The sequence below is a fragment of the Phoxinus phoxinus genome (assembly GCF_949152265.1).
Source record: "Phoxinus phoxinus genome assembly, chromosome: 21".
Classification (NCBI taxonomy): Eukaryota; Metazoa; Chordata; class Actinopteri; order Cypriniformes; family Leuciscidae; genus Phoxinus; species Phoxinus phoxinus.
In genome coordinates, this window is record NC_136896.1 from 16,344,550 (window position 1) to 16,609,735 (window position 265,186).

The 265,186-nt window shown below is 37.7% G+C and overlaps 11 protein-coding genes across 18 annotated transcripts; 9 read left to right on the forward strand and 2 right to left on the reverse strand.

Annotated features, from left to right (window-relative positions):
• Positions 1–12,273: 12,273 nt before the first annotated feature.
• LOC306989769 (putative endonuclease 4) lies at positions 12,274–18,347 on the reverse strand. 2 transcript variants are annotated; one of them, XM_079595749.1, is made up of 8 exons: positions 18,016–18,347; positions 16,216–16,396; positions 15,608–15,817; positions 15,230–15,409; positions 14,999–15,130; positions 14,731–14,835; positions 12,515–12,644; positions 12,274–12,423 (listed from the first exon to the last, which is right to left on the reverse strand). In XM_079595749.1, the coding sequence occupies exons 2-8, from the start codon at positions 16,388–16,390 to the stop codon at positions 12,363–12,365; spliced, it is 993 nt and encodes a 330-aa protein (XP_079451875.1). In that variant the 5' UTR covers positions 16,391–16,396; positions 18,016–18,347; the 3' UTR covers positions 12,274–12,362. The 2 variants fall into 2 exon arrangements, with proteins under 2 accessions (XP_079451875.1, XP_079451876.1); XM_079595750.1 differs by lacking the exons at positions 12,274–12,423; positions 12,515–12,644 and adding an exon at positions 14,524–14,539 and having other exon boundaries at positions 14,713–14,835; positions 18,016–18,288.
• tnrc6ba (trinucleotide repeat containing adaptor 6Ba) lies at positions 17,333–39,566 on the forward strand. Of its 2 annotated transcripts, XM_079595730.1 has the most exons (22): positions 17,333–17,605; positions 18,750–18,837; positions 21,289–21,310; positions 24,039–24,392; positions 24,842–24,868; positions 24,988–27,795; positions 28,829–28,993; positions 29,118–29,290; positions 29,390–29,461; positions 29,560–29,766; positions 29,892–30,011; positions 30,273–30,425; positions 30,541–30,651; positions 31,391–31,595; positions 31,823–31,966; positions 32,076–32,243; positions 32,346–32,486; positions 34,642–34,734; positions 35,014–35,229; positions 35,377–35,447; positions 35,565–35,704; positions 37,470–39,566. In XM_079595730.1, exons 2-22 carry the CDS (start codon positions 18,781–18,783, stop codon positions 38,035–38,037), a joined length of 6,015 nt encoding a protein of 2,004 aa, XP_079451856.1. In that variant the 5' UTR covers positions 17,333–17,605; positions 18,750–18,780; the 3' UTR covers positions 38,038–39,566. The 2 variants fall into 2 exon arrangements, with proteins under 2 accessions (XP_079451856.1, XP_079451857.1); XM_079595731.1 differs by lacking the exon at positions 24,842–24,868.
• A 670-nt stretch (positions 39,567–40,236) lies between these two features.
• Positions 40,237–48,856, forward strand: csnk1e (casein kinase 1, epsilon). Of its 2 annotated transcripts, XM_079595533.1 has the most exons (12): positions 40,237–40,423; positions 40,547–40,611; positions 41,176–41,272; positions 41,359–41,469; positions 41,556–41,704; positions 43,595–43,823; positions 43,917–44,087; positions 44,176–44,324; positions 44,412–44,610; positions 44,784–44,920; positions 45,000–45,069; positions 47,801–48,856. In XM_079595533.1, the coding sequence occupies exons 3-11, from the start codon at positions 41,197–41,199 to the stop codon at positions 45,030–45,032; spliced, it is 1,254 nt and encodes a 417-aa protein (XP_079451659.1). In that variant the 5' UTR covers positions 40,237–40,423; positions 40,547–40,611; positions 41,176–41,196; the 3' UTR covers positions 45,033–45,069; positions 47,801–48,856. The 2 variants fall into 2 exon arrangements, with proteins under 2 accessions (XP_079451659.1, XP_079451658.1); XM_079595532.1 differs by having other exon boundaries at positions 40,327–40,423; positions 43,595–44,087.
• A 434-nt stretch (positions 48,857–49,290) lies between these two features.
• tmem184ba (transmembrane protein 184ba) lies at positions 49,291–60,466 on the forward strand. 2 transcript variants are annotated; one of them, XM_079595899.1, is made up of 10 exons: positions 49,374–49,750; positions 51,568–51,789; positions 51,863–52,028; positions 55,003–55,093; positions 55,264–55,339; positions 55,426–55,517; positions 55,611–55,780; positions 56,622–56,816; positions 57,940–57,966; positions 58,133–60,466. In XM_079595899.1, exons 1-10 carry the CDS (start codon positions 49,742–49,744, stop codon positions 58,360–58,362), a joined length of 1,278 nt encoding a protein of 425 aa, XP_079452025.1. In that variant the 5' UTR covers positions 49,374–49,741; the 3' UTR covers positions 58,363–60,466. The 2 variants fall into 2 exon arrangements, with proteins under 2 accessions (XP_079452026.1, XP_079452025.1); XM_079595900.1 differs by lacking the exon at positions 57,940–57,966 and having other exon boundaries at positions 49,291–49,750.
• Positions 60,467–60,514: 48 nt separating this feature from the next.
• On the reverse strand, positions 60,515–66,657 carry maff (v-maf avian musculoaponeurotic fibrosarcoma oncogene homolog F). Its single transcript, XM_079595901.1, has 3 exons — positions 66,380–66,657; positions 64,328–64,401; positions 60,515–62,354 (listed from the first exon to the last, which is right to left on the reverse strand). Exons 2-3 carry the CDS (start codon positions 64,361–64,363, stop codon positions 61,911–61,913), a joined length of 480 nt encoding a protein of 159 aa, XP_079452027.1. The 5' UTR covers positions 64,364–64,401; positions 66,380–66,657; the 3' UTR covers positions 60,515–61,910.
• A 1,259-nt stretch (positions 66,658–67,916) lies between these two features.
• On the forward strand, positions 67,917–73,628 carry tomm22 (translocase of outer mitochondrial membrane 22 homolog (yeast)). The gene is made up of 4 exons (XM_079595902.1): positions 67,917–68,267; positions 70,752–70,870; positions 70,982–71,099; positions 72,840–73,628. The coding sequence occupies exons 1-4, from the start codon at positions 68,175–68,177 to the stop codon at positions 72,912–72,914; spliced, it is 405 nt and encodes a 134-aa protein (XP_079452028.1). The 5' UTR covers positions 67,917–68,174; the 3' UTR covers positions 72,915–73,628.
• Positions 73,629–74,382: 754 nt separating this feature from the next.
• dmc1 (DNA meiotic recombinase 1) lies at positions 74,383–77,808 on the forward strand. 2 transcript variants are annotated; one of them, XM_079595746.1, is made up of 15 exons: positions 74,391–74,475; positions 74,579–74,665; positions 74,765–74,822; positions 75,018–75,062; positions 75,141–75,287; positions 75,387–75,469; positions 75,736–75,788; positions 75,895–75,936; positions 76,031–76,103; positions 76,202–76,293; positions 76,381–76,454; positions 76,574–76,688; positions 76,869–76,929; positions 77,000–77,116; positions 77,461–77,808. In XM_079595746.1, the coding sequence occupies exons 3-15, from the start codon at positions 74,766–74,768 to the stop codon at positions 77,528–77,530; spliced, it is 1,029 nt and encodes a 342-aa protein (XP_079451872.1). In that variant the 5' UTR covers positions 74,391–74,475; positions 74,579–74,665; position 74,765; the 3' UTR covers positions 77,531–77,808. The 2 variants fall into 2 exon arrangements, with proteins under 2 accessions (XP_079451873.1, XP_079451872.1); XM_079595747.1 differs by lacking the exon at positions 74,579–74,665 and having other exon boundaries at positions 74,383–74,475; positions 77,461–77,782.
• Positions 77,809–77,891: 83 nt separating this feature from the next.
• gspt1 (G1 to S phase transition 1) lies at positions 77,892–87,974 on the forward strand. Its single transcript, XM_079595736.1, has 14 exons — positions 77,892–78,343; positions 79,803–79,844; positions 81,559–81,795; positions 82,461–82,494; positions 82,603–82,680; positions 83,389–83,569; positions 84,107–84,261; positions 84,351–84,491; positions 84,590–84,683; positions 85,936–86,016; positions 86,178–86,351; positions 86,436–86,525; positions 86,662–86,830; positions 86,913–87,974. The coding sequence occupies exons 1-14, from the start codon at positions 78,178–78,180 to the stop codon at positions 86,963–86,965; spliced, it is 1,695 nt and encodes a 564-aa protein (XP_079451862.1). The 5' UTR covers positions 77,892–78,177; the 3' UTR covers positions 86,966–87,974.
• A 793-nt stretch (positions 87,975–88,767) lies between these two features.
• On the forward strand, positions 88,768–94,147 carry rsl1d1 (ribosomal L1 domain containing 1). Its single transcript, XM_079595745.1, has 9 exons — positions 88,768–88,953; positions 89,320–89,459; positions 89,557–89,695; positions 89,967–90,115; positions 92,787–92,888; positions 93,127–93,220; positions 93,385–93,510; positions 93,596–93,739; positions 93,851–94,147. The coding sequence occupies exons 1-9, from the start codon at positions 88,873–88,875 to the stop codon at positions 93,989–93,991; spliced, it is 1,116 nt and encodes a 371-aa protein (XP_079451871.1). The 5' UTR covers positions 88,768–88,872; the 3' UTR covers positions 93,992–94,147.
• Positions 94,148–98,268: 4,121 nt separating this feature from the next.
• tnfrsf17 (TNF receptor superfamily member 17) lies at positions 98,269–99,823 on the forward strand. The gene is made up of 3 exons (XM_079594380.1): positions 98,269–98,678; positions 98,890–99,163; positions 99,448–99,823. Exons 1-3 carry the CDS (start codon positions 98,406–98,408, stop codon positions 99,687–99,689), a joined length of 789 nt encoding a protein of 262 aa, XP_079450506.1. The 5' UTR covers positions 98,269–98,405; the 3' UTR covers positions 99,690–99,823.
• Positions 99,824–100,479: 656 nt separating this feature from the next.
• Positions 100,480–222,274, forward strand: snx29 (sorting nexin 29). 3 transcript variants are annotated; one of them, XM_079595732.1, is made up of 21 exons: positions 100,480–100,887; positions 102,092–102,156; positions 102,722–102,774; positions 102,900–103,024; positions 105,668–105,848; positions 107,906–107,976; positions 108,090–108,344; positions 110,421–110,775; positions 112,339–112,463; positions 112,674–112,767; positions 112,858–112,940; positions 119,867–119,930; positions 122,333–122,461; positions 130,562–130,647; positions 155,460–155,566; positions 166,898–167,014; positions 171,052–171,107; positions 172,254–172,335; positions 198,406–198,546; positions 213,167–213,306; positions 221,141–222,274. In XM_079595732.1, the coding sequence occupies exons 1-21, from the start codon at positions 100,881–100,883 to the stop codon at positions 221,268–221,270; spliced, it is 2,466 nt and encodes an 821-aa protein (XP_079451858.1). In that variant the 5' UTR covers positions 100,480–100,880; the 3' UTR covers positions 221,271–222,274. The 3 variants fall into 3 exon arrangements, with proteins under 3 accessions (XP_079451858.1, XP_079451859.1, XP_079451860.1); XM_079595733.1 differs by lacking the exons at positions 213,167–213,306; positions 221,141–222,274 and adding an exon at positions 200,283–200,718; XM_079595734.1 differs by lacking the exons at positions 213,167–213,306; positions 221,141–222,274 and adding an exon at positions 198,772–199,035.
• The last annotated feature ends 42,912 nt before the right edge of the window (positions 222,275–265,186 follow it).

Sequence of the window (265,186 nt, forward strand, 5' to 3'; positions counted from 1 at the left end):
CGGGGATCATGTACAATCTGACAAGGAACAGTCGTAAAGGACTATTATAAATCGCAGTGTGCACCCGGCTTTATACGTCATCATAACATTACATTATTATTGGAAATATTTTTTATTTAATAGTAAAAGTAGTCGGGGGGAGCATTTTAAAAGTCGCTCAGATCAGCAACAAGATTCCATCTTTATCCTCATGTTTTTATCAAAGCATGTATTGTGCTCAGGAAATGAAACTATAAAGTCTTACATTTTGAAATTTAAATACTGTGTCCCTGTTTGAAGATGTTTGCTTTCAGCAGGCATTGCATAAACTGTAAAAAGGCCTGTGATCAAAGTCTATGGCTTTAGTTTGGGTGTCACCATTGGGTCAGAATAATTCATAACCCAGAGCAGTGTTGTTGATGTAAGCAGATCAGTAGATCAATGAAAGTCTGGCAGTTTGTATCCAAGAGCTATGCATGAGCATCAATGGGAAATTGATTGTGATTCAGAGCAGTTCTCTCATGCATTGAGAGGGAAAATAGCCCGGAATAACACGCTGATCCATTCAAAACCACTGTTGCTGCTGTTAGAATTTAGAGATGGATTGGTGAAAAAGCCATTTGGGAGGGTGTTGGGAGTTTGGGAGTTAAAGTCATCATGGATTACAAAGCAGCAATTTCCAGAGATATAATGCCATTGACTGCATTTAATACCAACTGCTAGAATTTGGACAGTGTATGCCTGTTTGTCAAGATTGTTTCTGTCACATGGGCTATCTTTTCATCTTTATTTTCTGTTTTTCTCTCTGTTCTTTCATTGTCCCATCAGCTGCTCTATCTTGTTCTTCCTAGAGTAAACAATCCCCTCTGCTCAAGCATGCCAGCTATTTGCTGTGGATAACATGTAGCTTTTGGATACTTTTCAGATGTTGGTCCCAAAAGGGAGGCAGGGATATAATTTTAGGTTTTTCTCTCCCCTTTTTGACTTCACAACAGTCTATCTTTTCCTTTTTTCTTTGTCCACCCCAACCTCTCTCTCTCTCTCTCTCTCTCTCTCTCTCTCTCTCTCTCTCTCTCTCTCTCTCTCTCTCTCTCTCTCTCTCTCTCTCTCTCTCTCTCTCTCTCTCTCTCTCAATCTGTTTCCCCCAGTTCCTCCTCTTCCTTTCACATAGGTATTATTTTATATAATGCAAAGTCAATAATGAAACAAAAAAACACAATTTCCTTTTCCCAACCCCTTTTTAAAGTTTAAACAAAAAACTTTTAAAACCGTTTTTGTTCATTGAAATCAAACCATGAAATAAAATAAAAATGTAAACATTAGATGAAAATTAGACATTTTGCCTGGGCAACTAGTTGAAGAACTGGAAATAAGTAAAAAGTAAACCTAAACTAAAACTAAAATTAAAATGGACGAATAAATTAAACCTAAATAGTAATATATGTATTTAAAAAATAACAATTACAAAAGCACAAATCAGAATTACTTGAAATATAAACAAAAATTTAATCTGAAAACATAAAAATAAAAGCTATTCAAAATATTAAATATAATAGTAAATGTTATCAAAATAACAGAGTCCTTAATCCCACATTGCACCAATATTATCCAGTGTTTTAGGCCTGGTTTCACAGACAAGGCTTAGTTTGAGCCAGGGTTAGTTTAATAAGGACAAATAAATATCTTTTATAAACATGCCTTGGAAACTCGTCTTGAGACAAGACAATGGCACTGACATATTTTAAGAAAGCTCAGTGCAAGTTCCTTTCAATTAAAAGAGCTCAAACATGCATTTTAGTCTGGGACTAGGCTTAAGCCTTGTCTGTGAACCCTGGGGTTAAAGTATTTTGTCAGTACAATCTTAAATTATATGCTCTTTCATTAAAAAAAAGTTTAATAAAAATAAATAAATAGCTGTAAATAGCTATGTTGTTTCTAACATGTCCATGTTGTCTTCCTCCGCTGGTGTTAAGGCCCGTTAACTGTGATTCCTGTCTTGAGATCAGTGCCAAAAAGGGAATGGATCCAGTGGAGAATTCTTAGCTTATCATGGCAATGTTTATGGAGCTCGGATTTGAGCGATGTCCTGGGGCTGGCTTTCCTCTATGTATGCTACCTCGTAATGAACTCTGGGTTAACAAATAGCGAGTGTTGAAGTTTGTAATATCACGTTTCGCTTCAAAAGCTTCAAACAGTCCACAAAGGCATTTAAACATGCACAGAGTTATTTTCACACATGATCTGATGATGACAAATGCCTTTGAGAAAACAATGTGATTCTTTCTTTCCCACACTTGATGCTTATTCTTGATAGTGAGGTGATTATTAAGAAATGTAAGATAAGCTTGTAATTGAGCATAGTGTACACACAGTCTAATGTTATCGGAGTTTCCGCCCTCCAGTGAGTTATTTTCTGCTTTGGGCTTTTTTTGTTTATTTCCTTTTTGACTGTATAGACATGTATCGATATACGGCAATGGCACTTATGGAACAGCAGAAATGCAGCCTTTACCATGTTAACCCCTGTAAACAAAGCAGGTTGTGCTACTTTCTGTTTTTTAACAGTATTTACCTAAAACAACCCTTCAGATTTGTATATGGTGTTTATTACAGAACTATACTCACCATGTTTAAACCTAAAAAAATAAATAATGTAAATAATGTCATAATTTACTTTTTCCGAACCTGTGCGAATGTCTTTTTTTCTGCTGAACACTGTCAGTAACCAAACAGTCGATGGGACCCCATTTATTTGCATGGTGTGTTTTTTCCATACTATAGAAGTCAATGGGGTCCATCAAATGTTTGGTTACCTATATTCTTCAAAGTATCTTCTTTTGTGTTCTGCAGAAGAAAGAAATTCATACAGGTTGGAACAACTTGAGGGTGATTAAATGATGACAGAATTAAACATTTTGGATGAACTATCCCTTTAAAGGCTTTTAAAGTTTTCATTAAAAAAAATTTTTTTGTGTAGCCTATTGTTTTGTTTTATTTTAATATTATTTTTACCATAAGAGAGTAAGCTATTAAACCCGCTAGGAGGATAACATTTAAGTTTTGTTATGTAATTAAATACCGTGATAAAAGTTTCAGTTACTATCGTGATATGAAAATGTGTTGCCATCACGCCAAGACACATGTTTTGTCCTCTCAAAGCTCGCTCTAGTCCCATCCTGTTCTTGAGTTGCACTGTTTTAAAGTATATAAAAGTGTGTCTTCTTGAATCCCCTCATCGTACTTTGTGTTTAGTCTACGCCATCATCTCTTTGTAGAGATACTGATCATCCTGTATTTTCCATGATGAGCGCTTGATGAGAGACTAATTACCCCAATCCACAGAGAAACAGCATGACATGTGTTTAAGTAGACACATGCGTTTATGTTATCACGTGGATGGGTCTTTTTGCCCATGCAATGTTTTGTCCATGTGACTGGTACTGTGTTTCTTGCTTACAGCAAAATACAATTAGACCATTAGATGTCAATAATGTTATCTTACTGGATCAGTGTGACAGGGCTATGAGTAAATCCTACTTGTAAATACACATTTGAAAGACAAGACAGGCAGTGATATCACTAGAAAGCAGATGTTTCAGATTTCAAGAAACAGGTGGATAATGCAGTATAAGGGATAAGGATCAAGAGCACTTTAAAGTAGTGGGGGAAGAGGAAGCGAGATGGAGGCTGGGGAAAGGGGGCTAGTAAAACAGGATAAATTTTTCCCGGTGAAAAAGGATGTCTCCTCAGGAAATTACTTTCACATAGGTTTCGAAGCCTGCCAAGACTTTAAACTCTCTTTCTCGTTTCATTCTTTTTAAACGCAACCCAAAACATTTGATAGCAGTTGTCTTCCTACAATACTTCTGTCTGGGTGTGAAATTAAATTCCATCAGTCCCAAAAAAAAAAAGCCATGTAGTCATTCTCTTGTTGTTGTAGGTAATGACAGACATGTTTATACTTCTATGACGTGACGTAGTGCCCAAGTCTTTGAGGTGGAGTCTAGGTCAATTCTATCAAGGACGAGTGCAAGTCAAGTCTCATATCCTTTTTGGTAATATTTTTAGTTAGTTATATAAACTTTCTAGATTAGTTATATAAACTTTGTTGAAGAGCAATCGATTTCATATTTTGTTTTTTAAAAGTCTTCTCCAATTTGGTGTCCAAGTGAAGTCTCAAGTAATTTGTTCACAAATCTTTGTAGCATAAGAAAATTCTTAAATCCATTTTTAGAAAGGCTGTTTAAACTGCAAGTTATATATGGTCAGAAGTGATTTTTTTGGGGGACTGCATTCATTTAGCTGTTGCATCCATGGTTTTGCAACACAACCAAACCCTTTAAATTCATTGTGCTTGAGACCTAGCGATGGATGTTTCGCCATTGTTAATGTTTTTCATGTGGGCAGTCTGCACACATTTGTGTCACACGCATTCAGTTTTGTTTGTTCATATCTGTTTTCATGGACTTTTAGTTTGTTTTCATCAGTCACATGTGTTCTTTGTCTTCGTTTCCCGCCACTCATCGGTTTCCATAGACAATAAAACTCATCATCACAGCTGATCATCATTTAGTTAATCACCATCATGTCTTTAAGTTCCTCCCTGTCCAGTCTCAGTTGTCGGTCGATGTTTGCGTGTTGTGTGTGTTTACCCTTGTTTCACACACGCACTGTCACACCTTCTGTCTGCTTCCTGTGCTTAATGTTTTTTTAAAGGAGAACTCCGGTCAATTTTAACATTGAGCTCAATTTTTAGTACATTTGGAGTGCTGTCAATACAGAGAACAACGACAAAAATCGGTGTTGCCTACACCGTGTTATCCTCTTTTTAAAATTTGCACCCTATTGACTTGAATGGGGCAAGTTTTAAACCTACTTTTATCCTCTTAACATCCTTGATGTGTCATTACAAGTGCCCAGCCATGTTGAGTGATTCCTTCAGATTGAACACGGTGAATCTGACTGCATTAGATGTGAAAGATATTAATAAAAATGATGTAAATTCAACAAGCGCACATACCTATATTTACTTCCTGTTTTCGGTCGAAGTCCACAGTAGTCGACTGTCGAGTTCACGCACGTGATCATAGGTAACTAAGATGATTTTTTTTACAAATATCCATCAGAGCTGATATTCTCAAAACACCACACAGCACCGTCTTCGGCTGACAGCTGACAGTCTTAGTCTCCACTGTTGCTTAGTTACCTATGATCACGCGTGTGACCTCGACAATTGACTACTGTGGACTTCGACCAAAAACAGGAAGTACAGGTATGTGCGCTTGTTGAATTAACATCATTTTTATTAATATCTTTCACATCTACTGCAGTCAGATTCACCGTGTTCACTCTGAAGGAATCACTCAACATGGCTGGGCACTTGTAATGACCCATCAAGGATGTTCAGAGGATAAAAGCAGGTTTAAAACTTGCCCCATTGAAGTAAATAGGGTGCACATTTTAAAAAGAGGATAACACGGTGAAGGCAACACTGATTTTTGTCGTTGTTCTCTGTATTGACAGCACTCCAAATTTACTAAAAATTGAGCTCAATGTTAAAATTGACCGGAGTTCTCCTTTAAAATCACTTTGTATTGAATCCTGTGTACCTTCGACCAAACCTAGAATGGATTATGCAGGCAAATTTGCTACGATTGCTTGTGAGAGCCTCACCAAAAACTTCTGTCGTCTTGTTGTCACCAGCCCCTTCGATGACGATAACCTGAAGTCATTGTTCTGGATCGGGGCGAATTATCATCACCCTGTAGACCTCTCAGACACATCTGGACTCAACTGGAGGGTTGCTACCATCCGGTGTCTGGAGAATATACCCCCGGGCCATAACATAGCCGGACCCAGAGCTTGTTTCACTACCTGTGAGCCCGCGACAGCTGTGGCCAAGGGTATACTGGTGTAAAAAGTGACTGAGGACTGGCTGATGAACTTCAGTTTGGAGGTATCGTCTCCCACCCTATCCCACTCCATTTTTCGTTCTTCATCGCTGTCTAGACAGTACTGTGATTTTTCGTTTGCTCTGAACATTCATCGCTGTTTCTAGTCACAATGGACTGTTTGAAGTCTGATTTATCTGTTTGCTCGGATCCTTCATCTCTAGACAGCACATTGGACTGTTTAGACTGTGATTTATCTGTTTGCTCTGAACATTTATCACTGTTTCTAAACAGCACAGAGATCTGCATGGACAATGTATTCTTACCTTCGACCCTGTCAAGTCTCCATCTGCCTCTGTCACCACCGCCCTTCTCAGCCAATCCTACAGCCCCGCCTCTGCTGGAGGTTTGCAGCCCATCGCAATCTCCTGGAATGCCATGCTGTGACGTTGAGCCTCAGGCCAAGCAACCACCATCCGCCTCCGCCCTCTGAACACCTTGCTCCATCTCGGCCCGTCGACCTGTCGGCTCCGCTTTGGCTCCTCTCACCTTCGGCTGCACCAGACTCTACTGGGTTCCCTTGTGCCATTGGCTCCCCCTTGGTCAGTCGTCACTCCTCCATCACGGACTTGCGGATCTTCCGCTACGCTCCATTTCTCCACTCAGCGGGCTCCTCCTTCCCTTCGGGTACGCCTTGGTCCTCCATCACACCGGCATCGCCACAGTTCTCGGGCACTCTGGCTCCACCTCAGACGTTCAGCACTGCAGCATCGCCTAGGCCTCCTGGAAACCATCGGTTCCGCCTCCGCCGGTCGTGCCCCAGTTGACGTCAGCCTCTACTCCACCTTGGCTCCTCTCTCCCTCGACTCTGCCGTGGGCTGGCGTCTCTGGGCTCTGGGTTTGTGCCTTTGGACGTCTACCATCATCGCCGCTGGGGTCTCGTCGTCGTCTGGATGTCACCATTCCTCCGTCGCCTCCATCTCTACACCCTCCTTCTTAGCCTCCTCCTTCTCCTCACCAAGCCGTGAGGTCAACGCCTTCCGGGAGAAGGTGTTCTGTCTTCAGCCTCAGCCTCTTGACAATTTGTCTCAGAAAACTGTGTAAAAATAACCAGGATAGGTTGACCAGTGAAATTTGCTTAAAGCTAAAGGTGATGAATCCATGCAGTGAATTATTAACTTGCTGAACGTTACTCAACTCACCAAGAATTCAGGCTGTCTTGTTTTAATAGTCCATTTCTGATCTACACCTTCCTTTCCATTTCTGAAGAATACACTGAGATACTGTGTGTGATTTGTGTGTGAATATACATTAGGTGACCGACAAGAACAGTTAAGGGGTTCAGTGATTGTCAATTAGACACAAGCATCTGCCATTAAATGTCACGCTCACAAACTCAAACATATTTTTCTCATATTTCTCCATCCAATTTTCCCCTAAAAGCAAATATTTGTCTAATTGTTGCGCCAAGGCACAGACACAGAGCCCAGTGGTCAGGTCTCCTATTTAAAGTCCATTAGTAGCTGGAAAGGAGCGTTGACTTGGGTTATGAAAGCCAGATGTTGCCGTCTGAGAAGGAAAGCGTTTTTTTCTTTGTGTGTGTGTGTGTGTGTGTGTTGGATGGAGGATGGGGTGTTTAATGTGTGGTTCGTGGGCTATTGAATTTTTAGCATTTAAAATTAACCCAGAAGCTAACGACAGAGCATCTTTACAACCTTTACAGACTTAATGAACTCATAATGAGGATAAACACATCCATATTTTCTACAGTAAGTGCATGAGAAGCCAGTAATATTTCTGACTCCACCTGCTTCCTTCCCGCTTTCCTGAGGAGCTTGACGCTAATTAACTTCCTTTTGGGAACATGCCCTTTCTTGGCACAGGCCTCCTTGGAATGGCGGGTGCTGTGAAACCGGGTTGGAGGTGTAGCCCCAAAGAATTTGTTTGGGCTATGTCCCTGCTTCCGTGAATTCTGCCCTGTCAGGAAGTGTGACTCGGCCCAGACAATAGGCAATTGTGAGGCTGGACCTGAGCTAGCAGGAAACTCAACACACACACACGCAGTGTCACAATCAACCTTAGTGTCTTAAAACAGTCCACTGAAGTCAAAGTGGACTGTTGCCATCTCAAAATGACTTTTTAAAGGCCCGTTCACACCAAGAATGATAACTTTAATGATAACGGTAAAGGTAAAGTTAAAAAAATCAATCTAAATTTAAAAGAATTGCAATCCACAACTATAACAATAACGACACAAAGGATTGAACTTTCAGAAAGAAAAAAAAATTCCAGCTGATGATCAATAAAGAAATTAACAGCCGACTTTAAAGTCACCATGAAATCAAACCTGACAATATCTTTTATGGAATATTGCAATAAATAATTTCTATGCACATCATTATTTTTTTAAAATATATATTTGCCTTTATCTTCTTTATTCAAAATAATTTATCCGCGACCGACCTCTTGCAGTAACATCTCTTCTCTGGTGATGTGTTTACTGGCGTGAGGGCGGTATAGCCTGTCACTCACATGAGATCACAGCAACAATAGCAAACCACAACAATCCAATCAATTTCTGATGGACAAAATCAAGCCCGCCCAACATTTTTTCTTGTTCGAGAAGCCGCTTCACTTGGATATATGTCACAATAGGGAAGAAAATACTATCACAACTTCCTTTTTATGCCGACTTAAAGGCTTGAGCATTTAAAGTGGCAGTTGACAAAACTGCAACACACGCTTATATTAAACTGAACAATATCGTCCATGAGTGTGGATGCTAATTTAGTTATCATTATAGTTATCGTCCTTGGTGTCAACGGCCATTAAATGCACTTTTTCTCTTTCACTAGTCTATGCGTTATATGAAAAGTCTGCTTTGGATCCCATGGAAAATGTCATCCCCATTCCCTAATCCTGAATCTATCTGCTTGGTGTGATAACACTTAAGAGGACAGCTTACATAACTATGTGTATGTTTACATAGTTTAGCCTGTTTTTAAAGTATGTCCAAGGACAAAAACATAGGTCAAGAATGTGTGTGTGTCCAGAGCTGTGAGGAATGTCGTAGTCTGACCTCTGACCCCTCTGTGTGTTTGTGTGTCCACGCCTTGCTTGTCTCCACTCATGCACACACACGCATAAAAAGATCTGAAATCTTTCCCTTTGGCCTTGTACAAATACTAGACATATACACAAAGAAAAACACCTGAAATTGGACGCTTCCTAAAACAAACAAATGTACCATTGTGTCCTCATGTATCCTTCCTTCTTTCACAGTTAGCGTTTCGTGTGTATTGCCAATAAATGTTTGTCGTCTGTCTGAGCAAACGTGGGGTTTCTAGTCTGTTTCTCTTGGGTTCTTTTGCCTGTGCATTTGAAGTCTGTGCACATATCTCAGTGTAATTACCCTTGTGGTGTGCCAGGGGTGGGATCTTAATGGTAGAGTCTGTCAGGGAGGGTATAAAGCATGGCATTTTGGTTTTTATACAGTAGCAGCATTTTAAAGGCAAAGCTAATGGATATTACATTACTGTTGTGAGAATAGAAGAGCTCAAAATACAGTAAAAATGCATGGGATGCATTATCTTTAAGCAAAGCATGATTTATTTTTACAGCTAACACTCACTATTTTGCTTTGCTTAGAAGTAATCCAAGACTAGCTTTCAGATGTTTTTGTCTTTTCAGGTGTAAATCCCCACTGCTCAAATGATTTAAAATCATATTTCAGAAATAGGGATTTACAACTGAAAAAAAAACAGGTTTACAAACAGAGTTTTTGCTGTAAATAAATTATGTCTATATCATTGTAATGAAAAAAAGTTAAAATATAAAACATACATCATTTTTTTGTACATTACAAATACTGTACGTTGGTAAAGATCATTAAATAGGAATAACTCACTATTCAGAATAATGGAATTGTAAAAAAAAAGAATATATATATATATATATATATATATATATATATATATATATATATATATATATATATATATATAATTTATTAACTTGCTAAAACACACACACATTTTTCCAATCTATAAATTATATTTATTGATATCATACATAATCAAAATCTTGAATTTTACAGAAGAACAAAATAAACTGTTTAGTTAATTGAATATCATTTTAAAAAATATTTTCATGATTTGTTATCACAACATTTTTTTTCCGTCAAATCAACTTAGATAATTTATGTGGTTCAGATAACATAATATTCTGAGTTTCTGTTGATTAAACCAATCTCCTTCATTTTATTAAATACCTTCTTTAATTTCAATTAACTTAAAATTTTAAGGCAACCAGTTTACTTTATTTTTTACCAACAATATTTTTTTACAGTGTACCAACACCAACACACATATTAATAGTTTCTGTTAATAAAACAGTGTATGTCATAATTATAGCAGAAATATCTTATCTTTGATTATTGTGTTGGACAGTGGGTTGAGAATAGCCATTAGGGTGTGTGACCTGGGCATGTCTTTAGGCGTTTCAAATCTATTGATGTGCTGTCTAATTAACACTGCATCATAATATCCAGCATCCTTCAGCTGAAATTCAGGAAAGTAAATATCCACCAGCATGCACAGACTATCTGGTTGTTATGTGGTTACCAGAGTAACAGGACTCCTGGAGGACCAGGCTGGAGCCTGCGGCCGCTGGGCTGCTGTGTGTGAAGGCCTGTCGCTCCGTGGCTCTATGCCCAGCCACCACTCCGGAAAATTCCTCTGTAAGGGTCAGCAGCGGAGATGCATTCGAAGCCATATACAGCCATTTTACTAACTGCACCTTTAAATGGTTACCTCATTAAATGTGTTTGCTGAGAATGCAAGGCAAGGGATGCACATGCATGTGGTTCCACATTTTAAATAAATCTTGCATAAACATCAAAACTAAATCAGAGGGATTGCAGTTGGTTTGTGATTTATGAGAAACGCAGTAGAAAAAGACTGTGTGGTCCATCGATTTTGCTCATCTGGCACTGCGTCATCTGGCTCATAAGGCTTTCAGTCTGTTGAAGTGAGGCTTTGCTAAGCCTGATGTTACATGCACTCACCAAAACATTAGCATTTGCAGTTCTTAAGGACACTCGATAACCGTCATTTTAATTTCACACAGCTAACGAAAACCGCCACAGGCCCCCAAAGGATTTTCAAATATTTTTTTAAAGCCAAAACATTTGATCCTGACAGATCCCAACAAATGTGCAACATGGGGGAAACTACTGTTCAAACAGTAACTTAGCAGGAGTCCTGCAGCCTCCAAGTTGTTTGTTCTTCTTTGGCTTTGCCTTTAGCTGATTTTAAGGTAAACTGAATAGTGTATGCCTAAAAATGAGAGGATATTACATATATCCCTTTTATATAATATTATATCCCGGTTTATGGAATTTTGTATTTAACTCAAAGTAGACTAGAGCTTTATACCTCAGGCTCTATTAATTAGCTTTAATAGTCAAAAGTTTCATTTCAGGTTAAGTTTAAGAAGGAAAACCTAATGAGAATTGGAAATTTCTCATGCCATTTGCATACCACATGTTTTAGATGAATTGGAGAGAAACTAAAACAAAACACAGAACATCTCTGTGATATGAATATATATATTAATTCATACACTGCATGTCTCATGATTAAGTTTCTAAACCTATGTTCGCCCTGTGGCGCCCTGTTCGCCTTAACTCACTGACTGATATTTCCTGTTGGCTGGCAAAGAGTAGCAGATTCCAATGCAAGGCACTTTTGTCTTCCTGTATAAATTCACACTCTAAAACATCCTTCCTACGGCTACTTTAAAAGTCTAAACCCCACTTCTATAGGTTTCTAGATGGCAGCCTCACGAAAAATGTGTTTTTGGAAGACTGCATGGCATTCTTGTGTGGTCCAGCTAATAGTGGGCTGCGGAAGTGTAGAGTTGCGAGCAGCTGCACCTGGGATGGGACTTGGGCCTGGGGTGACGTGTGAACATGGTCAACAAATTAAGGTCCCTTCAACTCTTAACTGATGAGAAAGATATGGGGGAGAAAAAGCTAAATATTTACAGCATTGAAGAGCAGGGTTATTATCCTTAACTAAAACTGAAATGAAAACTGAAAAATATACAAATAAAAGCTCATTCAGAAGTATTATGCACAATGCACATAGAATAAGGTTGCAGTCGCCACTCCTGACGTAGCCTATGTGTCCAAATCCTGGTTCCTGGCTCCCTCTTATGGTCAAAATGTTCATAACTCCACAATCAGCAGAATCTTAGGAACTGTTCATTACTGATATGAAGATTAAATTAAAAATCAGCTTATATATATATAAAAAAGAAACCAACAGTATTTAGAAACATGAAAGGATCTTAAAATCAAATGGAGATTTCATTAAATGCTCAATTATTAAGATGCAGACTTACATAATCAGGGTAATGTTTATTATGCTTAAACAATAATAACTTCCTTTGGTGCCAAGGAGGCTGGCAACCCAGTAGATGTCCAATTCTTCACCTTTTTTCACAAAGCGAGTAAAGGAGCTCTATCTGTTCAGCATACTCAAAGCCTGGGCTAGAGAGGACGCAGATAAAAAAAAATGCAAGTCAATGATATCGGTTCATTTAATTCGCAACAAATTTTTTTTTTCCAACCTGAAACTTACCGACCGGGTGTTTCTAGAATCAGAGGGATATTATCCAGTCGAGGCTCATTCACAATTTCTCGGAAAGCAGTAATGCCTATTTGGCCTCGTCCAATGTCTTCATGGCGGTCCAGATGGCTGCCTAATGTTCCTTTTAAAGACAAATTATACAATCTCAAAAGAAGTAAGTGTAGCGCAATGACTGAGTATTGCACTCCAAGAATGTCATAATGTGTAGTGTTAAATATAGTGACAAATGTTACAGTCTCATAGTGCACCAGCAGGTGGCGGCGATGTTGCGTGGTTTGGGTTATGGAACCAAGATCCCGTGAAGTCTCGCGTGAGTTTGAGAGCCAGACTTCCCCGTGAGTGATGGTGTGTAATAACCATAACCATAGACAGTATATGGTAATAACCACGAGAGCTGTAACTAAAACGATTAACTCCTGTTTTGCAGAATAAATACACTTTAAATGTGCAACCCCCTTTGTGAATTCTTCATTGCACACTGGGAAGTCTTGCATAACAATGCTACTAAATATATATAATATGGAATATTCATATAGGCTAAACTTGTCACACTGTCATTGCAAAACCAATTACACCAATAGAGTCCTGCAGTGATGGATGTATTTTTGAAGTCTGGTTGTGAATACTAGTATACTATTCATACTACTTTTACCATATCTTTCTATGGTAGAAAATAGTAGCCTTGTATGCACGTGTATATTGAAAAAGGAAAGACAGTTCGGAAAAGAAAAAGTAAACATTTCAATTCGCTGACACTTATTGCTGAACCATTGCAGCATGAAAATGAGATTCAAGCTGCTCATCATCATAATTTTTTCACAATAAAGTAAAAGTTTATGCAAGTACAAGTTTGAAATTAATTTAATTAAATCCATTGAAGTCAATGGAGTTCATACTGGTAATTTTCATATTTGTTTGTATAAATGTAATCTAATGATATATTCAAATAAAATGATAAAAATAATATAAATAATTATATATAAATATTGATGAAAAAATATATATTATCTTGCATCACACTGGTTTTTGCTGTAGTTATTGAAAAATTAGAAATTTCGAAGAATTTCTCGTTTTTTATTTATTTTTTATTGTAATAAAACGTTTTTTAATGAATTAAAGGAACACGCTGACTTTTTGGGACTTTAGCTTATTCACCGTATCCCCCAGAGTTAGATAAGTCCATACATACCCTTTTCATCTCCGTGCGTGCCGTAACTCTGTCTGATGCACACACCGCTAGCCTAGCTTAGCACTAAGACTGGAGGTAAACGGCTCCAGCTAGCATACTGCTCCCAATAAGTGACAAAATAACGGCAACATTTTCCTATTTACATGTTGTGATTTGTATAGTCACAGCTTGTACAAATAACAAGGTCACATAAAACACAGCCATCTTCTATCCGTATACTGGGAACTATATTCTCAGAAGGCGAAGCACTGCTACTTCTGCGGAGTGATTTGCTCGCAGCACCCGAGAAGCCCCGTGGTGAAGAGCAGAGAGTTCACTCAGAGTGTTGTGCTAATCACTCCGCAGAAGTAGCAGTGCTTCGCCTTCTGAGAATATAGTTCCCAGTATGTACACACTAAAAAATGCTGGGTTGTTTCAACCCAATTTTGGGTCAAATATGGACAAACCCAGCTGTTGGGTTATATTTTTAAATTACATTTTTAACCCAACGTTTGGGTTTGTCCATATTTGATCCAAAATTGGGTTGAAACAACCCAGTAATTTTTAGAGTGATACGGTTAGAAGATGGCCGTTTCTCATGTGACCTTGTTATTTGTACACGCTGTGACTATACAAATCACAACACGTAAATAGGAAAATGTTGCCGTTATTTTGTCACTTATTGGGAGCAGTATGCTAGCTGGAGCCGTTTACCTCCAGTCTTTGTGCTAAGCTAGGCTAGCGGTGGGCGCGTCAGACAGAGTTACGGCACGCACAGAGATGAAAAGGGTATGTATGGACTTATCTACGCCCCAAAATTCGCCGTGTTGCTTTAAATCTCAAGGGGACTTAATACTGATGTTTATAATGTCGCATAATAAAACATGACAATTTCTTGAACTTGTGTTCACCACAGACTTTATTTCAGGCAATTAACCAAACCCCCATTGACTTTAGGACAATGGAACCATGTTGGCCTAAACACACACATAATTCCTGAAGCACTTTACATTGACAAGACCAAATGAATGCTACATACCTTTAGAGTCATTTAAATGAACGGCTCTCAAATAATGCAACCCAACCACACGGTCAAATTCATCAAGCATATTTTTTACTCCTCCAGGTGGTGAAATGTCATATCCTAAACAGAAGAGTATTACTTTATATATTTAATCAGCAGAGCTATCTTAAAGTAAAAAAAGTTAAGGTTTGTCATGTTAGGCCATACTTTTGATCTTTGTACCAAACTTATCTTTTTCCAAATAATTTGTGGTAATATCTATATATGAGACTTCACACCGTACCTGCTGCAAAAGCATGGCAAGTGTCCAGACACACCCCAGCACGTGTCTTGTCACGCACCCGGTCTATTATGCTTCTCAGTTCACTGAACTGCCCACCTACAGTGCTGCCCTGGCCACTCATGTTTTCAAGCACTATTGAGAGAAAAGAAAGAATATAATCCAGCTAAATTCACCAGAAAGCATGAACACAGTCGCACATTTTCTACAAATCATCAGGGTTGTATAGTTGACCTGTAATGACGGCAGGGGTTTGCTGGTGTGCGTGGTTAATAGCTTGGGCTATTTTCTCCATGCATTTCTCAGGGCTGGAGTCCAAAGAAGCTCCAGGGTGAAAGTTAAACTGACTGAGGCCCAGTGCACTGCAGCGACTCAGTTCATCCACAAGCATAGACTTGCTCTTACTGAACACATCTGGATTACAACATGCAGAGTCATTTGACATTCAGTCTTATATACAAAACATATGCAGCCAAGTATTAATTATTGACTAGATATTGACTAAATCAGCTGAGCTGTTTTTTTTAATATGCCAACCTTGTGGCTTCATCTTTAAATAATCAGTATTTGGTGGATGCACACAACCAGAGTGGGAACAGTAAGCGCACAAACCTTCTTTAGGGGAACCACAGTTCATCAAATAAGATCCATGTGGCAGGATGTGTATCGGATCGAAGCCATGTTGAGCACAGGCTTTTTGAAATTTAACTGCAGCAGCTGGATCAAGGGCTGGTCTGGTCCAGGAGCGCTGGGAGCCCAAGAAAAGGGCAAAAGCATGACCTCCCATGGTCACACTTGATTCGACTGCTTTCCATATTCCTCCTTAAAGTGATAGTTCACACAAAAATTAAAATTTTGTAACTACTTCCTCACCCTCATGTTGTTCCAAACCTGTATGAATTTCTTTCTTCTGTTGAATACAAGAGAAGATATTTTAAAGAATGTTGGTAACCAGACAGTTGATGGCACCCATTGACTTCCATAGTAGGAAATAAAATACTATGGAAATCAATGGGTTTCATCACCTGTCTGGTTACCGACCATCTTCAAAATATCTTCTTTTATGTTCAACAGAAGAAAGAAACTCCTACAGGTTTGGAGCAACATGAGGGTAAGTAAATGATGACAATGTTTTCATTTTTGGAAGAATATTTGTAAAATAGATATTCATTCAGGATTCAGCACAAACACTGCACTCAAAATAAAGCATCTTTGCTCACCTGATACTGAGACGTGAGCGCCTATGTATTTTTTCTTTGCCTTTATCTTTCTTTTCTGTGCCATTTCTTCTTCTCTGCTGCTCCCATCTGATAATTCTGCATCAGAATGTTGTAGCTCCTTTGTTTCAGTAACCTCCTCAATCTTTCTCTTCTTGTCTTTTCTTTGTGAGGCCATATTTTTCTGAGTCAAAAACATGTGATTAGACATACTTAAAACTATGAATAATAAACAACCTAATATAATGTGGTAAATCTAGACTGATGAAAACATTATTAATCCTGAACCAGAAATTGGTGTGCAATTTACCTCAGAGATTTATAGTGCAATAAATACAGAAAGATTTTTTTTCTAACATTTCAAATACTCTAGATTTAAATTGATTTTGGCTACTTTTATATTAGGGCAGGTCATTTGTGATCTGACATTATACATTTCAAATCATATTTTACACTGGAGATAATACAAAGACAGGAGCTTTCAACGTTGGATCCGGGGACCCCTATAGGGACCTCAAGAGAAAATGTGAAATGTGAAAATTCAGTGTTAAATTTCAGAAGGTTAAAGTTAACATTATGGAATTTTACATAATATTTGTTTCATTCTGCTTTCTATAAGAAAGAAAGAAAGAAAGAAAGAAAGAAAGAAAGAAAGAAAGAAAGAAAGAAAGAAAGAAAGAAAGAAAGAAAGAAAGAAAGAAAGAAAGAAAGTACAAATTATTTTATCCTATGGACAATTTTATATATCTAACAGAAGGGTAGAAAAAGCTTCAGATAAAAGCTGTATTAATGGCAACATAAAAGTCAATTATTTAATTATAAAAACATGTTGTCTTTATTTTTTTTATTGTATATCATAAAAATGGATGTTTAAAAAAGAACATCCCTGTACTAAAACATTATCTATATTTAAATAATGTGAAATTTGATAGACTGATGTAGCCATTTGACTGATGTTGAAAGAGAGACAGTATGTAACGTAACCGTACAATGAACAACCATTCCAAAAGAGCTAGATCTCACAATAAATAGTACATTGTTTTATTATAAGAACGGGCAAATAAAGAGTTATTGGACTTTTAATATTGAAGGTCAAAAATCTCCCTCGGCTGCCCCCCTTCCGTCAGACCTGTCCAGACACACACATTCACAACGAGCAGTAAAATGGCCGACCGTCAACCAACTGACTTTACAGCGCTTTAAACATAGATTCCGCCTCTTTCGTTTACATTATCGTATTTCATATTTAAAAACAATAGAAGGAGTGTTTTCATGACTAGCTATTCGATTTTGATGGAGTATTGTATTTCACGTTGCCTCAAACCCCATAAATTCGCACTTAAGCACTTTAGCTGTAGCTAGAAGACTAGCTGCGGTGCATGTAATTCCTGAGGTAAGTGCTTTGTTTTAAAAAAACAACTTATATAAAATGTTATTTGCTACCAATGTCAGTAATATGCATTTGAAAAACCGCAGTGGCGTCAAAGTATTTGTGTGTGATACAGTTTTTCCTCGTCGACATCTGTTAGCCACTAGCTCGATTGCTAGTTAAATTAGCCAGCCAGCTAGTTAGCATCTACTTGTTTGCAGGTTTAGCTTTCTGCTGGTCGGTCGTAAAAACATACTCGTTTTTATTTAGTCTGTACTAATTGATATGGACAATGATTGCATTAAATGAAAACACATATGAGTTTGCTTTATGGTTTTGGTGGGCAATGTATCCCGACTCACAGTCTATTGCTGTTGCGCCCCTTATTTGATCAAATGCATATTTATGCATGTCTTGTTTTGACGGTTGCTTACCTATTTGATTTGTGTTGCTATCCGTATGCAATTAATCGACGGCTTCAGGGGGAATTTAACGAAATTAACAGATTTACGGCTAGGATGTCATTTTCTTCTGCTAACAGACTAGCTAACGTTAACTCGGTAACAGGATTTGGCAGGACCACTAAAGCATAAGAGTTAACGCAATATTTCAGTTATTGCCGTTTAAACAGTTGATTTTTCACGAATCGTTCGGATAGCTGACGCATGGAATGTAATGTAATGTTATGTATTATTATCGTATATTGCACCGAAGGAAATGGGCGGGTGAACGGAGCGCCTGTCCGAAACTGCCCTGCCTGCCAACTGCAGGCTCGCAGACAGATTACAGCAATAGTTTCTCCCATTACCACTATCACAGTATGATTTTAATGGGCATCCGATTTATTACATGACACACGCAAACGCAGGTTGACCCTATAAGCAACATTCCTTTGAAGTTACGTATACAGTGATTTGTGATGGTATGATCATGTGAATGGTGCCGCTGTTGTGTCTCAGGCTGTTATGCATTTGGTTTGGTAACAAGGCAGCACCTCTTAGTGCCTGGACTGGTTGAAGGTGATCCTCGTCAAAAAACTGTACATTTTATCGATCCTTGGTACTGCGTACTCCGGATTAGACAGAAAAGGTCTATATATCCTTGAGAAGGTTTTACAGTCGAACCATATTGCTTTTAAACAGTATAATGAGCTCCATATCGTTTGTAGAAAGGAGCATCAGGAAAGGGAACAGCAGTTCATGGAAGACAAGAAAAGGAAAAAGGAAGATAAAAGGAAACGGGAAACCTCACAGAAGGTATTTGTTATTTATGTATGAATTAATTATTTTGGATTGTTAAATTATAGTAAATTAATGCACCTTGTGATGGTAATTAATACTGCAGGTGTGCATTAATTTTCAATAATTCAGTGTCCCAGGGTAAATTTTTCAGCATATGTGTGTAGAAAGTCACTCAAGCCTCCGTTACTAGTTTTTCAAATAACTAGTGATGTAGGCTTGTACTAAGCAGTTATTGGATTAACAAGTTTTTTTTATGTGTGGGACAGAGGGAGAGACAGTAAAAGTAATAGCAGAAAACATTTGAAATTGTCATCTTATTCTATTTTTTCTGTAGTTTATTTGCTTAGTTTTTATTGTTCTTTTGATGTGGTAGGCTGTAAAGGGCCATTCACACCAATAATGATAACTATAAAAATGATGATGATAACTATAGTAGCGTCCACACCAACGGATGATAATATTTACCGGTAGTTTATTCCAGAGCATGTGAGCGGAGCGGTAAAATTTCCTCGGTAGTTTCTGAAGATTCCTCTCCACTCGCTCAGTATCCAGAATGCTCCTTGTGATATGCTGGTTTATGTGAAATAAGCAATAGGTCTTAGGTTATGGAGTTCAAATATTGTTTTAATGAAGTTATGAACTCAATACATAGCCTAAATGCATCATAAACATCAAAGTTAAGAACAAAGGAGGAGGAGAAAGGGTTAGCAAAGATTAATTTTGTGATCTACTTGCAGTGCAGGTCTTTTTTATTGTTTGCTTATGGATAATAAGAAGTTTGACGCACCTTCGCAACGCTATACTGTTAACGAACATCCCGACATCCATACTGATGAGAGCGCCGTTTAGACGATTATGTAAATATGTGCTGCGTGCTTTCCTTTCAATAACAAAAAAAAACAGGCAATAAAAATGACAGTGGTGAGAAAACAAAAATGATGGGCGGCAAAATTGCAAGAAAAGCTTGCCAACTATAGGTTAGGATGTTGATATTGCAACTGTTCAAGTGTCAAGTAGCCTAAGTTTCATTCATAATGTCTCTCCTTTAATCCAATATAAAATGTCATATTGTCCCTCATAACAGTAGTATAACAAGCCTATGACCTAAGCTAGCTTAATTGTTATATACTAGTTTGACATGACATGAAATTAGTTTGTTTTCCACTGGAGATACACTTTTCAAAATAATATATTAATTTTAAGATGTAACGGTAATTTAAACATAGTCGTTGTAAAAATCTAAAGCAAAACATTAAATGCGCAAAAAAAAAAAAGTAAACGACTAGTATTTCCAAGTCAACTAGCAGCACCAGTATCTTTTAATTGACTAGTCGGCTAGTTTTACACATCCCTAATAGTTATCATCCTTGGTGTGAATAGACCTTAAAGGGATAGTTCCCCCCAAAATGAGAATTCTGTCATTAATTACTCACCCTCATGTCGTGCCAAACAAATTCGAAATACAAATTAAAATATTTTTGATGAAATACGATAGCTCAGAGGAGCTCCATTGACAGCTATTTATTTAATTAAGGCCCAAAAAGGTAAGAAAGACATTGTTAAAATAGTCCATGTGACTACATTGGTTCAACCTTAATTTTATGAAGCGACGAGAATACTTTTTGTGTGCCAAAAAAAAAAACTACCTTATTCAGTGATTTCTTCTCTTCTGTATCAGTCTCCGACGCGCGTTCATGATCACCATGATGCATGCGGCCGCTTAGGGCGGCGTCTTCCTCTGCTTGTATTTTTTATTATGTTTTGCATAACAGAACCATAACAACATATACATACAGATGATCAAAATGTATTCAACTATTAACTATTATCTACATTCATAATTGCATCAAAGAAAAAAATAAAAATAAATTATAAGTCATGTGTCAGAACGCCAGCTCCTGCATCATCACCACGCGGTGATCTCGTGAACGCGCTTTGGAGACTGATACAGAAGAGAAGAAACGACTGAATAAAGTCGATATTTTGCTTTTTTGGCACACAAAGTATTCTCGTCGCTTCATAAAATAAAGCTTGAACCACTGTAGTCACATGGACTATTTTAACGATGTCTTTCCTACCTTTTTGTGCCTTAATTAAATAAATAGCTGTCAATGGGATTTGTCGGATTTCATAAAAAATATCTTAATTTGAGTTCTGAAGGTGAACGAAGGTCTTACGGGTTTGGAATGACATGAGGGTGAGTAATTAATGACATAATTAATTTTTTGGGGTGAACTAACTCTTTAATGCTCTTTGCAATAGCTAAAATAGTGATAGAAAAATAATCAGCAGCCAATCAGAATCTGTCATTCGACAGCATCATGGTATCTGTCATGAAGATCTGCTTGGCACAAATCTATGAATGAATAAATTCAAGAATCAGGCCAGCAAACATTGTTCTGTACTTTGAGAATTTAAATATCCATTGTCATCAATAGTGACACTTTCCCCCCCCTTTTGTTTCAGGTTGCAGAGCAAAAAAATAAAGGTAACTACATTCTGTTGTCTTTTAAAGTGTGTTTTGTTATAGTTTTGGCTTTTTTTTTTTGTCAAAGCTTTTTTTAAACCAATCAGATTCAACTATCCCCCAACCCTCACCAACAAATCCGTGGGATTACATCCATGCTGACCAATGATTTCTATAATAATTAAAAATTGAAAAGTTGTATATACTTGCATGCTTAGTTGCTTACACACATACACTCGCACCTATATGTATATAGGTCCACACATTCAATGTAAAAATAAGATATATTTAAAAAACACTGGTTTGGCATCCATAGAGAGAAACAAAGTCAATAATAGGGCGTTATTTAGAAATAATCAAGGAATTGTTTTTCTGATCCTCTTATGAGTACCTTATCTTTTCAAGGCAAAGACAAGACATTATTTCCACTGGGCGTGAGTGGGTGGAGCAGCCTCCTTAAACTTTAGTATTGCTCTGCATGCTAACAAGGAAGAAAAAGCAAGGAGTTTACTTTACACATTGATGTTAATAACCATGACTTTTCCTGGGGCAACTCCAAATAACGCCACCAGGCATCTAACTGGTGTGGAGAACCGCTGAAAGAGTGTCAAATGCAGATCGCCAAAGCACCTTAATGGGGCATTGTCCTGAATATATGAACTAGTGAACCCTCAGCACATTGACATATGTTACACTAGAGACTAGTACCAGAAGGAACATTTGAAATAATTTAATTTTTGACATATGAGCTTTTTGTACTACTTTGAACTGAATAAGTGAGTGCTGAGCACACATTGATGAAGAGTTGACACTGTCCCATGTGTCATCCGAGAGTGGTCTGCCAAGATCGTCCTCCCTAATTTTATCTAAAGAAGATGCCTGACCTGTTATTAAATTATGTATGACAGAGATCAACCCTTAATATGTTGCATGAAAGAACATTTTTAATGCTTTTTAAAAATCTTTTTTGTTTGTACTGTGTGTTGATATGCTGAAAGTTACAGAGACAATGTGTCATTGTGCTGACAAACATGAAATGAAAAAGTGTGTCAGCTGTAGGGCTGCACGATTTGGGGAAAATGTCATATTGCGATTATTGTGGTTAATATTGCGAGTGCGATATAATATAGGCTACAAATGGTTTCATGAGTCAACTTGATTGGTTCTTAAGGAAAATGCCCTCACAGATTACTGATAATGCTGAAATGTGTATTTCTCAACTCAATAGCAACAACAACTAAATGCACAGTGTTTTCAAATTAAAATAATATTTTTTACAACATTAAATAATAACTTTTTGCATTACTGCAAACTTGTTAATTGTCTCAATAGTATAAAATAAATAGAAGTATAGAACAATAAATAAGAACATTTGTATGCTCATGAAAATAAGATATTTTGAACATTCTGTCCAGACAAACAGGGACATTTAAGCAGGATGTAACATATGCTTTGTATAAACTCAGTCTGTGAATAATTTTTGGTTTAAGTGTATTGTGATTGTCAAAACATTTTGGTAAACTTGGTTTTAGTGACAACATGGTACAATCATGACTTGTTGGCTACTGTTTTTATTATTGCTTGACATAAATTTCACGATTTCAATTCGAATCTTGTGATTTGATTCTGATCTTGATTCAATATCGATTCATTTGGATAAATATTAGGTAGCCTAACAGTAGATACATGTTCATTTTTCTCAAGAAAAAAAAATATCTCGCCTAATGCTGTAAACATGGCTACAAAGAACCCTGTCAGCTGGTATTATTATTAAAGGTTATAAATAACAACTCAATATTAAATATAATGTGTGTTTTTTTACTAGGCTATAATAACAACGTTACAATATTTTAGTAAGTAAAATTATAATAAATATTTAATATAGTGCACATATTTAGCAAAATGCTCCTCTATATATAATTTGTCTAGCCAACTAACGTTCTATCAAATGGCTTTCCTGAGGTAAATGTAGTAGCGGTATGTGACATTGTTCTCCAGCAGTTTTATCGACCTTCCTGCGGTTGAAAAACACTGATTGATCGATATTATTTATGAGGCATAAACATTTCGGTTGTAAACAAGTTGTACTGTATCTTTCAACACACCTATTGTTCATTTGTTTATTTACTATTAACTAGTAGTAAAGAGTAGGCTAAGACATGTTCGGTTCAGGACCACAATCTGTCACGTCACATTTACAAGCGCCAAAACGCTATTGTTTGAATTTCGTTATAAAATTGACAGAATCTAAGAGCTGAGAATTAGTTTCATATCAAAAGTAACCTTCTTTGTCTAGTCTGTCAGTGTCCTCTTTGCTTCGCGATTTTTCTCTGCATGAGAATGGGTGTGGCTGTGGCGTGTGAATAGTGTCAATTGCGTCAGTCTCCTGTGAATGGGTGAGAGTTGGCAGCCCTGCTCTCTCTGCTCAGTGTCGGTTATCTTATAGCCAAAATATCGCCATATAACAAAAGTAGAATTTTTTTTCTGCTCTTTTTTTATTAGTGGTGTAGAAAATGGGCAAAAAGATCTCAGAGAGAATGGGTTGTCATGTCCAAACATGCATTTTTTTATTTCATAAAATCGTAGCATTTTGCGTCATATAATCGCATAGGCTTGACATTGCGATATGATTAATCGTGCAGCACTAGTCAGCTTGTTAATGTGTAAAATCCATTTATTCTTTCCTTTACCTTAATGTAGCTTTTCTGCAGTTCTGCTCTCATTTGCTCCAAAATTTTCCACTACACAGTGCCAGAATTGACCAAGCCTCCATCTGCACAGTCTCCTGCCACCCCCAACTCAACTTTCCCCAGCCCTGGCCCCGTCCCCTCTTCAACCCCATCCGCTGCCACCCCGGCTGCTGGCGCCCTCCCTCAGGGTGGGAACAATGCTAAGCGGCCGGCGGTGGCCAACGGACAGCCCTCCCCCGGCACACAGAATTTCCAGCGCTACATGCCCCGTGAAGTGCCCCCTCGATTCCGTTCCCAGCCGGAAAACCAGAAAGTGCTACTGAAGAGGGGCCAGCCACCACTGTCCTCCATGCTGCTGGGGGGAGGCAACAGCGGGGGAGACAGCCCCAATGAAACAGTGGCTTCGGCCTCAGGTAAGAATCATCAATTGAATCATTTTAATAACAGAGATAGTGAAACTTTATACCTGAATTATATACTTGTGCATGTAAATGTACTTCATGATATCTAGCCTTCTTTTCTTCTAAAAGCTAACTTATTTTATGCAGCAGCACAGAGGATATATGTTAAAGGTGCTCTAAGAACTATGCATAAAATATCCCTGCTACCTGAGATGTCGGTAGACTAACCTAGGCTGTTTAAATTACACAAAATAGTCAGGGGGAGTGGTCTGCACTTTTTTTTGTAGCTAATCAAAAACACTCTGCCTGCAAATAATTTTGTGTGATCTGAATTGCTTATATATCTTTGAGAGAGGATTTTGTTTATCAAAATGACTAACATCTATAAAGGGATAGTTCACCCAAAAATTAAAATTCATGAAAATGCAGTTCTTCAAAATATCTTCTTTTGTGTTTCACAGAAGTCATGCAGGTTTGGAATCACATGGGTGAGTGATTGATGATTTTTTGGGGTGAACTATCCCTGTTTGTATAATATTGGTTTGGTTTATTTACATATAGAAAAGAGTCTGGCAGGTTCATAAAGAGTTTTGTGTTTTGTTTACAGATCCAAGCCAGGGCCCTTTGGGTCCAGCTGCTCTCTCACTGCCCCATACGTCATCCTCCTCATCAATCGCTGCTTCTTCAAATTATGCAAATTCCATGTGGGGGACCAGCTCTGGCAGCCAACCCCTCTCTCAGGGCAGGGAAAAGGTGATAGTGGACCGGTCAGACCTGGAGGAATGGCCTAGTATTGCTGCTGGGGATGGGTCAAAGGCGGGGGATACAGCAGGTACCGGAGGTGCAGACAGTAGTGGGTTTTTGAATTGCAGCGCCTCATGGGGTGAGAGGCATATCCAGCAGCAAGCGAAAGTTGTGGGAGGAGGGAACGGGAGGAAAGGAGTAAATTCCGGCAGCCCCTCCCCACCCACATCCTCTGGTTCACCCAATGAATGTATGCAGTCTGGTAGTGTTTGGGCTTCATCCTCCCATGAACTCATAGGGGGGAATGCAGTAGCAGTAGGCTCATTGCCCCCCATATCCAAAGCTGTCCCTCTCCCAGGGAGCTCCGATAGCTCCTTTGGTGTCAGCTGTGGGATTCCAGGTGCCAATTTTACCCCTAATGCCAATCCCTCTGCTTGGCCAGCCCTGGTACAGGACGGGGCTGGGACAGTTACAACAGAGGGGGGCTCCTCTTCCCTCCAAAGCTCATCTTTGTCTGCCAGCAACTCTCTTTCTGTGAATCAAGCCTCTCATCAGCACCAACTTCACCAAATGCAATCCAGAGACAGAGAGCCATCCAGTGGAGAGTGGGGTGGTGCAGCACTGGAACCAGGAGCAGGACCAAAAAACACAGGGGTGGCAGAGGGGGCTGATATGGACTGTGGAAGCACAGGTGGAGGGGATGGTTCAGCTTCCTCTTCCTCCTCCACCAGCTCATCATTGTGGAGAGCTCAGCCTTTCCCCTCAAACTCCAAAACGGGTGCCTCAAGGACTGAATCTTGGGAGGATGGAGCAGGGGGGAGCTCTGTGTCTGCCGAAGGCGGGAAGGCGTGGGGTTTTGCCAGCCAGGACGATCGAGGAGATTTGACAGGGGCAAGTGCGTGGGGAAAAGGAAGTGGTGGTCAGACCCCCGGGGGATCTCAGGGAGCGTGGGGTGGGGACCATATGTTGCTTGGGGAATGGGGGGCGTCCAGTGGGGTTGGGGGTGTCCGCAATCCAGATGGAAAAAATGGCTCAAGCAGTAACAGCAGCAGCAGCGGTGGTAGTGTCGGCAACCAGACGACTTCTACCTCCACACCTTCAACTATGACAAGAGCTTGGGACAATCAGAAAGAAGTTGGGGATGTAGGAGCAGGGGACTCAAGTGAGTGGGGAGGCCAGGTTAGCAAAGGTGGGGGAGGTACCTCATCCTCCAGTGGTGGAGGAAACTCCAAAAGTGGCAATCAGCGCCATGGCCACCACCGCACTCATCAGCCTCCCAACCCTGAAGTGGCCTTACAGAATCTGCTTAGCCGGTCTGACCTGGACCCCAGAGTGCTGTCCAACTCTGGTTGGGGTCAGACGCAAATCCGTCAGAATGTGGCATGGAATTTGGAAAAAGGTATTAAAGCAGCAGCACCAGGTGGGGCAAACTCCTCATCTACAATGAGTGCACCTGCCCACGCCCAACCGTACTCTGGTTCTACTGGCTCCACAACTACTGATCCATCGTCCTCCCCTCTGCTCCAAGGTGCAACTCTGAATGCCAACTTGAACTCAAACTCCATCCTCAGACCATCCGCTATTTCCCGTGAAGGTTGGGACAACAGTAGTAGCAACAGCAGCTCTTCTTTACATGCCAGAGGCCCTCCACCCTCGGGTGTGAATATCCAAAACCCTGGCGTCTCACAATCTGGAGGTGGAGGAGGTAGTTCAACTGGTGGGCAGGGCAAGCCATCCGGGGGTTGGGGAGGGACTGCTTCATCAGAAGGCCCAGGGAAAGGTTGGGACAGTGAGGGACATGAGTGGCGAGAACGTAGAGCAGGGAGCTCATCAGGCGGTTGGGGAGATATCCAAACACAGGGTACTCCATCAACTGGAGGAAGTGGCTGGGGAGACAGTCAGGAGGAGAAAAGAACAGGTGGATGGAAAGAAATGGGACGGGTGGATGCAGGCAATTGGGGCCCAGGAGGCAGCAATGACTGGGGAGATAATGAGCCCAAAACATGCAGTGGGGGTTGGGGGGATGGGAAGGGTGGTGGAGGTACTAGTGGGGACTCAGAAGTGGGTACATGGGGTAATTGGGATGAGGGAGCTTCTAGAGGGACGTGGGGAGCTAGAGGTACAGGGGATGGTGGAGACAAGGGTGGAAAATCTCACCAAGGCTGGGGTGGGAAGATGCACCCGTCACAGATGCCAAACAGCCAATTGGCCTCGCAGAAAGGCCCGGCACAGCAGCAGCAGCAACAACAATCACAGCCTCAGCAGTGTCAGTCGGTAGAAACGGGGGCCATGCAAGGAAGCTGGGGAAGACCGGCAGGTCCTTCAGCCCAGAGCCAAAGTTCAGGGTGGACTTCAGGACCTATACCCCAACTTTCCAGTGGCCCTGGAGACACTTCAGAGCCCAGCGGTTGGGAGGAGCCTTCTCCACAGTCTATCAGCAGGAAAATGGAGATTGATGATGGAACATCTGCTTGGGGTGACCCCGTCAACTACAACCACAAAAGTGTCAACTTGTGGGATAAGAACAATGCCCCATCTGGCCAGGCACAATCAGTGCCCCCTCAGCAGGGGCCCCCAACCCTGCAACAGCAGCCACCTGCAAGAATTCCAGCAAGCCTCGGCAATAGGGATATGAACCTTGCACAGTCAACAAGCAAGGGGCCTGGAATAGGTAAGTCACTTAGGCTTTTTCAGTGCTTTTTTTAAACCCTTTATGAAACATCAAAAAGCTGCATTTTTAATTGCAGTTATACCTAAAGGGTAGAGTTCCTTTGGTATGAAATGGATATTCAGTGTAGTAAAGGTGAAAATTGGACAGTCATTTAGGTTGATATTTTGAAGAACGAAAAGAGTGACATTAGATTTGAACTTAAGGGGCTTTCGCACCGGAGGAACCTTTTCATGGTTCCTAGAACTAGAGGTGGAAGTACCCAGATTTTAGCGTGTTCGCACCGCAGGAACTAGAACGCTCTAGGAACTCCTTTTGGAGGAACTAATTTAGCTCCTACTTCAGAGTAGGGTCTAAACCAGCACTATAGGAACTACCAGTTACATTAATGTACTCTGATTGGCCGAACGCACGCGAAACACCAGCACCTGACATTTTTTTTAAAGCTGTGTAAACACGCAGATTATAGCCTATATATTTACTCCACAAACTAACTCTACGAACATGGAAAACAGTGATAGATGGGCCTCTTAACCTTTACCTTAAGGAGAAAATCCAACGCAACTTTGAGGGCACCAAGCGAAACGCGATGTATTTCTGCTCAGCTAGCAACACTGGACATTAACCACACGGCATATGCTAATTCATTTTCATTACTGTGTCCTTTCTATGTATAATAGTTCTAATAATGTAATAGACAGGACTGTTAGACAGATCGTAAACTAATGAACACGGAGAATATGATCAGCACTATGTGATCAGCTTCTGTCGTTCTCAGCCCCATTCAAATAAAGGTCCTCTGTGCCGTCAAAATAAAAGTCACATTAACAAGCGTGGCTTACGTCACTTCAGAGTTCCTACTGGTGGTGCAAACGTAACCAGGAAAACGTTCAGTTCTCAGGGAACCACCCTCGTGGCTAGTTCCTAGAACTAAGTTCCTTGAACTACCTGGTGCGAAAGCCCCTATTGTTTCGCTTTTTTTGTAGCATACCATAGAACTGTATTTATTAAAGCATTTCCTTTGTTTATCTTTTAGCTTCTTCTGGATGGGGAGGTAATGGCTCTCCTTCCAGTCCATGTGTGGACAATGGTACTGCAGCGTGGGGAAAACCTACTAATGTGCCCACTGCTTGGGGCGACCCTGATGACACCGGCAAGGCATCAGGTTGGGGGGATCCCTCCCCCAATCCAGTGAAGTCTGGTGAGTGGATCATTTTTGTCCTAGTGATGATGGTGTTTTGAATAAATGAAAGTGTTTTGAATTAAAACTGATCCTGAATGTATGCATACTTCTGAAATTTTTAAAGAGACGTTTTATTTTACAGGTTCAAAGTCTATGCAAGAAGGTTGGGGTGAAGGAGAGGGCTCAGTCAGTGCTTCACGTCACTCTAGCTGGGAGGAGGAGGATGAGAGTGGTGGTGTATGGAACAGTGCAGGTTCCCAAGGCAGCAGCTCCTCCTACAACTCTGGAGGCTGGGGAGCAAAGAAGGGCAACAAGGTATGTCAGTTGTCAGGCTAGGTTCAATATTCATGCAGATCTGCAATTAAAGTTGCTTATGCTTACTAGTTACTGAGTGTTCCATCTAATTTTCTTCAGGGCTCCATGAAGGGGGCAGGAGACTCTTGGATGAACCCAATGACAAGACAGTTTTCAAACATGGGGGTTCTGGTGAGAAATTATGAAAAAAAAAATTGTTTTTAGATAATATAGTTTTAGGTTCTTAAGTTTGGTTTATGAGGTTCACCAATGTGGATATTTGTTATTAGGGAGAGGACCCCAGTGGTCATTCCTTGGATCTGGCCCCTGGTCCTCCACAGGACAAAAAGATGGAAGGAGAGAAGCGTGGTATAGGCTTGAATGAGTACAATGGAGAGATGCGTAAAGGAGGACGTGGAGGGGGAGTAGGAGCAGTCTTCCGTTCACCTGGTTCCAAAGAGGTGGGGGCTTGTGAACCTGGGCCTTACTATGACAAGGTATTTGCATTTCCTTATGTTTCTGTAAATAGTGTTTCGTTAGCCCTTTATTTCTTATTGACCTCTTTAATCTGAATCTTTGTGGTCACTTTGATTAACTGTTTTCCATTAATCTTTTTCCTTAGGCGAGTGGTCAGTTGTTTAGTAGCGGTGGAGGGATGGCACAGTCCAGGCACCAACCAGGGGTGCCGCCCATCAACCCATCAGTACGAGCGCAAGTGCCTCATCAGTTCCTGTCACCTCAGGTACTTGATAATACTGTATCTATTATTTAATATTACTTCAGTAGTTTACAAAACTGTTATGTTGACAGACAGGTCAATATAGTGGTGGACATTTTGTTTAGGTTTACATTTTTTTTTTTTTTCTCAAAAGTACTGTGCACTGATTATGCACAATAGGATTTCACAGTTTTTTAAGATAAACTGTCAACTAAAGCAATGCAGCTGGCTGGAATGCAAGTCAAAAGTGATCCTTGTTATAGAACTAACTAATTTTTGCTGCAGGTGCCAGGCTCTGTGCTAAAACAGATGCCTCCTCCCAGTGGAGGTGTTGGAGGTGTTGGAGGAGTTGGAGGAGGCCTCTTTACTCCACAGCTTTCCCCACAGCACATTGCCATGCTCAGCAGCATCTATCCACCTCATATTCAGTTCCAGCTGGTGGGTAATTCCTGTTGCATGCACAGTACTTCATCTAGCAGGCCAGACTCACAATACACTCCCTAGAGTTCTGTTTGTTTTTTCTTTTGAAGTTTTGACTTGTGATTTCTTGCAGGCCTGTCAACTGCTTCTGCAACAGCAACCGCAGCAACAACAGCAGCAGCAGCTGCTGCAGAACCAGCGCAAGTTCCCCCCAAACGTACGTCAACAAGCAGACCCCCAACAGGTATGGTCTTCACCTCTTTTTTTTCTCTCTTTTTTTTGCAAACAGGACCGTATCCAAGAGACTAGTTACTGCCAAAAGATAGTAGAACTTAATTGGGTCCGTTCACATGAAGAGTAATTGCCTTAATTGCTAGAACAATTGCTAAAGACAACCCGGGATGTTATACTCTACTCCTCGAACTCTGAATTGTTTCTAAGGCAGTACTATTAATGCCAAAACAAATCTATGAAATATATTAGTAATCAATAGACAAAATCACAATACAAAAAGTAATAGTCTTTATGCAAATGCCTTATTGATAAATTATAGTTTATTTAGAGGGGCATTAGATAGTAACTCTATGCTAGCTACATGAAACTGTATATCTGTCATTTATTTGAATTTTTATTGACCGTTATATTACAGTTATAATGTCGATTTGTGCATTTTTGGACTCATTTCAGCTTGTATACTGTTATATTTCTTATTCAAGTAACTTTTTTTTAAAAGAAGCAAACAGCCTTTTGCTTCCATATAAACTCAATATTTATAAGACTCAATATTTGTGTGAATTTGTGACACAAGGTGATACTGTAGTTTGAAGTCAAACAGCATAGCAGAACAAATAGCAAGATGCTGTTTGTTGTCACCCTTTCTTGTAATGTGAAAATGAAATGAGGATTGGTGTTTAACCCTCCACAGTTGTGGACAGTTGCCTAAGAATTGCTGCTGTTGTTGAATCAGTTTTTTCCCTCTCCAGCTTGCCAGAATCATGGCTGTTCTTCAGCAGCAGAGACAGCAGCAGCAGCAACAACATTTGGGAGGTACAGGGGGTGGCTCCAAACTTTCTCCTTCTCACCTTGGTGGGAGTGGCCCAAAGATGCCAATGTCGGATCCCATCTCACACCCTGGCTTGGCAGGATCTGTTGCAGACCTGCATCAGAAAACACAAGGAACTTATTCCGGTGAGATCCGATATGGATTTTTCATGTCGTTTTCATATCCATTTTTCCAATATGGTCTTCAGACACTTGCTAAATGCTAAATATCAGCAGATATATCATCCTTAGCGATATATTGAGCGATACATTGATCTACCATATACGGTATATTGGTGTCAATGCATGTGGGAACTTGATGTTGTTGTTTTTTTTGTAATATGCCTGTTTCTGTCCCATTCTGTGTCTTGAAGGGTTTGTGCCTGGAGTGAACCTCTCCGGTCTGGAATTGGGTCCCATGGTTAAAGACAGTGGGGGGCAGCAGTCTCGTTTCAAGTGGATGATGGAAGGTCATTCCCCATCCCCCTCACCTCCTGATAGCACTCTCCATAAAAATGGTGCATTACTTTTTTTGCGACACCTACAAAGTTTAGTTATACAAAGGAGTTTATTTACAAAGTCTGATACAAGTTTGACTGTAAGTACTTGTTTTCTTCCGATATATAGGTCCTATTGCTGCTCCTCTCAAAATGAGAGGTGGTTCCCCATATTCCCAGTATGAGATGCTGGGAGGTGAGGGTTTAGGTGTGCCTCCTCAAGGGCCATCAGATCACTGGCACAGAAGTCCTGGAAACAAGATGGGCACCAAGACTGGCACATCTAGCTGGCCTCCAGGTAAACAATGATTCACATCTAAACATTAAAAAACAACAACATTTTAATCTTCATTACTTGTGAATACATCCATAATGAATTTAAATGTGCTTTTCGCTTCAGAGTTCCAACCAGGAGTGCCTTGGAAAGGAATTCAGAGTGTGGACCCTGAATCTGATCCCTACATGACACCTGGAAGTATGCTGGCCTCATCGATGTCAAGCCTCAATGACACTGAGCACCAATTGCTAAGAGACAACACAGGTACGTTGTCTACAAAACTGATTTCAAGAATTTAAAGGGATAGTACACCCAAAAATGAAAATTCTGTCATTAATGACTCACCCGTGTCGTTCCAAACCAGTAAGACTTTCATTCATCTTCAGAACACAAATTAAGATATTTTTGAAGAATTCTGAGAGCTTTCTGCCCCTCCATTGACAGTCTACGCAATTTACACTTTTCGGAAAATACACTGATAATGTATCCTTGGATTTGTCCCAGGATCGTTTGATTTTGGTTAATTTACATTGCCAATGATTTTCTGGAATCTGTGCGTGCATTCACACATCTTGTATAGACCAGGGTTATTATAGTTTTGCATTATTCATTAGTTTTTATTTTTATTTCGTTTTAACTTTGTGTTTTCAAATTCAGTTTAGTTTTAATTAGTTTCTAACGTGAGTTTACTAGTTTAGTTTATTTTTTATTTTTTGAAAATGCTTAGTTTTAGTTTAGTTTTAATTAGTTTTAGTATTAGTTTTAGTCTTTTTTTGACGATTGTATTGCTTCCGCTAAGCTTCCGCCAAAGAAAATAGTGTGCTCCGTCTACGGTTAGAATTCTGTGAGTCCATATAGCAACGCTCTGTTTTTCATGGCAACGGTCTGTTATCAAGAAATAACAGACCGCATTCTACATTGGAATTCAACCAAGCCATGTAATAAAACAAAATACAAACTTAAAAAGGATGGGACAAATGGGCAGCCAATGTAGATCAGAAGGCCGTTGAAAAAGAAAAGAAATAAAGTATTAAATCCCGAGATGTATCGAATCAAAAGGTACGTCGGTCCATCGGGCATTTGCCCGGAATGCCAGATTACCATTCCAGCCCTGCAGCTTATAACGTTAGTGTTTTGACAACGACAACACAAGTGCATTTTAAGTTACCTCAAACTTGCGACTAGTTAACTTTTTAAAGAAGGCCCAATTGCTTCTCATATGAACATTATATTCAGAGAATATAAAATATTTGTATACCACTTTTTATGTGTGTGATTGTGTAAGTGATTGTGTAAAGGTGTTCATGAGATACCAACCTTTTGCGAACTTGCTTCAACGTCGCGTCGAACACGTTCACATGGAGACGTTCTCTGGAGACTTGAGAGGAGGGGAGGGGTGTGTGACTGTGTGTGTGTGTGTGTCGCGCGCATGCATGCGAGTGACAGAGAGATGGAGGGAGAGCAGGGAAAGGAAACACAGCTGAGCGAATTCTCTGCGTGTTTTTAAATAGCGTCGAAGGAAAGACATTGACAAAGACGAAAACTAAGGACATTTACTCTATAATTTTATTTTAGTTAGTTTTGTCAACCACACATTACAGTTTTATTTAGTTATCGTTTTTTTGTTTTGCCTCGTTTTTATTTTTATTTCAGTTAACGACAATGTTTTTTCCCATCTAGTTTTCGTTTTTTCGTTCGTTTTCGTTAACGATTATAACCCTGGTATAGACCCGTGACATCAGAATGTGACATGTAATGTCTTTGCAGCGTCTTAAGTTTGCTTATGATCTGCGATTTCTCTCTGGAAAGAACATGCTCATGCATTCTTTTTACTGATTCGATCATAAACTAGTGCATCGCAAATGTTATGAAATACAATGTTGCAAAATCAAGCAGCATAACAAGCTGTTTTGTACAGCTGTAAATAGCTGAAAGTGAGTGACTCTGGAAGCCAGACACAATAAAATTACAAATGGCTCTAGTGTCTCTTCAGAAAATTTGAACTAAACCACTCAATTCATATGGATTCGTATTACGAACTTATTGAAGCATCGAAGTTGTAGTTGCGTAGACTGTCAATTGAGGAACAGAAATCTCTCAGATTTCATCTTCATTTGTGTTCTAAAGATGAAACCAAGTCTTACGGGTTTGTAGTGACATCAAGGTGAGTAATTACTTTGAAGCTTAGTAATTTATTTCAAATGGTTTTCTCAGATCATAAGAATTGTTCTTTCTCTCAAGAGGGTCTAAACCTTTGACTGGTAGTTTATGATAACGTTGATTTCTTCTTTCAAGGGTAGTTCCTAGAACAGAGACATACATAGAGCTCTAAGCTTAGAATTTTAGAAGTTATTTACATATTCATGTAAATACTAACAAACAACTCTTGTATTTTGCATTTTGCTTTTTTTTGGCATAGAATCAAATCCCTCCCTCAACACCTTGCTGCCTTCACCTGGTGCCTGGCCCTACAGTGCCTCAGAGAGCCCCCTCAACAATGCACACAACCCAGGTAAAACCAAGCACTCTTTTCACTAGATGTCACTTTTTATTTGATTTGCTTTCAGAGAAGCCCCATACAACCTAATTTTGGCGCATTTCCACTGCGTGGTACAACAACAAAAAGTACTACGGTAGGTACTGTACACTGCGGAAACCCCCCCAAAAGTGAGCCGTACCATGCAGTAGAAAAGCGCCATTTGTTTAGCTCTGTACTGAATTCCATTATTTTGTTTTTTCTTTCTAGTTTCAACTCTCTGAATATGTTGTGCTTTATTTTCTGCTCTCACAGCTAAGTACACAGACTACAAGCCCAGCTGGCCACCTGAGCCCATAGGGCACAACAAGCCTTGGAAGACCAATCGCAACAGCTCTCATCTGCCACGCCCACCTCCTGGACTGTCCCATCAGAAGCAGCCCTCCGTTTCTCCCTGGACGGGAGGAGGCCCACGATTTGGTAGAGGCTGGGGTGGCTCTGGAGGCAGCCACGAAAACAGATTTGGGCCTGGTAATACCACACCTTAGGAACTGAAAAACATTAATGAAAATCACAAGTATTAATTAAAGCACTATTTAGACATTCACTCAAGTAAATTCAACCTGCTTTAACTTTTATTAAATGACCAGATCATAAATGGTCTCTCAATCTATGTAGGATCTGCGTGGAGTGATGGAGGAGCCTCTAAGGGGAGCTGCTGGCTGGTGTTGAGTAATCTTACCCCTCAGGTATCCATGTTATGCATTATGATGGAATTTTGTTTTTAGAAATAGACAAATTTTCTGTTGTTTTTCATTGATTTATCAAATTTTAATGCAGTGAATTGTATAATTTGTTCTCTGCAGATTGATGGCTCCACTTTGCGGACTATCTGTATGCAGCATGGGCCGCTTTTGACCTTTCACCTTGGTTTGACCCAAGGTAGTGCTCTGATTCGCTACAGTACTCGCCAAGAAGCAGCCAAAGCCCAGAGCGCACTTCACATGTAAGTGTCTAAAAAACCACATCCTGACCCAGATCCATCAATATAATGGTGATAATAGTAAATAATAATAATATTTTTTTCCCCATAGAATTTGAATTTTTCACATTTTAGCTCTAAATAACATTTAGTTATGAAAACCTGTTCCCACCTCAGAGTAAAAGATAAAAAGGTATTTTTGTGAGCGTTTAAAATAAGTCATATTGTGAGATAAGATCGCAATTATGAAAAACTAATTGCAAGAAAGTTACAATGAGAGATATAATGTCACAAAATAATTAAGGCACATTTACCAGAAACAAAGGTGCAGTTGCATACAAGTTTTTTTGTGAGATATAATATCACAATTGTGATCTCCGACAGTAAACTGATGCCTCGTTCTGCTTTGTAAACGGGCGCTTTGCCGCATCCAGGGTAAACAGCTGTTGCGACGCGAGCAACAACGGCCGTGTCCGGTGTAGACACAGTGTTAAAGCTCATTCTGCCTATTACACCACATTACAACATCAAGCATTATTCCAATAATTTATATAATTATAACACTATAGGGCCATTTTGCATTATGAGTAGTTTTTGTAATTTTTACTGATTACTTATTTAAAATTGTATTTAAGTAAAAGTACTGTACTTATGTAATTAAACATGTTTTCATTATGGTATTATTACTTTTACTTCAGTAAAAGATCTGAATACTTTCTTCCTTCACTGGTAGAGACTATAGGAATTAAGACTAATAATAGAAGATAACAAGGTTTTGCCAGTTGCACTTTTGATATATTTATTGATACAAGTTATGTTTTATATAACATGACTAAATAAAAAGACAAAGTCATTAGTGAAGATTATGCAACAGTATTTAGAATAGAACATGCAATAATCATTCTATCGTTCACCCTTCCACCATTACATATGTCACACAAGTGTTTGATCACCACATTTGAGTGATCTTTGCAAAAAATGTGTTTATATATTCGGTTTATGTATACTGTATTCTATATACAGTACCAGTCAAAAGGTAAATAGAATTGACTGGTTCTGTATTATAATATACTAGGGCTGCGCAATTTATCGAAATATCGCAAATGTATATATCGCAATATGCATATCGCAACAGCTTGCAATAAATGGGGTCATGAACAAAAGACAAAGTTTTTTAGCTTTAATAAGTATCAGGATATATTTAATTCATACAGTGAAAAGTAAGCAATGTTTTATTTTCATATTTTATGATTCAGTATCTTTTATTAAATAATCCTAATGTAGGATAACCTGAAACCCTGTGGTTTACACTGATGTTAAAATAACACTTCTTATGCTACAGTAAAACACTGATGTTCACTTTCAGAAGTTATAAGGATGTTTTCTTGTCATAAGAAGATTGTGAAACATGTAGGTTATTTCATTTTAAATATATTTTAAAGATAATTTAAGTTTATTTTGCACACTTTAAGCATTATCGTATCGCATATCGAATATCGCATTATTTAAGGAGTTATCACATATCGCATTTTTCTGCAATATCGCACAGCCCTATAATATACACATAAATAATATCGGCCGATATATCGATATTGGGCTTTTTTTACTCCCTAATATTGGTATCTGCCCCCAAAAATCCATATCGGTCGGGCTCTAGTATGTATGGTCACAATTGACAAACAGTTGAAATGTCCGATTTCAATATATTTTGTTTTACGGTGTGGCAGAAATGGGCTTCCGTACAATGGAGATTTCTTCCTATCTGTAATCTGTAAAATTTTCACCCTAGGTGTGTTTTGGGCAACACCACAATCCTGGCCGAGTTCGTGAGTGAGGAGGAGGTTGCTCGTTATTTTGCACATTCCCAGGCAGGGTCTGGTGGAAGTGGCAGCGGAGGTGGCGGAGCCGGTGGTGGGGCCGTCTCCGGGCCGGCGGGCGTGACTGGATCATCGGGGGCCGGGGCTGTGGGTACAATCAGTGCTGGGGGTGGCGAGCGAGAACGGGCCGGAGTGGGAAGCATGTCAGCAGGAGGAAACAACAACAGTGGCGGAACTGGGCCTTCTGGCACTACCTGGCAGAGTTTGGATGGCACAGGCAACTCCGCTGACCAATCCTCTGCCCAGGGAGCAGGCCTGGGCATTTTTGCCCAGTGGAGCAGCAATGGTGGTGGGGGCAGTGTGGGCAGCAACACAGGGGGTGTTGATCCCGGCAGGGTAGGGTTGTGGGGCGGCATGACTCCAGGGTACACAAGCAGCAGTCTATGGGGGTCTCCAGCCATGGAAGATCGGCACCAGATGAGCAGCCCTGCAGCGTTGTTGCCTGGAGACCTGCTGGGTGGAGGTGCAGACTCTATCTGACTGATGCAGCAACACACGCGCGCACACAAAACAGATATATAAATATCAGTTATCCTCCTATATTATCACAAACAGACGCAGGAATATAGGAACATTAATCAGAATACAGGCAATTCGCGCACATGCCTTCTGTCACTCGGAAGGGTGCATATTGCATACACATCCAAGTATTTAGTATACATTCGTAACACTTATGTAGACGAGATTGAAAGGTAAGCACTCAAACAGCAGATGCAGATAAACACTTAAGTGCTGAGAGGCAGGCCGACTGCATTACGAAACCTAGCAAAATGCATTAAGACAAAATTATATAGATGACACTGGTTACAAATGTAAACTCTGTCGTTTTTACCTGAGCAGTGTTTCCGAGCTCCCCATAATGCGATCGCCGCAACACGGAAACGTGGAGGAGCAGTGTGTGAAAGAAAAGCAGTACAGATAGATACACACGCACGCACGCACACACACCAACACATCCCATTTCTCCTTACCCTTAAATGAAGACTTCATGCAAGACTTGAACAGGACATGCAAACAGTTGGACTTAAATACTGACTCAACTGGATGAATCCTAAACCTTGAGGTCATAAAGATCACACTCGCATACTGAGACGCTCTCACTCAGGCGTGCACTGTAAAGGAGAAACCAGACAAAAAAAGGACAAAAATATGCATCATACAATGTTTGTTGAACTCTCACGTTGTTTCGGCTCCCATTGTCATGCAAACTCAAATTACTCAAACACTGTTCTGATGTCTGACAAACTGTGTCTCGTTGTCTTTTGTTTTCTTTTAAATGATGGTGAAATCCAGAAATGTTTTTTTCCCAAACGCTGACCTCGTTTTTTTTCCTTCTTAATCGAGTATGTTGTCATAATGACGATCACTTGGATGTTACTTAGCTGTACAAGGTGCCCTTTCTGCCTGTTTGCGCATGAGTGAAGTCCCAGGTAAAGGTGGTGACGTTCAGAGTGTTTGCAAGGCATTGATGAATGTGTGGCAGCCAGAGATTAACAAGCGTGGTGCATTTACAAAGATCAGTGCTGGATTTAGGGAGGTGAGTAAATGTATGAGTGACAGCTTATTTCAGGTGTTTGATGTCTATGTGTGCATGATATGTATGCAGGTGTGGCTGTGTGTGTGTGTGAAGAGAGAGTGTAGACAGCAAGTTCAAGAACATTGGCACTAATGAATATTTCTTAAGTTGTGGTTTTAGCAGCCTTTTTTTGTTTTATATATTGTCTGAATTGCAATAATTATAATAAAGAAAAAGATTTTTTTAGAAGATGCAACCAACTGAAGGCATTCATACTGAAACATGAAACATGCCAAACCTTATTGTACCAAGCTGAGCTGGATGGGTGTTTTAGGAACACTCAAAAGTTACCAGTTGTTTATTTTTGTTGTTGTGTACCATTATAAATTAAGGCGGGCTTTATCACTCGTGTTCAGGTTTTTTTGTTTCTGATTTTACAAAAGAAAATTAATTTAAAAAAAAGAACAAGACAATTAATAAAGGTTGAATTTAATTTTGTTGTCAGTTGTGTGAATTTTCCTTTATATTGTCAATTCTGTTTAATAGTATTCACTCTTTTGTACTATAATATTTCAGGTTTGTAAGGGTCACTGTTTTATTTACAACCTGTTTAGAATAGATGAACTAGCCTGGTCCTTGTTAAATAATTTACTTTAGACCAATGATTCTCAAGCTTTATATTCTTTATAAAAAAATATCCAAGTTATACAGTTGTTTCACGTGACTCTAGAAATTACTTTTAATATGAGACTTCATTATATATCCAAGCCAGTGGTAACCTTGGTTTTTCAAATAAAGGGGAAAAATAGATTTATAGCCTCTTGGTTGATAACCATTGGTTTAGAGTCATATTAATGTTTACCTTTTTTTTTTTTTTTTTTTTTTTTTTTTTTGCATTACTGACTGATTTTACATTATCCCAATTATTACACAGTTACCTACCAAACAAGAAAATACATAAAATATTACTTTTTAAAATATGTGTATCTTTTTATGTAGGCTACATATAAATGTATACCAGAGTAGGCTACCAAAGCTATCAAATCCATTTTTTTGTATTTTAAATGCTAAATACGTCTTTACATTACCATATGTATATACAAAAAAAAGTGATTTCTAATATTATTTTTAAGAGAATGATATCGAAAAGACGGAGAGCTGTAGTTCGTGTCTTGCGTGCCGTGTGTAGCAGCAGTGTGTATGAGAATGAGGCTGCGTACGCACGTCAAGCGCGCGGCCCCTTGAAGTGATCCGGGTCCTTCCGCTAGTTTGTGAATGACATCATTTCTGTGAGAAGTACGCTGGGATACAAAACAAGGGAGGCTGCTGCTCGCTAGCCCGCTAATGCAAGTAGGTCAATCCATGTGCAGAGATATGAACGCAAGGATTTAGAAATCTGAGGAAGAAAGCAGTGGTTGGAATTACGTTTGTGATGCGACGTTTAAAATTACGCTTGCACTCTTCGCTGTCCAGGGTCCTGTCTTACGAGCGCAAGCCTGTCGACCAGACTCACTTTTCCACCACCGTGCTCACGTTAGGTAAGAAAGATGTTCCTGCTTTAAGGTCATATCAGGACATGAGTGTTTTAGATTCATTTAGCGGCCCTGAATACATGTAAATGCCACCACTATTAACAGTTTGTTTGTGGAACCTCGGGATCAACATGGTCTTGGGTGCGGCTGCTACAAAATTGGCTGAAAACCGCTGAAGACAGATTCGTCTTGTGTGTTCAATTATGCAAACGCCGTAAAACACTCATTAAAATGGGTCGTTTTCAATAGATTCCTTATTGTAACGTTCAGAGTTTGCACATTGATGTTCTGCGATGATGCTAAGATTAAAAATTAACCTCTTCATTGCAAGTTCGTGGGAATTGAACAGCATCTGTGTTCGGATCACACATCACATGACTCAGATGTCAGATGCATGACTGCCAGTGCTTTTCTGTCTGAAAATGTGAATTAAATCTGAGCTAGTGAAAATCATGATGTTAATGCTGAAGTTAGCATTCCTGTTTACATCAGCTGTGTGCTAAAATGCTGAAATGTAATTGTTTAAGGAGACATCTACATCATAATAATATTTGTTTTTATGATTCTAAGGCTGTTTTTAGAAAAGGAATCATGGAGTTACGTGTTGGGAGTAAATATCGTCTTGGGCGAAAGATCGGAAGTGGCTCCTTTGGTGATATTTACTTGGGTAAAAATATTATTGACAATTGCATACTTGTCTAGATTCCATAAAAGTGTTGTTTCCCTGATGTTGTAAAAAATAAAATCTTTCAGGAGCAAATATCACATCAGGAGAGGAGGTAGCCATTAAACTGGAGAGTGTGAAGACTAAACATCCACAATTACATATTGAGAGCAAGTTCTATAAGATGATGCAAGGTGGAGGTGAGAAATGATCTCCGTCAGTTTTCTTTCTGATGCTGCGAATATGGATTTCTAGAAATATCTCTTCAATCTCCTTTCAACCTTAGTGGGTATTCCCTCGATCAAATGGTGTGGTGCTGAAGGGGACTACAATGTCATGGTGATGGAGCTCCTGGGTCCGAGCTTGGAGGACCTGTTCAACTTCTGCTCAAGGAAATTCACTCTTAAAACTGTCCTGCTGCTGGCAGACCAGATGGTAATTTCATGTAAACAAAATCTAGAAGAACAAATCCATATTATTGCTCATACTTAGGGTTAGTTATTTGAACGGACCCCTTATCCTGCACTATTTGTTGCGACATGATACCTTGTGTCTTATTGAGGGGAGTTTCCTATTACTTTTGTATGTAATGAGACTTGGTGGAGAAAATGGGCAAACATCCTATAGATTTACATTGAAGGGGGAACCTGAGCCATATATATGAATCGTAATATCATAGAAGCTCGCAGGTGGGCCACAAAACAACCACCCAGAACATTGTCAAAACCACTTAGAATACCATAGCAATTGTATAGCAATGCCTTGGTAACCACATTCAATGCCCTAGGACATTGGTTCCCAATCCTGGTCCTTGAGTACATCCAGTACTCAAGTACATTTACAAGTCTCACTTATCAAACACCTGATTCAACTCATCAGCTCATTAGGAAAAACTACAGCAGGGGGTGCTGCGTTGCAATCCGCATACTATCTGTCCTAAATAGTATTCGAAATCAGATTTAGTGTCCCAAATCGTAGTATGTTGAAATGAGTATTCCAAAGATACTATTTCCGGTTAGAATCCGAAGTGCAGATCCATGCACACTGCATAATGGCTAATATTGCCCAAGACTCATTGCGCATTGGACGAGGATTCGATTAGAACTGCAAGCACAAATAAAAAAGTAAAAAAAGTGGCAGATGTGCGACAATTGGGTTTGAGTTATCAATAATCAGTATCTAACCTGATAAAAAGATATTGAATGTTGTCCACGTTATATTTAATCTGTAACAGCAGTGTAAACTTTTATATAGATACAATTTTATATAGATTCAAATAAAGATACGTTTGGTCATTGACTTTTAAATGCATCATCATGCAAACACATGAGGAGAGTCTCCGCACGAAAGAACCACGACTGGCAGATCAATGTGTTACTACATTTCTCTCTGATCCAGTAGGAAATTCAGTGAAATTGAATGTGGAGGATTTTAACTGACAAGGACTGTTTAAACTTTGACAGGATTCACGTAACTAAGTGACAGAGCGGTCCGTTAAAGACAAGCTTGCCTTCTCTTCTGCTACACACTCAAAAGTATACTTTTTCTTCACAAAAACATCACATACTTTCAGGGCATAATATAAGTATATGAATTGGGTATATTCAGCAAGGGGTGTCCGGTCCTGCTCCTGGAGGGCCACTGTCCTGCAGAATGTAGCTCCAGCCTGGAAGTTTCTAATATGACTAGTAAGACTTTGTTATAATTGTTAGCTAATGCTGGTTCAGGTGTGTTTTATTGGGGTTGGAGCTAAACTCTGCAGAACATAAGAGTTGGAGCACCTCTGCTCCAAGATAAATATGTGTGTTTGATATGAGAGAAATCAAACATGTGAAGTGTTTTAGGGTACTCCAGGACCAGGATTGCTAACACTGCCCTATCATAAATACATGTAAAAATAGATTATAAAATGTATATAATTTATAAAATACTACATAACATAAAAATCTAGTTTATCATTTGAAATATCTGGTTGCAGATTAAGCCGGGGACACACTTAACGACTGTAAGGTGAATGCAATTTGACACTTACGACTGATCATGCCCAAATGCGCTGAGTCAGAGACACTTGTGTTCGGTCGTGTGTTCAGTCGGTGTTTAAAATCGGCTGCAGTCGTTGGAAACAGTCTGAAAGTGTGTTCAGTTCAGTCGTAGGCTTTAGTTTTCACATATGTAATGAATATTCAAAAAAAGAACTATAAAACCTCAATAAGTCAAATTGTAATTATGTTGTTCTTAAACATAATTTTAACCTAGAAAAAAAGAAAGTTATAAATTAAAATAGAATATTTTTTTTCTGATTTGTTTCATGTTTATTCTTTCCAGATTAGCCGAATCGAGTACATCCACTCCAAGAACTTCATTCACAGAGACATTAAACCTGATAATTTCCTGATGGGGCTTGGCAAGAAGGGAAACCTGGTCTACATCATAGACTTTGGCTTGGCTAAGAAGTATCGTGACGCCCGCACACATCAGCACATCCCGTATCGTGAGAATAAGAACCTGACTGGCACTGCCCGCTATGCCTCCATTAACACTCATTTGGGCATTGGTAAGGGCAGCAGAGAGCCACTGAAATGCATTCTGTTGATAAAAACGGACTCTATATGTTGGGTTATTCTAAATGTACCTTCTGTTTCCACAGAGCAATCTCGGCGGGATGATCTCGAGTCCCTTGGTTATGTTCTTATGTACTTTAACTTGGGTTCTCTTCCCTGGCAAGGCCTCAAAGCGGCCACTAAAAGGCAGAAGTATGAGCGAATCAGTGAGAAAAAGATGTCAACCCCTATTGAGGTTCTTTGTAAGGGCTATCCATGTGAGTAGATCCGATTTGATCAGCTAGAAAAAGCATCAAAATGTAATTTCTCATTTAACTCTTTTTTTTTTTCTCCTCACGTCTCTAGCTGAATTTTCAACCTACATGAACTTCTGCCGCTCTCTCCGATTTGATGACAAGCCTGACTACTCCTATCTGAGACAGCTGTTCAGGAACCTTTTCCACAGACAGGGATTTTCATACGACTATGTGTTTGACTGGAACATGCTGAAATTTGTAGGTTTTTAAACATTTTTGCATTATTTAATGCAGTTCAAGTGTGCGTTATATTGCTCACCTTGTGGGTTTCTCTGACTGTGTCAGGGCGCCAGCAGGACGGCAGAGGATAAAGAGAAGGAGCAGAGAGGAGAGGGAGAAGAGAGGGATGAGAGGACCGGCGGTGGAGCTCCGGGTTCTGCGGCTCGTGCTTTGCCCACTGGCCCCAACCTCCCGGCCCCTAACAGGGTCCGCAATGCCCCAGACCCGGCCAGCTCAACACCTGCCTCCCGTGTGCCACAGTCTGGTGAGTCTAAGAACGAGCGGAGGTGTTATTGATGTCTGTTCTATTTATGAGCAGGTTATTTTGGAAGGATATGGTTTCTCTTCCTTATGAAACTGTATCCTTGTGACCTTCTGTGTTGTTGGTGTTCGAAATCAGCACTTAAAACTCTTCTTACCTGTTGTTTTGTCTCTCAGGGAATGCATCTCCAAGAGCAGGCCGAGGAGCCGAGCGGGAAAGGAGAGTGTGTTTACGGCTGCACCGCGGCGCTCCTGCCAATGCCTCCCCTGACCTCCCTCTCCGTCACGATCAGATCCGCATCACTCCCCCACAGGTTTCCGTTCACGTACTAGTTATTCGCTTAATTCCCTGATATTTATTTTTGCCCTGACCTCTCTGTCTCTCTCGCACAGGTCAGCGTTCCATTCGAACACATGGGGAAATGAGCTCTGCAAGTTCACTCTCATTTACTGTTATTAGGAGGTTAGTGGGTTTTTTGTCTGGATCAGTTCATACACACATTGGGCCTCATTCATGAAACACGAGCAGAATCGATTTTTGTGTAAATCGTTCGTAAAAGCTGTTCTGATGTAAATTTTCAGACTGCTATAAACCCCTCGAATACACCCCAGCTATAGTATACCATGTGTAAATGGGTCATAAAACATTTGAACATTCTTTGTTCTAATTTAGGCAAACCCATGACATTGCATTTGCATTTAGATGCACTATGCACCATAATAATATTTCACGAGTTGATTTGCCCCCGTTTTTGTGTTTTTTGTTTTTTTAAGTGTTTAACTTTGGGTATTAGGCAGCACTCGTCACTGTCACTTTTTACCCAGCCGTCCAATCAGGAGGAGGGGCGGGACAAATACTACATCGACCAATCATCCTACTTGTACAACGACTGAACAACAATGGAGAAATGAGATACTAGTAATACATCACTGCCATGGATATTCTGTATCATAGCAACCAAAGCATCTCAGCTGGCCGTTTTCTGAAGAGCATCAGGCATTTTTAGCTGGCTAAAATGCTTTGGTGAAAGCATTCCACAGGATGCCTGGACACATCATTTGCGTAGTTGTAACTCATGGGCAGGAATTATGCTAATTATGAATGAGCGTGCACACGCGCCCTATTTACGAATGTTTGGAATTCAGTAATGTACACAGCGTTTGTGAAGTTTTCATAAAGGTCCCTTTTACATGCAAATTACTCCGAATTTGCTTGTGTATTTACAAAAGTTTCATGAATGAAGCAAGTCAATTTCAAATGACTTGATGTCCTCTTCTATGATAAGCATGTATTATATTTCTGAATTAAAATGAGTCAGAAATGTCGGGGGAATACAACTGTAAAAAAAAAAAAAAGGCATCATTAAAAGCATGAAAGTCTTAAAAAATGTTTTTGGCATAAAATATATTTATATTATACATGTCTGTCCACCAGATCAAAGTGATGTGGAAAGAAAAAACAGGAAATGACATCATAGAGAGTACCCCTGCAGACCCACATAACTGTGTCAGTTGCTGTACCCAATTCGCATACTATCCGTCTTAAATATTATTTGAAATTAGCATTAGTGTGTTCCAAATTGAAGTATGTTGAAATGAGTATTCCTGAGATACTATACTATGCACACTGCATAATGGTTAATATTGCCCACGCCACGACCCAGTGCACGTTGAATGAGGATTCGGTTACAACTACAAACATGGCGGATGTGCAAGACCGACGATTGGGTTTGAGTGATTAATACATTTACATTTATGCATTTGGCAGAAGCTTTTATCCAAAGTGACTTACATTACATTTCAAGGAACACATTTACATTCTTATCAGTTCTTGCTTTCCCTGGGAATCGAACCCATGACCTTGGCGTTACAAGCGCTGTTTGAGCTACAGGAAGGAATTAATCAGTATTCCACCTGATAAAAATATATGTATTCAATGTTATCAACATTATATTTAATCTGCAATAGCATTGTGAACTTTTATACAGATACGTTTAGTCATTAACTTTTTTAAATGCACCATCATGCCAACACTTGAGGAGAGTCTCTGCATGAAAGAACATGACTGGCAGATCAATGTGTGTTTCTACATTTCTCTCCGATACAGTAGGGAACTAAATTAAATTGAACGCGGTGGATTTTAACTGTGACAAAACGATTGACAAGGCAGTTTAAATTAGGGATACGCTATATATCGGCCACCATATCGGTATTGGCCGATACAGTATATGCTCATTTTTAAAATTATTGTCATCTGTCCAGTAAGCATATTTGGCCAATATTTTAAAGCTAATATATAATGGATTATTTCCTTCAGCTGAGATAATTCAGATGCGCACTGTTCGCCATGATGGTTTTGAATTGTTTGAAATTATTTTAAACTTGCACTGGTTCAAACTAGGCTACTGTACTTTTTTTGGTTTGCTTTTGTTTGTGTAATCAGGCTCCCAAAAATTATAGAAAAACTTGGATTTAGATTTATCAAATACAAAGAATTATCAGATATCGGCCAAAATCTTCATATCGGTGGATCACTAGTTTAAATGATGACAGCAGAACGTCCCGTTGAAGACGCAATTATGATGATGTCCCAAAGCTTGCTTACTCTTCTGACACACTAAAAAAGGCAGATTAAGTCTATCAGTGTGACATTTTATGACAAGGCACAGTTAGTTCAGGTTGTGTAATGTGATATGGTATAACCCCCATGAAACGTAATTTATGAATAAATAATTTATTATAAAAAATTCAGCAAGAATGCATTAAGTGACAGTAAAGACATTTATAATGTTACAAAAGATTTCTATTTCAAATAAATGCTGTTCTTTTGAACTTTTTTGAACTTAAGAATAATGTATCATGATTTCTACAAAAATATGAAGCAGCACAACTGTTTTCAACACTGATAATGAGAAAGGTTTCTTGAGGAACAAATCAGCATATTACAAGGATTTTTGAAAGATCGTGTGACACTGAAGATTGGAGTAATGATCTTTCTAAAGTAATGAATGAATATAAAATAAAAAACAGTTATTTTAAATTGTGATATTTCACAATATTACTGTTTTTAAGATTAAACAAATGCAGACTTGCTTGCTCATAGCACTACGTACACAAATCTCACATTCACCTTTTCCCTTATTCTAATGAACTTCTTTTTGCTAAAGTGTGTTTTTGTGTGCTTTATTTTGCAGGATTACAACAGACAACTCCCCTAAAGCATTTATATTCATCTTTCTATGTAAAACGGGAGTGCGAAACGGAAGCAAGAAGCTGAAAGAAAGGAACCACATTTTTGTAATGGACAAAGTGCTCCCCCGTCCTCACGCACTGCAGGTTGTTGCTGTTGGGATGAGACATCGAAGATACAGACGCATGTTGACAGTGGACTGGCAGGTTTATCGAGGATCACAAGACTCAAACGGCGGAAGTGGAAAAGAGAAATTTTACCTGCGACCTAATGAAGGTTATTCTCTGTTTTGTCTGAAATGCCGGGAAAAAGAAGGACTTGCTTGTTGGACTGTAAAGTTAAAATTGAATATTGATAGAGTGTAACAAATGTATCCCTCGCACTGTTACTTTAACACACAAAAAGTGATGTATGTTGACACCTTACTGACCTATGAGGTTTTGTGGAACCATCTTTTCCATGTTAAATTTTCAATATGCAAAAGTTAAGAATTTCCAAGAATGTTGTTTCCAGTCAAACTGCTGTTTGGTCTGTAGACGTCACTGAATGGATATGTCATGATTGTGCATTCATTGAACTTGTAAATTATTGGAGGTATTGATATCAATATCTGCTGTAGTGAACTAACCTTAAGATCAATTTGAGCATTAATAAAGGCCTAAACTCCTCGCTTAAAATTACAGAGCTGAACTATATGGTGTTCTGACAATTTGATATGAAGACTCCTGCATTGACATTATGACAACCTCATTTATAAATAAACACACATATCAAAGTACGAGTGTTTCAGCTTGTTTAACATTGTGGAACTTATATAGTGAACTTACTGAACATGTTTGCATGGCTGGTGTAAAAAGTAACATGACCAGAGCGGTTTAATTCCAGTTTACCCTTTTGAAAGGTTTATTAATGGATTATTAAGATTGTACTTATAAATGAAGATCACGATACATGTAAACAGTAGGAAAACACAGAGACAATAAGTGAGAGACAATAACTTACTGGATTGATTAAAATGATACAATTGTGAATTTCAAAGTATTATTTATTGCATTAAATGAAACAAAAGAAAAAATACACATGCATTTATTTTTTGGATTATCATTCCTTTCCCCCCACAATTGCATGATAGTAAATGAAAACACACACACACACACACACACACACACTAAATTAGTTACTTTATGGCCTGTAACTTTCCATTGGGTTCTTAATAAGCAAATTTTCACTTTTTGACCATTTTTATGACATAAATACAATTCAATAAAGGCGAAGGCCATGCAGTTTATTTTATTGTTATATCCAAGGAATAATATACATGAGCGCACTAAAGTAAATTAGGATTAAATGAGTATAAACTAGGTTTTTTTTTAGTTTTTTTTCAAAGGATTTATCTGTATAATTCTAGCAAACGGTTGAAGAAGGTGTTCAGTAGGCTATTACACAACTCTTTAAAATGCATTATTTATTGTAAATTGGGTTAGTTTTACAACTAGGGTTAGTCGTACACGTGACTTTTATTTTGAAGTTTTGAAGCTATAGCCCATTACAAAAAAAGAAAAGAAAAAAAAAGCTGCGTGTTGTAGCAGACTTCACAGACGCTTTCCACTTTTATCCCCGTTAAACTAATCCGCAAGAGATTTTATTCAACGGCAAGGGGAGCTTGGAAAGGAGGAATTACCTTTCAACGCAGTTCAAGCAGGATTGTGTGTAAAATCCTTTAGAATAGTAGTGAACTACACAGTAAACGGCTCAAAGACGCGGCGAAGTAACGTTACTGTTACATGGGAACAAATATACAAGAACGGAGCGCAGATTTCCTAGCTGAGATAAACGGCGCTGGAATATAAACATGGATGACGGGCAGCAGCGATGAGGAATTAAGGCCGACTCGCTTCTCGTTCGCTTTCCTTTGTGCACGCCGAATGATTTTAAATCTACGTTTATGTTATTGGTAAGTTACTCTTGTTTCTCAAGTTTGTAGATACTTTGTTGTTTTTTCATACAATTTTTTTCGGATGAACTTCAACTAACATTATGTGAATAAACTAAATTGATGCTGCTCTTCCAAATAAGGTCAATGTATAACACGAAAAGTGAATGCTGAAAGCATTAAACATGATTTAAAGTCCACCCAAAAATATATAACAGATCTGTCATTTAACTTAGTTATGGTCAAGTTAATTCAAACCCGTATGACTTTCTTTCTCACCAGTCTTTGTTGACGTTATTGTATCATTTTTTCCAGTGAATGACTCGGTGTCAGAAAATCTTTTGTGTTCTGCTGAAGAAACAACGCCATACAGGTTTCATTAACGTTATGGAGAGTGCATATGACAAAAACGAAAGTATCTGATAAAATTAAAAAAAGTCAAAGTGATCTTGTCTCGTAGTGTAAACAATGAAGGTGGCCAATCATTTACTATGTACACTGAGTTGTAGACATATGAACATTGTTTAATAATTTCTCATTCTTCATGCTCTGTAGTGTATATATAATATATAAATAAGTATTATATGTATATATATAAATACAAGCATTGAATCCACAATCCACAATTTACTTTATTAAGTTTTAAGTTTTAGTTAGTAGTTGTCATGTAAATAATCAATGGTGTGACATGTCATCCATCAATAAAGTCGGCATGAAATGAAAATGTACCCTGAATTCCATATGCGTTTCATTAAAAAATTAAATAAGAATTTTGAATCAAAGTCATAACCAGGGGTGTAACAATATATTGTGTCACAAAATATCTCAATACAAAAATGCAACAAGGTGTCCTGGTTAGTGACAATATGTATGATAAAAAACAGTAGGCTACTACATTAAACTGCTATATATAGCCTATAATGTTGAATATAATATATAATGCAATGGGTGAATATTTGTAGGTCCTGATAATGCCAAACGTCTTATGTTACCAGTAAAAAGTGGCCTACATTATTTTAAATATATCTAGGCCTAGTCAGTGACAGAGTGCAAGCATATTCATCTAAAATAATTCTGTATTTTCAGAATCATGAATATTTTTATTCTGGTTTCATCATTGTCCTGTGCATTGGGTTAGCAGCTCAAGCCAATTCATTTACACCCACAATATGACACCAAATTTAGCATTTTAATCAACAGTAAAAAACTTTGTTAACCTTTTACTATATGTCTTGAAGTATTGCAATAATATCGTATCGTGATAGATATTTATCGAATCATGACATGAGGGTATCGTTACACCCCTAATCATAACTCAATTTTCAATCGAAATGACTGACTTCTCTCTGTTGACATATGCCAGACTTGTCCAATCATTTCGTCCACTTAAACCCCGCCCCTTTCTTACAATTGACTGCAAGCTTGCATTTAAATCTGCCTCCATCCAATCAATAACTGATTCATGACCACGTCCTGGCATTACCATTTTTTTCTTTTTCACTAATCTGTTTTACTCGTATGTATGTACATCACAAAACAAAAGAAAACATCTGTCTCTACTTCCATTTCGTTGTGACTTTAAGCTATAGCTCTGGCGGAGTTTAGTTAAATTTTTTTGCTTGTCCACATTATTACAGAGAAATGATTCATGATTCAAAACTAGAACATTCTGTTTCACACTCCTCTTTCAATTCCTCTGATTCACTTTCATGGCATTTTAAAAACAACCAAAAATTGTACCGTACACCACATTACTATGTTAGACCCTCTCATTCAGCATCTTTGATCCCCATGTTGCCATATTACTAATTAGCATCCTAATCTCTCCAACGCCGCAGATTTTGAGACGTGACGTGCCCTTGTCTGATCAGTTTGGGGAGGAAGTTAACAGGATGGCTCCAGGCTCGCTAGCCACAATGGCTCCTGCTGGGCCCAACATCTCCTGGTTCCCAGAGGCTCCTCTGCTCACTCCAGATCAGCCCATATTCCTCATGACCACGACGGCCCAGGGAGTGTCGGGCTTCTTCGTGTGGACAGCACTTCTAATCACTTGCCACCAGGTAAACATCCCCTAATCCATCTAGAATATAAACTCAATCAGTGCATTTCATTTTTCTTTGTCATTTTGTACAGATCTACATGCATCTGCGATACTACAGCTCTCCCAAGGAGCAGAGGCACATAGTGCGCATCCTTTTCATCGTACCCATATACGCCTTTGACTCCTGGCTCAGCCTCCTCTTCTTTACCAACGACCAGTACTACGTTTACTTCGACACAGTCAGGGATTGCTATGAGGGTAGGCTTTTTTCTCTCTCTTTCAGCTGTCTCTGCATGTGGAGCTTTAAACACGACACCTTTGCAGCCTATTTTATAGCTGACTCCTGCTAGAGCAGCTCTCTGGATCTGAGGTCAGCTGGGATTTCTAGAAGCGATTGTTGCATAGAAACCGTGTTTATCGCGCATCAGTGGAGCGGATGCACATGGATAAACTAATAAACCAGGTGTTCGGTTGACACCAGACTAATACAGTGCAGGGTTATTAGTGTTAACTAAAACTAAAACCATATAAGAGTATTTTCATTATATATATATATATATATATATATACATACATACAGGTGAAACTCGAAAAATGTGAATATCGTGCAAAAGTTCATTTATTTCAGTTATTCAACTTAAAAGGTGAAACTAATATATTATATAGACTCATTACATGTAAAGTGAGATATTTAAAGCCTTTATTTGTTATAAGCTGTAAGCCATAATCATCAAAATTATAACAAATAAAGGCTTGAAATATCTCACTTTGCATGTAACAAGTCTATATAATATATTAGTTTAACCTTTTAAAGTTTTTAAAGTTGAATTACTGAAATAAATGAACTTTTGGACAGTATTCTAATTTTTCATGTATATATATTAATATATAAACTTTATCTTAGTTCAGTTAGATGCCATGGCAACATTTCTCATTTTCATTTTAGTTGAACTACTAAAATAATTAAAACTAAATAAACTAAAACTTAATAACAACTATATAGACATGTTTTTAAAAATCCAAAACTAATTTAAAAAAAAGACAAAAACACAGCAAAGTTAAAATAAAAACAGCACATCTAAAAATAAAATTGAATTAAAAATATTAACAAAAACTATAATGCTGTCTCAGTGATACTAAAATAACACTGGTACAGTGCCATAGCAATATTCACATTATGTTTTTAAGTGATACTTAATTTTGGTTCTGGCTTGGTTGTAAATAGCAAGTGGTATAATTTGATTTACAGATATATATTTGGATAGGCTTAATTGGGTGTGAGACTGTTCCAAATGTTATGTGGGGCAATTAAAGTGGGAGTGAGAGATTAGGGAGGTCTTGTTCACACTAACTAGACCTTCAGCTCCACCGCTGTCGGTTTCTCGACTCAGCTGAAGAGCAGCTGTGGCTGCAGGGTCCGTGTGCTATATATAGAGCTGAGATCCAACCTCCACTGTCACATGCAGAGATTCACACATACACTGCCCCACAGAGCAAGGGAAGAGGACAAATTAACACCCTCTGGGGATGCTGTGAATATTGGCACAGTTCAGTCGGTTCATAAGCTGGAGCGCAGTTCTTGAATGTATCTATTCGAGTCGCACATGCATGTTTCATACCATTTTGCTTGGTTTAATAGAGTGCAACAGGTTCTGGACATAAAAAAAATCCCATTCACTTTAGAAACATTATAGAAAAGTTTCATGATATGACTTTTGTGATTCCAAGCAAATTTTTTTACGTTAAAAAATAACACTCCATAAAAATTTAAAGAAATTAATATCATTATTTACTTTTTTCAGACCACAAAAGAAATTTTTTAAAAAAATACCCTGCGCTTATACATTTAATGGCAGTGAATAGCGACCAAAATCAAGCTTTTAAAATATATTTATTGGCATTTGTTTGAACGTTAAAGCAAATTTCTTTTTTACAGAACATTAAGACTTCTGGAACAAAACTAGAACATAAATAAAATATGCATTTTCATACATCACAGTTCACTGATTTTCGCTATGTAATTTTATCTTTGCTACTTTATCAAAGTTATTAGTTGTTCAGCTGGACACATATATTTAACATTTTCAATACATAAGAGGTGGGTAGTTCAATCATCCCAAACCAATCTGATCCATTTGATTGCAATAAGTGTAAAAAGGCAATACAAGTCTTAAGGTTTCCCTTTAACTACAATGTCAGCTTTTCGGAGGCAAGACTGCCGGTCTTTTCTTTAACCCATTGACTAGACGAGGGTCTTTGGGTCTCTTTCCATTTCAAAGCAATAGTGTGCTTGGCCTGCAGCAAACTAAAATAGATTAGTTTGTGCTTTCTTTCATTCACAACCAAATTTACTGGGTATATATGAAATAAACTAAATAAACACGCGCAGCCGTCCACTGAAGACCAAAGGCCAAGGTCAGGATGTTTGTTGAAAAATACATTAAATTAAAAAACATTAAAAATACATTAAAAACCCTATCGTATACCCCCAGAACACTTGGAATATATGACACGTGTTGCATTGGATCATTCTTATTGATTTAGGTCGATATTCACTGTAATTGTATGGCTTCAGAAAAAATTCAAAACGGTAAAAAATATATATATTTCATAATATTATTGTTTTACTGTATTTTTGATCAAATAAATGCAAGCTTGGTGAGCATAAGAGAAATCAAACAGAGCCCCAACGTATGAACGGTAGTGTACATTTTAGCTTCAAATCAAAGTTTGTAATAGTGCGATTCATCTCTGATCTGGTTGGTTTGATCCGCGCCTTAGAACTCTTATGGAGAAAATTAATGGGTAAAATACCAAGACTACTAAAAATGTATATAACTGTGGGTGTCCTATAATCTGGTGTAGAAAAGCACATGGTGTACTCAAGGGATGAAGGATGCTGGTATTTACTTTTTTGTAAAATGCTCAGACCATCACGAGGGATGTTTCGCCGTGCACCGCTGTGCCATTGTTTGGCATAGCCTTTTTGTTGGTGTTTGGTGAAACTCTGATGACGGGATTTAGTCCGAAAGGTCCGCTATGCTTGACTGCAAGTGCCACAGTATGAGATTAAACTGCATAAGAAAGGTTCTTCTGATCATTTGATCCACAACATTCCTTACTACCAAATTTGTTTGCTGTTTTTGTATTAAAAAATGATCACAAGACTTGAAAATACAACTGCTATCATATTCCAATGCTAATTCAATCAGTCTTTGAAATTGTTTTGCAGCATTTGTGATCTATAACTTCTTGAGCCTTTGTTATGAATACCTTGGAGGAGAGAGCGCTATCATGGCCGAGATCAGAGGAAAACCCATTGAGTGAGTGTCATATTCCTGTTATTCTCATGTGAAAATGTTTTTTAGTAATGCATGTCTCGGGATCAATTGTCTTACTGGTGTATGATAAGACTCTGCAGGTACATTTGTGCAACTTTAAGTTAAGTAATAGCTTCACATCTTAAATGAAACCTGTCTTTGTTTTGCTGCAGGTCCAGCTGTATATATGGAACATGTTGTCTTTGGGGCAAGACCTACTCCATTGGCTTCCTTAGATTCTGCAAACAGGTTTGATTATTAAATGCCTTTTGTAGTCCTTGCACCTTTTTAAAAAACTCCAGGTATTTTTAGTAATTTGTTGATTCTTTTCACAGGCCACTTTGCAGTTCTGTGTGGTAAAGCCCCTGATGGCCATGGTTACAGTCATCCTACAGGCTTTTGGGAAGTATCGGGATGGAGACTTCAAGTACGTGCTTCTCATGTGATGTCTCTGTTAAACTGTCATATTTTTGTAAGGAACTGAATTCTTGATTTTTGAATTGTATTTCTGATCCCACAGTGTCGCTAGCGGTTATCTGTATGTGACTATCATCTACAACATCTCCGTCAGCCTGTCCCTCTACGCCCTCTTCCTGTTCTACTTTTCCACCCGAGACCTCCTCAGTCCCTACAGGCCCATGCTCAAGTTCCTCATGGTCAAATCGGTTATCTTCCTCTCCTTCTGGCAAGGTCAGCAGATCTGCTGGCCCTATTGGCCCTATTTACTTAAAAACAAGTCTTATTGTCTATGTTATTTTAAAGAAAAAACCTGCTCCACCCATGAAATAACTGTCTTTTTCAGCCAAGGCGTTTATGCTACCCAATTATTGTTTCGGGCATCTGCATGTTATGTCAGTTCTTTAGGGATAATATTAAAGTCCGACCCTACATCTTTCATTTTTATTCATGTAACTTATTTTACAGAATATATAGTAAGTAGAGCTGTTGATTTAACTATTAATTCGGTGTGATTATTTCTAGAATAAATAACGCATTAAAATGATTAATGCTTTTAACGCACCCCGGCCCGGCCCAGATCTGTACTTTATCTCACATTCATTGCATGCAGTTTAGTTATGAACATGATGCTGGGCAATGACTGACTGTGATGAAGCCTATTAGAATGCAGTTAAAATGGCACTAACATAAAAAAAAATAAAAAAAACACTGTATAGGTTTTATATTTATGTCATATGATATAGTTTTTAAGAAGATTCTTTTTATCCCCCCTGTATATCTGCACCATTGCAAATGTGATGATTTTACAGTTTAATACGCAAGAAGTTAATATAGTGTTAAATTTTAGACACAATATTGTGCACAATTTAGTAAAACAAGGGAACGAATAATATCGTGGGCACGATTGACTTAAAACGAGGAAACTAATTAGTAAAACGTGCTGATGTATTTGTAAGTCATGAGAACGAGTTGTTGATGATTCGTCATCACAATATACATATTTTTTCCCCGCATGGCGCTCTGTATTTAAAGCTATTGGTAAACTGGTCATGTGATCTTGCTGGTCTTTCAGGCATGCTGCTGGCCATCCTGGAGAAGTGTGGTGCGATTCCTAAGATCAGCTCTCCTGAGGTTTCTGTCGGCGAGGGAACTGTTGCGGCTGGATACCAGAACTTCATTATTTGCATTGAGATGTTCTTTGCAGCCTTGGCTTTGCGACATGCGTTTACGTACAAAGTCTACATGGACAAAAGACTGGATTCCCTTGGTGAGCTTTTGACCTTTGCTTCTTTGTTAATGAACAAATGGTGTATGTTTTTTACCCTCTCCAAATTATCTAAAACGCTTATTGTTAAAAATAAGTTTAAATACAAACTACTGTTCAAAAGTTTGGAATACGTAAGATTTTAAAAACGTTTTTGAAAAAAGTCTCTTATGCTTACACAGGCTCAAAATACAGTAAAAACAGCAATATTGTACAATATCATTTTCTTTATACATTTAAAAATGTATTCCGGACTGTGGTGGCATTACTCTGAAGAAATCATTATGCTGATTTGATGCTCAAAAAACATTTCTTGTTATATGGATGCTAAATATTTTTGTGGAAACTGATCATTTTTTTCATGATTCTTTGATAAATAGAAAGTTCAAAAGAACAAGCATCTATTTAAAATATAATTTTTTTGTAACAGTATAAACTGTCACTTGTGATCTATTTAATGCATTCTTTCTTAATAATATTAGGATTCATATAAGTATTAATATAATAATACAATAAGTATAAATACAATAAAAAACTCTTACCCCAAACTTTTCAACAGTAGCATATATATATATATATAGTGCTGTCAAATCGATTAATTGCATCTAACATAAAAGTTTGTGTTTATATAATGTCTGTGTGTATATGTATGTATGTGTGTATGTGTGTGTATATATATATATACATACACTGTACACACACACACACACATATATATAAATACACACACACACACACATATAGTATATACGGTAAACACAAACTTTTATGTTAGATGCGTTTAAGCGATATATACGCACTAACACATATATACAGATTCCAGAATGTTTTATTGAAATTTCAAGAAAAGTCCTTCTCTCTTAACATTTTGTCAATGATAATGGCTTGGATCTCATGACTTTTCTCTTTTCCTCTTCTGCCTTTATGTAAATCATCATTTATTCCTCAATCCATCCATTAATATGGCTGATCTGATCATTTCAATGCTACATTTTTTCATATTTAATTTTTGCGCATCTGCCTTTCATATTCTCTTCATTTTATTTGGTCATCCCATGCAACACATCCAACCTTCCGCCCATTTCCGTCCTTTCTCTGTTTGTCATTTTCATGCTGCACTCTAAAGGCCCTGTTCCTACATATGGACAGTACGGTAGGCTACAGTTCTTGATGCCCATCTACTCTCTATTTGATAGTGCAGGGACAGTGAAATCTTAAAGGGATAGTTCGACCAAAAAAGAAAAGTCATTCTTATGTTTTTCCTCTTTCTCTTCTCATGCCGTCATCAACCTTTAATTAAGTTCTCCGTCCTTCTCAAGGTCGCTGTGCCCCCATGAAGAGCATCTCCAGCAGCTTAAAGGAGACCATGAATCCTGGAGACATGGTTCAGGATGCCATCCACAATTTCTCCCCAGCCTACCAACAGTACACCCAGCAATCCACCCTGGAGCAGGGAGTCACCGCACCGCCCATATCCCGTAATCACAGCTGCTTGAACGCCCGGGACAATGAGAAAACCCTCCTGCTTAGCTCTGATGATGAGTTTTAACTCGCTTCCCATCGTCCTGAACGAAGGTACTCCGTAAGGGACTGTTTACTGCTGTGGTAGTGTAATGATGAGGTTAAGATAACGTAGGGACAGGTTATTAAAGGACCATCTTAAGCAAGTAGAGACGTTCTAGTGCAGTAGAATATGAAATTAAGCTGCTTATACTTAGTCGTTAAAACAGACTTCATTGATGCGCTTTTGTCCGATGTTGTTTATACAAAGACTTAAATAATACATTCATCTATACGTTTGCATTTTTGGCCAAATTTTGAAATCCTACATGGTCTGACCTTTCAGCGTTTGAATTGATGTATTTTTTTTAAGCTTCTAGTTTTACATAGTGGATGTTTGCACATCCCAGCATATTTATAAAGAGGAGTGTATTGGAGGGCTGTTCAGTAGGAATGTTTCCGTTTCTGATTTACAAGTTCAAGTGCACCTTTGCTTCCCTTTCGTCAGTGTTTATAGCTCTCCCGGTGATTTAAAGGGCAGGTACAGCTGTGAATGAGAGAGCACAGTGACAGTAGAGGCAGTACCAGCTGTTTAAACACACCGTTGTTGTTTTGACGGATGATTTAAGGGACGGGGAGAGGTTGATGGTCCACGATAAGATTACAGATTAATGCAGTCTGGATTATATGGCTGTAATTGAAGCATTACTCGTCTGGTGCAGATTTGCACAAGCTTCTGTGAAAGTGTGACCACAGCAGAAAAACATCTTTCTAGGTTAGCTGAGCGGTTTAAAAATAGATTTAGGTTATGCTGCTTAGTCTATGCTAGATTTCCACAGAGAAAGCAGTCAAGTACCATCCGTGTGCTGATGAAAATGCGAAAATTGTTCAAATTTGAAGGTACGGTTCACCCAATTCTGTCATAAGTTGTTCACCCTCATATCATATTTCTTCTGCGCAACACTAAAAAAGATATTCTTTAGAATATTTTTGTTCATACAGTGAAAGCCAATTGGGGTCCAAATCAACATTTGGACAAAAATAAGTATATTTCAAAATATCTTCTTTTGTGTTTTAATAGAAAGTAAGTCATACAGGTTTGAACCGACATTAAGGTGAATAAATTATAATTTTTCTTTTTTTGGGTGAACTGTCCCTTTTAAAGGGATAGTTCACCCAAAAACTTTAACATAATTTACTCAAGTTGTTCTAAACCTGTGTGAGTTTCTTTATTCTGTTGAACACAAAAGAAGATATTTAGAAGAATCTCGGTAACCAGACAGGTGATGGCACCCATTGACATAGTAGGGAAGAAAATACTATGGAAGTCAATGGGTGCCGTCAACTGTCTGGTTACCGACATTCTTCAAAATACCTTCTTTTGTCTTTATTGTCAGAATAAAGAAACTCATACAGGTTTAGAACAACTTGAGGGTGAGTAAATTGTCAATTTTTTATTTTTGGGTGAACTATCCCTTTAATAGGCATTGTTCAGGATATCCCACTAGAGGGAGGCATTTCTCACAGTTCATACCCTTTATCTTTATGGGACACGCCTGTTGCCACTGACCCTTTGAGAGCCACACCAAAGTCTCTCCCGTTCTTTAGAAGCTTCCGCCATTGCGCTTTACCTCTTCAGATAGCAGTAGGCCCTTGATAACCAAGCGCGAAGCTTGCGGTTTGTTATGTAGTATCTTGGGAGTTACTTATTAACTGTCCTACGCTTTTATTGGTACAATAGAGGCCAGTATAAACAATGCAGCTGGAACCAAGTACGAGTATGTATGGTACCTGCTTAGTTATTATGTTAGTGTTTTGCAGTGTATTCTTTGTAAGGGGAGGGCTTCTTTTAATAATATAGACGTTATTGTAACTTGCACTAAGCAGTTTTGTATATTTAGAATATTTTGTCAAGGTATGTGTACCATCGCAGCATATGTTTTTATTCAGAGTGGTTTAAAGTAACATAGGAAGCGTTATTACATTTAAAAATATATATATTTTGTGGAAACATATTTTGAAGTTACACTAAGACGTTCTTTGTACTGTCATGTTATTTGAAACAGAGCATTATGTATTACTATGTCAAAGATTTTGCTTCTATTTTTTCCCTTGATGCTCTGACCTAGGAAACAATAAAGAATTTTGTCTGTAAACATTTGTGCGATAGTTTTCACTCAATGAACACATGTAATTCTATGTACAATATATACAACATTTATTTCAATTAAATGATATAAAATAGACAATGAATTTACCATAGAAAAATACAGATAATAAATACAAACGTCAATAGGTTTTTTGTGTGTGTGTGCTCTGCCCTCTTACAAAACATTCGGCACATTGTTCTGAAGCACAAGTGTCATGGGCATGATATTACCAAGTTAGATTCTCAGTACTGACGATGACGTCGCTAACTACACTTAATTAGAAAATCACCAGAGATATCCACGTTTAACATGGCCGATCATTACCTGATCATACAGCATTACCCCGTTTACTGGAATAAACCAGGCATGTAGTTAGCAAGAGTCAACTCAACAACCATGGGTTAATGTACATGTGATATCATTTTTGTCTTTCACTTTCCTTCTGTCACTTTCTTATCCTCCTTTTTTTTCCCCTGCCAGAGCCACAAGTGCTCACTTCTCCTTCTGGCTGCTCTCTTCCTTATTTTTCTCTAATTTCACATCTTCCACAGATTCCCCTTCCACTCTCTTTTCCTTTTAATGGTATTTTTTTTTTAATATTCCAGCTTTCCAAAATATTCAGATACGTTTTTAATCATAAATAGCAAATAATATATATGGTCTTGGTTTTAAATACAAAAATACCACTACAAACAAGTCGCTCTAATATTAGTACAAATATGACCCTCACACATACTGAATCATATTACAAGTAATGAGGCTTTAAACCTTACCATTACTAAACTAATAACTCATTACAACAAGTAAACATTACAAAAAAAACAAAACAAAAAAACACAATAATTAAAAGAATGACCCCAAACTAGTCAAACAGAAGTAGTATATAGACAGATCACAGCACAAATTACCTTCAAACATCTTGTTTGGAACACAAATAAAATAGCTTTTATGTCTGTTGTTTAACATTTGTCTTTTATACAAACATTAAAATATATAAATGGCATGTATCAATAGTTCTGCAAGTTCTCTAGTCCCATGATGATACATTAATACCAAGGAGATATTCCAGCTAACCAGCTTCTGAAATGTTGGTGGTCCCACATGATAACAAAGTTTAGGACTATTTTTTTTTTAATGTATCACCACCCAGAAAGCACAGTAATGGGCATAGAAATAGCATAATGCTATCATTAGCAATAGCTTTGTGCAGACTTCTGCACTTGTCATGATATTCGAGGCCACAACAACAGTACTGAGATTATTCTTGGACATTTATTAGACTGTATATTCAGTCTGTGTGTGTTTATATATGTAAGTGAATCTGTAATTCCCAAGTGGTACTTGTTTTTCTTCCTGTATATGTGAGTATACATGGTCCTGTCTGTCTGTCTGTCGCGATCATACTGTGTACCTATGTGTGTCTGCGTCTCCATGCGAGCGCGGGGCTCTAGGATGCTCCCTGCTCTCTAGGGGTGTGCACCTGCTGTGGTGTCTTCACTATGGTGATGACGGAGGCTGTGTTCAGACGGGGTGTGGTGGCGAGCAGACTGCCTCCTCCAGATTCCAAACCTCTGGCGAAGCGCTGGAGGGCAGCGAGACGAGCACCCAACCCTTCCAGCTCTCGCCTCATGCCTGCGTTCTCGGCGCCCAGCCGCTCCACCTCCCGCTGCAGCTCCTTCTTCTGCTGCTCCAGGGCCTCTCGCTGGGACACGCGCTTCACCCGGCAGCTCGCCGCGTAGCCGCGGTTTTTCAGCGTGCGCCGCCTCTGCTTGAGCTTCTGCACCTCCTCTCGTGACAAACCGCGTAAGTGCATGTTGAGCTCGCGCACCGATAGCGACATGAGCTCGCTGTCGCTCAGCACTGGGACGTTCTCCCCACATTCCCTCTTCACCTGAAACAATGGGACAGGTGTATGAAGCATAACTAATCATACTTTATCAGGGTTGGAGATTTTGTTTCAAAGATAATTTAATAGCCACAATTTGTGATATTTTAGATCCAATAAGTATTGACTAGAAAAATATTCACTACAAAAATTCTGTAACACTTTACAATAAGGTTCATTAGGTAACTAACATGAACTAACAATGAGCAATACATTTGTTACAGTATTTATTAATCTGTTAATGTTTGTAAATAAAAATACAGCTGTTTTTTTTTTCATGTTAGTTTACAGTGCATTAACTAATGTTATTAACAAATCCAACCTTTGATTTTAGTAAATGTTGAAATTAGTATTAACTAAGATTAATAAATGCTATAGAAGTATTGTTCATTCTTAGTTCATGTTAACTAAGGTAGTTATTTTAGCTGTACGAAAACAGCCCTTTATGCTGCTAGATATTAAAAACTGCTGGTATTTCTTATATTATTTTTATTTATTAACATATTCATAAACACACTGGTTTGTAGCGAAAGTTGTTTTACAGTTTACCTTGCACCTCATTCTTCTAGTTAGTTACCTATTGTGGCTAATGAATCAATTTTTGCACAATCACAGAAAATAGCTTACTTCCGCTTTGGAAAATAAGGTGGATATTTTTTCAACTTATAACTGTATATTTCATTAAGTGATTTAATGTTAAAGGGTAACTCTCGCCAAATTGCAACCTAGGCTATTTTTGTTAATCTACCCTAGTCAAACATTCGTGTAAAAGCATAATTAGGGAGTGCTAGGGGCATTACAATGATGGCATCAAAATCGCTATTTTTAAAACACTAAGGAGGCTCGACGCATCATGAAACTGTGCTCGAAGTATCCCCAGGGGCTCTACACATGAACTCGAGCATTGACAACATTATTTGTGTACAAAAAAAGTTTACTAAAAAGAAAGGTTTTGTGAGACTCACTTAATCAGTTAGTGTTTCCGGTGGCTGGAATTTTGTCAGTCAAAAGTAGTCGATCTCCGAATGCAACGTAATAAACTGACTTCATATGAGGAAATGTCATGAACTTGTAATTCCAATAAAAAGCATGATAACTTAGACACTTAGCTCATGGCAATTTATATGGAAACAAGCTTTAGGAGCTTTCCATCTTTACTCTCCTCATGTTACGTTGCATTCAGAGATCGACAACTTTTGACTGACACAATTCCAGCCACCGGAAACACTAACTGACAAAGTGAGTCGTACAAAACCTTTCTTTTCAGTAAACTTTGTGCACACAAACAATGTAGTCAATGCTCAATGCTATCACCCCTGGTGATACTTCGAGGACAGTTTTATGTTGTGTCGAGCCTTCTTAGTGTTTTAAAAATAGATATTTAATCAATAGATTTTGATGCTATCATAGAAGTGCCCCATGCACTCCCATTCAAAAGACATTTTGACCTAAAACGAAAATACTGTCAATCTTAAAAGTGGCGTTTCCATTCTAATTATACGTTTACATGAAAGTTTGACTCGGGTAGATTAACAAAAAGTGCCTAGGTTCAATTTTGGCGAGAGTTACCCAGTTTAATATACCCAAGTCGTCTTTTTTAACGTAAAATGTATTGATAACCACCATAATAATACAGGTGGTTCATCAGAGTTCATCATAAGTGGAAGAATTTGTATATAGACAATGCACAGGATCTATACACACAAAAGAAAAAAACACCATCAGCATAACACACCAAACACTAAACGAGATGGGATCGGTCCACGAGCCGGGACTCAAACTCGGGACGCCCGAAGCATAACTGCGCTATTTGTCTGTGTTCTGCCAATGAGGCTATTGGCGCTGACACAAAATTTACAGTTTAAGTGTATATGGTAGAGTAACTTAGTTAACCAATTAACAGGTTTTGCTGTAGCATTGTACAAACATTTTCTCAGTGTGTGACAAAAAAAATGTGTATTCAGTAAAAATATCTTTACCTTGAGGGCTTTACTAGCTCTGCCGTCTGAAGTCATTGTCTGGTTTTATGTATCCCTGAATGTATCCCTGAAACCTGTAAATACCAAAAATAACAGATTAACATCAAATTAATGTTATATAAAGACCCAATGTATTGTGAAGTTAAAGCTAAATGCTGCTAAATGCTAAATACACAATGCTGCAAAAAGCCTCGAGTGCCTTACTTTCATAAAAACAATTTCAATGACTAGTTTTTTTTTATTAAAATGATATTTTATTAAACCAATTCATTAAGTGACAGTGACATCTTCTGCTTGAAGAACGTTACTATACAACAGAAATGACAATCTGCTATGCGAGATGAGCCGTGATGTGATCATTCGTTTTTTAGTCTATATATCTGACGGTAGTTGGCTTTCTTTTTCTTTTTTCAGCATAGATTTTTTTTGTGTTGATTTCTTTATTTTTTAAAAATACTATAATAGTAATAAAGAATCAAGAAGTTGAAGTATAAAGGCCAGTTCACACCAAGAACAATAACGATAACTATATTCACATCCACTATATGGTTCTGTGTTGCAGTTTTGCTGTCTGCCCTTTAAATACTCTGGCTCTTTAAATCAGGAAGAGTTCTGATTGATTGGCTGCCAATGTTTTGTTTTTATCATTCATCAGATGGGGATAAAAAAAATCATTCTGAAAATGATTCCAATGATATAGTCTCTCTGTGCCATTATCTTTATAGTTTTAGTGTGGACTCGATTTTTAAAACGATTACTATATTATAGTTTTTGCTCTTGGTGTGAAGTGGCCTTACATATTTATTTGACAGATTAATGTTTTTTTATATATATATTGATTCATTTTCCAATTAATTATTTCTAAAAATGTCAAATGAATATACATTTTATTCCAGCAATTGTTATGCATTATGTTTACTATCTTTAAATAAATAATGTGATATATATCGGCTTTGTATCTTTAAGATATCGGCATCAGCCTTCAATAAATCCGGTCGACCCGAACAGGTGTTGTATCGCGTCATCATAGCTGTTAATGTATCGTGGCGTTGGTTACATTCTTGTTTCCATATTTTCTAAATCTAGACTTCCCGTATCCAAACTGTAGCACTTTTTTTCTTGACAGTGAATCATGCCTGGTCAAAGTCCAGATGAAGAAGTAAACGCTGCTGACCATGAGTTTCCCGTCATGTGTGGGAAGTGCACCTATCATCCGCGAGCTGCCTCAAATAACCGCCTGAGCTTTTCCACAGAGTCACAGTGATTCAGCACAAGTCCTCCATTCCTGTCTTCGCACCAGCTCCTTATTTTCTTTTCACATTTCATGTTTCACAAAATTTATAAAATTCCCAGTTACTTAGTCACAACAAATATTATCTCTCACATATAAAATGAACTCTCATAAAACCCAGATAGACGATTTAGTGAACAACAAAAGTCTTGGGGCTGTCGTTTCCCCCCCAAACGTCTTCAGTTTAAATGCTCCAAAATAAACATTGTGTTACTTACACAGAGACAATTTAACCAAAATCTTTAAAATAACCAAGTAACCTTATATATAACCCATAATTAAAGCGGTGTGACAACGTAGGAATTCGTTTATGACATATTTCCAGTTCAAACCATACCAAGACATTGCTGACTAGTCGTTTCTCATAGTAAACAACATACACGTTTAGCGTAGTATCTAAGCATAATACATACAAAATGTTGATAAACATATACGGTATATATAAAGCTTATATATTTTAACGGTCTGAATCGACGACATCTACTACGCAGCTATTTCCTTATTACGCGTTAGCTTGTTGCTACACCTAACATCGTGATAAAAACACACGCGATATGAGCTCATGGTGACTAATACTATTAAAATGTATAATATACTACTACAAATCATCTTAATACAACATTTAAGCTATAACTATATCAATAGTGGATATTATGTTAAAACAAACACTGACTGCATGTACTACAGCAGCTTTGCTAACACCCCTCCGTTTCCTTAGTGTAAACAAATGTCGAAAGGAGGAAAAAAATAGAAAATCTTGCCTGGTGTTGATTTCCCCCTCTTCGCTAATTTCAAACGAAGATGAATATGGATCTGTCCACGATTCTCACTGCTGGTCCGGTATTTCGACTGACATATACGTTATCGCAGCACTGCCCGTGTTTAGACGGACTAGAGAGCTAAACGCCTTTTTCCCGGAATCAGTCCTCCATCAGCGGGCTGGATCCTTTCATTCATAAAAAACACACACACAAGATGACTCAAGCCTTTAAGAATGAGGGCGGGACCTCAACGCACAAAAATATCAGTCAACAACCTTGTGAAACTTATTTTTATTAACCCATTTAATCCCAGTGACATTTAGGTCTATGTTTATGTTTATAAGGTCTAAAAAAAGAGTTGATGTATGTATTTTACAATGAAAGTGCAAACTGTCAATAATATTTACACAGTGTGCGCACAGCTTTTTTCCATTAAATAGAATGTAGCCCTACCATCCCAAAAAATGTGGGCCTATCTATCTATAATCAAATCTCTTAATAAAAGTTTCTTTCTTTTTAAGTTAGCACATGCTAATCTTTTTAAAGCTTGCCTATTGTATCATTTTAACATTTCAATTTCATTAAAGGGATAGCTCAGCTAAAAATTATAGATGATTCTACATTCAAGTTATTCCAAATATGTATGTGTTTCTTCATCTTCAGTCAAACAGTTGATGGCACCCATAGACTTCCATAGGGAAAAAAACTAAGTTAATGGGTGCTGTCAACTATCTGGTTACCAACATCCTCTAAAATAGGCTATCTTTTGTATTTATCAGAAGAAAGAAACTCCGGATTGGAACAACATGAGGGTGAGTAAATAATGACAACTTTTTAATTTGGGTGTGAACTATCCCTTTAAATGTTTGAATTTAAATGTTGAAATTTGTATGGAAAAGCTACATGAAAGTAAAACACATGTAAAACAAGCATAGGTAAAACATAAAATTTTAGGCCTTTTATTTTAAGGCTATTAAGGCAATAATTCTCCTTTTCCTATATATCATGATTACAATACAAACAAACATGCTATGTGATCATATTTGTGATCAATGGGGCACCACAGACAGACCCTTATTTTTGATCAATTAACTAATTTATTTACATTGTATGTACACATTATTGTTAAATAAAAATGAACCAAAGTAAAAAAATAATAATAATAATATAAAAAAAATTGTTTAGCAATTCTTTCCCCACTAAATTGCCTGTCACTAAAAAAGCTGCTTATGTTAATGTATTGTTCACAGATAACCTTGTAGTTTCCCATTGATTACAATTGTGACCAACGTATGCTTTACACACTTAACACACACTTAACATAAAAACGTCTTTTGGCATGCAGTTTGTTTCATCCAAGTATTAAAACCAAAATTGTTAATTTAATCAAACAAGAAAACAAACAAATAAAAAATCTGACTAATAAAAAAACTCCCACACTAGGCATTCTTTCTCCTTTTTTTGATGTAATGACGTGTAAAGTATGTGATTTTGGTCTCCTCTTCCACTTATTAAAACTAAGGGGAATTGTGTCAGTGAGCGCAATCTTCCACTATTTCATCGTCCACTACGCAATCCCGAGCTGCAGTAAGACCTCCCTTTCGATAGGCGTCCTAATATGTCGTTGTCCTTCCTTACAAGGAACCGGGGAAGTACATCCGTCTCACATGTAACCCAAGTGACCTCAGGTTTCAATGCGTGCTCTCTGCATCTAATTCATTGTGAAGCTGTAACACACCATTGTGGTCTATTCACAATTATAATTTAAAGCTTATAGACTTGCGTCATATTTTAAATGGCTACCATCCAGGAGCTGTCTCCAGACTCTGGCCGTGTAGAGACACGGCCGCCCGAAGACGAGATCGAGGGAGATGATGAAGATGAAGAGGTACTCGATTGCTTCTACAATTTTGCCCGTCCTCAAAAAAATGATAAAGATATTGGATAATGTAAAGAAACAGACCAACGCTTGTTTGGTGCTGGCATAGTGAATATTAGCTATTTAGCCGGCCAAACTGGCATGAAATGAAGAGCCGCGTAACGTTAGCAATTAAAGTATTTCTCTCACTTTTTTCCTTTTTGCCCCCCACACATTTGACCTGCACAAGTGACAACTCGAACTCAAATAATTATTTATCTTAGGAAATGAATATATATATATATATATATATATATATATATATATATATATATATATATATATATATTGCATAATATAATACAGTGTGATTACACACACACATGCATATATAATATAATACAGTGTGATTATTCATATGTGTGTATATATTTATATATATATATATATATATATATATATATAATATACACACACGCACTTAATTTATTATAAATAAATTACTCTTAGGTTATAGCGTTTGCCCTTTTAATATCCAAGTTACCATTTCACATACACAAAGTATATTTCATTGCACACTGTCAGAAACCTTCAGCTTTTACATGCTTGTGAGGAATGAGCTTTTTCAGTGTGTCCTGAGTTACCATTTTGGCAGTAGCAGTTTTAACATTAAGTGACATGGCATCTGACGCACAGAAGCCAATGGCACATGTCACTATGCGTATTGGCACATCCGGTGGCACATCCGGTCTTCATTGGCATGTGCCAGTGGATAGTGGCATGTGTCACTGACACTATTGGCATGTGCCAGTGGTGGAGTGGCATGTGTCACTGAAATCGCGACACACTGACACTGCATGACACCTGACTGACACCGAGTCGCGGAACATGTCACCGTGTTGCGACACCTCCAGTAGTGACGGACAGATTAATCGAACACCTATAGCCTACTGACGTAATTGTGGCACGAAATCCTAAATAAATGGCCTAATTTTGTGATATTTAAAATATCAATTAAACGAATTAAAGTGCATTAATATTTTTTCAAACGTGTTATTTGTGTCACGTCTGTATTTGATTGGTATGTGCCACTGAATGTTTTGTAATACCAGTGCTACTTTATGTTGTTTATCTCGCAAAGTCACAAACTGGCCATTCTAGGAAAGACATGAAATAAATCTATCATGGGTCACTACGAATAACGCGTCCGTTACTGTAACCTTTATTTTTGCATGATGCTCCATGCACGCCAGTAGGTGTCAGTAAGTCCACACTGGCTAGCGCAAAATAACCTAAAACTTGCGACAGTTGAGGAACATCTGGCGGTGGTGGTGTATTTGTTTGCGAGAAGACGCTAGCAAAAACTTAAAAAAAAATCAATAAAAAAACTATAATCTTAATCAGAGTCTGATATCGATATAAATAATTAGTTAATAATTTATATAATATAAATTATATATCATCGAGCTATAATTTATGTAAGTAAATTTACTAATTAATTTATAAAACATAAATAAATTATTAACTTATTATTTATATCATGTTTTTGCTTAAAGGCCTACTCATCTGGTTTAATATTTTACAATACATTTAAGGAATTATGTAATAAGAAATAAATGTATACATGCATTCTTTCTGTAGATGTCATAATGTCACATCTAGCGTACATAATGCTACGTTAGACAGCGGCATGTGTCACTACGCTACTGGAGTGTCATAACCATAGTAGGCTATGGGTCATAACATACGGCGACATAGGCTACCGCGACAATGTTCCTCAACTGTCGCAAGTTTTAGGTTATTTTGCGCTAGCCAGTGTGGACTTACTGACACCTACTGGCGTGCATGGAGCATCATGCAAAAATAAAGGTTACAGTAACGGACGCGTTATTCGTAGTGACCCATGATAGATTTATTTCATGTCTTTCCTAGAATGGCCAGTTTGTGACTTTGCGAGATAAACAACATAAAGTAGCACTGGTATTACAAAACATTCAGTGGCACATACCAATCAAATACAGACGTGACACAAATAACACGTTTGAAAAAATATTAATGCACTTTAATTCCTTTAATTGATATTTTAAATATCACAAAATTAGGCCATTTATTTAGGATTTCGTGCCACAATTACGTCAGTAGGCTATAGGTGTTCGATTAATCTGTCCGTCACTACTGGAGGTGTCGCAACACGGTGACATGTTCCGCGACTCGGTGTCAGTCAGGTGTCATGCAGTGTCAGTGTGTCGCGATTTCAGTGACACATGCCACTCCACCACTGGCACATGCCAATAGTGTCAGTGACACATGCCACTATTCACTGGCACATGCCAATGAAGACCGGATGTGCCACCGGATGTGCCAATACGCATAGTGACATGTGCCATTGGCTTCTGTGCGTCAGATGCCATGTCACTTAATGTTAATACCGCCTCTCCATTTTGGCTGGTAGCGTGCGTTTTAGAGACTTAATTTTCTGATGTGATGCTCCAGCTTTTATTTCTTCTCTCCCAGCTGGATGAAACCATGTTGGAGAGGTTGTGGGGTCTCACGGAGATGTTTCCAGAATCACTGCGATCTGCAGCTGAAGTATCCGCACAGTGTTCGCTATCTGTAGCCAAAAAACTTTACAGGTGGGGTGCTGGCAGTTGACCTTACAATTAAAACAATCAATTCTACACATGATGATTTTTTTTAGGCTACACATTTCAGCATCGTTTTTTCCATATTGTGCCCTCTTGTAGTTTCTCCCGCTCAGCTCTATGGGTCGGCACCACTTCCTTTATGATTCTGGTTCTGCCGGTTGTCTTTGAGACTGAGAGGTTACAGCTGGAACAACAACAATTACAACAGCAGAGACAGGTAAGTTGCACAAGTCCTGCATATGAACCTTCCTTGTGATATCACACCCACCTAACTAGGGGTGTGAGCTCTATGACAGACAGAATGAGTTTTTTTTCCATAGTATATATAACATAGTTATTTTTGGTCAAGAGTTTTAATAATTGTTGGTAGTAACTTCACAAACGAAAAGAGAATCCATACAAATGAAATAGTCTTATGAAACGTCACATTAACTCAAAACTGTAATATAATACTGATAGAATAGATTGTTCTGACACTAAATTCTGATGAGATGAGCCATATTTAAAGCTACAGACTGCAACAGTTTGGTTCTAGAGATCCCACTTGTTTTCTCCATATCACAGCTCGTTAAAGTCACAGTATCTAATCTCTAACCTTTCTCCTCCTAATCTCCTCCATATCGCTTTACAGCATTCTGTGCAGAATTCAAATGGGTCCTATATGTGTTCTGGTATGCGCCGACTTGCGCAAATGATCCGCTCTGTACTATTGTGTCTCTGGACCAGAGCAGACTTGTGCGTGCGTGACACTAACGTGAAACCAGACTTCATTCGCCCCAATGGAAAGCATACACTGTCTGAATCGTTCCCTATCCCCTATATATTACACTGTGCCATTCACCATGTAGAAAACAGTGAATGTGTGAACAAAGTGGCCGATTTTAGCCGCATCTTCAGCGTCTATTTATTATGTAGGGCGTGGGACGTTTCAGATTCTAGAGAGCATTTGATTGGACAGAAAATCTGATGAGAAGCTGAAGTCCAGAGCGATGTCATCAAAATCATTGATCCATATTGGCAGAAGTGAGAGATTAAGTTTTGAATGCTTATATCATCTAGATGTGATTTTTTGTTTTGTTTTGTTTTTGTGGAGCACCCTAGCTTATATATATGGAGCCTAAGGCTAACATATTCATACTAAAAGACAATACATTTAAATTGATTTAATTGGGACTTTAAATCTATATAATTGTTCAGTTTTTAATTTGAATATATAATTTGTAATGTAGTTCTTTTCTCTCATTAAAGTTGTTATATACAAAGTATTTTACATTTGTCCTTTGATTTTCAAATACTTTTTTGCTTCAAAAAAGTTTGTAATGTTATTCACCTCATAGCTAGTATATCGTAAAATAATGTGACACAAAAAGTTTCCTAGCTGCCATAAACATTTGAACTTTACCTTACACATTCCTTAAAAACAGTTTCTTCCCCATCTCAGCTTGTTTGGGATACGTTTATAACACAGTTAGTTGATAAGGGAAGGAGGAGGAACATTCAACAACTTTAAAAAACAATACGAAAGTAAAAGCGGCAGCCCCTCACGGACGACTGCCTCACACACAAGCAGAACATAACGTAAGTGTACAGGCCTGGTCCTCTCTCGTCCTTCACTGTCGTCGCTCCTCCCTTTATGCTTCCGTTGCGCCTTCTTGAGAGATACGAGGCTCACGTCGTTCTCACGGCTCTCGGCCCCGCCCTGCTTTCCACATCGTATTCTACTCTATTTTTGCATTATTTCATTGTCACTCCCACATCTAAATAATGTAAAGCAGTCCTCAATTCTCTTACAAATCTTTGGTTAACATGTTAAGTATCTTTTCATTGAAATGCCTTTTGTAAAAAAAAAAAAAAAAAATTAATCAAGCCTATTTATTTTAATTAATGTGTTTTGCGTTTCCTTTTCATTAAAGTACAAATTAATTTAATTTTTTTTGTCTTTTCCTGCTTTTAATAGATTTTGTTGGGTCCAAATGCTGGCATGTCTGGAGGAATGCCGGGAATGATGCCTCCTGCTCCTGGAAAGCTGTGATGATGTATATAATGTAACATCCATGAGTTGTAGAAGAAGGGGAAAGAGAGAGGGAGCAGGAACTGGAGAAAAGGAGATGCTGTGGTTGGTCAACATCAAGAAGTCATTACCCTGTATAGATTCTGTACAATGGAGATCTTGATGACTTTTTATGAACTTCCCTCTCTCTCTGCCTTTCTCACAAAAACATTCTGCATAGACTGATGTCCAAGCTCTGACCTTTTACTTTTTTATTATAGCTATCTAATAACATGTCTTTCAGAGAGAGACTATGGCATCTGTTGGGAATATTTTGACTGTGTTGTAGGTGCATTATATTTCTAAGAGTGTTTACGGTGCAATGTTGGCCATTGCAATGCCGGATCAACACTGACGTTGTAGAGAATCTATAACAGCATGTAAAAGATCTGTAATATTTATGAGGGCACGCAAAGCCAATGTTGATTGTGAAATTTTCTCTGTCTACAAATTACGGTTGTTTCTTGTTTTTGGTTCAGAAATGTTAAAACCTTAAGAAGTGGTTCTCTACCAACAGTGTCTTTTACATGTAGAACTAACATCATGCAAAGCTTCTGCAGTGTTATTCCACAGGAAAAGCCATACTGTGTGTAGAATCATTGTGTAATTTTTGAGAAATAATGTTTCAAAACAATACTTTCAATAGTGAGTGATCCTGTTTGCTCCACCTGATGGGAATAAAAACAAGTGCTCCTCTGTCCTTCTTTTGTGTATACTTTATATTATAGTATGATTTTATATTTTGAAGTGACAGAAGAGAAGATGATGTGCGCCTTCTAAATAAGTCACAAATTTCAGTTGGACACCATTGATGAAATTAACAGTTTACCTCAACAACCTAATATTAATAATTATTTAACAAGGAATAAAATATTCCCACAGATTATGCAGTCGTCAAAGTTTTCCTCATAAAATCAATTGTTGAATCCGGAACCGCTTACTACTATTAATATTTCTGCCATAGACAGATATGGTAAATGTAGAACGAGTAGTATACTAGTATGTGGTTCGAATGCAACATTACATCCCATTTTCCAGTTTAATAAGTGGAAATGACGCAACAACAAGGAATGACGTCAATTTAAAAGTCCTGTCTTGTTTACATTAATATTTTACACACAAGAAATATAGAAAATATTTATGATTATTTTACTTTTTGTTTGGGAGAATAAAAAAGGATACATGAACTTGAACGTAGAAAATAGAAGTCATGGTACAACCTTTAAAACAGTTTTGGGTTTAGATTGAATAAAAATCAGCTACAGTGCTTCTCTGTCAGACAGACTGCCACCAGGATCATAAAAAAAACTTTTACATTTCAGGTCGGTTTAGTAAAATAGAGAAAACAGAACCATATATGTATTATAATTAGTAGTTGTAGTTTTAAAATCACAATAACAACAAAAATGCAACTTTAATTTGCGTGTGACATCATGACTATCAGAGCGCGCGAAAAGATGAACAGCGCGCGCTGAAGTGTCACTCAGCGCGAGATCACTGACTTGAGCAGTTCTGTCAGCTTTCTCTGAGGAATAAACGTGAGGTAAAATGTCATTTACATTAATTTATTTTTGTCCAAAAAAGTTATTTTGCACCTTTATGACGAGGAACATGAACTATAACAACTGTTTATGTGACATCCACAGCAAAGGTTAACACCAGTTTTGAAACAGGCTGCTAACAGTTAACATTAACGTTAGCTCAGCTGATTGAAGTGTAACTTTAAAAAAGAGGTAAGTTATCTAACGTTAGATAATTACCGAATGACTTCGCTAAATAGCCGCCGAAGACGATGTATTTAATTGTAAACTTTCTTTTTAAATCATCCACAGTATGAAAGTTTTGGAAGAGCAGGCTTTGGAGGATGAGTCGGGGTACCAAGAAGATGAGGTGATTCACATTCATTTCTATGAGCCAGCCAATAAAATTTTAGTTGTGAGGTCTTGTGTTTAATATTACATGTTTCAAAATGGATTTAATGAAAATATACAACTTAAATTAGACACAACGTTACTCATTTATCTTTTTCTAGTTTGTGTATTGTACAAATTAATGATGAATTAATTTCCTATGAAACCCCCTTAGGAATCCTTTTTTCAAGACATTGAGCTCTTACAGAAGCATGGCATTGTAAGTAAATGAATGTTATTATGAAAGTTATGATAATCTCTTCATGACAGTGACTGATTCATAACCTTTTTTCTTCAGAACATGGCTGACATTAAGAAACTGAAGTCTGTAGGGATTTGTACTGTGAAAGGCATCCAGATGACCACACGCCGTGCTCTCTGCAATGTAAAGGGACTGTCTGAGGCTAAAGTGGACAAAATAAAGGAAGCTGCTGGAAAGTTGATGGTAATTTGATGTGAATTCCCATAATTTGTTAGCATAATACATATTTTTTAATTGTTAACCTTATAGTAAATGTATACAATTTTGTCCTCTTTCTTGTAGACATGTGGATTTCAGACAGCATCTGATTACATTATAAAAAGGAAGCAAGTGTTCCATGTCACAACTGGCAGTTTGGAGTTTGAGTAAGAAATAACGTTTATAGCTCTAAAATACTGAGCCTTGCCGACGACATGGAGGGGGGAAAGACCTAGATATCTTCTTGGCCATGATTTAACTAATATAAGTTAAAAAATATTAAGTTGTGGGAACAAATTCTTATTTGTGGTGCTAGGGCTCCGTACTAAAACCTACCTGTTGTCTTAGAGGGCTGAACATTTTGTCTGATAAAAGTCATAAAGTCATTATTTTACACATTAAAGAAGAAATGCTTTATTCTTATTTTGTTTAGCAAACTCCTTGGAGGAGGTATGGAGAGTATGGCCATTACTGAGGCTTTTGGTGGTAGGGTATTTTTATGATTATCAACCAGAATTTAATGCATTTTCCCATACATCAGTTCTACCAAAATTACATGTTTTTGTCTTTGAATTCTTTCCCGTACCTTCAGAATTCAGAACTGGAAAGACTCAACTCGCTCACACACTGTGTGGTAAGAACAATAATGTATTTTGTATAAATGGTATATTTCCAGTTTAATTGTCATTTCAGACCATTTATGTCACTCTCTTTCTTTTTTTCCCAAGTAACCGCTCAGCTTCCTGGTGAATATGGCTATTCAGGAGGAAAGGTCATCTACATTGATTCTGAAAACACCTTGTATCATTTCTGCATTTGCTTTCTTTGTGTCAAATCAATTTTTCTAAACCTTTACAATACGGAGAATCCCTGTTCTCCTTAATAATTGTGAACACCAGTCGGCCTGAGAGGCTGAAGGACATAGCTGACAGATTCAATGTGGATCATGAAGCTGTACTGGATAATGTGCTATATGCACGTGCATATACCAGTAAGAACTTTTTTCCTTAAAGTATTGAAATTTCGCTTTACTTTGGAGTTTAACAGGCTCTTAATAATTGTATTTTTTCATTCATAGGCGAGCATCAGATGGAATTATTAGACTTTGTTGCAGCCAAGTTCCATGAGGAAGGAGGTGTTTTCAAGCTTCTGGTAAGTCTTGGAGATAGAAGAAAAACACTTGATCCTATCATTGTAAACGTTCTGAGATTTAAATTTTTAGGAAGCGATTTTACTTGATCTTGTGGCCTTCGACAACTCATTTTTCACAGATAATAGACTCGATCATGGCTCTGTTCCGGGTGGACTTCTCTGGAAGAGGCGAGCTGGCTGAGAGACAGCAGAAGCTTGCACAAATGCTCTCCAGACTGCAGAAGATCTCTGAAGGTCTGTAAAAATCATCTTCTGTTATATAAATGAATGGGAATAAGACACTACTACTATAATGGACCTGACATAGAACTTGATAGTAGTCAGTCTTATCTTCAATGAAGTAAGGTCATGATTTTAACTTGTGAACTTCATTTTTCTGAACTTCACTTCATCAATAATATCTATGGTTTGTAGAATACAACGTGGCAGTGTTTATTACCAACCAGATGACTGCAGATCCAGGGGCTGGAATGACGTAAGTAGGAAAACAAAACAAATAGGAAAGGGAATGTTGGGAAATTTTAAACTGATTATTATGATCTTAGATTTCAAGCAGATCCCAAAAAGCCCATTGGAGGACACATACTGGCGCATGCCTCCACCACACGCATCAGCTTGAGGAAAGGACGTGCTGAGTTGAGAATTGCCAAAATATTTGATAGGTAATTTCAAGATTTACTCGGTAACGCTTTAAAATAAGTTTCCATTACTTAACTAACAATGAGCATTACAATACATAAATAGATACAGTATTTATTAATGTTTTTTTTTTTTTAAATACAACTGTTCTTTAGTTGATGTTAACTAATGTAGTTAACTAATGTAAACAAAGCCTCCTTCCTTATTGTAAAGTGTTACTATTTTCTCTGTTTATTTCTCAACTAACATAAAAATAACACATACAATGCACAAGTTATGCATATGTACATTTATTTATAGATTTAGACAGTTATAGTATATGATTATCATTTGATTTAAATGCAACCAAACCTCTGCTTTTCTACAGCCCAGACATGCCAGAAAGCGAGGCTACTTTTGCCATCACCGCTGGAGGAATAGCAGATGCCAAAGACTAAAAATCGACACAGAACATGTTATTTATGTTAACATAAATGTCGCCATTTTGTTCAAGATGGAACCTGTTCAAGTTAACACATAAACTAGTTGTACCTATTTATTCACATGTTTATCAATTGTCTATTTGTTTATACATTGTATTTATACTTTGGTTATACATTACACATCTATATTTATAAATTGTATATTTTTAATTGTTTATTTATACAATGCAATATTAATTGTAAATTAAAAGTACATTAAAACGCTTGAATAAAAACGACTGCAGATTGCTCACATTTTTACTGTTAATATATTACCATTTTTTAATGTTGTACTTGTAGGTTTACTATGATGGTCTTAATTTGAAAAGCAGTTGATGTGGCTATTGGGTCTCTGCTTTCACAGTCCACGTTTCTGCACTGGCACTGCGCGAGTGCGCGCATGCAAGATTCAGGATCAGCTAACTACTAGCTACACGTCCATGGTGTCGCATGAAGAAGACGAGGCGCCCCATGAACCATTTCAGCTCATTTACGAGTTCCCCAATACATCAATTTACCTGGAATAGATACTGAAAACACAGCAGACTTGGTTGTGTTCAAAACTGTCTTGTGGGTTAAAGCACAACCCGCTAGAAACGTCAGCTATTCTAGTTAAAGCCACTATGGACTCGAGAGACATAGCCCCTGATTCGTGGGAACAGGAGGACGATGTTGAGGCCACGGCTGATACCGAACTTCAGTCCGCCTTCATCGGGCTCAACGTTAACGCTCCGGAATTCGTACCATCCTTTCTTTCCCAAGGTCCAGAGGAAAACGATACGCCTGATGGTAAACTAACAGCGTTAATAAACCGACTGACAGCATTGATGCAGTCTGACCATAAAAGGGCTTTTAGCTGGAAATGTTTATAACGGGCTAGCCAAGCCAGCGTTTATTTGAGCGATATATTTACTATAGTCGAGTAAAGACATTATTCATAGTCAGGTGTACGTTATAATATGTTCATGTAGCGCACTTTAATAAACGTGATCTGTCATGACTCATGAACTAAAGGCCGGATAGACTTGCTTAGCCAGTTTAGCAGCCGACTTCACAATCTACTTGTTAATACAGGATAGTATGACGTACATAACACTATACTAACTAGCACTCATTTATAAAAGTTTAATCAGAATTGTGTGCTTATTCAAATGTTTTACACGTAAATAAACGAACAACACGAATGAGAAATTATTATAATTATGTATAAGGTCAAGACACAAATGTTCGCTATTCTAGCTGTTTTATTCTACACAGGAGCGGGTCGCCCTCTTATGGGTGCTGCGTGTTTGTCACATGACCAGCTGTGTCGTACAATTAAATTAATACTAATTGACAGATGACCTGCTATTAATATTTGACTCAAGTCTGTTTCAGGTTATTTAGTTTATTGTGTAAATTACAAGGAGGCATTTCCACACTAACTTTGAGAAAATTGTCAATGTTACAGTCAAATTTTCCTGTTTTGTTTTCACCTGTACATTGAAATGATTTGTATTTAATTTATATTAACAGTGAGATAAATAACCTGTCTTTGGATAGCATAAACTATTCTTAAAGTTGGCATGACATGGGTGTTGCAAGTCTTTTCTTCCCTATTGGGTCTGTTTCCTCCGAGGCAATGGAGGCAGTGCCTCAAAAAAATTGGATGAGAAAATAATCCATATTACAAAAATAAAACAACGCAAATATTACAAAATGTGAGAAAATCCAACATTTGTCTAAAGTAACACCATCTGCGTAAAGTTACAGCGAGAGGCCATGTCTCTTGCCACTGAGCCCATTGAGTTTTAACAGACCCCCTAAAACATGCGGTGGGTTTGGTGGGGGGTAATTGAGAATGAATTGGGTAAAGTCAAGTGAGAGGAGGCAATGCCTATATCGTGTATCAGTATTTAAAAAATGTAGGAGGGACTTGATTTTGTCCATTGGGTATTAGCTGTGATCTCATGTGAGTGACAGCTTGTCCCGCCCTCCCACCACTAAACAACACGTCATCAGAAAAAAAGATATAGTTGCAAGAGGGAAAGAAAATTATTTTGATTGAAATTATAGAGGGCACATTTATTTACAGAAAATGAAATACCGGTAATTATGTGCACGGATAAATGATTTATAATATATACTGCAATATTCCATAAAAAAAATATGAGTTGTCAATTTTGATTTCGTTCGTGGTGACTCAAAACTGCCAGATTTATTAGTGAGTCTGATCTTTTCCAATCATAACCCATATCTCTCTCCACAGGCACTGATGCAGTGGCAAGCATGGAGATCTCAGAACCAGTGGGTATGTTAATGCTTTTTGGATATCTGTCTATCAAGCCTAGACTCTGCTTTTCTGCTTGGGTTTTGTGTTCTGATATAGTGTTGCACTTCCACTATTGCTACTTCATCAGCCATACAGAGGGCAACTTGTTACATCAGCACTCATGTACTCAAGTTACAGGCCTTATTTATCCCTTTACTTACTCCTCCAGCCGCAGATTCTGACCCAGAGAAGCAGAACTGTCAAAACAATGATGCATTTCTCAATTTCTGTTGTTGTAGCTTGTTTCTTAGCTTGATTTTGGATTTTGTGTAGTGTTGTTGATTTTGTGTAGTATTGCTTAAAGCGTGGTTCTCAAACTTTTTAACATTCTTTGGAACCCAAAAGTAGACACTGTGCAGGTTGTTCTTTTACACACATGCATCTGTAAAATGATGCAAACGCATCATACATGTCATGTACATTACAAAAAATGGTCCATACAACTAAGATTTCTATAACCCTCTGGGGCACTTGCTATGAGAACACACAAAAAACTAATAAATCGAAAAAACGGTTAAATGGTCCTGAAAAAAATAGTCACACTTGTACTGTTTATTGGAAACAAATGGAAAGCGAATTTCATCTAGTGGAAATGTTTGGTACTGCGCCCAAACAAAATCGTACTGAAAGATATCAACCTCAAATTTGGAACACCATTTTTTTAGATTTATGGTTTTGATTTTTTAACTATTTTAGAGTGTAGTTTTGGAAAATATAAATTTCATATAAAATTTAAAAATATTGTTTCATTTATGTATTTTTCATTATAATAAACTTAAACTTCTATAACTTTTTTTAGTTTAACTTATTTCCCTTTTACTTTATTTTTCACTTTAGCAATAATCTGCCTGTCTTTTTTAAAAAGATACCAAACTTAAGGTAATAAAGGGATCATAAATATTCCATGAATATAATTTAGTACCATTAACATAAGAAAAAATAGTACATTTATTTCATTGAAAAAAGTTTGATCCTTTTTGACTGCAAAACGAACAGCACCAGAGGGTTAAACATTCATTAATTATTTATATTTATTTATTTAAAAAGTGCTTTATTTACATTTTTATTTTTAAATGAATGCTTTGATAAGTGATTTCTTATTTTTTTACAAATAAATACTTACCCAAAAAATATAAATTCTATCATCATTTACTTAACCCTGATGTAGTTCCAAACCTGTATTGCATTTCTTTTTTTGTTGTTATTTTGAAGAACATTGGTAACCAAATAACATTGGAACATTGGTTGACTTCCATTGGAACAACATAAGGGTGAGAAAATGATGACAGAATTTTCATTTTTGGATTATCAATTTAAGTGACACTCTTAGCATAAAAGAGAATGTCATATTAGTTTTGAACTAATCATTAATGAAAAAGACAAATTTTTCATTTTACAGTGAATAATCCCTTACCACTCCCTTAGGTTTGCTTGTGTTCAGGAGATCCTCTGTTGTTTTAAGAATACAAAACATTTGCATTTCTTTAAATATTTCTCATGGTGTAGCTTTACTAAACAGCTGAGCTGACTCAACTGAAATGACACCGCTTATGATTGAAGGGCCACTTTAGATACTGAGTGTTAAGACGCATTTTTGTTGGCTTGTTTCTATATTTTCCAGGAACAGGTCATTGTGTTTTATTGAATCCTGCATCCACTAAATGCAAACATGTTGCTGTGACTGTCCCCACAGCTGCAGTGGAGAACGGAGAGACAGATGCCAGCGCAGTGGAGACGTGGGAGCAGAAGGGGGAGCCGGATGAGGAGGAACCAGGAAGTGGATCCCCGGCTGACACTGGATGCAGCAGGGATGAGGAACAGGATGAGATGATGGAGGAGGATGAAGAGATGCCGACCCCCAAGCTGCCTCCTCCTCTGCCAGATGCCCCTAAGAAAGAACATGTGAATGTTGTGTTCATTGGACATGTGGGTATGTTAACGTGTTTTTAGTGTCATTTAGTGTTGAAATATACAGTTACGGTTACCATGCATGTCAGAACTATCTTGTTGATGTACATATACATATTCGTTGGGGCGTGTCCTCCTCTGGGAAGTTAAACTGTTTTGTTCACTTTGTTCTGCAGACGAGTGATTTCTCTCATATTAAAACTAACTAACATTATAATAATTGCACCTGTTTCTGAATATTGATTGATCTAAGTGTAAACTACTAAACTAAAACGAATAAAAAGCAAAAGCTCAAAACTTGTAAATAATAGAATTTTATATATACAATTTGATAATATTACGTTTTTAGTGCTGTCAAATCGATTAATCACGATTATTCGATTCTAAAATAAAAGTTTGTGTTTATATAATAAATGTGTATTTATATATTATTATATTTATTTACATATATGTGTGTGTGTATATATATATACACAAACATATATAAAATATATAGATGCACACACACACACACACACACACACACACACACACGCCTATATATACACACATATGTATATGTATATATATTTATACATATACACACATGTAAAAAAACGTAATTTCACAGAAACAAAATTATGGCCAGTGAAATTGGCTGGTGAGCAAATAAATGATTTATTTCTGATTTATTTTTCTTTTGTACAGATGCAGGCAAGTCTACAATTGGTGGACAGATTATGTGAGTGAACCATGATTCTTTATAACAAAGCTTTGACTGCTATAACCTTCAGTTATGCATTACGATATATGATGTGAAAAAATGCATATTTAATTGTTTACCATTTAGGTATCTAACTGGTATGGTGGACAAAAGAACGCTGGAGAAATATGAACGGGAGGCAAAAGAGAAGAACAGAGAGACTTGGTAAACATTTATTTATGCCTTTCTTTCCATGCCTTTTCATGGACATGCAGCATAATATTACACTACTGATCAAAAGTTTGGAGTCGTTAAGTCTCTTATCTTGCATTTATTTGTTCAAAATACAGTAAAAACAGTAATATTGTGAAATATTATTAAAATTTTAAATAATGTATGCAAAAAAATATTTTTATTTTAATAATTTTTTAAAGAAAATGTATTCCTTTAAAGGCAAAGCTGAATTTACTTCAGTCTTCAGTGTCACATGGTCCTACAGAAATCATTCTATTATGCTGATTTGGTGCTCAAGAAACATTTCATATTATTATTATTATCAATGTTGAAACAGTTGTGCTACTTACATTTTTGTGGAAATTGTGACACATTTTTAAGGATCTTCAGGAAGTTCAACATTTGTTTTGTAACATTATAATTGTCTTTACTGCTACTTTTAATCAATTAATATTACCGGTATGTATTTTTAAAATCTTACTCACCCTAATCTTTTGAATGGCACTGTAGTGTACATCATGTGACAAACATGGAGATTGGTTAAAAGGCTTTTTCTAAGATAAGAAACCCAAATAGTAGTCACTTTTATATGTCTATATGAGCTTTTACACATTATTCTTTGCTTTTTTGAGTGAAATATTTGTTCTCATGATGCGATCTGGGTTGAAATGACATCTCATTCAATGTTTATCTTTGCAGGTATCTTTCCTGGGCTCTGGACACAAACCAAGAGGAAAGAGACAAGGGGAAAACAGTAGAAGTTGGAAGAGCCTACTTTGAGACTGAGAAAAAGCACTTTACTATTCTTGACGCCCCGGGCCATAAAAGCTTTGTACCCAACATGATTGGGGGGGCATCCCAAGCTGATTTGGCAGTGCTGGTGAGTTCGTCTTGAAACGCCTACAGCCGATTGTTGCATATAGCTCTGTAGCTGTGCAAGTCTTTGACAAAGACATTATAAGTAATGCTTGTTGAATTGAGAGTACAAAATCAGAAAAAAAGGTTCGGTAATAATTCTGTAAATTAAAAAAATATTTTTCACTTTAAAATATTTTTACTTTAAGATACAATTATTAGACATACTAATATATAGTATTTAATAAGAAATTAATATAACAATTAAGTTAAATTAATAAAAAGTGAAAGTACATTTACGTTTTATAATAAAAAAATCCTTTCAAATAAATGCTGATTTTAAACTATATTAAAATAGTAAAGTTATTTTTTTAAATTGTAACTATTTTGCAATATTTATATTTTTACTGTATGTTTGATTTAAAAAAAATGCTGCCTTGGTGAGAATAAATGAAAATTAAAAAAACATTAGCGACCCCAAACTTTTAAATGGTAGTGTACATATAAATTAAAATAAAATAAATAAATAATGACTTGAAAACATAATTTTGCTTTTCTTCAGGTCATCTCTGCCAGGAAGGGTGAGTTTGAGACCGGTTTTGAAAAGGGAGGTCAGACGAGGGAGCATGCCATGCTGGCCAAAACAGCTGGAGTCAAACATCTGATAGTCCTCGTCAACAAAATGGACGATCCCACTGTGAACTGGAGTTTGGATAGGTAAATTAAATAGAGTTTGACTTCTATCATTTTTTTAATCTTTGTATCTGGTGCTTCTTTTACCAATTACTACACATTTACCCCCACAGATACGAGGAATGTAAAGAGAAGTTAGTGCCATTTCTGAAGAAAGTGGGCTTTAATCCAAAGAAAGACATTCACTTCATGCCCTGCTCCGGAATGACAGGAGCCAACCTGAAAGAAACTTCTGAGTTGTGCCCCTGGTACACGTAAGTTTAACATGCCATTATTCAGGCTACCGTGAACATATGAAGGTGAAATCCAAATGTAACAATTGGCAGTTTACTTCAACTCTGAACTTTTATAGGGGATTGTCTTTCATTCCACATCTGGACAGCCTGCCAAACTTCACCAGACCAACTGATGGTCCCATCAGATTGGCTATTGTGGATAAATACAAGGTAAGTGTAAGATGGTATTGATATCTTAACATAATGACATTTGCATATGCAGTATGCTCTTCAAAACGACTGTTGTTTCAAAAATAAAATATTCTGAGTGTCTATCAAGAGTGTCTTACTGCTCCAGATACTGCTATTGTCTCAGTTTCTGCTGATGATTTCCAATTATGTAAAGAAGTGTTTTGGCAGGAAAGCATCTAGTATTATGGAAACGAGGAAATTGTTTTCTCAGCTGTTCTCTTCCCAGCGAGTCAAAATGTGTCTGGTGTTTTGAAACCAATAAGCTAAACTAAGCCCTGTGTTCAGCACATGTAATGAGATTAAGTTCAAGTTAATTAAAGTCTTGCTTAGTTTCTTTGCTAGAGCTGGCAGTTACCATCAGATTGAAGTGTGTCAGTAATTGGATAGAAAATCTTCAAATACGCTTGACACCCAAATGCTACAAGTTAATTTAGGCATCACTACATTATAATGTAATTGTTATAATGTTATAAAGTAGTGTTATTAAATTATTCATGTTTTTTTCAAGATGAACTTTACTTAGTGTTAAATCATGGCAGGTAAAATATAAAAAATTATGTAATCGCGATGAATCGCATCTAACATAAAAGTTTGTATGCATACACAAATATATATGTGTGTGTGTGTGTGTGTGCATGTGTCTGTGTAAATACATATAGACACACACACACACACACACACACATATGTGTGTATATATATATATATGTGTGTATATATATATATATATATATATGTGTGTATATATATTTATATATATATATATATACGGTACTGTATGCATACATATATGTGTGTGTGCATTTACACACACATATTAAATAAACACAAATGTTAGTTAGATGTGATTACCGGTAATTGCAATTAAGCGATTTCACAGCTCTTATATTTATAGAATAAAAAATGTAAAATAGTTATTTTTTCTCCCATGAGATATTTGTTTTCATGTTATGCGTGGCACTAAAATTCTATCTAAAGTATTCTGTCTAAATGAATAAAGACCGTACTCAATGAACCGTTATGTTTTTATTACCTTAAATGAGCCATTTTTAAATAGCCATTTTGCGCCGACATATTTGCATACTATATTATATATATATATTACATATATTTTAATATTTTCAATCTCTAATAAAAAGTCATCAGAAAAACAGAAAAAAAAAACAGACACAGAAAAATCTCTAGTATCAGCCGATAGAGTCCATAATGCTGCTTTATAATCTCTTGTGCAGGACATGGGCACCGTGGTGCTTGGAAAACTGGAGTCTGGGAGTATCGGGAAAGCACAACAACTTATTATGATGCCAAACCGGGTAAGACTGTACAAAACAACAGTATGCATGAGAGAATGTCCTTCTTGTTTTGTTAGGTACAAATAGAAAATGTTTTTATCGTAACCATTATGAATTTACCCATTAGGTTGAATAGTAACAGTCAGTCAGCGTCTGAAACACTGTTTGTTCTCATTTCCCAGAACACGGTGGAGGTGTTGAGTCTTCTCTCTGATGATGTGGAGACGGAGTACGCCTCGCCTGGTGAAAACCTGAAGCTCCGGCTCAAAGGCATCGAGGAGGAAGAGATTCTCCCAGGATTTATCCTATGCAATGCTGAGAACCTCTGTCACTCAGGGCGCACTTTTGATGCCCAGGTAATGATTCCAGAATTAAAGATTATGAATACTATCTCGCTTTTTGGAAGATCTAATAGCTTTTTTCTTTGTTCTTGTTTACAGATTGTCATTATTGAACACAAATCCATTATATGCCCAGGTTACAATGCGGTACTACACATACATACCTGCATAGAAGAAGTGCAGATAACAGTAAGTTATTTTGTGTGCACTTCTAAAATATTCAGACGTAAAGGCATAAAACGTCAAATCTCCTCGATACAGAGCAGCACGGTTTGGTAGCCTAAAATATTTAACAGTCTTGTTCCTCAAAAACCTCTACGAATAGGCGTTAATCTGTCTGGTGGACAAGAAGACAGGAGAAAAGAGCAAGACCCGCCCACGCTTCGTCAAACAAGACCAAGTATGCATCGCCCGTCTTAGGGCCGCTGGAACTATCTGCTTAGAGACTTTTAAAGACTTCCCTCAGATGGGACGTTTCACCTTGAGAGACGAGGGTAAGATATCAAGAAAACATAACATGACAAATCAAATATAATATTCCCTGAATACTAAAATGAAGATGTTATTTGTTTTTAGGTAAGACAATCGCAATTGGCAAGGTGCTGAAGTTGGTACCTGAGAAGGACTAAATGCGTATAGAAGGACTTCAGTGGTGCACTCTGGGATTGAGGAGGATGCAGTGATGTGTGCCTGCCAGATGTCCTCCAAACTGCTCCATCTTCCCACAGTGGATCAGTCCAAGAAAATTAGTTTGGAAAAAGGACATTATCAAAGTGACAGAATAAATTTTTAGGAAGAACATTAATATAGAAAGACAAGCTCAGTGTGACAGCTTTCTCATATTGAGAGCTCAGCTATGCCACTCATGTAGCCCAATTTTTAGAGTTTCTCTTTACTGGTACATATTCAATCTTAAAGTGGATGCAATTTTCTTTTAAGGCATTGGCCTTTTAATTTCATGTTAAAATACAGATGACTTACTGAGGGAGTCTTGGTGTCATCTCTTTGAGAGGTGCCTCTTTTTGATCTTTTTGATGCAGTTCAAACATAACATTTAGATCATTTCCCCCTCACACAAGAAAGCAGGGTCTCTGATTGCATATCACTTTATAACAACATCATCTGGATAGTTAGATTGCTGACTGTTTCATTATGGCATGAAAGGGGTCCATACAGGGTCAGAGCTTGCCAGTACCCTTGCTCTTTACCTGGAAAGCCCTCCAAGAGTCGTAATTGTCAAGATCCGGTCATACAAGAGGCCTTGTCCTTCAAATAAAATGAAACTTATGTAGAGATCTAATCATGAACCAGATGAGCAGATTAATTTGTTTACTGTGATGTCATTACATAACAAATGACAAATACACCCATGTGGTTAAAAAAAGAACATGTCACAGCTGGTGTAAATTCTGTACACTCCTGTTGGGGATGTAAACATCAAACTTCCAAAAAAATAAAACACTAAAATGACTTTAAATGAAAGTGGTTTGTTTATATATGTGTTTATATAGTGGTGAATATCCTGAAACTCACATTGTAGTTTACAAATTCTGCATTATTCTGCTAGTGCACTATATGGTCAATGGACCTTTTTCACAGACTGTGATGATGTATTTTAACGGCCATCAGCATCGTAAATCCTGCAAAGTTTTTTGTATGTTCATTTTTTTTATTTGTACACTTATCGTGAGCTTAGAATTATAAGGTTCTATCTCCACTTTTGGTCGAAATTGAGTTTTTGACATAATCTGATCCATTAGGTTTTTATTAATGCCTGTGTGGTGTTATTTTTTGAAAAAAAAAAAAATTGTTAGTAGTTATTAATAAAATAAAAATGTTCCATCTCAGTTTTGCCAGATGGAATGTAAAAACTTTGATGCTCAATATCTCAGAACTACCCTAAACGGAGATAGAACCTCATAATTCTAAGCTCACGTTTTCTATATTACCTTTGCATCAAATTGACATCTTTCTCTCTTCTGACTGCCGTTATTAATCTCTATATATTTTGTCCCCATTTTTGAAAGTTGTGAAAACATTATTGTAAAGTTATTCTTTTGCTATTTGAGCAAATGGAAACAAGAAATATATTTAATATAGTCTTTCATTCCCAACTATAAAAGTTTACCCAACTATGATGACTTTTGCTTCTGAGAAACCCTGAAAAGTGAAAAAGGTCAATGGTTTAATTAAAGCAGAATGAAACGCAGAAAATAATGTGCCACTGTGTCATTAATAATTGTTATTTTATTATTACACTTACACTTATAGTCCATTTTAAAATGTATATTTGTAAACTTATAAAAGTTAACAACAAATATTTGGGAAAATCTGTTTTCTAATCATTTTACATTTTTTATATTATTATTATAAATACGTTATAAAATAAAAAAATTACAGAATATAATATTTCACCATCCATTTGCTAGGTCTGCATGCAAATATTATTTTGTTGTGCTGCAGGAAAGTGACTAACTCATGAAGCATCCCACTAATACATTTTTCAAAATAAAAGTCTATGTGACGTTTACCGGAAATGCGCATGCGCCCTGTGCTTCCTCTACACACGTGCAGAATGGAGTCTCCACGAGATGAATTGGCTCTCGATCGGACCCAGGTAAATGAGCTATATTTGATAGTTTCCTCACATATTTGTTATGGTTTACTAATTTTGTTTGTGTGTATATTTCCGATTGGGTGTGTACCATGTCAAAATCTATTAACAAACAATGCTGCAAGTTAGTTAACTGCTTTACATGCGCGGCAACCAAATTGTCTTTGTATTTAGGTATTATGTATTATATTATGTTTGCGTTGACATGTTATGTATATGCCGAATGAAGTTGCATTGTTTATGACTATAACAATAACTCATTCTGTTTCTGACGTTGTTTCTGACTATAAAATTGACTGATTCTATGTCTTTTTCTGACGTTGGAAACGGTTTAAAAGACGATTAATTTAGTTCAAACATATATTACAGGTGAAGAAAGCTGCACAGGCATTACAGGCATATATAAAGAGCAGCTCCTCGTCCCAGAAACTCTTCCAAAATGAGGGTCAGGCCGTCTTCCTACTGTTTACTCACTGGAAAATCCCTAAGAAGGAGCAAACCATTCGCATGTAAGTGTTTCAAAGGGAAATTAATCCAGAGTCATTGATTTAGACATAATACATTTAAGTATGTTACTGTTCTTACCAAATGTGCTTTGTCCCATAGTCCTTTACCCCATGGAGTGAGGAAAGAAACCGGAGACGTGTGTCTCTTCACCAGAGATGAACCCAACATGACTTCAGAACAGACGGAGAGATTCTACAAGAAGTTACTCACTGAGAGAGGCTTCAAAAATGTCATAGAGGTAATTCATCTGTCTGATCCTTCAATGCTTTCAGCAATTATTATAGTTTACTAGATGCAAATGCATTTCAGCAAACCCTGTCCTTCGGTCTCAGTGCTGGTCGTGGGTTAAAAAGTGCTAAAGTACCTCAGAGTGTATCCAGACGAGTCTCCTCCTCTATTGGAACTTGTCTCTACAAACTTTGAAACAACCAAGCAGGGCCATTTTTACGTGACAGTATATATTGGAACATATTTAAAAGTACGTTTACATTTTTTTTCCCTCTTATTAGGTGATTCCCTTTAAGGTTTTGAAAACTGAGTATAAGCCGTTTGAAGCCAAGAGAAGACTGCTAGGCAACTTTGATTTGTTTCTGGCAGACGCACGTATTCGACGCAGGTTACCCTCCCACATTGGGAAACATTTCTATGAAAGGAAGAAGTAAGTTTGCATTTAAATACACAACAAAACAAAATGAAAAATAGTTTAGAATGGAGATGTATTGTATAGCCTACATTAGATATTTAAATGCTTAGTTTTATGATCAAAGCTCTTTTGTTTTTATTGTGGGGGGAAAAACAAATAATGCAATGCTTAGCATGATCTTTTTGAAAGAAATGTATGGATCACCCTGCTTCAGTTCAGAAAGTGTTCATCTTGAATTATTAATACCAATATAAAAGTTATTCTTATGTTTACTTTTTAAAAATCAGTATAAAGATTTTATAGCAAAGAGACACATGTACCACATTATAAAGGGGGATGTATTAGAATTAAATTAAAAGGCATTTTGCTTTCTAAAAAGTTTTGACTATCAATTGGGCATTTTTTAAAAGAGCCTGATTACATAAACAAAAGGCTCACCATTAAAAGCCTTGTCCCAAGCACTTCAACATAAATCACATATGTACAATTAGGGTTGCAAAATTCTGGGAATTTTCAAAGATTGAAACTTTCCATGGGAATAAAATTTTCAAAGTTGAGGGTTGGCTCTTCATAGGGATCTTAAATATAGTTGAGGAAAGTATATTTTTGCCTAATCTTGATTAAAACAAACAGATGCCATTCAAATACACTTGAATATCCATGCCATTCCTCAATCACATGCACATAGCACACTGCTTACTGCATGGCTATTGAGACCACACCCCCTACCAGCACTGTGCATGCCTCCATCACATGTACAGAAGCCCAACGCACAATACTATTGAAGGCACACATTTAAGCCTGTGGACTAAACAAAGTGAAGTAAGTTTTCTTACTTTAAGAAGAATATTATATTAATATTATGGGGAATATATATTTATTAAATGTTTAAATTGCAAGTATCACACACAAATGTATTTATCTAGTAGATAGCAAGCTGATAAGTTAGATGCTAAATAAGCTAGCATAACTTTATTTACCACATAAGGCAGATGCTAGCTACCTCATGTGGCTGTTTTTCTCTGCCTCCTGCAATATGTTTTGAAGATCATTCCAGTTGTTTAGCTAGCCTTACTATTTATATATCTGTTCATGCCATTGCATTAGTATTCTTACAAGCTCTTGTCTTATTTTACAGAAAAATGCCACGTTATTTCCAAAATTCCCCAGCTTAACTTCCCATGGAAATTTACCGGAAATTTTCCGCCCCTTTGCAACCCTATGTACAATACAGTAACCTAGTTTGAACTGGTGTAAGAGTCAATGTCTAAGCTAGTCCCGGACTAAAATGCATGTTTGAGCAGCAAAACATTTTTGTCTCGAGATACACACCAGTAATGTTTTTTTTTTCTAAGGCATGTTTATAAAAGCTACTTAATTGTCCTAATTGAACTAAGGCCTAATCCTGACTCAATTTAAACCCTGTCTGTGAAACCATATTATTTATCATACCATCATGTAATTTTTACACTCGTATGGCCTTTCTTAAAGAAACTTTCTTTATCAAAAACAAACAAACTAAAATGTTGATTGCTTTAAGTCTTTGGACAACATGACTTGTGTATAAAGAATCAAAATGCATGTGCCATAAATAAAATGGAATAGCCTATGCATAATAAAACTATTTTTATTAAACCATATTGTTGAAAAATAAGTGGTAGTTATTATTAATAATGCATCAATGTTTTTGAAAAAGAAACATCTGTAAATTTATTTTAGCTACTGTTTCAAATAAAAGCACTTACACATCATATTGCCATTCCCAATCATAGTTATTAATGTCGTCGTGCATTGCTATTTGAGCTGCATGCGCTGAAGGTAAGCGATTTACTACCACATTAATTAACTTAACCAAACGCTACCTATATGAATCACATATATATATATTCACAAAATAAACAATCCAATTTACAATTGCACAAAACAAAAGTCTCCGAATGCACAAGCGAACTTGACTTGAGCTAATCATGAAGGTGTTCAATTCTTTTACAGTAGTGTTCTCATTTTAATTATATGTAGGCTATATGATAGATTTGCTCTACTTATGTTGCGCTTAACTGTGTTTTCCTTTTATAATTGATTCCAACCATATATTAAGCGATTCAAAACCATCATGCTGAACAGAGCACTTCTAAAGTATCTCCGCTGATGCAGTGTTGTTTTTGGCAGCCCTTTTAGTTTTAGTCTTAGTCTTTTTAGTTTTAGTCACTTATAAACTTGATAGTTTTAGTCGACGAAAACACAAAAAGGTTTTAGTCAATTTTAGTAAAAAAAACAAAATAATTCGTTTTTCATCGTTGACGAAAACAACATTGCGCTGAAGGAAATAATCCATTATTTATTGGCTTTAATATATTGTCCTAATTTTCTTATCGGGGCAATAACATTAAAAATGAACGGATATCTGCATCCCCATTTGAAAATGACACCTCTACACTACTGACAATAGACAGTCTTTTTTTCAATGATCATTGTGAATGACATTCATTGAAGTTCTTGTTTACTTGTTGAACTTTTTGTAGTATGTTTTTATTTATTTTATTTTTGTCTGTTATTCACTCTTATTAATGTGTTTTGTATAATTGCATGTTTTATTTGATCTTATTCTTGTGAAGCGCTTCGAGATGCTACTTTTAAAGGCACTATAGAAAATAAAGTTTATAATTCTTCTTCTTCCTCTTGTCAGGGCTCCTCTGTCGGTGGATCTAGAGAGTAAAAATCTGGCCAGAAACATGGAGCTCCTCATTCAAGGCACCACCCTCTGCATCTCAAACAAAGGCTCCTGTTGGTATGAACATTTGATGTAGTTACAGTATGTAGAAGCACTGCAGCAAACCATTTCCTGCTTCATAACAGCTGGATGTGGGTTTAAAATGTGCAATAGTAACTCATAGTGTATCCAGACGGGTCTCCTCATCTGTTGGAACTTGTCCCTACAAACTATGAAACATGACATTATTTCTTCCTTTCCTTACAAAATCCAAAAATGTTTTCAGTTTCCCTGATTGTGTGATTTACCTTTGCAGCATGGCACGTGTAGCACATTCAAACATGACGGCAGATGAGATAGTCGAGAATGTTACCATGGCGGTTTCCACCATTTCAACAAAGTCAGCTACAGTGAGTAGAGCGGGTTAAGAGTTTTATGCATGTAACAGCCTGCTTTCTTTTCACAGTATCATTCGCTACCATTATTTCTTTGCATCTTCTTGTGTTTTTAATGGGATGTGTTTCTGTTCCCCAAGTTTTAACCTACAACCTCAAATCTTATGTTTCCCTCTCAGACAGGAAGAAACATTAAAATCATCCATTTGAAGAGTCAGAACTCAGTTGCGCTGCCCATCTACACCTCTGATTTGAGTCATCTTGCAGTGGTGGAGGAGGCCCAGAAGAAAGCTCATCCAACAAAGGTGAAGTTGCTTAAAGGCAAAACGGATGTGTCCAAAAATACTTCTGTAAAATGAGAAGGTATTTGTTTTACACTTTAATTTTTAGGGAGCACAAAAGAGGAAGAGGGAAAATAAGAAAAACGAAGTATCAGAGCCGATCACTAAAGAGACAGAGAAAGATGAAGACTGTGAGGAGGAAATACCACAGCTAGTGCCGATCGAGACGCCAACCAAAAAGCCAAAACGGGAGGTCAGTGTCTGCACATCTCACAAGGGACTGTTAGTAAAACCAGTATTTACACTGCATGGATGTTAAGGTAATAATGGTTTTGTATATATATATATATATTTTTTTTTACAGGTCATATCCAAAAAAGGATTGAAAAAAGCACCCAAGCCTGCTAGCAAAGGACTTAAGAAAACTGTAAAAGACAAAAAACTGGCCAAGAAAACAACAAAGGTCACAGGACGTGTTCTGAGACGAAAAGCTAAAACAAATTAATTAAATCTGAAATGCAATTAATGTACAGCTTTCTCATCCTGTCAACAATTTACGTGGAGATATATGGAACCAGATTTTGTAGTACACACTTGTAGTTGTTTATGTGGACATTTGTTCTGACAGATTAACAGTGAATTAAAATAATTCCAAATCTGATGATTGCTTTTGTGAATTCATTTAAATGAAGCCAGGATCTGGGTTTGTCAGCTTTGAGACAATGTTCTGTTTACAGTAGGTCTGTGTAATAATAAGTGTATTATATTACATGTTTAGCTAGACAATGTGTTGGACCAGCTGCTCTTCTGTTTGTGCTGCTGTTCCTGCTCACACTGGTTTGGAGTTCTTCCTCTTGGTTTGGTAATGGTCATCTGGCCACCAAGTCCCATGTGTTTTTAAATTTGAGATTTTTACCAAGATCATATTGTAGATCTTTCCTGTTTTGGTCAAAGACAGGTGTTTTGCATTGTCTTTTGAGACTATATTATTCTCTCATATTGACCGTATTAAGTTTCCTGGATGTACGTCTGAGGCTGATTACAACGAAAGGAACCAAGTAGTCTCAAAATACAAACAGAAGGCAAGTAAAAAGCTATTTTTTTTATGCTATCAACAATGTTTAGATGATATTGTTTAAGGGATAGCTTAGCCACAAATGAAAAATCGTGTACTTGCAATCGTACTGTTTCAAAACCACAATGACTGGCTTCTGTGGGACAAAGATATTTTAAGAAATATCTGTTTTAAGGTCCATCCAATAGAGATGAACCGTAGCCAACATTTTTAAGCATTTATCTTCTTTTGTGTTGAACAGTACGTTAGTTTTGGAGTGACATGAGGGTAAGTAAATGAGAGAATTTAAATTTTTGGGCAAACTATCCATTTCAGAAAGATACATTTAACTGCGGATTGTACAAAGTGAGTGACATTGACTTGTGTGTATTTGTTTGACAGTCAGGATGCACTCTGTGGCTCAGTGTGATTTAAGTGAAGATTTGACTCTGCAAACAGTTTCAATTCCAGTTGACCGTGTACCCAGAGACCCCAGTTGTTGGACTTGCTACCACAAACCCATCTTCATCTTGACCATTAGTGGGCTAGCATTGAGTGCTGGTTTGGTGGTCATCCTCAGCTCTAGTGGATTATTTGGAAGTAAGCTTAGAGACTTGATGCCTGTGAATGATGAAGTGGGCCCATTGTGTCTTTCAGTTGGGCTGATGTTTGCTGTGCTCTGTGTGGTCTGGATATCGATCATAAAAGAAAACGTGAAACACAAAAGGCAGATGATCTAGAATTAGAAAAACTTGCATGCAAATGTTATTTTGACTTGTCAGTCCATGTCTGTTATCTTGATGTATCTTCAGGTTTGTGATCCTGATAAAAGCATTGGTTTACAGCTGAACATCAAGGTTTATTCACTTCAGTGTACTTTGAACATCTGTACAAGTGTGCGTCATGTTTCACGCAGTGTGTACTTTTAGCACTAGTTTTCTTTAGATGCATCTGAATAGACGAGCTGGCGTCTAGCTACATGTTTCAATAAAGGGACACTAATATAAAATTACGGATATGGAGAAAAAGCATCCAGGAGTTGGACGTTGTAAATGTGCCTTTTGGTTTGCTGTTTTTCATGACATTTTTGGACTTTTTGTCCTCCTGGCTGGGGTGTTTTGGGATATCTTTTTCCATGACTTTTTAATATACGCTGGAGCTGTGATCATTTTCCTGAGTCTGATCTGGTGGGTGTTTTGGTACACTGGGAATATTGAAGTGCCTCCTGAAGAGCTGGAGGATGACATTGCTCAGTACAAACGCACTAAAGGAATTTCAGGAGTTATGCGTAAAGTCTCAAGCAGGCTCTCCAACGGACTGAGGAATTCCCTCAGGAGAAATGGAAGAATCAACACTCAGCCTGGAGGCTCTCATGAAAACCGCACAGCCAGGGCAGATCAACCGGTCACCATTGCCATGAGCTCCTATCTGAATACACAGCCAACTGAGACGGCCAACCACCTGAACAGAGATCCTTTAGTGATATAACATACAGGTAATACTAATAATGAAAGGTGTTTTAAAGAATATAAACTTGTATAATGCAATGGAAACCAGCTATCTTTCATGTTATCTATAATAGAAGTATGATCTTTTTTTATTTTCGTGCAACGTGTGACTGTTAATCATTTATGGCATTCTGGTCTTTTAGTGGAATCCTATTGGCCAAGGACAGAGAATCAAATAAGACTTATCTTTTGTACCACACAGCAAACTTTGCTCGACTTTCAGTGTCAGGCTCTGATTTGCATCTGTATTCCCAGAGTGCTCTGCGGGAAGACCCTCCTCTTCACAACTGCATTCACACTGCTTAGAAATGACTTGCCTTAAAGGATTAGTTCACTTTTAAAATGAAAATTCTGTCATCATATCTCACCCTTAAGTTGTTTCAAACCTGTATGAATTTCTTTCCTCTGCTGAACACAAATTAAGATATTTAGAAGAATGTCAGTAACCAGACAGTTTTTGGTTCCCATTGACTTCCATAGTAGGAAAAAAATATACTATGGAAGTCAATGGGAACCAAAAACTGTCTGGTTACTGACATTCTTCTAAATATCTTCCTTTGTGTTCAGCAGAGGAAAGAAATTCATACAGGTTTGAAACAACTTAAGGGTGAGTATATGATGACAGAATTTTCACTTTAAAAGTGAACTAATCCTTTAAGTGCTTTATAGATCATCATTGTTCTTCGGCTACATTCATGTATAATTGTTCATATATAAATATATTTAAAGATTGTTCTTTTAATCCAACTGGACTCAAATATTTTTCTATTATTTAATATATGGTAACGTTTTATAATATAATGGCTTTTTGTTAACATTAGTTGGCTAGTTAACTAATTAAGAATGGACAATACTTCAGAGCATTTGTTGATCAATTGTAATTTTAACATTTAGGAATGTATTTTTAAAAACCAAAGGTGTATTTAACATTTGTGGTAACTCTACAATATGGCTTTATTAGTTAACATTAGTTAAATACATTAGTTAAAGGGATAGTTCACTTTAAAATTAAAATTCTGTCATCATTTACTCACCCTCAAGTTGTTTCAAACCTGTATTCATTTATTTCTTCTGCTGAACACAAAGAAAGATATTTTGAAGAATGTCAGTAACCAAACAGTAGTCTACCCATTGACTTCCATAGTATTTTTTTTTTCCTACTATGGAAGTCAATGGGTACAGACTACTGTTTGGTTACTGACATTCTTCAAAATATCTTTCTTTGTGTTCAGCAGAAGAAATAAATGAATACAGGTTTGAAACAACTTGAGGGTGAGTAAATGATGACAGAATTTTAATTTTAAAGTGAACTATCCCTTTAACATGAACTAAGAATGAACAATGATTCTACAGCATTTATTTAGTAAATCTCAACATTTACTAATACATTATTAAAATCAAAACTTGTATTTGTTAACATTAGGTAATGCACTGTGAACAAGCATGAACAAACAACGAAAAGCTGGATTTATTAACTAACATTACCAAAGATGAATGAATATTGTAACAAGTGTATTGCTAATTGTTAGTTCATGATACATTAATGTACACGAATGAAACCTTATTGTAAAGTGTAACACATTTGTTAATGGAATGTGAACTAATATGAACAAACAATTACACTTTTACCAACTAACATAAAAACATTAATAATTGCTTTAAGATGTTGCTCATTGTTAGTTAGCTAATGCATTACTTATTGTTAACTTATACTTATAATATTATATAATATGCTTGATTTTTATTTGCTGGTTGTGTATTTGTGATATTTGTACTAATGTTGACAATGTCTAATAAGCAGTGCTTGGTTTTCGGTGTTATCAGGATAACAATATTTTGTTATGTATACAGACCATTGCAATTAAAATAATTTTAGAACATTTATTAGTCTATTATAGTTTTATTTGAAAAAGAACAAGGTCACTTCATTTTTAAAAAGCAAGGTTTTAAAAGGGTTTTTTTCCCCAGCGATGCCATGGAAAAAACATTTTTGTTTCCCCCAAGAAAAGATTTTTCTGAGTGTGAATAACATTTTAATAACCATTTAGAAACCATATTTTTCCAGCTTTTTGTGCATTGAAAAGGTTCCATTGATATTAAAGGTTCTTCTGAATTAGGAGTCTATTAAGATAAAACAAATGGTAGTATTAATAGTTATTTAACTAAACAAAAGTAGAAATGTGGGGGTTCGGTTTTGTGATGAAAAAAATGTGACTAATATAAACTGAACCCGAATGTAAAAGACAAAAGCGTCGCTGGCTCAGGGAAATCCCCTTCTTAAGACATATTTACATACTGGGCTTAATAAAGTGTTGACTGTTGTGTAAGTTCAGTGACCTCCAAAACCTCAGTGGAAGATGATTATCTTTATATGGCTGCTTTACATGATTATTTGTGCTGAGGGGAAATGTGCAAAGAATTATTATTACGATGGACTTCTTGAGGAGTGTCAACATTGCTCCATTAGATGCAACTCCCCACCAAATATTTGCAAACCATTTTGTACCTCAAGTAAGTATTGTTTTATTTCTGATTTAAAACTTTTTGACATTAGACTTGGCACATCACATAATTTTATGGATAAACATAACAGTAACAGTTATGGTAAGTTTACATACTCCTTGCAGAATCAATAAGTTGTCAATTTTTTAAACTGAGATTCAACCTGCCCTGAAAAGGCTATATAACATTATTTAATGTTCAATATGTATATATGTGTTCTACAAGACTCATTATACACAAATGATCTTGTGTATAAAGAATCAAGAGTAGGCCTTGTAGTATTTTGTCTTGTGAAATAATGTATATACATATAAATGCATAAAAATATCCATTCAATAGCTTCATGAGCGGAGTACAAAAAAATTCTGCAAAAGGTATGAAAACGTACCTTTCCTTAAAAGAACTGTATCAAAGTCCACAATGTATGTCTTATGTCTGTCTCTTATTCAGTGCCTTATTGTGTCCTTTTCAGTACCAGAAAATGAAGTTGAAAACAATCAAAATATTCGTTTCATTTTGATCGTGTTTTTTGTGTTCCTGGGAGCTTTCACCGCACTGACCATTATTCTGCGAGTTATACGCAGAAAAACCTGTAAGCCCATCATCATGAAAGGTATTTTGCTGAAAGAATTTTGATATGTTATGAATGTAGACAATTTGGTTCATATTTGAGTACATTGTGCATGCATTTGCTTAGTTTACTGTACTTGATTTTATGTTGTATGACACTACATAAATAATACAACAGAATAATATGTAATATAATAATATAGATTTTCATTTTAAATGCATTGTAAATGATATATCTAACTATACTTATACTAGTAGCCAGTATCTTATAATGACATTACTTGTGTGGCAAACAAATCCTTATGAAGTAAATGAATTATCTCACAGCGATAGGTCAAGAACAAAAGACATCTGACAGCGAGAGAGGTTCGGATGTCACAGAGCAATCTGAAGATGTGAATGAAGCTACAACTGATTTACCAGATGGATTGAATCAACATCACTACAACTCCAACCTGCCTCTTCCCTCCACTGAGGAAGGCACCACACTGCTGGTTACCGCAAAGACAGTACAGGCTTACCAGTGTACAACTGTCATATATGGAGAAGACCGCATGGAACTTGTATAACAGCAGCAGACTCTGAAAACTGCACACAATCTCACCATTACTCTGCCCAGACTGGATACAATTCTCATTGTCATTTGAAATGGACAGCTGGATGCACTAATAATGAACACAGGACTTGAACACAGGATGGCATTTGACTGTCAAAAGTGAACATCTCTGTTATTTAGGTGTAAGATATCAGTGAATGTAATACATTTTCAACATGCTTTATCCAAATGTTTTACGTCCGTTTCACTCTTACACATAGGCTATTTATCAATGCAAAACCAATACAAATGTATGCTGTGTCTTTGTTAAATTAAAATGTGTTAGTCTACTTCAATTGTAGTCTTATTACATAAGTATATGTAAATATACCTCAAGACGGGGGAAAAATGCATGATATTTTGCAAAAGGGATAGTTCACCCATGAAAATGAAATTGTTATTTACTCATATGTTTCCCCCTCCCAAACCCTGTAGCCTTTTATCTCTCTCTCTCTCAAAAAGATCTGCACAATATTCTCAGTCACCATTCACTTTCACTGTATGGAAAAAAAAGATGCAATGATGAGAAGGCGACGGATGTTGTAAGTTCCTAACATTCTGCCTAACATTTCCTTTTGTATTTCACGGAGGAAAGAAAATAATAGACAACAACACGAGGGTGAGTAGGCTAAATAAAGACAGTTTTCATTTTTGGGTGAACCGTCCCTTTAAATCAGACTTTCAAACTTACTAAAATGTCAGCAACCACTGTTGAACGACTTCTTTTATTTCTGTATTTTTGTAGCCTACTATAGTTTTGACCCACGTGACAATGTTGCTGTCACGTGACAGCAAGCCAATGTCATGTGACTGACACGAGCGGAGCTCTGTGCAGTGGCATTAGCGAGTTCTCGTTAGCACAACGATACAAGAGATTAACTGGGTAGAAACAGTTTACTTATGCTGGACAATAAACCCTTACGATATTCCATAAACAACGTCTTCATAGTTGTGATGCAGTAAACGGCTTTAAAGTGCTAATGGTGTCTGAGCTAGGCCTCGGTTGTACTGTACCGCTTAACTGTTCTGCAAATGAAACTATGGAGAACGATTTAAAATGTAAACAATGCTGTTAAATATCACTTGGGATTAATCTGGAACTTTTAGGGACCGACTCAACTGCGATTCATGTCGCTTGCCAAACCGTTTAATCGGGAATTTCAGAATGAACGGTGAGTTGCAAATGTGAGGTGAAATATTCCTGCTGTTAAATTGTTTATTTGTTTGCAACACAATTGTTATCCAATAATATTGTTTGTTAGGTAACTTAGTCTGAGGTTTCAAAACATTCAGTAGCAGCTATGTGTCACTGCGGTGGGAATATGTAAATCCTAGAGTAACGTTATGTCATAACGTTACACTTTAAAAACAAGTGAATTATAGGACCAAAATGTGATCTTTGTGATTACAGGCAATCGGCCTTTCTACAGTAGCTGGAACTATTTCTAAGTTCTTTATCCGCAGTTGTGACAGGTCATGTCAAATGTGTGACAGCATTTTAAGACTGATGTTTTCCAAACACTGTATATCAGATTCAAGGAGCAGAACTTACTGTTTTTGTGTGTGTGTGGGTGTGTGTAACGTTATAGATATATATAATACACTGCACGCTATTTGGATTTAAATAGTCAAATTCTTAAGAGTTTATAATTGAAACATTATTGCAGTGATTTATTGTGTTTCTAGCATGTTATATGTTTGGCAACAGTTCCTCTAAACCTAACTTTGATGGAGTGTGTAGCTTTTTATCTCTTAAACAACCATCTAGGAAGACACATCATGGCCATATATTTAAGGATGACAATGTCAAGATTTTTTAGGCTCAAATTGTAAAAGAATGTTTGGGAGGGAGCATGAAGAATCATTTTCACACATATTGGGATTTGATGGAGGAGACTTTAGAGTGATGGACTCTTACAATACAACATCTTGACCTGAAAATTATGCATCTCTTGATGGAAATAAATGTATATAAATGTGATGTTTTTTCCATCAAGAGGTGTATCAATTTGAACATGCTAGAAACATAATAATTACTGCTACAATGATGCAGTCATAAGCATTCATCAATCTTAAGCATATGCCTATTTAAATCCAGCAACTTTTTTTTGGCTGGGCAGGAATATATATGCAATATATATGTATGTGTGTGTATGAAGAAGGGATCAGATTAATATATTCAGATTGACAGTGCATACACCACTGAGAACTGCTGCATGATCTGTTTCTGTGCTGTCACATGACATGGCATAAGTTAATCATTGACAAACATTTCATGCACTGTGATTTTGATGTGTTTATTTTAAGTGTGCTTAAATTGTTAGCCTAAGTGAGGTCAATTCAACCAGTAATATTTCAGGACACTGTACCTTACAGGCGCGCAGCAAAATGACCTGAAAAGACAAAACCTGTTAGAGAGACTTCTTGATGCAGTTAAACAGGTACGGTGACATTGACTTGTTTAATTGACTATTAATAACTTATCTGTGCAAAATACTTCCTCTTTGACAATGCTGGCTTCAAACAATGAGGAAAGAAGTTGTTATCAAACAGGCCAGGGGAGACCATTAATGACAGAAATGATCATTTATTCTGCATGATAGTAATATCATATCTGTTTTAATCTATTGGGCTAGAAAGAAGTATAAAATCTTTTCGATTTTTTTTATTTATTATCAGGATGCCTTTCCTGAACGGACACTTGCACTGCTACATCATGCCCTATCAAGCCATGTTATTGTATTTTGAATGCAGGAAATTGTTTATTTTTCTCCCATTCGCCAGCTGTTGTATTTAGTGAGTTTAGTAACAATGGCAGATCAGAAGCTTAAATATTAATAATATTTATCCAGGTGCTCATGAAGGTGCAGCAATCCTTGAAAAATATATATAATGCATATAAAAGTTGAACATTTCCAACTGTTTGAATGATGTTAAGTATTTTTGTAATTAAAATAATGTCAAAGACTGACCATCCCTTGCTTTATACAATTATTATCTTCTCAGTGCCAAATTCGCTTTGGTGGCAGGAAGGAGATTGCCGCAGATTCTGATAGCAGGTGTGAAGAATACTCCATCCAAATATCACCTGTTTATGTTATGAATCTGAAATGGTTTGAGAAGATTATACTGAATCTTCTTTTATTTTGCTGATCTTTTGTCCTCCTTTGCTGTTTGTTTTCAGAGTCATATGCCTGTGTGCCCAGTTCGAAGCGGTACTTCAACACGGCTTGAGGAAAAGTCGCGGTTTAGCCCTCACAGCAGCCGCCATTAAACATGCTGCTGGATTTAGCAGTAAAACTGAAGCAGGTACCTTGTTTTCTGTCATATTCATCAATGTATGATTCTCAGAAAGAAGACCAGTGAAAATAAGTGTTTTTCCAAGCGTTTAACTCTTTGCGCTACTTAATGAGTTTGTCTTAGTTGGTACCCCTGAGAGAGATTGCCTGAGAGATTTCCCTAGTAACAAAGAACACATGCGGTCTTATGGGTTGTCCATAGAGGAAACAGATGCTTATGAATGCTCATACAGGAAAACCAGCTGCTGATACTGTTTATGAAACCAGATGGTTATGCAACAAGCCCTTTAAAAATGATAAAAAAGAGAAACATGGTTTTTCTGAGGTTAGTCTCTGCACCTGCTGTGGTTTTGAGCTGTTTAAAATTAACAGCAGAACTAAGAGTGATACTATGAATGCTGACGGTGAGTACTTTTAGTTTTTGAAGAGTAGAAAGTTGATTGCCATCCAGAAAATAGTGGGGAATTTTGAGTGATGTTATAAGATTCTGAGATATAAATAATGTACTTGAACTTTAGTCGAAACTGAACATGGTTGAAAAAAATTCACTGTTGAATGAGTTCATGCATAAACTATTGTCAAGTTTTATCTTGAGGATGTTTCTTCCCGCTGTACATATATATATATATATACGTATATATCCTACGTACTGTATATATACAGGTGAAACTTGAAAAAATATAATATTGTGCAAAAGTTAATTTATTTCAGTAATTCAACTTAAAAGGTGAAACTAATATATGATATAGATTCATTACCCAAACCAAGTACTGAGTACATATGCATTATTATACTTTTCAGAGGGACAACATTTCTGTATTTAAAATCCTTTTTTTTATTGATTTCATGTAATATTCTAATTTTCTGAGATTTCGAATTTGGGGTTTTCGTAAGCTGTAAGCCATAATCATCAAAATTATAACAAATAAAGGCTTGAAATATTTCACTTTGCAACATTGTTGCTATATGTTTCTATATATTATTTCTCTCTCTCTCTCTCTCTCTCTCTCTCTCTCTCTCTCTCTCTCTCTCTCTCTCTCTCTCTCACACACACACACACACACACACACACACACACACACACACACACACACACACACACACACACACACACACACACACACACACACACACACACACACACAGACAGACATACTCATTAATACATTAATTCAGGTAGGATGCATTGAATTGATCAAAAGTGACAGTAAAAACATTTATAATGTTACAAAACATTTCAGTTTCAATTAAATGCTGTTTATTTTCTGTTTTCTACATTAATAATAATAATTAATATTTTGTGAGCCTCAAATCAGCATATTAGAATTATTTCTAAAAGATCACGTGACACTGAAGACTGGAGTAATGCCTGTTTCTTTTTCATTACAGGAATAAAAGACATTTGAAAAAAAAAATCATATATATCAAAACATAGATATATTTTTAATTTGTAATAATATTACATTTTTTATCAAATAAATGCAGCCTTGGTGAGCATTAAAAAAAAACTTCTTTCAAAGTATCTCACTGAGCCCATACCTTTAAATGGTATTGAATATGTAAATCTGGGCTGTGAAACGATTAATCGCATCCAAAATAAAAGTTTGTGTTTACATAATAAATGTGCGTGTACTGTGTATAATTATTTTGTTTATATAAATACACACACATGCTCTGTATATTTACATGTATATACTGTATATAGATTTATATTTAATTTATATTATATATAAATATTTTATATATAAAATAACACATTTTTCTTAAATATATACATGCATGTGTGTGTATTTATATACAAAATAATTATACACAGTACACACACACATTTATTATGTAATCACAAACTTTTATTTTGGATGCGATTGATGCCACAGTCTAATCTGTCCCGGCACAGCTTCATAATGTATTTTTACGTTGGGTTTTGCAACATTTGGTTTGGCATCTGTCAAACCAACTAAAACCAAAAGCATCTATATAGTCTGTTGCCCCCCACAGTCTCACAAAATCCCATGGTGGGAAACACTTTTAGCTGTTAATAATATTAAAGTTAATAAGTAAGTTCAGTTATTTACATTATTATTATTTCAGTTATTTACATTATTATTTTGCAAGTAAAATGATCACATCAGAACCCACAGCCCAGATCTCTAAACACTAGGCTGTGAAGTCCAGACGAGTATGACTACCTGAGCCCTAAGTGACCATTTAAAAACATTTAAAACATTTAACATTAAAAAAATGGTTACATACAGACAGCTGAACAAGTTCACTCTCAGACTAGAGAAATGTTCTTTTGATCCAAACTGAGGCTAAAACCAGCAATGGATAAAATAAAATAAAAATCTAAAATGTCCAAAGGAATATGAATACAGAAAGAAAAGTTTCAACTGGTCTTCTACTCAGTGTTGTGATTTTATGTAGTTATTTGTTTTTTTGTTGCAGTGAAAACATTTATTTGAATTTTCTTTTCTCTCAACCATGAGGATTTTAAGAATAAGTCTCGCTGACCTTTTCTTTACCTCCTAAATTCTGATTCACAAAATGACCTCCTTATATAACTCCTTATATAACTTGATATTATATATCTCTATTCTCTATAATGGGGAACTGAGAACATTGCAGTTCAAACAGACTCTCTTGTGTGTTTCAGAGCTGACGTTCTGGTTTTATGTGAAGGAGCACCTCAACCGTCATGAGTTGCAGCGCTTCTACTCTCTGCGGAATATCACATCTGAGCTGGGCCGGGGTCGGGCATGGCTTCGCTGTGCTCTGAACGAACACTCGCTAGAGCGTTATCTACACATGTTGCTGGCAGATAATGCCCGTCTTGGGTAAAGACACCCATGATTCTCGGTTTTGATGTCTTTTTTGTTTATTGTCCTTGTTTTTCATTACATATCACTAAAGGTCCATTTACACCGCCAGTGACTCACAGTGACAAAGTTACATGATCCAATTAATTTAAATAGAGAACTGGCTGGTGATGGGAAGTTCGGTAGAATATAATTAAAATGTTACTTGTTTAAGGGTAACTGTTGCCAAAATTGAACATAGGCTCTTTTTGTTAAACCCGAGTTAAACTTTCGTGTAAAAGCGTAATTAGAATGGAAACGCCACTTTTAAGATTGACCATATTTTCCTTTTAGCTCAAAATACCTTTTGAATGGGAGTGCTAGGGGCACTTCTATGATAGCATCAAAAACGCTATTTTTAAAACACTAAGGAGGCTCGACACAACATAAAACTGCTCGAAGTATCACCAGGGGCTCTACACGTGAACTTGAGCATTGACTACATTGTTTGTGTACACAAAGTTTACTAAAAAGAAAGGTTTTGTACGACTCGCTTTATCAGTTAGTGTTTCCTGTGGCTGGAATTGTGTCAGTCAAAAGTAGTGGATCTCCGAATGCAACGTAACATGAGGAGAGTAAAGATGGAAAGCTCCTAAAGCTTGTCTCCATATACATTCTAAGTGTTTAAGTTTTCATGCTTTTCATTAGAATCGTCGGGCCGATCAGGGCGAGCCTTGGTGATGTCTTCTGAAGTCTTCAGGTCCGAGTCGTTCGACAGCCAACTCTTCATTACCACATTCAATGTAATGGAAAAGAACCATCATGACAGAAATTCACAAATGTATTAATTGTAAGAAATTTGAGACCAAAAACGCATCACTTAACTGTAAAAGTAAAAAAACAAACAAACTATGCGCTTGTTTGTAACCTTACAAACCTGCATTTACTCTTACAGTTGGGAATTATTTACTAATTTCTGCATCCAATACGGCTGTCACGTCACGTAACAAAAGAACAAACGACTCAGACCCGAAGATTCGGGAAGGTAACTAATCATTTCTTTTTCAGGAGCAGACTGCAATGCCTTAGCCTATGGGGCTGTCACGTGATGAACGAGCGACTCGGACCCGGTGGCTGCGTTCGAAATCGCACACTCTTTTGAGTAGTTGCTTATTTTAAATACTTCACAACTGTTTTAAAAAAACTATGTTCTATATAGTATGAATGTAATCTGGACTTTCCTACATTCGCCATGTTGTCATTATCATGTGACCTACTGTACCAGTGCCAGTTGCGTCACTTCACTGCCATCCACGAATCTTTTTCCATGCCCTCACGGAATAGTAAAGTGTTTATCGTATGCACACTTCAGAATCCCGGGTCATCTGGGTACTTTTTGCCTACTCTTTTATGAGTACTGTGAATTCGGACATACTTTTTTTGTCACATACACTTTTCGCCTACTATATAGTAGTATGCGATTTCAGATGCAGCCAAAGACTTTCCTGTACAGAACCCATAGGATGTTGCGCATGTGCAGACCACACAAAATGAATGAATCACTCCCTGAGACAACTCGTTGTTCCCGAGTCATATTAAAGACTCGTTCGAATCGTTCATGATCGGCCCATCTGTAGAACTGGTGATTTCTGGCGACACGAGCAAATTGATCATTGAACTTTATGCAAATGAAGAGAGGAGATGAGTGGAGTGAGTCAGTGGAGCGCATGTTATCCATCAGTCACTACATCCTGTAGTATATTGTTGGCGACAAGATAGAGAAGTTTATTTTAGCAGTTAACAACTTCCCAGACCTCATCCAGCCGCAGTTTCTGCACCAGACAGTGGTACTCGCCGTGCTCACTCCAAGCCTGAATGGTATCGTGAACCCAGATAGACAGACGCTTTCGCCACTTATAAATAGCTGATGAAAAAGAGCATTTGTTTCTCGTTCATCTTTAATATTAAGCATTTATGTACTGATTCCATTTATATTTAGTCTTTTCCCTCTAAAGTCTCTGGCGGTGTGAACGGGGCTTAAGACTTCTAACTTGTGTGAAAATAAATGAATGTTCATATTTCTCGCTCATATATAGTGCCTTCTATGAAGACTGGGCTTTTGTCCTGGATGAGGAGAGAGCCAGTATGCTGCCCACTATGGCTGCAGGTGATATTACTATAAGATATTTGCCATTTGCTTCTGTCAGTTAGCACAACGTTGTAAAGTGTAGCTAGGCATCCTTCCTTGTACAAGTGTCAATGCATTGTATGTGTCATCAGGGCTCAATTCCATCCTGTTTGCCATCAACATTGACAACACGGACCTAAATGGCCAGGCCCGTGGGGGGCCGACTGTCTCCCACCTGCTTAAGGAGTCCACACAGGGCATGAGCAGTTTGTGGAAAGAGTCTACTCAAGGTGTCAGCACACTTCTGCGGGAAATCGGCACTGCCACTGCAGTGGTTCCTGGTTTCATCCCTCGCTCCGATGCTCCATCAGACCCACTGCCTGTCTTGCCCCGCAGCACTTCTGCAGGTTCTTGAGTCACATACTATATCAAAATTATATGCAAACATTTTACTTTTTGGGGTACAATAGCTCGTCACTGTGGTTGTAACCTTAAAGAGACAAATTTGTACCTTATTACTACTCTAAGGTACAAATATGCACCTTGAGGGTAGATATGTGCCCTTAAGGCCACTATATACTCACTGTGAAGTTCTTTTCTGTTTTTCACTTGGGGGTAAAAAGAAGTTTGACATACTTTTGTACTGTTAGTGAATATCCCAACGCCGCCCACGTTGCTGAGAGCGGCATTTAGATGAATATGTAAATATGTGCTGCAAGCTTTTCTATCTGAAACAAAATAAACACACAAGAAAGTATCCGATCATAGCGATGTGGATATGTTTGCACAAGCTCTGCAGTTTACATGCGTCATTTCACGTTTATTCATATAGGACTTTATACAATTAATTGCTGTAAGGCATGAAAGAATAGTGTCAGTGTCGCTTTCAATTAGAATTACAACCTTTATTTATACTATAAAGCGGCTCTCCAGTGTGTTCATGTTTTTACTTGCGTCTGACCGTGACAGACTGAAGGCGTAAGGAATGAAAGCAGAGCCCCAAAACACACCTACTTATTATGTAATCGCTACAAACCAATGGAACCAGGTGTTTACCATCCAGAGCAAAATTTTCCTCATAGTTCGCTTTGGAAAGATGTTTCGAACGCCTAAAACAAACTCCAAACGAACTTAATTTTTGCCTGATTTTCTTCAAAATGACATCAAACGGGTTCTTCGATTTTGCTTCAAGTTTATCGGGTGTACCTGTAAGTTACGACTATGACTTGCTTTTCGGTGTAAAGGTACAGTAAAGATGTCCCTTTATGGGTACTACCCCACTGCCATGCTGTTGTATCCTTAAAGGAACACTTCACCCATTTGCATTAGACTTTGTATCTTTAGAAACCCAGTCACATTTTCGAATGGTCATGGTTTATTCCCTTATTTTCCCCTGAGATGGGAGAAATAAGGATTTAAGTGTTCCACTTCCTGCTTTTTTATGACGCAAAAATCGTCATTTTGCGTCATAAAAAGCAGGAAGTCCAATTTCTTTGAATAAGGGTAAGACTACAAACACTAGCTCATCATTTATCCAGTAGAAGGCGCTGTTCTGCGTGTTTTCAACCCGCCCATAGAGGGATCTCACTCACAGAATGTACATATAGTGTCAGCCATTCTTTATTTGGAAGCTAAGCTAACAGTTTCTTATTCTGTGGAGAAAGCTGAGTAGTAGCGGTGACCATCCTCTTTTTCCCGGACATGTCCGGCCGTCGAGATCGTCCAAAATGTCCGGGATTCGGCTTTTGCTTTCTGCAGTCGCATTCATAGTTTACATGCACACCTTTTGTTTCAATCTAACTGAATTCATTTCGATTGGTGAATCTGAATGTAGTGTTTACATGAACGCTAAACAAGTGATCGTTTGATGTGCGTTTTAACATTGCTAGGAAAATTCCCGCTCCTCCGTGAGAGATACGAGACCGGTGCGTCTCACAGGCGCCGGCGCCACTCATCAGTAATCACGCCACCGGCCTCGCATCGTTCTCCAAGGCCGTCAGTCTCGTTCCTGCTCGTCACAGTAAACATGAGGAATGGCGACTGAAGAACGCAAAAGCCGAATCCTGGACATTTTGGGCGACATCAAAATACTGGGCAGACTCACGGAGACTCACTAGTAGCATAGCCTTGTTGTTTACTGCGATCTCTTACCGGTAGGCGTGGCCTCCTAGGGCAGCGAAGCAAGTGCATTCTGGGAGTTGTTGTCTTTCATCCCCATAAGCCAAAAATACATTTTCTGGCTTTTCTCAGTCTAGAAGGCTTCAAATTCAAAAATAATTTCACATTTCTTCTACATAAATTACCCATTTTAAATACACATTCATCTTTCCAGAGGTGAAGTGTTCCTTTAAATATATTATAATCTTCTTCTAAATGTCCTGTTCTTCTTCTAATAAATATTACTATGGTATATTCAATTGATGACTGAGATTCAGTTGCCATTGTTTAGTTACCCTTATATTATTGATTTAATTGCATTTTAGATTCCGGTTTAAGAAAAGAGCGTCGACGTAAAAAGAAGATCACAAACATAATCTCGTTTGACGATGACGTGGGTGCGGAAGATGAGGACGAGGCTGGTGAGGACGTTGTGAGGAGTCTCAGGAAGAGTACGATGGGTCATATGAGTTCTGAGGAGGCTCTGGACCCTCCGGACTCTACCTCTCCCATTCATAACGGCCTGACTGAGCCTGGGATTGTGAGCTGGTGCGAAACGCCCACACAGAATGGAGTGCTGCCCGATACCAAGAGCATTGACAATGAGGAGGAGGAAGAGGATGACATTTATGGAAAGAGCAGACAGGAGCCCCCAGAAGAGGATCATGGGAATGGGGAACGGTGAGTTTACTTAAAGGCTGTTCTTGAAATCGACCTCTATACCATTAAGTAGGGCATTATTTGAGGGGACAGCCATTTGTAGTGGTGTGTGTCCGAAACCATATGAATACACTCATTCAATCTGATAATGCACCTCAATAACGAGTGTACAGCTGATGTACACTCAATGGCCAGAAAATACCCATAATGCACTGTGAAGGTCGTGCTGAATAAATTCCCGGGCCTCGCCAGAAGATGGCGCCCGCAGCCGAATTATTCATCCACCCATTTTCGAAAAACCATACAGGTATAAATTCCTTTTTAATTGATTATTAAATTGTTTAATTAAAGGTATAGCGGAGGATTTTCTTTTTCCGGGTGGGTAGCCTATACTATTGGTCCACCTAAGTGTCAATCATTCTGGTGATATGTTTACGTAAGGCCGTCGTATGTGCTCGTCCCTATGTAGTTTTCGCTTTTTACGCATGCGCACTTTCAGGTGTATTATGTGTGATGAGTTACGGTTTCAGCCATTCCTTTGAAAATGGCTGAGGGTCGAAAAAGAGAAAAAATGTATACGAAGTGTATGATAAGAAGAGAAAGGCCGCAGAATATAGAAACAAGACCAGAGTGATTTTGGGTGAATATTTCACACGCTATCATTCTACTGGACAGGTAAAGTTGGTCATGCTATTTGGAGAAATCCATTTAAAACCACTGCTAGTAAAAGTTAATGTAAGCTATGATTAGCGATGCTAGCCCTTTAATAGGTGTTCCCTCTCGGGAGCAAATAGAGTGTTGCGTATGTGCATTTAAAAAAAAAATTGGAGAGGGCGGGTCTTTTCTAAAATTAGGAAAGATCCTCCGCTATACCTTTAAGGTTTATACATGTTAGTTTACATGACAGAATTCAAGAATAATATTTTCATTACTACTGGAGCTGCCAGTATGCTACATTTCAAATGATTATTAAACGGGAAGCACAAACTATGTACATTCAGTGTCTGAATTCACTCACTCATTTTCATTCAATACTTCAAGTGGACTATATTGGCGGAGTAATGTAGGGAAGAGTGAATGAGGGTATAGGGGGCGATTTCGAACAGCTAAAGTCTTGCTTTAATTGTTGAAATAGTGAATCTCACTATTGCCTATAGTTATGTATTTGATAATTGCATTTCTGTCTACAGATCCACCTAAATATTACACAATGCACCTTTAATAAACATCAGGATGTAGTGAGACTTCAACTGAATTGACAATTAAAAATAGCTTTATTAACTTTTATAGCTTAAGAGACTTTCAAAAATCAATCAAAAAAATCTAAATCGAATCAGAGACATTACATGTCACATCGGTGTCACATGTCTTTACGGGATCTTTACGGGTTGTGTGTGAACGCACGCACAGATTCCGAAAAAATTACAGGCAGTGTGAATGAACCAAAATCAAACAATCCCGGGACACATTATCTGTGTTTTTTTCTGGAATCTCTGTGTGAAAGGGGCTCATGTAACATATGTAACAATGACACTGTAAAATGTTACCAAATAAGGTTTGATTATAACATTCTGCTCTGCATAGGATGGTTGTGGGGAGTTTATCCAGTGTTTCCACATGGAGTCCAAGGCAAATCATCGCAGATAATGACAATGACAACTCGCACATTCTCATACCTCTGGCCTCCAGCGAGCCCTACACACAACAAGGTCAGACCCACATTCTGTCAGACACTGTGCTCATTCAAGGACATCTTGCTGTGTTTTCATGTTCTTGTCCACATAGACGTGGCTGGCATTTTGATGTCGTCTTATAGTTCTAATGGATGTGTTTAACTTAAATGTAGCACTGTTTAATTGAGTGTGTAATGTGCGAGTATAATACTGGCATGGAGAAATGTGCTATTTTTGTACTTTCAGCTGGTAGTTCAGTTGAAAATGTCGAATTTCATGGACAGAAGGAGAGCTCAAGCCCACCAACTGACAGTGAAAAACAAAGCCAACTCCAATTTAGGTATCTGATACAAAAGAGCACTTTTTTTTTTTTTAAATGAGATTTTCTTTGAAAAATAATGCCTATTGTCTGTGTTATTGGCTGTCTTAGCATGGAGCCCGACTCACCAGCGCAGATTTCTCCCGTGACCAGTGTTCTGCCGACCCCTGGCCTTCCCGAGTCCATGACCATTGGTGAGTCGACCTAAGATATCATTGTCCAGAGTTACAACTTTACTGGATCATTGTTTATACTAATTTAAAGGGATAGTTCACCCTAAAATAATTGTCATTTGTACTCATTTATTCACCTTATTTCAAACCTCTATGCTGTTGAAGAATTGAATAATCTTATCTTCACACAGCTCTTTTCAATAAAACCATCAAGTTTAAAAAAGAGAGAACATATACTACGGTTTCAAAGTTTGGGGTCAGTAAGATAAAATTATACTTCAGCAAAAAAGCAATACATTGATCAAAAGTGACATTATAGATTGTTACAAAAGGTTACCATTTCATGCAAAAAAGAATCATGGTTCCACAAAAATGTTAACATGTACATCTGTTTTTAACTGTTGATAATAATAAGAAAAGTTTATTTAGCTAAATCAGCATATTAGAATGGGTCATGACTCCTGAAAATTCAGCTTTGATTCAGTTCAAGACAGCTCTTAAAATTCCTGTTTAAGTTCCATCAATATTTCACGATATTACTGTTTAAATAAGTACAGCCTTGGTGAGCATAAGCTACTTCTTTAAAAAGCATTAAACAAATGTTACTGACCCCCAATTTTTCTTACTGACCTGATCACTTACCTGTGGTCACTATGAACTTTGTTAAATGAATGGAGGATGCTGGATGAAGATTATTCAAAATGTTTCTTTTTGTTTCTACAACAGACTGTTTTGGAACAACATGAAGGTCAATAACTAATGATTATTAATATTTTAAATATCTTTAATGACAGAACATAAATTTTTGAGTGAACTGTTTCTTTAACTATACGTTTTGCATATTTTTGCATACCTCATCTAAACAAAGGATGTAGGCCTTTGAGGATTTGTGCTGTGGACAGATGGCATCATTGAGGTAATTTGCCTTGACTACAGCTCTGTTGTCTAGTGGTTTGGTGCAGATGTGAGACGTTTTAATCTTTGTTTAAATATTGGCTATATGACTTTGCCTCTGAAAAGACGACTTTGAAATGGTAAATTATGATGGTAATCTATCACTTTACCGTCTTTGTGCTGTGGAGACATGCTACACTTGTAAGCAAAGACATTATTCTGGACTTCTATGGGATTAGATGGGATTTCTATTCTTATGATTCATCTCCTGCATACTTCCTCTTTCCAGATGAGGGCAATGTTGGTTCAGTGTGAAACACTGTTTTCTCTCTCTCTTGCACTTTACAACACTGTTCTCTCTCTCTCTCTCTCTCTCTCTCTCTCTCTCTCTCTCTCTCTCTCTCTCTCTCTCTCTCTCTCTCTCTCTCTCTCTCTCTCTCTCTCTCTCTCTCTCTCTCTCTCTCTCTCTCTCTCTCTCTCTCTCTCTCTCTCTCTCTTTCTCTTTGTCTTTTGTCTGGACAAAACACAACTTTGAGATGGGGCTGGAGGTGACTAATCCAGTTTTACTTCAGCTTTCAAAAATAAAAAGGAGAAAAGATGAAAGCAAGAAAATATTCCATGCAGAGTGCCAGAATCTGCTTGTGCTCTCAGACATGAGTAAAATTCAATTTCAGATCAAACATGGCTTTTTCAGTATGCCTTAATAACCTATTAAATCCTATTTGATTATGGATACAACGAACATTACCTTCAAGGCTTGAAAATGCCTTGAAAAAATGGCAATTTTAATTTTGTTTCCTTAATTTTGTTTATCAGGTATATTGTAGATAGCTGGATCCATTATATGCATGTGCCTTTTTAGTTATTTAGTGCAATAGAATGGGGGTTTTGTTAACATCGTAGTTTGCTTACCGGTATATGCAAAAAACAGCTAAGACATTCTTAAAGGGATACTCCACTTAAAAATTAAATATTCTGTTGTCATTTACTCACATTCATGTCATTACTGTCTTCTGTGAAAAATAAAAGACAATATTTAGTGAACCAAAACTGGTTGGTTACCACCATTCTTCAAAATATCATCTTTTATGTTCCACAGAAGAAAGATAGTCATACAGGTTTGGTTTGGAATGACATGAGGGTGAACTGTAACTAAGTTGATTTCCTAAAACATGTTTTACGACATTGGCAACATTGTCTTAAATGATAGCAATATCTGTTTGTCCAACCAATGGCAGACGAGGGTTCTGATAGTGAAAACCTTTTTGTATGTTGCATCCTCTGATGCGAACGAGAAAAGATGGGGCCTGTGGATGGTCTGCCGTCTGTCGTGCCGCCTCTCCCTTTTTTCGCTCTTTCTACTGTGTCTTTTTTGTTCCCAAATTGTTGTGCACTTTTGATGTATGATCGTCAAACGTTGCTGGATATTAGAACCTCTGTTCTTGCTGCCAGAAAGGCAGACGCAGAACATTTCAGTAGCAAACCTCGTAGACTCGCTTATTAAGACAAGATTGTAGAAAAACAGGGAACAGTTGTGGGATTAGTCTTCTGGGAACAGTTGCAATTAATACTATGAACAAACCCATCTTACTTGGCTTACGAGTGAGTGGGAAAGGAATTGAAGGAAAAGGGTAAGAAGTGCAGCTCGACTGTAATCTGTTGGTTTTGTAACAAGACAGCAAAGTTTCAATTGCTTGTTTTGGTGCGCTTTCTCACAAAATGTCTGAGAACGATCCCATGTCAGGTCTAAAAGCACCAATTTTTTTACCTGTTTCTCTGCTAAACACTTGAGTAAATTAAAGAAATGTACCAGTAAATAAAAAATATATATTTGAAAAGAATATTTGATTTATATGTATTTTCAGCCAATCAGAATCATGAATATTTCTATTCATGTCTATTTAGTTCAAGTATATTTAAGCCCATTCCTGATGTAATACCAATTGTAGAATTTTTATGAACAGTACTTTTTTTTAGCTGTTTATTGTGTCTTGTAACAATAACCTTCCCATTTTAAAGGTACACTGTTACTTTTTTGTTCAAAATTACCACAATGAGACAATACATTTTTTAACATGTTTTTGTCTTACCTTGATTCACTATGGTAAGCCTATTATACGTTTTTATATTTTAGACCTGTCAGGATGGTTTTAGCAGGAAATTGCATACAGATGTCATATGTTGCTCGTGTGTGTCTTCTTGTCATATCCGTAAAAAGTTGCTCCGGCTATTGATTGTGGGAGTGGCATAGGTTAGTTGTCAAAATGAGCGAGAAAGGTTGACATGGAGCGCGCTAAATATCGAAAACCCATGTCGGGGAATCACTTCTTCTTTTTTTTTTTATCGCTGAACATAGGAAAGTCTGCTGGCAAAAAAAGAAAGAAACGTGACAGAGCTCGTAATAAACCGAAAATCAACATTGCATTGGCTACTGGGGGATTTGAAATGTGCCATTGTTTTACTCAACAGAGGAGTAAGGTATTATATTGAATGAATAAATTGCCATATGTAGCTCTCTAACAGAGTTCATTGTAATGCATTATCTGTTGTGAAGGGTCTTATTCATCCACACTGTCACCCAGAGCCGAAGCACAACCAAAACAATGTTCTTCTACAAAATAGATGCAGTTTTATTTTTTTACTGTTAGAGAGCCAAAAGTTACACGCCGTACCTTTAACTTTTTTTGGTATTGTTTAAAGTATCATGTTGTCAGTATAGTGTATCGAACCAATTTGTGACATGGGTGTATCGTAACACAAAACTTCAGGTTCAATCCCAAGTAGGGGTGACCCCAATGCGCTTTTTGAGCAGACTCTTAATCTCAGGTTTCTCCAGAGGGAATCTCCATGCAGATAATACAGCGTAAATAGCCTTTGATGAAAAGCCTATGTGCTAAATGTGAACCGATGCCAGGTGTCTCAGTCTGTGAACCTTACTTTCTGGGAAGCAAGTCAAAGCTTTACCTCCTGTGCTTGCTCCTGCCTGCTTCCTCTCAGGATTACAAACATACTTGGACCGCCTCACCCTGGTGTGTTTCTCCTCCTCCAGATGAGGGGCTATGGGAGCGGGAGCGGGCTCATCCGCAAGAATTCTCCTCCAGATCCCTCTCCAGCACCACACACACACACACACACACGCTTCTGCGGTCCAGTGTAGCATAACTGTGACAACCACATAGTGCATTGTGCATTTAAAATCCTTTGTGTGGGTGAAAACAGCCCTAAACAGTTTGTTTGCTTTGTTCTGTTAAATATAGTGCTATGTATATCATTCTTGTACTGTAATTCATTTGAAACAGTTCAGTAAGCACACAGGACTAGGCATCCAACAATTTATCCAATCTTTATTAGAAAACGCCAGTCATTCTTATCGGTCAGTTGTGGCATTGAGTGGAATGGATAGGTCATACATGAATTATTAGCAATATTTTGCTGATGTTCTTAGGGAATATCGTGAATTTCATGATAATGTTAAAAGATTAGCTCATATACCGGTAGACGGTAAGCCAATTTCCCTTCCCTTGAAAAGCAGCTGATAGTTTGCTGCTTTCAAATGCTCCCGTGAATATTTTTATGATCATTCTGTGAAGAGCGGCAAATATTTATATTTCTATTTTTTTACAGCATTGAGCATTGTAGCCAATCACAGGCATGTCTGTTGAGCACATTAACATAATGATAAATCAGACGTGTTTGTTATTCAGAATCCTCTCAATGCTGCTCATAATGCCTGAGTTTTTGTTTAATGTGAGGTCGTAGAATTAGTGCTCATTAATCCTTTCATTACAACCAACAAAGTGTAAAGATGGTGTAAATATGAGATTGATTATGCAGCGTAGACGGGTTTTTTTTTGTTTAAAAGGGGAGCAACAGTGCGGAACTCAGTGAGATTGCGCGGATAAGTGCACTTTGCTCACTTTCGTTATAACAATTAATTTGAAGAAAAGTTTTATTTTTAAGGCTGCTAACTACATGCTGAAAATTTTAGGGAGTGACAAACATATTTAAGTGCAGAACTGAATCTGAAAGTGCAGTGATTGACAGTGAAAACCATAGAAACCAAGTCCTTTGTTCTTTATTTTATTACTAACTTTTCACTTGACCTTTTTAATGTTTACTTAACTGAAAATTATTTGAGGGAAACATGCTGTTTTTGATGTTTATTTACTTATTTATTAGCATTAATAATGAACTAATAAAATGTTATATGTGTGTCAGACTCAGTGCTGCGCATTGAGTTCTGTTTCACTGCTTATTTTGCTTAATAACACTTTTTAACACCGAGCGCATCCTAAATTCGCGATCACCTTCTGAGCGAGGCAGCTTTCTGTGTGCGCCGGTCAGCATGCGGACCGCACCGAGTTCCTTTTCAGGATATTATGCTTATAACTCTTTTTATATTGCACTTACGGTATAGTTATTTTTTTAACATCAAGCACGTCCTGCTCTTTATATTGTCATTCATGCATTTCATCACTCTGAAGTGTCAATAGTGCTATATTTTTACACCATGATATAGCAAAATCTCTATTTCTTACTGTGGTAATGATGTATATCGTCAAACAGCCAAGTTGAGCGTAATGCTAATGTTAAATTATAAAGAAGATGAGGACGCCATCTCCTCATTCAATAAAGTTCTGTGGCTCCAGTGGGAAATTAAACTGTATCATTTCACTAAGGAGCCCTTATTCACCCATTGAGATCTTTTTGTTACAGTTTTGAGTATTAAACTTTAATTATAAGTACATTTGTGTGATTTTTAAAAACTACTATTTTGGAGTTTGTCTTGGTTCGGGTTTTATTACTGAACTGATGAGTTTTTTGCCTTATGGGTTTGTTTGTTCCTCAAGGGTCGTTAAATGTTTTTGTTGAGATGTGTAATTGCTAATTTTCAAGCGTTTTTGCCTCAGGATCGTTTCTCTAATTTACTTTTTCATTTGGTAATATATTTAGCATTCCTATCCCTGTATGTGTTTTGTTTTTTTTATTGTGTAAAAATCCCATCCCAAGTTCATTTATGTTCTGAGTGTATCACTTTGCCAGCTTTACTATACAAACCACACAGAAAAATTACTCAAAACAAATGTAGTCCTCTTCTTGTAACCATTTTCTATAAATATTTTTTAAAGGGATTTAAAAAATATTTTTTATATTGCACACAAGTTTTACTGAAGCGCTTTCTGATTACGCCTATGGCTACCAAATGGATCTCTGGTGGTCTGATAAGCCTTTTCTCTTAGAGACGCAATAATTGAGCTATATCGCTGTACCAACGTTGTTGCTTCTAAAAAATCAAATCAAATAAAAAAAAGAACAAAGACATCTTTGACTTTCTTTTGCTGAGAGTACTTTAAACTTGTTAAATGTGGATCAGGCTAGCCAGGTTTATATAGATGGCTCCGTCCAAGCCTGCGGTTCCTTTGAGATTCATTAAATGATAATGGACTGATAGGAGTGTTCAGACTTTGTCTTTTGGAGCCGTGTTGTTGGGGTTATCTAGGTTACCCAGTGCCAGGTTATCCAGCTTTTGAGAGTGCAACGACAACAAAGACTCTCTCTTTCTCTGTCCTCTTCACTCTCCATGAAAGTCTGGATTTAGACTGTACCGAGTGCTGCTGTTTTTTCCTAGTGTTTTGAAGTGCTGTAATAATGCTTCCCAGTCAGAGCTTTATGTTTCACTCGGATTATTCACAGACTAATGTGTTTTGAGACAGAATCTGCAGAGGCTCCCCTTACGGCTGTGTTATAAATGCCTTACCCTTTCACGCCACCTTCATTTTAAAGAAATTAATGTCGGGTTGGTATTTTAAGCCTCGCATAGTTCTCTTTATTAGTTCTGTGGCGCTATACAAATGAAAATGTCAGTGGTATAAAACAGTAACCCTTATTGAAAGAATGAAGACAGGTGTGGGACATTAAATCCCTTTGAGATATTGAGTCTTATTGTTCAGAAGTCATGTTTTTTTTTTCTGAGTTGGGTGAGGACAAAAGCCATTGTTCATTTTGAGTAGGTTTTGATACCTTTATAACATTGTTTTTTTTTCCATCCTTAGCTGAACTGCGGCAAGCCATTGTGGCCATGATGAACAGGAAAGATGAACTCACTGAGCAAAACACGTAAGGATTTCTTTACCGTTTTCACTGATTGCACTTTTGCTCATTCATGAATCATGAACAGATTTGTTACATTAATTATGTTTTGGGTGAGAATGGTTTTAGCAATTTTCAGAAATGTGTTCTGCTTGTGTTTCATGTATTTTCTTTAAAATTCGTTCACACCATGATGCTGACTTTCATTAAAATCATACAATATCTTTATTTTATTTTATATAATCTGTAGAATTGACATATAATAATAATAATTGACATCAGTAATACTTTACAATAAGGTTTTGTTTGTTAACATTAGTTAACTACATTAGTTAACATGAACTAATGATAAACAATACTTATACAGCATTTATTAATATTAATTTCTACATTTACTAACACATTATTAAAGCCAAAAGGTGTATCTGTTAACATTAGTTAATGCACTGTACTAACATTAACAATTGGTTAATAGATGCTGTAAAAATATATATATATTCAGTTAGTTCATGCTAATGATATTAACAAATGAGACCTTATAAAGTGTTACCCATATGGTAATTTAAGTTTGTTTAATTTGTTCATTTTAAATGTTATTAAAATTTTGTTTTAATTTAAGGTAATTCGTTGATTTTAATATTTTTATGTGATGTGTATTGTAAAGTAACAATCAAATACAATACTGTTCAAATGGTGTTTTCTTTGAAAATAAATTAATATTTCTTTAAGCAAGGATGGATTGACTTGGATCAAAAATGACTGAAATCTTTTGTAACATTAAACATTTTACTATATTAAAACAATTGGTGTTCTTTTGAACATTCTATTCATTAAAGAATCCTGAAAAAATGCATCAGTGTCCACAAAAAACATTAAGCAGCACAATTGTTTTCAGCATTGATAATAATAATGTTTCTTGAGCACCAAATCAGCATTTTTGCATGATTTCTGAAGGATCATGTGACACTGAAGTATTTTTCGTAAAATTTGTAATAATAGTGTATAAATCATAAGATTTAAACTGTAGTGTATATGTAAGGAATAGTTGACTTCAGGCCGTTGAATTATTAGAAAAATAATGCACACCCGAGGTGGTAATGCGGTCACGACGCAAAGCGGAGTGGCCGTTACACCTCGGGTGTGCATTATTTTTCTAATAATTCAACGGCCTGAAGTCAATTTTTCCGCTTATACTACAGTAACCACACCTCGTAATATTGTTCAGATGATGTATTTCAAGACGTTTGTAAAGTTTTTGTCATTAAAACGCTCTTGTATGTAGGACTAATTCCTTGCGCATCTAAACCCATGCTCCGTTGCTAATTCCAAAACGTCATTTTAGAGTTAGTAACGGAGGTTTGAGCCGCTGATAGCAGAGTAATGCTGGGGACACACTTAACCACTAGAAACATTCTCTGAATGCAGCAGATTTGAAACACCGCTGTGAACACAGACTGAACGCGCTGAAAACGCGTGCATGAACAGTCATAAGTATCAAATTACATTCAGAACCGGTCTTACAGTAAGTGTGTCCCCGGCTTTATGCAGTTATTAATGCAGTTATGAGAGAGAGAGAAGCATGTGCGTCAATATTATTATTTATTTATTTATTCAATTCGTTTTTATTAAATTCGTTCATTCTTTTTTTCTATTAGTAACCGTAGACTAGCCTAATAAATGAAACACAAAGCCCTTTTAACAAGTAGCTATAGGTCTATCAATAATTATTTATTTGTTATATTATCTGCAATAATTACGAAAACCCGTGCAACAGGACTATCAGTTTAATTTTCTATTGATTATATAGGCTATATGACTTTATTTATTAAAATTAAACTGCATGTTTCCATTGATTGTGAAGTTAGACATTGAAAATTGTAGATCAAGCGCATGGGGCTGCATGGTTTTTCTTGTTATGAATTGTATCCTATTTTCCGTTATTACAGTTGAGTTCGTGCAGTGATATGGAACTGTAATGCGGTCAAGACCTGCCTGGAACTACTTTAGCCGTGCGGTTCCCTGAAAATAATTGCACACCTCAGAACGTTCGTCAACCAATCAGATTCAAGCATTCAACGGCCCTGTAGTATAACAGTATTTTTAACTAGATTAATCCAGTATTGGTTACAGTATTGCACACTGCATTTAAAATAAATAGAAAAGAACTCTAACCTAAATATATATTATTGAGATTGGGGAGATTTAAGTGTCTCCTCTCTCACTGACCCCTTGTTAAAAAAATTACTTGAGTTTCAGTGAGTATAAGGCCTTGTTTTGTACCCCATTTGTGAAATGTGCCATGATTTGCACAGTCAATAATGTGCAGCTGGGTAATTATCGTGTGCACTGGTAGTCATTAAAGACAGCTAAGAAAAAGTGGGTCAGATGTGTGTGTGTGTGTCTTAATGATGTTAAACTCTTTGGCACAGGTCTCTGCGCAGTCTCCTGGATGGAGAGATGGAGCACTCTGCCGGGCTCAGGCAGGAGGTGGACAGCCTGAAGAAGAAACTGGCCGAGCTAGAGGAGAGACATGCGGCCAAAGTCCAAGCTCTCATGAGGTAATTTCACTAGAGGCTAACCGAAACAAGGTCTCACATAGGCAGGATATCAGCCTAAATTCTAGTCCACATTGTATTTTGATCTTGCCAAACACCAGACACAAAGCTGACCTACAGATAAAGCACATAGTTTCTTTTTGTCCCCTTTACTTTAGGTTTGAGTTAATCTGAAATTGGCGATTCCACAGTGATCGTAATATACTGTAGTGTAGCTACAAATAACTGTTCAGCAGTTGCAAAACAATATCAAAGAAGTAATTGAAAAAGGTGTTCATTTTGTGGCCATATTATAATTTATTTCATGGACTGTTTTTTCATTTCACTACCTTGGTACAAAAAAATTACATTTGTTGGCACAAACTTCACAGCCTTGAGCTTTGATGTTGCCAAACAACAGTATTTGTAGACATGAGTAGCTTTATCTAGATTTTTGTATGTACAATTCCTGCTGAATTCCTAGAGATGTACCATGATCTTGAAGAGAGATCCACCAGTTAAAGACGTTTCAAGTGAAAAATGGAATCGCAGTCTGCAGAGTTTGTGTGTGTTGTTGAGACTAGTTGCTAGAGGATAACATTAGCTGGCTAATGTTAGCATTAATTCAAATGAAATGTTGTAGTGTTAGAGCATAAAGGTTGGGTGTGTTTTTAGAAAATACATTAAAACGATTAAAAACCCCTAGCTGATTCTAATACAAATTCAAAAGTTTGGGTTTACGATTTTTTTGAAAGAGGTCTCTTATGGCCATCGAGGCTGTGTTTATTTGATAAAAATACAGTAAAAACAGTAATATTATGAAATGTTATTACAATTTAAAATAATAACTGTTTTCTATTTTAATACATTTAAAATTTGTATTTATTCCTGTGATGGCAAAGCTGATTTTTCAGCATCATTATTCCAGTCTTCAGTGTCACATGATCCTTCATAAATAATTCTAATATGCTGATTTGCTGCTCAAGAATAATTTCTTATTATTATCAATGTTAAAGACAGATGACTACTATTACTATTCATGTTTGAAACGTGATTTTTTTCAAGATTTGATCAATTTAATGCATCCTTATTGAATAAAATGACAAATGTCTTAAAAAATAAATATAAAATATAAAAAATGACCCTTTTTGAACAGTAATGTACATAATTTGTTGTCCTCGAGTAGTTCTTTTATAATTATTATTTATAATTTTCAAATACTTTTTTTTCATTGCCAAATGAAATGTGGTGATTCATCTTATTTTTTTTTAAGCTTAAGGCTTTGAAATCTTTATTGAAAGAATTTCTTGAACGCCTATAGAGAAAATCAATTATAAAAATACATAAAAGGTCTGCTGCTGAGACTAACCAAAGAATGACGCACATTAACATTTGTTACAGTTATCCTCAAAGTCATCAGAAACCTTCGAGTGTTGTATTAATTCACTCCGAGGATGAGCAACATCAAATTGATTACCACTGCTTCAGTAAAGCATGCTTTTCTAACCAAAGTCTTTCCCGTTTCTTCCTGTCTCTGAGTCTTGCAAACTGAAAAGTTGAGAGTCCAGTCAGTTTTTCTGACTGAAACCTAATCCGTCCCCGTCGATAGAGACTAAAAATAAGGTGTGGAAATGCTCGGTGCGGCTGTGCGCTCAGAAGAAGCACCTGTGAACCGTGCTCTTGGGTTGAGCTCCATTGATTCAGCCTGGCTCAGTGGGCAGTATTTAAGAAGCGGGATCCATACGGCAAGAGGCTAAAACGCTCTCACAATCCTCTCCCACGCCATCACATCCTGGTTTAACCAGACTAGCAGAAACACGGAGGGATGGTCGTGGCAGCGTCTGGCGGTCGGAATAATACTTCACCGAACGCCGCGGAGCTGCCAGGGTTTTTGTCTTCCTGAAGTGCTGCGGGATTATTGGGAGAGACATCTTGCTTTTGTGAGCATTTCATCAGCTCTAATGTAGTGGTTCCTCAGGGGGATAATGTGGGGAGTGAATGAACAAATTAATTTAGCTCAGTAGGAGGACAGCGGCCCGAGAGCAAGAGGCAGGCTTGTCAGTATGACGCTGTGTCAAAGAGAGGATTATGGGGGAGAAAACCACACTCGGCATCATGCTGGTGACATCTGCACCGTGCCTGGATGGTGCATCCCTCCACTTGCTTTTCATCAGCCTGTTTAGGCAAACTGACACCGAGTTGGCCTCGTTTACAAGTCAATTCTGTAATGTATCTGAAAGCACCGCCACCAGCCTACCCTTTTTATATTTACCATCGCAAGAGTGTTTAGTCTACGTGTCACTTGGAGAACGTATTCTTCTGATTCACATTGAAATGTATTTGACCTCCGTTGTGGCTGTAATCGCCACATTCTGTAACACTTAAGATAGGAGCAGCTGCTGCATAATTCCCGTTCTGTGTTTGACATTTTATTTACCTGTAGCCTTAGGGAGATGGAAATGGGTTTTGGGAAGGGCATCTAGACTGCTGTCATGCATAGTCATGTCTAGGCCTTTTTTTACATTGGCAGTGCTGGAGGAAAATCTGTAGAATTCTACGAAATTATTTTATTTTAAATATTTTATGCATTCAACATGGTTGTTTGGTTGTACAAACTTTTGTCAGCCAAACATTTAGAATATATTCTTGAAGTAAATATTCCTTCTTGAGATTTTACGTTAATTCATCAATAATTTAAAGGTGCATAGCCCAAGATTCTGAGTTTTTGCAGAACTATGCCACCTCTGGCGGCAAGCGAAACTGCAGCCAGAGATGTGCACGCTCATGGACCACACGCACACGCACGCTTGCATGAGCACGAGCTGTTCATAACCAAAGGAGCATCAGCCGCAAATCTTTTGTTTACAATCATAATGTCTTCAGAGGTAATGAAGTTATAAATCCCATTTGAGCCCTAGAGCAGACCGGAGATCTCTCCATTTGTTGAAAGCCTTCCCTATGTTTACTCTCGTCTTATTCCGACGCCTGTCTGAGTCCAATTTGGCCCTTTTGGTTGCACTAGACAAAAGTTTTCTTTTTTTTTTCTTACGTGGAGTTTGCGTTGGTGTTTGAAATGAACTACAAGCAGGTCTCTTACAATCCATCTTCTACGGAGAATGCCGGTGAATACACAAACCTGCCAGACATAGCTATGTGAGCGTGCCGTGAACGCGCATGACGTCACGCCCAGTCTAAAATTCCAGCCCGAATCCCTCTTATTTATTTTACTTTAACGGATTATAGAGACAATCTCAGTGATCAGAGAAGGGCTCATTCAGCCCATCAGGCAATTGTTTAAGCATGTATGGGTTAGAAAACGGGTATTTTTAACATGAAAAGTTGCTTAATGCACCTCTAACAACACATTCACGGTTCAACATCTTTATGGTCCTGGTCACATGTCATGCAGGTAAACAATACAAATATTTCGTCTTCTTGAGAAAGGGTTTTATTTTAATGTTTTTATTTTATTTTATGAATTGAATGAATTGTTTATTGTATTTTTTTTTTCAATTTTATGACTTAAACTTATGAACCCCCTGTGGTTCCCCACAAACCCCTGCTCTAGCTGTTGTTCCAGGAGATTCAGACCAGTAAAATATTTGTAACATAGTAAGATCACTTTTACTCAGATATTATTATTGTATTCGTTAAAGCTTAATTTAAAGGGTATATTTGTTCACTAGGCTATTTAATTCAGATCTATGGTGACTTTTTTTTTATTAGAATAGATAAATGACAAACTATTAAAATATATAATGACACAATTTTCATGATGCAGCGGCTATTTGAATTAAACAATATTATGCATACTTACAAGACTTATAAGAATTATAATTATAAGGTCGTTAAGACTATAAGACCAATTAATCACCTGTGCCAAAATACATATCAAACAATTTCCTGAATTTGTTGGATTTTATGAATATGGATGTTATAGTTCTGTGGAACTTTCTTCTGCATTAATAAACAAAATACATAATAAGCTATTATAGAAATGTATAGAATTGTATGAATGATGGGTGTTGCGGTTCTGTGGAACTTTTTGCAGAATTACCAGGGAGGATGTAATGCATTCCAAGTGCGAAATCCTTTGTAGCTTATTCTTTTAATGCTTTTTCTATAATCCAATTTCCTTAATGGATTTACATTTAGGGAATTCATTTAGTAAGTGTTTTTTAATAGAAAACATTTCTCTGCTAGGTCTGTGTAAGGGTGCATGTGTGAGAAGCACGTTGGAAGAGTCATACTTTAATAATATGTCACAAGTGTGTTTAAGTGTACATTTACATTTATTCATTTAGCAGATGCTTTTATCCAAAGCGACTTACAAATGAGGAATACAACAAACAATTTATCATAAAGAGGCAATAAACACGATAAGTGCTTGTAATACAAAGTTTCAGACATCAATTAGAATAGTACAAGCTAGAAAAGGAATAGTGAAAGCATATGGAAGGAATTTTATTCTGTGCTGATGGAAGAGATGCGTTTTCAGTTGTTTATTGAGTATTATCAGGGATTTGGTGTTCCGGATAGAGTTGGGAAGATCATGTGACTGGTAGCCAGTGCAGAGAGATAAACAGAGGTGTGACGTGGGCTCTCTTGGGCTCATTAAAGACCAGTCTTGCTGCTGTGTTCTGAATCATTTGAAGAGGTTTGATTGTGCATGGTGGAAGTCCAGCCAGAAGAGCATTGCAATTGTCCAGCATAGAAATGACAAGGGCCTGGGCGAAAAGCTGTGAAGCATGCTCCGTTAGCAAGGGCACAATCTACCTGATGTTGTGCAGTGCAAACCTGCATCATTGTGCTATTCTTGAAATGTGGTAATGTGAAGGTCAGCTGGTCATGAAAGATTACTCCAAAATTCTGGGCACAACTTGATGGGATTATTGTTGATGAATCTAGCTGGATGATGAAATTGTGCAGTACAGTCAGAGTGGCAGGGAAGACAAGAATCTCTTGTCTTTGCTAGGTTGAGGTGATGTTTTTTCTTGCTGAGATGTCCGCCAGCTAGACTGAGATCCGTGCGGCTACCGTTGGATCATCTGGTTGAAATGAGAAGTAGAGCTATGTGTCATCAGCATAGAAATTATTAAACAAACCATGTGCCGGTATAATGGGTCCCATCAATGTAGTGTATATGGAGAAGTGGAGAGGTCTAAGAACAGATCCCTGAGGAACCCCCATGAGCAGTTGATGTGCTTTGGATAGCTCCATCCCCCCAGACCAGCAAAGTGGAGTCCGGTTATGCCATGTGATGACAGAGTGGACAGACGGTTCTGATGATTAAAGGCCTGTTCGCACCAAATACGTATATTAGTGTCCACACCAGCAGACGATAACGTTCTGTTTATTCTAAGCGCGCACTGCAGGATTGGTGTCTGCTGCTTTAAATACTCAAGCTCTTTAAAGCAGGATGGATTTTGATTGGGTGTCAATGTTTTTTTCAGCTAGAAAAAAATAGTTCTGAAAGTGATTCCAACGATATCGTTTGACTGTGTCAGTATTGTTATAGTTGCGGTGTGGACTCTGCTGTTCTTTTATATTTAGAACTATTTTTAGAACTATATCTTTATAGTTATCGTTCATGGTGTAAACGGGCCTAAACCGTGTCGAAAGCTGCAGATAGATCTAGCAGAATGAGAAGGGATGATTTGGAATCAGCTTTCGCGATCCATAGAGCTTCAGTGACCGACAGCAAGATAGTCTCAGTTAAATGGGCGCTTTTAAATCCTGATTGAAGTTCAAATGTTTAATTTAAACCAACAGAAACCACTGACTGTCAAGAACAGTGACCTTTTTGTGGTATGGATAAATTATTTATAAATGCATATCTTTTTAGACTTGTGCATGTTACTTTCAAGTGAATGACATTGTGTCTGTCCAAGGTGGTACTCATTAAGTAGACCACTATGTGACCCATAAGCCCTTCAGAGGGACACCTGCAGTCCCCCTCTTGTGCTGGATGTTAGTCTTCTAATATGAATACAATGGCATGTGTGCATACCGTGGCTCGCTCTGCAGGGGCAATGGAAAAGATCAATGTGGCACACCTGACTTGCTGAGTCCTCCCTATAGAGAAGCTGTCACTTATTAACTTTAATTAAATCGCCACCGAATCGCGCGCAGCTCGCCGGTGCGAAAAACGACGAGTCTCCTCCTTTGAGAGCCTGTCAGACGCCTTTGGATCTCCTTCATTCTCTCCGTCTATTGAAGGGTATAAAATGGGCAGTGATAAGCAAGCTACAAAAGGCATCCTGGAGGAATAGGAAGGGATGTTTTTCACAGTAACACGACCTGGATTGATTCTGATTGATTTCCCCAAACCACCAATAACAAGCCTTGTAAGCAAGTGCACATGCGCATGCACACACATCTTGTTCCCTAGAACAGGCTTATTAAACTTTGTGTAAAGCAGTTCCTGGAATTGAATTCAGTGGGGGGCTTGCTGTGGGAGTCTCTCAGTGGGCTTCTAATGCATACTGCACACATATCCTGAATGCCAGGAAAGTATTGGATTATGTTAATAGATCCTTTTATGCATTATTTTCCTGTATTTTATATGGAAGATGCAAGCTGTTACTTCAAATAGTGTTGTAGTTCTGTTTTAATTGGGGTGTGAATCAATTAAAATGTAAAAAAAAGATTCAGCCATTAATCATATTAGGTAAATAATCACAACTAACATTTAAAAATATTGACACCTATTTACACCCCTAATATTTTTAGAATCAACAAAAAGGAAGTGTTTTGAATACTGTTCATTTAAAGGTGCTATATGGAGTTTTTCTACTAAAATGAATCAATTTTTTATTACCTGTGTGTGAAGGGGTTGTAATCTCACAATAAAATGATCCACTTGGCGGGTTTTGCTATTACCTCTGAAAGCAAGTATTCCTATTTCTATGTGATGCTCCGGGTCGGATTTCCCGCGAAATCCAGTGACGTGACTGAAACCTGCATGCGCGCTCCCGAGCGTCTCGCCTCTCGCCTCGTCTACTGACTTTGCACTCAACAGCGACGACACTGCAACTTTATGACATGGAGTCTGCTAATACTAGGAAACGACTAGCACAACACAGACTCCAACACAAACTCCACATAATAATAAAAAACAAAAGAAAGCACGCGCACGAGCACTCGCTTGTAAACGTATTGGTTGCAATCTGAAACATCACCGCTAGATGCCGCTGAAAACTCCATACAGCACCTTTAACAGAATCTTTTGGATGTCCTACCTGCCTGTCAACATATGTATTTCCATACCTCCGCGCAGACATCACTTATGATCAGCGTGTTCCATGAGTCTATGCAGAGTTGAAGACAGATAGTCACAGAGCGCCACAAACAAATAGCAGCCACCTTTTACAGTTCCTCTTGAACCAAAACAACGAGCTTATGCTGCGTTCACACCATTTTGTAACAGTAATTACCGTATATACCCGAATATAAGACGAGGTTTTTGTCCTAAAAATAGGCTGAAAAATGGGGGGTCGTCTTATATTTGAGATATAGACAAAATCACGGGGGGAAAGGGAGAAAGAACGAATTAAAATGAAATAGTGACTGAAACGCGACCCATTAAGACAAAACCAGCTTTCCCTTCCAAGATGTTAATCCTCAGACTTGTATTTATTCATTTTTTTCTGGCAACTCTATCAACGGCGAAATTAATCTGCAGCAGTCAGGTGGTACAATAAAGAGCTCTTTAAGTGTTTACGTTCATTATTCTAGTGTTATGTGGTTTGAGACATGAGGTAATTTAATGCCGTCTCATTTTGTGAGGCTTTGCAGACTCTGCTGTGCGCGTTTGTGTTTTGAAGGAGGCGTGGCTTTGGAGACGCTCTGACGGGAGGGTGGGATCTCATGCTTTCAAAGCTAGCTTGCTATTGCTAGCCACCTCTGAAATTGCATTCCCTACCTTTAAGAATTAAACATATTTTAATTAATAGTATGTTTAGCTTGCTTTCTTTAGTGTGAAATATCTCCACATGATTGGAGACCCTGCTAATTGTTTTTCACTTCATGTTAATTTAAAAGTTATTTTTTTTTAATAACAAATCAGCTTCTATGTGCAATTTGTTTATCTCTCTTATTATTTTTTTATTTTTATTATTACAGAGAGAATGAGGTTCTGAAGGTTCAGCTGAAGAAGTATGTTGGGGCTGTCCAAATGCTGAAAAGGGAAGGCAGCCAAGGCAATGACGGTAAGTCAATGTTCTCATACTATAGCATGTTTGGAAAAAAAATTGACCACCTCTTAAGATTCTGTAACATGCAGCCATTTTCAATTAATTGGTAATTTTTTTAAAGGCTTTTTTAAACTTTAAAACTTGTTGCCAGATAAAATCACCTTATCAAAGTCAAACACATTAACGTGAAATATTTTGTTGAGAAAAGGACTGTTAATTATATTTTGTGTTAAAAAACATCGTTATCTGTGCTGTGATGCGTTGGATCTGCAGACATTCCAAGCTCCTGGAGGGTTTAAGGAGCCCAAAAACATTTCTAATTAAAAAAAGAAACCTTTTATTGAAATATTGCATTGTAGTTGTTCCTTCGTTGCTGCAGACTATTAAGCATGTGTGTGATGAATGACATATCCATCAGTGGGATGCTGTCATATGTTTGAACAGCCTGTGTCTATAATTTCACAGTTTTTCTGCGATATGGTGGGAATTTCAATTATCTCTACATCATTCCATCAACAGATTGCATCAGATGAACATTGTAAGATATTTCCATGCAGTGAGTTTAGTGTGGTAGCACAGCTCTTATATGGAAAATAAAAGTATGCATTACAGGAGCGGAAATGAGAAGAGTTTATCAAAATTCCTGTGTGGGTTGTTTGTGTCTCAGCCCTCCGATAAATCCAGCTAACTGGGTGATGTACACCCAGCAACTATTGGTGGTGAACCTTTAAGATTGCGCTTTGCATCTTTTTAATGGATTTGACAAACACGCTCCTCTTCACTGATCAGCAGTCGCAGCTCTCCCAGCTCGCATTGCGTCGCGCTATTACAGTATCAGTCAGATCTGTGTGTGGAAGAGCGGTCCTACAGGGGATTGAGCCTCAGAGAAACCCCAAACGCATGCCTAATAAAGAGTTTTATACGGCCGGATCATGCTGTGTATGCCGGGTCTATTATGGCTCCTTGTTGGATGCACCAGGCAGCACTGTTGATGCAAATTTCTCCATTTGCTTTCTCCCTGGCTTCTCTCTCGCTCTCTCTCTTTCTCTCTCTCTCTCCATTGTTGCAAGAAATAAAAACTAGAAAAATGGAGGCCACCACATGTGAGTCTAATGCTCCATTTGAAATCCAAGTGAGCTGCCTATGGAGGCAGTATTTTAAAGCATCAAAGATATGCTCTCAACTTGAAGGTTAGGCATAATAATTGTACTGCCTCCTTTAATAAAATTTTACACAGTTTTAGCCACATTTTACAGCGGATATTTTATGTATCCTTCACAGGGAATGCACTCCCAGAATGCATTGTGACCAGCTCAAGTGAAAAGATAAATCCAAGATGGCAGACGAGGAATCCCAGTATAAATAAACTTTTTTTTTTTTTTACGAGTATCGATTTTAAAATAGTTCAGTGTAAATCATTGTGAGATTTTGTGATAATTAAATGTAATTAAATTACTTCAAGAGCTTGTGTCATTTTACCTCACACAGACATGCACTGACAATGTCAAAAACTTTTAGCCTTTTATTCTCAAACTGGATTTAGACAAAGATGGAGAGACTCGAGAAGAAGTGACAAGACAACATTTCTGACAACATTTCTGAATGGTTTGTTGATGAATTTATGTAGCTTATGTGTAGTTATCTTCTAGTCATTGATTAGCATATTCTGTCATGGTAATCTATAAATCGTGTTCCCCAGGTCGGGGTTTATGTAAATTTTAGGGTTGGTGATGTCCAGGGGCGATTCTAGGATTTTCATTTTAGGGGGGCTCAGCCCCCAATGAGGGTATGATTTTTAAAAAAGTAACACTTTAGTTTAGGGTCTAATGCTAACTATTAACTAGTTTCATTAACATGCATATGGCAGGGTTTTATAATCACTGAGGTCTTGAATGTTCGGTAGGCTAGTTCCCCCGAGAAGCCCCCCTAAAAAGGGCCTAGTGACGTCACTAACACCAGAGGAATGGCGTGTAGTCCCTACCAGCCGTTTGTTGTAGTCCTTAAAAAGCAATTTCTTTAAAAGAAAATGTCTTCCTTTGCTTTGAACTGAGCATCGTAACTTAGCAGATGTTGTTTATGCTCAAACAGCAACATTACACACTAGCTAAAGTTAGAAAAGTGAAATCATAATCAACCATCCCTTTAAACATTTATTTTTAGTTTTGTTTTGTTGTTTATTTTTGTTTTGTTTTAATTGTGCTATCGTAGCTTAGCATCATGCTAACCTCAAACTCTATTTAAATCAATTGTGAGTCAAGTCTTTAGTGTGTAACATTGTTTGCAGGCGCGCACGTATAAGGTTCCGTGACGGATGCTGCCTATGTAGGCTGTAGACAGCGAGGCCGCTCACTAGGTTGTAGAACAGGGCTTAAATGATTCCACCCTCCATGTCTTCTGGGCTAATGATGTGTCCATACTGTACTCTCTTTGATGTTGAACAGCAACTGAAAAGGATGGTTGGGACACATCAAATTGATATACAAGCGTGCAATACAAGCCTTTTTCATGTCCTGTCAGACTGTGCGCACACGATATGAGCTCTTTTGAAAGTTTTGCTTTAATGATAGTGTGCTCCCGATGTGATCTTTCGTGAACCCACGCTTCTGAGATCGTGATATGTTTAAAAAGAATTCCTTGTGTCTCCCCAAAGTTGAACTGCTATTACGGTTTTGCTAGTGTTGGATTAAAGCATGCAATTAGATAAACGCCTAGCTCCACCAAAATGTGAAATTGAAGAATCTTTTTCATTCCCATATCAAATATCCTTTTATTAAGCATTGGAAGTGAACAGGAAATCATGCAAATGAGGGAGGTTAAGAGTCTTGTCACTTGCAGAGGCTGCAAAGAGAGCAAAAGCAGCTGGGGTTTTTCTTTGTCAGAAATATGGGTCAAAGGGAGAGTCATCAGTTCTGGGATAACCCGAGCTGAGAGAACACTACATTTGTCTCAGACGACGAATGGTAGTTATGCAGCTTGTTAAAATAGATGAATCTGTATCTGTGTAGTGTGAAGTGAGAACTTACTGGATTTGTTTTGAAGTGGAGTGCTTTGACAACAACCAACTAGTGGTCGATTGGCAAGGTCGACTAGTTTATATCTAGATTATTTACCTTTGTTTTTTTCTAGATTATTCAGATGCTTTTTTATTTTTTTAGCAGTGTTGTTCTAACAGTGTGCTGTTGTTTTTTTTTAGCCGACAATTTGCACAATCCCAGAAGAGTTTAAAAACTGCTTCATACTTTTCCATTCAGTTAGTCTAGCTAACACATAACACATCCCATATGAAAGACTTTTGCTCTTGGTAAGTGTGGTTTGCCCACCCTTACATTTTAAAAATAAATAAATGTTCATTGTAGCAAGGGCGATGACTAAATATAACAGTAATGAAATTTATGATGTGTTTTGAACTTTGTTCATCAAAGATTCTTGAAAAAATGTATCACAGTTTCCACAAAAATATTAATCATATTTCGATAATAATAAATGCGGATTTCAATTTTAAATTTAAAATAAATACATTTCATCACATGTATTATACACTCAAACTATTTGGATGTATCCCATATTCAATATGGGACAAGATTTTGGCATTCAGATTGTGTTGGATTCATTGCTTCATCAGCCCTCTTTGACTTATAATGCATTCATTTGTTTGAGCCTCTGACAGGCTAAATTAATCTTAGTTCAGGAAATGGATCAGGGTGCTATTTAAAAATGAATAAACGTGCCGCGCTTTCGCCTCTCTCCGATGACAGCCACAGTTAATGAGTCAATGAAGGCCATTCTTCACTAGTGCAGCCAGAAAAGCGTTAATAATTTCATGTTTCGAATTCATTACACGGCGGATTGTATTTACTCGTCCCTGTTGGGCTCTGGAAGCGAAGCCGTTTTGTTGTTCGCGCCTCCGCTTTGGTGGAAAGGTGTAGATGAGTGTGCAGCCGTGTGTGGGTAATGTGGGTTATTGTGTTTACTTGGACTAATGCGGATCCCCGTCGTGTGTGAGAGAGCTTGGTCTTTATTAATCAGAGGTGGTGCGTTCACAGCAGAGCGGAGATGAGCGGGTCGCGTAGGTGGGGCCAGGTGGTCTTCGGCAAGGGGGATGACGTACCTGATCACCTGTTAATGAACGGTGTTAATGAACATTTTAATCATCGCCTGCAGGTTAAACAGGGACCTCATAACTCTCGGCTCAAGCCGTGTCCATTATTGCACCGGCGTCGTGCCGTAAGATAGCGAGGCCGGGCAGGTGTACGCCAGATACCTCAGTGGGAGCACCTGGACAGCGATGGCTTCTATTGCCTGTGGTTATTTTTCATTTACTGTCAAGCCATCCTCTGACACTCCATAGATGCTCCCCTCTGGCGACAGAGCGGGTATTCTGGTTCTTGGTTATGGTGGACCTCAAGATTTCCTCTGACAGTCAGAGTGTGACGGCGACACTAATTTATGATTCTGGTCCTGCCGCGCTACCCGAGAGAGAGAGAGAGAGAGAGAGAGAGACAGACAGGCGAGTAAAAGGGCAGAGGGTGGAAAACATTTGCCCATCATTACTCAGGCCGTTATCTCAGTGAGACTCGATCTTGAATAAAAAGCACAATGCAGGATAAGTGAATAAAGACAAAAACTCTTTTGTTTGCCATTTCTGTTAGATATGAGAAATATCAAACGGCAAACTAAACAAAAGCAGAACGAAACCGCGCTACTCGTTTGAGCTGTGCTCTGCAGACCATTATTAGACCGTTATTAGACCAACGCAGGATGAGCTCAACAGGTTACTCGATCACGCAACACCGTTTTACTACAACACAGGCTCGGAGATCCAGTGATAAAGCATTTACATTTTTCACAGAATCAATAGCATCGTTGCAAGATCTAGAGAGAAACATTAAAATTCAGCGCAGAATTCTCTGTTAAAAACTATATATCAGATTAAACAGTACTGATGTGGAAACCAGGAGAAACATTGTGCCATGATGAACAAAGAAATTATAGAAGTCTTTTCAGTTCACAAATGTGACCCTGGATCACAAAACCAGTCACATGTTGCACGGGTATATTTGTGGCAATAGCCAACAATACATTGTATGGGTCAAAATTATAGATTTTTCTTTTATGCCAAAAACCATTAGGATAATAAAGGGCACCTATTATGCAAAATTCACTTTTACATGGTGTTTGAACATAAATGTGTGTTGGCAGTGTGTGTACACAACCACCCTATAATGATAACAATCCAACCAGTGTTTTTTTTTTAAATCCCCATAAATCATAAACCAGATGTTCTCAAAAATGTTTTTTTTTTTTTTTTTTACCCATGTGACTGGTTTTGTGGTCCAGGGTCACAAATCACCAACATTCACCATGGATCCATATACCATGGATGTAATGCTAACTCTAACCATGGTATTGTGGTAAAACATCCATGCAAACTTTTTGAGAGTGAAATTCATGCACTTTTCAAACGCTTTCAACAAGTGTTTCACACTACTTTTTCCAGCACTTCAAACCTCTAAATATGATCACATTTAAATGTTACATTTTATGTGATGGCCAAAAACATTATTTGTTAATTCTTCAAAGATTGTCCCCATTTGAAAAACTAAAAGTTTCAAGATGGCAAACAAACACTTTTGTTTAAAAATAAAAAAATACTTGAAATTACCACTATAACCAGTAGTTGGCGGCAGAGGAGTACATATTAGCTATTAGCCAGAAATCGCTTATTAGCCAGTACAATTTACAAAATATTGGTAATATACTGTTTTCAAATATGTTTCTTCTTTGCATTGTTTGTGTTGGTAAGAGTCTTGCCCCCGGCATGTTCTCACCCCATCTCTCTCTATACCATCTAGTACGAACAAGCCCTTAAACTTGCCGTGCTTATGCCTTGGCTGTTTTCTCCCTGTAGCATCACTGACTTTGTGTTGGTCTTGCACAATGACATTGACAGCTATACAGTGAGGGTGAAGTAAAGGGCAACATAGGCAAGGCAAGGCAAGGCAAGTTTATTTATATAGCACATTTCATACACAGTGGTAATTCAAAGTGCTTTACATAGAAGAAATAAAAATAAAAATAATTACATAGATAATAAAAGAAATAAGAATAATTAAAACAGTTTAGAAAATAAAATACAGTGCAAACAGTCGGACGAACAGTGGCACAGTGCTCATTCAGTAAATGCAAAGCTAAACAGTGGTAATTCAAAGTGCTTTACATAGAAGAAATTAAAATAATCAAAAGAAAAAAGAATAATTAAAACCGTGTCTGAGATGGAAGTGATTGAGCAGGTTTGCGGTGCCACTGGACCTACAATCCAGGGACGTCCTCTGCTGGGGTGGTGTACCACACCAGTATTGCCCCACTGGGCCCCCACAGAGCACGTTTCACTTTTGCTGTTTTAAACAAACAGCGAACCTCTATACTCTCCGTAGTATAGATAATCTTCACTCGCCTCGTCGGAGTGAAGCTCTCCCGTTCCCCTTCAAAATCTCTTCCAATCAGACAGCCCTGATAATTAATAATCACCCCTATCTGAGATGGAAGCGATTGAGCAGGTTTGCGGTGCCACTGGACCTAATCCAGGGACGTCCTCTGCTGGGGTGGTGTACCACACCAGTATTGCCCCACTGGGCCCCCACAGAGCACGTTTCACTTTTGCTGTTTTAAACAAACAGCGAACCTCTATACTCTCCATAGTATAGCTAATCTTCACTCGCCTCGTCGGAGTGAAGCTCTCCCGTTCCCCTTCAAAATGTCTTCCAATCAGACAGCCCTAAAAATTAATAAAATCTTCCTGAATCACAGTTTGGAAAAAAAAATAAAAAAAATAAAATACAGTGCAAACAGTCGGACGTATTTTATATCGACCGGTAGCTATTCTAGATCTTTCTTTTAAAAGGATCTTCTTACGACTTACATGCATCAACTTTCTTTTCTCTTTCAATCTTCTTACCATCTATCAACTTTCTATTCTCTTTCAATCTTCTTACGACTTGCCATCTATCAACTTTCTATTCTCTTTCAATCTTCTTACGACTTGCCATCTATCAACTTTCTATTCTCTTTCAATCTTCTTACGACTTGCCATCTATCAACTTTCTATTCTCTTTCAATCTTCTTACGACTTGCCATCTATCAACTTCCTTTTCTCTTTCAATCTTCTTACGACTTACCATCTATCAACTTCCTTTTCTCTTTCAATCTTCTTACGACTTCCCTGTATCAACTTTCTATTCTCTTTCAATCTTCTTACGACTTGCCATCTATCAACTTCCTTTTCTCTTTCAATCTTCTTACGACTTCCCTGTATCAACTTTCTATTCTCTTTCAATCTTCTTTAATTCTTTAATTCTATCAACTTTCTATTCTCTTTCAATCTTCTTACGACTTCCCTGTATCAACTTTCTTTTTTCTTTCATTTACTTGCACATTCTTTTCACTTTCCTTAGCCCAGCATTCACATTCTTAGCTCTTTCTCAGACTAAAACTTTAATATCGAACAGTGGCACAATGCTCATTCAGTAAATGCAAAGCTAAACAGAAGTGTTTTGAGTCTGGATTTGAATGTGGCTACTGTAGGAGCACACCTGATCTCTTCTGGAAGCTGGTTCCAGCTGCGGCTGGCATAATAGCTAAAAGCGGACTCTCCTTGCTTTGAGTGAACCCTTGGTATTTCTAGTTGATGTGATCCTAATGATCTCAGTGATCTGTTGGGTTTATATTCAGTGAGCATATCTGCAATGTATTTAGGACCTAGGCCATTAAATGATTTATATACCAGTAATACTACTTTAAAATCAATCCTAAATGTGACTGGAAGCCAGTGTAAAGACCTGAGGACTGGTGTGATGTGTTCAAATTTTCTGGTTCTGCTTAGGATCCTGGCGGCAGCGTTCTGTACGAGCTGCAACTGTCTTATGGTCTTTTTGGGAAGGCCAGTAAGGAGTCCAGTGGATTGGCACACACTGCAGAAGGATGATTGAGGGAGAAGTAGATATTGTCCTTTAGCACTCTTGAACCAAGTTTGTTTGGGTGGTGTCCGTCCTGTTGGAACAGTTGCCTCTGACTCCAGAAAAGATTGAAGTTGTCAATGAAGTTCACTCCTTTTATATTGCAGGTTTTTTGGAGCCATGTATTAAGCCCAAGCAACCGTGAAAACCTGTTTGTTCCTCTTGCTGGGAGTGGTCCACTTATGAATGTTTGTACTTTCAGTCTTTTCAGTGTTTCAAACAGTTCATTGAAATCCTTCTTAAGGAGTTCTGACTGCTCTTTATGAATATCATTTTTCCCCACATGAATGATGAGTCGATTTGCAGTCTTATGTTTCATCAGAATGTTCTCAAGTTCCCTGTTTACATCAGAAATTGTTGCTTGTGGAAGGCAGCACGTAGTTGTATCCCTGCTACTAGTGTGTCGGATAATGGAGTCTCCTACTATCAGAGTCGTGTGCCCGGCTAGGCTCTGAGCTGTGTGCCGCTGTCTGCTCGACCTTGAGCGCCAGTTAGCATCAGTGTTAGCTACTGGCTTATCCAGTCTGTGTTCGATCACATTCATCACGTTTGGAGATTCCTCATTTACATTCATTAATACTTCAAATCTATTCTCAAGATGTATAGGCGGTGGTAGGAGACCAGTGTTTGCAATCCTTGTCAGAGCCGTATCTGGGGTAGAGGATGCTACTGCGGCAATATGTGATACTCGTGACAATCTGATGTCTCGAGTGCCTTTGGGTCTCGCTCCCTGATAGTGCCATCGATTTGTAAGTCGATCGGCTTGTTTCTCTACACTCAGTATGGCCTGTGGAGGAGCAGTAGATTCATGAAACTCACCGGCTGTATGCTGAGGGCCTCCATGACGGAGCTCTGTTGTGTGTTCCGTCTGGTTTGGTGGTCCCGCAAATAACTTTGTTTCAAGAACTGCAATCCTTTGTAAAAGTCTGTGGCAATTGCTGCAGCAAGTAGATTCCAGAAGAGGCATTTTCTCTTATCCTTATGCAGTTGTGTTTTCTCTTCCCCGGAATGTAAACTTTCAGTGGGAGGCTGGTCGAATAAAATAATTCAGCTTTTTTGTTGTAATCCAAGCGTTTGAGCACTGTGCTGATTTGCTGGAGTTGAAATTAGTTGATAAAAGAAGATAAAATATAAAAATATAAAAGCGATAGAGCAAAGCGCGGAGCAGTAAGCAAAAGCGTCCGAACAGTAGCTGAGCAGGAAGTGAAGTATTGTAGGCAGTGAACATATTGTAGGCAGTACAAGGAACCAATTCAACAGTTGCTTTCTGGTGAGTAGCAGCTGCTTATCTGGCATTATTCAGATGAAGCTGGACTTCAGAGGCCTATACCATGCTGAGGCCCTCCAGGAACGCTCTGCGCCCGAACAGACCTGCGCTCATCAGAGAAGCAGCTTGGCGCTTCTGCTCTTATCAAAGCGGGGCCGGACGTTCTGCATGTCCCCAGGCCCTACTTTAAAAAAAGCACGAGGAGTTGAAGAGTAAAATAAGGCGCCGCTTGTACCTGGCCTATGCTAATGTGCCTCTCAGCGTGGCGACTTAAGCTCTTCAACATGCATGATGGTTATCGTGGTTAATCGAACCGTTTCTTGTTAACCTAGCAGCCAGACTGAAGAGGTGATGGCTGCCGGCAAGTTTTTGCACTTGAGAAGCGTTTGGGAGCCAGAACTTTTGTGTTTGTTGTCTTCTTCTGCGTAACTAATTGTAAATTAATAAGCATGACAGTTTTGTTGCATTATAGCCATGTCAAACTGCAGACATTAAAAAAGTGGTTTGTGGGTCACAATAGTTTTAATTTTAAATGAATGTTAAAGTCAATGTGAATTGCTGTTCGCAATATTTTTCAGAGAAAAATAAGATATTCAATAAAATAAAAAGTGGGTTGATTTTATCCATCAGGAATGGTCAGGAACGGAGGAGGAGTTTCAAAGGAAGAAGGAATGATTGCATTTTTAATAAAGATTATGAAGACTTTCTTTGGAATAACATTTACTGATGAATTGTGTACAATAAAGCCACAAACAGAAAGTACATGGGGTCAATTTTTATTTAATGCAGATCTTCCTGGGTCAGCATATCCTGCTGTTTTTTTTTAAGTTTTTTTTTTTAGTTTGATCAGTTCCACCATTTGCTTATTATTGATTGGTAACACAATACGATTCAATTCATTACCATTTGTTAATGCATTATGTATCATGGACTAAACAAAACCTTTTACAGCATTTGTCGATCTAGGTTAATCTTTATATTTCTAAACATACTCTTCTTTGTTGTTAAGGCGAGACACTACAGGTGAATAGGGTAAACATTTTAACTAGGAGATATCACCATGAAACTTTCCCAGTTGATTACCTACATTAAGATGAGAAAAAAATGTATTACAAGTTTTCTGTAATTTAATGTTTAAATATGCAAATTAGGCAATATCTAATTAAACATGCACGATATGTTTTGGGGAATAAAATGTTATATAAATCAGGCTAGGAATAATATATATTCAAATCCCTCTGTAAATGTCTTCATAATATAACTACCGGTAGGTGCAAGAAAGTTTGGTGCTACTGAAGTGGAGATTTCGGACTTGGAGTATGAGAGTAATTTTGAGAAAACAGGCTTTAAAGATTTATCATCAGCCAATGAGAATGAGAAAAAAAGGAATTGACCATATTTGGGTCCGACAGCATTGTACAGGAGAGAGAGCGTTTTCTAACGGTAAATGTGATGACAGGGTGCTGACAGCGATCGCGGAGCGATCTAAATTTAGAACGCCAACTTTTTGGAACGCCAAATTTAGAACGCCAACTTTTGTTGAATTTATGAGAAATCTACAGACGCAAACAGACAAAGTGTAGTAAAATAAAGACCTAAATGTGTATTTCGGACTTTTTTTCACCACAAGTCTAAAAGAAGACATGTTATTGAAGACAAATATCCCAAAATCTCAAAATTGACCAGTGGGGAAATTTTTTTTTGCCTGCCGTGTCTCGCCTTAATTCGGTTTGTTCATAATGCATTAAAGCTACACTGTGTAGGAATTACTCCCAACTATCGGTGAAATTGTATATGACTACTAACTGAATATTACTTTCTAGCCCCTCCCATTCCGAGGGCGTTTTAACTCCTACGATGGTCGTATAATCTAGCGGCAGTCGCGAGTAATCTCCCCTTCGCATTCGTCACGGTGCCACTGAGTAAAAGCGCTAAAGGCGAAGCTTGAATTTCCAGGTATGTCCCTCTTTGGCTAATGTATTTTCAAGATGGAGGCGCAACATGGCTTCCGCCATTCGATCAGCTCACCCGTATGTATTCTAAATGGCAGATTTACGCTTGCGAGAATACTTGAATAGTTGGTAGAAGTAATTATACATTAATGAGCACATATAATTTTGAAAGAACAAATTGGTTTTAGCTAAGAATCAACTTAAAAAATTACACCGTGTAGCTTTAATGTTAATTTATACAACATGAAATGCATTATTGTATTCAATTAAGATTAACCTACATAAATATACTGCAAAATAGTTGTTATTCATTGCAAGTTTGTGATACCTATTGCATCAATGTTAACACACTAACCTAATTGTAATTGTAAGTGTTACCAATTAATTAAAAATAATTATTCAGTGCAATTTTATTTAGTGTAATATTTTGTAACTATACTTCGCTATACTTATAATTTATGCAAATGAATAATGTTTGAAACCTTTTTTTATTGTAATAATGTCGGTAGCATATGTAAATGGACAATGTTTACTCGTTCTGTGTTATACCTGGACCAAGAAATTCACGTTTAATTGTCAGCAAAAGTCCAGACTTTTGACAGCTCCAAGGCTTTCTGGAAAACTACAGATTATACTTTCACATTTTTGTATCACCACAGTCGGTCCAACAGAGGGTTATTAACAGAACAGTTATTGTATCCCACTTTTTCTACTCTTTAAACAGCATTATGAAAAAAATGGAATACTATTGCTTTATTACCTGTATGCAATGGCGTTTTGCTTCGGGAGGCATAAAACAGTGTTTGTAGTCATCCAGTTTAAAATGTTGACTCCAAAAAACAGGTTTTTCAGATTGTCCGTCGCAGTGTTCTCTCCATATTTACAATTCTTTGCTGCCTTTAGCCTCTGCCTACAACGCACTGGACCTTTCACTGGAAACCAAAAGCAACTCACTCCCGCTACACGTTTATTCTTTAAATTCTTGCACCTGGGAGCAATACATGTCGACGCCATTATAACTTAAGTTTGCTTAGTAGTGTTTCCTACTAAAGCAAGGCAGTACTTGACTGCTGGTCAAGCGTGTCCATAGTAAACTGGTGGGAGTGGCCTTGGACGGCAACATGCCCAGTGCGTTATGGGTGTTGAAGTTTTGGCGAAAGGGAAGACAACAGCCTTTGCTCTATTTTCTCTAGTCAGGCAGCACTGGTTAAAAAGAACTAGTGCATAGGCAGCCAAGTTTTATTGTACGCCCATTTTGCAAACGGTGAATACAATGATTTCTCTTTGGCCTTGTCCATAACATGAAGTGTTAATCTTACCCTCATATTTTAGGCTGCATAATGGTGTCTGTGCATTAATTATGCAAACAGACACTTTGACATGGTTTTTCATGCACATTCATGCACAATGCTGACCCTATGACCTGTAAGCATTTGAGGATTATAGTGCTTGCTTTCTGCTGACAAGTAATCTTTTATGCAGAGTAGAGTACCACAATAGATGCGAGAAGGTAAAATGTATTCCTCCCTTCTTTCATGCAGCAAACTGTTTGAGCTGATTTACATTATTCCTTGCATCTCTGAGTTCATCAATGTGACATCTGATATAAATTTAGCCAAAACCAGGAACTATTGGACCATCTGTTTGCTCCAGCTGAGCGCGTCTCATAAGCGTCTCAAACAGCAGCTCCCATCACTATTATAGAGAAAAGGAATTGTTCCAGCATCATTAGACCTACAGGCTTTTCAAATATGACTGTATTATTTCTGGTTTGTACTATTCTCCTTGTGCTAATTTTTGAGCTATAATGAGTTTTCAAGGGAAAATATTCATGGGCTGCCAAATCAGATGAACATGTAGGACAGCTTGTGTATTGAAATGCTTGAGGTCAGTTTGGTTCAGACTTATCGCGTTGTGCCGAGGAGAATTTAAGATGACTAATCACGCCGAGCTCATGTTAGACAGGTTTATCAGAAATACGTGCCATATGACTGTGAGGGTACAGCGATCTAAAGTTTGCATCACAATGCTCAATCTTATTAACACTTTGCCACTGGTGACTTAATATCTAATGGCAGTTTAATCTGAACAGTAATTAGGTGCCTGGCTGATTAAATCGGATATGCATGTTGAAGCTTATTTGTGTATTTGCATGAATGCCAGGGGAGGAGATTGCCTCAATTTCCTGCAAGAGAATGTCCTTCCTCAGCCTTGAACAGCTTCTTAGTAAAGTCGGATGTCCTTTATCATTACAGCAGTTCACTGTGTGCAGGACAGGTTCTTCCATTTCAACCTGAATTTAGAGAACTCTTTTTTTCTTTTCTTTTTTCAGTTCACCGTCTGTGAAGCTGATTTTTTTGGACTTATATTTTTTAATATTTTTTTTTGTTATGTGTGTGTTGTTGTGTTTTGTTTACTTGCTTTGTTTTTTTTTTTGCTTGCGTTGTTTTTTGATGTTGCTTGTTTTGTTTTTTTGCTTTGTTTTTTGTTTGCTTGCTTTTGTTTTTTGTTTGTTTGCTTTGTTTTTTGTTTGTTTGTATCTTTGTTTTGTTAGGGTTTTTAAATGAGTTGTTTATTTTCAACTTGCTGCATGGGATGGCCTTATTTAGAAAATTCAATACTTAGCCTATTCATTTATTATTTATATTTTAATGAAAATAAAGATTTTTTTTGGAGCATGATAGACACTCCAATGGTTACTCTTAGAGATTCACCGATGTATTGGCCAATTATCGGTATCTGATAAAAGCAATTATCTTTACTATTGGCCATTGGCCAATTGTTTAAAAATAGCTGATGATCAGGGCTGATTATATCCTGTCAATCAAAGGGGACGGGAAAACGTGTCAGACTGTGGAAAATAAAATGTATCTTGTGTTAAATTTAGGGCTTTCTAAGTTAATGCAACAATAACACCATAACATAAAAACAACTAAACATAAAAATTAGTGAGGTTAAACAGGCTATTTTTACCATTCTACCATATGCCCCGTAGTTCAAGCCAGGGTTGCCAGGTCTGCGGTTTTTCCATGCTCCAAACATTATTTGTAGCGCACCTCCCATCCATTATTCACAAAGAGCTTTGTTACTTCTGATAAAAAACAAAGTCTCAGCTTTCAAATTCTGTTCATTTTTATCACATAATTGAAACAATAAATGTGACGGGACAGATCGCTTTAGCACCTCAGTTCAGTGCGAGTCATCACTTCCTTTTTAATACAAGTGATAACATGAAAAACATGCATGAAGGTCAAAAGATATGTGGAAAGATACAGTACAACTTACCGAAATGTATCCTGTCTCATGTAATCGCTCAATCAGCGTTCAAACCACAGAAAGATGTGGCTAAAGCAGCTTGTGAACAATATGTAACGTTGCAATTGCCTCAGGAAAGTTATCCAATGTTCACAGTTTGTTAGAGAGGAGCTTATTTACTGAATACATTTGTCATGAAGACAAGTTTTTATGTGCAACTGAGTTTACATTTCAGTTTTTTTTTCCTTAAAATCATATATTTGTATTGGGATCGTCAGATATAATTTTGAGTAATCTGCTATCGGAATATGCGAAGAAATCGGTGCATCTCGAGTTACTCTCATATGACTCTTTTATACAGCATACATTTTGAAATAATGAAATAATTTTAATTTTCGTGTGAACTATCCCTTTAATTGTTTTTTATTGCAGACATTAATCTGCGGTCACATCAAAAATAGTGTGCGCATGACATATGAAGTCATAACGTCACAGCCGGCCTCGTCATTTCTATAGCCATACGTTTTCTCTTCATGATATATCTGGATTCTGGCCTCAGGAAATGGAGATTTATCACATAAAGACGCCCTGAGAAAGAGCAGCTATGCATTTACTGCTCATCCTAGTGTGGATGGATTGTAATCTGCCCACAGGGAGAGAGTGATTCTCAGTGAAATTGCACAGAATAACATCTTTCAGAGGGGTTTCTTTGTGGTAACCTTGCGGTCCTTTATTCGTAATGATTTTAAGATGGAAACTCACTCTGCCATCTGCCGTCAGGAACTGTTTTTAATGGATAGTGGAAGGTGTTCTCTGACTCATGCCTTCATTATTTTTCGACAATAGGAAAATAATTTGCTGACAAGACAAGGGAATTTTAGTTTGACATGTTTTGTTTTTATTAGTTACATTAATATTCTAACTAAGGCTGGGTGAAAATAATAACTACATGACACCTTTGATTGAACATGATTATGAAATTTAAATTGCAAGTTGCTTGGAAATTAGACGTGGGGTGGATGCTTGCGCGGCGAGTATTTGAGACCAGATTAGGTTAGTGAAGGTGGCATTTTTAATATGCTGGTATGTTCAGGTTCTGGTAAGATGAGAACGCCCACAGCTTTGTATATGATGGCTGTTGGAAAGGAGACATACTTGTAAATTGTGATTTACACGCTGACTGTCATTTGCTCCAGGGAGTCTCACCAGTCATTCAGTACAGCACTTCCTTTAATGGGGTATGATCACTATGTTTATGAGATTGCTCACTAAACAGGGGAAAAGTGGGGAATTTATTTAAAAAGTACTTTGGTACTGTCATCAAGGGAAAAGGAGGATAGAGATAAAACCTGTCTGATAAAAATGATTAGCATCTATAATGCAAGTCCATAGAAATATGACTTTAAAAAAAAGTGGTCCAGTGACACGACATGCCATACTGAGCCATTAGGGAATATGTTAATGATTTATATTTTAAATAAATAATACAAACATGAATTAGTTATTTAACAATGCGCATTGTTAAATGGACCGGATGAACAAGCACATTATTCTTCAACATTCAGTATTAACCGTCAGTGCTGCAGGGAAATGTCAAATGTTGCTGCTGCTGCTTTCTCGAAGTTCCCCAAACTTTAAGGCTGCAGGAGGGGGAATCCTTGATCGTTTTCTTGGAACGACGGGTTTCTTTTTGTCAGAGCTCCCTCGGATTCTTTGAAGAAATGTTGGCCCCACTTCAAAATGTAGTACTTCCTGCATTTGGAGGCAAAGCTTACTGTTCGTTGAGCCACAACTACTGGCACATTTTACCCAGCAAGATATCATTCTGGAGAGAAATGTTTCATTTATTTAATAATTCATGTTTTGCTTTTTTTGTTGCCAAAATTCATGTATTATGTATGTTATTATCCATTTGAAATAATTTATACTTCCCTGTTCTGGGTCAGTAAGTTATTTTTGTTTTAAAGAAATTCTTTGTTTTAAAGAAATGAACACTTTTATTGAGAAAGGATGCATTGAATAGATCAAAAGTCACAGTAGGGCTTTAAGTCATTCTTGGTCATATTATTTTATCCTTTTTATTTTCATGTAAAGCACTTTGGGCAACCTCGTTTGTATTTAGCAGTGATATAAATAAACAGAAAGAAAGAAAGAAATTCTTCATGAAATGAGAAATTTTATTGGTAACACTTTACAATAAGGTTCATTTATTAAACATTATTTAATGTATTAACTAACATTAACAATACATTTGTTACAGTATTTATGAATCTTTGTTAATGTTAGTTAATATGAATAAAGCTGTTCATTGTTTGTTCATGTTAGTTCACAGTGCATTAACTAATGTTAACAAGATTTTAATAAAGTATTAGTAAATGTCGAAATTATCATTAACAAAGATGAATAAATGCTGTATAAGTGCAGTTCATTATTAGTTAACGTTAACTAATGTAGTTAACTAATGTTAACTAATGAACCTTATTGTAAAGTGTTACCATTTTATTTCACGATAATGATACATAAAACAACATAATTATTTAGTTTTAGTGCATCTCATTTCTGGTATTAAAAATAAGAAAAAAGAAGCAAATTACAAACAATAGGGCAAGAACAATATAACAAAAATGTGAATTAAACAAATTTCCGAAAAAAAAATATGAAGCGACACAACATTGATACATCGATTATAATTAGAAATGTTTCTTGAGCACCAAATCAGCATATTAGAAATCATTCTGAAAACTGAAGTCATGTGACACTGAAGACTGGAGTAATGATGCTGAAAATTCCAGCTTAAGGAATACATTACATAAAATATATTCAAATAATGATTGTAATGAAATTTCACAATATTACTGTTTTTACTTTATTTTTAATCAAACAAATGCAGGCTTGGTGATCATAAGATGCCACAAACAGTAGTGTACGTATGTATTTATTAATTATTTTTTTAGTTTAATGGTTAACACAGCTTACCCCACTCTTTTTGATAAACTGCACTGATTGGTTTAATCAGAGCAGTGATCGATTAGCACACGTTGTAAACTCCTCAAGAAGGGGCTGCTTCTAATGTGCACAGCTGAATTGGACGCATGCGAGTTGTGATTAGTTTATATCTCATAACCAGTAGCCAGCCGCCTCTGAATCAGCAGCTGTCCTCTGCTCATCGGATATTACTGTTGGTCAGAGGTGGTGCACCAGCAGGATTCATTTCAGCTCCCTCCAGAGGAACGTGCTCTCTGTCCCTGCTGATGAATGCTGCGAGTGTGAGGAGACTATCGTACCCGGTGTCAGGCAGCTAGCTCTCATAATAGAGTGTGATAGCATCAGACTAGCACTGGGCCGCTCCGCACTCTTTCCCAAACCTCAAAATAGGAAATGTCTAAATTACACTTGCTAATAGCATGCAGAGATGGCGATTCTTCTTTTTTGCCCTCCCGCCGCTTGGTTTTTAATTCTCTCTCTATCAGGAACGGAGCACATCTCATTTGATATGAAATAAAAGGCTCTCTCTTATCAGCTATTCGAAAAGAAGAGTAGTAGGGGGCAGGAGAGGACTTTTGCAGACGGCCACGCTGCAGACAGTCTTTTTATAAACAGATGGGGATATCAGTGCTTAAGGTACACCCCCTCGCCTTTAACTTGCCATCAATAAATGATTAAAGGGTGGCCATTAATATACTAATCAAATGAGTAAGCTTCAGTTATTGTGTAATGCAGCAGTTCTCAATTTTTTTTATTAAAGGCCCCCCATTTTCCAAAACAGTATACCCAGTTTCCCCATACTGAGATATTTCCTCTGCTCTAATTGGAATTGCTTGTTTTGACTTTTTTTATTTAATCAAAAGGAACTGGGCATTCTGATATGTTTCAAGTTAATAATATATTATTAATATTATATTCATATATTTGAATCATGAAATTATTCATTTTGTGATTCCAAAATTTTCAAGATTCCAGATTCAGAATATTCCATATTCTTGGTATATTCTTCAATAAAAAAAAAAGTAGTTATTGAGAGGAAAAAAGAAATTGATTGCAATTTACATTTCCAATGTGGTTTTCCACTTCGTGGCTGAGTTGCTGCTGTTCGAAACGCTTCCACTTTCCAATGATATCACTTACAGTTGACCGTGGAATATCTAGCAGGGATGAAATTTCTGGCTTATTGCAAAGATGGCATCCTATCACAGGACCATGCTTGAATTCACTGAGCACTTCAGAACAACTTATTTTTTCCGCAGACGTTTGTAAATGCAGACTGCATCACTAGGTGCTTGGTTTTATGCACCTGTGGCAATGGGATTGAAACGCCTGAATTCACCTGAAGATGTGTGTCCCAATACTTGTCCATGTAGTAGATACAGCTTCCTGTATCTACTTTTTATGCCTTGCGAAAGTATTTGCACCCCTTACATTTTTTCCACATTTTGTGATGTTGTTGCCTTATGTTAAACTACTTTAAAATACTCTTTTCACATCAGTCTACACTCCATACACCATAATGATAAAGCAGAAAACAGATCTGTGACAACTTTATTAAAAAAATCTGGAAAACAATCCCAGATAATTGGAGTGATGTTTGTCCTTCGGGAAGTTTCTCCCATCTTCATAAATGATCAACTAAATGACCATCAGGTTCTTGGTCTCCACTCTCTAACCAAGGCCCTTCTCGATCGATTGCTCAGTTTGGCCAGGAGGCCAGCTCCCGGAAGAGTCCCGGTTCTTCCAAACTTCTTCCATTAAGGATTATGGAGGCTACTTGCTTCTATGAACCTTCAACGCAGCAGCATTTTTATTTGTAGTCTTCCCCAGATCTGTGTATTGACACAAGCCTGTCTCTGAGCTCTACTGGCATATCCTTTGACCTCATGGATTGGATTTTGCTCTAATATGCTTTTTCAGCTGTTAGACTTTTTATTGAGAGGTGTTTGCTTTTCCAAATCATACCCATTCGTTTGAGTTTGCCACAGGTTACGTTACTGTAACTACACTCGAAGTGTAGGAACATCCACAAGCGAAATTGGAATGCTCCTGAACTAAATTTCAAGTATCCCAGAAAAGGGTATGAATACTTTTTTTTATTTTTAATCCATTTGCAGAGTTGTCACACATCTGTTTTTTGCTTTGTCATTATGGTGTATGGAGAGTAGATTGATGTGAAGAAAAAAGTAATTTAAAGTAGTTTAACAAGGCAGCAACATGGGGAAATGAAGGGGTACAAATTCTTTCTGAAGGCACTGTATATATTTATATTTATTAATACATTCATATATGTAAAATAAAAACACATACTAAACACATGCCCCTTAACCGACATCATAGAACCATGAACATGTATGTGAATGTGTCCTTAAATCAATGAAATATTGATTTAAAGTCTCAGGGGTTCTCCAAGTAAATATTTTACATCTGATCTTAGGGGTTTAACTGATCAAATATTTGGGAATCTTTGCTGTATTACAAACAAACCATGATGGGAATGACTCCTGAAGACTGAATTCATCATCTCACACTCTCTTCTTGTCATCAGTCCTTGGGCCTGAGAGACTTAAATAAATAAATAAAACTATCCAGGCACGATGCCAGTGTAAGACTTCCCCACCACATTGAAGAACTTGCCTAATGTTGCCTCGTGAGACTGCTCGAATGATGCTTTTCCCCCATTGTTTTTTAGTGGCTGGTTGTTGAAATAATTGATTTGACCTACTTTAACATTTGTCATTAGTCATCTGCAAGTTTATCAGCCGCGGTGCATTTAATTACGGCGAAGAGGCAAATTAATCGTCTGTAGGCTCTGGTCCCTCTCATGGGGAGGGGGATTTCCCTTTACCGCTGTCAGGACTATTACCATAATAACGAAAAAGCAATTAGATTGACTTTTAGAAATGGCAGTCAATTATACTGACTGGAACTAGATTGTTGAGTGTCCGATAAAGTAGCTTTCCGCTAATAAAAACAAGCATCCCCATCACCCCTCTCACTTAAGCAATACAGGATGAGCTAAATAACCCAAAAGCACCGGTTTAGGGACACACTGTCTACCTCGAGACTTCTTTAAAGGCTAGACAGTGTTTGTGCCGACTCTGGCCATCAATGAATATGTCATTCATGGCTAATATTAGGGCTATTAAAGTGTAGGGGAGGATGATTTGAATCCTCATTATGGCTTCCAGCTTATGATGTTTTCAGAATTTCAAGATTAATGAGCCACAACAAGGCTGGTTCCATGTTTTCAGTGCAGACGACATTATCAGGTCAAGTTTCTTAAGCTAATAGCTTTGATCTTAATGTGAATAATGAGGACTGTTATTTCTAACACGCACAGACAAGTAATCTCTTTTAAATTTATACTAAAAGAACAGTACAAGCGTATCTAAAGTGAAGTGGGAAATCGAGGGTGATATTATCGAGTCTTCCTAATGTTTTAGAAGATTTTTTCTTGGGCTGTATGCTTCAGAATAGCAAAAGTGAAATTTGTTCTGTTTGATGTACTCCATTACACATGCTTATTCAGGGATTTATAAATGGTCATGTTTATGCAAATGATCAAGCTTTTTTTACGCTCAATTTGTAAATAATTTTTTTTTAAACCAAAAATGTGTTTGTTTTTGTTTGTTCATTGCACATTTTCTATTACCAATTCAGAAAAGCATGAAGATTCTTACAAGGAAGCCATTGGCAGATAATAAGCTAAATCAGGCCTGATTATTTTAACCGTAGTGCTAAAAAAGGGATTCCTTGATCAAACACTGGCCGCTTTCCATCTCCTTATGATTCATTGTAGGGCATAACATTACCATATTGCTCAGTAATCTCTTTCAGTGTCTTAAATTAAAATGTAAATATAAAATTGTTGATGTTGTTGAATACATACACGCACAAAAGTGTATAAATGTATAGGGTCAGTGAGATAAAAAATTTTTTTTTAAGGACTTCGTACTATTATTCAGCAAGGAAGCGTTACATTGATCAAAAGTGACAGTAAGACATTTATAATGTTATAAAAGTTTTCTGTTTTAAATAAATGCTGTTCTTTTGAAATTTCTATTTATCAAAGATTCCTGGAAAAAAGTTCTGTGTCATGGTTTCCATAAACCGACATTTAGTAATAATAAGAAATCATTCTCGAGCACCAAATCCGCATATCAGAATAATTTCGATCATGTGACACTGAAGACTGAAGTAATGTCTGCTGAAAATTCAGCTTTGCAATCACATAAATAAATTACATTTAAAATTATAATAAAACAGAAAAGTTTTATAAATAAAATCCACAATATGACTGTTTTTACTATATATATATTTTATTAAATAAATATACAGCCCTGAGCAGGTTTTTTCAAAAAGATATATATTTTTTAAAAACATGAATTTTTTCCCCATTATTGAGGTCCCTACATCAAATAGAGAAGCAGAACATCTCAGTCTGTGCTTGTTCTGTCTTTTGAGTCACCTATTGTTGATGGAGGAATGAGGGTTCAGAAGATTGTAAGCAAACTTGCTCTACAAAACCTCCGCATTTGCCCTCTCCAAGGTGCAACGAGTGTTTGGTATGCAATTTCACGTCTGGGCGTCAAATTGACTGCGTCCTGTACTTAGTAGAGATCGCTCGCTGATGGAATGATACGCTGTTGTTATCTCAAGCTGTCTCACAGGAAGCGACTGCTGCATGATGGGAAAATGGATGGAGATTACTTTGATCAACACTCTCATTAACTCTTCTTTTTTTCCCCTTCAGCACGTAAACAGACTAATTTTGCATATGTCTGTCAAAGCCACGTTCAGTCACTCATGAGTAGCTAAGATTCTCAGACTTATTTTTTTCACCTTGCTTCTTGAGATACAAGTTCTCTGATAACTTTTGGACAGAATTGGGATTTTAAAAAGATCTGATACCTTCTGAAGAAAATATTAAAACATAATGATGACCTACACCGCCGTATGAGGCTCTCAGGGCAGCCTAGACCGAAACAATCTATTCTTTAATTTGGAGAGTTTTTTTATTTTTATTTTTTATCTTTACAGTCATTACTACTTATCTAATGCCCACCAAAAAAAATGACTAACATGCCCCAATCAATAGGAAGGCAACACAAATGAGGTCCACCGCTATAGATATCCTCCTGTTTGTCATAACAATTAAATATGAGTTTTGCTTTCACATAGAATACTCACTTTACAATAAGGTTAATTAACAAATGTTAGCTAATGTATTAACTAACAATGAGCAATACATTTGTTACAGTATTTATTAATATTTGTCAATGTTAGTTAATAAAAATACAGTTGTTTTTTGTTTGTTCATTGTTTGTTCATGTTAGTTCACAGTGCATTAAAGGTGCTCTAAGCAATGTCACGCATTTTTTAGGCCAAACATTTTTTTGTCACATACAGCAAATCCGCTAGCTGTCTGTCTCCTGAACACACTCTAAAAAAACGCAGTCTCTGTAGACACCCCAGGCTCCACAAACAGCAACAAAAACAAACTGGGCTAACCCGCACCACAAAACATAACAAACAGTGTTCCAGCCAATAACCGACGAGAAGGATTTGGGGGTGGGGTTTGGGGGGTTAGTGCGCGGATGAGGAGGAGGGAGCGTCTAGCTAGCCTCCGTTTTGTTTGACAATAGTTCAAACGTCAACAAGAAGTGACATCACCCAGAATCGCTTGGAGAACCTTTAACTAATGTTAACAAACACAACCTTCGATTTTAATAACGTATTAGTAAATGTTGAAATGAATATTTACTAAGATTAATAAATGCTGAAGAAGTATTGATCTTCATGTTAACTAAGGTAGGTAACTAATGTTAACTAAATTAACCTTATTGTAACGTGTTACCGAATACTCTTACACACAAAGATCACATCAGCAGTTATTACATTTTAGAAATGTTATGGTTTTATGATTATTTTGCAAAACTTAAATCTTACACATGAAATAGTCTCATCAACTAGTATCATCTAATGTCAACTGTGATTGACAGTAGATTGCTTGCTGGCTTGTGATCCCATGATGTCAAATCTGCTGTGACATCCCTAAAACCTTTTTTTTTTTAATGATCTGACACAGCATTAACTCTCGTATGTAGATGCACCGCTTCCCACGGTGTAATAAATTCACACACACACAACAATTATACATAAATGCGTTTATTATTAATAGTTTCAGACATGACTGTGGTGGACTGAGAACAAGGTTGAGCTGCACATTGGCAGCAGTTTCAGTGCAGTCCACTCTTGCTGACAGTAGTGGTGTGTGAGTTAGTGGGATGCGTAGACTATTGGCAGAGCACTGATAAGACTCAGTGCTGAAGTGGCGGGCGTCTGTGTGCGGGTGAGCTGATAATATTCAGGATTGTTGACTTGTACTCCATGGACTTATTCACAGCTTTATGACAAACTTTTTAGCTGAGCACCACCTCCTCATCTCTATCATTTTTACCCCAGCAGATCCGTACCCTCTGGAGCCTTTGTGTGTGTATCTCCACCATTCTGATGATCCAGCCACCCTTTATCAGGCGGTTGGTGTTAAGATGTGTTCACACTAGGCTTTCAGCATGCAAAATTGCTTCTGACCCGACTAAGAACATCGGCGACAGTCAATTTGTGACTTTTACATCCTCTATTGGTCAAACATCTTTTTGCTTTTCACAAAATTTCATCTAATTTTGTTTCTGGTCTGGAAATATCCGGATTTTCTTTCTCCTTTGAGAATTAAGAAATGAGAGAGTCTAACAGCTGTTCTGTTGAAACTCGGCCAGGTCCGGGGTTGCGTTTTTGTTCTTATTGCTTTCCTCGTCTCTGCTGTCCTGTGGCGCCTCAAGCAACATTTGTGTTGTGAAAGTTGCAGATTTTAATTGAGTTTTCAATTGGTGAAAGATTCTGTTTTGCTGCTTATGAACTCAACGGATCTCAGCCTTCACAGGCGGCTCCGCTGAAACTAGATTACACTGGATTTAAAGGCTACAGCTCCGCGGCACTGGAAGAAGCCCAAGTTTTTTGGTGTGAACAACCCGCATCTCAGATTTTATTGTTTTTCACCAACTTTTACAAGACATAATCATATAAAGGAAATAACTGAATCTTTATATCTTGCCTTAAAGCTAAAGTGAGAAATTTTTCCACCTCTAGTGCCACCAAACTTCTGGTTGCAAAAATAATTGTGTCCAGACATCTTATACTGCAACTTCTAACACTCGTCTTCCATTGTTTATCAAACAGTTAGTCCCAGTTAACTCATGCCATTGGTTGTGCTGGAAGACGACTATTTATTTATTTATTTACATTTTTTTCATTTGATTGCACCTCCTAATGTGTGTTACATTTTGTTCCTAGCATTGACCATTCAAAGGAATTGTGATGGTCCCCCTCCAGCCCCCCCAAACCGGTCCGTGGCTGATACAGAGGAACTGTCTGCTACCTATGAGCGTAAACTCATCGAGGTGAGTACTAAAGCTCCATTAGCTAAGCAACACTTGCCCGTTCCTTCTGTAACCTCAGTGTCATGTAATGTAAACCAACACTTACCACTTCAAATTTGAGTAAACTGGTTCAATAATCAGGGCTCGACAAAAAGGACTGCACGATGGCATGGGGCTAGTGTGAACGACGCTCGGGACGGTTGATGGACATGTCAGGACGTTATCGTCACGAAAGTTAATAATTTGCACGTGTTTTCAAGCCTTGCCAGTTGAAATATAAATTGAAATATAATAATATTTCGCTCAAGAAGACGCGAAAGAGAACTAAATTCAGTACTCGGCGCTGGGTGAGAAGTTTTGTGTGCACCCAGAAAGCCTCTTCTCAGACAGCAAGCAAATTCTGAGTCTTTTGGCACTTGAACGGACCCGACTTGAAGAGTATCTTCGTAAACACAGTCGGTTATGTCTAAAGTATCTGAAATTTGTTCGCAAGGGTCAAACGCAATGAAAACAAACTTTTTTATAATTTTTTTTATTTTTTATGGTGGGACCAATTGGCCAAGTAAAAATTTTAACCACTGGCCCTCAGAAAAAAATCCTAAGTATCAAGCCCTGATAATGTCAGTGATGACTTTTAAAAATGGTTTCGATTTCTGGTAGCATTGTGTGTGTAATTTCTGTGAAAGGTGAAATGTATAAATTCAACACTTTAAATGCAGTCTAAGTTAATTCTGAAACCTGTGACTGTAATTTTGTGTAAATGTGCTGTGAGTTATATTGACTTGTCGAACATTTACAGAACTGGCTGGACAATATATAACGAAGGTTGAAGGAATAATTCATAGAGTGTATAGTTCTCTATTAGGGTTTTTCCTGGTTAAAAATGGTCTTCTGTGGTGGTGGATGAACACGGACATCCACACACACACAAAGTACCCTACCCATGTGAACTGCAAACCCAATACTGACAATAAATGCAAATAAATAGTAATATTAACTTATCCTATTTATTCATGAAATAAAAAAATAATCACTGCCAGGACAGATCGTAAAACAAAGTAAATTTAAAAAATCTGTAAATGTATATATAAAATGTCACTGAGTTACTGATTATAAAAGTTTTAAAACGGCAAAGTATCACATTACACAGAAAACAAATGCCTCATTCACAGAAAAAGTGTCAGGTCTATTATTTTGCATTTACTCTCCAAGACCTAATGCACAGATCATTTGACATACAGTATCAGATTCCGTCCATTGCTTTGGTTATCCCAATTAGTCCGATTCAGTCGTGCTTTTAAATACGCTTGTCAATTCAGAAACTTTGCAATGTGTAGTTAGCAGCATGAAAATATAAATTAGCTTTATACAGAAAGCGGGTAAAGATTGCTGCCATTATAATCACTGAAGTCAATTACAACACGAGGTACACAATGCTTCACTCTTGCGAAAACTCCCATTATAATCAATGAAGCTGTCTACGCTGTGCAATCTCTTATTGACATAGTATTTATACTTTGATGGTTATAATGAAAGGTTTCGCCAGCTTACAGAACTCACACTGAAAATTCTGATTGCCCGTTGCGTTCACACGCTCGTCAGATGTGTGTGATTGGCTACAAAGCTCAATGCTGCAAAAACACGTTGTAAATAGAAACCTTTGACGCTCTTCACAGAGCGCTTACACAAACACTCACGGGAGAGTTTTAAAGCAGCCGACTATCACAGAGTACCGCTACTGCAGATATCGTCACATTAACTGATCAAATAAATCTTTGATGGCTGCCAAAATATTTTGAATGAAGGGAAAACCCTGTCTATGCTGTAATAGCTTCATATTCTGCTTATATTTTGGCAGGAGAATGTTTTAACTTATGTATTTACAGTAGTTCGTCCTTTTGAGCATGTCATTTATTTATGCAAAGCTGACTGCCTCAATTGGGTTTTTCAAACATGGGTGTGAGGGCTGCTGCCTTGTAGTTTTTAAATGTACATATAGAGCTCTGAAGGCTTTATTTAATTTGTTGTTGTCAAGCAGGCATCCCTTTTTGCTCCTGAATATGTAAAAGAGTTTCTTCTCTGGTGACAAATTTAGCATATTTATTTCAGTTTCCACATGAGCAGCAATGAATATAGACCATATGCAAGATTTATTAAATTTGTGGCGTATTTATTTGGCTAAATTAATATTTTTAAAGTTCCGCTGCTACACAAACTAAGAGCAATGGCATCCCGACTGCAGTTGTGAGTTACTATGTGAATTGGTAGAAATACCTGTATGTACATCTATAAATCTGTTTAAATGATTGATTTCTCTATCCTGCTCCACCACAAGCTTTCAGTCGAGTCCGTTCTGGTTTATTTCACTTGTGCCAGAAGAGTGTAAGTGCGTACTTGCATCACCTTAAATGCATTAGATGATTTGAAGATGTCATCATTCTTCTTAAGTAACACCAAAGGAGCCTCTCGTCTTCTCTCTCTCTCTCTCTCTGTGTGTAACCCACACACGTCCTCTCCTAGTCTTCTTTCAAATTATCACTGTGGAATACTGTTCTTCTGTCTTGGAAGCTGTCGTAATACTATCACACACCAGTTAATGGCCCTGTGGGACTGCAGGCACAGAAAGTTTTCAGACTGCATGTTTTGCTCTGAGCTCCTGTGCTGTGACCTCAGATGGACTGTGGAAAAGAATGGAATATACTTGCAAGTATGGACATGGACGCAAGTTTTTAAAATGTTTTGAAAGAAAGTACATACAAATATTAATATAAATCCATTTGAATAATAATCGTTGTTGCTCTTATCTTTTACATGCCAGTGGTTACCAATGACTTCTTCAGGTTGATGACTTCTGCTGTCAGTTTAATACGATGCCCTTTATAAGCCTGCTAAAATGCGAGTGATTACATCAAAGTGCTATTTAAGCTTCAGGATGAAGAGGATATTTCTCAGCTGTGACATATAACAGGCACAAACAATGAGTGAAATGCCCTTTGTAAAAATAGTTGGCTGTGTCCTGTTTCCAAGATCAGGTAGAAACACATTAACAGAAAATGTGCACTACGTGAAGCAAGCATAGTGCTTTGGTGAAAAAAGTCTGACAAATTAAAAGGATAGTTCGTTTAAATAATCTTAACATCTTAAGAGAAAAGAACATTGAGAAACCCTTTTATTTATTTTTCAATAACACATTTTAACTACTGTTTTTTTCTTATTTTCTTATTTAAAGCTGCAATGAAATGAAAATTCATCTTATTTATTTTGGGAATGCATGTTATATATCATATTGTGAACAATTGATTTTTTTCATTTATTTGTTTGTTTTTTATCAAAATGTCAAGTCTTTCGGTGACAGACGTATGGTGATGTACTCCAAACACTTTACACGATACTTTTGTAGTGTGGTTTTGGTGAAGTGTACTAAACTAACATTGACTGCGTCCGAAATTGCATACTACTATATAGTAGGGAAGTATGTGATTCCGGATGCCGCCATTGTTACGCGTGTACCTAACTACTTCTCACCGCTTATTCCTGATGGTTTAGACCAGAGGACAATTATTCTGTCTCGCCCCCTGTCGTTTCAAAGAATAGTACAACTGCGAGCACGTCAAATATAAACGCCTTGTCCATTTGAGGCTCGCGCTGTGGAGCCAGTTGAAAGCACATTTCACGCTTGAGACCTCTTGGAGGTCTTTTGAAGTCTGGAGAACTGTTCTGTTTCAAGCAGGAGAGGTCCTAGTAATGACGAGAACTGCTGAAAATCCCTCTTTGATCTGAGTCTTCATTAGGGGTGTGATGTATGATCACTGGGTTAGCATGTGTACTGAACTTCCGGTCTACAATCTTCCCTCCTGAAGGTGTCTTAAGAGGGCTCTGACCGCTGGTGGTCAGTGTGTTGGTAGAGGAATATCTTTACAGCCACTGCTCCACCACTCCAGGCAGGCTAATGACTAGTCCAGTCAGGTAGTTAGTGTGATTTGAAGGACTTTGAATTTGAACCAGTGTCATGTCAGACTCTCTGAGGCATTACATTCAGACCACAGTCCTCATCCACTCTACTATCCGCATGTTTTTCACTTGCTCGCTCTTTCATTCTTATTCTTTAAGGATCTCATTCTCATCTCACTCATATTTTGTTGGTGGTTTTATTTTGGAAGCATTCACTGATGGCTTTTTAGAACAGCATGTGGCACATTAAGTAGGTAGTCATTAGGGCTATAGGCGATTAGTTACGTTTTTTATTTTTTTATTCAGAGGAAACAAAAACCAAACAGCAATTGTACCATTCTGAAGGGATAAAGTAATGGCTGTCTTATTGGTAGGCCTTGTCTTTGTATTTACCCTTTTCACATTTCACAAGTGGAAGTCGTCATTCTCTCTTAAAAATAAATGTTCTTTATTGCCATTAATGTTTCCATAAAGAACCTATAACTTCCATGGAGCAAATGTTCTATATAGTGGAAACAGGTTATTGCGATTTCTTTAAATATTTTTCATTTTTACTACAGGTGTTTATTTATTTATTTTAAGAACTGCTTACTGAAAGTTTATTTGACGGCATTGTTGTGAAAATTCCCTTTTCAGAGTTGCCAGGTTTTCGCAACAAAACTAAACTGGCCATTCAAAAATGGCCCAAAAATATCCTTTGGGAGGGGAAAAAAAAAATTCAACCCGCGGCAACAATTTAAAAGAAACCCAATTCCACAGGATGTTACCCCTTATGTAACCTTTATTTTTAAGAGTGTAGTTGTGTAAACTTATATAGTGGTGGACAGAAACTACAACAAATATAATTTTTGTGTTCCCATTTGTCCTAATATCAAAGAAAGAATCCACAATAGTATTCCTATGACTTTCCAAAAAAGATTGATTACGTTGGTCAGAAGACAGAAATATATATATAATTAGTTGTCACTCCCTCAGCCGCTGTACTAGAAACACTCACGCAGCAACATTAACCAGTATAGTGTTAAATGTACATTACATTTTTTGAAAATGAAAATATGACACGTGGATGGACAGAGTGGGATAGGGGTGGACGTGCCTCTGATTGTCTTTTATTTGAAATACAAATTAAAATAGATTAACGTGTCCATGGGGTGTGTTGTTGTGATGGTGGAATTAAAGCTTGTGTCGTGCTGAGTGCTATAGGTCCAGAGACACTGGGTCGGGAGGTCATTGCCATGGAGGTGTTGTGTCTGTGTTGCGGCCACCTGTGACCATCAGGACATCTTGTGCACAGGGGAGACTGGTCTCACGTACTTCGTAGCTGTGACCCGCCTTACAGCACCACCTGCTCACATTATACCATCTGGGTTTGGGACAAAATGAGAGTCATGACATTGACCATATAGTGAGAAATACATTAGGAAAATTATAGTATGTTGATGTTCAAATTTGGTTGCTATATGGCATATCTAAAGGCAAGTAATGATATATAGTTGTAATCAAAATTATTCAACCCTCATTGCAAATCAGGTTTATTGGCAAAATGTACAGACTTTCAGCTGTTTGCAATGAACAAATTCACATAAGTAATTGAAATCGCTCTACACAACAAATGTTTCAAGTGGTTTCCCCAAATTCAACTAAAAAATGCAACTTTAATGACTTCTGCAGTTTCAGTATTATTCAACCCCCTGAATAGAGTCCCTCACAACAGCATTGTATAAATATGTTTATACCACGGGGCTGTTGATTGGTTGACAAACGTCTTGAAATATGTTATCTGAACAATGTTTTGAGGTGTGTATAAGCGGAATAATTGACAACGGACAGTTGAATTATTGAAAAATAATGTACACCCGAGATGTAACGGCCACTCCGCTTCCATTTCAATTGCCTGTCGTCAATTATAACTTAAATGATTCCCTATATATATATATATACACATATACATATATATACATATATATATAGAGGTCCTGGTCATATAATTAGAATATCATCAAAAAGTTGATTTATTTCAAGAATTCAACTAAAATTCAACTTAACAGGTGAAACTAAAATATTATATAGACTCATTACATGCAAAGTGAGATATGACCCTGACCTTAACCCTATAGAAAATCTATGGGGTATTGTGAAGAGGAAGATGTGATACGCCAGACCCAACAATGCAGAAAAGCTGAAGGCCACTATCAGAGCAACCGGCTCTCATAACACCTGAGCAGTGCCACAGACTGACCGACTCCATCACGCCGCATTGCTGCAGTAATTCAGGCAAAAGGAGCCCCAACTAAGTATTGAGTGCTGTACATGCTCATACTTTTCATGTTCAGACTTTTCAGTTGGCCAGCATTTCTAAAAATCCTTTGGTCTTTTGGTCTTAAGTAATATTCTAATTTTCTGAGATACTGAATTTGTGATTTTCATTAGTTGTCAGTTATAATCATCAAAATTAAAAGAAATAAACATTTGAAATATATCAGTCTGTGTGTAATGAATGAATATAATATACAAGTTTCACTTTTTGAATGGAATTACTGAATTAAATCAACTTTTTCATGATAATCTAATTATATGACCAGCACCTGTATGTATGTATGTATGTATGTATGTATGTATGTATGTATGTATGTATGTATGTATGTGTATATATATATGTGTATGTATATATATATATATATATATATACATACACATTTCTTGCATATATATGTACACACAAATGTATATGTACATTTCAATATATATACAAATGTATATATACATTTCTTGAAACATATACTCTTGCAGATATATATATATATATATATATATATATATATATATATATATATATATATACTCTGTATTGCATTTAAGTTAAGGACAAGTTTAAGGACAAGTGCTAATTTAGTGAATATCAATGTCGCCTATCCAGTGGGGTTTCTAATCGTGTTAAACGCGTTTAGAGGATGTTATGTTCATTTTCTTGGTTTGATGTACTTTGTGTAATGAACTCCAGTGTCGAACGATGATAATGATCATTCTCCAACTCGACTGATTTCAAAGCACAGATTCTCTTATACTCTCTAGTTCCTTTATTCCGGCTCTGACCCTATTGGGCCCTGTGTCCTTATTCCATTCTTGTTTTATCTCTACTGCATTTTTACCCATCAGTTTAAATCTTCTTTGCCAGGCTGAACTCTCCCTCTGTCAGTTAGTGTTTGCCCGGGGAAGAAAGTGATAGCAGCACATTCACTGTCACACTTATCCCCCCTCCTCCACCTCTCCTCCCGCCCCAGTCCCTAGCTCTCCCTCTGACACTTCAAGTCTGTTTGTGTTTGCTAAGCCTGTCTTCTAAGCTCACTCCTCAAACTTGTTTCACATCCAATTACGAGCATTAGAGCTGCAGCGGGCCACGCTCCACCATCCCCCCTTCTGCTTTGACCAAGTCTTTTTCATTCAGGACACCTGGCTCAGCACTCGTTCCCTCGCGCTGACAGCCATGCAGACTAACTGTCAGCAGCACCTGCGTCTGAAAGTAGCACTGCTCCAAAATGCTAGCAGCAGCTTTACCCCAGAATACCAGGAACCTGTAATATAACCTGCGGTTGTTGGAATTATATTTTTTTTGGTCTCAGTTAACCTCAAGACTCAGTGGATGACTTTAAACCCCCAAACACACCATGTAGTGAATCATTGGCTGTGTTTGAAACCGAAAGAAGCCTTGGTGTCAATGACTATGTATGAAGGTTCCCCCTGGTTTCAGTCAGGCTTCCAGGGCACCTTCATGTATAATGATCTAAGGCAAATTCAAGTGTGAGCTTTTGGAGATAGCCAAGTGAATATTTAATGTTTTTTTTTTTTTTTCAGTAGAAATGGAATCATAAAAAAAAAAAATGAAATTATAAATAAATTTGCTCCTTTCATCCATTCCTTCAAATGCCACTTTTATTCTTTCCACCAGCATCATACACTGGATTGGGGATATCATAGGGAGAGAAGGATACATTTGTGCAGCCTTCAAAATCTGACGAGACATCTAAATGGACGGGAATGTGATTCAAAGATTGGATTTGGATTTGCCGCCGCCTTACTGTAACATTGTATACTGTCTGTGAGTTTTTCAGTGTTAAGATACAGCTATCCTGTTTAGTTTGGCATTTAGGGTTCGGAATCAACAACCTGTCCTTTTTCAGACATCTAACATACACCACTGTTCAAAAGTTTGATATCAGTAAGATTTTTTTTCTCAAGAAATTACTACTTTTATTCAACATAAATCCATCATATTGATCAAAAGGAACCGTAAAGGCACGTGTAATGTTACAAAAGATGTATATTTTAACTGATGAAAATAACCATAGTTTTTACCCTTCCAGTCAATTATTGCACTGCAAATGACCATGGTATAAGCGGGATAATCCGCGGTTAGCTGTGCATTAAACGATTTGAATGCTTCGTGCCGGCTGGTTCTTTGCCTTCATGTTGTGCATTAAACCACAAACTTCTAGGGCATTTTATTTTCCAGACATTTATTTCTTAAAAGTACTAAAATTATTATTATTTCAACCATTTAAGACAAAAAAAAATCTGAACTAGAATCTTAAACATTTGGTATTTGTTTGGTTTGTGGTTAAAATCCATAATAAAACAAGTTTTAAACGGTTGGAGTTTATTTCATTCAAAGGCAAACACATCAGTTGCAAAATATAATATCCCCTCTCTTGTTGTGCATTCACAAAAACTTATATCAGGTATAAAACAACTTACAAAAACATATATCAGGTATAAAAATGAAAAACCATCTCCTCTTTGCTCATTAATATGCTCCCATCTACTTGTGAATATTGCTCATGAGTGCATCATGAAAATGCACACATGCTTTTCATCCTTCTTGACATTTATTCGGTTTCACCTCGGATTTGATTTATTTGAGAGATGCTATGCTTGTATGGCGTTTGTGTTCTGCGCAATTGTTTTTCTTTCCTTCATGGAAATAATGACTAGAGATAATTGTGGAATACAGTGTTCTTGATATCTGCGCTGGAGCAACTGGGCGACCTGCAATTACAATGAGCGAATACAGATACAGTCATGCACTCGGTTTCCTGCTAAGGCCCAGTAATGAGGTTTGATACGCTGTCTGAAGTGTGTGAACCTGTCGCCTGTTTAGATAAACCCAAAGTGCTAACACGCGGCAGCGCGGGTCGGAAAATTCACCCATCGAGCTGGAAGGACGAAGCCTGCTTATTGCTTACTGAACAACAAACTGATTAGCTCGCTTCCTTGCAGAGAATTAATTGTGTTCCTTGACGCTTAAAATTAATTTCCATTTTTTAATGTCCTGTTCGAAGGCCTTGCCGCAGATAAATAAATATGATTGATGTGAGAATACTACGAGTAGTGTGTCGTGTGTAGCCACGGAGGCAGGAGATGAATGAAATGAAATGGCTTAGGGTGTGTATCGATCTGGGTGTGTAAATATGGTATAACTGCCATTACTTCCCCCTGTTTGTATCCAGCATGATGGTTAATCAAACCGTTGGCATGGTGTGTAGTGAATGTTTGTTAATGCCTTAAGGTGAGTGATTCTTGTACGTGCTTGTGTTCCAGTACCCACAATCGCTTTCATGACAAGTTATAAAATATGTATTTTGAAGCTTAACGCTCTTTTAACATGTTAAAAGGGTAACTATTTTTGAAGTTGTCACACAAGCTACTAAAAAAAGACTTTGAGAAATGGATTTAATACTGTGAAAAAGCTAGGTGCTATATAAAGCAATGCATTAGGCAGCGAAGTAGGGCCGTGTCTGACAATCAATTACAAAAAGTTTTGAAGCTATTTCCGTAGTTCAGACTGCTTTGTGAGACTCTTTGAGTCTGCCACTGACTCTTTTGAGTCAGTGCTTTTTAAAATAAAATTTTTTTTTGGAAGTTTTTAATTTCTTAGTCTGTTTTTGTAATACCTAACCACCATGTCTATATCAGGTGTAATGTGATATACAGTAGTCAATCTAAACCTTTCATCAAAGTTATACATGAATTTTCAACAATACCCGTTCTTGTCTTAGGACAACTTTGATTATCTTCAAATGTTGACTTCTGTATTTTAACTGTGAAGTAATGCTGCTTGGTACTATAGAAATATAGACAGATGAACTTATAGACAACAAATGGAAAGCTAATCACTTACTAATCACTATGAATTCGTTGCATATTCATTGCATTCAATGAAAATGCAAACTTTTGAAAATGGGATTCAAAGTTTATTTTAATTTTATTATGGTCTGTGCAAAAACATGAATAGGTGAAACCAGTGGCGTCATGTGCATATGTATTTCAGTCTTTAGGCACATTATGTTTCTTCACAAATGTAAGACTTCGTAATATCTTCTTCCCACAGGCCATTAGAATACTTAACTCGCATTAAAATACACAGTTATGCTGGCTCTTGGACTGTCGATACATGTACATAGAAGGACTGAATCACATATGCTGCTATCCCTATGCTAGGCGCAATATATATGCACTATACCCACTGTGTATGGCATTTATATAATGTTTGTATTACATCATGACATGATGTAATATCAAACACAGAAGTAGGACCTTCCCTGTTGTATTTGAAGGCAGCATTATCGCAACATTGTCTTTTCACTCTAAGAAAACAAAAACAAATGTTGAGCAGGATATTGGACCGATGGGATTCATAATAAAGCAAGTGACTGACAAAATGTCAGGACAAAAACCATTCCATTTACATGGATGATATTTAACATGGATGCACTGTACACATTTATTTAGATATTTGGCAAATTTAGCATTCTGGTTGCATATTTAGAGTAGCCTAAAACACACAATTCACTTCATATTTATTTTTGTTTTCTTTTTTCTCCGTCCTTTTTCCGAAAATATATTTGAATTTGCAGTCTTAGGGCATTCGCGTTCACTTTCAAGATCAGGATTTAGCGTTACTCTGTTTTTTTGACTCATCCATGCCTGTTTGTCTGGCCAGGTGCGGCCCGGCAACCAGGACAAACATGTCAAAAAGTGACATGATGCTTCTGTCAGGCAAAACGCCGCTAACCCAAATATACCCTGACATATGATTTCCATAAACAAATGAATGCAAGTTCTGAATAGCAGACTGGAGGCTGCCTCCACGTCTGTGTCACTTACTCTAAGTGACAGCTGACGAGTCGCCGGGCAGGTGTGAGACTCGCTGTAACTAGCAGTTAATGCTCACCGGCTGAACACTTCCACACCTGAGTCAAAACCCAGATAACTCGCATTCAGTGTGCCTTTAAGAAATGTCACATACTACAACCTGCTTCTAGACAGCTGCCGAACACTACTGCTTTATAAGCAGCCTATTTCAGTGGGAGTTTGATGCGAGTTTGTCAATGTGTGTGTTTTTAGGTGGCTGAGATGCATGGAGAGCTGATAGAGTTTAACGAGAGGCTGTACCGCTCCCTCATGGCCAAAGACAACCTGATTGGACAGATGAGACGGGAACTCATCGACCTGCGCGGTCCAGTAAGCACACACAAGCACACACACATGCCTGTCTGTGGGTGTGTGAAACCGTACCTTCATTGAGTGGTTGTTCTTTCTTCTCTATCTCTGCAGTCCAGGCACTCTGGGCAGATCACTGTCTGCTTCCATAGGTCTGCCCCCTCTTCCATCATTAACTGTCTGTCTGTGCCAATACACCATTACCTTCCTTTGTCTCAAACGCATTTACCTAGCTAACTAAACGAGGGCAATATTATAGATCTTTTTTCTTTTTAAAAAGAGCTCTGAATGTTTTCGAATAAAAGCACTTTTTATTTTTATATATATAATTAAATAGATCTCAAACACATTGTCTCAAACGCATTTACCTAGCTAGCTAAACAAGGGTATATTATAGATCTTTTTTTTCTTAAAAAAAAAGCTATGAATGTTTTAGAATAAAAAACACTTTTTATTTTATATTTTAGTATATAAATAATGTACTGTTGTATAGGGTAACCATTAGGTGACTTGCGACTGGTGTTTCGGCAAAAAACCCACCAAACACTAAACAAATCTCATTCACTAAGCATATGTATGCAAAAAAATTTTTTACGATACCGGTGCCATATCGATACTTTTAAAACGGTACTAGTGTGCCTAAACGGTGCCTGAACCGATACCTAAAACAAAAAGCCACAAAACGATGGTGGATGACATTATTTGAATTGAACAATATATTAAAAGTTTAAAGTGTACTTTAATATAAATATAAGTAAATATGAAACACAACACATTTACATAAATTCACGATAAAACATAAGCCACGTACCTAACCCAACTACTTTAATTTAACAGACACTAAATGACACTAAATAATTACAGTACTAAAAACAGCAAAGTAATTTCATAAAGAAATGATATCTTGTTTTCTGAAAATTAATTGAGTTTTGGCTTAAAACAAGATACCTTATCAGTAACACGTTATAATAATATAAATAATAGTTTATTAATCATTTACTTTTTTTAAGGGATCTTATGAACTATGGATAACTCCTAAATAAGTTTTTTAAATAATCCAATAATTAATTTAGAAATTATTAATTGATCATTTATATGAAATTATAATTGTAGTATGAAAATACAATTATTAAACACATTATAGATATGCTTATAAATCAAGAATAAAACATTTATAGCTGTATTTAATAATTGCTTATTAATGTTTATTAATGCTTTATAAATGATTGATTAACTGTTTATTAATGCTTAGCTAATGATTAATAGCGTGCAGTTATTATAAAGTGTTACCAAATTATCTGCCAATGGAGTAAGAAAAATAATCTTGTATTCAAATGAAAAATGAAAAAAATTGTCTTAATTCAGATGGGAAACAAGATTTTTTTTTTTTTTTTTTACCTCATTGGCAGATCATTTTGCTTGTTTTAAGCAAAAACTCACTTAATTTCGATTTTTTTTTTTTTTTCAGAAAACATTATGTCATTTTACTTGAAGAATATTTTTATATTTGGACTGAAAACAAGACAAAAATACTCAGTAAGAAAAGCATTTTTTGCAGTGAAAGGATTGTTGCTGCTTTCATTTTTTTATTTTGCAAACTATAAATATATTGTTTTGCTAGTACTTATGTGTATTTAAATGTCTGAAACCTAAAATAAAGATTATGTGGTTGAAAACACTGAATAATTGATATATGAAAAGCACCGAGCAGTCTCTGGCTCAGCGCCAACCAAAGCGTGAAAACACATTTGAATTTTTGCAGTTGATCATGTGATGCACTAAACGTTCTAATCATACCGGTGTGATCGTACGTGTCAAAGGGTGCCACAGAAATCGGCGGTCTGATTAGGTCCGGCACATACCAGTCATAAAGGTTACCGGTGCCAATGGTTTCGGTACCCAACTCTAACGCACGGTGGTTTTGACTTTTGCGCTGATGCCCTTATAACACAACAGCACATTGCATTGTCACAGGTACTGAGTAAAATGAATTAACAACATACTTACTATAGGGTTAGGATTAGGGTTTGGTTTAGGGTTAGTTGTAGGGATGGCCCGATACCACTTTTTCCAGGCCGAGTCCGATACCGATACTTTAATTTTTGGTACTCGCCGATACCGATACCGTAACCGATACCTGTATTTTTATTTTCAATTAATTTAATTCATGCATTTGTCATTTTTAAATGTATTGGTAGAGAAACCAAAAGAATGTCAAATCATATTTGTTTATTAAATGTAAACTTAATTTGTTCATCAAATATATTTAATGCACTGCATATTCATTACTGTATAAATTAAATATAGATGGATCTTTTTGTGAAGTTACAAAAAAAGGTAGCCTATTTAGTCAAGAGTTAATCCTTTGTCTGGTTAACATTAAAACACAGCAGCAGATTAATTTAACTGCTGCCCCTTTAAGACCGAACGCACTTGAAACCCATTTGAATTATACTGTCTACGTTCACTTGACATATAATATACTTTGTTTACTAGGATACTCGCCAAGACGGGCGTTTTTACATAGTTTTGTGTGAATTCATCCGTACAAGCGCAATAGTGAAAGAATTCCACTCAGTGTTCGCGCGCTGTCTGAGGCGATGGTTTTCGTGGCGCGCGCTTTGGATGTTTGAAGTTCATGTAACTTCTTGACCTGCAAATGTCCTGTAATAATGTCGTTAAACATAAATAAGGTAACATTTCATGTTTTACTTACATATACGATTTAGTTTTAATCCAAATATACGTGCCGAGTGAACGATCAGCAATCCAGAGCATTCAACAGAAGTGCGCGCTCTCTCTCTCTCTCTCTCTCTGGTCAGTTAATGTTAATAATAAGCTACATGCCTCGTTTTACTTTCTTTGCCATTGATATCCGACTGAACTACAAACTTTCCACTGACGTCTGATGCGCTCGACCAGCTCGCGCTTCGGTGCCGCGGCGCGCTCAATCCACTGCGCATTTTTCTCTTATCAGCTCACGCACCACAGCTATATAGGCGTTACTATATTTTGTTTAATATTTCACTAATATGATACATTTACTTCATAGACAGCCTTCTTTTTTATCCCCATTATACTTTCTGTTGTCAGTGCTTCTTTGTCTGGACACAAACACTGTACACACGCTGCCTGGTATCGGTTGTTGGTATCGGGGCGTTTTTACGAGTACGAGTACGAGTACATGAGCTCAGTATCGGGCCGATACCCGATACTGGTATCGGTATCGGGCCATCCCTAGTTAGTTGCATGTAATTATGCATAATTTACTCTTACTACTGCAATAAGTATATGTAACTAGTAACAAAGACACTGTAAAATAAAGAAAAATTGTTTTATGAATAACGTTTAAATTTTTTGTCTGTTCCTCGCACAAAGCTATTTTCTATTTTTGGATGAAGTGTCCGTTTAATTTGACCTGTCTGTCTCTAGTGGCATTCTCAGCCACAGTGCGTTTCACCTCGTGGCTTCCATCCATCCTCTCTCTTTCCTGTTCACTGCTTATCTGTTGGCCACTGATTACTTTTTGATACATCTGACGGCAGTGGCTTTGAACCATGGCCTTCTGTAACTGTGCTGAACTGTATACGGTGGATGGTTTATCTAGCCTCCATGGCTCATGTGTCTGTTCCTCTCTGGTGCCACTGCCTGCCAAGATGCAGCAGCCTGTGAGTCGTGACCCCTGTAAATGCTGACATTACCACACTTTCACCACAAGATAAGATGCACACTCAAATAGGATTAGAGCCTGTTCCTGGTTAGGCTCATGTGTTTTCAGGAATGAGGGGTAAACGTGTAGTCATTTAGAGCTTCATGTAAATTGAGCTTTTTCCTCCCCTTCCTAAAACTGATTTTCGGATATCAAAAGAGAAACATTTCTTCATTCAAATTTTTACTCGGGACCAAATCAGTTATTTTCAGTGAATATTGCTGGACTGTCATGATTTTATCAGATAAGGCCGTAAATTACAGAATAGCTGGTTTGTAAGTTTATGCAACAGTGCAGTGTTAATCCGCAAACTCTCACCATGACCTCATGCGCTCTGCTTTTTGGACAGGTGCCAGGGGACCTGAGCCAGACCTCTGACGATCCCAGCCTATCTGACTTCGAGACGTAAGTGGCCTCCTACTCGCTGTTCTTTTTATATTTGTGTGCATGTGTTTTGGAGGTGGTGTATAGCGAGAATCAAATCGATGGTATGGAATTCCATAAAGAGATGCCTCCGATCTGACGGAAAAGACCGCGCTAAAAATAGGGAGGTTGAATGCTGCTTCTGTTTTTACATTCGGCGCTTTCACGCACCTCTTCCAAACAGCTTTAACCTTTGTACATGAGAAGATGTCAGTCATTAAAAACGGTTGAAGAAAATGCATGCAATGTTGAACCTGTGGGACATGTAAAAGGCTATTTCTATATTGTATTTATATTACATTGTAGAACTCAAAATACACATCCTCTTTTTGTACGACATTGATTGTAGTGATGAAAAGTTACCTACGTTTCACTCGATTTCACACATTTTACTCTGTAGTTTGGGAAAAGTCCAAATTATAAATTGTGTACAAGTTTATGTAAAAATAACACTTTAACTGATGATAGTAAGAATAAATGACTTGCTCATCAGAAATGATATTCTCTGCTGAATTAAGCCTTCGTCTGAGGTAAATACTGACATATTCCTCAAGGTGGAAAATGTAGATGCATCTGATGAAGCTTGATGCTTTGTTTTATCGAGAAAATATGGAGGGTGTTCGAGTCTCAGATGGATGGTAACCGGATGAATAGCCTGCGCTGCATGTGGTTGTGACCACATTACAGATAATGAGCTCAGATGGGAAAGACTGTACCTCTTGTTGGTTTCATTTGGAATATTTGTTTTCGATTCAATTTCAATCTTTCTATAGGCATATTTCTCCTGTCTGTGAGGCAAGTATATGCTGAGTTTTGGGGTTCGTTTGGAGATTCCCGTTTTCATCATTTTACAAAACACAATATTTTGTTGTTTTTGTGAGTGTACACAAATTTTGTATGACCCAAAAATAGTTTTTTAAGTTTTCGATCGCATTGGTTTCACTCACCGACTTCAGAGAGTTAATGGTTTAAGTATATAATTTTTTCCCCTTTCTGTTTGTTAAAATCCTTTTTTTTTCAGACCCCTGGGCAGATAAAGTGATTATAGCTACACTAAACGTCTCTTCTTTTGAGATGTTCTCTAATTAGACTTTCCCTATGTGTTCTCTCCTTCCCTGTCTCTCTAAGAACTCAACGTGCCCTTGTCAACGTGTGGATCCCCTCTGTGTTCCTTCAAGGTCGGGCTGCCAACGCCTATCATGTATATCAGGTAGTTCTTTTTAATCAGAATTTAATCCACCATGTATTACTGGAAAATGTGTAATCTTCTCCTAACCACCCTTTTTCCTCACAGTATGTAATTGAAATGCTCTGTCATTTGGACTGTATGACAAGTTTGCTGACTTAAGCCAAGTGAAAAAAGACTGAAGGTTGATGTCCTTTGAACAGTGGTGAATCATGGTTAATTCATTTACTATCTCTATACTCCCAGTTTTCTGTAAAAAAGAAAAAGAAAAGTTATTACAAGAGCAGAAAAATCCAAAATATCATAGCCTAGTTGTGGGGAGGCCTTCAAATATTGTGTTGGACAACATAGGGCATTCGAGTCAAAAAGGTTGAGATCCACTGGCTTTGGCATTTTAATTTGACAGTTTTATTTGTGTAAAAATGAGTTTCAGAAATATGAGTATGATCTGCATTTAGTTATGATACCGATACCGATACCGATACCAACAACTGATACTATGCAGCGTGTACAGTACAGTACAGTGCTTGTGACAAAGAAACAGACAACAGAGTATCAGAGAGCAGAATGGAGATTAGAGAAGGATGTCTATGAAGTAAATGTATCGAATTAATAGAATGTTAAACAAATGAAATATTTACGCCTATATAGCAGATGTGCATTGAGCGCGCAGCGGCACATCCCTTTTTCAATAATTCAACCATTGTTATTGTTATCGCTGGAAAGTTTATAGTTCGCTCGGATATGGCAATAGCCATAAATAAAATGAAGAGCATATCACTAATGTTATATAATGCTCTTGATTTCTGATCGTTCACTCAGCACACATTTGAATTTTAAACTAAATCGTATGTGCAAGTAAAAACATGAACTGATGATTTATGGTAATGCTGATAGATGCGAATAACCTTTTAAATTGAGTTCATTTTTCAATTATTCTTGCTTTTGAATGGACAAATTCATACAAAATTATGTCAAAATGCCCATATAGGCGAGTATCCTTGTGAAAAAGTTGGTTATGTCTTAGGTGACCTTAAACAGTTGAAAAGGAAACACATGTAACAGTATGTTGGATACGTGCAGCTCTTAAAGTGACAGCAACCTAATAAACCTACAGTTGTCTTTGTCCTCGATGTTAATCTGACAACAAAAGACAAAGCGATTGGTTGAGCCCTGCTGGAGCAGCTCTAAATATTAACTGTGGTATTAAATTAAAGATAAAATTATGAGTAATAATATGAACAGTGAAAGTAACAGTAGCTCCTACAATACATTTTAACAGGCGTAATTAGGCATGAAAATAACTGAAGGAAATATCTATTTGCCAATCCAGCTAATTTGATTCATATTCTTATATTCTTTTGGTTTCTCTCCCCAATATTTTTTTAAAAAGGCAATGAAAATACAGATATCGGTATACTCGGTATCGGCAAGTACTAAAAATAAAAGTATCGGTACCCAGACTTGTTCTGGAAAAAGTGGTATCGGTGCATTCCTAGTTTATATTGAGGAAATACATTGTATAAATAAGTACTTATTAAAGAGTACATCTGAAACAGAAGAGTTCGATACTTTCATTGTTTTGTAGTTCGGTCTAATTTTTATTGCATGTGGGACTATGTTAAAACAAATATTTCTCCCAGATTTAGTTTAGAATGAACTGCAATAAGTAAAAAATAAAAATTGTACATGTGCTAATGTGAGTTGCCATCGGAAAGACCACTGGAAACGAGAACAGACAAAAGCATGTTGAAATGACCCCAAACCGAAGCACATTGTATCCTGCACAACAGGCATGTTGACATATGGAGTATACAGGTGATATGATGATATGACACTTTGTAATGCTGCTATTTTCATACAATAGTGACCCTTGCACTTTCTATAACAGTATAGATTACCAGGAGACCCTCGTAAGTAGCAATAGTGCTCCCAGATATTAGTTGATTTTGCTGAGTGAATTGGTTTTGACAGGGTTTTTCGATTTTCTCTGAGTGTTCCCTTGAGTCTGGCCTTGAAATGGATCCCCATGGAAATGGATCCATTGTTTTTTCAAGGCATGGCTGATGGATAATGCTTTCCATTATTTTAGATTTAACCCAGTATAGCAGGGGTTCTCATTTTCTGATATGATTGATGTCTCCAGGCGCTTGTGTCTCTCACGTGAGCACTAATGTCATCTGCATGTTTATGTGTTGGAAAATACCTGCATTAATTTAATCTTTCATGCAGAGAAACACCCACTAGTTACTACATTAGACTACACTTCACTTTCAAGAGCCCGTCATGATTTTTCTTTGAGGCAAGTGTTCAGAAAACTTCCAGTTAGTGTTTTATGATTGGAATAGGACAGGGAAACTATAGGCATTAACTTGATGTGCTGTTTATAGATTACAACGTGTATTTCAAAAGTAATGAAAATGTGCAGTTAAAGGGGTCAAGACCACCCTTAGCACTGTTGTCAAGGGTATGTTCATTACCCAAGTTTTTGGCAGAGAGAGAGAGAGAGAGAGAGAGAGAGAGAGAGAGAGAGAGAGAGAGAGAGAGAGAGAACAAGCACTTTTCTGGAAACATATTTTTTTCAGGTTTCTTTGAATAGTGTATTCTAGAACAATGTCTTCACTGTCCCTTTTTAGCTATTCAATGCATCCTTGCTAAAAAAAAAAACTATCAATTTCGTTCAAAAAAGTATTTACCCCAAACTACTAATATATAGCTAATAATATATAATTACAACTACATAATTACAAATATTTCAATATTATTTACTGTTTATAATAGACAATAGTTAGTATCTTCATGATATCCTTATTTGTTTATCCCTGCTGTTGACATAAATGAATCAAATGTCTTTGTTACAGCCACTCTAAAAAATGCTGGGTTGTTTCAACCCAATTTTGGGTAAAATATGGACAAACCCAAACGTTGGGTTAAAAATGTAATTTAAAAATGTAACCCAACGTTTGTCCATTTTTTACCCAAAATTGGGTTGAAACAACCCAGCATTTTCAACAAATGAACAATCTATGATCTCTATGAACTGAACCATATAGATATGCTTTTGCTGCCGTTCAATGTGCTAAATTTCCTTCTAAAAGTCGAAAAATACAGAGTGCGATGCATCTCCATGTGAATCCATTGAAATAGATCCTGAATTAAACATCAGCGTAGATGACAGTGCATTCTGATCTATATTGAGTGACTGTATAATTTGGTTACAAAAAGAATATATCAAAAAGTCATCTGGCTCCTGAATGTTTCATTTTATGAGTCAGTGGCTCCAAAGTCAATTTTTTTTCTTGGGTCTGGAGTCCTGCATCAGCCTGGCAGCAGATTATGGCACATTACCACCACCGTCCAAAATTGCAGCTACTCCATTTCCCACTTTTTGTGTTTCTGCCACTCGTCTGTGCTTCGAAATTACCCCCTATAAAATAAATCAGAGTGCCGTTGAAATCCTTAGAAAGAATGTAATTGATCTTCAGTAATATTACCAGGGCTTTGTTTTGTTGTGAAGATTTCTACCTTCTCCGTTTCATGTCACATAATGAAAAAATATAACAGCTGCCTAAAACAACTCATTCACGCTTATGCAATTTTGCCAGAAAGGGTTATTAAAAAAGCGGATGTAATGACTGTTATAATGTGGATTTACTGGGGCTGTGTCGTTCTGGTGTTTTCCTCTTTTTCAGTGCAAACGTTCTTGGAGATGTCTCGCAGAAATGGCCTATATTCTTTGTATGGTTGTGCCCGTTGATCTGAAGTGTTAATGGCGCTGCTCTGCCTTTGTAAAGAGTTGCTCTGGTGATGGGGTCTTATAAAGAGATTTTATATGGTGGCAGGCAGCAATCGCCGAATACACCTTTCTCTCTTTTCATCACCCTGTTCTTTTCTCCTTACCCTTCCCTCATATCTCCTTTCTTCAAAGACATCAGAGGTGGAGACAAAAGGTCTGCAACCTCGCATTGCTCCATACATACATACAGTGCTATGCATAAGTTTAGACACCCATGCTAGAGTTGACTAAAAAGAGGAATAAAAAATCATATTTTGGAAATTGAACTTAATGCCTTAATTAAAAAAAATAGGAAAAATCCAACCTTTAAGGACACCAATTTTCTTTGTGAATGAATAATGTATCGTAAATAAATAAATGTTCTTCCTTAAAATACAGGGTGCATAAGTTTGGACACCCCTATGTTAAATTCCCATAGAGGCAGGCAGATTTTTTGGCATGGAGTACTTTCCATAAGATCATCTCTCAATGCAAATCAAACCAGCTATTAGGCTAACTGAAATAAAACCATGCCAATCTCTAGGTATGGTGAAGGCTATGTGATGATGTGGGGCTATTTTAATTCCAAAGGCCAAGGGAACTTTATCAGGATGCACAGTATTCTGGATCCATGAAGTAACTGGCCTTTAAAAATAAAAATCTGCCTGCCTCTATGGGAATTTAACATAGGGGTGTCCAAACTTATGCACCCTGTATTTTAAGGAAGAACATTTATTTATTTACGATACATTATTCATTCACAAAGAAAATTGATGTCCTTAAAGGTTGGATTTTTCCTATTTTTTTAAATTAAGGCATTAAGTTCAATTTCCAAAAGATGATTTTTTATTCCTCTTTTTAGTCAACTCTAGCATGGGTGTCTAAACTTATGCATAGCACTGTATATGCACGGTTGTCGCTGCGGCGGGTTTTCCAGACGGACAGATCACTGTGTTAGCCAAAATGTTTCGGGCAAACTATTATATATTTCCCATGTGTTTTTATATGCAACATTATGAAATTAATGAATCAGTACATTTATTGATCATGAAATGTGTACATTAGTGGAGTAATTGTGAAACTGAGAAACATTCTTTTTTTAAAACGAGAAAGAAGAAAAACATCAATTAGTATCATATATATAACAAAAAAATCTACTTGGCGACTAAAATCTTGTCCCCACAATGTACATTTTTTTGCTTTTACTGTCCTCGTGGAGACGTTTGGTCCCCACAACAATACCTGGACCACACATAAATATGTAATTTGATCAATACATGTATAACAAATAGGGGTGGGAATCACAGGGTACCTCACGATACGATACACGGCTCACGATACCGATAATATCACGATATAGCAATTCTGCGATAACTGATATATTGCTAGACAAACAATAATGATACATCACGATATCTGTCTAACTATGAAAACAAAATGCCAGTGAAAAGGTTAAGTGTGGTTTTTCTCTCTTTATTCAAGTCCAAACTGTTAGAAAACAGCACAAAAAAAGTTTTTCAGTCTGTAAATTGGAAAGATCTCGGTGTATCTATCAGCGGATCCCTAATATATCCACTGATAGAAAGATCCGCTGATAGACACTTGCTTGCAAATGCTCTTGTGTGTATCTGTGTAAGTGCTTGAAGAGCATCAAATGTCTATTTACAACATGTTTGTCCCATAAATGGTATAAAAGCTGAAGTGGGTCCTGACTTTGTACTATTATTTTACTCATACTCACCAGCAGGGAAATCTATTTAGAGCGTCTTATTTTGTTAATTAAAATATCGATATTTGGCGCCAGCGTATCGATTCTCGCATTGCACAGAGGAGGACAACGATATATCGCCTTATCGATATTTTGTCCCACCCCTAATAATAAAGCTGCTTATTGCATGTTCATTCCACTTTAGCAGTATTGCATTTTGTTAAGGTCATCCTGGCACCGTTTTTAAGTGTAGACTGGCCCGACACTGATGCCCCTCAAAAAAGTAACAGTGTTTTTGCCCTAAGTACTTAAAAAGGGGCTAGAATAGCTTCCTTTGCAAGGCTTTCCCTGGTGTTCCAGTGCTCTGTGTTTGCTCTTAGCTTATTGAAGTGCACATATACAAGCACTGAAATCCTCAGTCAGAATTTAGTTTTTTAAAATGAGTTATTCCCTTTGATCAGCAAAACCAGCTGAGCCCACTGCCTCCCAACTCTGCAAAGTTCTTGTTTTTATGAACTAATGAGATTTGATAACTCTTCATTTTTTTTCTCTCCTCCTTTTATTTCCATTTTGAATATTTCCTATAGCTAATGATTAGGGTGAGAACACAACCAAACGATGTGTCTGTACTCGGGGCTTCTAACGTGAATGTTCCTCAGTAACCGAGCGTTGATATTATGTAAGTCCATCTTAAATGACTTCTCCAGTGATACCATTGAATATGCACACATAAGTGACTATTGAATTAGTATAAATCCGTAGAAAAGTGGACATCTCCATAATTTATGGCATGGCCTCTCCCCAGTGAGGATGTACTGAAGACTCTAATATCAATATCACAGCCTCCAGTCGCTCGCCCATTAAAATAGTCTAATTTAAACTGAATCTGGCTTGACTTAAAAAGGAAAATGACAGATGCTGCATGCATGAGCAGGGCGCAGTGCGCAAAGCTGAACCCTGCATATGTATTTTGAAGGATATTACGCTGATTATAGTGTAATGATGATCAGGATGGTGAAGCCGGTGATTATGATTATAATGAGAATCACGATGACGGTTAGTAAGATAATGATTCTCATTGCAGTCAGATCATCGCCGGGCTGTTATTAATTGCAAAGTACTTTCCACGTCGACATTAAAAATTGCCCCGCCGGCTATTGTGCCAATCTATTTGATTGAAATCTGCCAGGGAGGGCACTCATGATGAATGGGATCATTGCTTGTTTTTCTTGGCCGTATCTTACGAGACATCTTTTTCAGTACAGAAAAGTATCCAGCCGTTGTATTCAGCCTGTTAGACATTAAAATAGCAGTTTTATTTCCATATCATCAATCATACACGGAGGTTTTCAGGGGTTTTGTCATGGGTTATGGCAGGTCGCTTTTTGCCGTGGTGCTTCCTCATGTCTAAATAGTTGATTATTAGGTTAACACCCGGGGAAGGGAGAAGGTGTGCGAGTGTATGTTTAACCTTTAGAACGATGCTCGTTACAAAGCTGAACTGATCTCTTACTCATCCTCATTATGGTGGCTATGGAGCCGCACTCATGACTAATTCATACGGAGCGGACGGCTGAGGCTCACTGGGGCCAGAACCTCACTGAACGATGGGTAGACTCAATGACTTCATAGCTGGCTGAGGAGACAAGATGTCAGTTCCCTGAAACTCCCTTTCTCAGTTTCCCTTGCCTTTTCTTCCTCTGTTTTTCTCTCTTGGTTTGCTCAAGTGGCTTTTCAAATCCTTTCACAAATATAATATATTTGAGAGCAATATCGCGGCTATCAGTTTTTCATGGATGCTTGATTTAGGCTCCGAGCAATGTGTTTCACATTAGTGAGTATTTCATTTCAAAATAGTGAGACTTGTCTGGATGGACCTTTTTACAGACTATATGTTCTTCTAAACCAGTGTTTCCAGACCTTTTTTTATTTTCTTATGTAACCCCATATCCCAATCAATCAGGTTAAAGTACATTTTTATTGACACTAAACCACATGTGTTCCTTTTATATGAAATATCACTGTAGATCATTCCGCATGATTTAAATTGGCCAATTATTGCATTGATTCACTAAAAGCAGTCAATACTGTGGGTAAAAAACAGACTCGCCGAAATGTATGTAGCTCCATCTCCCTTATTATTGCTGTCTGTCTATTACAAGTTTTGACAGTTTTGCATGCAGAAAGACCTCATGGGATGTTTCACAAAAATTACTCACAATTTGAGTATCATTGAAGCCCAACAACCATGGTATGTAACCTACAAGTGAAACATAGCATTATTTGGGAAGACCATTGGAGGCCACAGACATAAACATCTTTATTGCACAAGTTCGGGGATAAGGGGAAAGTTGTGATGTTGTTGCATTATTGCAGATTTCAATCTATATATATATATATATATATATATATATCAGTGTTTGCATTCTTTCTGTGTGTGAGACAAAGACTCTGCGTTTGTCATATTTGAACTACATTTGGTGTCTGTGCTTCTGCTGGCTGAGACACATACACCACTATTAAGTAATTGCAAGTGCCTGTTTATTATTGTTTATAAATGTCTAAATTATTTTAAGATGTCACATCAAGGGGGGCGGGGTTGTGGCGGTGCGTGAAAAACGTAAGTTGTGTGACTGGATGGAGGAGGGACATCAATTATCCGGAAGTGAGGAAATTTGTATATAAGGTAGAGTTGTAAGAGAGGAAGGGGAAGAGGAAAAAAGGAACGGGTTACCTGAGACGAATCCACAGTCAGTGAGACGCGAGACGGAGACGCTGTGTTTGGGTTGGAACACGTGGAACTAGAGTGAGCGTGAGTTGCCTAGCGATTGGCACTGAGGGTGCGCTGCACCTCTGGACACCGGCTGCACAGCAATGCTTGTCGTCTTTGAGGCTGACGAGTGAGCAAGTTCACCAGGTTATTCCCTGTTTTACCCTCACTTCTAAAAACTTTCCTTCCGGCCATTATCGGCCAATGCTCTTTCACACACACACACACCCGCCCGCACGCACACGCATGCGCCGTCTTCAAAGCAACCGAACATTCACGCAACCACTTTCACCACGTATTTCGTGTCTGTATAATACAGTGAAGTGTTTTGTTATGTTTAAACGGTTGATTTCATTGTTAGTTTGATTTAATGTTTTTTTTTTAGTTTGCAAATTCAAAAACAGTGGTGTAAAGACTGTTGGATTTTGAACTTGAACCAAAGTTATTTGGTGTGTATTTGTTTTGATTCTTTGCTTATGGTGAAACTGAGATCTTGGTCTGATTTCTTTGAAAATTATGAAAATATAACTGTGAAACTTAACTTCATTTGTGTTATTTCTGATTCATGTTTATTCGTAACCGGTGGCTAAAAGAGCTATTCTGGGAAAAAACATTTGACAAGATTAAACTTGTCTGGCGCCCGAACTAATTGTTTTTTTTATATATACATACATCTTTCATTTGTTGATTTACATTTCGTTTGGGGCCTGCCACCGTTACAGAAGTGGCGCCCGAACAGGGACTTGAACTGAACTCTTTAAGAAAAAAGAAAAGACACCTGAACTGAACTATAAAAAAAAGAAAAAAAAGACACTTGACTTGTACTCTGTGAAAAAAAAAAAAAAAACTTATCAAATTGTCAATTTATGTTATTTTTTGGGGAAAGTGTTTGTGTATGTGTTGGCAATATATATATATTTTTTCTTCTTCCCTCATTCACGTGTTGCAGTAATTGAGGGTTAGCTTCAAGGTAACGATTAATTAAGATGATTGGAGTGTGGCTTTGCATTTGAATACTTGCAGGACAGGAATTGTAACTGTGGGTTAAACTTCTTTATTGAACACCAATACAACCTTGTATTTGGTTATTTTATTTATTTCCTGTTTTTCACAGCTACTAACAATCATTACTTTTTACATGACATTTTACACACTTCATTGAACTTGCAGCTACTCCATTGAAACATGACCACAACACCATCTCCTCTGTCCACGTGTGTGGATATTGAAGTTCCAGATGTTGCAACCCCGATTTGGCCAATTGCAGCACAGCCTCGGGTTACCCCGGGACCTCCTTCACCTCATGTCTTCCATGTCCCATACCCTCAAACGCCTTCCCATACCATCTATCCAGGAGCCCAAGTGCAGTTTGCTTCAGCACTGGCTGCTGGCAGCAGCACTCCAGTGCAAACTCTTACCTGGGACCAGGGACCAGGCCCTATGCAGCTATGCACATCACATGAACTCTCTACTCTCTCTTCTGTGGCACAGCAGGATTGGCCAGGTGTACTTCCCACTCCTGGTAGAGAAATGCAACATCTTACCTCACGAGTTCAAGGTAATTGGGATACACTGCTGGATTTCATAAAGAAACAGGAGAAAGCGGTTTCTGAACTTACTCAGGGGTTGAAAGCAACTTCTTCCCAGCAATGTGACCAGATTACCAAACTTGCTACTAATATGAAGGACAATCAGCAGCAAGTTCTCACACTAGTTGCTTCGAACAAACAACAGGATGAGGATGAGACTGATCAACTAACCAAAGCCATTAAACTCATGATTACAGGTGAACTTAAAAAAGTTGAATCCACCTTTGTCTCTGAGGTGCGCTTCATGGTGGATCAGCTTCAGCTGGAACTTCAGCAGGACCTCAAAACCATGCAACAGAACTTTCAAAAAAGCCACGACCAGCTTACGGCAGAAGTGCATCAGTGCTCCGTCCAAACTGCTAGCCTTTATACAGACTTTAAAAAGTTCCAAACTGAAATGGTGGAACGAAGCAAGATGCAAGAAAAGAAATTAGTGGATCTTCTTAAGGAGAGTATACCAACACCACCTGGCACTACCTCCATCTCTTCGCCACCATCCACTGTGACTGCTCCTGCAACTCCTCCCACTACTACAGTACTAAGAAGTGACCATCTTAAGATCACATTTCCCACCTTTGGAAGGCCATCAGATGACTCGGACCCTTTACTATATTTGACACGCTGCCAAGATTTTCTAGCACTGCATCCCTTGGTTGATGCAGACCTGCTGGCCACTTTCCGAACTGTACTCTATGGAACTGCCCGTGACTGGTGGGAGGTTGCCAGATCCTCTGTAACGACATGGGGTGAGTTTGAATCAGCCTTTCTTTCTGCCTTCCTATCTGAGGATTATGAAGATGAGCTGGCTGATCGGATCAGAACGAGGACCCAGGGAGAGAAGGAGTCCATCAGGGATTTTGCATTCTCATATCGAGCTCTCTGCAAAAGGTGGAAGCCTTCCCTAACAGAAAGTGACATGGTAAAAATGATCCTTAAAAATATCAAGCCCTATCTCGCCAGCCAGTTACGCAGCAGGGTAAGCACTGTCGAGGAGCTAGTAAAGCTGGGTCATCAGCTAGAGAAGGATTATGTGCAACAAGTACAATATGAGGGACGCAAGGATTTTAAATCCCCACCTACAATGCCACAAAGAGCAGTCTCTAGCCAACCGGTGGAGAAGCCTCAAGTACAGTGCTGGCGGTGTAAAGGGTCCCATTCACCTGGAAATTGCCCTCACTTTATGTCCGCTTCTAACCAGCCATCTGTTCAGCAGCGTCCCGCGAATAACAAGCGTTTCTTCCAACCTATGAAGTCTGGGGGTCCGCCTCACCAGTCAGCTACTCCCTCCAGCAACACGGTATCTGCAACCTTGGAAGAAAGCACCTCCACTGGTTGCAATACTCCAAATCAGCTAATGGCTGTACCACAACAATTAGTGGTGCCCATCAGTATTGGCCCCTGGAGAGGAAAGGCCATTGTGGATACAGGCGCGAGTTACACCCTTATCCATGAGAGCCTTTGGACAGAACTTAACCCGCATGGCAACCTTCAGCCCTGGACCCTTGGTCCTCTTTATTTAGCTAATGGTGAGGCAGAAGTTCCATTAGGTTGGATAAACCTACCGATTATGCTTCATAATAAGACTTTCCCGGTACAGGTTGCTGTCCTCTCCTACACAGCCCTCGCTTATGCAGTGATCCTGGGATTAGATTTCATCTTCTTCAGTGGACTGCAGATTGATGTGACTGATAGAAATTATTCTTTCAAGTCTGCCCCTGATGAACACTATCCTTTCCAACCAGGCCAGGCCAGTGTACCTGTGGTGAAACCACCACACCTAAAAAAGAGACAACACCTGAAGAGTGTTAATCAAAGCCTCTCCCTACTCAGTTCCATTCCTCCACTCCAACACCCATTGCTATCACGACCACTTGATAGCCTGGATGAACAAGCATTAATGAACCTTGCTGTGAATGGTGCTCACTTACCACCTGACGGGAAACAACAGCTACGGGAAATTTTGGAGTCCAACTCTCAGGTGTGTACCCTCCAACCTGGACGAACTGATGTTCTCCAACACCACCTCTATATCACACATCCAGTGCCCCTCAAACAGCGACCCTATCGCATGAGTCCTTCTAAACAAGCTGTTGTGAGAGAGCAACTGGAGGAAATGTTAAAGGCAGGTATCGTGGAACCATCTCACTCGGCATGGGCATCCCCTGTTGTCCTAGTTCCAAAAAAAGATGGTAAAATGAGATTTTGTGTGGATTACCGGAAGGTCAACGCCATAACAGAGAGTGATGCATACCCCCTCCCTAACATTACAGAGATTCTTGAATCCCTCTCTGGTGCATCAATCTTTTCTACAATCGACCTCAACAGTGGCTACTGGCAGGTGACAATGGGTCCAGATAGCAAACCCATGACTGCCTTTATCACTCCATCGGGGTTGTATCAGTTTACAGTCATGCCTTTTGGGTTAAAAAATGCCCCAGCGACATTTCAAAGACTGATGGAGACGGTTTTGGGGGAGTTACGAGGTAACATATGCTTCGTTTACATTGATGATATTATAATCTACTCACCATCCATGGACCAGCATTTCCTCGATCTCCAAACTGTTCTCCATCGATTGCAGACAGCGGGTTTGACTATCAACCTAAAGAAGAGCAAGTTTTGTCTTCAGGAGTTAACATTCCTTGGACATGTGGTGAACATTCATGGTATTTCCACAGACCTGAGTAAGGTAGAAGCCATCCGTGCATACCCTGTACCTTGTAACATCAAAGAGGTTCAGCGCTTCCTTGGACTCGCCGGGTGGTACCACCGGTTCGTCCCAAATTTCTCGAGGATCGCTGAGCCCATCAATTCCTTGAAAAAAAAGGGTCGTGCATTTCATTGGTCATCCCAATGTCAACGAGCTTTTGAACAGCTAAAAGCCTACCTTACCTCACCTCCCATTCTTGGTCATCCCAACCTTGAACTTCCGTTTATTGTATACACGGATGCCAGTGACATCGGACTAGGTGCGGTATTGACGCAGCGGAAGGACCAGGGCTCAGAGCAGGTGATTGCGTACGCCAGTAGATCCCTGAGCAAAGCCGAAACCAACTACTCTGCGACAGAGAAAGAATGCCTTGCCGTCATATGGGCTCTGGAAAGATGGCAACATTACCTAGAGCCTAAACTATTCACGGTTGTGACTGATCACTCCGCCCTGCAATGGGTAATGAGCTCTACAAAAACCACCAGTCGTCTCATTAGATGGGTTCTTCGATTGCAGAAGTTTGATTTTGTAATTGAGTATCGTAAAGGAAGGCTGAATGTAGCACCAGATGCTCTTTCTCGGATCCACAACCAACCTGGTTGTAGCTTATATGTCAGGCAAACGGAGGAGTCAGACCTTCCAATCACAGCCGCTGCCATCTGGGAGGAGCAGCACAAGGACCCTGTAATCACAAAACTATTCCAAACACTGGCAGGAGATGATCAGCTGAAAAATCAATACGAGGTAGTAGAGGATAAATTGTACCACACAACTCAGCTGAAGGGTGGCCAACGCCATTATCGGGTGTACCTTCCCAACAGTCTGATTTCAGCCGTTCTCCACCACTACCATTCAAATCCTTTAAGTGGGCACATGGGTATTTACAAGACTTACCAGAGGCTGCATGATATTGCATTTTGGCCTGGGATGTGGACGGATGTGAAGAATCATGTAAAAAGAATCATGTGTTAAATGCCAAACACTCAAAGGGGAAAACCGTAAACCTGCGGGAAAAATACAACAAGTCAGTACATCACATCCCAACGAAATGCTAGGGGTAGACATCATGGGACCAATGCCCCGCAGTACCCACCAGAATGAGTACCTTCTTGTCTTTGTGGACTATTTTACCCGTTGGGTGGAGCTGTTTCCTATGCGGAATGCCCGTGCAGAGACTGTTGCAGCACTTTTCAGGAGAGAGATTCTGACTCGATGGGGGGTTCCTGACTTTATCCTGTCTGATAGAGGTTCTCAGTTCCTTTCGGCTGTATTCAAGGAGATCTGTGGTAAATGGGGTGTCACACAGAAACTCACTACTGCTTACCACCCACAAACGAATATGACCGAGAGAGTAAATCGTAACTTAAAGTACATGATGGCGGCTTATGTAGAAGATAACCACAAGAAATGGGATCAGTACTTGCCTGAACTACGATTTGCAGTCAATTCAGCTGTCCAGGAGTCCATCGGCATGACCCCAGCAGAGCTTCACCTGGGGAGGAAATTGCAAGGTCCCATGGACAAACTGTTGCGTGGCAAGAACATCTCTCCCGACTTACCTTCCTATGATGTGGTCAGTCATCTAGTTCAACTTCAAGCTAAAGCGAAAGAGTGCTGCCAAAAGGCACAGAAAAGACAACTACGGAGCTACAATAAGAACCGACGCGATGCCTCCTTTAAAGAAAAGGACCGTGTGTGGCTAAGGAATTTCCCCCAATCTAGTGCCCAACACCATTTCAGTGCAAAACTTGCACAACGATGGAAGGGTCCTTATCGGATAATAAAGCAGCAGGGACCAATAAATTATCAAGTGGCATTGGAGTCCTCTGGGGAAGATGTGCGTAATGTGCATGTGAGTAATTTAAAAGCATGTTTCCCCACAGCTGAAGAGTTGGAAATTCAGGAGAGGAAAAGACTCCTTGAAATATTCCAAGAATCGTCAGAGGAAGATGAAGAGTTCTTGGGATTTTAATTCACCCTTTCTATCCTACAACCTTGGGTTGCTTTTTCCAGGGGGGGAGAGTGTGGCGGTGCGTGAAAAACGTAAGTTGTGTGACTGGATGGAGGAGGGACATCAATTATCCGGAAGTGAGGAAATTTGTATATAAGGTAGAGTTGTAAGAGAGGAAGGGGAAGAGGAAAAAAGGAACGGGTTACCTGAGACGAATCCACAGTCAGTGAGACGCGAGACGGAGACGCTGTGTTTGGGTTGGAACACGTGGAACTAGAGTGAGCGTGAGTTGCCTAGCGATTGGCACTGAGGGTGCGCTGCACCTCTGGACACCGGCTGCACAGCAATGCTTGTCGTCTTTGAGGCTGACGAGTGAGCAAGTTCACCAGGTTATTCCCTGTTTTACCCTCACTTCTAAAAACTTTCCCTCCGGCCATTATCGGCCAATGCTCTTTCACACACACACACACCCGCCCGCACGCACACGCATGCGCCGTCTTCAAAGCAAACGAACATTCACGCAACCACTTTCACCACGTATTTCGTGTCTGTATAATACAGTGAAGTGTTTTGTTATGTTTAAACGGTTGATTTCATTGTTAGTTTGATTTAATGTTTTTTTTTTAGTTTGCAAATTCAAAAACAGTGGTGTAAAGACTGTTGGATTTTGAACTTGAACCAAAGTTATTTGGTGTGTATTTGTTTTGATTCTTTGCTTATGGTGAAACTGAGATCTTGGTCTGATTTCTTTGAAAATTATGAAAATATAACTGTGAAACTTAACTTCATTTGTGTTATTTCTGATTCATGTTTATTCGTAACCGGTGGCTAAAAGAGCTATTCTGGGAAAAAACATTTGACAAGATTAAACTTGTCTGGCGCCCGAACTAATTGTTTTTTTTATATATACATACATCTTTCATTTGTTGATTTACATTTCGTTTGGGGCCTGCCACCGTTACAGGGTCCTGGCGGGGGTTTCTCCAGTGGGGCCCTGTCCCAAACGGCACCCAAAACACTTGCGGTCCTCCTACTAGTCTGCACTTTCGTGACGTAATGCCGCTTTGACTGTCGGGAAGAAGTCTGTTATATATATATATATATATATATATATATACTCTCTCTCACCCACTCCAGTCGGGAACCTGACGAAGGGCGGCAATTTAAGTGACGGTGTGGCGATGTTAATAAGGGGGAGGCAGCCGTTCTTTCACAATATCTACACTGTAAAAAGAGTTTAACCTCTCCAAGTCAAAATATTCTAGTGACTGGTCACATCTAAATTTTTTAATTGGCCCAAGTGAAATTCTGTAAAATAAATTGAATTAATTGTTGCAATAGTCTGTTAACATTGGCTCAATGAGAAATAATATGTCAGACTAATTGAAAATGTTTGACTTGGGGATGTAATTTTTTTTTACAGTGTATACATACATACATGCATACATACATACATACATACACACTACCATTCAAAAGTTTTGATTCCGTAAGATTTTAGTAATATTTTTAAAATAAGTCTCTTATGCACACCACGGCTACATTTTATTGATCAAATACGGTAAAAGCGGTAAAAACAGAACTACTTCAGAACTCTTCAGTATCACATGATCTTTCAGAAGTTATTCTGAAATGCTGATTTGGTGCTCAAGAAACAGCTCTTGTTATCAATGTTGAAAACAGTTGTGCTGATTAATATTTTTGTGGAAACTGAGATAAAAATAAAATTAACGATACTTTGATGAAGAGAAAGTTCAAAAGAACAGCATTTATATGAAATCTAAATCTTCTGTAATATTATACATGTCTTTACTGTTAATCAATGTAATGCATCCTTGCTTAAAACTATTCATTTAGAAATAAAAAGTAATATTGACCCCAAACTTTTGAATGGTAGTTTGTGTATAGGTGTATATAAATAAATACTTGTAGTATTTACAGAACATTTATCCCTGTAGAATCAGGCATTTAAAAGGCAATTTAGCCAAAGTTAAATGGGCAAGAATCTAAATGTTTTTTGGCTGTGCTGGACCTGAGAGCATTCTGTGTGCTGGCCTGAGCTCATACTAGTCCAGATTGCATATTTATGGTTATCACACTCTCTTAACCTTTAAGGCAATGCACCAAGAGCAGATTGCCTATAAACTGGGATGGGGTTTGGGAAATTGAGAGGGATCTATATGAGACTCATAGTAGCATATCAGGAGCCAACTAATTTTGGAAAAATAAAACGGGCAATATCAACAGGTGAAAAAGCCTGTCTGCATTTCTTGCTGAAAGAATCTGCATGAATGGGCTTGCATGCTCAGTGTTGGTCCAGATTTTTGATAGTGGTAAAAAGTTCTTCCCAATTGAGTTGTAATATTACGTTGTTTCTTTCTTTAGTGGCTCTCAGCTAGTTTTGTGACCAAGATTTTACATTGGATTGACAAAGTAAACAATCAAGCATTGACATTTATTAATATTACCAGGAACTGGATAGACTAATGGGACAATTGAAAGATTGTGGTTTCTGATTTTGGTGGGTTTTATGCTTGAATTTTAATAGTAGTTTTGTGCTTTTGGCAGCCATTCATTGACTAAATTTGGGTATACAGCTTTAGAGTTTGATTCGCTATGACCTTTTCACATCAACAACGTAGGTTTCTTGGATGATTTTTCACCTACTTGGGTAGTTGATTAGGATGAACTAACCATGCATGATCATATGGTTAGCAGCATTGGTTTTGTTTTCACTGTCCAATCAGAACAGACCTGATTGTGAACCACTGCCTTATTTCCATTATTCCCTATTTTTCCTGTTGTGTTATTTTACATCTTGTAAATTGAGCTGCAATCAGTTGCAATCAGATCTGTAATAAACATCTTAGCGGAGCTTGATCACTAATTGCCCTCCTCACATGCTGCCGCGTGATCGCGCTAACCCAGACTAACGGTATTTATGTGCCCATCTGCCGCTGTCTCCTCAGTCCTGCCTGCATCGCTCCCTCACGCCTACGCGGGCTCTCGGCATTGTTTGACTTGACCCACGGTGGCCAGAATTTTATAGGGCTTCTCGCCTCAAATCTTATACCAAATGAGATCGATGTGTGTTGGACAGAAAGGTCAGGCTGAGAATGGCACACCAGCTCCATGTCTAGATTAATATTGCCTTTTGACTCTTATTTTATTTTGTTATTTTAGGCAGCCCTCAACCGTTAGTGGTGGTTGTTTTGGTTATTTTTCAAGGTGACTGATAAGGTCAAAGGCAGATCATTCATGGTATTACTGTTATCACAATAAGTCAATAATAAAATCATATTATATTTTATATATTTATATATACATTTTTTAAATGATTTGATATAAATATTTCTCAATTAAATTATTCTTCACTGCATGATTATTAAATATGCACTACTGTTTAAAGGTTTAGAGATTTGTTTAAAGGATCTTTTACACACCAAGCTGCATTTACTTGATCAAAAATACAGTACATATAAAACACAGTACAAATACAGTAATATTGTGCAATATTTATTCCTTTATTTATTCCTGCTTAATGTTTTTGAGGAAACCATGATACATTTTAATTTGATGAATAGAATGTTCAAAAGCAAACTTTATTTGAAATGGAAATGCTTTAACATTATAGATGTCTTTACTGTCAATTTTAATGCATTCTTGCTGAATAAAAGTATGATTTTTCTTTTTACGTACTGACCCCAAACTTTTAAACAGTAGTGTATTATTCACAGCTCATATCTCCGTCGCTATAAAACTTATATGATTGTAAAGCGCTTTGGGTGTACAGTAGTATACAGTATATATATATCTATGCATTCGTTCGTTTGTTCGTTCGTTCGTTCACCGAAAGAGAAACACACTGTGCAGAGCGACTCTCTTGCACTGTACTACGTGATAGACGGCCTGGTTCCGTTCAAACAAAGCGTTTTTTTTTTTTCGAAGTTGTGCGGTTGTGAGATTTCGGTAGAATGTGGTTGTCACTCTCGTAAATAACTGAATTGTGTGTGACAGTAACCGTATTAAGGACTTGAATACAGGGCTGACACCATTTAAATTGAGCAGTGTAACTTTTTATATGTTTTGTTGACACTTTTATTTTGATAATGAACAGGCTGTGATGCAATGCTAGAACTTCATTTTTCTTCTGTTTTTCTCTGTTCACAGAAGCGCTGCAGGTGTGTGATGTTACTAAGTGTGAATCCTCATGTTCTGTTGTTTATACTGCTATTTGCGCAATCAATACTAAACCCCTGCAAAACTAAGACACTTATCTATTCTAATTTACTTTATTTCTATTTTAACATAATGATACCGGTCAGGAAAAAACCCACTAAATTTTCATGATTTGTTATCACAACGTTTTATCTTTTGTCAAATCAACTTCGATAACTAATGTGTGAAGATAACATACTATTTTGAGTTTCTGTTTATGAAACCATTCTTCTACATTGTATCTGCTAAATGACTAAATGTAAATGTATTGACTCAAATTTTTAATTACAACGAACTCAAAATTTGAAGGCAACAAGGTAACTTGCTTTTTTAAGTTAAACCAAATTTTTTTTTTACAGTGCGCATGATTTACCACGAGTTTAACAAGGTTTAACTCATATTTTGAGGTTCTTGAATGTCATCTGGAAAGGATAATGGTTACGCTTTGAACAGGACATGCGCACACACACCTGCTTGCACTTTGCACACAGGTGACAGATGTTGCGGCTGAATGTTCCTAATGAAAAACTCTCTTCTCACTCCTCCTTATTGCTCCCTCTCCTCCTTTCCTTCCTCTCTTCATTTCTCTCTCTGGCTCTGTCATTCCTTTTACACCATGACTCTGGCACAGCAATCTTCCAAATGGATTCTATTTTCTGCCTAATTTGGCAAATGTTTTGTCTCGGTAGAACTGGAGTGTAGAGTGAACTTGGGGGTGTCAAATTGTAGGGCCGTGTACCATCATGAGTGTGCTTTCCAGAATCAGTCCTCAAAACTGTATAAATAGATTTTACTTGTGAATGGAGTTATTTAAGATGTGCTACTTAGTGTAACCTGGTTTTGGACACAGCATCAGAATTTTGTTCATAATGTTGATTTCCGGTCCTCTAATTTTGGCACGTTTGGCCCTGTTGAGCCTTTAGAGCATCAAAATTGTCTCAAAATGCACCTTTTCTTTCAATAGCAGTAGACTGATAGTGGAGTTTCATGCATCTAAGGATAATTGTCTTTTTTTAAGTAATAAAAATTCCAACCTTTCTACCACATAATGCATCACATTATTTATTGTGTTTAATTAATAACATTATGTGATGGAAACAACAGTGATAGAAATTACTTTTTAAAACTAATTTTATGTACCCTAAATACAATTAAATATTAAATATCTGGCTTGAGTTCACAAAATGATTGCTTGAGTAATGATGCACATTAAACACAAGTCATATTTATCTTGATTTATCTTCAACTTTATTAGGGGTACATTATGTTTTTTGGAAATTATGCTTTAAAAATCATGATTGGAACTTATCCGTTACTATAAATGATTAACATAAATGAGCGTTATTCACACAATAAATATGAATGTGACTTATTTCACTCTTTGTACAGATTATAATTTGACATTGAAGTGTATCTATTTGCAGTTTATCAGATACACTAACTTAAAAAGAAAATTCAATATAAAAATATACTTTAAAAATGATGATAATATGTACAAAGAGTGAAATTAATAAACCACATTCATATTTATTGTGTGGATAATGATTGTGCATTGAATTTTTTAAACTCTTTTAAAAGTAACTAAATAACTGTATTTAGTCTAAAATATATGATATTAGCTTTTTTGGGGCAACTTTATTTTAATATGTCAATGTAGCAGTGTAATTGCACAAATAAGTAACAAGTTATTATTAAACTAAACTTTAACACTAAACTAAACTTTATAGTAAGGTTTAGTGTTAGTTAAATCATTATGCATGATTTACTGCTATTGCTATAGTAAATACATGTAACAAGTTTAATAAATTAATAGAATATATTAATAGAAAGTCCATATTTTTTACTGAACTGTTGTAGAAAAGCAAGATCAATTCAAATTTATTTGTTTAGCGTTTTTTACAATGCACATATCAAAGCAGCTTTACAGAAAAGGCAGGTTTCTATGTTACAATTTAGAGAAATCTGTTATCTGAGGTGACTGTCTCAAAGTAATGTCCATTTGTAAAAAAAATTATAATACAAATAAGATAATACAAATCATGCAGTTAGCTAATATCATGTATTCATTTAGACATAAACAATGAGTTCATTAAAGCCGTGATTAAGTTGTGATCGTAATCATTACACTAAATAGAAAATTTGGCAGTTGTGTATGTTGATTCAGAGTTAGAGTCATCTGAAGTGCTGACAGGGGTTGTCGTCATCTCTTCACTGGTTTTGGGTCATCTGAAGTCTTTGTAAGAGGCTGGATCCAAACTGGAGCTGGCGTAATCCCTAGTTACCTCGGGATGCACATCCTGAGATAAAACAGAAAAGTACCGTACATGAAAAAAAAAATGAGTGTAGCTGCTGTTCATAACGTTTCAAGCAATACATAGTCATGCACATGTAATCCGATATAACTGGAGTGCAAGATTATGAAATGCATTATGGAATGCTTGGCTAAAGAGATGTCTTTAATCTAGTTTTAAACTGGAAGAGTGAATCTGAGCCTCGAACATCATCAGGAAGGCCAGAGTTACATTATCCAGAGTTAAGGAGCCAAATGTGCAAATGCTGTTTCTCCTTTAGTGGGCTTAGATATCCTAGGTACTACCAAAAGTCCAGGGTTTTGTGACCTTAAAGATAGGGTAGGCAATTTTCGGAGAGGCTAGCATTAGCGAACTAGCTTTGAAAGCATAAGATCCTACCCTCCTTTCAGAGTGTCTCCAAAGCCACGCAAGGGAGCAAACAAAAGCATCACAAGAGACGTCGTTAAACTACATGTCTCAAAGCACATAACATAATAATGAGCAAACAACTTAAAGAACACTGACCTGTACCATCTGACTGCTTCAGATTCATTTCGCCGTTGATCGTGGCAGATAGGCTGTCGTATCATTGCATTTGGACCGAATTCAATGATTGGACGAACATGTTCCACAGACTAAGTATATACATATAAATACATACTTAACTTAGTGATTGCTCTCAGGATGTAAAGTGACTAGAATAACTTTTTTTTTGGAACAAATCACCTACCCTGCCTTTAAAGAGCGTGATGGATTGTATGGCGATAGCAGATCGGTTAAATACATTATAGTAAACACTTATGTAAACACTAATTTATGCTAAACACTTTATAGTAGGGCCTTATAAGTCAGTAGCATCACAGATCCCACTCACAACTTTGCTGTTGTAATGAATATCTGTTACTTTTGTAGAAAACCTCCCAACATTACTTGTTGCGCCACTCTAAAGATAACTGATGCCTGTGGCCGTTTCACAGCCACACTAGTATTAAATACAACAGCACATTCGCTCCTGTGATATTGCTTAACTATCAGTTAGATATGCGTAGAGGCCAGTTAGAGGAGCATCATGGATGGGAAGTTTGAAGCTAGTTGATGGAAAATGGGTGAAATGAACCCGGCGGGTGGTTTGTGCATTTCCATTTTTGCACAAAATATCCCTTATTGAGCAAATTAGAATAATGCACATAATTCTAGGATCGACTAAAAGACAAATCTCACCGGGGAGCCCTCAGCAGGAAGTGACCTCGGCACTCCGGCTGCCAGTGATTTGTGCACTGACAACTGTAGTTAAGCTGAATGGCTCAGGAGAGAGCGTGTGGAGTCTCTAGTCTATAGGTAGAAAGAGGGTTTGGCTCTCTGTGGGATAATGGGGAGGCCACCATATATGAGTCCACCAGAAATAGAAGGGGTCAAACCACAGCTTTTACCACAGCTGGGAACCTCCAATTAGACATGCTTCCAAACCAACATTAATTTGCTGCGTTTCATCTTCAGACATGATTGCTTGCCCGCTGCTACAACACCTATAAATATGGTGTGGTGTATCTGAGCTGAAACAACGATGCGTTTTGTTTGTGTGTGTGTGTGTGTGTCACTGGTAAATCTCCGTAAGGAACACTTCTTCTCTCAATATGGATATTATGAGATATTGTAAACGCTTTTATAGCTGGGCTAAATATTAGCATCCTCCCCCAGGCTGACATTTGCTTTTAGTATGAATCATACACTGGCTGTTCTTTTCTTTCTCCTTTCATTGTTTCTCAACAAAGATAAATGATTTTTCCGTTATACTGTCCACAGTGGATGTAATACAAATCTGCAAAGGTACATAAGTCTAATGGACATTTCCTCCATATTACAGTATTGCCCAAATTAATAGACTAGACGCAAATTGTTATAAATCATCCACACTACTATTACAGTACTAGATTAATTATAGCTGATTAATGTAGTCGTTTTTAATTTTCCCTTACTTCCTATTTACTTTATTACTTTTTGACTGGGAGTTACTATGCGGGAAAGACAACCAGATAGCAACTCCCTAGCAACTGGGATAACACTAGCCAGAACACTTGAGCAGTGTGCTTAATGTCGGCATGAAATGGAAGATGCGTCTTTTTTCCCTATTGTGACGTATATCCAAGTAAAACAGCTTCTCAAACAAGAACAAATGTTGGACAGGGCTTTATTTTGTCCATTGGGAATTGATTGGTTCAGGAATTTATTGCTATTGTTGCTGTGATCTCATGTGAGTGACAGTTTGAGAAGAGAAGAGTCATTGCAAGAGGGAGGGGAAGTTATTTTGATAAAAGATTACAAGGGCACATTAATTAAAAATAATAATAATGATGTGCACAGATAAATAATTTAAAATGAACACTGCAATATTCCATTAAAAAAAAGTGATTTCATGGTGACTTTTAACAGCTCAGAACGTCTTAGCAACTGTATAACAAAAGCCTGGAAATGGCCCAGAACACTTGAGTATCACGTCAGACAGTTTTGTCTCGCTTTTTCTTAACATCTAAATCTAGATTGTAATTATTGAATGAATATTAAGTGAACTGCAGGTGAAAAAAAAAATAATAAATTCTTAACACTTGTCACTTTATTTTTAAGGATGTTGTTTGGCCTGATTGGGCTAATTCCAGAATTTCTTGACATCTTGCCATGAGCTTTTAATTTTAATTGAGGTTGGTTTTATTTTTGTCAAGAAAGAGTTTTCAGTGAGAGCTGGATTTCCTCAAACACTTTTTCGTCGAATTAATTTGCGATTATTGAGGGGGAAGTGATTGCTCTTTAGAGGATGATTTGTTGCCATAAATATGTATGCTAATGAGACCGCCTCTATGGGATTATGATAGCTTTAATACACCGTCAGTTTGTCATTTTGATTTCCTTTAGTTAAGGCCATAAAACCTCTCTTGTGTGTGCGTGTATGTGTGGTTCAATGTGTTCATCATTCTGTGTCTTCATATAATTGTGGCTTCTTTTTTGAAATATCCTCCTGATTAGAGAATTTCAAGGTTTAATCGTAAATAAGATTTGCATAAAGCAGTTGCTATCGAGCTAATTTGTAAAGAGAATTAAATTAAACTTTATAAAGCATCAACATCCTATATTCATGAACGCGCCAAACCAGACTGAACTCAAACAAAGCACAAGCTATTAAAGATAATGACTATGAGGGAAACTGTAATGGCCTGCTGCTTGTGACTAAGCCTTATTTGTTATTCTGCTCACTCTCATCTTCAGCACCCAAGACCTGCTAATGTGATTTTTACAGTCATTTCGCTTTTCACATGTCTGTTCTCCCAGTGCACTATGGGCCAGAGCAGGGACCCTTTAGTTTTTGTACTGGATCATGGATTGTTTTTCATTAACCTATTTGGTTATGTGTGGTCTTAGCATGACCCAAATTCTGCGACGGGAGGAATTAACTCTCGTTTCTAGTTTATATGGTAACAATGACGCATTGAATCGATCAAAAGTGAAAGTAAAGACTCCTGTTTCAAATAAATTCCATTCATCAAAGAATCCTGAAAACAATGTTTCACTGTTTCCACAAAAACATTCAAGCCCAATTTATACTTCTGCGTCAAACTCCCGCCGTAGCTGTGTGTAGCGCGCGTACCCTGACGTGCACCTCTCCAAAAATGTAACAACGCGCCAATTCTACGCGGACGCAAGCGCTGTGATTGGTCTGCTAGAACTCCTCCCTCGGGTTTCACATGCTCCCTCTGCATGTGTAATTGCGCGTCAACGCGGACAACGTATAATAGAAGTATAAATGAAAACCATCGCGTAGTCTATTTTTATTTTTTATTTTTATTTATTCATTTATTTGACATGGACATTGCAATTAAACATAGTACAAAGCAAGTCTGTAACTGATGCTATTTAAAAAGAGATTATAGCTATTGCTAATTTTCAACTCCAGTCCATGGTTGGGCCTTTACACTACAACATTTACTATTTCATCTTAAAAACATATCTACAGACACACCATATAAATCACTTACATACACAAACCAGCTATCTACAAATGGGTACATTCCTGTTTCGATTTCATCCAGGACATAACTCGAGAAGTAAACATTTTAAGCTCAGTCATATGCGTAGAGGCTTCGGTGTAGCTCCGACGCAGAAGTATAAATTGGGCTTTAGGAGTACAACTGTTTTCAGCATTGAAAATAATAAGAAATGTTTCTTGAGCACAAAATTTGAATATTTCGATGATTTCTGTAGGATCATGTGACATTGAAGAGTCACGACTGCTGAAAATTCATCTTTGCATCCCAGGAATAAATTAGATGTTAAAATACATTCAAACAGTTATTTAAGAGATATATTATATATTAAATATATTATATATTTGATATATTTCATATTAGAGATTTGATCAAATAAATACAGCCTTGATGAGCATAAGAGACTTCTTTCACAAACATTTAACAAAACTTTTGAACAGTAGTGTAGTTTTGTCACTGTTACTATTGTTCCAGGCTGTACGCCATTGCATGAACAGGACACTTTGAAAGTTACTTAGACAGGAAAAAAAAAAACTAAGGCCATTTGAGTTGTTTTGACATCTAGTTTGCATGCATGATTTTTTCAGCTGATGATTGCACTGACGCGGTGACACCAGTAGTCTCAGAACAGCCTGAGTTTGACACTCGCAGGTGCTAACGTGCTGTCAGAGTCTAACCTCTCATGAGATCCTGTTACTAAAGCCAGTCTCTGCTCTGCATCCCCGGTGGAGTCGCTGCTGTCTGTTCAAGAGACTTAAGTGTGCCGCTTCTCTGTGATCAGAGGTCTTGCTTGGGTAAATCGAGCCCGGCTCCTCTGTCCTGCTCTGAAGGAGAAAGCGAGGTGTGAAAATAGCATCCCTCTCCTCTTCCTTGTGTTGTCGTCCCTGCAATGCACATTTTGCACAGTCATTGTGTCTGTCTGACTACGGCACCATGGGAGATCTGGCTTATCACAGATGCAAATAATAATGAGGCTAACAAGAGCAAAATATCACATCAGATACTTATCACTCTAACCAGTGACATTTTATGCATTTGATCTTTTCAGGTGTACATTCGAATCCTGGACAATGAGTGGAACGTGTACCGGCGCTACACTGAGTTCAGGACGCTGCACGGTTACCTGCGGCCGCAATTCCCACAAGTCGACGCGTTCAATTTCCCACCTAAAAAAGCCATCGGCAACAAGGTATGTACCGCATTTTTCTCTATAATGGCAGGTTCTCTTTTTTTCTCCCCCTCATCCTTCTGTTTTTTGACTCAACCTAAAACATTCATTTTATAAATATATTTTATCGTTTTTTAATTAATTTATTGTATGTTTAAATAATTAGTTATTTATCATAAATTTACTTATTTTTCTTTATCTACTATACATTTCTTTTATATTTCTCCACATCTGTGCACCATTCAGAGTTGAATTGAGAATTCCTGAATTTTAGTTGAGCTTGAACTGAGGTAAGAAAAGAGAAAATAATCACAGTTTGAATTTAAATTGAAGTAGAATTAAAATGGATTGAAATTCAATAGAAATTTATATAACTGCTATACTTTGAATTGTAACTTTCCCTGCCATTGACGGAATTGTCTGGCTTTCTGTGTCTTTATTGTTATATGGTAGGGGGCGCTATTACGCATCTTCTGAAAGAGTAGAGAAGCTCTGGATCAGAAAACAGGCAAAAAAAGGAGAAACAAGCGATAAAAGCATTGCTTATGCACGTTGTAGTCTTTGAAAAGAAAAACCCGCGATTTTCACAGCTTTTTTGTTTTTAAGTTTAACTTTTTTATGAAACTTACATTAAATGTTGATAAAAAAAAGAGTGCATGAAGCTTAAAAAGCTTTTTTTAATATATATACCGGTAAGCAGAAACCTGTTCTTTCTTTTGATATATTGCATATTCAAATATTCATACAACAAAATATTATGGAGGCCATGAAAGTTTTATGAAAACTATCAAAAATGCTGGCGATGGCTGGAAACGTATTTTTTTTTTTAAATAAATAAATAAACGCTGGCGAGGAAAGAGTTAATGATAAAGCCTTGTGTGAAAGTTTAAAAATCTCCAATTTCCAATTCCATCCAAATTCACACTTATGAATCCATTTCTTAAATTTAGAATTTTGCGCAAACCCGTTCTGCAAAGACTTTAATCTGACATGAATGTATTTTCAAAAGAATCACAGTTGTGGGAAACAATGCATCACACACTTAAAAGTTGATTGTTGATTCTGTGCACAGCCGGCAGAAAACATTGGCAGCAGCAAAGTTTGTAGGCCGCCACATTTAAACTTTTTAAATGACAGTAATCCAGAAATATGAGGAGAAAACATCTCAGCACAGCACAAAAAGACAAAATAAAGGGAATGCTATAGAAAGGAGAGCTAGAGCCCCGCCAAAAAAACACTTTCTATCAGCGCCACTGTCACCACCTGCTATATGCATGGCGTATGACATCACTGCTAGGGCCCCGGGGCCTCAGTTTTGAGGAGTGTTTCAATAAAAAGAGAGCAAAGTGATGTTTTGAAGACTGCAATGCTGCAATCTACAATTTTCCACTACTTCTTTAGCACTACCTGGTCTCAGCGTTCCCTGTTCTCCGACAGACAGAACCACACAACTACATTACGCTGTGCTGATATATAGAGTTTTGCTGGCCATTTTTTAGTACCACAACTTCAGTTCTTCAGTAATCTTGCTGCTTTGGGGAGTGTTGACATTTTTTTTTTCTCTTGCCTTTCATCTACAATGCTGTATAAGGGCGAGATTGCTGTGTCATGTGGTCCTGCCCTCTGCTCCAGTGTCCAATCAGCATCATCAGCGGGGCAGCACTCTATGCGTTAATGAGGATGGGCCACTCTGACAGCACTCGGATTCCCCACCTGTCTTTTCATTTTCCTCCTTTTTTCCCCCCGTGTTCATCCAGGGGCAGGTAATTGGCTTGTGGCACAGCTTCCTCTCGCTGCCTGTGATTTTTGAGAGCGTGCCAGGCAGAGCCACTGGCCCCCGCGTGGCCCTTCAAAGGAAGACTTTTTAGAGCGTGAAAGACAGACCTGATTTACCGGGACCCAGACAGGCACTGCCAGCCTGCGTCCCACCTCAAGGACGGCCAATCAAAAGAGTCAATCAACCCCAGGGCTGGCGTGTAGACAGCATGCTTTGTTCCTGCTCTGAGCACATTAGTTTTGTAATACCAGCAGTCGGTTGTTGGTCTGGACTTCAAATACGAGTTATTTTAACCCCGCGCCACATTTTGCCATCTTGCTCTTAACATATCAGCAAGGAGTGGAAAACAGCTGAGCAATTGTCAATTAGGAAACATGTCTGCGTCTGTCCTCGAGTAACTCGCTCTGCTCGGCGATAAGAAGTTCCTGACCTCTCAGGGAAGCGTGTGAACCAGATTCGAGTTTCGTTTTGCTGGTGTGCTGAAGCTGCACACATTCACAGGGCAGAAGAAGCCTCTCTGTTCTCTTTTTTCTCACTGCCTTCTGCTGAAGTTTTCGCTGAAACTTTGACATGCAAATTCAACTGGAGTGTGGAAACCCTCAGGGTTCAGTTAGAACAAGAAAGCAGGGAGAAAAAGGTGCAACGAGAGCAGGCTTTTAAAGTTGAAATGGCGGCAACTGCGACAGGGCTTTTGTTGGTAATCATTGGCCCGTTGAGATTAGCTGTCATGTAATTGTTAATTCCGTTATTGTTTTGCAGGAGCTCAGTGGCAGTTCGTTAAAAAGGGGCTCCTTTCTCTTTCTTCGCTATACGCGCCATTGCACGCGTATGCGCGTATGATATCTGATCTTCCACAGTGCTGAGTTTTGAGCCGAGACTTTGAGTGTTCTCAAACAGGGACTGTAGAATCATTTTCTGGATCCACTTGTGTGGGTAAATCAAAGGTTAGCAGGGTGCCTCAGATTTATTAAGTGGCTTCTTCATATGATGCTATAGGTGGATGGATATTTAGACAATTTCAAAGGCGGCTTATTTTATAGGCTTTTAGTTTATGTAATGAAGTAAAATATTCACAAACATCAACAACAATGGTGTGTGTGTGTGTGACATTGAAAAGTGAAAACTAGTAATGATGCTGAAAATTCAGCTTTGCCATCACAGGACTAAGTTACATTTTAAAATATATAACAGTTATTTTAAATTGTAATACTATTTTACAATATAGCTGTTTTTACTGTATTTTTAATCAAATAAATGCAGCCTTGGTGAGCATAAGAGAATTCTGTCAAAACATTTTACAAATCTTACGGACCCCAACATTTTGAACGGCAGTGTAATTTAATATTAAGAGCACTAATCTAATTACTGTAATTTAATTACTTTTACTTCTGATGTAAATTCAACAAAATTCTGAAATTTCCCAAAAATGCAAAATTCAACGTCTAATGTTAAAATATAGGTTTTAATGTAACCTCCTTTTACATGCTTTTTTCAGTTCCAGAGTAATTTATGCATTTGTATATAATCTATTTGAAAGAATTAAATGTGCATTTTTCGTGTATATCCTTGTATTGCTCAACTTGTTGAAGTTGATATGGAATTTAGAATGTAATTAGTAATAAGTAATCCAATACTTTTTTAGAGAGAGTAATTAGTACAGTAATCGAATTACACTGTTGATGCTAGTAATTCATTTATTTTTAGAGTAACTTACCCAACACTGATTGAATACATCATATTAGCGCTTTCTGTCTTTCTCATTAAACCATGTTGCTTGATGTCTCTTGATGGTCCATCCTAATCATTCTTGAACTGAAGTTTAACTTTGCACTGTGCAACATAGTTGTGTTCTCCTCAGGCCTGAATCTCTGACTCTAGTTACACTAACAAGAGTAATGATGAGAAAATGCAAATAATGCCTCACTTGGGGAAACCCTTACACCCCTTTGAAATGAAGGACTTGTCTTATCTGCAACTGTGAGTTTCTCATTGCTAGTCTCATCATTCATCTCGAGACAGCAGCTTGTGTAATTACCCATCCAGACCTTTCATGTGTCTCACTGAAACCAGTGCAACACTAAGCAGGCTCTTACGTCTCCTCTGATATTTATTGTTAAGAACTGTTACTTTTCCACCTTTTAAGTGAATCAAGAAGATTTGATGCTTTTGGTGATTTCACAAAAATTCCAACCAATTCCAATTTAGATTTTTACACTTTTTTGTTGGCCTTTTCATCATCCACCAGGATTTAAAGTACAGTATGAATGCTTAGAGAAGTAATAGCACAAATATATAACTGCAAAAGATTCCTTGTAGCATTGTTATTGGTGTGTGTAATATCCTCCCGTCTCTGAGACTGTAACTTTATTTCATTCCTTCTGTGATTGTCATGAAGCTCTCTGTGTTTTGGGATGGATTGTGGATTTGTTGTGTTGTTGTGTCCATGACTCCATCTGCTTGGGCCATGTCAGGCCCCTTGCTGCTCAGCCAAACTGACAGCTCCTAAACAGCTGATTTGTCAGAGGCTCGCCGGGCAAACACGCTAAACGCTCCCCAGCCTACCCGTCAAATGTGCCCTGACTACCAAGCAGAGGCACGCTGAGCCCAGCCAACCACAGGAAGAATGATGACATCAAAGAGAGGCGACTGTCAGCACTCCAGTCAAACTGTCACCTCATAAGCTCCTCAGCTGTGTTTAGATTATTTTTTATAGCTGAGGTTTGTATCAGGATCACATTTACAGACTTCATTTTGAGGCAGCGTTTTTTTGTTCACGCTTCAGAACTTTAAAAGGGAGTAAATCTTAAGGGAGTTTTCTTAGACATAATTGAGAGATCATGGAAAGTAGCCAGTGTTATCTTGTTAAACTCTTGGGATGAGTGGTCGTATTCCCAGTGAGACAGGTAGAGTGCCTTAAGCCCCTTTCACACAGAGATTCTGGAAAATAAACGGATTTGTCCCGGGATCGTTTGATTTTGGTTCAGTGATTTTCCGGAATTTGTGAGTGCGTTCACACACATCCCGTAAAGATTCCGTAAAGACATGTGACTTCAGGACGTGTTGTAGCAAGGCCAATCTAATCTTCAGCTACCGCTCTTTCCATTGTAGTCGTGCACTTGGTGGATTTTTACATTTTTTACTAAGTTTACTAATGATCTGCGCTTTCGATCTCGAGAAACCACGCTCAAGCTTTTTTTTCCGGATACGGTTGTACACTAACGCATCGCGTAGCTACCGTTCCACAAAGCTGGCGTTCCACAAAGCCGGTGTTTCACAAAGCTGGCGAACAGTCTCAGCTTCATTCTATTTTGCAGACATTTTTTCGTTCTTTCTTCGTTGACGACGAACACAAACTTTCTTCTTTTCTGTGCATGGTACCAAATTGCTCTTTTCCACACATTTGTGTGTGTGTGTGTGTGTGTGTGTGTGTGTGCGTGTGTGTGTGTGTGCGTGTGTGTGCGTGCAGGCTAGTGCAGTAGGTATATTTAATCCACTCATAGGTGGAGAGGCTGATGGAGGGATTTTGTGAGTCTATCTGAGGCCTATTGCGGTCTGGGGATTGGCTGTTTAGAGGGTGTCAGTACAGAGATAATGTGCACATCCTCCCCAGGCACCGGGCTCACTGTCCCTGCTCTCAGCTGATAGCCTGACAGCAAAATAGGACAATGCCAGTGTGTAATACCTGCTCACTGTGCCCACATATGTAGACCGATAAGTGTATTGATGTGCACTTTTGCCTGGGTGTTTCGTAGTAAAGGCATTTGTTGATGTTTTCTATCATAATAATATACTTCCTTGTCACACGTTTAACCCAGCTCTGTTCTGTGTATTAAGAACACAGTGCTAGAGACTCATTTTTAATTGAATCATTTATTTATTCTGCCTTTGTGAGTCATTGCCATTTAAAAACGACTTGCCAAGAAGGGGCGGATGTGATTTATACGGCAGTAGAAGTTAAGTTGATGCTTTAATCTAAAGTTACAGTTATTACAGTACACTTGTCACAGGGACAATATTAAGTAAGTATATAAGGGCTTTGCTCTTGGGAACAATAATGTTAGTTCGTTGATCACCGCTTAGAGGATTCAAACCTATAATCTTTAACTTCTCTAGCTAGATCTATTACCACTAAACCATTCCACCCCCAACTTACAAGCAAAGAGATTGCCGTTTATACAGAGGCAGAAGTGGTCATAAAAATATTCATATGCATAGAAAAGTATGAGAGAACCTTTTTGTGCTAATGTTCTGGCACGCCAGGGTGCACAGACTTTATGTTCTAGTGACGAGTGTGAATAAGTGAGCTGAACTGACTGAATGAATAAAAAAGTGACCACATATGACACTAACAAAATTAGTCATTCCTATTATGCGTCATGTAAGTGCACTGTATTTATTTACAATATCAGTCATCTTCATTTAAAAAAAAAGAAATTAATACTTTTATTATTTTTAAACAAATTTTTAATAAAATTGTTCATATTGTAAATTCACGATATCACTGTTTTACTCTATTTTTAATCAAATAAGCACAGCCTTGGCATAATAGGCATCTTCACAGTGTTATATTTAATAAGGTTACAGGCCTAAGTTTTTCAATTTATGCCTCATCCTTTTGTCTGCTATTGTTGTGGATATGAATGCAAATGAGGGGTTTGATTAAATTACCCAAACGTAGAGTAATAAATGGCTAGAGAGAGACATAGAAGAGAATAATAATGTGAAAAGAGCACGCGTCTTAGTTTATTCAAAATACACTGATTTCCATGTAGAAGATTTCCATGCAGTAATATAAAATGGCTGTACACTCTATTGAACACGCAAACCTATTTTCAGAGTAAACGTTCAATAAGAATATGGACTTCAATCCGAAAATGTATATGTAAATGATTGAATTAACATTTATAATGAATAATCACTGAATAGAATAATGTGTTATATAAGGGCAAAGCTGGGAACTCTAGCTGTACTCTTTTCTCCGAGAACCTTGGTAACTTCACATTATGAACGAATAACCTTTATTTAGATTATCTGTGCACTCGTATTTTGCTTATATTGTTCATCACATCTCTTGTCTCCAGGGGGAACGATCACAGACCTCTGACCGTCTCTATGACCCACATTTACCATTAAAATGAGCAAATGTTCATGTTTTTTTCACGCTTTGGTGCATGCAGTGTGATCTTCACTGCAGCTGGGATGCACAGATGTACTTCGAGATGATACTGTACTATATAGCCACAGGCCAGAATGAGAGCAGAGATTCAGTGGTACTTTGAGGGAATGCTTAGATGTTGCACAGCCCATGTCCAAATATACATTCTTCCCTGTTAAAGCAGTTTTGCAAATGATTTGGATGGACACAAATTATGTAATCGAGATACAGTAGTCGAACATCCACTATAGTAAGTTCTTCCTTGTGTATAATATTTTGAATTTTTTTAATGTATTGCATTATTATATATATATATATATAAAAAAAAGAGGACCCATGATGCTTTTTTTCTTTTTCTAATTTTAAACTTTCTTTAGTGTCATGCTGTTGGAGCAAGAAAAATGTCTGCGCAGTTACAACAACTACTACAATAAAACAAATACCACTTAAAGTAAATTATTCCCGCCCAAGGCATACGCAAAATAAAAAGGGCGAGGCCTGGTTGAGTTTTGTTACTGTAGTAGTGTGTTGTCGCCAAGAGACGCTGTATTTTTCCCACCCTGGATCCAGCGTGATTATGGTAAGGGACGTGACATTTCCGAAACACGCTCGAAGCTGATGACCAATCACAAAATACTGATCCATCCGACCAATCAGGGTACATTGCGCTTTTCGGAAGAAGGGGCTTCATAGAGACCGGAACTAAACAGAGCGTTACTGACAAACTGGGAAGAGAGGTGCTGCAATAATGTCAAATAAGTGAAAATGAATTCGTTTTTGAACATTGAAAGCATGAAAGCCTGTTCTAGACTCCAGAAACAAAATTAAGACTTTGTAAAAAGGTCCTTATTAATTTATTTTAATAGAACTATTTTATTAATATTGTTTTACATATGTATATTGCAAAAAGAAATGACACCATATGGATTTGGAACAACGAGGGTTTGAATGTTGCTTTGAATTTGTGAACACATCATTTGAATCATTTGTTTTTCTAGCACAAGACTTGACTGGAGGTTGAGACTTTCTCTTCTGACCCACCTTCTGCTGTGTGCTGAATTATTTACTGACTCTCTGCAGGTCCTCGTACATTTACTGACCCATTTGTTCTCATCATTGGCCTTTCCCAACACCTGGTTTGAGACATTTGTATCCATATTTTCCTGAGTGCAAGAGATTGGAAGGTTCTTTATAGTCCATAACACATGGTCATTATGGTACCGGCTACCTGCATCATATATTATTGATTTCCCACCATTTGGCTTAAACAAAAGGTTGAGGGAGGCGCCGAATATAGAAGACAGTCTGTTGTCTCTTCGGGCTTCTTGGGCACAGCTTTAATTGAACTCCACATTATCTTTGCATTAAAGATGACAGCCCCAGGAGGATCTGCCCTGTTCTCATTAATGCAGTGTTTGCCATTTCTGCTTTCACTATTCAAAGTGAATTAATTATGACCCCTGCATTTTGTATGCATATGCAACATGCCTGATGCTTGCAATGTTTTTTTTTCTTGTGACAAAAAGCACAAGAAATGTGCAGAGAGAACACAGCAAATGCATGATCTCTCATGACTTGCTTGCTTCCTTATTAGGGTTATTATACTGTAGTTAACTAAAACCATTAAAAAAATCGCTACTTGAAATAAAATAAACATGAACTAAAATATGATATCATAGAAAAAAATGACTTTATTTATAAAATGTATCCTGAATGCACGATAAGTCATTTGGATTAAACGGTCTGGAGAATCCAGAAATGTAAATAACCTCTCACATCACCTGGTTAATTACTACAGATATGCTTTAAATGTTTGATTATCTTGATGAAAATCACATTTGTCAAACAGTTGCGGTCGGCGGCATTACAGAATCGAAAGGATTTAAGCTAGAGTAAATATGTACCATCAGTTGTTATTTGTCGGTACAGCAACCTTCAGTGGGAGGGTCAGCGTGATACAGTAAATCGCCTCTTTCAGTCATAACTGTTTAATTCTCTGGGAGAGTATGATGGGTTTTGCTGTACCAACTTGAATCACCCTCACACTTTGTCATTTTGACAACGTGTCTCATTCATTCAAATCTGCACACGTCCATACATGCTGCACGTGTGATTTGTACAAAAGCGAACACAGCTCACTGTGGCAACAGCTAGTCCATCTGGTCCAGACAATAGCCTCTGAAGATGGAGAAGCACCCCAGTAAGTCTTTATTGGCTATAATGGTAATGTCTGGCTGTGATTTTCTCTGTCTCACTGCCTGTCGCTGTCAGACACAGACGATCAGCAGAACTGTGCTTTGAGGAATTTGGAGAGGAGCCTATCGTTTATGGAAAGAAACAAAACTGGCCCGAAGACAGAAGCCTGAGAAAATAATTTGCAGAGAATTTGCACATTTTCATTTTCTTAAGAGATTGCGAAGCACTTTGTTGGTTTTGCCACAAGTTGTTTACGTGAATTGCAAGCGGGTGTTTGTTTTAACAGATCGTCTGAAGGTCCTAGTGAAGCTGCACTCATAAACAGCTTAAAACATCAGTTATTAGATGCACTTGCCATAAGAGCATGTGTGCGTGTGCTTGGCTTGTTTATCAAGGTGTTTGGTCCTTAAGGGTCCCTTGGTGAAAAGGTTTTTTTAGTATCTTGTTATCTTGATAGAATCCAATTAGTAGCATAATACATTCTCAAACTATGAATGCTTTAGAAGGGGTTTGGGTTTCTTTTCTCTCTCACACAGACTAACTCACTTGAGTCAGTTTATCCTGTTAGGTGTAGTTGTGTGTGTTCATTAGTTTATTCATCACTGTTCTTTCAAAAGTTTGGGGTCAGTCAGATTTTTATTTGAAAGAAATTCATACTTATATTCAGCAAGTATGCATGAAATTAATCAAAGGTGACAGTTGAGACATTTGTAATGTTACAAAAGTTTTCCATTTCAAATAAATGCTCTTCTTTTGAACTTTTATATTTATCAAAGGATCCTGAAAAAGTTGATTTGGCATATTAGATATACAGTATGATTAGATGATTAGCATATTAGATTGATTTCTTAAAAAAAAACTGTATTAGATTGATCATATTTGTTCAAATGGAGCCCTTTATCAGAAAAGACTTAACAAATCATACCAACCTTAAGTCGTTGCAGTTTGTATAGATTTTTACACATTTATAATTTGTAAATGTATACTTGGAATAAGACTTTTTTTTCTACAAAAAAAATAAATCTTACCAACCTTAAGTTGTTGCAGGTTTTATACATTTATATTTTGTATATGTATACATGTACGATGGATGGATGGATGGATGGATGGATTGTACGATGGATGTATTGTACGATGGATAGATGGATGGATTGTACGATGGATGGATGGATGGATGGATGGATTGTACGGATTGTACGATGGATGGATTGTACGATGGATGGATTGTACGATGGATGGATTGTATGGATTGCACGATGGATGGATGGATGGATGGATTGTACGATGGATGGATGGATGGATGGATTGTACGATGGATGGATGGATTGTACGATGGATGGATGGATTGTACGATGGATGGATGGATTGTACGATGGATGGATGGATTGTACGATGGATTGTACGATGGATGGATGGATTGTACGATGGATGGATGGATTGTACGATGGATGGATGGATGGATGGATGGATGGATTGTACGATGGATGGATGGATGGATGGATTGTACGATGGATGGATGGATGGATGGATGGATGGATGGATGGATGGATTGTACGATGGATGGATGGATGGATAAATGGATGGATTATACGATGGATGGATGGATTGTACGATGGATGGATTGTACGATGGATGGATTGTACGATGGATGGATGGATGGATGGATGGATGGATGGATTGTACGATGGATGGATGGATGGATGGATTGTACGATGGATGGATGGATTGTACGATGGATGGATGGATTGTACGATGGATTGTACGATGGATGGATGGATTGTACGATGGATGGATGGATTGTCTCTTTAGCCAAGCATTCACATGATGCATCTCATACCTTTTATACTACAGTTAAATCAGATCAAATGCATTCGTATTAAGAACAGCAGCTACGCTAATTATTTCCCATCTGCCTTTTTTTGTTGTTATCTCGGGACGCCTGTCCCGAGATAACTCAAATAGAGTTTGTCAGCTCCAGTTAGTATCCAGCCTCTCATGGAGACTTCAGATGCCCCAACGCCTGTGATGAGACGACTCGACGCCTGTGAAGAGACGACCCAACGCCGGCGATATGTTATGCCCTAAATTTCATGATTAACTAACTGTATTTTTGTATGTATATTTTTGAAATGCATTTTCTGTAAAGCTGCTTTGAAACAATGTGTATTGTGAAAAGCGCTATACAAATAAACTTGAATTGAATTGAATTGAATTGTACGATGGATGGATGGATGGATTGTACGATGGATGGATGGATGGATGGATGGATTGTACGATGGATGGATGGATGGATGGATTGTACGATGGATGGATGGATGGATGGATGGATGGATGGATGGATGGATGGATTGTACGATGGATGGATGGATGGATAAATGGATGGATTATACGATGGATGGATGGATTGTACGATGGATGGATTGTACGATGGATGGATTGTACGATGGATGGATTGTACGGATTGTACGATGGATGGATGGATGGATGGATTGTACGATGGATGGATGGATGGATGGATGGATGGATTGTACGATGGATGGATGGATGGATGGATGGATTGTACGATGGATGGATGGATTGTACGATGGATGGATGGATTGTACGATGAATGGATGGATTGTACGATGGATGGATGGATTGTACGGATTGTACGATGGATGGATGGATGGATTGTACGATGGATGGATGGATTCTACGATGGAAGATAGATAGATAGATGGATGGATGGATTAAGTTCAGGCTTAAAATGCAACTTTTAATACACTGAAACAGGTGGTCCCTGCTTTGTCTCCGTCCCCTCTAAGGGGTCATTGGCCTGATAAAGTTTGAAGACCCCCTAATGTACTTTATAGTGAATATCACTTGATGTTATTGTTGTAAAGTGCACAAAGAGCATAGATTTGTACTTGATGTCACGGTTCTCACCTTTAAAGAGAGTTCTGAGATGACGTGGGCCGGAGCATTAAATTAGCCTTGGCAGGCACAGCCCTCATGGGTAAGCTAATCTGACAGCAGTGATCTCCTCCACATATCCCATATCATAATCAACTTTTATGCCTCTTCATGCCTGTTGGAGATGGATCACTATTAGAACTTCATGCCCTGACGACACACTAATGCTTAAATGCGGGGTGACAGTGGTTTAGATGGCACACAAACACACACTTTCTAACGCTCTTTATTATTGTTGGGTGATTGAGCCATTGCCCTCTAATGGAGTGGGTGATGCCAGAGCATTCAGAGTAGTCAACTTCCCCTCAGCACGTGAGACATGACTGATGTCACATGCACACACGCGTACAGATGCAAGAACTGGAGCATCAGGGCCAATTAATCAGCCATCAAGGGGACATTAATAACATTTCAATCTCTCTCCCGCTGTCCCTTGTTCTATCTCATTTGCTTTTGATGTCACCCCCGCCACAGCGCAGACTTTGATCTGGTTATCCATCAGCTTGATATGCTGGGTACAGTCGCGATGCTGATGTTTTGATGCTGTAAATTCAATGCAGGTCCTGATGAAACAGGCTTTTAAAGGGATATTGTCATGTTTGGATGAATCATAATCATGTTCTCACCTTCGTATGGAACACGATAGGAGAAATTTAACAGAATTTTCATTTTTATTAGTGCTGTCAATCGATTAAAAAAATGTAACTAAATAATCCAAATATGTCTGTAATTAATCGCACCTAACATTAAACTTTTGAATATTTTTTATTAGTGCTGTCAATCGATTATAACAATAACTCGATTAATCACACATTTTTTCTGTGATTAATCACGATTAATCACAATTAAAAACGCTTGCGCTTTTATAGGTTTATAATATATTTAGTTTATATAATGTAATCATTTCACAGTTAAACCTTAATTAATGTCATATTTACCTGTGTCCTTCCTACCTGTCTTACATATACAGAAATTGAATAACAGTCTACAAGGCATACATTATAGATTAAATATAGACTAATCCTTATCAAAGCTACAAAACTTATTTACTCGAGCAGTGAGTCATTTTCTCTGTTACCTTTGATTAACTTTACTGACAGACATAATTAGTGGTTGCTGTCCCTTTAAGACCTGCCGCTGCTGATCTCACACGCGTCTCATTTTCTCACAACTCTATACGTTCATTTAAGACTTTATTTAACTCATTTAATACTGGTCTTATGTTATGAGGATACTCGACAAAATGGACATTTGGGATAATTGTGTGTGTTATTAATCGTTCAAGCGCGAAAGAGAACTATATTCTGTCGCGTTGTCTGTGCGCACAAGCATCGTGTGTGTGTCACATAGACAGGTCATTCACAGGCAGCGCGTTCTCTTTTGTCTTGCCGCTCTTGAATGGTTTAAAAGCATGTGTATGAATAAGAGCGTATTTAAAATATTTTAACGCGTTAAACTGGATAAAAATTATCGCATGCGTTAACTTGTTAACGTTGACACCCCTAATTTTTATATTGTAATACTTTCACATTGAATCTCCAAATGATGTAGAAACAACATAAACAACATAAAGACAGTATATTTAAACATTTGTTTAATTGCATCTTTTTACTATAAATGTTTGTCTTTTAGCCATGAATTATAGCCATTTAACATTACAGTATGATTGAAAGCTATATTTTTTTACATTTAATAACTTTTAACTAGGGCTGTCAAAAGATTAATCATGATTAATCGCATCCAAAATAAAAGTGTGTTTGCATAATATATGTGTGTGTACTGTGTATAATTATTATGTATAAATACACACACATTCATGTATATATTTAAGAAATATTTGCATTTATATACTGTATATACATTTATATAAATTATATTATATATAAATATTTTATGTATAAATATAACCAATTTTTCTTAAATATATACATGATTGTGTGTGTTTTTAATCGATAAATAATTATACACAGTACACACACATATATTATGCAAACACAAACTTTTATTTTGGATGCGATTAATCACGATTAATCTTTTGACAGCCCTACTTTTAACATTTTAAACTTAATTTATTTGATATTCAATACTAAGGTTTATTTCTATACTGGCTCAGTTCGGCCGGCACAAAAAGATATTGTTTTCATCGATTTCAACCCATGTAACCTTGTAAACAGTGCTTTAAATTTTTCAGGTAGGTCTAACGGGTAAATATACAGAAATGTAATAATTTCTGTATCTGTACATATAATAAACACTGCACAGTATTCACTGCATAGATTCTAAATTAAATATACAGTAGATTAATCCTTATGAAAGGTACAAAAGTTATTCAGTCAAGAGCAGTGAGTGATTTTTGTTCTTTGATTGACATTAATGACAGACAGCAGCAGGTTTATTAGGCTGCTGTCACTTTAAGACCTGCTGCACATGACTAGGATCTGACGCATCCTCTTTTCTCTTTACGGTCATTTAACACTTTTTTTTAATCTTACATTTAACTACACATTTGTAATGTTTTACATAGTACTTTACATAGTGTGTGTATGTGTTTGAATTTGCAGGATGCCAAGTTTGTAGAGGAGAGGAGGAAACAGCTGCAGTCGTATCTGCGTATGGTGATGAATAAACTGATCCAGACACTGCCTGAATTCACTGCCCAGCCCACAAAGGAGACCTTACTGCATTTACTGCCTTTCTGCCAGTGAGTACACACACAGAGACACACACACTAACACAATAATCCACATGTAGTAACCATCAACTGTATGTAATTCAGCTCCATGAACTCTATACGACACTGTATTTTCCTACCTCGATGAAAGATGCATGCCATTTTGAGTTGTCACTCAAGTAAGCCACGGCAATCAAACTTTCAAATTCCACGAATGCATGCTGAATAAAGAAATGGCACTGATAGTGTCTGTTGTGCTGCACCCGATTCACTAAAGGAATTAAGCAAATAAGGCCATAAAGTTTTTATTGAATGCTATATGCATGCCGAGTTTACAATATTGTGGGTTGCTTCTGAATATTAGATTGTGAAAGATGCAGAAGATGCAATTTGGTATACTTTAGTAAAGTGGTTCTTAATCGTTCTGACTCCAAGGCCTCCCATTGTCCACAACAATATTCAAAAGCCAGACACAGACACTGAAACTCCTTGCTTCTGTGAATTAAATGTAAATATTGCATAAGTTTGAAGATCTGAATGTTGGTGAATGTTGAAGGTTCCCACTCTTTTTAACAAGTGAATTTACATTACTTTGTTCATGATTTACTGTAAAAGGATGAGGATTTTTAAATAAATATTTTATTCTCACAGTTTTTCCCCAGTAAAATATTTTAGAGCTTGGCATGTCTAGAACAATGGATAGTCATTATAAAAAGAAATGCCCATGGTGTTTTAAGATTTAATTCATTTACATGACAAGAAATCACACTTTAAAACTTCATAAATACAGGGCTCCTTGCTTAGGGGGTAAATTAAAATAAGAAATATCTTTCATTTGAGTTTTTTCCAGCTTATTTTAAAGCTTGTTGCCCTATTTTAAATAACTTTTGGTCATTTTGAGGCCCCTTTCGAATTTTCTTGAGAATCATTGCTATAGTATGACTGCTGGTATCGCTCCATTGTGATTGGCTTTTGAAAAGGCAGAAAATACACTTGGCTACACAGCGTCTGGATATATGCCCCATTATAATGCTCTCCTCCAATATTTGATCATCATTTGATGAATTACTGCTGTCATTATGAGTAGAAAAAGTACACAAAAAAATCACTTTTTAATAAACCCCATTTACCGCCTGCTTTCCGTGGGTGATAACAGCTCAACGTTAATTATGGCAAGCAAATAGCAAACTTCCTAAAAGCATATTTCCATGCACAGGTGTGTTTGTGCTGAATAGAATGCGAGTGATCTTCATTTAAATACCTACGAGACTTTTCCAGCACCTGTTTAAGCTAGATTACAATGGCTAGTGAATATATCACGGCGTTTTTTTTCTCTGAAATCCCACACTGCCCACTCTACACAGAGCAAATGCATCAAAAAAACATCATCTCACAGCTGTTCTTTAACAGAAAGTTTGATTTGCTTACACTCCGCTCGCTGACATCCTCCATTTTACCAGCCAATTGTCTGTTCCGATTGGCTCATTGATTTATCAGGTCAGACTTCCTTTCACACGCTGCATCTCAATGGTTTATTGTTAGCGCTGGCTCTGGCAGCGTGACGTGATTACAAACAGGAAATTAATAAAATAAAAAAACTATTTTACCCTCATATCAAATCTGATTTAATTAAAAGAGACCCTTGGCACATTGTGAGAAGATAATGGCTCTTTGCTTGGCATGACTGGAGATAATTTGAGTACTAAGGACAAATGAGTCCAGCTTCTTTTTTAGGTAGAGCGAGAGAGAGCTGGATGTGATGTATGATCACATTTAGTCACAATAGCCCTCATTTAGGGGCTCCCAGAGTCCTTGAGTCCTTTCTCTATGTGGAGTGGATTACTTTTGTGTATAGTATATGCAGTGCACTGTTCACGGATTGATTGCTTGTGTTTCTGAACATGTGCTGTCTAGCAACTGTGTTTATTCTCGATAAATTTGCCGGTGTGATTTATGTGATTAACAATTCTGTTCTCCTGCTCTGGAAGCAGCTCTCAGACCTGGAATAGATGCTCACAGCAATTTAAACACATTGACGCTTGCACATCCATGCCAATAAAGCCGCCTCCTGGCAAACAGTCAAGAGTGGAAAGCTGTCGCACAGAGGTTATAGTGAGCGCGCGCTGCCAACCAGGGAATCCTTTCATGTTAAAACAGTTAAAACGAAGGTCTTTTAAAAGACGTTCTTGTGAGAAGGTTTCTGTGGAACAAAAAGCGTTTTCAGACTTGAAAGCTTTGAAATGGAAGACACTTGAGGTCTACACATCTTTACTGAGCAGGGCTGCTTCAAAAAGCCTCCAGCAAAGGTGGTCTCAGCCAGGGTTGTCATTTTGGTTTTGATGGAGCTCTAGTGACAGTCTTGACTCACTTGGTGCTCTAGGCGAGATTAGACATGAACAAAGACGAAAACACTTTTTTATACAACTTGATATCTCTTAAAGTAGTGTGAGACATTTTTCGTTTAGGATACAGGTAGACTGGGGTATAAAATGCTGAAAACCATTGTGTGTACATACACCGCCGTTCAAAATTTGGGATCGGTGAGATTTGTAATGTTTTGAAAGAAGCCTATTATGCTCACCACGGCTGCATTTATTTGATTAAAAATACCAACAACAAAAAAACAAACAGTAATATTGTGAAATATTATTACAATTTAAAATAACAGTTTTTTTATTTTGATATATTTTAAAATGTATTTATTCATTTTATGTATTTATGTATTTATAAATATAAATATATTCCTGTGATGCAAAGCTGACTTTTCAGCATCATTACTCCAGTCTTCAGTGTCACATGACCCTTCAGAAATCATTCTAATATCCTGCCTTGCTGCTCAAGAAACGTCTATTGTTATTATTATTATCATCAATGTTGAAAACAGTTATTAAAAAAAAAAAAAAAAACTTTTTTTATATGAATAGAAAGTTCAAAAGAACAGCATTTTTCTAAAATAGAAACTTTTGTAATCACAGGAATTACATGAATGAATTACATTTTATAATATATTCAAATAGAAAACAGTTATTGTAAATTGTCATAATATTTAACAATATTACTGTTTTTTTTGTATTTTGAATCAAATAAATGCGAGTATAAGAGACTTTAAAAATCACACCGATCCCAAACTTTTGAACGACAGTGTATTTACTGTATATAATTTTTGTTCGGGACATTTATATATAAATGCATATATAAACATGATACTTTTTTAGATACAAATTATTGTATTGTTTTGTATTCAAAATCCACTGGGCTGAAAAATCGAAGCGAGCAGGTTGATTGATTGTTGAGGTTGAGCATCCTGGTCATGCTCGATTCGGTTTCAGTGTGGTTGAGCCGTTTCAAAATTTGCTTCATAGATATTATGCGCCTAAATCCCCAACAAGAAGCCTCTCCAGCAGGGATGTAAGGGATAGATGGATAAGGGAGAGCGGAATCTCTGTTCTCAGAGGTTATGTAACATTAGGAGGCTCTTTCAGGCTTCTGTTTAGACTGCAGATCAGCCTTCTGCCGCAAGGACCCATTGAATAGTATCTGCATTTGTGAGTGTGTGTGTGTGTTGAGCTGTGGATGGAGAGATGAATAGATTTACTGGTGGGGGGGGGGGGGGGTGGGGGGGGGGATGGGGGGGGATGGGGGGGGGGGCATTGCAGCACCCCACTTACCTGCTTCTAGCTTCTAGCTTCTTCCCTGCTGCTCAAGTTTGATTGAAAGCTGCTCAGCACTTCACTTTTCCCGTATTTTTTTTCTATCCCCTCCTCATTCTTTCCCCTCGTCCAGCTCTCTTCTTTTCTCTCTCAGCCCTATGCCGATCTGACAGCAGCAATACAGCAGAGGAGAAGCCGATCATGGTATGATGTGTGTTGCATAACCACACTTCTGGCTTACTGTTCCAATTTCATTTCCTTTGAAACCTCTCGAACACTATTAGTTATACGTAATCAGTACAGCTAGATTAGCCTGCATGCTTTTTTAAACTGTTGTTTTTGAGAACAGAAAGGTACATTCACTGTTTTTCCCCACCACTTTAAGATGATCCAGTAGCAGGAAAAGTATGTGAACCATAGATTTTTTGCATAAGTTGGTCATAACTGATGCCTTGTGGGATAGAAAGGATATGACTGTCACACTGTATCCAATCCAATTCTCACCATGATGCCTTGTGTTTTATGCTTTTGTAATGTGAGTGTCAGATATTTTAGAACTATCGGTAACACTTTACAATAAGGTTTCATTAGTTAACATTAGTTAACCTCATTAGTTAGTCAACATGAACTAATAATGATCTGCACTTCTAAAGTGTTTATTAATCTTTGTTCATGTTAATCTCAACATTTACTAATGTTAATACATTATAATACATACACGTTGAATAATACATTATTTAAATCAAAAGTTGTATTTTAACATTAGTTAATGCACTGTGAACTAACATGATCACACAATGAACAACTGTATTTTTTATAAACTATATAATGTTAACAGAGATGAACAAATACACTAACAAATGTTTTGCTCATCCTTACTTCATGTTAGTTAATACATTGACTAATTTTAACAAATGAAACCCTATTGTAAAGTCTTACCGAATTATCCAACCACAGCACAGAGGAAATAACTGTGGTTTACAGGGGAAAAAAGTATGTGGATTTTCAATGGATTTAGAAAATTGGGTTATTTTATTAAACAGTAAATATTAATATTTAAAAATATAAACCATTCTGGTAACACTTTATAATAACTGCATGCTATTAATCATTAGTTAACAGTTAATTAATCATTTATAAAGCATTAGACATTAATAAGCAGTTTATAAATACAGCTATAAATGTGTTTTTCTTGATTTATAAGCATATCTATAATGCGTTTAATAATTGTATTTTCATACTTTGTTAATGATAAATTAATAATTTCTAAATGAACTATAGCATTATTTACAAACCAGTTATTAAAGAGTTGTCAGTGATTCATAAGATAACTTAGAAAGTGTAAGTAAATGGAGTAAATTCAGGTTAAAAAGCATTTAGTAGTGGTCAGTTAATTATTTTTGTGAGCTCATCTAAAGTGAGGACTATTCATGCCTTGTAAAGCATTTACTGAGGAGATTTAAAGGCTCATTTATCTTCTAAACAGAAAAAGGAAACAAACACAATACAGAATATAGAAATATTTAACAGCCTTTAAATCTTCTTTGTAAATGCAAGGCATAAATAGTCCTCACTTTAGATGAGCTCACAAAAATAGTTAACTGACCACTGCTAAATGCTTTATAACTACCCAAACTAACCCTGAATTACAGTATAAATACATGTTAATAAAGCATTTATTAACACACTAAGTAACCATTGGTATATGTCTGAATAATAAGATGTATGAATGTATATTTAAATAGTTTAAATAGATATGTTTTAAAATCAAGAATAAAGCATTTATAGATGTATTCATAAACTGCTTTTAGTAATGTCTATTAATGCTTTGTAAATTATGAATTAACAGTTTACTAATGCTTAACTAATTATTAATAGCGTGCAGTTATTATAAAGTGTTACCAAAATGCTTTCTTTCTTTTTTATTCGACACTTAAAGGGATAGTTCACTTTAAAATTAAAATTCTGTCATCATTTACTCACCCTCAAGTTGTTTCAAACCTGTATTAATTTATCTCTTCTGCTGAACACAAAGAAAGATATTTTGAAGAATGTCAGTAACCAAACAGTAGTCTGTACCCATTGACTTCCATAGTATTTTTTTTTCCTACTATGGAAGTCAATGGGTACAGACTACTGTTTGGTTACTGACATTCTTCAAAATATCTTTCTTTGTGTTCAGCAGAAGAAATAAATTAATACAGGTTTGAAACAACTTGAGGGTGAGTAAATGATGACAGAATTTTAATTTTAAAGTGAACTATCCCTTTAATGTTTGATCTCCAGGTTGGCAGACATGAAAACATATTGTTGATAGTGTTTAAGCAGACTATGGTTTCTGTTGTTGTGACAACAATGACTTGGAAATGTATTGTAAATCCACACACGTTTTCCTTCAAGTGTTGGCGCATTCAGTTTTGACAAAAGCGCTTATTTGCTCTTCGCTGTGGTTCTATACTCCTAAAATATCTGGCATTCACTTTACACACACTTAAACACACACTGTCACTGTATGAATTCGTTCGGATGCAGTCACAGCCTTTCCATCCCACAAGAGCCAGGTTTATGATGCCTTTGCCTTGAGTTTTGGCCACAAACACACACAAAAAAACATGAATGTTATTGCAGGGCTGGGTCCTGACATAGGTTATACAGGAGCACAACTCTCAGACATGCACACCACTTCTCTGTCACTCATCTATGACAGTCTCACAATATTGCAGTCGCCCTTCATTCCACCTGCCACCTCCAATTGTGACCCAATGTGTTTTTTTCCCCAAGAACCTTCCTGCTTTTTCACCCGCCTTTGCTTTGCATGCTCACTGTCTGCACCATCAAAATAAGATTATATAGAAATAAAATAGAAAAAAGTCTCCTTACCTATAGAATGCTGCAGTGATTGTATTTGTGTAGGTCAACCTGAAAGTTAGCATCACCCTGAAAAATAGGATTTTTCCTAGTCGTTGGGATTTCTATAAAAATATACTTTTGTGTTCATCAAAAGTTTGATTCTTACAATGTTCATCGTGATAATCTTCACAAATGAATACAACTTTTATGAATTTTAAAGCCTAAATACAATCACCTGAAGTAAAAAGCTAAAGCTATAGGCTATAAACAAACTACGCCACAGAAAAACAATTATTCCCTGAAATTTTGAGTTTGAATATTTGCAAGAGTGCAGTTATAAACAATATGCAAGGCTGTAAAAGTGGACTGGTAAGGTGATGAGTTTACCTGTACTTGTTAGTAACACCCTTCTTTTAACCACAAACCTTATTTCGGGCATTTAACCCAAAAAACATTGACTTCAGAACGATGAAACTGGTTTCTGGTGTTTGGCCTACAAAAATACTTTATTCCTGCAATTTAGTCAAGTTTCATAATAAAGTTCCAATTAGGTATCCACTAATAAACTATTTCAATTTTAATTGGTTTATAAAAAAAAACGTGTAACTTATTTTACTTTATCTTGTATTTAATTGTATTATTCTATCTTTAATTATTTTTAATCATTGATCTGTAATATCTGTACTTTATTTGTAATATTTGTCTTGTTTTTTAGCAAGCAGAGGTACAGTACACAGTACAGTATGTACAGTACCATTCCTTTATGTGCATTGTTGATTTATATGTAGTTTGGGAGCGGGCACCATGTGGGCCAGGATCGCCACTGGCTCCTCCAGCTCATGAGTGACATAGTTGTCATGGTTTCCATGCCGGAGTTGTCTCTGTACGGTGAGCCTCAGCTGGGTATGTATAGTGTCTAACCCTCAACTGCAGCTGATGTCTATATAGCCCTCCCTCAGGACTCACACACTGTCTCTGACACACACACTCAGCCTCGAGGGCTTTCCGCTCAGCGCTCAACTCGCAGGCGTCTTTCAATTTCAGTTTGTTAGCCTTGAGTTACCGGTGATGTCAGCGCGCGGCCCGTGAGGATATAAGGAAATAACGTAATTGCGAAGAGCTTGTTTCATTGTTTATTTACCTACAGCGGGGACTCTGACAAGCAGGAGCGTTTAGTCACTGTAAATGCACAGAGGACATGTCGGAGCTGTGGTTTCCTCTGCTCTGTTTAAGCATTTAGGTGCCTGGTGGGAGCTATCGGTTTTCCAAGGGTATCACAACACAAATGAACACCCTGAGTCAGGCAGGAGAAGAAAGCAAAGTGCCCTGGGGGTTTACCCATGTTTGCGTTTGTTCTCTAACAGGGACAGCCCGACGGCCAATGAGAGTGGAGCCAAAACTGCCCGATCCAAAGCCTCCAGCCGCTTCCCCAGACTAGGCCGCAACACGGGCCGGGATTCCCGGAACCCTGAACCCCAAAGCGGTGACCTTTAACCTCTGTGCGCAATCCATAGAACTCATCAGTATGGATGTACTGAGCCCCGGGACCTTTTCTTCTATTATGGATGTACATACCGCCACTGCCGGCAACTAGCTGGGACGAAAATCAGCAGGAAAATGCGGCAGAACGTTCAGTTACTATTGTGCCTAGTGATTTATAACAGATGTTGTTTTTGGGAAAAGTCAGAATGCCATTTTGACTGACCGCAGTGACGTGAAACTTTTATGAGACTGCGATGAGAATTGTGTGATCGTCTGGAAATTATTTGCACATCTTAATATGATTTGACTGCGACACATGGGACTCATTTGTATTTTTATTTTTATATAGGTTTTGTTACCATGCTCTGCTATGTATGAGGCACAAAGTTAATGTAATTGTATTATGACTGCACTTATAATACATATACAAAACAATCACTTTTTAGAGGGTCAGAACACGATGAAGTGTTATACGGGTATGTCTAGCCCTTGTTGTCTGTCCCAGAAAACCTTTCATTTGAAATTTCCCAGGCTGCCATTATCCTGTATGACCTCGGGAGTACTGTTACACAGAAATCGGCGCGGTTGGGGGCGTATCGCATTGTGTGAACTGAACAGAAGAGAGTTTCGTAGCAGGGGAACCTCCACTGAATGAATGAGTGGACCATTCGCCCTTTTTTAACTACGAGCACAATGATGATTGGAAATCATTAATAATAAATAGTATTTATGGTTTTTAACATGTTGTAATGTATATGGGGATTATAGACCGGAACCACAATGTGTTTAAATGAATAAATAGTCCACTATCAAATTGAATGTGATGTAGAATTGCCACAGTAGCAGATCATGTGTGTGCTTTGCATATGTGCCTGTTTGCAACCTTTTGTACTTGTAAGCAACTGTATATGATGGATTTTCTTAAACAGAATATGTTTCTGTCTCAGATGTGACAGGAAGCAGCTGTTTTTCGCAGCTTAATGAATATATGAATAAAAACAAGTACCAACACACAATCAGTGTTTTATTTTTTATTTTTTTCAAATGTGTAAGGTAACTCGTGATTAGCACAATGACAAGGCTGCTTTGCTCCAGCTTGGGCTTATAAATAAGTGTTTTAAAGGCTCAATGTATTTAAAAAATAAATATAAAGTGGTCAACAATGGTTGAATTTGAGCTTGTGACCTGAGTTGCCATGGTAACTTGACTCAAAACTAAAATGTACATTTTACACAACGCCTCCAGGTTACTAAGAAATAAATGGGTTATATAAAAATAGGTCATAAAGGTTTGTTGGTACTTTCTGTTACTTCGTGTTATAGGTTTTAGGCTTTGGTTATGTTAATGAAATGCTGCATCATAGTCGCTTTGCTGTCATCATGCAGAAAAGAAATGACTAATTACAATTCAATATACAAATAGGTGCAAGAAAGAAGACCAATGGTGCGTTCCATTCGAGCGTAAGTGGACTGCGACGTGGACTTCACTGGGTATTCCGCCATCTTAAGTGAGATTCCAGTCCGATGGGAGTGAACGTGTTTAGTTCGTTAGGGAATATTGAAAAAGAGGAGTGGTCCTAAATCCCAGTGGATATGTGAAAAAAATAAAAAATTATACAGGGGGGATAAAATATGAAGGACTTGCCATTGCTTATTGCGAAAGGGTATACATAATTGTGGACAAAAACAAAAAAAAGCTATATTCTTTGTTAATCTTTCTTTGTCACCTTTCTTGCGTAATTTCCAGCCATAAATATGCTTTATTATATTTCTTTAGTATTTTGTGCATGATAATTGTAAAATAGCTACATTTAAATGGTTACTTATTGAAGTCCCTGGGAAGGTTTCTGAAGCCCTCCAATGTATCCCGGCCCTCTGGTTCAGAACCACTGCCTAAAAGTGGGGCATGTTGTCACTAACAGTTGTACGACTTTCAGCAAAATCTGTCTTTTACGTGTGCATGACACGATGTACTAAAACGACTACAAACGCTGTGTAAGTCATGCCAGGCCAGTAGTTGGCGATGTCACTTTGTTATTAAACAATACGCGCCTATAGACTGAACACATAATACGTATGCGCATGATGTCACGTTTTTTTTTTACAAATTCACCTTTTTTGTAGTTTACACAGAGACAATAACTGTATCGTTTTCGAAAACTTGCACTTTGTTAATAACTGTAAGAGTTATTACAGACACTACGGGATGTACTGAAAATAGCGACAACATTATGGAGGATGATCAGATATTTCTTTCAATTGTATTATTAACTTGTTTACTTCGCTCAAATAGTGTGCTAGCTACAGAGAAACTGGTAGCCACACAACAGACAAGAGGCTGATCCTGAGTGGCCAACTGTGCTGAAAACAGTTTGTAATCGTGCTGTGCTGATCCAAGCTCTAGCGGAAATAACCCGTTCTTAGAACCGATTGGCACGACAGTGGAAAAGCGTCCAATCAGATTTGAGAGAAAGTTAAGTTAAGTTTAGGCTTAGAACCAGGATTAGGTGCTTCTACATCAGTGTTGTTGGGGATAGGGTTATGACTACATTTTCAGACAGGAATGTTGTTCCTGGAACATATCTTAATCGACAACAGTGACCCAAGCCCCATGCAGTCTCCTGCGCTGGCAGTCAGAAGTAGATCACTGCTCGTCGCAGTCTAGCACAGAGTGTGTTATTCACAGCTGAGTGAATACAGGCCAGACAATCTGTGCACTTCCACTTGAATGACCATCTAGATAATGTTACTTGTGCTCCTGGTTATGGCTTAGCAACGTTTAAAACAGAAAAACACAGGTAATTTATTTCACTCTACTGTCAAATCTGCAGTACGACGATACACTCGTCCTGTGAGTTAAACATTAAAGTACTTACCTTTAGCACTCTCTGTATTTTGTTTAAATGAGCTGTTTTATTCATGTGATCCATTCCTAACATTTATTGTTCAGCTGAATATGATTTCCATGAATTTCTCTGCAGAGCACAGTGACCTTAGTTAAATCGAGGCTGTTGTATAAACAGTCCTGAGTATTTTAGTGGGAATTCTAAGACAACAGTCGTTTATTCTTCTCTTTTCCCTCTTATCTTTTTTTATATAATTGATTTGCATTTCAAAACTCTGGCTGTGAATGTTTAAAAAAAAAAATATTAAACTCCAGAAATATCTTTAAAGAAATGGATGTTTGAAGATGATAATTTTTTTGCTTCAATCAAAGTCCTTTGTGGTCTCAAACTTTCAAACTAGAATACAAATATTTCACTGCAAGTTTTCTTAATCGTTATATTCTTTTTTTTTTCTATGCAGTGTGAACATCTGAATGACATTAAGATCCACCCAGTGTTCGTCTTGTCAACGAAGTGTTCATCAATGAACATTTTATATAAATCATATTTTTTATGAAAATATGACAAGACAAAATGATGCCATATGATACTACCGTATATAGAAAGAATATTAGCCTATTATTTCAGAAAATCCAATCATAGTCAATATTGTCAGTTGGCAAAATGCATGTGCAAGTGATCTTACTCAAAATATGTAAGTTACAATGTGAATATTCTCTTTTCAAAATGACACTAAAAGACGTATAGTCAATAACTGTGAAGCATAAAGAATTCACAATATTTTATAACAATGTAGTCATTGCAACGCTATTTCATGAGATCGGGTTTTCACAACAAGCACAGTTAATGTAAGATGGTTTAATGATTAATTTTGCACTTTCTCTGTCAGCTAAAAGATCTTCCTTCATTGTCACTGTAATTAACAAATTATTATTGATTAATTAGCTCATATGTAAAGTGTTAGATAATGCTTTAACCATAAATAGCTCTAACTTTAGATTAGGTCATGGGAATTTGGAAAATGTCATTAATTAAGTGCTTTATACCGACCTTTATTGGACATTAATTACATGTATATGACGTGTTCCTTAAAATGTTTATACATACATTAAACACACACACACACACACACACACACACACACACACACACACACACACACACACACACACTCTCTCACTCTCTCTCTCTCTTTCTCTCACTCACACACACTCTCGCTCTCTCTCACACACACGCACACACACACACACGCACACACACACACACACACACACACACACACACGTTGGGTTTCCATCTCACTATTTGTGTATAGTCGAATGTATTAACTACAGTTTAACTATTAATTAACTATAAACTAATAGTTTGCAAATGATTTATACTGTAAGTGCTTTGTTACTTACTTATAAAATGTTACCAATAATTCAATTCAGTTCAATTCTATTCCCACAATTCACATTTATTTGTATAGTGCTTTTCACAATACTGTTCATATGTGTATAACCAGCCTTATTATGTTGGCCAATCAAATTGTACCTGTATAGGCGCGGACTCCACCTGTATATATAATGGGAACCTGGAAAAAGGGGCAGTCGGGATTTATGCAGTTCACTGAAATGTGCAGCTCATGCAGTATGTTCAATAAACGCATAGTTGTTAAATAACATTGTTGTTGCCTCTCGTGACAATATGTAAAATTAGATGACATTTTAGTCAGAGTAAAAATTTTAAAAAAAAAATTTTGTCAAAAGACAAAATGCCACACTTTAGATTAGGGTCCAATTCTCTCTATTAACTAACTATTAACTGCGACTTTTGCCTCAATAAACTCCTAATGACTGTTTATTATTAGTTACAGTAAGGTAGTTGTTAAGTTTAGGTATTGGGTAGGATAAGGGATACAGAATATGGTCATGCAGAATAAGGCATTAATATGTGCTCTATAAATACTAATAAACAGCCAATATCCTAGTAATATGCATGCTAATAATTAGTAAGCTAGTTATTAGTGAGAATTGGACCCTAAACTAAAGTGTTACCGACATAAAAAATAAAAAAAAATGAAAAAAAAACTGTACAAATGAACACTGGATCCACCTACTGTGGACACATAATCGTAACAGTCAATAAAACAGGAGGAAACATGCTGTCAGGCGCTAACCAACCGCAAAACTCACACCCAATCCCAAATCAAATGCTTAATGAGCAGAAGCAGCCGACAGGTTTTAAATACAACATGTGTCGCTTGAATAAACAGTTGGGGCTGGAAGACAAGCCAGATTTAGATTGGTAATTCAGCTTTGCTTGGGGATCATCTGTTGCTGTTGGCTCCGTTTGCTTTGATGGAAAAGCTGGGAGGAGACGTCATATCTGGCCCATCTGGGAGCGAGGTAAGAGAGAAGGGCCTTGCGTATAAGAAAACATGGCACAGTATGTGTCATTTTATCTGAGGAACACAAACAACATCAGTCACCCAACATCCCAATCAAGTCCCTATCCAACAAGCCTATCAAGATTCAGAACGGAAACTGGAGGCAGCAGCAGCACAAGAAGATTGGCCCCATTAGAAATATGCTATTTATACGCTGTTTTGCATGGAGTCTTTGTGTTTATTGCAAATGTAATTATCATTCAATTATTGTGATTATGCTAATCTAGGGTGTACAAGTCTTAGCGAGACACGAAAACACTCAAAAACAAAGAGCAGGTACTTGGAGAAGGAAAGCAAACATACTGTGTCTAATTTGGGAACGCCAGGAAGCGGATACCGGCACTTAAGCACGTTCTATAGATCTAGACAGGAAGTGACTTGTTAGGTGAGCTCAGATCTGCCTGTCCAAATCAGCTTGAGAGTTGTACACATGAAAAAAAAAGTTCAATGGTGCAGATCTCAGTTCTACTCCAAAAAGTCAATAGTAAACAATAGTCATTATTCAGTTTGGTTCAATAACTGTGTAAAGTTCATCAATTATGGAATGAGTTCAATTCATCTATAAAGCAGCTCTGGAGAAAATGGTGATGTCATTATCAAGTTTAGTTCAGCTCTCATTCAATAGTGTCAGTGCATTCGAGTCAATGAATTTCCCTGAATATTACGTTTATTTTATATGAAACCACACCTGTATCTCAATAACTTGTATTTAAATAATATTTTTGCTGTTTCTACACAATAAAACCACAAACACACTGTACATTCATCAAGAGTCAGCTATAATGAAAGTACTGTAGATTTTAACTGACGATTGAACTGTTCTCAAGGGTATTTTTCATACATGTATTTTTCTTTAAAAAGTTTTTGTAATTTTATACAATCTACTATAGGCAATTCCTTCTGGCCAAAACAATGATTTCATATTTTTTTAATAATACCTTACCTGTACATTACATTATCCAATTTCGCTGTTTTCTGAGTAGTTTTGTGTTTTATAATTGTATTACATTTAGCTGAAAGCCTAATAAGCTGTTTAATTGTAAGCTTAACCCGGCCACTATTAAAGGTTTAGTTCACCCAAAAATTTAAATTATGTCGTTAATTACTCACCCTCATGTTGTTCCAAACCCATTAGACTTTTGTTCATCTTCGGGACACAAATTAAGATATTTTTGATGAAATCTGAGAGACAGATGTCCTTTCACTGCCAGTCTATGCAACCACCACTTTGACGCTTTGAAAAGTTCATAAACAGACCGTGAAACTAATAATAAAAGCCTAAATTCAATCTGTTCATCCTATAAAGTGATCATGTCTCTTTAGGAAAGTTGGAGTAAACAATTCAATTCATATAGATTAGTTTTACAATCTCTTTATGAACTCTGAATATACAGGAGCATACATTAACTACCCGTAGTAGATCTATACAGGTGGAGCTGGGGAAGGTGGAGGGTTTCTGCAAGCGTGCTGCGACCGCCTCAGCAAACACTGACCAAGTATTTGAAAGTTGAGCGGCGAGCTCATTGGCTGCTGATGCAACAGGAACCAATCAGATGTGCCCTGTAGAGAACGATGTGATTGCTATAGGACACCAAGAACAAGAACTATCTAACTATAAGGTTTTCATAATCATTTCAAATATATGAGAGTAGGAAAGTCCACACAACTATAACAATAACAAAACAGAATTTTTTTTATTGGAATCACAATCAGAATCTTACTCGACCGCAAGAGCTTGAACATTTAAGGCAGCAGACGACAAAACTGCAGCACATGCTTATAACAGATCGTTATCAATATGTGGATGTTAATATTGTTAGTTATTTTTATAGTTATTGTTCATGGTGTGAACAGGCCTTTTGTTCAAATTGTGTAAAATTAACAGTATCTTTTTCCAATGGTATATTTTCAATGGAAATGTTCAATAGCTGTTTTTGTAGTATTTATTAAGGTATGTGTCTATATAGACGTATAATTGCCGTTTAAAAGTAAACCTAGCCTGAGAAAGTCGCAGGTTAAAAGTTTGCTTTTTTTTTTCAGGTTAAAAAATGCCCCCTTTGTCCAGATGCTTTCTTTTACTCCCTATGGTTCTAGAAGTATTTTGGCAGGTACATAGTGTTATTTCTTCATTTCCCTCTTCAGAATCAAAGTGCTCCGGCCATTAAAAGTCACTGTGCCTTGCAACTAGGCTATGGTCTAGCTGGACTTCCTTAATCATTTCAAATAGTGACTGATGGTTAAAGCTGAAACCCCCAGGAAGAAAAGAGAGAGTCAATCACAACGCTGCATGAAAGCAAGAGTTTTCTGACATTTTAAATTAAATACCTAATCAAATCTCACTTACAAAGCCAATTTTTGAGCAAGATTGCATTTCACAGCCTTTCTCGAACATATCACCCCCTACAACATGCTAGATTTGCTGTGACATATAATCATGACAGGGAAAGTCAACCACCAACACTCCCAAAAGGTTGTCAGTATGGACAGATTTGAGAAATGGACTTCATTTATCTAGCAGATCAAACACTTTGCGTCTGGTCTGATGGCAAAGGACAGATGAGCGATGATGTGCAAGTCGACAGAGGTCTAAGTTTTCAGCCCTTAGATTGATATTCCTGGATGTTTCCTTACTAAACAAGCCTTGCAACGCAGGGGTCTGGAGGTTTGTGCTGTAGGAAGGCCTTCATGATGAAAGTTTCGAGAAATTTAAAGTTCCACCCAACAAAGTTCTGTTCCCTCAACTGCAGTCATGGATTTTCACACAAACGTGTTACATTTCACACTTATTTACCGTGGTATTTCCCTTCCTCACACGTCTCTGCGCTTCTTTTTCTTTCTGTCTCAGCGTGCATGAAACTAAAGGTACTTTCTTTTCAGTCTTTACAGCATCACACCATCACTGCCTCCACTTAGCAGGAGCATGTTTTTATTGGCAGTGAATACTGATCGCCGATGCCAGAGAAACCTTACACAACTTTGAACTGTCATCTCTCTCACACCACTTTAATGGTGAAATCAAACCCCTGATGACAAATACAGAGGTGTGAACAAAGAAGATCTGAGGTATGTAAGGACACGCAGGAAGTGTACAAGCATTAATGCTGTTTTTTCACTGAGTCATGACATTGTATGCTTAATACCTATCATGCTCTTTGTTGCTCTCAAGGGAGGTTCATCGTTGTCAGGGTTTGCAAGCCTTGATGCTTATGATCCACACATTGTCAGTCTTTTGCAATGGCCTTTTTGCAAAGTTAAAAAATATCAATAAAAGCTTACCATCACACATATTTAAACAGGTATATATGTATCAGCTTTAATGCAGTTATCAAACTAACAAAAGCACTTAAATGTCAAACATTTCAGTTTTAAGAACAATGAGTATTCCAAATGTATCATTTAAGTTAAAGGTGTTCTAACCGTGCGTTCACACCGCCGGCGGCGAGAGCGGCAAAATTCGCTCTTGCCACCCTGCCAACAATGCCGCGGAAAGATTCGTGGACGCTCTGACGTAGATCGAATGCTTGGTCTTTTTTTAAACTTTATTTAAAGGGGCCCCAAAGCAAACAAGTGTTATAAATGATCGTTATTTTTGCAGAAAATTGATCGATGGAAAGAACTTAACAATTATAGTGACATGTTTGCTAACGAAATAAACCAATTAAAAGCCATTTGCGTGGTTTTGGCTTTTGTGTTCATGGTTAAGTGTTATTCTAATTTGCATTCCCGCTGAAAAACAAGCGTTCTAGCGCGAAAATCTTGCCTATAAATAGTGTTGCGTGCCTTCTTATCAAATTCAAATGATCAACCTCTCCTCTATTTTGCTTGGGAACTAATGTGGTCGGAACCAAAGTTTACAGGACTGCGTTCCCTGGAATCCTCTCAAACGGAGCACTTCTACATTCCGATTGGTTGACGCCGAACCACGTCATATCTCATTACCATAAAGTTGACCTGACTTCAACTCTCCTCGCCGTTCTCACCGTCCAAGACGCGCTGCCCTCCCCGGAGCTCACCACCGGCTCTCATTGAAAATGAATGACTTTCGGCCACTTTGACGCTCTCGCCGGCGGCGGTGTGAACGCACAGTAAGCGATGTCATACGTTTTTTAGGCCAAAACTTTTTTTTGTCAAATACAGCAAACATACAGTAAATCCGCTAGCTGCCTGTCCCCTGAACACACTGTAAAAAAAAAACGCGGTCTCTAGACACCCAAGGCTCCACAAACGACAACAAAAACAAACTGGGCCAACCCGCACCACGAAACATAACAAACAGTGTTCCAGACAATAACCTACAAGAAGGATTTGGGGTTGGGGTTTGGGGGGTTAGTGCACGACTGCACGTACACATGAAGGGGGGTGTGGAGGAGAGAGAAGCATGAAGAGGGAAGTTAGAATTATATTCTCTTTAAGTTTGATATGGCCGACACATGACCAAAGAGACGATGTTTCGATTAACAAATTGCAAAGAAGAGGGAAAAGGATAAGGAACGTGCAAAGTCCCGAATTTACATTGGAAAAGCCTTAGAAAGGTGGCTTGGACGTCCCTGCCCTAGCGCCCTAGGACTGGGCTTGTGGAACAGCTTCTTTTCTGCGCTTATAGCACAGATATGGTAAAACATTCCCACGCAATGGGAAAGTTTGTTTCAAAGGGGAACTCTCCGGTTACTAACGTAACCTTGGTTCCCTAAGATAAAGGGAACGAGCATTGCTTACCCTGCCGTGCTATATAGCTGCACGCGTGTCGACGCTGCCGCTTCTCAGTCGACAAATTCTGATTAAATGACTATCGCTCCGCCCGTTTTGATGGGCTGAAATGCAGACTTTTGTAGTTGCAGCTGCATCAGGCTTCAGTATTCTAAGAAAACTCTGATTCCCCCAAAGCGTGTTTCACGCAATGCTTGTTCGCGTTAGCAGGGAACCGAGGTTCACCCGAGCATTTTTCTGGTGATTAAATTGCAATGCAAGACTTCTTCCTTTTACTAATGATAGTTGAAAGTAGAAATGCTACAAAATGCAGATCATATTTTGTGAGAAAGTGTGATGTGCTAGAGAAAAACAGGCACTTTTTTTGGAATCAGCACTCCAAAATTAGTAGGAAACAAATATTGGATTTCATTCGGCAAATATGATGCAAGGTGGTGTTGTTATTAAAAATTATATAGCCTATAAAAAAAAGTCATTTAAAAATAAAAACAATAAAACAGCAACACCTGCTATGGGTGGATGGATGGAAAACAGCCACAAAAGACAATGACAAACAAACATTTTGTCAATGTTTGCACTATTTTAGATAAATTTTTCCTGTTTTTTGTAGCTGTGTGACTGTGTGCTTATCAGTTCAGAACAGCTGGGGCAGCAATACAATCTCTCACATGCTACGTTCCCTGGCAATGTATTGTCATCAACAACAAGAAAAGGGACATTATTAATGTATAACTGCTGTACAGGCAGTAATGGTATACTGTTTTGTTTTTAGGCGGTTGAAAGTGTTCTTAAAGGTGTCAGGTTTTCAATTTTATAATACTTTCTCCTCACCCAGTTTAATCTAAGAGAGCCATGTGTAAGCAGTGTTGCTAATAATAATTCAACCTCAAAGTTCAGATGAAATGATGTTGATATTCAGATTTAAATTACAAAAATAAGAAAAGTGTTATGAAAAGTCATTCAACAAATGTGTGCGACAAATGCGATGAGATTTTGTGCCATCTATGGTAAAGAGAAAAAAATGAAAGAAAATAAATTAGTAGATGTTTGTATTTTTCTCTTCTTTACATTTTGACTGATGTATCATCATCCTGCACGTATACTTAACTTGTATCTAAATATGTTACAAATTAAAGTAAATTCACATTGTTCTTATGGTAAGCATCTTTCCCGTCTTACTTGCTAGTTGCAGGTGGTAGACTATTAGGGGGAAGGGCATTCTCTTTCTAAAGAGTGTTTGATTGGACAAAAGATTTGTATCTGCTAAAAAATTAATTTTCAACGTTTAGGACTACACTAACAAATAGATGCCTCAAAGCAAATATACAAACTAAATGTCACAACTCTTTTTTGATTTCAGTGTTTTTTTATGTAGCTTTTTAGTTTTTACACCAATCGGTGGCGACAAGTGACTGTTTTGTCATTGAATGTATTTGCCATTGAATCATTCTTTCAAGAGATTTGTTTAAAAACGCTAATTCAATCATTAAAGGTACAATATGTAAGATTGTTGTAATAAAATATTCAAAAACTACTTTAACAGTGTGATATATTATTTAATGCAGTTGTGTACTTACATTATCCCAAAAGTTCCCAAGGATTTGTAAATCCAGAGAAATTCCAGTTAAAGGGATACTTCAGGATTTAGCATTAAGCTTTGTATCAATAGAAAACCTGTAGTATTTTCAAATTACCGTTCTTCCCTCCCTCATATCCCCCTGAGACAAGAGATTTATGAATGGAGGCTTTTTTGTCCAGAGGCTAAAAACTACAGCCAGTAGAAGGCGCTATAGATCCGCATGTTTTCAACACGCCCATAGAGGGTGGGATCTCACTCACAGAATGTACAACTAGTGTCAGACATCTTTTATTTGGAAGCTAACGGGTTCTCATTCTGTGGAGAAAGCTGAGTAGGGATTACCATCCTCTTTTTCCCGGACATGTCCGGCCGTGGAGATCATCCAAAATGTCCGGGATTCGGCTTTTTCTTTCTGCAGTCGCCATTCATTGTTTACATGCACACACCTTTTGTTTCAATCTAACTGAATTCATTCCGATTGGTGAATCTGAATGTAGTGTTTACATGAACGCTAAACAAGTGATGGGTTAATGTGCATTTTAACATTGCTAAGAAAACTCCCGCTCGTCCGTGAGAGATACGAGACCGGTGCGTGCGTCTCACAGGTGCCACTCATCAGTAATCACGCCACCGGCCTCGCGTCGTTCTCCCGCGGTCGTCAGTCTCGTCCTGCTCGCCACAGTAAACATAATGAATGGCGACTGTAGAACGCAAAAGTCGAATCCCGGACATTTTTGGAGATCTCAAAATCCCGGGCAATCTTCACGGAGACTCACTATAGCCTAGCCTTGTTGTTTAACTGCGCTCTTAGGCGTGGCTTGGGAGTGGCCTCGTAGGGCAGCGAAGCAAGTGCATTCTGGGAGTTGTTGTGTTTCATCCACATGAGCCACAAATACATTCTGTGGCTTTTCTCAGTCTAGAAGGCTCCAAATTCAAAAATAATTTAACATTTCTACTACATAAATGATCCATTTTAAATACACATTCATCTTTCCAGAGGTGAAATATCCCTTTAATAATGGCTCGTCCCTAGACATTGTCGCCTATCAATGACGTAATATCCGCGCTATCCTCGGTTTCCGCCAAGGGGGTAATCCATCTGCCGGAAACCGAAGCTTCCCCGGGGGCCGCCATTGGCTATCAAGCCATCACCTGCTGTTAGCATTCCATTGACTGCCATTCATTTTGGTGTCACTTTGACAGCGAATAACTTTACATCTAGGCGTTTAAAGACTCCATTTGTCCATTATTTATTTCTAAAGAAACACGACAATGTATAAAAGGCTCCATTACCTTGTATCTTACGTTATGGCCCCGTAGAAGCAGTTTTTGTAAAAATAGGCTAACGATTGCATCATAACCACTCGACTCTCTGTCTCACAGACCAGAAATTACCGTATAGACAGGCGGAGAAGCTCGCAAGCAATCGGGGGGACGTGGATACATAAAGTCCGATAAAGTCAAGGGAGAAGCCCATAGAAAGTCATAAAGTTGCTCCTGCTGCTAGCTCATGGACAGCTAATACTCACGCTCTCCGTCTCTGCGAGATTCGGAAGGGAATGATTCATATTTATCTCGGCACAGCTACTAGAAGACTGACAGCTGTCAGACAGGTTGCACACGTCACATCTATGTCGTCAAGCTCAGTTTGAGCCTGCGCACTACGCTCAGCCATCAGGAAGTGAGTGCTTCTAATTTACTTCACTTTTCTCAGTTGAAACCTATGGGGTTGCTGTGTCCAGTTCGTTTATATACTGTCTATGGTTTCCGCTTGTAGAACCATACAAACAATACATAGATCACTCATTAGCGGCCGTTTCAATCATGGTTTCAATGGGCCGCCCCGCTATATGTAGGCTGCTAATGAGATATCTATGTATGCATACCTATGATACAATATCTCGCACACCGCTGTAGTGCCCAATCTTCTTCAGTCATCATGGTTCACGATTATAGATTGGCGAGTACAGAAAATCCCCAAAAACGTAAACATAGATAAACTTAGGCAAGCAGACTTTGGGAAAAACTGAGAAATAAAACAAGGATCAATAATCGTTTTCAGGATGGGGGGAGCTTCGCGACAAACTTGGACTTGATCTGTTCACAGAAACACCGCTCTCACATGTTTTAATAGACAGGTAAGCAAATATATATGATTTATTGTACACTACAGTTATTGCACTTTTTTGTACTTCATTAACGCTTTTTATCAAGTCTGGTGGTGACCAAATCTATGGCAGTGAAATGAAGGGTTGCATAAACATATTTAGCCATTACTTGCAAATACTGGGTTTGTTCAAATGTACTAAGTACGATTGTTTTAAACATGTAAAACTGCGCAGCATAAACCTACAAAATCATTTGACAAATAGTCACTAACATGCTGCTATAGCATGACATTTCACGTTCCTGGCAGCTAATTCGTTATGATGACATAGTATGATCAAACGTACAGGTACAAAAACAAATTTATTAGCTGATATATAATTTATATGATCCGTGAACTCTATACATCTCTGGATGTTGAAAACGACATCTCCCATTAGTCCCACTCTCCTTCGTAGCATCATCAAGCTTCGTCTTTGTTATTGTTTTGAAAGGGCTTTCACAAGACTAATGACTAGACACGGAACACCTGTGAACAATTAAAGGAACACGCTGACTTTTGGGGACTTTAGCTTATTCACCGTATCCCCCAGAGTTAGATAAATCCGTACATACCCTTTTCATCTCTGTGCGTGCCGTAACTCTGTCTGACGCAGCCACCGCTAGCCTAGCTTAGCACAAAGACTGGAGGTAAACGGCTCCAGCTAGCATACTGCTCCCAATAAGTGACAAAATAACGCCAACATTTTCCTATTTACATGTTGTGATTTGTATAGTCATAGCATGTACAAATAACAAGGTCACATGAGACACAGCCATCTTCTATCTGTATACTGTAACTATATTCTCAGAAGGCGAAGCACTGCTACTTGGGCGGAGTGGTTAGCGCTACACTCTGAGCGAACTCTCTGCTCCTCACCACGGGGCTTCTCAGGTGCTGCGAGCAAATCACTCCGCAGAAGTGGCTTTACAGAAGCTCTAGAATAAAGTTATTGTCCAGCTAAAGTTAGTCGTGATTGATTCACTTTCGTCGCAACGATCATTAGAACTATGGCTCCGCTAACACAACACCGTTCTAACAGAAAACCCTTAATGCGATCCGGCCGCTCATTTGCACAAAACAGTGCCTGGTGGCTCGAGAAAACAAACCATGAAATAGGTTCCAAGGTACAAGCCTTGAAAAATGTATAATGCAGAATTTTTTATCGCTTCCGCGTAGCCACGTGAACCAGAATTATTCCGACAACATCTGTACAGAGGTAAATAAAGTCAGGTCCGGGCCCATAAAAAGGGTCAACTGAACAGAACCAAACTTAACAGTAATCGAAACAAACTAAACAAAAAACATGACCTCCCAAATGACACACATGCGGAACTTACACAAATGACTAGTCCATTACATTCACAGGGAATAACACAAACATCACTTAACACAATTAAAATAAATAAAGTAATTAATTTCAGAAATATGAAGAAATAGGTCATAAACAAAGTAATATACCCAAATAATTATAAATAATTTTGTATAAACAAAATATACATAGAATTATAATAAACAAACAAACAAACATAATTAATCCTGCACCCCAGCTAATTGGCAGCATGGATTAGCTTTTATTCTAGCTTCATACACTTGAATGTGGGTGAGTTTCATTAAAACAACATTTTGAGCAAAAAGCTGACGTTTTTGTCGAAAACTTCATCCAGATCAGTTTCAGAACGATTATTAATTCATAGCTGGAGTATATCGAGTCCATCAACACCCCTAATGCTTGCACAGTCCTGTAGCTTTGACATTTCAATTAGGGCATTTAAAGCAGGACTATGCAGTTTCGGGAATTTCTTCTTCGCTGTATTCTCGCTTTTTGCCCCCCGGCCCAAAGTTGCAAGGGTGGTTTTTCCGCTCACAGGCGAGAGGGGTGTGCGAGACGACCACCATTCAACCCGAAAAAAGTAATATAACCATTCCAATGACTCTGAAGCTGTTCAGTTAAGGTGAAAAACCTGCATAGTTCACCTTTAATTAGCTTTTATAGACGTGCCTTTAACATTGCTGATGTGCATCTTAAGACAACACTACATATTTTTCTGTGCAAGTTGCTTTCATTTAAAACAGCTCAAACATGAATTTTGTTCTGGGACTAAAGCTTTGTCTGTGAACCCAGGGGTAAATGTCTTCATTGAAGGCCTAATCCTGGCTTAATCTAAGCCCTGTCTGTGAAACCAGGCCAATTAGTATTTGTCATGTAGTTATGAAGTTACTTTCTCTAAAGGATAACTTTAATTATGCTATTTTTGAGACTTATTTGGCAATAGTCTGTATGTTCTTTATAACAATAAGCAGATTGATTACTTATGCAAGTGGATGCACTTGTACATGGTTTATTGAAATCAAACACCTACTTTTTTGAATACCCTGCAGAGCTTCTGATCCACATGATCTGTTGCTGCACTTTGGCGACTGAGAGTTTCAAGCAGATGACAGACTGGAGTCCTTGTAAGAGCATGATAGTTTTGTCCTTGAACACTGCGGTTGCATGATACAGTATGTTTCAGAGGCTGATATCTCAATTTTATCCTCCCTATAGTGACACATTCTTGTGGAGTGTGGCCCAGGGAAGATGGGCATTTTATGGCTTTTGTAGAGCACATCACTTGTCTCATTGGCATGCCTGCATGGTCAGAGAGCAATTACACGATAGCCCTTCAGTTCTTCCTCTTGAATACGTAATTGTTTCTCTAGAGTGCATTAATGCATCTCATGTCAGGCACGAGGTGTTTTTACATAGATTTACTTGGGGGAAAATCTGCTTGTTTTGATAATGCATCATTTTTATGCCATGTCATGTTAGCAGATTTACCAACATAAATGGGATATTGTCTCTATCTATAGCATGTATGTGCATCGTATGCAGTCTGAACGTTTCATGCTGCCGTATGTCACCATGGAAACATCTCATGCTGTGATTTTTCTTTTGTATGAGGGCGTTTGTGAGGAATGTAAAATCAGATGAGTTTCTGTGTGATTATCATCAAGCCACACATACAGCAGCAACAAAAAGAAGAAGAAAAAAATCCATATTTCAGCAGAATAACAATTTGGAGAAAAATGCCTCTAAGCAAAGAAATAAACAACTTCATCAAAGTCATCCACATTCCATTCACACGCGGCTGTACCAAGAGCTCCTTCATCTTTTCTTTGCTTTAAAATCTCCAAGATCAAACCCTCATCAAGATAAAGCATTCCTCTTCTGATAATTATTCCAATTTTATTTGTATTGTTCTTGTTTGTGATTATTGAATGATTAGCTGATCAACTGACGGTTGAAATGAGACATTCTTGCCCAACTGTAGTGAATTAAGTTTATCATCATAACTAGACCATGATTGTTAGTTATTTAGAGCACATTTGCTTAAATGGCCATACGGTGCAGCATAAGTAGGGTCATATGCCACATATATGTATCTGCACCATATGGACGGTCCAATTTACGCAGGTGTTAAGGATCGTCACATCTGCGTTCTTTCAGAGGTTGGATCGCATTATGCTCAGATTCACCCATTAAAATAATAATATCTATTTCACCCTGACTACACACACGGCCCAGCTGATGACCTGCTAAGTGTGGAAAAAACATTGGCATGCCCTGACTCAAATGATGAACTCAGCTTTTGAGTCCTCCACTAGACCACACTCATAGACTATTATATAGACAGATGAGTATATGCAACTCGTCCCAATTTTTTTGTTTACAAATTAAACAAATGAAACCATAAATAGCCAATTCTCTTTTATAAATTTGGTTAGTCCAACCAAGTCAGATTTTTTCCACAGAACATTTGCTTTAATTGTTACAAATAATTGACTCCAAGCACAAATACAAAGTTCTGTCATGAATATAAGTGGCACAGACTGATAAGTTATTAACAATCACACAATTATCTATAGCTTTTTCACAGCTGATTGGTTCCTGCTGTATCAGTAGCCAATGAGCTCGCTGCTCAACCTTTTAAATACTTTAATACTTTATAAACCTACATAAATACTTAAGTCAGCATTTGTTGTAGCAGTTGCATCGCTTTCAGAAACCCTCCACCTTCCCCAGCTCCACCTGTATAGATCTGTACGCTGTACTGTACAGAAGCAGCATGTCTTACTTGTTCAAAACAAGTGTGTCATTGGCAGTAGCAAGTCCCGTACTTGCTCTGTAGCAGCAATAACCAAGCATCAGCAGCGGCAGCGGCAGCGTTGCAGATATATTCCTCCATGACCGGACATATCAACATTGTCATATCCATTACCACCAGCTCGGCATGAGGTTGAGTCCCCAGCTTCACCTCAGGCCTCCAGGCCCATGTCTCCACCTTGGCCTGTCAGCCTGTCGGCTGCATCACGGTTGAGCTCTCCCTAAGCACTATGCAAAAACATTGACTTAGACTTTGAAAAATAACACTATAATGACGTTTCATTAAAATTTGGACAATGTTTTATGAAACATTTAAAAAACATTCAAGGAAAAATTAATAACATAATTAATATATTCCGAGAATGTTGTTCTAAGAACATTTTCTCTCAATGTTATGAGAATCTACATCAAGTAAAAATAACATCGTGAGAATTGTTCCACTAGCAGAGGTGTAACCCACCTTTTATGGGTTACAAATCAGACAAAATCACTTTATTATATAATGTTATAATGACCATTAAAGGGGACATATCATAAAAATCTGACTTTATCCATGTTTAAGTGCTACATTTGGGTCCCCGGTGCATTTACCAACCCAGAAAATGTGAAAAGTGACTACCCAGTTTGTTTCGGTAAGCCTTTTTCTGCAAGCATGTCAAAAATAAGCCAATCAGATTTTGCATCTTATTATAATATTACCGCCCCTTAATCTGCACATTTCCGCCGCCGCCATTTGGTTTTCGCAAGCGACAACAGTGTAACCAGTTCTAACGCAATGGCAAAAGTTTCAAGCAAAGCATGCAAACTGTTCTGTCGTTGGCTGTACAGACGAGCACAGAACACTATTTGACCAAAACAAATTCACAGCTCTCTAATAAAGACCTCAGGAAACTGTGTCATCTTATGTAGAAGTTAAACATGACGGTACATGCAAGTCGATGAGATGAATCAATCATCGCTACAACTAGCTACATAAATGTATCCACTAACCATTCAGAAACGTCCAGGTGCGGTCTAAAAGTTGCAACCTCTTCCCGAGTCTCTCCATAGGCTGCACTCCGCTACTGGTTATTTCTGAGATTTTGGATGATTGAGATTCGCGTGTTCTGTTATTTCCGGAGGTTCCGAAGCTCGTAATAAGGATCGTCCGTCTTCTGAAAGGTGCGGGGAGCAGCAGCTCATTTGCATTTAAAGGGACACACACAAAAACTGCACGTTTTTGCTTACACCCAAAAAGGGGCAAATTTGACACGCTATAATAATATGATCTGGGGGTATTTTGAGCTGAATTTCACAGACACATTCTGTGGACAGACACCATAGATTTAAATTACATCTTGTGAAAAGGGGCATAATATGGCACCTTTAATGTCTTTTAACTTATGTTTCATATACTATTAACCGAAGCTATAGATTGTAAAATTAAACATTTCTCGTTCTTAGTGTTTTTTTAGTTAGCTTGCATGTACAATTCAATTACTGTACATAGCTGTCTGTCTTTCTGTTAAGCTGTGTGTACCTGCTTAAAATGTCTTTACAAACTGTTTTTATCTAATCTTGAACATAGCAGCGGGATTTAGCTGTAGGCCTGCAAGTAGGATTTAGCATGCTACATAAAGCTACCACATAAAGTTAAATCAGCTCACGTTAGCTACAAGAAGCTACTACAAGGCATCTTCACAAATCGCCAGCCCGCCAAATTCTGAACTCAGAGCCCTCATATAAATCACCTGTTTAACATGAGAGGAGCGCATTCAGTTAATCAACTCAATTAACAATAAGAGGTACAGCAGACTTACCGCTGTTCATTGACAGTTTATCAGCTTTCCTCAACCATGTCTCCTCACTTCTATTTCTAACTATCACAACCGGGGGGTGTACTCTGCGTTCGGACCAAATTCCAATGCCCAGAGCCCTCCCCCAGGACAGCACGACAAATACCCATAACCTTTACCCTATCTAATTATATGTAAGTGTGAACTCGTGAAACTCAAATGGCCTCAATAGTCACCAGATCAAAATCAAATAGAGCACCTTTGGGAAGTGGTGGAATGGGAGATTTGCATCGTGGATGTGCAGTCGACGAATCAACCGTCAAAAAAAATGGCATCAAACCCCTGCAGGCTTTGCAAAAGGGTACATCACAGCTGCAAATGAGCTGCAAGTCAACATCAAGTGTGCCATTTGAGACAGGTCCATAACATTGATCTGTTCTTGATCTGCCCCACTTTGCAACTGTGGTGCTGTATGTGTGAAGATGCGAATATGTAGCATTGTGGGAAAACAGAAGAGAGAGAGAAAAATATCAAACTGTAAGTCAAACAAAGTTTGCACATTTCTAAGAATTTTCTAAATGTTTCGATGGGACACTAGTGGTTGTTCTGAGACACTTGGTGCCATGAGATAAACACTTTTTTAACAATTTAGCTATTTTTATAAGTGTTTATCACATATCGTAAGTTAAATGCGCTTTTTAAATAACTGAAGCTGATGACAGAATGTGATTCCTGCCACAGTGTTTAGGACAAGTTGCATTTGTCTCAAAATCTGAGAGGGTATATGGAAAAAGAAGGGATACTGGAGAAAAATATTAACAGTGGCAATAATACTGTATGTTTTCCAGCACAAATCACCGATGGACTCCGAGATGCACCTGCACACCATTACACTCTGCACTGTGTATGGCAGTAATTTGTTTTGCACTGTAGCTTTCAAGTACCATTTACTCTGGAGAAAATTATTACAATAACATACAGTAGGAAGCTGACCGGTTGGTGACCGTCAGAGTTTTGTGCATTTTGTAGCCCGCATTCAATATAGCAAACAAGTATGGCATCAGCAGTCACAGAAAGGTCAATATATATTTACTTCAGTAAAATTATTGAGCTGTTAGAGAGCTGTACAGTGAGTTTATGTTCAAAGCACAGTCATGAATGAGAGACTCAGTAAATGCAAACCATTATTTACATGGACTTATATTTGTGACTATTATGACTATGATCATTGCAAATAATTTTCATTTCAGTGTAATTGCTAGCTTTGATGTTTTGCTTTCTTCAGATGGTTTTCCAGAGAGAACAGAAGAGTTTCAGTAAGATTCTTCTGCTCTGTTCCTGTTTAAAAAAACAAAAACAAAAAAACACCTCAGTGATCATGAAATTGCTCCCTTTGGGTAGTTTCCTTTTGTGCATTATGGAAGAATGTTAAGAGCTCTTCTCCTTTGTTCCTTTACTCCAATATTACTAAATGTACGGTGTAAAAAAATCTCCATATTTCTTTCCAGAGTTACATGGTTTGTTTAACTTTAATATATGACCAACTGATGGTGATTCAAATTTCAATATTCATGACAAACAAGTTCGGTTGGTGGGTGGTTGCTCAGAGTGGGCCAAGGTCACGATTGGGTGGGCTGATTATTATTTTATTTTTTATTGCAACAAACTTTTATTCCATAAACCACATCCATCATGATTTTCAAACATCTAGTTGACTGAAGCAGCACATTCGATTGGTAAATGAAACCATGTCCTTCCACTTGCACCTGGAATGTTCCATTTGTGGCTTGAAGTAATTATGTGTGTGAGGAATGACCACCCTTATATGTCCACCTAATGGAGCAGAACAGCTGACCTGGAAGGACACAGACACTGAGGGTGGAAGCACTGAGCCATGTGGACACTGGGACATTGTGCGGGATTGACCTTTTTTGAGGTTTCTTCAACTTTGTCAGTTATAGACAAAAGTGTCATTGTCATTATTTGAAACATAATGACCATGATTGACAAACACTAAAATATTTTTTTTATAATAAAACAGTCCACTCTGCTGATTCAGTTTACGATCGGTTATCGTCATTATTAAGTGTGGTTTGCATGTATGTTCTTCTGAGATTCTCCTGTGTATTTCTGTTTGTGGATTAAAGACTATTTAGATTGAACACCTTTGTCATTCAGGTTGGGTTGCCACCACAGCATTGCGGCAGAATAACCAACCCTCAAACAAGTAAAAATATGGACTGTCTTTTGCAAAACAGATGCATGCTGGTTGAGTATGTGGAGGAGTTTTTGGAGCTGTACCACAAGGCACAGTGGAATGATGCAGCCTTCAAATACTTCTTCTGGAGTGGGATGGACAACATATTGATGGGCACATCAAGGGATCCTCCCTCAACACGGTAGTTGTCGAGTCGCTTAACTTCGACTCCCCAGCACCAGTACCTCCTCCATCAGTACTCCATCTCTGTCCGCTTTAGATAGTGCCCCGGAGTGCCCTGAACGAACAGAGATCCTCCTCCGTGGACCTTAGGATGAAACCCATGCCCACCACGGACCCGGAGCCAACGCCAGCCGCAGTCCGTCCTGGAGCTAAAGTCGGTCGCCGCATCCGTCCCAAGCCCGGAGTCGATCGCCAGGTCCATCAAAGAGGCAGCATTGGTGAGACAGTCTATAAATGAGCCAGTTGAGGAGCGCTCAAGCATTTGTTTCTCCACAAAGCCGGCTCCTACCTTTGTTCATGCCCTGAATGCACTCCTAACCATCTGGATGACCTTGTACATCCCTGCTTTCTTCCCACCCCATTGTCTCTGTACCCACTGCTGGCTCCATCCAGTGGTCTCTCATTATTCTGGTTTCGCCGCATACTTCCAGGGCTCCAGCTGTGCCTCCACCCCTTCGGCTCCACTGGGCTCCTCCTTTACTCCGGCTCGACCTTGGTCCTCATTCCCTCTGGTGTCACCCCACTCTGTCAGGCCCCCATCCTTACCTCGGTCTCTCAAGCCAGCGGCATTGCCTTGGACTTCCAGGTCTACGATGTCGCCCTGGGCTATCATCCTCAAGGCTTAGCTGGAGTCGCTAGCTCTGCCTCCATCGGTCAACCCCCAGGAAACCTATAATGGCTCCACCTTGGCTCCTCCCTCCTTCATCTTCGCCATGCGCCAAGCAACACATCTGTTTTTTAACATTGATAATATAAAGAAATGTTTCCTGAGCACCAAATCATGAGAGAATCATAAGAATCATGTGACACTGAAGCTTTGCCATCATAGGAATATAATAACATATAACATAACATAAAATAGAAAACAATTATTTTAATATTTCACAATATTACTGTTTTTACTGTATGTTTGATCAAATAAATGCAGCCTCGGGGAGCATTAGAGACTTCTTTCAAAAACATTGAAACATCTTACTTTTAAACAGCACTGTATGCTACTCAATCTTAACGTCTTATATATTAAATAAATATCTAAACATTATATTCTGTGCTCCTAAAGCCAGACAGTGCTTTTTTCTTTTTTTCTTAAAAAAAAAAAAAATTGTTTAGAAAAGTTTTCCATTGTATCAGCCCTTCACTTTACTGGAAAGTTCCGGTATGTAATTTTGGTTGTAAGTAATCATTACGGTCTACAATTAGTGTAAAATGTGCCCCCCCCCCCTCACCCCCCAACACAATATCATCCAGCTTACCTTTTTTTGTACTACCTCATCTCTGTCTGTCTTCTTTTTGTACTCTATTCTCTCTCCCTGTCTTTAAGACTCTCAGCTCCCCATTTGAGCTTTTCAATGTGGAAGTGAGGAGGGGGGAAGTTGTGCTTCTTGTGAAGCCTGGGCCTGTCTGCTCCACACAATCCACCTGAGACATTCTCTTTTCCAACAATACGCAGCACCACTTCCCATATCACTGCCAGTACAAAAGGTGTGTCCTCACCATCTGACTGCCTCCCACTGCCTCTTTCCTCTACATTTTCACCCAGTATAATCCGTCAGTCTCCTTAACGCAGATACAGACGTAATTCGATCATTTCTGTTCCAATGATTTTGCACTGTTATGTAGACTTTAAAAATAATGACCCGTGAGGCGCAGCAAATGAATACATCATTTTCTTCATGGTTGAGCGATGTACTTCGTGTGCAGCTTCACTTCCGTGCCTAGTTTTTTTTTCTTCTAAGTTTCATATCTACATATGTCACTGTTAGCCGAGATTTGAAGTGATTAGATGAAGGGATATGAGAGGGGAGTTTACAATAATCGTCTCATACTGTACATCTCTGAAGTTTTTACTTCTTGATCAAGACTTGTAAGGTGGTTAGTGTGTTGCCCTCTGGCAAGACAAATGGCAAAACAAATCTGAAAAAGTATAGAGAGCGAAAAAGCACATTGTGATACAAATGAAAAATAATTACTCCTGGCATTTCCCGCAACCACAAATAGGAAACTTAATGAAGCTCATTAAAACATGTTTTACTACAACGCACAAAGGCCATTAGCTGTCTGTGATTTATTCATAGCACAAGACTATAAATATGGAAATGACTTTTGGCTTTTTTGGGAGCAAAAATAGGTGAAGTCAATGGGTTAACAACAAACTTCACATAATTCATCGGAGGTCATATGTTTGACATCAATTAAGGATAATACTAGTTCTACAATTTTGAATTCCTTTACATATTTTTTTTACATAATTTCTCTTTTTTTCTGACAACAAATGACAATTTAGAAAATTATGCAGGTTTTAAAGCAGAGTTTAGCCACTGAGTGTTCTAGTATGTTGGAGCTTCATTGCTTTATTTGTTATCATATCAACATTGCACAAAGAAAAAAGTGTTTAAAAGCCATCACTTGGAACGTGCTTTCTTTTCTGGCGATGCAAAAGACTCTCTATTTTGAAATGATTCTATTCCCTCTGCAACCGTTACATCACCGAAAATGAACTCAACCATTGCAAAAGTAAAATGTTACACTGAAATTAATTTAATTAATTTTACTTATTAAAAAATACTTTTACTGACACCTTATTTTAATTTGGTAACACTTTATTTTGATGGTCCCTTTTGAACATTCTGTTAACTATAAATACATGTCAACTAACTCTCATTAGAGTATTTGTAGACTGTCTGCTTAATATCTGCAAACTCTTTATTGTGATGATCTTCCAACAGACACTCTACTAACTATAAGTAACTTTGCAACTACATGTCAACTTATTGTAACCCTAACCATACCAGTCTACTAATGCTCTACTAACACTCTAATGATAGTTAGTAGACATGAAGGGGCAATGTTACTCATAGACAACAGAATGTGTTAAAGGGTCCATCCAAAAACAGTGAAACCTTTAATTTATCTTTTATTTTTTTAATGATCTCACCCTCATGTCATCCCAAACCCGTAAAACTATCGCTCATCTTTGGAACACAAACGAAGATCTTTTTGATGAAATTGTAGAGCTTTATGTCCATCCATTAACAGCAATGCTACTGGCACTTTGACACTTCAAAAAGTTAATAAAGAGATCATAAAACTAATCCATATGAATTGAGCGGTTTAGTCCAAATTTTCTGAAGAGACACGATTGCTTTACATGATGGACAAATTGAATTTAGGCTTTTATTCATATATAAACACTGATCAGCAAACCTGCGTAACATGAGAATGAACCTCAGCTTCTGTTTACCACAACTGATGTGTGAGTTGATGAATGTTTATATGTGAATATAAGCCTAAATTCAATCTGTTCATCATATAAAGCGATCGTGTCTCCTCAGAAAATTTTGGAATAAATTTTGTTCTCTTTTTCGATCTCTTTGTGAACGTTTGAAGCGTCAAAGTGGTAGTTGTCAGTTGAGGGACAGAAATTTCATCAAAAAGATCTTCATTTGTGTTCTGAGATGAATGAAAATCTTACGGGTTGGAAACGACTTGAGGGTACAGTAAGTAAATGTTTTTTGGGTGAACTCTCCCTTTTAAATATTGTCATGTTGCAGTGTTTCCCTCATGTTTGTAAAAATGTTACTTTCATTCTGTCCAGACAAATTACACAAAAAGTATTTGCTCTATTATGAAACAAAAGTCAAGACCACATATTTGTACCTGGCATGTGAAAAAAAAAACGTTTAAACCCCAAGAGCATTTATACAAATTGAAACCTCTTCTAATGAAATTTGCATAAAAAAATAACAAAACCCACATAGGTGCTCTAAGGATTGTAATACAAATTTGACTATTTTTTAATGATCTATGCTGTAGGTGGTCTGTGGGATTTAGGACCAATTATATTTATATTTTAGTCTTAAATGGGTGAATCTAAAATAAAGTTGAGCTCCCTAATTTTTCAAGTGTCTTACCTTATGCGCTGTGATGGAAGGAGTGTTATATCTGCACTGAATGTGTACAACGGTCACTAAAGTGATCTGGCGCTATGTCAGCTCCAATCGTTCCTGTGGTGCTAATCGACTGTTTAGCGTTGCGGTAACCATTTTGGATTTTTCTATTGGTGTCACGCAATGATTTCTGAGCTTATCCTATTATGTCTTGCTATACTTGCTTATCTTGTACATTTGCTTTTTCTCCCTTGACAGCTAAAAAGATCAAAGTGAAAAACACGGTTCTGCACACTGACTTATGTAACATGAAAACACAGATGTTCCTAAGGATGTGCTGAGCACTGGAACATCTCAGTGGTCTAATGAATCTGGGCTGTGGTCTCTGGGGGGGATACGTACATGAGGAGTGCACAACAACGCTCAGTTGCTTCCATGTGTTACTTTCGCATTCTCCATATCTGCCCAAAAAATTTATGCAGTGCTTATTCGAGATTCAATTTTAACCTGGAGCAACACAGTAAAAGGGGCTGGATCCAAAACAATTCTCGATTTACTGATAAAGAGCTTCGGTTTTGGCCCCCCAAGCTAGTATCTAAAGAAGTACCTTGTTGCAAATGACATTATAAAGAGAGACAGGGATAAATTGCATTCACCAGCCCAAGGCCAGGGGGGCATGTATTGTTTACATAGGTATGCAGCTCAGAGCTCCTCATGGTCAGTTTGGATCAGCTCTGGTTGTTTCTCCTACAGTATGTGCTGTCATTGAATCTTGCTTATTTGTCTGTGGTATGCCTTCTTAGGAATCCTGTTGTCCCCTCATCACATTGTCACAGCTGTGATCCACCATCAAACTTCAGATTAATTCAGTCAAAATTTTACAGGTTGCAGGACTGACAAGTTGATACGCTTACAATTCATGGTAACACTTTAGAATACTGTTCCAACGTTAATGAATGACACAGGAACAAACAAGTAACGCAATATTCACATTCTAGTAACTACTTATCACTAACAAGAAACTCTGATTAACAAATTAGTAAGTGATAATTTAGTAGTAGCCTAATACCTCAGTTGAATGAGGTAGTTCACTATTAGCTAATCAACAATTTAGTTTCATAAGGACTAGCATATACAGGTTCATAATTAATTTGAACAATGCATAATGTATAATTAACTCTGAAGTAAAGATCAGAGTAACCGACTATATGACTTAAATAGCCTATTACCAATCCTTCTGAAGGAATTACTAATTACATTCTAAAGTGAAAATCAGTAACGGCTGATGGTCATTGTAAGCTTTTGAGGTTTTTGAATAGTATGAATGAGTCAAGTGTTACTACATGAATTATCCAAAACCTTACAAAAAAAAGAGCTAACAACGATTTCAGTCATTACTAGAGTTATTATGCTTTTCACTTTAGAGTACTGCTCCAGATAATTAGTAATTCCTTCAGAAGGAAGTACTGTAGTAACATGAGTCTTTCTATTGGGTTACCATGATCTTCACTTTAGAATTAATACATTTGGCATTATTCACATAAATAATAAACCTGTATCTGTATAGTAGTTCTTAGTTATCTGGTATGAAAAATAGTAGTTGATTAGTTAATATTGAACTACCTCAGTCAACTGAGTGCTATTACTAATTTGTTAATCAGAGTTACTTGTTAGGTAAGAGTAGTTACTAGAATGTCAATATTGTTATACTAATTTGTTATTGTGTAGTTATTCATTAATGTTGGAACAGTATTCTAAAGTGTTAGCCAATTCATAATTGTTATAGCTTTATCTTGGCGATGACAGGCACTTGTAGATTAATATTAGTATGATTAGTATGTACTTCCTGCCAGATTCTGTATTTAATGTAGAATGGGTCATATTCTCTTCATTCTTGTCTATTATTGTGCATAGGATGAGAGCATGCACAAAAGCTGTCCATGTTGGCATCTGTAACCTAACTTGGCTAGCGTCGAATGACAGATAAATACTGCAGAGTTTGATTGGAACTACTGTACAGTATATCTCTTTGACGTCAACAATAAAAAACAAATATTAGAAAGCATTTTCTTCTACTTACTAACACTGATAAACTTTTTGGTATCCTAGTTATGCACATTATGTGGTGAATTCAATTCATACTGTAAATATCATTAGGCCTATGTTTTTAAAAAGGTAAGAGACTTGTTGACCTTGACACAAAGTCATAAAGGACTGCAAGGGTCCTTTTTTGTTTTTCATATCATAAAGTATCTGTAGTCATGTGGATCTGGCAGCACATGACTGTTGATACTTTTTGCGCCCAGACATATAAAAATGTATTTTAATAAAAAAATAAATAAAAGATGCTCATCATATTCAATTGTATTTTAATGTATTTTTGAATAAATTAACAGATAGGACATTTGATTAGACCATTAACCCAACTATGGGCCATTTTGGGTCATAAACCATCTTATCTTTTTTATTTAATAATAATTTTTTTTATTTTTCAACTGGCTTTTTAAAATGTTTTAATTTTTGGCTCCATTTTTTTAACGCAACATCTTATCAGGTGAAGAGCTACAATATGTTGGGTTCCAACCAAATCTTTGGATCAATATTCAGATTGAAATCTTAATATAATCGATATGCCCCGTACCGGTGTGTTGGGTGATCTGGATACTACAAATGAGAAACTGTTCAAAATCTAGGACTGATTTCATACAATTGCATCATTCAAACAGCATGCTGACATCACTGTCAACTTTGACAATGGAAATACAAAGATGATCTAAATATAAAAGAAAATGCATTCATCTAAATCCATACAGACAAAGGCTGCATATTCCTTACACATACCTGTATAGTAAATATTAATGAGCAATTAATCATTTATAAATGCACTATGGAACAGGTGCGGGAAATCACATTTTCTGAAAGTTTCCAGTCTATCAGTTTTATTTTTCAATCTTTTTCGATTCACTGTAAAGATTTGCCTTGTGGTTGCAAACGCAGACACGTCCACCATTTTAGTATACACTCAGCATCTCAATGTGAGATTAAAGCAAGTTTATGAGTTTCCACATCTTGTGGAACCAGACAGACGACCCTCTGAGGAAGATATCATACGTTCAATTTAACTCTGTAGAAGATGAGGATCCAGACCACAAAAAAAAAACCTTACAAAATTTGTACTTTCTCAGGCAATTACTTTAAAGTGCTGCACTAACAACGCCTGAGGGTAAATCCCTTTTCACGGATCCTTCATTTTGTGAGGAAAAAACTCAAATGAAAGTGAAAATCAAATGACAGCAGGGACTGTCTAGAATACACAGAAAAACATCACGTGCTCATGTAGAAAATGTTATTTTTTTCTTGATCAAAAAGTACATTTGTTTTATACAAAATGCCTTAGTGGAACACAACACTCATATTGTCTCTTGAGCCTGAAAGGGATAGTTCACCCAAAACGAAAATACTGTCAATTAACCTCTAGCCTTTCTAAAACTGTATGACTTTCTTTCTTCTGTGGAGTAGAAAAATACATTTTGAAGAATAATAAAGTAGCGACCTGAGACAGATTAGACGCACATCTATTTTTTATATTTAAGAAATAGTCCACAATACCCCTCACCCAACGATCATGGGATGGAGTTCTAAGGCACTGCCCCAGAAGAGCAACTAACACCCAAAATGCTGCTAACACCAGGCCTCTGGTTACCATAGTAACACAGAAAAGACTGGTTTACATCTCAAAAGAACGTAGAGTTTCAATCTAAATTCAATGCATCCTTTTTCTACAGTATATTGTCCATCCTAACCTCTCTATATATAATCACTTGAGATATATAATCACTTGTACAATCATGTACCCAATTTTCCTAAGTAATTATATGGGGCCCTGTCTTGCACCCAACGCAATTGACTTTGTACACCGACGCATGCACAGTATCATTCCTATTTTGCACCCGCGCACAGCGGGCTTTCAGGCATGTTCCGGCGCAAACGCTCCCTGGTGCTATTTTGTAGTTTTAGAAAACAATTCCGCCACTGACCAGGAAAAACCCAGTCTAAAGACAGTGGCGCGTTGCGCGTTAGTCATATGCTATTTTAAGGGCGCGTGCTTGGCCATTATGTAGTGTGTGAACAACGCACATACACTTTGATTATCTCATCTAAACAGACACAGCAGTTTTCATTTTTGCAAATCATACATTATTACAAGGAAAAATATTAACACTCGAGGGAAATCATTGTTGTGTCCGTGAAGATGAGAAAAAAAATAGGCATAAATCTAGCTTATACATAATAGCCTACCCAAATTATTATTTGGGAACTAACCGAAGCTAATTTGGGTGGTTTTCTCCCATCCCCAGACAATGTCACTTCTCTCTGTCTTTTACGGCCCTGAGGAGAACGTCAGTCTCCTCGGCTGTGAACCGCTCCTGGCGTGCGCAGGCAAATTCGCCGTTATAATAGCAATCCGCCATGGAACAAGCGTGCCTGCTCTTAAAGGGAATGTGAGAGGACGCTCTGATTGGTTTATTTCACGTTACGCCCAAACCACACCTATGAATAATGAAGCTACTTCAGACCAACCCATTTTAGATTTGCGTCGGGCACCAAATCAATGGGAATAAAAGTACAATTATGCACATTACGCGCTGAAATTCAACCAATGTAACACCAACAATATTAATTCGGAGCAAATGAAACAAGTGAGTATCGAAATATGTATCAAAAAGAAAATTATACATTTAGTCCTGGTTTTCTTACCGTTTACACTGTCATTTTTAACACCGAACGTAAAAAAAGAAAGAAAAACCTTTCATGACGTATATTTTGCTACAGATCTTGTTGGACATCCAAACCAATGCTGTATGCTGGGCTAAATGCACTCATTGTTTGTGCGTACATATGATGGTATATGATGGAAGCTGACAACTCATGAAGAGCTAATAAAATGTGTAAAGGAGTCAAAACAGCAGCAGAAATCTGTCCATCACACACACAAAAGAATATCTGCTGTGAGGAGACTCAGATGATGCCTGTACCGAACTGTGATAGGCAACATCGCGACCATGATGAGAAAAAACAGGTATGCTTGAGTATTCTGTCATTTTTAGGGTCGCATCTTGTGACGACATGCCCTGTTTATGGTTTGTTTACATGTCTTTGGTCCATGTTGCGTTCATATTTTATTCAAACTGTTCGTTTGAAAGCGGACCGAAACCCATCTTTTCAGGGGTCTCAATTTCACTTGTTTGGTGCGCACCAGAGTTCAGATCGCAGCGTTCACTTATTCAGATGAAATGTGTGAACACACCCGCCAAGTGTGAACACACCCTTAATTTCCTTTATATTCAGTTACATTACATTTTGCTATATATCGTTACCTCCAAAGGAACAACTCCTTATTGGCTCACTCGCCTCCCATCTTCATGCTTTAAAAGATCATTGATCACAAGATCAGGCCCTCATTCCCTTCTTCCCCTTTGCTGATTCTGAGAAATTGAAGATATAAGTTAGAAGTCTTCTAAGGACCCCTAAGTTCGTGCCATGGTGCTGCCCTTGTCTTTTCACTCATCAATAATCCTGACTCAAACTGGTTCTCTCTCAAGACAACTTCAGCAGAGATCAACTAGAGCCTTAACAAATTGCATCAGGACAGTTTTATTCAAATGGGAGAGACATGCAAGTATCAAACTTAGTCTTATTAGTTGATACATTATAGTATCCCTACCCCTTTAAAAGAAGGGTGCGTCAGAAATAAGAAACTGATGGTTTGCTCAAGGCTGTTGATCTGCTGAATTTCAAACAACGCTTTAACTTCTTGCTTTCCTGTATTCTGCTTCAGCTTTCTTTCCATAACTAAACTGTGTGCATGTGTTTGTGTTAGATTAGTCTAAGTGTTAAGTCTAGTTAATAAAGTCATGTTCGTGTCACACGTAAAGTTGTGTGTGGTTCGTGCTCATACAGTATATACTGGAGTCTCTAATCAGGATGTGATCACAGCTTCATGCTCTGAGTAGTACTGTACCCAGTAAGAAAGAGTTATTTTCCGGTAACACTCTAATGAATAAGTTTCATTAGTTAACATTATTTAATGTATTAACTAAAATGAACTAACAATGATCAATACATTTGTTACTGTATTAGTTTATCTTTGTCGACGTTAGTTAAAAAAAAATACAGCTCTTGTTCATCTCTTAGTTCACAGTGCATTAACTAATGCTAACGGTAACACTTTACAATAAGGTTCATTACTAGTTAACATTTGGTAACTACATTAGTTAGCATCAACTTATAATGAACTGCACTTATACAGTATTTATTAATCTTTGTTAATGTTAATTTCAACATTTACTAATACTTTATTAAAATATTGTTAACATAGTTTCGTGAATTTCGGCAGTTTCGGGAATTTCTTCGCTGTATTCACGCTTTTTCCTCGCAGGTTTCTCTATAGAGCTCCCCCTACAGTTTCGGAATAGATATTTGACAACACTGTCGTAAAAACTCGTTGGCGACTCTCAGATACTAGAGGCTAGTAGATCAACGACATCAAAGCAGACGGGACATTCTTTACAACGTCTTCTTCATTCAGGTTCGAACGGTGTGAGGGAGCGCAATAATGACATAATTTTAGCAGATTTCTTAGCCGTAAATCAATACTTCCTGACGCTGTGGCCGGAAAGTTGCATGGGTGGTTTTTCCGCTCACAGGCGATAGGGGGGTGCGAGACGACCACCATTCAACCCGAAAAAAGTAATATAACCATTCCAATGACTCCGAAGCTGTTCAGTTAAGGTAAAAAACCTGCATAGTTCACCTTTAATGCACTGTGAAGTAACATGAACAAACAATGAACAGCTTTATTTTTATAACATTAACAAAGATTAACAGATACAGTAACAAATGTATTGCTCATGGTTAGTTCATGTTAGTTAATACATTAACTAATGTTAGCTAATGAGCCTTATTGTACAGTAGGCTAAAGTGTTACCAGCAATCTCTCGCCAGTAGCACCTCACTGCAGTACACGAGATCCTGGGGGTGGGTACGCGCGTACTCTTCTGATGATGACATTTGCGTCATGCGCACTGTACACTGACCCTCGCTATGCATAAAAGTATACTTTGGCCTTTAAGTGTTCGCTGGACGAACAAGTTAATTGATTAAATTCGTCTACATCAAGGTTAGGTTAACTGATCTAAAAATGTATAATTAGTTATAATTAATTATTTATATATCAATTGAGTTCATTTACAGTAAAATTATCATAAAAGAAGTCCATACCACTCTTTTATTATAATAAAGTCTTGATGCCATACAATAGTTTTGTGTGAGAAACAGAATGAAATTAAGGTCCTTATTCACTGAAAATCTTGTTCATGTTCTGACAAAAGTAGCGATGCCTGATGCTCACACGAATTGTTCTTTTTATTCAATTAACCAGTTGATCTAGTTAACAAAGCCAGTCTTCATTGTTATTTTACGAGTTTAACGCACCAAGTTAATGATCCAGTTGCCGCATTTAACAGCCCCTAGAGGGAAAAATAATGAGTGAATAACTTAAAGTTTGGTCTGTTCCTCATACAAATCTATTGTATGACTTCAAAAGACTTCAATTATAGTGTACACGTTATGTGTGTATCACTATTATGATCATTTTAGGTGGCTTTCTGCCCTTTTTAAAGCTTGAAAGCTTCGGTAATTACTTGGTGAGAAGGTCATGTGGGCTTGGAACAACATGACAGTGTGTAAATAACAGAATTGTCATTTTTGGGGAAACAATCCTTTTTAAATGTTCTTTTCATAGCTTCATGAATGAATCTGAACCCCATTTTATTGGTTTGCAACCTAAATTTGTTTAAATATTAACATTTTGCACTGGCAGATATTGAAACTGTAAAAAGCTTGGGGCTGCATCAAACCCTAAGGTCCTATAAACTACTGTGCCTCAATCATGTTAGAGATATAAAAATGGCTTTGTGTATAATTAGGTCAGATCTATTCATCTACAAATGCATTTCATTTTAGCTCCAGAACATTATCAGCAGACAACATTTATGCTGATATGTGGAATTACAGTCATTCTCTGGAAAGCTTCTAGATGCATCATATGCGACTGCATAGCCTGTTCCCTGAAGAGGTTATTAGCGTTTCACGATTATAATATCCCTGATTTTAAAGGCTTTGATGGTCTGCGTGTATTCTGTAATATCTTTAGTTCTTGTTATGTTGTATGTATGCTGTATTAGTAGCCATATAATGTTGTTTCATATCGACTTTCATTTTCAACCACGTTCCATAGTTCTTTCCTTTTTTTTTGGAGGGGCGAGAATTACTCCAGCTGTCGGAAATGAGCAATTGAGTGTGCTCTTGTGAAGCTTTATGGAGATGCTTCACCCTTGGTCAGATCTGATTGGTGTGGAGAGCCCTCACTGTATATGGCAACACCTGCACATCTCCAGTCTGCAAGCACGCCATATACTATGAACTGTGACAAATACCAGGTGTGTGATTTTTGTGGAGACAGAATAGCAATGAAACTAATTCCAAACTCTTGTGTATTGTACGTGTTCTGTGTTTTACACATGCTGATCACTTGAAAAGACCACAGAAAACTTGTAATGTTCATAATTTAATCTGGTAAACAGCTCGTTTGTCTTACAGCGCCCTCACAAATGGGCACAATCACATTCACATCTCATTGAATAGGGTTCCAGCAGCTTTGTCACCCATTCTGCCATCTGTTAATGCTGGCCAAGGGCCCAACACAAGGGCACAACCAGTATGGCCAGGTTGGCTCATGCCCGAGGTGTGAAAATTTGCATGAAACAGGAGAAACGTTTACACAACAAGAAACAGCTCCATTAGACTGTGTATGTATCTCCTCTGTATGGTATTTGTATCTGATTTTGAGAATGAAGAACTCTTTTAGTTAATTTTGTTTAAAACTATATTCAGAAAGTTTCACATTTGACATCATGATATCATGCCACCATGGGCCATATGCAACGTGTTCATTGATTCCCAAGTTAATTAGCCTAAATGTTATTAGCTGTGCTAATTAAAAGCTACTTAGACATTAAGTTGCACGTATAAAGTTTGTCTATAAGTGGAAGGGTGAGCTTACTGATGGATGATTGTTTGTTGTGGCTGAGCATGATGAGGAAACTCATGAATCTTTCAGTGGCTTGATGGAGTCAGTGTTAAGGTTCTTCCCACATCAGCCATCAGCAAATCTAGTGCAATCCATATTCTTTTGAACACTGTAAACAATGCAAGAAATTGCTGATGGAGAAAGAAATATGAGAAGCCTTTGAAACTCAGGTTCAGTGATATGCGTGGGAATTACCTTTTACAATCAGATTCAGTACATAAAGTAGTTGACTGGCACTTCTGTCTATTGGTGAATATTTTTGGTTTAATTGAGCAATATCACACTAGCAAGATTGCTGACGTTATATTCACGAGTGCGTTGTTTAAAAACAATTCACAAATGCAATTTTACATTATACAACAGTTCAATAAACAAGAAGTTAATATCGAGTCAATTGCATTTTAGACATAATATTACCATTACTTTGACTACTTTTGCTCTTCCAGTGAAAAAAGTTCCAAACAAAACTGAATCAACTGTTGTGCATTCCTAAAGAACAAACAGTTCATAGGAACTGTTCTGGCTTGAATCCGTGTTTTAGAACAAATTGGTTGAGTTAATGATTAAATGACTCGCCCACAAAAATATATTTCATTCCTGAATGAATCAGTATGTTTGAATGAATCAGTTGAATAAATTCGATGAATTAACCATTGTGCATTTCTGAGGAACATACAGTAGCAGTTTTGTTCTTGCAAGAAACACTGTTTTTGAACAAACTGATTGAGTGAATGATTCAATGACTCACCCATAAAAGCTTGCCTGCATCCAAAATCACATACTCTCTTGAGCAGGTACTTATTTTAAACAAGTAATTACTTCACGACAGCTAAAAAAGTATGCTCTATAGTATGAATGTGTGTAGTATGAATGTAATCAAATAATGTCATTATCAGCATCAGTTACGTCACTTCACTACCATTCATAAATCCTCTCATGTGGCCTCATGGGATAGTAAAGTGCACAGTTCAATGTACACACACTTCACAATCTTGCCGGAAGAAGTAGGTCATCCGTACTTTTTGCTTACTCTTTTATGAGTACTGTGAATTTGGACTTACTTCTTTTGTCACATACTGTTTTTCGCCTACTAGGAAGTATGCGATTTCAGATGCAGTCCTTGTTTCGTTACTGAATGAATCAGTGTGTTTGAATGAATTAATCATTTTGTTCTTCTGAGAAACACACAGTAGCTATTTTGTTCTTGTTTCAGTGTTTTTGAACAAATTGGTTAAATGAATGATTCAGTGACTCGCTCATAACAGTCACTTGTCGCCAATTAACACTCTTCTTCTTCTTCTTCTTCTTCTTCATGTGAAATAGTTAGAATTTGATGCTTTTTGGCAGCTTTATTATGCTAAATCACTTGTATAACAAATTAAACGACTTATCAGTCCTAAATAGGCCTGTTCTGCAACAAAAGTAATTATAAAACTTTTATTGCCTGCAGGAAAACTTCTGGATTTGAAGACACAGTACTGCTTCAGGTTGTTATGAGTGCTCAAAATAAATGTAGGAATAAAAGAATAAAAAAACGAGCCCCACAAAAATTTTTTAACTGTCGTCTGAATTTAGATGTGTACGAGTATAGCTGTACCTGTATAGCTGAAATGATCTTCTGCTATTATATTCATGTTCCATTATTAGATCTTTCCACAGCTTACACCCAGATAGGATCCTGTCTGGCTCGCATGAATAGGAAAATGCATTGTGCCGATGAGTATGTTTATACATGTTCGCTTGAGTGTGTGTGTGTGTGTGTGTACCTGAGTCTCTTTGCGGTTTGCTTGATGCCTGCCATTCTAATTGTTTTCTGAGATAAGCAGCATCTCTCAGTGGGATGAAGCTTTATTGTCCCTGAGTGTGGAGCGAAGCTCGTGTGTTCTCTGCTGAAGTGTGCGCTGTTTGTGTACTGGCTGTTCTCTCATAATGAGAAACACCATAACATCAATTTAGTGTAATTATTGATATACCTCCTGTGTCATACAGCACGATAGGGCTGTACCGCAGTGGTTTTCGGCTCTGCTTGGTTCTGTTCCGGTTGCTATGGTTAACAGATGTTCATAGCCCATATCCAGTGGTTCTGGTTAAAATCTGGCAAGTAACAAGAATTGAATCCTTCAATCTTTAGAGCCCTGCTTGAACAAACTGATTTACAAGCCAAGTGATTTTTACATGCTTCAAAACAGAAATATCTTAGTTCTTGCCAGAAACAATTTTGCATATCATAAAAGAAATGTACCCTCATTTAGTAATGGATGTTGTTAAGTCATGTTAAAAGAGGGCTTGTCTGATGTTTTGATAGTTTGACAGCATAGTTTGTTACCTCTCTAGGTTCTAAACTAAAGAACCTAGACCAACATTAAATGGTCTTGCACCCCCATATCTGTCTGATATACTTTACTCTTACCGTCCCTTAGATCAGTTGAACTTGGCTTATTGTCCATCCCTCGTTTCCGGTTGTCTACTGTAGGTGGAAGGTCATTTAGTGTGAATGCTTCTACAGTAAATGCCCCTTACACTTCATAATATCTCATCTGTGGCTACATTCAAGACTCAGCTAAAAACATATCTATTTAACATGTATTTTGGATAATGTGACCATATATGTCCTTATGTGATTGTAATGTGTGTAAATGTATTGTAATGTACAATGTAAAGCGACCTTGAGCTACGGAAAGGCTCTATATAAATAAAACTTCTTCTTCTAAACTAAAAAACCAACGAGTTTGAAATCTAGTTTGCACCCCAACTTTGTCTCGGGAGATCATTCTTGGTGTTTGGACACTAAAGTTGAAACTGCTGAGTATGATCGCGCTAGTGAATTCCAGAGCATAAACAATGGACGCAGCACTCCCTCCCACTCACTCCTCCATATCGCCACCCCCTCTCCACCTATCTACAGTCGTTGCTGTGGAAACATACAAAGAGATTTGTAAGCAGGCGGCTCAAGTTCTGTTGCCATGGCAACGGCTGGGTTTCATCAAGGCTTTGGGGGTCTAGTTCTCACAGTTTTTCCCAAATTTGTGACCACCGCCAGATTGTCGACTTCACATTAAACCTGCAGTATAAGCAGTAAATTACTCCTGATTGCGAGGAGGAAATATTCCTTGCTGAAATGGACCGCAGAGCGGGGGCTTATTAAAAGGCGCTCGTGGCGTCTTACGTGACCCAGCTTCTCTTTCTGGATATGCTGTGCAAGACTCATAATTTATCGCTGATGAGAAAATTCCTCTTCCTCTGAACATTCTTTATGGGCATAAAATGAGAATGGGCTTTATGAAAACCTAATTGTTGGATCTAAAGGCATTAAAATGGCCCATGCGAGCTTCATTTCCGCCGAGCGCTCACCTGTCATAATTTCATCATAACATTATTCAGGAGCACAAATGAAGCTAAAGAAAACCTGACAGTAACAAAAAGGGTATTATTAGAATTTCCAAAACTGCCACTCAGGTCTTAATTACTGCGGTAGACTAAAGGACCGCTATGAATATTATTACAGCTCAAGTCCCTCCTGTGATGACCTGTCTCACGACCCGTCATGGTTTATGTATCAATCTGAATCTCCATGTTCTGAGCTTCTTCTGGGGTATACCTTAAAGGGCCGTTCACATAGGATGCTTTTCAAAAACAGTGTTATGCAGAGTGCAGCGGAATGGAAGAGAATGCTTTTTGTTTTGTTTTTTAAAAGACATCTTAAAGGACAAGTTCGGTATTTTACACTTAAAGCCCTGTTTACAGATCGTATCCGATGAAATAGAATGGTTAAGATTAAAATTTGTACACACGCTCCTGTCCCGAGAATTTTACGTTTATTTCGCTTCTCCCCACAATGTGCACTGGAACATCCCTTCCTAAAAACACATTAAACTTTCGTTTACAAAGACGTGAAACTCACCGAGTGGTCAGGGGTGTTCACTGATATGTTCACTCAAAAATCGCTGAAAAAGATGCATTCCAACAGGTTTTATCCTAGTTTTTGTCCAACTCCATTGACTTGTATTGAATGTGCTGTGTGAGGTACGGTATTACTCCGCCGCTTCTTCTTCTGTGTATTCAATGAAATGCCAGCGGTTTGCTTGCAATTGGCAAAGGTGCATTATCGCCACCAACTGGGCTGGAGTGTCTATTATTCAAGCTCTCAATGGAAGAATCACGGGTGTGACGCGTTTGGCAAAATAGGTCCACAAAAGCGAAATAAAGCTAAAATTCTCGGGACAGGAGCATGTGTCCAAATTTTAATCTTAACCGTTCTATTTCATCAGATACGATCTGTAAACAGGGCTTTAAGTGTAAAATACCGAACTTGTCCTTTAAGAACTAGTGATGGGAAGACACACTAATTTCTGTGAATTGATTCAGCATCATCATGTGGTCCCTTGACATCCTGGCATGGACATATTACATGCACTAAAATGTTCAACACAATACAGTATGTAGCAGCACATATTGCTGGTAATTCGATTTTCTTCCTAGGATGACTTTTAGTATGTATTTTGTAATACTCAAGTGAAAATGTTTTTCACTTTTGAATAAAATGCTATTTTATTTGATTAAAAATAGAAAAATGGCAACATGATGGATGTATTCATACCTCACGCCTGCAGTTGTTGACTCTAGAACTGTTCACATTGATTCAGTCCCATTCATGAATATATAGTTCAAAACAGTTTTGTGAACCGTTCAACTGATTCATTTGAAAGTTACAAATCAAAGTTGACAGTGGAAGCAATATCTGTTTCATGAAAATTTTTTTTTTCAAAGTAGAATCTTTCCAATGACCCTGTTCACTCACGTTCTTAATGGTTCGTTCACGAATCACACTTCTCCTGTGGATCCTATGTGAACTGCTTCTCAGAAGTCAGTCAGTCAGTCTAGTAGGCAGCCATAGTTGCAGCCCTTTGACACAAACTGAGGCCAAAGACATGATGGAAATGCTCACATTCTCAGAATCAAAGATCTGAGCTCATCTCATTGGTGAGTCTCTTGTGTACCCTGCACTGGTTTATTCTCTCACGGATAAAGAGAAGCAGTGCTTTGAAAGTGTTTTATGTTCCACATGACCAATCCCAGGATCAGTCATTTGTCTCAGACAGGAAGTTAGTGTTACAGGGGCGAACACTCAGGGGGGAAACAGTGGGAGATAAAAGTGTACCTCATACATAAATATTCATGTCAGTTTTGGATGAGGGTTGAGAAATTGAATCTCATTGCAGTGACTCACCATGTGACAGGCGCTAGATCTGCAGACTCAATGTGTTCGTAGGGCTTTCAGTAATTATGCCCTTAGTCCAAGCAGAGGACTGGTGAGTGCAATGGCCCATCATCTCCATGAACCAGAAAAACTACGAGGACGGGCAGAATAAAAATGTTCAGGCTTGAATGTACAGAATCAACCGCAGCAGTGCACGCAGTCTCTGAAGAAATACCCATTAGGGATCATTGTCCGAGATGACAGATTGCATAAGTGATTGTTTTGTGCACTTCATTGTATTCTGGTCTAAACCAGTATGAATGAAAAGCAATCCATCCATCCACCAATCCATCCATCCACCCATCCATCAATCCATATGGTTGGTCTGTCTGTCTGTCTGTCTGTCTGTCTACATATGAAACAGAGAAAGACAGAAAACTTAAATGTAAAGACCGGCTCGTGGGTCAACCAAAACTGCATTTTAATTCAGATGCAGCCCTGTAACAGAATAAATATCTTTCAATCACTCAGATGCAATGTCAGGTCATAGAGAGCACATAGTAAACATTTATGTTTTCTCAGTTTATTCAAGGGATAGCCCTAACCATTTCTAAAATGGACATTCACTTTGTGTGTACTGCTTTGCATACTTCATTAAAGAACAGCTTAGGAGAACATTTAACTTTTTAACAATATGGATAAACTATTATTATTATTATTTTTGCATTAGTTCATACAAGCAAAAGCTTTTGTCATATAAACATCCTCATTGGTCCAAAGTGAACAAGAGAGATGAATAATACCTGCAAGCTTACCATTGCACACCTGTACAACAATTTTAATTTAACAGTAGACAATCCTAATGAATAAATCAAAGTACAATTAAATTAACCTTCACCAATGAGATCAGTTTATTGTATCTTTATTAAATGTCATATGTATACAAAGACACTACACAAAAAATAGTATTTACATTACTGTTTTAAAGACAGCTTATCTGCCATGTGGTACATATCCTAATGTAAACTCACTGTAAACAAAATGAATTGCATTTTACACTCATAGATAAAAACAAGTAGCAATACCGAAACATGAAAAGAAAAAGATAAGCCCTTGAATCTGATTAGTTTCTCAGTCCACATTATCATTTTCTAACTTCAAATTAATCATAACCTCATAACAATCAGACTTATCTCAGGCTCAGTCCATTAATCACAGTCAATACCATTTCTCAACCTCATTTCTCCCATAATTGAAATTAGGTTGTGCGCATAATTTGGAAATTTCTGACTGGAGTATAAAATGCCGTGAGTCAGTAAGTGCTTCATGTTTGTGAATATGCTGTGATTTTTGGCCCTAGTCAATTCTTGCGCTTATGTGTATATGTGAAACGAACTGACAACTAATATTCATGCATCAATTGATTTAGCAATTAATCATTCATTGATAAAGAATGCATTTGAATACATTTCATCCACTGAATTATATTGCGCTGTTATCTAGCCTTTTTCTGTTCTGGCTCGTACTTTTCTGAACAGTTTTGTATTGCAGCACATATGCTTAACAATTCTCTTTGTAAGTCACTTTGGATAAAAGCATCTGCTAAATGAATTAAGATAAATGTATCGCTTTTTGCATTATATTCATATAATTTGAAAAATGTATGTTAATCACACTGGTATGGAACTTGGCATACATGACAATACTTTGCATCCTAAATAGAGCCAGATAAGCCTAATAGAATAGTTTTTCTGTAGAATAATATATTTAGTTTTGTCTCTCAAGTTCATAGATATGTTGAAGCCATAGTAAAATGGGTAACACTTTGGGCCCTATTTTAACGATCTGAAACACAAGTGTCAAAGCGCAAAGCGCAAGTAACTTTGTGGGCGGGTCTTGGGCGCTGTTGCTATTTTCCTGGTGGGATAAATGCCTCTTGCGCCCGACGCAAATCTAAAAGGGGTTGGTCTGAAGTAGCTTCATTATTCATAGGTGTGGTTTGGGCGTAACGTGAAATAAACCAATCAGAGCGTCCTCTCACATTCCCTTTAAGAGCAGGCACGCTTTTCCCAACGCGGATTGCTATTATAACGGTGGATTTGCCAAGCGCACGCCAGGAGCGGTTCACAGCCGAGGAGACCGACGTTCTCGCCAGGGCCGTAAAACACAGAGAAGTGACATTGGGGATGATGGGAGAAACCCACCCAAATTAGCTTCGGTTAAACAGGCGTATAATTTGGGTAAATGTGTAGCCTAATCTAGATTTTTTTTAAAAAATCTAGATAGATTTTTTTCACATCTTCACGGACACAACAATGATTTCCCTCGTGTGTTAATATTTTTCCTTGTAATAATAATTTGCAAAAATGAAAACTGCTGCGTCTGTTTATATTAGAGAATCAAAGTGTATGCGCGTTAACACACTACAGTATGGCCAAGCACGCGCCCTTAAAATACCATATGACTAACGCGCAACGCGCCACTGTCTTTAGACTAGCTTTTTCCTGGTAAAAGCAGAATTGCTTTCTAAAACTGGAAAATAGCACCAGGGAACTTTTGCGCCAGAACACGCCTCCTCTTTTCACCGAACCGCCCCCGCGAGCGCAAGTTAAATCCCAAATTTACCAACGTGCGTCTGTGGAGGGAAAAGTCCGCTGTGCGCGGGTGCAAAATAGGAATGATACGTGCGTCGGTGTACAAAGTCAATTGCGCTGGGTGCAAGATAGGGCCCTTTATTTCGATAGTCCACTTTAGACATTCTACTAACTAAGTAGCGTTTCAACTACGTCAACTAACTTTCATAGGGTATTAGTAGAGTGTAGTAGACTGTCAGTAGACTGTTAAGTTATGGTTAGGTGTTAGGGTTCGGGTTAGGAGAATAAGTTGACTTGTAGTTGCCAAGTTACTTATAGTCAGTAGAAGGTCTTTTGGGGGACCAACAAAATTATTAAGCAATATTAAGCAGACAGTCTACTAATACTCTAATGACAGTTAGTTGACATGTAGTTGCAAAGTTATAGTTAGTAGAATGTCTAAAGTGGACTATCGAAATAAAGTGTTACCGTAAAATGCAATGCTCAGCCTGGGACCTCAACAAACAAATGCAATCGACCACCCGCTCTCCTAATACAATGTGTCTGTATACTGAACAGGCCGGTGCTGATTCGGTTAACTAGGTCACTTGCACCCTCGATCTTAATTCGCCGAGCAGAACTTTGATTTCTGGCAGCTCAACAAGACCCCCACAGAAACGGGCTCATTCAATCGCTGGCTGTTTCCAGGCACCTGTTCAGAGGTGAATGTGTGCAGCTGAGGATTGGATTAGCTGACTTATTCTTGCTCAAAGTGCCTGAATCAAATCAATCAGAGCCCTTTCCTTCCCTGCTCCTCATCTGGGACTTCCTCGGTATTGCAGCAGATGAAAGACTCGCTGCCTGTTCCCTGGCTGTTTCTAACAAAACACCACAACAGCCTTTGATGGACCTCCGAATTTGGCGGGAGAGTGTGTGCTAGGGGATATTTAAAGGCTTTACAGTGCTGAGTTATAGTCTATACTTTGTTTATTCTCGTGCTTCTTTTTAATGTAGCTTTAGTGAGTGATGGAAGAAAGGAAAAGAAATAAA

What these genes read in the sequence shown, in the direction of transcription:
- LOC306989769 (XM_079595749.1), bottom strand. Translation starts at nt 16,390, where the DNA reads ATGGCCTCACAAAGAAAAGACAAGAAGAGAAAGATTGAGGAGGTTACT. An exon ending in CTGTGGTTCCCCTAAAGAAG is followed by an intron (nt 15,410 to 15,607) that starts GTTTGTGCGCTT and finishes GTTGTAATCCAG; the next exon opens with ATGTGTTCAGTAAGAGCAAG. An exon ending in ATTCTAGAAACACCCGGTCG is followed by an intron (nt 12,424 to 12,514) that starts GTAAGTTTCAGG and finishes CGTCCTCTCTAG; the next exon opens with CCCAGGCTTTGAGTATGCTG.
- tnrc6ba (XM_079595730.1), top strand. Translation starts at nt 18,781, where the DNA reads ATGGAAGACAAGAAAAGGAAAAAGGAAGATAAAAGGAAACGGGAAACC. An exon ending in AAGCAAGGGGCCTGGAATAG is followed by an intron (nt 27,796 to 28,828) that starts GTAAGTCACTTA and finishes TTTATCTTTTAG; the next exon opens with CTTCTTCTGGATGGGGAGGT. An exon ending in GAGCAAAGAAGGGCAACAAG is followed by an intron (nt 29,291 to 29,389) that starts GTATGTCAGTTG and finishes AATTTTCTTCAG; the next exon opens with GGCTCCATGAAGGGGGCAGG.
- csnk1e (XM_079595532.1), top strand. Translation starts at nt 41,197, where the DNA reads ATGGAGTTACGTGTTGGGAGTAAATATCGTCTTGGGCGAAAGATCGGA. An exon ending in CTTTGGTGATATTTACTTGG is followed by an intron (nt 41,273 to 41,358) that starts GTAAAAATATTA and finishes AAAATCTTTCAG; the next exon opens with GAGCAAATATCACATCAGGA. An exon ending in TGCTGCTGGCAGACCAGATG is followed by an intron (nt 41,705 to 43,594) that starts GTAATTTCATGT and finishes TATTCTTTCCAG; the next exon opens with ATTAGCCGAATCGAGTACAT.
- tmem184ba (XM_079595899.1), top strand. An exon ending in TTCTAATCACTTGCCACCAG is followed by an intron (nt 51,790 to 51,862) that starts GTAAACATCCCC and finishes CATTTTGTACAG; the next exon opens with ATCTACATGCATCTGCGATA. An exon ending in TCCTACATATGGACAGTACG is followed by an intron (nt 57,967 to 58,132) that starts GTAGGCTACAGT and finishes GTCCTTCTCAAG; the next exon opens with GTCGCTGTGCCCCCATGAAG.
- maff (XM_079595901.1), bottom strand. Translation starts at nt 64,363, where the DNA reads ATGACTTCAGACGGCAGAGCTAGTAAAGCCCTCAAG. An exon ending in GAGCTAGTAAAGCCCTCAAG is followed by an intron (nt 62,355 to 64,327) that starts GTAAAGATATTT and finishes CCATTGTTTCAG; the next exon opens with GTGAAGAGGGAATGTGGGGA.
- tomm22 (XM_079595902.1), top strand. Translation starts at nt 68,175, where the DNA reads ATGGCTACCATCCAGGAGCTGTCTCCAGACTCTGGCCGTGTAGAGACA. An exon ending in GAGATGATGAAGATGAAGAG is followed by an intron (nt 68,268 to 70,751) that starts GTACTCGATTGC and finishes CTTCTCTCCCAG; the next exon opens with CTGGATGAAACCATGTTGGA. An exon ending in AATTACAACAGCAGAGACAG is followed by an intron (nt 71,100 to 72,839) that starts GTAAGTTGCACA and finishes TGCTTTTAATAG; the next exon opens with ATTTTGTTGGGTCCAAATGC.
- dmc1 (XM_079595747.1), top strand. Translation starts at nt 74,766, where the DNA reads ATGAAAGTTTTGGAAGAGCAGGCTTTGGAGGATGAGTCGGGGTACCAA. An exon ending in TCTTACAGAAGCATGGCATT is followed by an intron (nt 75,063 to 75,140) that starts GTAAGTAAATGA and finishes TTTTTTCTTCAG; the next exon opens with AACATGGCTGACATTAAGAA. An exon ending in ATTGATTCTGAAAACACCTT is followed by an intron (nt 76,104 to 76,201) that starts GTATCATTTCTG and finishes TGTGAACACCAG; the next exon opens with TCGGCCTGAGAGGCTGAAGG.
- gspt1 (XM_079595736.1), top strand. Translation starts at nt 78,178, where the DNA reads ATGGACTCGAGAGACATAGCCCCTGATTCGTGGGAACAGGAGGACGAT. An exon ending in GTGAACTGGAGTTTGGATAG is followed by an intron (nt 84,262 to 84,350) that starts GTAAATTAAATA and finishes TTACCCCCACAG; the next exon opens with ATACGAGGAATGTAAAGAGA. An exon ending in TAGAAGAAGTGCAGATAACA is followed by an intron (nt 86,526 to 86,661) that starts GTAAGTTATTTT and finishes CTCTACGAATAG; the next exon opens with GCGTTAATCTGTCTGGTGGA.
- rsl1d1 (XM_079595745.1), top strand. Translation starts at nt 88,873, where the DNA reads ATGCGCATGCGCCCTGTGCTTCCTCTACACACGTGCAGAATGGAGTCT. An exon ending in TTTCAACAAAGTCAGCTACA is followed by an intron (nt 93,221 to 93,384) that starts GTGAGTAGAGCG and finishes TTTCCCTCTCAG; the next exon opens with ACAGGAAGAAACATTAAAAT. An exon ending in CCAAAAAGCCAAAACGGGAG is followed by an intron (nt 93,740 to 93,850) that starts GTCAGTGTCTGC and finishes TTTTTTTTACAG; the next exon opens with GTCATATCCAAAAAAGGATT.
- tnfrsf17 (XM_079594380.1), top strand. Translation starts at nt 98,406, where the DNA reads ATGATTATCTTTATATGGCTGCTTTACATGATTATTTGTGCTGAGGGG. An exon ending in TTACATACTCCTTGCAGAAT is followed by an intron (nt 98,679 to 98,889) that starts CAATAAGTTGTC and finishes TCCATTCAATAG; the next exon opens with CTTCATGAGCGGAGTACAAA. An exon ending in TAAGCCCATCATCATGAAAG is followed by an intron (nt 99,164 to 99,447) that starts GTATTTTGCTGA and finishes ATTATCTCACAG; the next exon opens with CGATAGGTCAAGAACAAAAG.
- snx29 (XM_079595732.1), top strand. An exon ending in GCCGCAGATTCTGATAGCAG is followed by an intron (nt 102,775 to 102,899) that starts GTGTGAAGAATA and finishes GTTTGTTTTCAG; the next exon opens with AGTCATATGCCTGTGTGCCC. An exon ending in GATCATGGGAATGGGGAACG is followed by an intron (nt 110,776 to 112,338) that starts GTGAGTTTACTT and finishes TGCTCTGCATAG; the next exon opens with GATGGTTGTGGGGAGTTTAT.